This window comes from Cucurbita pepo, chromosome LG16, assembly GCF_002806865.2.
Source record: "Cucurbita pepo subsp. pepo cultivar mu-cu-16 chromosome LG16, ASM280686v2, whole genome shotgun sequence".
Lineage (NCBI taxonomy): Eukaryota > Viridiplantae > Streptophyta > Magnoliopsida > Cucurbitales > Cucurbitaceae > Cucurbita > Cucurbita pepo.
Window position 1 is genome coordinate 7,276,997 of NC_036653.1, and position 269,080 is coordinate 7,546,076.

General features: G+C 36.4%; 46 protein-coding genes, 3 long non-coding RNA genes, 1 other non-coding gene and 2 pseudogenes across 79 annotated transcripts in view; 32 read left to right on the forward strand and 20 right to left on the reverse strand.

Annotated features, from left to right (window-relative positions):
* Positions 1-72, forward strand: part of LOC111776775 (putative rRNA methylase YtqB) — a 3,073-nt gene extending 3,001 nt beyond the window's left edge. Inside the window, exon 6 of the mRNA XM_023656131.1 lies at positions 1-72. This exon is cut by the window's left edge and continues 261 nt beyond it. The gene's annotated coding sequence lies outside the window, so the exon portion shown is untranslated.
* Positions 73-311: 239 nt separating this feature from the next.
* Positions 312-2,769, reverse strand: LOC111776774 (transcription factor MYB63-like). Its single transcript, XM_023656130.1, has 3 exons — positions 2,542-2,769; positions 1,306-1,435; positions 312-1,233 (listed from the first exon to the last, which is right to left on the reverse strand). Exons 1-3 carry the CDS (start codon positions 2,678-2,680, stop codon positions 534-536), a joined length of 969 nt encoding a protein of 322 aa, XP_023511898.1. The 5' UTR covers positions 2,681-2,769; the 3' UTR covers positions 312-533.
* A 2,840-nt stretch (positions 2,770-5,609) lies between these two features.
* On the reverse strand, positions 5,610-8,177 carry LOC111777903 (ubiquitin-NEDD8-like protein RUB2). Its single transcript, XM_023657637.1, has 3 exons — positions 7,980-8,177; positions 6,947-7,206; positions 5,610-5,975 (listed from the first exon to the last, which is right to left on the reverse strand). Exons 1-3 carry the CDS (start codon positions 8,070-8,072, stop codon positions 5,861-5,863), a joined length of 468 nt encoding a protein of 155 aa, XP_023513405.1. The 5' UTR covers positions 8,073-8,177; the 3' UTR covers positions 5,610-5,860.
* A 3,637-nt stretch (positions 8,178-11,814) lies between these two features.
* Positions 11,815-12,878, forward strand: LOC111776954. Its single transcript, XM_023656379.1, has 2 exons — positions 11,815-12,071; positions 12,302-12,878. Exons 1-2 carry the CDS (start codon positions 11,883-11,885, stop codon positions 12,845-12,847), a joined length of 735 nt encoding a protein of 244 aa, XP_023512147.1. The 5' UTR covers positions 11,815-11,882; the 3' UTR covers positions 12,848-12,878.
* A 3,447-nt stretch (positions 12,879-16,325) lies between these two features.
* LOC111777516 (auxin-responsive protein SAUR71-like) lies at positions 16,326-17,028 on the reverse strand. The gene has a single exon (XM_023657161.1). The coding sequence runs from the start codon at positions 16,959-16,961 to the stop codon at positions 16,527-16,529; it is 435 nt and encodes a 144-aa protein (XP_023512929.1). The 5' UTR covers positions 16,962-17,028; the 3' UTR covers positions 16,326-16,526.
* Positions 17,029-22,901: 5,873 nt separating this feature from the next.
* Positions 22,902-25,075, forward strand: LOC111776742 (protein unc-45 homolog B-like). The gene is made up of 3 exons (XM_023656077.1): positions 22,902-23,283; positions 23,595-23,783; positions 24,075-25,075. The coding sequence occupies exons 1-3, from the start codon at positions 23,098-23,100 to the stop codon at positions 24,564-24,566; spliced, it is 867 nt and encodes a 288-aa protein (XP_023511845.1). The 5' UTR covers positions 22,902-23,097; the 3' UTR covers positions 24,567-25,075.
* Positions 25,076-26,290: 1,215 nt separating this feature from the next.
* Positions 26,291-33,124, forward strand: LOC111776777 (cyclin-T1-3-like). Its single transcript, XM_023656135.1, has 7 exons — positions 26,291-26,558; positions 27,163-27,404; positions 28,414-28,495; positions 30,578-30,712; positions 31,144-31,319; positions 31,422-31,573; positions 31,833-33,124. Exons 2-7 carry the CDS (start codon positions 27,166-27,168, stop codon positions 32,606-32,608), a joined length of 1,560 nt encoding a protein of 519 aa, XP_023511903.1. The 5' UTR covers positions 26,291-26,558; positions 27,163-27,165; the 3' UTR covers positions 32,609-33,124.
* A 92-nt stretch (positions 33,125-33,216) lies between these two features.
* Positions 33,217-41,012, forward strand: LOC111776778 (uncharacterized protein At4g15545-like). 2 transcript variants are annotated; one of them, XM_023656137.1, is made up of 12 exons: positions 34,923-35,120; positions 35,223-35,374; positions 35,634-37,153; positions 37,265-37,550; positions 38,001-38,069; positions 39,236-39,286; positions 39,377-39,440; positions 39,527-39,598; positions 39,813-40,064; positions 40,214-40,259; positions 40,349-40,427; positions 40,525-41,012. In XM_023656137.1, the coding sequence occupies exons 4-12, from the start codon at positions 37,278-37,280 to the stop codon at positions 40,615-40,617; spliced, it is 999 nt and encodes a 332-aa protein (XP_023511905.1). In that variant the 5' UTR covers positions 34,923-35,120; positions 35,223-35,374; positions 35,634-37,153; positions 37,265-37,277; the 3' UTR covers positions 40,618-41,012. The 2 variants fall into 2 exon arrangements, with proteins under 2 accessions (XP_023511906.1, XP_023511905.1); XM_023656138.1 differs by lacking the exons at positions 34,923-35,120; positions 35,223-35,374; positions 35,634-37,153; positions 37,265-37,550; positions 38,001-38,069 and adding exons at positions 33,217-33,352; positions 33,464-33,749; positions 34,200-34,268 and having other exon boundaries at positions 40,525-41,008.
* A 2,626-nt stretch (positions 41,013-43,638) lies between these two features.
* Positions 43,639-45,275, forward strand: LOC111776779 (zinc finger protein CONSTANS-LIKE 1-like). Its single transcript, XM_023656139.1, has 4 exons — positions 43,639-44,396; positions 44,473-44,616; positions 44,894-45,028; positions 45,133-45,275. Exons 1-4 carry the CDS (start codon positions 44,001-44,003, stop codon positions 45,217-45,219), a joined length of 762 nt encoding a protein of 253 aa, XP_023511907.1. The 5' UTR covers positions 43,639-44,000; the 3' UTR covers positions 45,220-45,275.
* A 3,392-nt stretch (positions 45,276-48,667) lies between these two features.
* LOC111777068 (transcription factor JUNGBRUNNEN 1-like) lies at positions 48,668-50,874 on the forward strand. Its single transcript, XM_023656507.1, has 3 exons — positions 48,668-48,845; positions 50,069-50,385; positions 50,464-50,874. Exons 1-3 carry the CDS (start codon positions 48,668-48,670, stop codon positions 50,872-50,874), a joined length of 906 nt encoding a protein of 301 aa, XP_023512275.1.
* A 3,630-nt stretch (positions 50,875-54,504) lies between these two features.
* On the forward strand, positions 54,505-56,076 carry LOC111777069 (transcription factor JUNGBRUNNEN 1-like). Its single transcript, XM_023656508.1, has 3 exons — positions 54,505-54,697; positions 54,776-55,068; positions 55,657-56,076. The coding sequence occupies exons 1-3, from the start codon at positions 54,505-54,507 to the stop codon at positions 56,074-56,076; spliced, it is 906 nt and encodes a 301-aa protein (XP_023512276.1).
* Positions 56,077-60,173: 4,097 nt separating this feature from the next.
* Positions 60,174-61,229, forward strand: LOC111777814 (transcription factor JUNGBRUNNEN 1-like). Its single transcript, XM_023657533.1, has 2 exons — positions 60,174-60,672; positions 60,774-61,229. Exons 1-2 carry the CDS (start codon positions 60,187-60,189, stop codon positions 61,176-61,178), a joined length of 891 nt encoding a protein of 296 aa, XP_023513301.1. The 5' UTR covers positions 60,174-60,186; the 3' UTR covers positions 61,179-61,229.
* A 168-nt stretch (positions 61,230-61,397) lies between these two features.
* On the forward strand, positions 61,398-66,722 carry LOC111776773 (post-GPI attachment to proteins factor 3-like). Of its 3 annotated transcripts, none has more exons than XM_023656126.1 (7): positions 61,404-61,523; positions 61,837-61,915; positions 62,017-62,111; positions 63,540-63,801; positions 63,892-64,088; positions 64,186-64,373; positions 66,207-66,722. In XM_023656126.1, exons 2-7 carry the CDS (start codon positions 61,907-61,909, stop codon positions 66,491-66,493), a joined length of 1,038 nt encoding a protein of 345 aa, XP_023511894.1. In that variant the 5' UTR covers positions 61,404-61,523; positions 61,837-61,906; the 3' UTR covers positions 66,494-66,722. The 3 variants fall into 3 exon arrangements, with proteins under 3 accessions (XP_023511897.1, XP_023511894.1, XP_023511895.1); XM_023656127.1 differs by having other exon boundaries at positions 61,853-61,915; XM_023656129.1 differs by lacking the exon at positions 61,837-61,915 and having other exon boundaries at positions 61,398-61,523.
* Positions 66,723-67,647: 925 nt separating this feature from the next.
* Positions 67,648-68,854, forward strand: LOC111777107. Its single transcript, XR_002812341.1, has 4 exons — positions 67,648-67,739; positions 68,100-68,149; positions 68,233-68,320; positions 68,730-68,854. It is a non-coding gene; the product is annotated as an uncharacterized LOC111777107 (long non-coding RNA).
* Positions 68,855-69,769: 915 nt separating this feature from the next.
* LOC111777070 (elongation factor 2-like) lies at positions 69,770-71,116 on the forward strand. The gene is made up of 4 exons (XM_023656509.1): positions 69,770-69,869; positions 70,230-70,279; positions 70,363-70,450; positions 70,860-71,116. Exons 2-4 carry the CDS (start codon positions 70,277-70,279, stop codon positions 71,114-71,116), a joined length of 348 nt encoding a protein of 115 aa, XP_023512277.1. The 5' UTR covers positions 69,770-69,869; positions 70,230-70,276.
* A 798-nt stretch (positions 71,117-71,914) lies between these two features.
* LOC111777103 (elongation factor 2) lies at positions 71,915-77,730 on the forward strand. 2 transcript variants are annotated; one of them, XM_023656546.1, is made up of 5 exons: positions 71,915-72,014; positions 72,375-72,424; positions 72,508-72,595; positions 73,005-73,348; positions 75,508-77,730. In XM_023656546.1, the coding sequence occupies exons 2-5, from the start codon at positions 72,422-72,424 to the stop codon at positions 77,602-77,604; spliced, it is 2,532 nt and encodes an 843-aa protein (XP_023512314.1). In that variant the 5' UTR covers positions 71,915-72,014; positions 72,375-72,421; the 3' UTR covers positions 77,605-77,730. The 2 variants fall into 2 exon arrangements, with proteins under 2 accessions (XP_023512314.1, XP_023512313.1); XM_023656545.1 differs by lacking the exons at positions 71,915-72,014; positions 72,375-72,424; positions 72,508-72,595; positions 73,005-73,348 and adding exons at positions 74,074-74,173; positions 74,534-74,583; positions 74,667-74,754 and having other exon boundaries at positions 75,164-77,730.
* A 55-nt stretch (positions 77,731-77,785) lies between these two features.
* Positions 77,786-81,152, forward strand: LOC111777104 (elongation factor 2). The gene is made up of 3 exons (XM_023656547.1): positions 77,786-77,887; positions 77,971-78,058; positions 78,468-81,152. The coding sequence occupies exons 1-3, from the start codon at positions 77,885-77,887 to the stop codon at positions 80,906-80,908; spliced, it is 2,532 nt and encodes an 843-aa protein (XP_023512315.1). The 5' UTR covers positions 77,786-77,884; the 3' UTR covers positions 80,909-81,152.
* Positions 81,153-83,507: 2,355 nt separating this feature from the next.
* Positions 83,508-85,924, reverse strand: LOC111777105. Of its 9 annotated transcripts, none has more exons than XR_002812338.1 (6): positions 85,773-85,908; positions 85,389-85,661; positions 85,077-85,295; positions 83,831-84,158; positions 83,634-83,699; positions 83,508-83,556 (listed from the first exon to the last, which is right to left on the reverse strand). XR_002812338.1 is itself a non-coding variant. In XM_023656548.1 (5 exons), the coding sequence occupies exons 1-4, from the start codon at positions 85,850-85,852 to the stop codon at positions 83,635-83,637; spliced, it is 333 nt and encodes a 110-aa protein (XP_023512316.1). In that variant the 5' UTR covers positions 85,853-85,917; the 3' UTR covers positions 83,508-83,556; position 83,634. The 9 variants fall into 9 exon arrangements, 2 of the variants coding, with proteins under 2 accessions (XP_023512316.1, XP_023512317.1); XR_002812336.1 differs by having other exon boundaries at positions 83,831-83,924; positions 84,011-84,158; positions 85,389-85,906; XR_002812335.1 differs by having other exon boundaries at positions 85,077-85,666; positions 85,773-85,909.
* A 2,720-nt stretch (positions 85,925-88,644) lies between these two features.
* Positions 88,645-89,208, forward strand: LOC111777669. The gene is made up of 2 exons (XR_002812409.1): positions 88,645-88,687; positions 88,767-89,208. It is a non-coding gene; the product is annotated as an uncharacterized LOC111777669 (long non-coding RNA).
* A 349-nt stretch (positions 89,209-89,557) lies between these two features.
* Positions 89,558-90,121, forward strand: LOC111777670. The gene is made up of 2 exons (XR_002812410.1): positions 89,558-89,600; positions 89,680-90,121. It is a non-coding gene; the product is annotated as an uncharacterized LOC111777670 (long non-coding RNA).
* A 4,922-nt stretch (positions 90,122-95,043) lies between these two features.
* LOC111777832 (probable BOI-related E3 ubiquitin-protein ligase 3) lies at positions 95,044-96,435 on the reverse strand. 2 transcript variants are annotated; one of them, XM_023657555.1, is made up of 2 exons: positions 95,865-96,435; positions 95,044-95,751 (listed from the first exon to the last, which is right to left on the reverse strand). In XM_023657555.1, exons 1-2 carry the CDS (start codon positions 96,225-96,227, stop codon positions 95,188-95,190), a joined length of 927 nt encoding a protein of 308 aa, XP_023513323.1. In that variant the 5' UTR covers positions 96,228-96,435; the 3' UTR covers positions 95,044-95,187. The 2 variants fall into 2 exon arrangements, with proteins under 2 accessions (XP_023513323.1, XP_023513322.1); XM_023657554.1 differs by having other exon boundaries at positions 95,073-95,754; positions 95,865-96,249.
* Positions 96,249-103,553, reverse strand: LOC111777071 (annotated as a pseudogene).
* Positions 103,554-105,070: 1,517 nt separating this feature from the next.
* LOC111777833 (chlorophyll a-b binding protein of LHCII type 1-like) lies at positions 105,071-106,055 on the forward strand. The gene has a single exon (XM_023657556.1). It carries the CDS (start codon positions 105,120-105,122, stop codon positions 105,921-105,923), a length of 804 nt encoding a protein of 267 aa, XP_023513324.1. The 5' UTR covers positions 105,071-105,119; the 3' UTR covers positions 105,924-106,055.
* A 1,888-nt stretch (positions 106,056-107,943) lies between these two features.
* On the forward strand, positions 107,944-111,923 carry LOC111777834 (probable receptor-like protein kinase At2g42960). The gene is made up of 8 exons (XM_023657557.1): positions 107,944-108,741; positions 108,935-109,709; positions 109,794-109,898; positions 110,062-110,184; positions 110,264-110,434; positions 110,516-110,645; positions 111,118-111,327; positions 111,434-111,923. The coding sequence occupies exons 2-8, from the start codon at positions 109,048-109,050 to the stop codon at positions 111,554-111,556; spliced, it is 1,524 nt and encodes a 507-aa protein (XP_023513325.1). The 5' UTR covers positions 107,944-108,741; positions 108,935-109,047; the 3' UTR covers positions 111,557-111,923.
* Positions 111,924-113,915: 1,992 nt separating this feature from the next.
* On the reverse strand, positions 113,916-115,383 carry LOC111777073 (probable WRKY transcription factor 48). The gene is made up of 3 exons (XM_023656510.1): positions 115,073-115,383; positions 114,850-114,990; positions 113,916-114,213 (listed from the first exon to the last, which is right to left on the reverse strand). Exons 1-3 carry the CDS (start codon positions 115,381-115,383, stop codon positions 113,916-113,918), a joined length of 750 nt encoding a protein of 249 aa, XP_023512278.1.
* Positions 115,384-122,003: 6,620 nt separating this feature from the next.
* On the forward strand, positions 122,004-123,323 carry LOC111777651 (major pollen allergen Ole e 10). Its single transcript, XM_023657347.1, has 4 exons — positions 122,004-122,285; positions 122,478-122,906; positions 122,985-123,015; positions 123,108-123,323. Exons 1-4 carry the CDS (start codon positions 122,216-122,218, stop codon positions 123,244-123,246), a joined length of 669 nt encoding a protein of 222 aa, XP_023513115.1. The 5' UTR covers positions 122,004-122,215; the 3' UTR covers positions 123,247-123,323.
* Positions 123,324-124,900: 1,577 nt separating this feature from the next.
* On the forward strand, positions 124,901-129,602 carry LOC111776996 (mitogen-activated protein kinase 20). 5 transcript variants are annotated; one of them, XM_023656426.1, is made up of 10 exons: positions 124,902-125,505; positions 125,713-126,133; positions 126,273-126,400; positions 126,536-126,595; positions 126,828-126,977; positions 127,093-127,248; positions 127,367-127,578; positions 127,658-127,759; positions 128,551-128,720; positions 128,805-129,602. In XM_023656426.1, the coding sequence occupies exons 1-10, from the start codon at positions 125,482-125,484 to the stop codon at positions 129,251-129,253; spliced, it is 1,872 nt and encodes a 623-aa protein (XP_023512194.1). In that variant the 5' UTR covers positions 124,902-125,481; the 3' UTR covers positions 129,254-129,602. The 5 variants fall into 5 exon arrangements, with proteins under 5 accessions (XP_023512198.1, XP_023512194.1, XP_023512195.1 ...); XM_023656427.1 differs by having other exon boundaries at positions 128,808-129,602; XM_023656428.1 differs by having other exon boundaries at positions 125,725-126,133.
* A 459-nt stretch (positions 129,603-130,061) lies between these two features.
* Positions 130,062-131,927, forward strand: LOC111776998 (peroxisomal and mitochondrial division factor 2-like). The gene is made up of 2 exons (XM_023656431.1): positions 130,062-130,200; positions 130,585-131,927. The coding sequence occupies exon 2, from the start codon at positions 130,593-130,595 to the stop codon at positions 131,583-131,585; it is 993 nt and encodes a 330-aa protein (XP_023512199.1). The 5' UTR covers positions 130,062-130,200; positions 130,585-130,592; the 3' UTR covers positions 131,586-131,927.
* A 2,681-nt stretch (positions 131,928-134,608) lies between these two features.
* Positions 134,609-137,993, forward strand: LOC111777754 (probable galacturonosyltransferase 15). Its single transcript, XM_023657472.1, has 6 exons — positions 134,609-134,981; positions 135,049-135,095; positions 136,194-136,355; positions 136,431-137,015; positions 137,122-137,424; positions 137,505-137,993. Exons 1-6 carry the CDS (start codon positions 134,741-134,743, stop codon positions 137,787-137,789), a joined length of 1,623 nt encoding a protein of 540 aa, XP_023513240.1. The 5' UTR covers positions 134,609-134,740; the 3' UTR covers positions 137,790-137,993.
* A 993-nt stretch (positions 137,994-138,986) lies between these two features.
* Positions 138,987-142,999, reverse strand: LOC111777074 (agamous-like MADS-box protein AGL1). Its single transcript, XM_023656511.1, has 9 exons — positions 142,756-142,999; positions 142,392-142,633; positions 140,469-140,553; positions 140,286-140,347; positions 140,114-140,213; positions 139,843-139,884; positions 139,714-139,755; positions 139,420-139,581; positions 138,987-139,103 (listed from the first exon to the last, which is right to left on the reverse strand). The coding sequence occupies exons 2-9, from the start codon at positions 142,571-142,573 to the stop codon at positions 138,987-138,989; spliced, it is 792 nt and encodes a 263-aa protein (XP_023512279.1). The 5' UTR covers positions 142,574-142,633; positions 142,756-142,999.
* A 4,946-nt stretch (positions 143,000-147,945) lies between these two features.
* LOC111776772 (HVA22-like protein f) lies at positions 147,946-149,159 on the forward strand. 2 transcript variants are annotated; one of them, XM_023656124.1, is made up of 5 exons: positions 147,946-148,085; positions 148,206-148,232; positions 148,328-148,450; positions 148,552-148,798; positions 148,885-149,159. In XM_023656124.1, the coding sequence occupies exons 1-5, from the start codon at positions 148,039-148,041 to the stop codon at positions 148,909-148,911; spliced, it is 471 nt and encodes a 156-aa protein (XP_023511892.1). In that variant the 5' UTR covers positions 147,946-148,038; the 3' UTR covers positions 148,912-149,159. The 2 variants fall into 2 exon arrangements, with proteins under 2 accessions (XP_023511892.1, XP_023511893.1); XM_023656125.1 differs by having other exon boundaries at positions 147,995-148,085; positions 148,189-148,232.
* A 494-nt stretch (positions 149,160-149,653) lies between these two features.
* On the reverse strand, positions 149,654-153,638 carry LOC111776770 (elongation factor 2). Its single transcript, XM_023656123.1, has 4 exons — positions 153,484-153,638; positions 153,016-153,067; positions 152,854-152,941; positions 149,654-152,328 (listed from the first exon to the last, which is right to left on the reverse strand). Exons 2-4 carry the CDS (start codon positions 153,016-153,018, stop codon positions 149,888-149,890), a joined length of 2,532 nt encoding a protein of 843 aa, XP_023511891.1. The 5' UTR covers positions 153,019-153,067; positions 153,484-153,638; the 3' UTR covers positions 149,654-149,887.
* Positions 153,639-154,709: 1,071 nt separating this feature from the next.
* Positions 154,710-162,673, reverse strand: LOC111777411 (integrin-linked protein kinase 1-like). Of its 2 annotated transcripts, none has more exons than XM_023656992.1 (13): positions 162,092-162,673; positions 161,309-161,383; positions 161,106-161,201; positions 160,396-160,481; positions 160,035-160,155; positions 159,191-159,270; positions 158,149-158,211; positions 157,736-157,860; positions 157,020-157,105; positions 155,737-155,858; positions 155,444-155,555; positions 155,235-155,333; positions 154,710-154,928 (listed from the first exon to the last, which is right to left on the reverse strand). In XM_023656992.1, exons 1-12 carry the CDS (start codon positions 162,491-162,493, stop codon positions 155,235-155,237), a joined length of 1,467 nt encoding a protein of 488 aa, XP_023512760.1. In that variant the 5' UTR covers positions 162,494-162,673; the 3' UTR covers positions 154,710-154,928. The 2 variants fall into 2 exon arrangements, with proteins under 2 accessions (XP_023512760.1, XP_023512759.1); XM_023656991.1 differs by having other exon boundaries at positions 154,710-154,963.
* Positions 162,674-163,594: 921 nt separating this feature from the next.
* LOC111777409 (elongation factor 2) lies at positions 163,595-167,399 on the reverse strand. Of its 2 annotated transcripts, XM_023656989.1 has the most exons (4): positions 167,250-167,399; positions 166,777-166,835; positions 166,583-166,670; positions 163,595-166,215 (listed from the first exon to the last, which is right to left on the reverse strand). In XM_023656989.1, the coding sequence occupies exons 2-4, from the start codon at positions 166,777-166,779 to the stop codon at positions 163,775-163,777; spliced, it is 2,532 nt and encodes an 843-aa protein (XP_023512757.1). In that variant the 5' UTR covers positions 166,780-166,835; positions 167,250-167,399; the 3' UTR covers positions 163,595-163,774. The 2 variants fall into 2 exon arrangements, with proteins under 2 accessions (XP_023512757.1, XP_023512756.1); XM_023656988.1 differs by lacking the exons at positions 166,777-166,835; positions 167,250-167,399 and having other exon boundaries at positions 166,583-166,697.
* Positions 167,400-168,691: 1,292 nt separating this feature from the next.
* On the forward strand, positions 168,692-177,004 carry LOC111777410 (serine/threonine-protein phosphatase 5-like). Its single transcript, XM_023656990.1, has 14 exons — positions 168,692-168,979; positions 169,540-169,740; positions 170,176-170,345; positions 170,451-170,522; positions 171,687-171,837; positions 173,241-173,438; positions 173,827-173,935; positions 174,028-174,145; positions 174,794-174,941; positions 175,268-175,516; positions 175,805-175,930; positions 176,018-176,118; positions 176,542-176,616; positions 176,719-177,004. Exons 2-14 carry the CDS (start codon positions 169,662-169,664, stop codon positions 176,773-176,775), a joined length of 1,653 nt encoding a protein of 550 aa, XP_023512758.1. The 5' UTR covers positions 168,692-168,979; positions 169,540-169,661; the 3' UTR covers positions 176,776-177,004.
* Positions 177,005-177,880: 876 nt separating this feature from the next.
* Positions 177,881-182,506, forward strand: LOC111777412 (protein MAIN-LIKE 2-like). 4 transcript variants are annotated; one of them, XM_023656996.1, is made up of 8 exons: positions 177,881-177,984; positions 179,220-179,335; positions 179,431-180,075; positions 180,199-180,366; positions 180,446-180,835; positions 180,903-181,767; positions 181,850-181,922; positions 182,229-182,506. In XM_023656996.1, the coding sequence occupies exons 2-6, from the start codon at positions 179,228-179,230 to the stop codon at positions 181,674-181,676; spliced, it is 2,085 nt and encodes a 694-aa protein (XP_023512764.1). In that variant the 5' UTR covers positions 177,881-177,984; positions 179,220-179,227; the 3' UTR covers positions 181,677-181,767; positions 181,850-181,922; positions 182,229-182,506. The 4 variants fall into 4 exon arrangements, with proteins under 4 accessions (XP_023512764.1, XP_023512763.1, XP_023512765.1 ...); XM_023656995.1 differs by having other exon boundaries at positions 181,850-181,918; positions 182,227-182,506; XM_023656997.1 differs by having other exon boundaries at positions 181,850-181,918; positions 182,297-182,506.
* Positions 182,507-182,655: 149 nt separating this feature from the next.
* LOC111777414 (protein TOO MANY MOUTHS-like) lies at positions 182,656-184,548 on the forward strand. Its single transcript, XM_023656998.1, has 2 exons — positions 182,656-183,423; positions 183,561-184,548. Exons 1-2 carry the CDS (start codon positions 183,156-183,158, stop codon positions 184,529-184,531), a joined length of 1,239 nt encoding a protein of 412 aa, XP_023512766.1. The 5' UTR covers positions 182,656-183,155; the 3' UTR covers positions 184,532-184,548.
* Positions 184,549-190,303: 5,755 nt separating this feature from the next.
* LOC111777415 (citrate synthase, glyoxysomal) lies at positions 190,304-194,802 on the forward strand. The gene is made up of 13 exons (XM_023657000.1): positions 190,304-190,814; positions 191,019-191,199; positions 191,310-191,395; positions 191,500-191,604; positions 192,434-192,496; positions 192,690-192,799; positions 192,985-193,104; positions 193,188-193,263; positions 193,423-193,496; positions 193,678-193,798; positions 193,911-194,008; positions 194,096-194,219; positions 194,342-194,802. The coding sequence occupies exons 1-13, from the start codon at positions 190,554-190,556 to the stop codon at positions 194,471-194,473; spliced, it is 1,551 nt and encodes a 516-aa protein (XP_023512768.1). The 5' UTR covers positions 190,304-190,553; the 3' UTR covers positions 194,474-194,802.
* LOC111777075 lies at positions 194,603-195,648 on the forward strand (annotated as a pseudogene).
* A 24-nt stretch (positions 195,649-195,672) lies between these two features.
* On the reverse strand, positions 195,673-195,753 carry TRNAL-AAG. Its single transcript has one exon. It is a non-coding gene; the product is annotated as a tRNA-Leu (tRNA).
* Positions 195,754-196,236: 483 nt separating this feature from the next.
* LOC111777416 lies at positions 196,237-200,481 on the reverse strand. The gene is made up of 11 exons (XM_023657001.1): positions 200,265-200,481; positions 199,425-199,673; positions 198,966-199,178; positions 198,663-198,743; positions 198,500-198,586; positions 198,328-198,423; positions 198,185-198,238; positions 197,015-198,066; positions 196,861-196,909; positions 196,686-196,725; positions 196,237-196,576 (listed from the first exon to the last, which is right to left on the reverse strand). The coding sequence occupies exons 2-11, from the start codon at positions 199,665-199,667 to the stop codon at positions 196,422-196,424; spliced, it is 2,070 nt and encodes a 689-aa protein (XP_023512769.1). The 5' UTR covers positions 199,668-199,673; positions 200,265-200,481; the 3' UTR covers positions 196,237-196,421.
* A 2,051-nt stretch (positions 200,482-202,532) lies between these two features.
* LOC111777417 (probable lipid-A-disaccharide synthase, mitochondrial) lies at positions 202,533-206,728 on the reverse strand. 2 transcript variants are annotated; one of them, XM_023657002.1, is made up of 8 exons: positions 206,342-206,728; positions 206,008-206,107; positions 205,459-205,564; positions 205,145-205,368; positions 204,913-204,991; positions 204,341-204,579; positions 203,034-203,260; positions 202,533-202,888 (listed from the first exon to the last, which is right to left on the reverse strand). In XM_023657002.1, the coding sequence occupies exons 1-8, from the start codon at positions 206,587-206,589 to the stop codon at positions 202,693-202,695; spliced, it is 1,419 nt and encodes a 472-aa protein (XP_023512770.1). In that variant the 5' UTR covers positions 206,590-206,728; the 3' UTR covers positions 202,533-202,692. The 2 variants fall into 2 exon arrangements, with proteins under 2 accessions (XP_023512770.1, XP_023512771.1); XM_023657003.1 differs by lacking the exons at positions 206,008-206,107; positions 206,342-206,728 and adding an exon at positions 205,684-206,000.
* Positions 206,729-206,881: 153 nt separating this feature from the next.
* LOC111777418 (centromere/kinetochore protein zw10 homolog) lies at positions 206,882-215,829 on the forward strand. Of its 2 annotated transcripts, XM_023657004.1 has the most exons (14): positions 206,882-207,548; positions 207,987-208,118; positions 208,432-208,602; positions 209,204-209,365; positions 209,684-209,917; positions 209,995-210,144; positions 211,920-212,012; positions 212,157-212,252; positions 212,551-212,679; positions 212,782-212,859; positions 214,563-214,721; positions 214,805-214,952; positions 215,045-215,127; positions 215,376-215,829. In XM_023657004.1, exons 1-14 carry the CDS (start codon positions 206,991-206,993, stop codon positions 215,457-215,459), a joined length of 2,277 nt encoding a protein of 758 aa, XP_023512772.1. In that variant the 5' UTR covers positions 206,882-206,990; the 3' UTR covers positions 215,460-215,829. The 2 variants fall into 2 exon arrangements, with proteins under 2 accessions (XP_023512772.1, XP_023512773.1); XM_023657005.1 differs by lacking the exons at positions 214,563-214,721; positions 214,805-214,952; positions 215,045-215,127; positions 215,376-215,829 and adding an exon at positions 213,733-214,550.
* Positions 215,724-220,435, reverse strand: LOC111777419 (protein disulfide isomerase-like 2-3). The gene is given in 10 exon segments (XM_023657006.1): positions 215,724-216,228; positions 216,308-216,327; positions 216,329-216,455; positions 216,627-216,772; positions 216,864-217,040; positions 217,864-217,963; positions 218,055-218,215; positions 218,399-218,512; positions 219,303-219,461; positions 220,225-220,435. Coding segments are annotated over 10 exon segments (1,302 nt in total). The 5' UTR covers positions 220,357-220,435; the 3' UTR covers positions 215,724-216,062.
* Positions 220,436-220,953: 518 nt separating this feature from the next.
* Positions 220,954-224,458, reverse strand: LOC111777422. Of its 2 annotated transcripts, none has more exons than XM_023657010.1 (6): positions 224,319-224,458; positions 224,071-224,143; positions 223,588-223,652; positions 222,842-222,951; positions 222,303-222,550; positions 220,954-221,507 (listed from the first exon to the last, which is right to left on the reverse strand). In XM_023657010.1, exons 1-5 carry the CDS (start codon positions 224,433-224,435, stop codon positions 222,313-222,315), a joined length of 603 nt encoding a protein of 200 aa, XP_023512778.1. In that variant the 5' UTR covers positions 224,436-224,458; the 3' UTR covers positions 220,954-221,507; positions 222,303-222,312. The 2 variants fall into 2 exon arrangements, with proteins under 2 accessions (XP_023512778.1, XP_023512777.1); XM_023657009.1 differs by having other exon boundaries at positions 220,954-221,608.
* Positions 224,459-225,676: 1,218 nt separating this feature from the next.
* Positions 225,677-228,096, reverse strand: LOC111777421 (ethylene-responsive transcription factor 3-like). 2 transcript variants are annotated; one of them, XM_023657008.1, is made up of 2 exons: positions 227,188-228,096; positions 225,677-226,087 (listed from the first exon to the last, which is right to left on the reverse strand). In XM_023657008.1, the coding sequence occupies exons 1-2, from the start codon at positions 227,810-227,812 to the stop codon at positions 226,080-226,082; spliced, it is 633 nt and encodes a 210-aa protein (XP_023512776.1). In that variant the 5' UTR covers positions 227,813-228,096; the 3' UTR covers positions 225,677-226,079. The 2 variants fall into 2 exon arrangements, with proteins under 2 accessions (XP_023512776.1, XP_023512775.1); XM_023657007.1 differs by lacking the exon at positions 225,677-226,087 and adding an exon at positions 226,231-226,274.
* Positions 228,097-232,355: 4,259 nt separating this feature from the next.
* Positions 232,356-236,339, reverse strand: LOC111777449 (zinc finger CCCH domain-containing protein ZFN-like). The gene is made up of 7 exons (XM_023657063.1): positions 235,965-236,339; positions 235,303-235,481; positions 235,100-235,153; positions 234,484-234,600; positions 234,065-234,376; positions 233,229-233,480; positions 232,356-232,988 (listed from the first exon to the last, which is right to left on the reverse strand). The coding sequence occupies exons 1-7, from the start codon at positions 236,014-236,016 to the stop codon at positions 232,638-232,640; spliced, it is 1,317 nt and encodes a 438-aa protein (XP_023512831.1). The 5' UTR covers positions 236,017-236,339; the 3' UTR covers positions 232,356-232,637.
* Positions 236,340-242,154: 5,815 nt separating this feature from the next.
* Positions 242,155-251,910, reverse strand: LOC111777443 (E3 ubiquitin-protein ligase COP1). The gene is made up of 13 exons (XM_023657054.1): positions 251,489-251,910; positions 250,139-250,216; positions 249,765-249,920; positions 248,947-249,300; positions 246,601-246,758; positions 246,417-246,482; positions 246,163-246,241; positions 244,733-244,888; positions 244,528-244,626; positions 243,257-243,361; positions 242,827-243,006; positions 242,633-242,743; positions 242,155-242,560 (listed from the first exon to the last, which is right to left on the reverse strand). The coding sequence occupies exons 1-13, from the start codon at positions 251,801-251,803 to the stop codon at positions 242,390-242,392; spliced, it is 2,028 nt and encodes a 675-aa protein (XP_023512822.1). The 5' UTR covers positions 251,804-251,910; the 3' UTR covers positions 242,155-242,389.
* A 6,323-nt stretch (positions 251,911-258,233) lies between these two features.
* LOC111777677 (probable tyrosine-protein phosphatase At1g05000) lies at positions 258,234-261,447 on the forward strand. Its single transcript, XM_023657384.1, has 5 exons — positions 258,234-258,672; positions 258,815-258,908; positions 260,309-260,366; positions 260,457-260,500; positions 260,585-261,447. The coding sequence occupies exons 1-5, from the start codon at positions 258,425-258,427 to the stop codon at positions 260,768-260,770; spliced, it is 630 nt and encodes a 209-aa protein (XP_023513152.1). The 5' UTR covers positions 258,234-258,424; the 3' UTR covers positions 260,771-261,447.
* A 1,232-nt stretch (positions 261,448-262,679) lies between these two features.
* On the forward strand, positions 262,680-264,319 carry LOC111776876 (small ubiquitin-related modifier 1). Its single transcript, XM_023656270.1, has 3 exons — positions 262,680-262,860; positions 263,806-263,955; positions 264,042-264,319. Exons 1-3 carry the CDS (start codon positions 262,774-262,776, stop codon positions 264,105-264,107), a joined length of 303 nt encoding a protein of 100 aa, XP_023512038.1. The 5' UTR covers positions 262,680-262,773; the 3' UTR covers positions 264,108-264,319.
* A 430-nt stretch (positions 264,320-264,749) lies between these two features.
* LOC111777886 (small ubiquitin-related modifier 1) lies at positions 264,750-268,237 on the forward strand. Its single transcript, XM_023657616.1, has 4 exons — positions 264,750-264,817; positions 266,106-266,251; positions 267,703-267,852; positions 267,941-268,237. The coding sequence occupies exons 2-4, from the start codon at positions 266,165-266,167 to the stop codon at positions 268,004-268,006; spliced, it is 303 nt and encodes a 100-aa protein (XP_023513384.1). The 5' UTR covers positions 264,750-264,817; positions 266,106-266,164; the 3' UTR covers positions 268,007-268,237.
* A 427-nt stretch (positions 268,238-268,664) lies between these two features.
* The window catches only part of LOC111777588, a 4,598-nt gene continuing 4,182 nt past the window's right edge, over positions 268,665-269,080 (reverse strand). For all 3 annotated transcript variants that reach the window (XM_023657251.1, XM_023657249.1, XM_023657250.1), the window contains one exon: positions 268,665-269,080. This exon is cut by the window's right edge and continues 30 nt beyond it. In XM_023657251.1, coding sequence (XP_023513019.1) covers positions 269,078-269,080 — 3 coding nt within the window. In that variant the 3' untranslated portion in view covers positions 268,665-269,077.

Genomic DNA, 269,080 nt, shown 5'->3' on the forward strand with positions numbered 1-269,080 from the left:
ATGTCAATAAATAAATAATTAATGCATATATTTGTTTGAGTAAGTAAAGTTTGGTGTAGATTTAAAGGCAAAGCTACTGACTGGGGTTTGGTATGTGAATATTGTGTGCATGTGCATCATTCTTGCTCCAACCAAACCAATGTTCTTTGACTTTGATTTCTAAACTTCCATGCCATTGGTTTTAACTTAAATTAAAGGTCGTCGATTGTGACTAGGAGTATATATAGATTAGGTTGGATCGAGAAATAATCAAAGTAAACTAAATTTAATTTAATAACGACTGAGGATGCAATATGAACCACTAAATCCAAAAATATAAATGGATATGGATAGATTGTTTTATAGTATAGTATTGACATTACATAACCATATTGTATGGTTTTAATTCGTTGTAATTTTCCTTTACAATTCAAATGTTGGTACCTAAAAACATTAATTTTCCCTTAGGAAAAACACTAAAATTAAGTCCTAATTAAGTGCATGATGTGTGTGTGTATATATGTATAGTTTTTTTTGGAAGAGGGATTTTAGCTCTAAAGTTGTTGAGTCAGCCCATCTGCAAAATAAGCCATACAAGGGTCCACGTCGTCCATTAACAATCTCTCCGCGGCCGTGACATCGTCGGCGCCGGTGCAGCCATCGGCTTCCAATCCTAGCTCGTTCTCCAAATACTTAAACCACTTATCATTTTCGAATTCCTGTTTTTTTTCTGTTCCAAAGTTCGAAGCTTGACAGTAATATTGATCTACCTCGTTAGATTCGAATAGATCTATGTCCTCTAAATCTAATATGTTCCAAAAATCTTTGTCCCATTCCAACGGGATTTCGATTGATTCCAATTCCGATTCCGACCTTATTTGCTTATTCTCTTTCTTCTTCTCCACTTCCTCTCCAAAATCTAAGTGGTTTTGAGGCCAAAATTTGTCGACTTGGCTACTTGAGTTTGAATTTGAGGTGTTACTCGAAAGGGAACTCGTGGTTTGTTGTTCAGGACAAAAGAGGTCGTTGTTAACAGAGTTGGTCTTGTTCGGTTGTTCGGGCTCGAAGTCTTGAGTTTCGTTGGAGAGGCGTAAACTCGAGGAGGAAGATGATGAAGTTGTTGGAGACTCCTTTGGTTCGTTGCAATCTTTGGTTATCGTCGTCTTTAATAATCTCTTCTTTAAATGTGTGTTCCAAACATTTTTTATCTCGTTGTCTGTTCTTCCCGGCAAACGAGATGCAATTTTAGACCACCTATAACGTGTTAAATTTGTTAAACAAAGAAAGATTAAAATTTATAATAAAAACTCGTAAATGAAATCATACTTGTTCCCCCAAGTTTTGTGCAATTTGATTATGGTTTCCTCTTCATCTTGCGTAAAGTTTCCTCGTTTTACATCGGGTCGAAGGTAATTGATCCATCTCAAACGACAACTTTTTCCACACCGCAATAATCCTATAAAATGAATTAAGGAAACAAAAAAAACATTAGAATTCAGTGTTAAATAAATGATAAATAAAACAAATATATTGTTGCTGAAAATCAAGCTAGATTATTAACCTCATTATAGGATCCTATGCTAAAATAAAACATAAAAATTCAAAATTTTAATGAATAAATAAAGAAGAAAAGGCTTTATGGGTAATTTTCTTTATTTATTTTTTTTAAATCCACGTGGGATAGATTGAAAAAAAAAATTGTGTTCTTTTTCGTAAACAAGGTTGTTGGTCGGTTGGTTGAATTTAAGGTATCAGTCACTTACTTAATATTGAAGAGTTTTTTTTTTTTTCTTTTTTTTTTTCAATTTTTTAGTTAGGTAGAAGATCGATTAATTACCATATATATTTTATACAATATTCTGAAGTAACGTAAAGAAATTAGGTGAATTGAAATGCTTTCACAGAAAGACATCGTTTAAAAATGAAAAGAATTTGAATCGAGAAAAAGATCGTTAAACTAAACTAAGCTAAAAAAATAATACGTTACGAAATTTAAGTTTAGGGTCGGGTTTATGTCAATAAAAATAGGTTTAAAAGCACGTTGTTAGTATGTAATTAAAGAATTATATATCTAATTAAAATGGAAGGATTAATTATTAAAAAAAAAATCAGCAGAAATAATTTTTTTTTTCTTATGATAGAATGACTTGAAAGGTCAGCACCCTCTATCCTCATCTAAGTAAATAATTAAAGTAACGTATATAATTTTGTTTTATTATGACATTTAATAATTACTTTATTAAAATTTTCAAACTTTGAATAATATTATCCATTAAAAAAAAAAACCGAAATTTCGCGAGAAAAGAAAAATAAATAAGAAAAACCGATATGGAGAAGGTTAGAAATCACGACTCTCCACAATGGTATGATATCGTCCACTTTGAGCATAAGCTTTCGTGGCTTTATTTTGGGTTTCCACAAAACGACTGGTACAAATGGACCTTCTACTAAATTAATCAACGTGGGACTTAGAGTCACACTCGGAAAGTGAAAATGATGAAATAAGAGAGGGAGAGATGGTGGGGCGGAGGAGGACGGCGGAGAGAGAGGGGGAGAGAGTACCTGCTTGCTTAGGGAGAGCTCTCCAATTATCATGGCCGTAGGTTTGGATGAAATTGATGAGCCTGAGATCCTCAGCAGGGCTCCATGGACCTCGCTTCACTTGATTCTTATCGCAACATGGAGCCCTTCCCTTACCCATCTCTTTACCATATACAAATCTTCTTCTTCTTCTTCTTATTATTATATCAAACAGGAGAGAGAAACTAGAGAGAGAGAGAATCTAGAGAGAGAAACTAGAGAGAGACAGAGGACAGAACACAAGGTTCATACCCTAACGTAGGATGGGGGAATATGTTGTAATATATATATATATATATATATATATATATTATAAATAAATAAATTAATTAATTAGTTAATTGAAGGATTTTAAACCATAATATTTTCCCCATTATTATTATTTTTATTATTTTTCTACAAAGGAAATAAAAAATAAAAAAAGAAAAGGGATGGTCGGGGATTCCCTGAGGTCAATTTCAGGAAGGTAAGTTTGCAACCTAAGATCATCACCATCAATGTGACAGACAGGTTGAGGGGATCCATCGGATGTTACTGTTTTACCAAACATTAATTTTTATTTCATATCCTTCACTTAAATTAAATAATTAATTAATTCAATTTGACTATAAAATTAAATATATTTAATTAGTAATTACCACATCCTAATCTTTGGCTGTTCCATCAAATATTTATCTAATTTACCTAATTAATCATTTTTACCATTCAATTTTTAATCCCTAACTGTAAAAAAGTTAAATGGTAATTTAATAAAGATTCAAAGGATATTCCTTAATTAAAAAATTAAAAGTGATAGATGATGTAATTAGTGAGTTAGTTAATTAATAATTAATTAATTGTGAGTTTGGATTTGGTAGGAATTGAAAATTCTTTGGAGAAGTAGAAATTATAGGAGTTGAATATTAAATATACGTGGAAATTTGTTTTTAAAATTAAAAATAAAATTAGAGATCAAATTTTTAATTCTATAAAAATTAATAAATATTTTATAGAATTATTTTTATATAATTCTAATTTCAACCAGCTCCCTTAATTAGTTCACCTGTAAATGATTATTATTTTATTTAATTTTAGGATATATTTAATTATTGAAATTATGATGTCACAAATGGAATGAAAAATAAAAAAGTCAGATTATTTGGTAATCCAACAAATTTGGTGCCATTCAAAGGAAGAAAAAAAGGCATATATTATTATTATTATTATTATTAATTTGTTTGTCTTTTTTTTTTTTTTTTTTTTTTTTTTTTTTTTTTTTTTTTTTTGTAGAAAAAATTGGTAGTGAAAGGAAAGTAGCAAATAATAATTATTAATAATGCAATGAACGTGTGATATTAATATTTTCTTGTGGTTAGTAACATTTCACTGACCATTGAGACTTTTAGGGATTACCAAACACCTACGAGTCCATACCAGAGACAGAGACATAAATGATTACGTATATGTGACGGTTCTTGATTCGAAGAAATAAAATTGATATCAATCATGAAGATTAATTGATATCTCTAATATCGTAAAAGAAATTGATAAAATATGAAAAATAAATATATCAAATAGGTGTTTAAACTGATAAATATTTTTATATCATTTTTTTTCAAGAAATATTGAGTGATATAAATATTTATTGATTGTTTTTTTGTATAATTGAGATCTTGACGTGAACGGTAGATTTTAAAATAAATATAAATATTAATAACAAGGTAACTAAATATAATTTAAATGATTTATAAAGACATACTATTCAATTCTAAGTAGAAATTTAAAGTAGAAATTTTTAGTTATGGAAGAGAATGATTCAAATAATGAAGGGTGTTAAATCATTTGAAAAAAGTTTGAGACACCCATTTTAGAAATTTAAATATTAGGTTAGGGCGTGAAACAATAGAACATTTTTAGAACGGTTTCAAAAAATTGTCAATGTGTTTAAGAATATACAAATAAGCCAAAAGATTAGTGGATTCCAGATCCATGGAACGGCACGATGGAATGTGACAATACACAATACACAACAATCGTTACTGTCCTCAATCAAAAGTGATATTAGATGGTAGAGAATTTCAAATTACAGAAAGCATTAATCCTTCTATCTTAGCCATTTATGATACTCAACATTCGGTCTCAATTCTTACTTCCAAACCCATCAACTTCACTTATGACCATGATCAAAAGCTCTTCATGCCTGTGTGTTTATTTAAAGTTTGATGTCATTTACGTGCCCGTGTGTTTATTTAAATTTTGACATCGCTTAAATGACGTTAGATTAGATCATGACTTTCCATGCCTTTAATAATGTGAACACATTGAAATGAGCGGGTAATGTACAATTATACATTAAAACATTTCTTTAGTCAAACTTGAAATTGCAATTATAAATAGCATCAATAATCCAATAATAGTTTTAAAATTTTTCCTTGATATCAAACCTTATCAAACATTAGACTTTAAGTTCCTAATTTGGAAGAAAAGGATTCAAATTATAAAAGGGAGTCAAAGCATTTGAAAAAAGTGACGAAAACATTGCATCAATTTCATCTGTACGATGATTTATTTTTAATTAAATAAATACTAACGTTTTTTTATTTTTTTTTATTTTGTGGGTATTGTAAATGAACTTTATTATTCTTCCTTTATTGAGCACAATAAATGTAGAAATGAAAGTATAAACCCTAATTTCAAGAAGAATCAATGTCATTCAACTGTTGAGACAGACATATTTATGTTTGCATGTTCATCTACATGCAGCCTCAAACATGGCATTTAAATCCAACCATCATCTAATCCATTTATATCATATAATTCATAAAAAGAAAATATTAGAGATTGAAAAAAAAAATTGAATTTCTAGTTCTATGGTAAATCTAAAACATAAAACATAGTTGAGTAGATAAGACACATATTATCTATCTTTAGTACGATCTAGATCCATTATAATAAGAGGAAAGAAAGTGTATGAAGTGCACCTGGAGAAGGACGACCAAACGCGCGCCTGCCTGTAACGCAAGCAGGAGTCATAGACAGGAGAGGACCCATAAAAATGAAAGTATAACCACCAGGATAAATTAAGCTTGATTCCCCCAATGAAAAATTGAAGAACTTTGGGAATAAATCTTACAATTTTCTTCCACGCAGAGACCAAATGGTTTTAGTAATGTTGAACTTGAAGGAGATAGAGATACACAGGAGAAATGTCTACTACAGAGTAATTAATAAAGTAAGGTTGGGCTAAAATATTTTCCATTAATCCACGCCAACAAAATAAAACTGAAAATTCAGAATTTCAGGATGCGATAGATAAATGCTTTTACAGGTAACCACCACCCCTCAGGGCGAGCACGAGATGGAGAACAGAACCACCCTCAATGTTGTAGTCTTTAGCCGTCTTGTCATCTGCTAGCTGTTTGCCGGCATAAATCAGCCTGCAAAACGGAGTGCATTTTCAAATTTTAAGTTCCATAAGCAATAAGCAAATCCCATTAATCCGTTTAGTCATTTTGATGGAATTCAGAAATGTTGACTCACTAATTCTCATTACATGGGTATTATGATATATTTAACGCCACCCCAGAAAATAATAGCACAAAACAGATATTAGAAGAAAGAGCATGGGAAGGCCAACCAGAGAGCCTAGAAATCGTGGGCAAATTAAACTTAAGTAACGTGACTAACTCTATCAAACTATCAATTTTCAGGCTTAAGCTGTAACGGCCCAAATCCACCGCTAGCAGATACTATCCTCTTTGGGAAGGCCAACCAGAGAGCCTAGAAATGGTGGTTTGTTCTCCTTCCCAACCAATATGGGACATCACATAAGCAATAATGCATTAGACTTTCTGAAAACATTTATTTACATTTTAAATTTGAAGTGCGTGAAACTAACAAAATCTTCTGTAAATCTATATCAAGATTCTCATCTTACATCTTCGTTTAAATTTTACTCTAAGTGTAAATCTCACTACTTGGAATAAAACTTCAAAAACATGAAACATGTTAACATACAATAAAATACTAAATAGAGATGTCCATTATCTGAGCTCCAAATATGGGGGTGGAGATATATCCTTCAACCTAAGGACAGGGAAATAGATGTCTAATCCACTGAAATCTTCTCAAATTAGCAATGGACCTGTCCTTACGTTGTTTGAATTGTGCTATGTCAATACATTTTAAAATAACACTTCATGCATAAAATAAATGCTGGAATCTAAAATACTCCAACTTCATGAACCCTGTGCTAAGTAGGAAAGCTCCACGCCAAATTCTATTCTTAAACAGAGAAGGCATACTGATGCGTTTGAGGGAGATTCAACAAGGTATCCACATATACAAATGCCTATAGAAAGATTTAGTCATTGTAGTTCAAGTAATGGAGAAGAAGGTAAATGCAGACCTTTGCTGTACAGGGGGAATCCCCTCTTTCTCCTCCACCCTCTCCTTGACACGATCAATTGTGTCGGTGGGCTCAATGTCAATCTCAATTTCCTTCCCAGTCAGAGTCTTGACCTTAATCATAGTACCTCCCCTAAGCCTCAAGACCAGGTGAAGGGTTGACTCCTTTTGGATGTTATAATCTGCAAGCGTTCGACCATCTTCCAATTGTTTACCAGCAAAAATCAGTCTCTGCTGGTCAGGAGGAATACCTTCCTTGTCCTATATATAAACAAAACGATAAAACCAAATTGCTTAATTTCCCCGGTTGAAGCTAGAAGGAATGTAATTCAGAATTCAAAATATGATTATTTTTTTTTTAAAGAAAAGCACAATGGAATCAAATTGCCATATCAAATCTATGGGGACCATAACAGCTTGCAGAATTTTTTTTGTTGGGAAAGTGATTCGGCATGAATAAAAACATACACCAGAAAACAAAACAACGCCATGGAAGAAGCTAAATGGTAAACAGACATACGATAAGAATCAGCAAAAACTCAGAGACCATTACGCAGTTTATGTATAAAGGAAATGTGTCCGGAAAGGAAGAAAACCTACTCCAACTTAATTTGACTGACAATCGCAGCAAACAATCAAAAAGGAAACCATCGGCGCCAATTTTTTTAGTCCCCTATCCAATGGTTCATGCAAACATATGTTGGTGAGAATTGATTGAAAGAAAAAAAAAAAAAAACGGAGTTTCAATAACATCTCCTCTGCGACGAGGACGTAGATAATAACATCTCCTCTGCGACGAGGACATAGATAATAACATCTCCTCGGCATGAATCAACCTCCAAACGGCGAAGGAATCTCCAAGTCGTAAAACAAAGGTAATAACGATGAATTAAACAAGTAATCAGACTAAACATAAATCAAAAGGCAAAAAACTAAACAACAGGAAAATCAAAACCGAAATTCAACCAAAGAAACGTAAGCCAGAAATGAATTCATCAAAGGCAGTAAAGGGAAAGAACTCAGAAACTACAGACCTGGATCTTGGCTTTGACATTATCGATGGTATCACTGCTCTCCACCTCGAGCGTGATCGTCTTCCCAGTTAGGGTTTTGACAAAGATCTGCATCGCTTTTCTTCCCGCGTTCTCAGTAACAAAGCGAGAGAGAAAAAAATCGACAAAGATAACAAAAGAACTAAGCAAGTCTCGACAAAATTGGGCAAAATCCGTCTATTGTTTTGGTTAAAATTATTCTTTTATTTATTTATTTATTTATTTATTTAAATTCCTCCACTATTTACCAAATTACCCCCCCAGTTCAATGACAACCAATCCTCCCACGTCATTTAATTAAATTACAATTATTTATTCGATTTTTAAAATTAAAATTAAAATTTTATTTAATTCAACAAAAAATTTAGAATTTTTGAATCTTTATTTAAAAAATAAAAAATTGAATAAATAAATTTATATTCTGCTTAATATTGGCGAGAGGACGAGATTCTGTGCGTAGTGGAACCTCATTTGGGCCCACTATTAAAGGCTTTTTGATTGAAGCCCACTGTAAATCGGGCCCATTTTGTACTATTTTATCCTTTAAATTTTTTTAATTAAAATAAAATTACAAAAATGATTATTAATGAGGGTTGAATATTAATAATAATTATAATATAATATTATGAGAGAGTTTCATTAATGTGGGGGACATTAAATGCATTGATGTTACTTCCTAGTTTTGAAGGACCATTTTATTTAATTTTTCCAATGTTTGACCAAACTCAATTAATATTAACATTTTCAAGGAAATTATGATATCTTATGTTATTTTAATTTATACCATAAATGTGGTCTTCTTTTGAGTTTACCCATGAACAACACTTTTTTTTAATTTAATTATTTCCTTAATTTTAATTTTAATTTAAGCTTAAATTACAATGAATTACTAATTTTTCTTTAATTGGGTTTAATCCTCAACATAATTGAGGATTTAATAAATATTAATTTGGAAAATATATTTTTTTTTTTTTGGGTAATTCATTTTACGAGGATTTAAAAATTAAATAAAATGGAAGTTGTAGAACCAAGAATGGTTGGGGTTGTTGCGTTGCGTTTAATATTACAGGAGAAATTAATTGAAGAAAGGGTGTTTTGGTCATTTCACGAAGTAAATCTTTTACTCCTCAAATTAATCGATTTCACACGTGGCATGCCCAAGTCAATGCACGTCTCTTATAATATCCCACATTCCAATTAAATTTAAATACCTTATTTTCAAACTATAAATTAGGTTTTAATTTTTAAATTTAATATGTTTAGATTTTTTGTCAAAGTTTTTAAAACGTGTCTGGCAGGGAGAAGTGTCCATACCCTTATAAAGAACACGATTCATTTTCTTCTCCAATCGATAGGAGATCTCACAACTTAGCCAGTCATCGAGCGATGTGCCAACGAGCACGTTGGGCCTCGATGGGGAACAAAGTATTCTGTATACGGGTGTAGAAATCTCTCACGTGTTGAAGAGAAGCCCAAAAAGAAAAACTCAAATAGTACCATATGTGTTAATGGTGGGTTCTGTTGGATGATGAAAGTCCCACATCGGCTAATTTAGGGAATAATCATAGGTTTATAAACAAATAACACTCTCTCTATTGGAGTGAGATCTTTTGGGGAAGCCCAAAGTAAAGCCACGAGAGCTTGTGCTCAAAGTAGACAATATGGATACTATTGCGGAAAGTCATGCCCTAAACTTAGTCGTGTCAATAGATTGGTAAATCCTCAAATGTCTGACTCCTCGAACGCAATAGATTGGTAAATCCTCGAAGGCAATAGATTGGTAAATCCTCGAAGGCAATAGATTGGTAAATCCTCGAAGGCAATAGATTGGTAAATCCTCGAAGGCAATAGATTGGTAAATCCTCAAATGTCTGACTACTCGAAGGCAAAAATTGCAAGAGTCCAAATGAGTCGAGGCTCGATTTAAGGAATGATCATGGGTTTATAAACAAAGAATACTCTCTCCATTGGAGGCTCGATTTAAGGAATGATCATGGGTTTATAAACAAAGAATACTCTCTCCATTGGAGTGTCATACCATTGCGGAGACGGGTTTAAGCTATCCCGTTACTCGAGAAATAGTAGATAAATGGTAGATTATATGTGTTTGAATTAATGAAAATAAAATAAAAAATGAAAATGGAAAGAAAATCCCGAAGCACAAAGCTTGGTTGGGCAATAAATGTGTGCATAACTAAAAACATTTTTGTTAATTTCAAATTTTTGAAGAAATAAAAATAAATTATTAAATCTATTTTATAATATCGCCCTCTTAATTTTCTACGATATATAGAGACCTCTCTGCGGCCTTTGGACAAGAAAACCGACACTTCCATTTCTCTCTCTACTTTCTCTCTCTTCCTGTCTGAGAACAAATGGCCGCCGAAGTAAGCTCGCTCGTGCGAGTTCTTACAAGCTACAACAAAGCGGCGGCCGGAAACGATTCCGGCACCGAGAAATTAACGACTTTGATCACCCGAGACTTACTCAGCGGCGGCGAGTCTCAAGAATTGGACCTCGACCTCCATGTTCCTTCCGGCTGGGAAAAAAGGCTGGACTTGAAGGTACGATTTTTCTCCTTGAATTTTAAATTTTTANGGGTGTTTTGGTCATTTCACGAAGTAAATCTTTTACTCCTCAAATTAATCGATTTCACACGTGGCATGCCCAAGTCAATGCACGTCTCTTATAATATCCCACATTCCAATTAAATTTAAATACCTTATTTTCAAACTATAAATTAGGTTTTAATTTTTAAATTTAATATGTTTAGATTTTTTGTCAAAGTTTTTAAAACGTGTCTGGCAGGGAGAAGTGTCCATACCCTTATAAAGAACACGATTCATTTTCTTCTCCAATCGATAGGAGATCTCACAACTTAGCCAGTCATCGAGCGATGTGCCAACGAGCACGTTGGGCCTCGATGGGGAACAAAGTATTCTGTATACGGGTGTAGAAATCTCTCACGTGTTGAAGAGAAGCCCAAAAAGAAAAACTCAAATAGTACCATATGTGTTAATGGTGGGTTCTGTTGGATGATGAAAGTCCCACATCGGCTAATTTAGGGAATAATCATAGGTTTATAAACAAATAACACTCTCTCTATTGGAGTGAGATCTTTTGGGGAAGCCCAAAGTAAAGCCACGAGAGCTTGTGCTCAAAGTAGACAATATGGATACTATTGCGGAAAGTCATGCCCTAAACTTAGTCGTGTCAATAGATTGGTAAATCCTCAAATGTCTGACTCCTCGAACGCAATAGATTGGTAAATCCTCGAAGGCAATAGATTGGTAAATCCTCGAAGGCAATAGATTGGTAAATCCTCGAAGGCAATAGATTGGTAAATCCTCGAAGGCAATAGATTGGTAAATCCTCAAATGTCTGACTACTCGAAGGCAAAAATTGCAAGAGTCCAAATGAGTCGAGGCTCGATTTAAGGAATGATCATGGGTTTATAAACAAAGAATACTCTCTCCATTGGAGGCTCGATTTAAGGAATGATCATGGGTTTATAAACAAAGAATACTCTCTCCATTGGAGTGTCATACCATTGCGGAGACGGGTTTAAGCTATCCCGTTACTCGAGAAATAGTAGATAAATGGTAGATTATATGTGTTTGAATTAATGAAAATAAAATAAAAAATGAAAATGGAAAGAAAATCCCGAAGCACAAAGCTTGGTTGGGCAATAAATGTGTGCATAACTAAAAACATTTTTGTTAATTTCAAATTTTTGAAGAAATAAAAATAAATTATTAAATCTATTTTATAATATCGCCCTCTTAATTTTCTACGATATATAGAGACCTCTCTGCGGCCTTTGGACAAGAAAACCGACACTTCCATTTCTCTCTCTACTTTCTCTCTCTTCCTGTCTGAGAACAAATGGCCGCCGAAGTAAGCTCGCTCGTGCGAGTTCTTACAAGCTACAACAAAGCGGCGGCCGGAAACGATTCCGGCACCGAGAAATTAACGACTTTGATCACCCGAGACTTACTCAGCGGCGGCGAGTCTCAAGAATTGGACCTCGACCTCCATGTTCCTTCCGGCTGGGAAAAAAGGCTGGACTTGAAGGTACGATTTTTCTCCTTGAATTTTAAATTTTTAATTATTTTGTGGCTCTTGATGTTTGATTAATGAAGACCCATGTTGGAATTTTCGTTAAAAATGAAACAATTTTTTGTTTTTTTGTGTAATTTTGGACGGCAATGAAACAGAGTCATGTTCAAAAAAAGCAGAGTTCAATTATTTGAAGCGTCTTTTTGTGTGTGGATGATTAATTGATTGAATTTTAATTATTTCAGTCCGGAAAAATGTTCATTCAAAGATGCAATGTTCAAGATTTCAACAACAATCATCAAACGAATCAAACAGTACCAAAGCTTCAAGATTTGAACTTTCCACCGTCGCCGCCCAATTACCCAAAATTCCATTTCTCAACCCATTTAATGGACGAAACCAATTTGGATTTGAAATTAGTTTCATCGCCGTCGCAGTCGCCGTCGCAGAGGACTAATTATCAGAGCGTTTGTACCTTAGACAAGGTCAAATCGGCGTTAGAACGAGCCGAGAGAAATCCCATCAGAAAACGGTCGTCACTCTGGAAATCATCGCCGTCGGTGTCGCCGTCGCCGTCTTATTCCTCCTCATCGTCGTCAGCAGCTGGAAAGGAGTTTCAAGAAGAACCCAACTTGAAACATTTGTCGTCAACGCCGATTGTCGCCGGCTGCCCTGGTTGTTTGTCCTACGTGTTGGTGATGAAGAACAATCCGACATGCCCGCGGTGTAGCTCCGTCGTACCGTTGCCGGCGGCGAAGAAACCTCGTATTGATCTGAACATTTCAATTTGATTGAAAGAGCGACAGAAATTATCATCTTCAAGACAGAGATTTCTTTTCTTTTCTTTTCTTTTCTTTTTTATTTTTTTTTTTATTTTGGGTAGCTGTACTTAAAATTATTAACTATTATGTTAAAAAAAAAAAAAAAAAAAAAAGAGGGAATTTAAATTCCCAGCAATATTTCTTATATGGTAAAAATAAAATAATCCATTAATTTACCTATGGTAAAAGGTAAATACGATTTTTAAGGAAGTTGAATTAATTGAAGAATTAAATTCTACCTATATTAATTGGTGATGAAAATAAAAGGTGCATTAATTTATAGTCGGCCATCCACTCTTCTTGGTGTTAGGTAATTAAAATGAAAAAAATAAAATAAGATAGACATAGTTGAATATTGTCGCAACATTATTAATGTTCGGTTACGAAAACTATATGTTAAAATAAAATGGGAAGAAAAAAACATGATATTAAATATTAAAAAAAGGATAATAAATGAAGAATAATAAATAAAAGAAGATAAAATTAGAGGGGAAATAAATGAATGAAAGGGGCATTCAACCAAAGAAGATAATTTTATTGCTCCAAAACTAATTATTCAAACCCAAAATTAATAAATATTTATACCTAACATTCATTTAATGATAATTTAATTTTTCATACTTTTCCTACCTACGTTTCCCAAATGCTTTTAATGACTTTTTTTTTTTTTTTTTCTGTGGATTTATGAATTATAAACACGAAGGTCNTTTTAATTATGTAATAATTAGTTGGTTTAATGGGTGTTTTTGAAATAATTATATTGAAATAATTGAGTGGAAATTAATTATAAGAAGCAAAACACGTGAACAATAATGAATGATCATATTTGATTCAAAAGGTTGCACGTGATGAATGATGAATGATCATATTTATATATGTTAAGAAATAAAGAGATGAGAAAATTAAGACATTAATCATGATGAATTAATTGATTAAAGTGTATAAACATTAGGGATTTGGTGAGGAATCAGAGTCATTAAGCTCCTAATGTGAGGGGGAAAAGTTTGGTTGTCAATATCAATGTGTCAATTGAAGTATTGTTGGTTGAGGCAAATAAATCAAAGAGACCCATCAACAATTGCCATTTAATGACTCCTAATATTTCAAATTTTGAATTTTGATATCGGTGTGAGAGCTAGCGGTGACGTTAAGTGCTTAACGGGGTAGTGTGAGATTCCACGTTTGTTTGAGAGAGGAACGAAGCATTCTTTATACGAGTGTGGAAACTTGTCCCTGGTAGATGGAATTTAAAGTCTTGAGAGGAAATTTGAAAGGGAAAGTTCATGGGCTTGGGTTGTTACAAATCGTATCAAAGCTAGACTTTGAGCGATGTGGTAGCAAGGAGGTTGAGCCTCGAAGGGGGTGGACATGAGGCGAAGGACGTTGGGCCTTGAAAGGGGTGGATTGGGTCCCACATTGATAGGAGAAAGGGAATGAGTGCCAGTGAGGATGTTGGGTCTGAAGAGGGTGAATTGTGAGATCCCACGTTGGTTGGAGAGGAGAACGAAACATTCTTTATAAGGGTGTGGAAACCTCTCCCTCTCTAGCAAACGTGTTTTAAGGCCCGGAACGAAAAAACCCAAATAAGACAATAACTGATAGCGGTGGACTTGGACCATTACAGGTAAATTGTGAGATCACACATCAGTAGGAGAGTGAAACGAAAGACTTTCTTATAAGGGTACGGAAACCTCTCCTTGGTAGACGTGTTTTAAAGGTAGATTGTGAGATCACACATCAGTAGGAGAGTGAGACGAAACACTTTCTTATAAGGACACGAAAACTTCTCCCTAATAGACGTGTTTTAAGATCGTGAGGTTAATAGTCATACGTAACAGGCTAAAACGAACAATATCTGATTAGATGTGATGGTTAGTATGATTGGGAAGATTAGTTGATGCATGCATGCATGCATGAGGATTAGGGGAAGTGACAAAGCAATAACTAAAAGAAATTAATGAAAAAATTACAATTATTTAATTAATTTTAATGATGATATAATAACGTCATTATTTCGTAAGACTTTGGATTAATAGAACTTTAAATAATAATTATAAAAAATATACATCTCTAACCTAATTAATATGTCTCCATTCACCCACCTAAAATTAATACACATAACTATCACCACCAAACATTATCTCCAATTTTATTTTTCCTTTTTTATTTTATAACATAAACTTAATTATTTTACTCCAATTATTCATTAAATATCGATTAAAAAATAATATTTTAAATTTAGAAAATCTTGAAACAGAACATTAAAGTTTAAATTTAGAGAAAATAAAATTATAATTTTTTAAATTGTATTAAATTACAAAATGTAATTAACTATTTTATTTTTAATAATATTTAAAATTTCAGGAAAAAAGAAAAAAGAAAAACACTATGGGCCTACTGTAAGGCCCAGAGACAAATGGGTTTACTAAGATCCCAAATTTGGGCCTCTCTGTTTAAATTTGTAAAAAATAATAAATAAATAAATAAAGCATAAAAATAATTTGTTATTTTGAATAGCACAAAATTTCATGAACTATATAAAAAAAAATATATACTAATAATATCAACAAAAATTTCAAATTAAGTGATTAAAAAAAATATAAGAACCATAAATTCATACGAACTAAACTCCAAAAATATAACCTATTCTTTTTTTCTCGGTCGCACGTTTGAAAATATCTTAAAATTGTCAAACTTTCCACTTTTCATTCAAAATAATATATATTATACACTTATGTAGTTACCTTAGCAAAGAAAATCTCTCGTGAAATGTTAGGGATCATGACTCTCCACAATGATATGATATTGTCCGCTTTGAGCATGGGTTATCCACAAAAGGTCTCGTACCAATAGAGATGTATTCATTTACTTGTAAATCCATGATCATTTCCTAAATTAACTGGGACTCATTCCCAATATGAACAACTCCAAATTAGTCCTCATTTGCGATACCCGAGTAAACAATTAGTATATGAATGAATCAAGACTACGATCGAAGGAAAGATTTGATATATTTAAAAAAAAAAAAAATAATAATAATAATGATTGGTGGGGGAAAAAATGAAAAACAAAAGGCAAGAAGAGGTAAGGGCAAGGTTTGGAAAAATGCCAAAAAAAAACGGGAAACAGAATATTCCGTTGTGATTGTTGAAGCACGTGCAGAAGAAGCCAAACTGAAAAACTCCCCCGTGAACCCCGAATTACCCCCACTTCTAATATTTTATCACGTTTATGTCCCTACACTCCACCGCATATCTCGCCTCATCCCATTCAATTAAATTAAATTAAATTAAATTAAATGAATTTTTATTTATTTTCAGCAAGAAATCCCCAAAATTTTCAGATTCATTCCAAATCCCCAAAATCCGATCAACATTTTCTCTCTCTCTCTCTCTCTCTCTGTTCAATTATACAGAACTAACTAACTTTCTCGGAATCCAAACAGAAATTACAGCCAATTTGGACATTCCGATTTCATTTCAGTGTTTCCAGCGTCCAATTCAACAATCACAAAACCCTAATTCCAAAATCAATTTACAGAACTACAAATCTCGTTTCCTCTTCCCCGATCGCAGAAGGAAGTGTGTTTTATATGTACATCAAAACCAACACGATCAATCCAGGGAACAAAAAACGCACAAGAATCAATTCAGGAAAGAAAGTCGCCGGAGAGTGAAGAGAGAAGATCCTGAAGGTAAATTGAGTCTTCGTCGCCGATTCTAATGGCTTCCAGTACTCGCTCGAACACCAGCACATGACAGGGGATTCGTAGCACTCCTTTCTGTTCGTATCCGTACTCCTGCGCCGATTTCTCCAGTAGAGTAACAAAAACCGGGTGGTTTAGTAACTCGGCACTGACGGCAAACCGCTCCATCTCGTCGCCGACGTAGACCGGAACATGGCCCTGGGGAACCGGCATGGCGCCCTCCGGTCTAGATCGACGGAATTTGCTAGCAGCAGCAGCGCGGAAGGAGTGGGCCCTGCCGGGGCGGCGAGCGGCAGCGGAGGAGTCGGTACGGAGGAGGCAGTAACTGGACTGGGAGGAGTCGGCGACGCGGGAGAGACGGCGGATGAGCTGCTTCATAGCCGAAAATGTTGCAGAGGAGAGAGAAAGAAGGCGATTTGGGGGTTTGAGAAGGAGAGAGGGAATGACAGTATATAAAGTGGGAGAGTGGGGAAATTAATAATAAATAATAAATAATAAATAATAAATAAAAGTAATAATAATAAATAAATAATGAGGTACAGTTAAAGCGTACTTTCAAGGTACAAATCAAAGTGCCTTCTCTTCTTCACCCACTCCCTTTCTTTATTTTAATTTATTTTTATTTAATTTTAACCTCCTTTTATTTATTTATTTAATTTAAATCATAATTTCATTTTTCAGCCTTATTAATTAGGTAATTAAATAAATATTAATAATCTCAATAATAAATATAAGATTTTAATCCACTTGGATTAGGTTAATGTTAGTAAATAATAATAAGATTTTAAGAATAATTAAATCACTAATTATCACCGAAAAATTATTATATATATTAATTAAGTAATTAATCTTAGCGTAGGAATTGGGCCTTCCTTTTATTTAATTAAGAGTAAAGTATGAATTAAATGCCGTCGTTTATAGCCACGTATACATCAGACAAAAATTTCCCTTATTTTATGGTCAATATTTTAAATATTTTTATAATTGTATAAGTCTACATATAGTTGAAAATTATTTTTAAATAAAAAAATTAAATTAAATTAAATTAGCTATATCTTCTACATGTGAATTTCTTCCAAATTTCTCTGATAGAGAATTTATTAATTTTTATCCATTTTCACATGAATAATTACTCGAACGCGACTTAGAATTTCAGTTCTTAGAATTTTCTTATGTTTATAACGACCGACCAAGTCAATCACTTGTAAGTTTGATACAGTCAAAAAGTCAAATTTTATATGTGGTTCGGTGAAAAAAATTAAATTAATTATTTGTTGAATAGTATATAAGAAAGCGATCATGGTCTAAAAAAATGAAATTTTATTTTTGAATTAAATGGTGAGAAGGAAACATTTGTGTTGTCGTTTTCGTTAAACCCTAATTTTGAATTCCTTTTAAAAACGTCCATTTGGCAGACTTTTGATAATAAATATATAAATAAATAAAAGATTAGGGGAGGTCCGGCTGAGTGCGGCGGACCCCGGTGGCGCAATTACCGGTTCATCCATTGGACCATTTAGTTTATCGGTTTATTTTATTAAAACAAATTTCAGTACATATCCGTGATTCCGAATTCCGTTTGCCTCGTTCCACACTCCACCACCTTCATCGTATGCGCGTGAGGTAAACGCTCCAATCGACATGTAGTGGTGAGATTCAGACGAAATTTTGGATGTGGAGCCGGCAAGAGGTAGCGACATGTCGGCTGAGGATGGAAGTGATATCTTATGTTCCTCTTTTAAAAAAATTTATCATATTATATGCTTTTTATTTATATGATGTGGAAATCATTTGGGTTTTCTTTTTTATTCTTTTTGGGAAAGTCGTGTGAAATGATTAATAAACTTTTTTTAAAGTAGGCGGAATTTTCTTGACCGTAGGATTAGGAGATCGGAAAAAGCAAGAAAAAAAAGAAAAAAAAATTAATTTAATTTAAATAAATGGCAAAAATTCCAAGACGGGGAGGAGAAAATTAAATGTTTACTCACGAAGTTTCCAGCTGGCTTCTGGAATTTTTATTTTTGGAAATTAATTAATATTCCAAATATAAAATTCCTGAAATTTTCAAAAATATCCCAACGCTCCTTATCATAAGAGAAAGACGGAGGAAATTGACAGCCACGTCACATGGGTAATTTAGTCAAATCACTCCGATTAATTTTTCGTATAATAATAATAATAAATTTAAATATAATAGAAATAAGGGAAAATAAGGGAAATGGGCCCAATAAAAATAATTAATTAAAAAAGGAAGGTGGGAGGGCGGTCCTTCCGTGATTGCCGTACTGTCAAAACGTACAAGAGGGAAGGTACAACCAAACCGAACCGAACCGAACCGGCAGATGAGACCCCACTCAACCCGGACTCATATTTACTCTTTGTTTGGCAATAGTGTTAGATAAAGCCTTTACGTGGACAGGTATGGTTTCCATTCAATTGCCCTTACTCATCTCTCTCCTTAATCTCATTTAAGCCAATTTAATGTTATGCATAACTATCGCCTAATTTTGTTGCTTAACATTTTAGTTTACGAATTAATTTAGGTCTCGAGATTCATTCTCGAGCATATATTTTTGATGTAGAGTCCCACATCGACTAATTTAAGGAATGATCATGAGTTTATAATCAAATAATATCATCTAACCGAAGCAAAGCTCTGAGAGTTTATACTCAAAGATAACAATATCATACTATTGTGGAGAGTCGTGTTCATCTAACGGAAACAATCTGTTTTACTGATTTTCTCGAGTAAGTAAATGGCCTTATAAGAAATGAAAAGGCAAAATTGAGAGGGGAATATGTATAAATATGAATGAAATTGGTCCAAAAGAATGAAAATGAAAGTGTGGAATTATTTAATGAAGAAGGCCAAAATTTGTGGAAATTTCAAATTTCAACCCCAAAAAGCTCCATGTCAGCACTCTCCATTTATTATCCCTCCACTACCCTCACCTTTATTTCTCTCAATTTTTTTCATCCACATCTTTCCTCTCTCCATTATTCTAAATAAATTAAATTAAATTTTATTTAATTTTCAAAATATATAATCATTAAAATTCATTGTGAAAAAAGATTACACTTTAATTAAATCCAAGATTTATCTCGTGGATATAAAGCAATGGAGCTTTGTGAAAATAAAATTAAAAAAAAAAAAAAAGATTCCCTTTAATTAAGTAAATAAAACAAAAGCATCGGTAAGTGGAATGACGTTAATACCCATTAAAAAATCATCGAATCGAAGCTTATTACATAATTAGACTTCAATTTACTGGTTTAAAAATAACCCATTTAAGGGCATATTTGTATTTTTCTTAATTTAAGATTATTGTTGTGAATAAAGTGCAAAGTTAAATGAGTATTTTTATTAATTTAACGTTTAAATTAATAATTAAATAATTAATTTTCATAATCAAACTAACATAAATTATTCCATATCTAAAGCACCGCCCATTGAAAAATTTACCGTGGGGGTATATTTTCATTATATAAATTGTGAAGATATAATAAAGTTCAAAATCTTAGGTTATAATAATATATATATGTGGACGTTGAATTGAGTGGGAATTTTGATCCGCATACCTTATCGTAAAAGTGCATTAAAGGTGGAACTTTATAAAAAAAAAAATTATTTATATATTATATAGTTGAAAATCTTACAAAATAAATACTTTATGTTATAAGCTTATAAAAACCAATAATTTTTATGAGAATTTTCAAAATTTTGAAGGGGTATTTCTTCTAGAAACGGAATAGATTTCAAATATTTTTAATTTCAATATATTTCTTACCAATTTGTTGAAAATGAGACATTTCTACCGTTTTAAATTACATTAAAATAATTTAAGGTTCATAAAAAAAAAAAAAAATTATTATTATTGGTGGATGTGTTGAAATCCTTTGTCGTACGGATGATGTTTGAATTTATTGGTCGGCTAACACTCTTTGTCTTGTTGTCCAACATGACTGTTTTTCTTGGTAGGCCATCTTAGTCTATGTTTTTGGTATTAACATTTTATATGGTATTTAATAAGCCTCTTTCATTTTTAGGACACTTGTACGGATTAGGTATAAGAAAAATAATCATATGAATATTATCAAAACTTTATACTAATTTTATATTGACCTATGTTTAATTTATTTAATTAATGTGAGAGTTGTCACATCTAACGGTGCCGTTTGGGAAGCTGATGCAACAAGTTCGCCGTGGGTTACATGGCAGTGCCATTGACCATTCCTATTTATCTCAATTTTTGTTACTTTTGTGGCTCATTTTTTTCCGTTATTGAATTTTCTCGACCCTTCTTTTGGTCTTAAAATATAGAATCTAGAGTCTACGAGAGGTGAGATCCCACGTGGGTTAAGGGCGTGAAAACTTCTCCCTATTAGACGCATTTTAAAATGAGGGGAAACTCCTATAATGAAAACGTTTAAGAGAACAATATCTACTAGTGGTGGGTTTTGACGGTTAAAGTGTTGTTGATAATTAGACCTAGACAAAATATGTCAAAAAATTAAAAGAAGAACACGAACTTGAGCTTGAACTCAATAGACCCATGGGTGATCATGTCTAGAGCCACTTAGCTCGTATAATTTTTTTTCACTAACGTAGGTGTCATATATTAATTTTTTCGTTGACTAATAAATAGACAGTTAAAACGATCGTGTTTGACACTCAACAAATATAATATATGAAATTCTAGTTAAGTAGTGAGATGAAGAAAATAGAGAGACCCGTTTAGTATTTAATGAAATATCCAACTCGAATGACCCGTAAAGGTATACGCCATTAATTGCATATTTAATGAAGGGCAACAAAGTTTGTTCTCCAATTATCTTGGCCTCACAAAGGTCACATGGACGCTTAAATGTTGTATAGTTTAGCGTGTGAAAGGAAAGAAAAGTTTAATTACAACAAACCTAAGAAAGCGAAGGTTTAATTATGTTCAATAAAATGGACCGTGGTTTGAACTATTCAACGATTTGGCTTGTGGGATTTTGACCATTGAAATGTGGTAGTAAGGACGGATTTGATTGGACTCGAGAGCTGACTAATTTAGTCTCTTGTAAGTTCTGATTTTTTTTGTTTTATAATGACTAATAATTGAGATAGAAAGATTCAAACCTTTGACCTCCTAACACAAAATATATATATATATATATATATATATATATATATGTTTAAATGGAAGCACATATTATTTCAATTATATAGTTTTAAAAAGTGGAAAGTCAACATAAATTGTGTTTGGTGATGGGTCAAGATGTTGACTTGACTTTATAATTTATTAAAGGGTTTATTTTGACTCAAATCATCCCCACACGTATTTGGTATAGCGTTGAATAGTGGGTTCTAGATGGTTTTATTTTTAAAATATTATTTTTTTTTTGTCAATTAAAAAACTTTTTTAAAAATTAAGAATATTAACAATTAAAAATGCATGATATTCATGCTTTGTATTTAAATTAATTAAAGTACTTCGATGAAAAAAAAATTAAAAATATTGATAAATATAATAATGTGAATTTAGAGTTTTAATTAATATATTTGTATGTTAATTAAAATTAATTTTGGTTTGATTAATTTTTAATTACTCATAATCTTGATCTTATTTTCTTATATATAAAAATAAAAAATAAAATCAAATTTTAGAATTTTATTGGGATATTTTTGTCCATTAAGCTCTACTCGAATATTTATAGTATCAAAATTTTATTTAATATTTAAATTTAGTCACGTAAACAGCCCATGCGATATTAAAGTGGGCCAACTTTGTCGGCCCATTAAGCTAAGTTGGATCCATGGGCCGAACACCAACACGGCCCAACACATAATAACACTTTTTTATTATTATTATTATTATTATTATTAATCATGGGAAATGTGATACTTTTAATAATATAAATATGTTTTTTTTGTTTGAATAAGGACCGTCCGTTTAAGAAGGAAAAGTAAACGAACGGTGGAGATTGATTTTGTCGAGTCGAAGAAAATAATGAAAGACAATATGAACTTCGAGAAAGTGGGGCCCACAATGGTGGGCGGGATTTTAACCACGACATTCCATCAGCTTTAAATATTTTTTTAAAATTAAAAATAAATAAAAAAACAAAATTTAGAATAACATCTGCTAGTTTAGGGAATGATCATGAGTTTATAAACAAAAAAAAATACTCTCTTCATTCGTTTGAGGCCTTTTGAGAAGCCCAAAGCAAAGGCATGAGAGTTTAAAATGGACAATATTGTGAAGAGTGGTGTTCGTGAAACGTAAATGAATAAATAACATATCAATCACGTCTATGATCTGTCCATTATTTGTTCCTCCTCGAAGCTTCGCGTATCACGAGGTACTCGTTCTGCTGTCTGCCGCGGGAGACATTTCTTCCTCCTTCTTCTCCGCCCTCTCTCTTTCCAGTTTCGCGCCTCCGTTTCTGTTTCTCTGATCGCGAGCTCCATCCGATTTCATCGCTTGGGGTTCCTTTGATTTGGGGTTTTGTACGGTAGGATTTGATTCAAATGTCTGCGGCTACTGCACCGTTGAACAAAATTGAGCGAGCCCACCAGATGTACCGTGAGGGGCTCTATGTCGATGCCCTTAGATTTTACACTGAAGCGCTTGCCATGGCCAAGACCAAGTCCCAGAGGATTGCGCTGCATAGTAACAGAGCTGCTTGTCACTTGAAACTTCATGATTTTAAGAAGGTGCGTAATGATCCCACTATTTTTATTTGGGGGTTTTTGTACTGGTGTGATGATTCCTGAAGAACAATTGTTATTGCTGTTGATTTGATTTCGAATTCGAAGCGGTTCGCGTTTTTACCGGAATCGGATTTGCATTTCGTTTATTGAAACTGATATGTCTAGATATGCTTTCAAATAATCGAATCGATCACTGATTCTAGAATTATAATCCTTCGCTTGTAGTGTGATTTTTCTTTTCCCTTCGTGTATTTGATTTTTATTCCGTATTTAATTGGAGTTTGATTCCTTATAATCTTATTGTTCCATTCTAGGCAGCAGAAGAATGTACGTGGGTTCTTGAACTTGATCATAAGCACACTGGAGCGCTAATGCTCCGTGCCCAGACTCTTGTCACACTCAAGGAATACCATTCTGCTCTGTTTGATGTCAACAGACTTATAGAACTGAACCCATCATCAGAAGTTTATCAAAATCTTCAAACTCGTCTCAAGACGCAATTGGTATGCACTTACTACTTCTTCCTTATCATACTGTTTGTTCTCTGATCATGTTGATGAAGAATTCAGCTGTAGACATTACTGTTCGATGCTGCTTATAATGTTATAGTATTCGTATTTGATCTCGTTAATTGAATCACGCCGTGACGAACAAGTTGTATCAGGATTTGTATTGCTGCAACATAGCAATGTGATTCTGGGTTTTTGTTGATCTTATTCATTAATCTTCAACTTGATTGTATACAATTGTGCTTGCGGCCATCAGTAATGGATCTTTTTTATGCTTAAGGAAAGTCACTTGCTCCAATACCTGAATCAGAAGCAGAGCTTGAAGAAGAGGAGGAAGAAGAATATGATGTTGAGTTCAATGACTATGCAGCCGATGAGAAGTGCAATGAGGGAAAAGGAAATGTTATAGCTCCAAGTATTGTTCAGTTACAGAAACCTGAGCACGATTGCAATTTGATAAAAACTACCCTTATCCAGACAACTCGGGGCGACAGTGGATTATCTGATGAAAAAAGGAGCAATCAGAAAGCTGAGGTGAAAAACACCACAAAAAGTGAAGTTGTTGTCCTTCAAGCTCAGAGCAAGAAGGGCACGACCGACGTAGGTCCCAATGGCTGGCAAACGATCCCAAAACCAAAAGGACACTCGACTTTAGACTATGCACGTTGGGATAGAGTTGAGGATGATTCCAGTGAAGACGACGACGATGATGAAGAGGAGTCGGGACCTCAATTTCGTTTTCGTGTCAGAACCGTTGGCGTTAAACCTGTGAAATGAACTGAATATACATTCACAATCAAATGCCTCGCTGTCTTGATAGAAAAACGACACAATGAGCAACTCGGAGCTCCATGGATTTGGAAATTCATTCGTTTAAGATCAGTACTGTTGAGACCTTCAGACCTATGTAATGTGTAGTTGGTCAGACGCAAAATTATCACCGTGGATGTGATCGACGAGCAAGCTTTGCACATAAAGATTTTATACAAAGCTCGAGCTGACGCTGTTTGGTTTGAGTTATGTGTCTGCTGTACAACATCAATTTCTTGGTGGTTAATAGAAATGGAGATCCCGTCTTGGATATGGAAGATATCTCTGGTACATAATGTTCAATACTTGTTTCTGTTTCTTGAGAAAAGATGGTATATACTATTATATGCCGCTGTCCGCCACTGATTGATGGTAGACTCTGCAGCACATAAGCTTCAAATTTGATGAAATTGGGAAGAACAAATACTTGTATGATAACAACTGAATGAATTGTTAATTCTCTGCTCCTTCGTGTACCTATGTCTCTGCTATGTTCCTACTTTCTCTGTCGTGGGTTTTGTTTTTGTGAGTTCCTAGATCAGTTGGAATGGAGAACGAAGCATTCCTTATAAGGGTGTGGAAACCTCTCCCTAGTCAACACATTTTAAAAACTGTGAGGCTGACGATGATATATAATGGGTCAAAGCAGATAATATCTGTAGCGGTGGACTTAAGCTGTCACAGTTTTCTATGACAACCAAGATCGTGGAGGTAAGTAGCCATTATTTATATATTTTTGGCTGTAACATGTTTCTTTTTTGACACCATTATTCTTTGACACCAAAGCTAAGCAAGCAAAAAAGATGTTATGAATTGCTTGGAGTTGGAGAGATGGATGGCATTGGGAATAGGCTAAGCTTACGGCTACGCAATCAAAAGAAATCTCTTCCTTCTTTTGGTGGAGAAGCAACGGATGAAATGAAGAATCATTATTGACATAGTATTATCATTTATTGTCCGTGCCTATGTATTTTAATTAGTTTATGTAACGGTCCAAGTCTATTGTCAGTAGATATTGTTCATTTTAACTCGTTACGTCACCATTAGCTTCACAGAACGCGTCTATTAAGGAGAAACTTTCACACCTTATAAGGAATACAGTGGAATCTTACAATCTACTCCACTTGGAGGCGTAACGTCCGTCCAATGTCGAGCTCTAATACCATTACCTACCCATATTAGGAATTCAAGTATTTATTTTACAAATGCGACACACACATAATTTAGGAATTAATGTTGGAGTTGAAACGGAAGGATCGAAAGGTGGAGTCAGACCCGAAGAAGAAGGTGATGGTTGATTGACATTTGTTGAAGAAGACAACCATTTTGTTGAAGGGTTGACATTTGAAGAAAAGAACGACACGATCTTGTTACTTTTACTCGTTTTTTATAACATGTAGAAAGAACGCTCAATATCCTCCATTTTTGTTGTTTTATCGGGAATGTAAATATAAATTTCGACCGAATATTATTATTCTTTTAATATTTTTTAACTTATTTTTGAAAGATAAAAAAGATTAAATGGAAAAGTGAAAGTAGGTGGCATTTTGTATAATTTATTATACATTATGAAAACTTTAGGAATTAATTCGAAAATAAAGTTTATGAGTGTGACACATAAAATACAGAAACAAACCATCAATTTATAGCTTATTTATTATCGTCATCATCAAAATTATTTTTGTTTTTTTTTTTTTGGGGGATTCGTCCCATCGTACAAAGCAGCGTGAAAATGGAGAGGGCCGAAGCACCCACATTTTTTTTTGAGCTTAGCTCACTGTTCAGACTGCTTTTCATTCCATCTTCCTCATAAACCCTAACCAACCATTGCCAAAATCTCTTCTTTTTCTTCTGGCCATTTTCACCCCCCCCCCTTAATTTATCTCTCTGTATTGCACCAATTGCTCGAGTTTCTGCAATTTCTCGACTTCTTTTCTTCTCTTTTGCCACTTTAAAAAGGTAATGTTAATCGCATCATTACGCGGTACTTCTGTAAGCTCGATTAGTTGTCCATCAATCTCGTATGTAATCCAGCCTATTCGTTTGTTTACGCAATCTTTGTTCGTTTGAATCTGAAATTTATTTTGTGATTTCTGGTTGCCTTGCTTGGAATTTTGGGGTTTCTCTTGAATGTTCTTTTCCGGAAGTTACTGGAAAGATTTGTCGAACTCATGGGAGGGTGGCAATCAAATGTTTCTTTGGCCATGGGTGTTGGGGTTAGACATTTGCCCTTGTATTTGTTCTTGGCTATGCAATTGTTGGGCATTTGATGAGCCCTGTTGTTTTCATCTTACTAAGCTTTACACGGGGATATACTGTCGTGTAAGTTTGTTCCGAGAGAAACAGTTTTGTGATTTGTTAGAGTCAAGGTTTTGAGCTGTGGCTGCTTGCCTTATACTATTTGTTAGTGCTTATTCACCAGAAAGTTTATTATCATCATATATTTTGGTTTCAATTGTGTCTTGCAGATTTATGATCATAATTTCTAAATTACTGAATTTGGTGGATCTAACTTCCAGTTTTCCTGAATAAGCTGTCATTGTCTATGAATCTTGAATAACAGGATATGGATATGAATATGGAGAATTTATCATCTAGTGATCCGTCGCATCAGGCGATGTATGAAAATAGTGATTCGAAACACTCACAGGATGGGTTGGAGGATGGTTCTCAATGGTATTTTTCTAGGAGGGAATTAGAAGAAAATTCTCCTTCTAAACAAGATGGGATTGACTTGAAAAAGGAGGCATATCTACGCAAATCGTACTGTACATTCCTCCAAGATTTGGGAATGAGACTTAAAGTGTGAGTATTCTAACAATCTTTAAATGTTTTTTTGCCTTACGGCTTATGCCTTCTGTTCTGTTTCCTCAGTGAAAGGCGTTCGGTTTTATTGCTGCATTTTCTTCCATTTCCTCTTTTAACCGTTGTTTCGCCATTTTTAGATCCTTCTCGAGAAACCTATTCCATTCACTCCTTGCTTTGATATATTTCCAATTGTTGTTAATGAGAGACATTAAATGCACTCTATATCCTTTTCTGTTGTCTGATTTCAATGTTAAGAATGGAAAAGACAATGCATTGACTTTCGTATATCAACAAATAACTTCATTGAATTGTTTTAAGCGGCTTCCTGTTTCCTACACCCCTTCTTTGCCTCTCTTTCTCTCACCATCTTCCCCATGATAAGCTTGGCTCTTTTCAACATATTTCTTCCATTTATTTTGCTGTCTTTTATTTTTAGGGCCACGGAAGGTGCTTTTTGCAATGTAAAAAATTTCTCATGGAGGAAAATTAACTCATCTCTGACTTCAATTTGTTGCACTTATGGGAATTTGATGTGGGTGGAACACTTGCCCTATATATATAGTTTCGATCTTTTCGTGGATTAATTAAAAGAAACAATATCTTTGAGGAAACAAATTCCCAAGTGAAAAAAAAATATCGAAAGAATAAAAGAAACAAGCTAGGGGAAAAATTAGTACCCCCAATTTGTATAAGTAACATTTTGAGAATACTCAAAATGAAACTTTAATGTTGACTTAATCAAACCATTTTTGCCATATGAAATGCTTTTCTTCAAAGATCCTTATGATTCTTTTAGACCAAATTTCAGAAGTGATAGTCTTGACAGTGTTAACCCAAGTTATCCCGTTGGGGACACCCGAGAGTGTTACCCAAATTATTTATCTTTCTTAGAGAGAAATTAAGAATTTTCAGTTTGCTTTTCTTTGTCTCTAGCTATCCCCGATCAATTATTCGATTATCTCAAACTAATATTGAGTCCATTGTTGTTTTTGTTTTTATTATGCAGTCCCCAGGTAACCATTGCTACAGCAATAATATTTTGTCATAGGTTCTTTCTTCGGCAGTCTCATGCAAAGAATGACCGAAGGGTAAGTTCATTCTTCCAGTTTTTGTTAACAAATATTTATTTTGTGTGCATAAGCATATGAGAATTGTTCTCTCAAGGCGGACAATTTATATGCTTTGTTGATTTGGTTTGGTGGCATTTTCAGATGCTCAAGGGGGGGAAAAAAATATTTTTAAAGCTGGCTTTTTATGTATTTGATATTTTTTCTTAGAACATTTTGGAGCTTCAGCTAACTATAGATTGCAAGTTCAATTTTTATAACAGGAGCTTTTCTGTTTCTTTTCACACTGAGTTTGATTTTGATAGTTGTAGCTTTTGTTCTGTTTCTTTTCACAATGCAATCGGTTGAATTGAAAGCTTTCTTTCGAGATGCCCTTTTCATGTTTGGATGAGGACATGGAAATTTGATTCCATGGACCACGGGCATCTATTATTCTGTTGCTCATGCAGGAATCCCAAATTCATTCTATGATGGAATTTCATAGATACATAAAATAGTGCGATTCTTAATATTTCTCTATAAGAAATCTGTGCCTGTCCCAAAGCGGTGGAATCTCTAATACTTGCTGACATGCAATGAGTGACAACTTTACAAAACCCTTTTTCCCTCTATTTAAGTTTTAAAGTTTGTTTACTGTATGATGAAACCAAAACTTATTTGTTCCCATAAACAAAAGCCTCAATAATTTTAAACTTCCAAGCTACCATTCAAAATTATCCGTTTTTTAAATAATTAAACTTTTGGCTTGTCTATGGTCCAGAGTTTGAGCATTTGCAGGATGATGTAGGAAGTCATTTTGGATTTTCTGTCCCCATACAAGGGCTACTTTGACAATACTTTTGAGCATTGCTAGGTCATGGGAAGAGGTCTAGGGTTTGATGCATGTTAACATACTTGTAGACTCATTTGGAGTTACTCTTTGTTTATGATTACCAATAGTTGGGGATCTTGAACAGTTGGTTTGTTTATTGAACAAAATTTGAAGGAACAGCATTCTCTAGTATTTTTTTCAATGCTCTACTGTTTGGACCATTCTTTTCTGTAGGTCCCTAATTTATATTTTCATTTTTCTTTATCGAAATTGGTTTCTTATCCGAAAATAAAACTTCTCCGTATGGTCTCCTAAACAAAATTGGATATTTCTTTCAATTAATACAGCATACGTTCTTTAAAAGCCAAGTGGAATCTCATGGTTCAATGAGTGATAGTGCTTTTTGGAGATTGTGGTTTGAAAGGGTTTTTTTAGGGGAGAACACCAGCCAAGTCAACTTTCAGGACCTTATTAGAATTTTTACTTACTCTCCATCTAAGACTTGTAATTATAGCGTCCACTTTTTGCTGATATGGAATCTCCTTTGTAATGTCTTTGACGTGGTGGCGATATCTCATCTTTCTTCCTTTTGTACTCTCTCTCGTGAAAATGAAATATTAGTTTCTTATCAAAATATACACAGACACACACACACGCACAGACATCAATGCTTAGGTTCACCAAGGCACAACAACATCCTGTTTCTCAAATCTGCCTGCATTTTTATGGTTTGAGACCTTGTATCTAGTTGCTCATCAGCCACTTTGATTGGCTCTGCTTCTTTTGCTCCATCAATTTATGGTTCTCAAGGCCTTAGTAGTAAGACTTGCCTTCTTCTTACACTTATGTTAGGGACGTATTTTTCATCACAGTGATAATGATAACACTAGTCCTTTTCCCTCCTTTATTGAAATTCAGTATTTGATAATCTCTTGGGCCGATTTTTTATTTTGTTGATGTGCTTATGCTTAAAATGTGTTGTTGCAACTTGTTAGTAATAGATCCGTAGTATACATTCATGCCTTGTTCTTACATTTTTTCTTGGTATGTTTAAGAGATAAATTTTTGTTCTTAATATTCCTCCATCCGTTTGGTTTAGTTTTCTTACATTTTTTCATTTTCGTTTGTTATGAGAATTTTGTGGTCTTTATTAAGTCTTATTTGTTGTACTTCATAAAAGGTGTTGGAATGAAAGCTGAAGTAGAGCAACCTATCACATAGAGCTGAGCTCATATACGTATTGAATTGATGATGTTATTTTAGTGCCTCAGTTTAGTTTAATTTTCTTGCAGACAATTGCGACAGTGTGTATGTTTCTCGCAGGAAAGGTTGAAGAAACCCCGCGTCCATTGAAGGATGTTATTATGGTCTCATATGAAATCATCAACAAGAAGGATCCTACTGCAGCCCAGAAAATTAGACAAAAGGTACCAAATGGTTAGAGTGGGTCTATGTTCTGTTCTCATTTCACGGTGACTGGTATCTCGTACCCATGTGCTTTTAGTTTCTGATGTTGTTATTGCTTATGCCAAACTTAAATACTGGGTCATTTATTCTCTTTGTTTGTTTCTTTGTGTCTTTAAATGTTCATTTGCGCCCTTGTCTAAGTTACGAGTGAGCTAGTAGCTCTTTTATTTTTGGCTTCAGCAACATAATGAACTTTTAATGAGCATTGGAATCGACTATGATTTAAACGAAATAGCGCTAAAAATTTGGTCTGCAATAGGATTTATTGGAAGTAAGATTATGTTTGGAACACTTGGGAGTCATCATTTATTCCTTGTTCGATGAAAATGAAAGCGTATATTTATTTAAACGATTAAATTATTTATGAACACATTCACATAATCTCCTGCAGGAGGTGTATGAACGGCAAAAAGAGTTAATTTTACTTGGGGAGAGGGTTGTTCTCGCAACTCTTGGTTTTGATCTTAACGTGCACCATCCCTACAAACCCCTCGTTGAGGCAATTAAAAAATTCAAAGTTGCTCAAAATGCCTTGGCTCAAGTAGCTTGGAATTTCGTCAATGATGGGTATGGGCTGTATGGCAGATTGCATGCCTTGGTTTTTTGTATTGTGCCCTATAGATGGCTTTTCTCCGTTCTCTTTTCTTGAAATGGGGATGTGGTATGCAGATTGCGGACATCTCTTTGCTTGCAATTTAAGCCTCACCATATTGCGGCTGGTGCCATTTTCCTTGCTGCCAAATTTCTCAAAGTTAAACTCCCATCAGATGGGGAAAAGGTGTGGTGGCAAGAGTTTGATGTCACCCCACGGCAATTGGAGGGTCAGTGTCAATGCCATTTTCTTTGAATGTAGCAGTGCACCAGAAACTGGTTCTGCATTGAACTTCGTTTTGTTGAAGTACTCGCTGAAACATTCGCCTTCGTTCCTAGATCTCGTGTTGAGAAAAATTTACATTTTAAGCCAGGCAAAAGTATATTCTTGCAGAAGTGATGCATTTGGAAAATGATATGCTTAACTGTTCTCATTTTCCCTTCTAATAATTGGATGTGATTCTAACAGTGAATGGTTATCTTTTGCAGAAGTCAGCAACCAAATGTTAGAGCTTTATGAACAGAATCGATTGCCTTCTGGTGAAGCTGATGGAAGCATTGGAGGTGGTCCTTCCAATCAAACCTCAATAAAAGCTCCCTCGAACAGCGAAGAACGTGCTGTAGCGGACAATCATGCACTTGGTGCGGGTCTTGCTACTTCAAGACTTGGAACCTCAAAAGCTAGTTCATCTAGGCCAGCTTCTGAACACTCATTTGCAGGTGACCAGCCATCGAGAGCAATGCGGAATCATAGTATCGAAAGTTCGAATGTAGATTTTAGAAACCCTTCCAATCACAATACAGGTAGTGAATCTAAGGTTAGACAGGAGATGGAGACATCGGCTTTCCATGACAAGGGAAATGCTCAAAACTCGCTAAGGCATCAGTCTGAGGGATTGGTTGGGCAAGACCATGGAAATGATATGAAATCAAAGGAAACAACAAGGGATTCAATGGAACTGAAAGACAAACATGTAATTCGAAATACAGATCTTAGAGAAGGTACACTCGGTAAATCTCAGGACGCTATCAAAAAGATCGACAAGGACAAAGTAAAGGCTGCACTCGAAAAACGAAGGAAGTCTCTCGGCAGCATGACCCAGAAAAAAGAATTAATGGATGAAGATGATCTGATTGAAAGGGAGTTGGAAGCTGGTGTTGAGATGGCTGCTGGGAGTGAGAAAAACAAGCGAGAACAGAGGCAAAGTTGGAGTAAGTCATCGAATAAACAAGAATATGATGATTCATATCAAGACAGTCATTGAGAGGACGATGAAGATGAGTATCCTCAAGGAAGGTGACAGTCTCATATGATATAGATTCTAGCAAAATGGAAGAAGGGGAGTTCACAAATGCTCACCATGCTGGCTATGAACATCAAGATTCCCCAAAGTTGAACAGTTGTAAGAAGAGACAGGGAGCTCACAGGATAAAACTCTTGAAGAGAAAACCAAGTCCGAGTCGTGTCAGGTAGTTGCAGCTGGTCGAACAGAGACGGACCATGAGAATCGTAGAATCATGTTCGACAAGTTTCACCAGAGGTAGTAGTCATTGCTGGAATCACTCGTTGTCCGAGATCAGTTTAAGGGCTATGCTCTCCGGTCGCGGGACTTGATGAACATATATACTCTATTGAGGGGCTCTCTTTGATGTCAGCACAAGAATGTGATGATTAATTGTTACTTTTAAACAAATTAGCATCGTTAGATTTGGCTGATTATAATTCTGTTCGATAGAAGTTTTTATTTTTTCAGAACGTATCAATTCTTCTTCTGACGATCGATTCGATTTGAGATGGTTATATTTTATCTCTTCAACAAATTTTGTAACATGGTTGGGATCTTTTTTCTCATGTATTTTGGAAAGTTAGAACCTATGAACGATCCTACCTACTCCAATTTCAATGCATGAATTTGAAAATCAGATCAAACCAATAACAAAAGGGAGCGCGGCAATTATGGAATCGAATCTTTCTCGTTTTGTTTCTTTGTTGAGAATTTGCGTGTTTGGTAAGCCCTTAATTTTCCTCTTCGAACCGTCATAGCTTCGTTTCGGAATTCTTTTCGTCTCATTTCTGCTGTTGAATCCTCAACCTCCGCTTCTCTGTCTGTAATTCATAGAGAGAGATCGAGTATGTCGCAGAGCAATGGGCCTGATTTCAACCTACCTGATGAGATTTTGGCGGTGATTCCAACGGATCCATACGATCAGCTCGATCTTGCGCGAAAAATCACCTCCATGGCGATTGCCTCTCGTGTGTCGAATCTTGAAGCAGACATGGTAAGGATGAAGCAAAAGCTTAACGAGAAGGAAATAACCATCTACGACCTGCAGAAGAAGTTGTCTCACCTGGAGCACGCGAACCAGGAAGCTGAATCTAGGTTGAAGATCGCGCTTGATGATAATGTAAGCGGCACACTGTTCGCTATTGAGATTGACAAAACAATTTATCCGTTTTTGCTCAAATTCAATGGCTCTTGATTCTGCAGCATCTCAATTCTCCACGAAGACGAATGACTGATAGCTCAGTACTTTGCTTTTGATTGACGATTCAAGAAAAGGCCAAAATATTCCGAATTATCCTCTTAATCTCTGCACTAAGGAACATAAACTAGTTCTTGGGTTTTATATAATCTTCGTGCTTCTCCTTAATTGAGCAGTTTCTTGAACTTGGTTCCCCATGCCGTAGAATATCTAATTAGTTAATTCTTTGTGTGGGGGTTTATCATTGAATCAGTAGAGTATTACTTTCTTTTAAGAATGAACAAAGAGGTGATTGTTTTGATAGACTCTTGAGCCTAATTTTCTGGTTCCTCATTGAAGCATATTTGACCTTTTGTTTTTTGTTTTATGAAGACGAGGCTTTCCATGGAAAGGGATGCACTATCAATGACTTCAAAGAAACTTGGACGTGATTTGGCAAAGGTGAGATTGATGTCACTCTTTGTTATGCAGAAACAAGTTGTTACCTTTATTCCTCTGCCTGTTTTACCTCTCTGTTGCTGTCAAGCTTGACACTTTTGTAGTATTGAGCTTTGGCTACTAGTTAAACTTCGAGTGAGATAGCTGCTTTATGGTGCGAACTGAAAGGATATCCATCTTGTATTGCTCATAGACTAAGATAAGAGCTAACATGTGGGCCAGTTATGGCATGTGGTGTCTCTTGAACTTAGATATCTGCCTGGCTTCTGGACTGGAAGGAAAAAGACCTTAGGATATGAATCTCTAAGATAAGTTCAATCACTTTTTTTTTTTTTTTTTTTTTTTTTTTTTTTACTTAAATACTGGGTCATTTATTCTCTTTGTTTGTTTCTTTGTGTCTTTAAATGTTCATTTGCGCCCTTGTCTAAGTTACGAGTGAGCTAGTAGCTCTTTTATTTTTGGCTTCAGCAACATAATGAACTTTTAATGAGCATTGGAATCGACTATGATTTAAACGAAATAGCGCTAAAAATTTGGTCTGCAATAGGATTTATTGGAAGTAAGATTATGTTTGGAACACTTGGGAGTCATCATTTATTCCTTGTTCGATGAAAATGAAAGCGTATATTTATTTAAACGATTAAATTATTTATGAACACATTCACATAATCTCCTGCAGGAGGTGTATGAACGGCAAAAAGAGTTAATTTTACTTGGGGAGAGGGTTGTTCTCGCAACTCTTGGTTTTGATCTTAACGTGCACCATCCCTACAAACCCCTCGTTGAGGCAATTAAAAAATTCAAAGTTGCTCAAAATGCCTTGGCTCAAGTAGCTTGGAATTTCGTCAATGATGGGTATGGGCTGTATGGCAGATTGCATGCCTTGGTTTTTTGTATTGTGCCCTATAGATGGCTTTTCTCCGTTCTCTTTTCTTGAAATGGGGATGTGGTATGCAGATTGCGGACATCTCTTTGCTTGCAATTTAAGCCTCACCATATTGCGGCTGGTGCCATTTTCCTTGCTGCCAAATTTCTCAAAGTTAAACTCCCATCAGATGGGGAAAAGGTGTGGTGGCAAGAGTTTGATGTCACCCCACGGCAATTGGAGGGTCAGTGTCAATGCCATTTTCTTTGAATGTAGCAGTGCACCAGAAACTGGTTCTGCATTGAACTTCGTTTTGTTGAAGTACTCGCTGAAACATTCGCCTTCGTTCCTAGATCTCGTGTTGAGAAAAATTTACATTTTAAGCCAGGCAAAAGTATATTCTTGCAGAAGTGATGCATTTGGAAAATGATATGCTTAACTGTTCTCATTTTCCCTTCTAATAATTGGATGTGATTCTAACAGTGAATGGTTATCTTTTGCAGAAGTCAGCAACCAAATGTTAGAGCTTTATGAACAGAATCGATTGCCTTCTGGTGAAGCTGATGGAAGCATTGGAGGTGGTCCTTCCAATCAAACCTCAATAAAAGCTCCCTCGAACAGCGAAGAACGTGCTGTAGCGGACAATCATGCACTTGGTGCGGGTCTTGCTACTTCAAGACTTGGAACCTCAAAAGCTAGTTCATCTAGGCCAGCTTCTGAACACTCATTTGCAGGTGACCAGCCATCGAGAGCAATGCGGAATCATAGTATCGAAAGTTCGAATGTAGATTTTAGAAACCCTTCCAATCACAATACAGGTAGTGAATCTAAGGTTAGACAGGAGATGGAGACATCGGCTTTCCATGACAAGGGAAATGCTCAAAACTCGCTAAGGCATCAGTCTGAGGGATTGGTTGGGCAAGACCATGGAAATGATATGAAATCAAAGGAAACAACAAGGGATTCAATGGAACTGAAAGACAAACATGTAATTCGAAATACAGATCTTAGAGAAGGTACACTCGGTAAATCTCAGGACGCTATCAAAAAGATCGACAAGGACAAAGTAAAGGCTGCACTCGAAAAACGAAGGAAGTCTCTCGGCAGCATGACCCAGAAAAAAGAATTAATGGATGAAGATGATCTGATTGAAAGGGAGTTGGAAGCTGGTGTTGAGATGGCTGCTGGGAGTGAGAAAAACAAGCGAGAACAGAGGCAAAGTTGGAGTAAGTCATCGAATAAACAAGAATATGATGATTCATATCAAGACAGTCATTGAGAGGACGATGAAGATGAGTATCCTCAAGGAAGGTGACAGTCTCATATGATATAGATTCTAGCAAAATGGAAGAAGGGGAGTTCACAAATGCTCACCATGCTGGCTATGAACATCAAGATTCCCCAAAGTTGAACAGTTGTAAGAAGAGACAGGGAGCTCACAGGATAAAACTCTTGAAGAGAAAACCAAGTCCGAGTCGTGTCAGGTAGTTGCAGCTGGTCGAACAGAGACGGACCATGAGAATCGTAGAATCATGTTCGACAAGTTTCACCAGAGGTAGTAGTCATTGCTGGAATCACTCGTTGTCCGAGATCAGTTTAAGGGCTATGCTCTCCGGTCGCGGGACTTGATGAACATATATACTCTATTGAGGGGCTCTCTTTGATGTCAGCACAAGAATGTGATGATTAATTGTTACTTTTAAACAAATTAGCATCGTTAGATTTGGCTGATTATAATTCTGTTCGATAGAAGTTTTTATTTTTTCAGAACGTATCAATTCTTCTTCTGACGATCGATTCGATTTGAGATGGTTATATTTTATCTCTTCAACAAATTTTGTAACATGGTTGGGATCTTTTTTCTCATGTATTTTGGAAAGTTAGAACCTATGAACGATCCTACCTACTCCAATTTCAATGCATGAATTTGAAAATCAGATCAAACCAATAACAAAAGGGAGCGCGGCAATTATGGAATCGAATCTTTCTCGTTTTGTTTCTTTGTTGAGAATTTGCGTGTTTGGTAAGCCCTTAATTTTCCTCTTCGAACCGTCATAGCTTCGTTTCGGAATTCTTTTCGTCTCATTTCTGCTGTTGAATCCTCAACCTCCGCTTCTCTGTCTGTAATTCATAGAGAGAGATCGAGTATGTCGCAGAGCAATGGGCCTGATTTCAACCTACCTGATGAGATTTTGGCGGTGATTCCAACGGATCCATACGATCAGCTCGATCTTGCGCGAAAAATCACCTCCATGGCGATTGCCTCTCGTGTGTCGAATCTTGAAGCAGACATGGTAAGGATGAAGCAAAAGCTTAACGAGAAGGAAATAACCATCTACGACCTGCAGAAGAAGTTGTCTCACCTGGAGCACGCGAACCAGGAAGCTGAATCTAGGTTGAAGATCGCGCTTGATGATAATGTAAGCGGCACACTGTTCGCTATTGAGATTGACAAAACAATTTATCCGTTTTTGCTCAAATTCAATGGCTCTTGATTCTGCAGCATCTCAATTCTCCACGAAGACGAATGACTGATAGCTCAGTACTTTGCTTTTGATTGACGATTCAAGAAAAGGCCAAAATATTCCGAATTATCCTCTTAATCTCTGCACTAAGGAACATAAACTAGTTCTTGGGTTTTATATAATCTTCGTGCTTCTCCTTAATTGAGCAGTTTCTTGAACTTGGTTCCCCATGCCGTAGAATATCTAATTAGTTAATTCTTTGTGTGGGGGTTTATCATTGAATCAGTAGAGTATTACTTTCTTTTAAGAATGAACAAAGAGGTGATTGTTTTGATAGACTCTTGAGCCTAATTTTCTGGTTCCTCATTGAAGCATATTTGACCTTTTGTTTTTTGTTTTATGAAGACGAGGCTTTCCATGGAAAGGGATGCACTATCAATGACTTCAAAGAAACTTGGACGTGATTTGGCAAAGGTGAGATTGATGTCACTCTTTGTTATGCAGAAACAAGTTGTTACCTTTATTCCTCTGCCTGTTTTACCTCTCTGTTGCTGTCAAGCTTGACACTTTTGTAGTATTGAGCTTTGGCTACTAGTTAAACTTCGAGTGAGATAGCTGCTTTATGGTGCGAACTGAAAGGATATCCATCTTGTATTGCTCATAGACTAAGATAAGAGCTAACATGTGGGCCAGTTATGGCATGTGGTGTCTCTTGAACTTAGATATCTGCCTGGCTTCTGGACTGGAAGGAAAAAGACCTTAGGATATGAATCTCTAAGATAAGTTCAATCACTTTTTTTTTTTTTTTTTTTTTTTTTTTTTTTTTTTTTTTTTTTTTTTTTTTTTTNAATGAGAAATATAAAGTTGGCATCATTTTCTTGATTTCTTTCCCTCTTATGGGAGTTCGGTCAGAGGATCTTGGGAAGTTGGGTCAGAGTAATTTTAACGGCCTAAGCCCACTGGTAGCAGATATTGCATCTTTGGGCTTTCCTTTTCGGGCTTCCCCTCAAGGTTTTTAAAACGCGTCTGCTAGGGAGAAGTTTTCACACCCTTATAAAAAATGTTTCATTCTCCTCCCCAATCGATGTGGACTTACAATCCACCCCTCTTCGGGGCCCAACGTCCTCTCTGGCACTCGTTCCCTTCTCCAATCGATGTGGGACCCCCAATCCACTCCCTTCGGAGCTGAGCATCCTTACTGGCACACTGCTTTGTGTCCACCCCTTTCGGGGCTCAACCTCCTCACTGGCACATTGCCCGGTGTTTGCTCTGACCATTTATAACAGCTCAAGCCCACCGCTAGCAGATATTGTCCATTTTGGGCTTTCCCTCAAGGTTTTTAAAATGCGTCTGCTAGGGAGAGGTTTTCACACCCTTATAAAGAATGTTTCGTTCTCCTCTCCAACCGATGTGGATTTCACAGTAATAAAACAAAAGAAGATAAATTGGCTTTGTGCACCTTTAGTTAGAATAGAGTTCGTGTCCTATTCTACCATGTCTTTCAATTAGTACTCTTACTCTTTTCAGTTTATTGTAATCACCTCTTATGTTATTTTATATAATTTTTGGCATATGAGATGAGTGCTTCAGTTCATGAGATTTCATACTTTGTTGTGAACCTGGTGTCTTTCATACTGCAGCTGGAGACGTTTAAGCGACAACTTATGCTATCATTGAATGATGAATCCTCTGTAAGGTTTCCGGTCCATAAATTTTACCAGTTATGATATGCTTGGCATAATACATATATAAGTTCTCCTGTGATGTCTTCTCTTTTCCAGCAAACAGAAACTGTTGATATTGGGACCTGTGATCAAGCAGTTCCTAAAGCATATACTGACAAGGGTAATATAGAATTTATTGATATTAGTTTTCATCTATCTGTAATATGTTCGGTGTTCAATTGGACTTAACTTTCACCTGGACTTCAGATGAGGTAACTGATGGACACGCCACGCGTTCTTTCGGTGGTTCTACGGAGACGAGAAACACAATAGATGAAGGTATTATTTGTTACCCTGTTCAATGCAAAGGATAGAAGATAATGAACTGATAATAATTAGATTATAAACATAAATACCAAATTAATATCTTAAAACCATGCATTAATTGAAATCCTGGAGAATGTCATTTTTGTTGCCAGTTGGTTTTCAAAGAATCCTCTTCAATTAATGGTCGATAAATTAAACACTAATGGCAAAGTTTCACCTCCAACAGGAAAACATCTTGGACAAAGATTTTCATCGCTGCATATCACCCCAAGGTTCACTCCATCTGCGACTCCAAAAACTATTTCAAAGAGTGTATCCCCCAGAGGGTATTCCTCCGTTGCTTCGCCACAGATAACATCTGGTTCAACTTCTCCAACAAAACTCTCATATGATGGACGAATCGCACTATCTCCGTGGTACCCGTCAAGCCAGCAGTCTTCAGCAGCAAGTTCTCCTCCTCGTTCTCGTCCATTGGCCGGTAAAGAAATGTTTTCTTGTTTATTTTAATGTGGATTTTCCAGTTATCTATTACTGCGAACATTTAAATTTAGATGCTCCCTTGGGGGTAAAGATTTCAGCTATTTCTGTGCCTGTTTGTATTATGATTTTCTGTCTTAAATTCTGTAGGTCGCGCTGCTCGAGTTGATGGCAAGGAATTTTTCCGCCTTGCCAGGTTTGTTTTTATATTCCACTGGAACTATGTGATCAATGAATCTAGACTGAAAAGAACATGTTGACTGATGAATTTGTAAATTATTCCAGGAGTCGTCTGTCATACGAGCAGTTTAGTGCCTTCCTTTCAAACATAAAAGAACTCAATTCTCAAAAGCAGACTAGAGAGGTAGATTCATCAGTATTTAACAGTTTGCTAAGAACTTTCATATCTTGGGACCTTTTTTGTTCACTAGTATATGGTTTCAATTGCCCTTTGCTTCCAGGAAACTTTAAGAAAAGCAGAAGAGATATTTGGGACAGATAACAAAGATCTTTTTCTGTCATTTCAAGGATTGCTTAACCGCAATATTCACTAGGCCTCTCTCTAGTAGATATTGTTTACAATCACACATGATCTCTCCTAGTAGATTATTAGAGAGAAAAATCACAATGTTTGTTCTCAACGGCTGCTTGCTCGCTCTGAAGACGTATGTATGCTAGTAGATATTGTTTACAATCACACATGATCTCTCCTAATAGATTATTAGAGAGAAAATTCACAATGTTTGTTCTCAACGGCTGCTTGCTCGCTCCAAAGACGTATGTATGCTGCAAGCAGGCTCACACTCACGATGTTTTTGTAAAATATCAAACCTCTTGTAGTTGAAACTTCTTTTTCTATGGAAATATTGACTTTGGTTTTTAGAAAAGTGAAAGAAACAAAGAAAAAAAAAAGAAAGGAAATGGAAAAACCTGTCGAGTTATGTACCTCCATCATGTGCTATGTCTCTGTGACAACTCTATTTGGGAAAAGTATTACTTCCAGAACTCAAAGGCTGTGTGCTGTCAAGTTTGCATTTAAAGGAGGGAAGTCAGTGCGATCTGATTGAAAGAAACTAACTTATTTATGATGAAAAGTTCAGCCTTTCACTAATGTTATTTGTGAAATATCAGGGGATGATAGCTTGCAGGAGAACCCAGAAAAGTGATCATCTCAGATGCTCCATAATCAGCGTACGTTCACTTGGGCTACATTGATATGAAACTCTGAATTATTAGATGGTGACTCAGTGGGTAAACCTCAGGTAAAAGTAGTGATTCTTTCTGCCAAGAAAACTAATGGGAATCATTCTGTTTTTCACTTGTCTTTTTTGGGTTATATTCATTGGTTTCAATTTCACAAGTTCCCTATATTTTGGTACTTCTCATTTCAGTTTAGTTTAGTTTAGTTAGGAATCACGACTCTCCACAATAGTATGATATTGTATACTTTGAGCATGAGCTCTCATAACTTTGCTTTGGGCTTCTCCAAAAGGCCTCATGCCAATGAAGATGTATTCCTTACATCCTCCTAACAATCCTCCCATTGAACAAAGTCCACTATAAAGCCTCTCCTGAGGCCTATGGAGCTCTCGAACAGCCTCCCCTTAATCGAGGCTTGACTCCTTCTCTGGAGTCCTCGAACAAATTACATCCTTTGTTCGACACTTGAGTCACTTTTGACCACACCTTCGAGGCCCATGGAACCCACGAACAGCCTCCCCTTAATCGAGGCTTGACTCCTTCTCTGGAGTCATCGAACAAATTACATCCTTTGTTCGACATTTGAGGATTCTATTGACATGGTTAAGTTAAGGACATTACTCTAATACCATGTTAGGAATCATGACTCTCCACAATGGTATGATATTATCCACTTTAAACATAAACTCTCATTTCTTTGTTTTGGGCTTCCCCCAAAATGTCTCATGCTAATGGAGATGTATTCATTACACCCTCCCACCAATCCTCAACAAGTTTAGTATAAAGTTTGCAGGTGAAGTAACCCCATAATTGCCTCCAACTTCTCCATTTGAGTTTCAAACACCATATTCCCCAAAACCCATGCCCATATGTACTGGAACTAACAGAGCCCACATCTCAAAACACAATAGAAAGCTTTTGAAACTGCATAATAAGGCCAAAATGTACATGCCCTTTTCCTTTTCTGAAATCCCCTTTCCCCCATTGAAGTGAAGGGTTGATGGTACAACAAGGGGTGTGTAGGGGACCGAAACATTAGGGGCAGTCAGCAGATAGGGAGACTCAGACAAGGAGAAAGAAGAAGAGATATTGATTTGTAGAATGATGGGATGGAAATTGGAAAAGGGTTATTAGAAGAAAGCACCCGATACTCTCTCTTAGGCTTTACAAAATACTTCTTTTGAGGCAAACGCAGAGGGCTGACGGAAAGATAAGATTTTTGGTCAAAAGAATCTGCAAAAATGGCTGTCACTGTTTTGATAAGATTGAGATTCTCAAGTTGCTCGTTCTCTTTCGGCATACGCACATATATATTGCTTTAAAACTCATTTTCTTTTTAGATAACCAGATGTTTTTGGTATGTGTAAGATTAGACATCGGTTGGAGAGGGCTGTGATAATTTTGGGCTCTAATAGTAGGGTATCAAAGTCTGAGACACCGGACAGTGTGTCAGCGAAGACGTTAAGGTAGATTGTGAGATCCCACATCAGTTGGAGAGGGGAAGAGGGGAACGAATTATTTCTTATAAAGGGTGTGGAAACTTCTCCCTAGTAGACGCGTTTTAAGACGATACGTAACGGATCAAAATGGACAATATCTGCTGGTAGTAGGATTGGTCTGTTACATCATCCTTCCGTTCATACAATGAAAAAACAAAACCATTTTATTCCAAATGTTAGAAAGTTACCCAATTTTCAGACAAAGTTAGTTGGACAGATTTGTATAGAACCCATATATGGATTAAAAACCCAATTCCAAGACTAAATTCATTCATATCAATCCTGTAAAGGGCATTTGAAATGTTGAAGAGAACAAGAACAAGAATAAGAACAGACCATTAAAGGAATATTTCATATAATGGCAATAAAATGATGGGTAATCAAGAAGAAGCCTTCAGATTTGGGGATATATTGTTGTACTTGGACGTCTGGATGCTCTCTCAGGCAAACCCATGTGTTGGATTCTTTGGTTGTTTTAGTAGTTCTTAGGCTGTCTGTACTGCAAGAATACTATTCGCACCAGGCCTCCCATTACCCTCTCTTTTCTGCCTTCTTTCCCTTTTTCATCTTCATACTTTTTTCTTTCTTAATTATCTATTATAACACATCATTTACCTTCATTTGAACCAACCGTTCAAACCAACCGACAAGGACAGAGTTCCTATAGTGAGATCCTACATCGGTTGAAGATGAGAATGAAACATTTCTTATAACAATGTGAAAACCTCTCCCTAACAGACCCGTTTTAAAATCGTGAGGTTGACGGCGATACATAACAGGCTAAAGTGGACAATATGGGCTTGAGTTGTTACAAATGGTATTAGAGCTAGACACCGGGCGGTGTGCCAGCGAGGATGCTGGCCCCCAAGGGGCTGGGTTGTGAGATCCCATATCGGTTGGAAATGGGAACGAGACATTCCTTAAAAGAATGTGGAAACCTCTCCCTAACATACGCGTTTTAAAACCGTGAGATTGATGATAATATATAACGGGTTAAAGCGGACAATATCCACTAGCAGTAAGCTTAAGTGTGATATGGAAAGTTGCAGTAACAGACAATTTACGGTCAGGTGACGGGGCTACCCTACCCCTCGTTGCATCAACTTACAAAGATGACCCAATTGTTCTCTATAAAAGTTGGATGCATTCATAAAAGTATTGGATTAAAAGAAAAACCAAAATTTTTTAGACCCCAACAAATCTCTCTCTTTCTTCTTTCACATCTTTAACTAATCTCCATGGCTTCATTTCCTCACTTCTACTCCGACCTTCTTTATCCCAACAACTTTTCCGACCTTCAGACCCTATTAATGGCGGCTGGAGACCCCGGAATCGGTGGTATTAGAAACAACAACGACGACAACAATAATAATAATATCGACTTGCCTCGTGGGGAAGAAACTTTTGTTCCTGCCTTTGATCGGATGGCGTCGTTCGAGTCCGATACCCAATCGCCGCTCCTAACAATGCCGTATCCTGACCTGACTCTCCCATCATCGCCCGAGTTTAACAAGGGTATGTATGGCATCCATAGCGTGATCGGAAACCAGCCACAAGTGCCCGGCTCATGCAATTACGACGACGAACTCTTAGGCTTTGTGCCTGATTTGAAGCCCTTCTATCGCAACATCTGGGTAATAATATGTCTCGAAATTCAAAAGCTTAAGCTAATAAGTTATAGTATGATATTTGAAGTATTTTGTGACGTAGGGACCTCAAAGTAGCTACGAAATGCATGGCGTGGAAGAGACAAATATTAAGGTGGCAAGTCGCTACTCGGAAGAAGAAAGAAAAGAGAGAATTGTTAGATATTTGAAAAAAAGAAACCAGAGAAATTTCAACAAAACCATTAAGGTTCTAACAATTCTCCTTTTCTCTCTTAATTTATATAAATATATTGTTCGGGATTGTTGGGAGAGGAGTCTCATATTAGCTAATTAACGGATTGGTCATGAATTTATAAGTAAGGAACACTGTCTCCATTGGTATAAGCGATTATGGAAAAGCTTAAAGTAAAGCCACGAGAGTTTATATTCAAAGTGGACAATATCATATCATTGTAAAGGTCTGTAATGACTAACGTATAATTCTTAAAATCCTCATGGTTTGGTTTTTGTATGCTATTTCACAGTATGCATGTCGCAAAACCCTAGCAGACAGAAGAACACGAGTACGAGGAAGATTTGCTCGCAACAACAACGAGCTTTGTGACACTGAAATCCCTCTCAAAATCAACCATTTAACTGCCCCATCTCACAATCAAACGGTAAAAACCATACAAATTATCCATTTTTCTTGATTCTATGTTTTTTTTGTTTATAAAGACAAGACCTTTATCATTTTTTGTGTTTTGTTGTGTTTTTTGGACAGAATAAGGAAGAAGAAGAAGAGAGCTGGCTGCAAGAACTGGCAGCAAGTTTGATGTATTTACCTTATGTGACAAATTATGGAGTGTAATTTGACACAATTATTACACGTAAAATTTGATCGACCTTTGTACCTTAAACTAACTATTAAAAATGACTTTTTTTTTTTTTTTTGGGTTCTAAAAAACTCTCTTTTTCATCAAGTGGTTCTTCATACATCATTGCTTTTTTGCTTTTTGAGATGTGCTTCTGTTTCTGTAGTCTCCATTTGCACGAAGTTATGGGCCCGTTTGACCAAAATACGAGGTTCTATATCGGATGGAGAGGGGAACGAAACATCTAAGGATGTGGAAACCTCTTCTTAGTATACGCGTTTTAAAACTGTGAGGCTGGCGGCGATACGTAAGGGCCAAAGCAGACAATAACTGCTAGCGGTGGGCTTGAACGGTTACAAATGGTATCAGAGCCAGACACCAAATGGTGTGCCAACGAGCACGCTGGCTCTCAAAGGAGTAGATTGTGAGATCTCACATCGGTTAGAAAGGAGAATGAAACATTTCTTATAAGGATATAGAAACTTCTACCTAATGTTTGAGTTTTAAAACCGTGAGACTACACTCAAAATTAAAGGTTATGGGGTGGCATTAGGGCTTTGGGATGTGTTTGATAGCACTAAGTAAGAGCTTGAGAAGTGGGTGACCCATTCTGTGGGTGACTTATTGGCATCATGATGTGTTCTTACAAAGAGGCTTTCATGGATTCTCTTGCTTTTTTTTTCCCCTCTTGTTGAAAAGATATGTTATTCTCATATTCTTTTCTTTTGTAGATCGATAGATCTTAATGTTGAAGATGCGTACATTATTTTACATCACGAACAAAAGAAAGAAGAAAAGGTATAGTACTTGTTCGGCTTGAAATGTTTGCGTATATATTGAGCGATGAAGCTTGAAATGGATATGATGTGTTCGGGTTCGTAAACCCATTTAGGAGTTGCCAAAGTCAAGGTTCAAATATTTTCTAAGACACTCAAGTAAGGAAAGGGCACGTGAATGAAGTGAAATTACATTCAAATGAGTTATGAGGATGAGGATAGGATGACTAAAAAGGCTTAAAGAAAATAAAAGTTATTGCCTATACCAATGAGATCCCACATCGGTTAGAGAAGGGAACGAAAACGAGTGTCAGAGAGAACGCTGGCCCTGAAGGGGGGGGGGTGAATTGTGAGATCCCACGTCAAGTTGGAGAGGAGAACGAACATTTTTTTATAAGGGTGTGGAAGCCTCTTTGTACAAGACGTGTTTTTAAAATATTGAGGGGAGGCCCGCAAGGGAAAGACCAAAGAGACAATATCTACTAGCGGTGGGTTTGAGCTGTCACAAAATGTATCAAAGCCAGACACTAGCAAGTGTATTAGCGAGGACGCTACGCCCCGAAGGGGGTGGACTTGGAAGGACGCTGCAGATTGTAAGATCTCATATCGGTTGGATAGTGGAACGAAAATGAGTACTAGCAAGGACGTTGGGTCTCGAAGGCGGGTAGATTGTGAGATCCCACATCGGTTGAAGAGAGGAACGAAACATTCTTTACAAGGGTGTGAAAACCTCTCACGTTTTAAAAACTTTGAAGAAAAGCCCGAAAGAAAAAATTGAAAGAAAACAATATCTATTAGCGGTGCTTGAACCATTGCTACAAAAATATATATATATATATTTCCAAAACATAACATAACATTATAACATAAGATTGATGTCATTATGGGATCATCCAATTGTATTATTCTAATCACAAACAGTTCCCCATCTGAAAAGTGGAGAATCTAAGCCCACGGGTTCATCATTTCAGCTCTTTCCCTGTGTGTATTTGATTAATACTTCTATAGTTTGGATTCAATGAATGCAAAGGGGCAGCTGCCCATTTTGGATCGTCAACTCACATTCTGGATTCATTAGCCGCCACCCTTTGTCATCCTCCAAAAACTATTGCTAAAATATGAGTTCTTTCTCACTATTATATCCTTCAATAATGTTCTCTTGACAGAGGAAACCCTTTATTTTAAGCAACAAAAGGGGATAAAGACAACCAACAAGTGGGGAATCAATCATGTTTGGTGCCCCAACAACGTATGCTTAAACAAAAAATATAAGGATAACTCCTTTGTTCCTTGAGAGATAGATTTGGCATTCAAATCCTTGGAACTTTCACTCTTGTTTCTTCTTTCTAGAAGATGGATCCTTAACTTAATCAGCCGCCTCTATCATAACTCAAAATTCTTATAATATCTATGTGTTTCATTCATCCTCGTACACCCTTTTTTTAGGGTTTAAGGTTGTTTCCATTGAATCATGTTGTAGTTTGAAGCTACTAATGGACTTAGATTTCGCTGCAATATCTTTCATTCACAATCATGGATGCTAATCAATGTAGCTCTATTAATCTCTTCAACCGATGTGGGATCTCACAATCCGCCTCCTTTGAGAGCCAGCTTCCTTGCTGGCATCTTGCTCGGTGTCTGGCTATGTTACCATTTATAATAGTCTAAGCCCACCGCTAACAGATATTATCCGCTTTGGTCCATTACGTGTCGCCGTCAGTCTCGCTGGCATACTGCTCGGTGTCCACCCCCCTACAGGACCTACCGTCCTCCAGTATTCACCCCCTTCAGGGCTCAACATTCTCACTGGCACACTACCTAGTCTCCACCCCCTTTAGGACTCAGCGTCCTCACTGTCATACCGCTCAGTGTTTGGCTCTGATACCATTTATAACAGTCTAAACCCACCATTAACAGATATTGTCTGTTTTGGCTCGTTACGTGTCACCGCACTGCCCAGTGTCCACCCCCTTCAGGGCTCAGCGTCTTCACTGGTACACAGTTTAGTGTCTAGCTTTGATACCATTTGTAACAACCCAAACCCACCTAGGAGATATTGTCCTCTTTCGGCTTTCCCTTTCGAGGCTTCCCCTCAAGATTTCTAAAACGCGTATGCTAGGAAGAGGTTTCCACACCCTTACAAAGAATGTTTAGTTCCACTCTCCAACCGAGGTGGGATCTCATCGTAATTACCCTCTCTTTTTTGAGTTGATCAAGAAAGGGAAGGACACAATAGTAATTTCCCATAACAATTTTGTATTACATCCTAATTATTATATGTATATTAAAAAAAAACTAGAAGGCACTAAATTTCCTCATCTTGTCTTACAATTAAAAATAACAACTAATTTAGTTTTCAAAACCTTAAACACATCAATTATTGTTAATAGAATATCCAACATTGCTTAGCTAGAGAGCACCACATTTAGTGCTCCACTGTCTCCTCCCTTATTATGATGCTTTCTTAACATGTGATTAGGGAGTTAATGACAGCGCTACTTTGGTATTAATCAACATTAATCTATTCCATTAGTTCATGATTGGCAACTGCTCCTTATACCATAGATTTGTGCAGTCAAATGAAAAAGACCACAACTTTTTAAGAACCCTATAAATTGAAACCTCTTTACTTTGATTTGTGTGATCGCCTCCTCCCTTCGGTTTCAGAATGTTTACAGAGGGTGAGATTGATGACTGTCAGTTCCCACTTCCAGGGTTCCGATTCCACCCTACCGATGAAGAACTCGTCGGTTTTTATCTCCGGCGAAAGGTGGATAAGAAGGCCATCGGCACTGAGCTCATCAAGTCCACTGATATCTATAAGCATAGCCCTTGGGATCTTCCTAGTATGATTTCTCACTTTCACATTCATTTCTTTGGTTTCTAATTTTATGAACAATATGTATATGGGTTTTGTTTGAAGATTTCATATTCTCAAAGGTGTATGATTTAAGAGAGTTCATTCTTTCAATCTTTCTTTTTTTTGTTCTCGTTTCATAAAAAGATGAAATTTTGCTTTCGGGTTTTGAGTTTTGTAGCGCCCCAAGTCCACCGCTAGTAGATATTGTCCTCTTTTAGCTCAAGGTTGTTAAAACTCGTCTCAAAGTTTTCCACACCTTTACATAGCATGTTTCGTCCCCCCACAACCGACGTGTCTGCTAGGGAGAGTTTTCACACCCTTATAAACAATACTTCGTTTACCCCCAACCGACGCATATGCTAGGGAGAAGTTTCCACACCCTTATAAAGAATGTTTCATTCCCCATCCTTATAAAGAATGCTTTGTTCCCCCCACAACTGTCGTGTCTGCTAGGGAGAGGTTTCACACCCTTATAAACAATACTTTGTTTACCCCCAAACGACGCGTATGCTAGGGAGAGATTTCCACACCCTTATAAAGAATGTTTCGTTCCCCACCCCAATCGACGTGTCTGCTAGAGAGAGGTTTTCACACCCTTAAAAAAATGGTTTGTTCCCCCCAACCGACGTGTATGGTAGGGAAAGGTTTTCACACGTTTATAAAAAATATTTCATTTCCCCCCAACCAACGCGTCTGCTAGAGAGCACCTTTATAAAGAGTGTTTCGTTTCCCCCCAATTGACGCGTCTGCTAGAGAGAAGTTTTCACACCCTTATAAATAATGCTTCATTTCCCCCTTGATCGACGCGTCTGCTAGAGAGAGGTTTCCACACCCTTACAAAGAATGCTTCGCTTTCCTCCCCAACCGACGCGTCTACTAGGGAGAGTTTTCCACACCATTATAAAGAATGCTTCCTTCTCCTCTCTAACCGATGCGTCTGCTAAGGAGAGGTTTCCACACCCTTATAAACAATGCTTCATTCTCCTCCCAACCGACGCGTCTATTAGGGAGAGGTTTCCACACCCTTATAAAAAATGCTTCGTTCTCCTCCCTAACCGACGTTAAGATCTCACAAGTTTGAAAGGGTTAAGGTTATGGGTTGTTTTTTGTAATGTTTTTGGAGACATTAAGAAACATTAAGTTGTGTTGTTCATATTTCTTGAGCTCTTTCTACACAACAACAACACTTAATAAGCTGAAATCATGCAGATAGTGGCAACAATTTGGGAGACAAGGAGTGGTACTTCTTTTGCAAAAGAGCAAGAAAATACAAGAACAGCATAAGACCAAATAGGGTTACAGGTTCAGGGTTTTGGAAAGCAACTGGAATTGACAAGGTGATTTGCTCTCATGGAGGACAAGGAAATCGCTGCATTGGCCTCAAGAAAACCCTTGTCTATTACAAAGGAAACGCAGGCAGAGGCACCAAAACTGAGTGGATGATGCATGAATTCCGCCTCCCTTCCCACACTCTTAATACTCCTCCTTCCATCTTTGCAAGAATCAGAAACAATCTTCAAGAAGCTGTAATAAGTTCTTCTTTCTTTTGTTTTTAATCTTCGAAAATTGTTCTTGTTTTCTCATCGTCGTTCTTATCATCGCAGGAAATTTGGACGTTGTGTCGAATATTTCAGCGAAGCGTTTCGAGTACGAAATATGCACCAAATTGTAGGAAGATTGCAGCTGGGAATGATGGTTCAATCAATATGAATTCAAATGATAATTCATTTTATAGTCAAGATCAGTGCTATGATGGAGATAGCAATTACATTAGTTTCGGCTCTTCCTTCATTAATTTTGAGGAGAAGAAGCCTTTAATTACTGATCATCCATTGATGATGAATTTTAGCTCCATCTCTGAAGAACGAGAACGAGAACGAGAACGAGAACGAGAACGAGAACGAGAACGAGATCCTTGTTCTTCTATAATCCAATCGCCGCCATCGAGCTTCTCTAATTTTGATGGGGATGCTACTGATCATCTGTTTGGATACAATCAATTACTTAATCAATGATATTCATCTTTGATCATGTGATGTTATATGTAAATAAACCATTCCTTGATTAGTTTTTTGTTTTAGAGGTTGAAATCATGATTTTGTAACGACCCAAGTCTACCGCTAGTAGATATTATCCGCTTTGTCCCATTATGTATCGTCTTCAACCTCATAGTTTTAAAATGCATATATTAAGGAGAGGTTTTTACACCCTTATAAGGAATGTTTCGCTCCTCTCTCCATTCGATGTGGGATCTGACAATCCGCAAGGAGGCCAGTGTTCTCGTTGGCACACCGCCTAGTGTCTAGCTCCGATACCATTAGTAACAGCCTAATGAATGTTTTACACCCTTATAAGGAATGTTTCGCTCCCCTCTCCATCCGATGTGGGATCTAACAATCCACAAAGAGGCCAGTGTCCTCGTTGGCACACCGCCCGGTGTTTAGCTCTGATATCATTAGTAACAGCCTAATGCCACTACTAGTAGATATTGTCCGCTTTAGCCCATTACGAATCGTCATTAGCCTCACGGTTTTAAAACATGTCTTTTAGGAAGAGTTTTCCACAGTTGTTAAGGAATGCTTCATTCCCCTGTTCAACCAATATACCATCTCATAATCCACCCTCTGAGGCTCAGCTTTCTCATTGGCACACCACCCAATGTCTAACTCTTATACCATAACGAGTCAAAGCAGACAATATCTACTAGCGTTGGGCTTCGGCTATAACATGTCTTTTACATGTACGATGTTTACTGAAGGACCCATTGATCCAGAAGGTAATGCTACAATCAGCTAATATCGAGATATACATGCTTTCAAAAGATACACATGCTTGCCTCTTTTGAAAGCTCTCGATGCAGCAATAATCACTAACGAATTGCATCAAATCAACATCAAGATTAGAATCTACGGCAAAAGCAACCAACTAATGCTGAATCTATTAAGAAAAGTTGATTAACCATGTTGTATTAGTCGAAGCTAAGAACACTTCACTATATACTTTAAACACGTAGGTAATTGTCAACATCGAAGAATAAAGATTATTTTAATTGAGCAAAGACTAAGAAATGAAGAAAAGGTCATAAATATATAATTTAGGTTGGGATTAAGGTGATTAGCATAATAAATATATAATTCAAGCTATTTTATTTTATATGTTTAGGTGAAAAGAAAGAATAATTAAAGAGATTAATAATGAAAAGGATGGATGTAGGGTTTCATATTCTCTGTAATAATAATGAAGCCGGCAAAGAATCTTACAAACTTTCATAAATGGAGGAAAAAGAAGAGGTTAAAACCAAGCCGGCCTCCTTTTTATTTTTTTATTTTTTATTTTTATTTCAAATATTTCTTCTTTGACTTTTTTTACGACCAAATGACTTTGACTTTCTTTTCATGTTTTTGTCCTCCACCTATTGGATTCTATCGCTTTTTTCTCCTTCAACTGTTTTTGCTTTCTCCTTCACTATAGAATATTTTGTTCCTCTCTTCAACTGATGTGTGGTCTCACGCTGGTGCACCGCCTAGTATCTAGCTCTAATACCATTTGTAAGATTCTAGTAGATATTGTCCGTTTTTCTCTGTTACGTATTGTCGTCAGTCTTATGGTTTTAAAACGTGTCTCATCATGATAGGTGTCAAGTGGAAGTGCATGTATGCAGTTGAGGCATCTTAACAGACCGGTAGACTTGAACCTTGTTCCACCCGATCAATTCGATTAGGCACTCGCCATCTATTTCATTGTTCAACTCTTGTACAACACGAAAAAAAACCATTGTTTAACTCTTTGACAACAAAAAATCAAAAAAAGTTGTTCTTCCTGAGATCTATTTAAGGGATGGGAGGGCAGAGGCAATTGGGGTCTCACAAGCACTAGCCAATATGCTTTTTATCTCATGCCTTTCTTCGTTCATTGTTCGATATTCTGGTGTCCTAGGTGTAGAGGAACCACAACAATCCATCCCGAACTTGGTGTTAAACTCTACTGTGGTGACGATACTGTAGGAGGAGGTTTTCACACCACTGTAAGGAATGTTTCGCTCTCCTCTCCAACCAATATGAGATCTCTTATATATATATATATTTTAAAAAAAAAAAACTTAATATAATTAAGTTATTATTAACTCTTATGGTAAGTTTAAGAAACATTAATTATTATTAAATGAAAATTCAACAGTGAGTGATGATTTTGAATTATATTAAGGATATTATAAACTAATCCCAGTTTGGTTAATGTAAATAACCCGTAATTAGCGAATGCTATAATTTTGTTATAATTGAAATGATTAAATAATTAAGGTATGTTTAAAACAACAAATATTACCCCAAAAGAAATCTAGAAATTAAGAATAAGTATTATCTTTTTTTTTCAAAGTCAAAAATAGCAGCTTGTGCTGACAAATCATTTTTTTTTTCTTTTTTTTTTTTTTTTGGAAAAATTAATGATTTCATATAAAAAAAACAAGTGGCACTAACAGACTGACAAAATTATTGTTTACAAAGTCAGGAGATTTGAAATTTCAAACCTTTTTTTTTTTTTTTTTTTTATTTTTTTTTTTTTTTTNATTTATATTCAATAATATCTATAAAAAAAAAAAATATATGCTCAAATTATGCCTCAATTTTAACCCATGGGTAGGATTATATTTAAAGAAAAATATAATTTTTTTTTAATTACTTTTACACTGATCACGACATTTTTTATAAGGATGTAAAAATTTCGTTTTAAAATTATAAGACTGGCGATCATACATAATGGATCAAAGCAGACAATATATACTAGTAGTGGACTTGAACAAATATTGTAAAAAATTTATACCTGGAATCTATGAATACTCGCCACGTTTCACATTTATCAAGTGTTAATTTCTTTTATATTCATTTTCGATGAATGAGTTAAAAAATATATATAAAAAGTCACATTTTCATTATTAGTTTTGACTTTTTTTAATCCAATTGGGTGTCTCAATTTCAATATATGAAAAAAATCATCGTCACCGAACTAATATTCTTTATCTCTAATTTTCGACCTCATAAAATCCTAAATAAATAAAAATACTTTCTTGATTATTGATATTTATAATAAAGATTTGTTTTTTTTTATTAGAATAGACTTAATTCTATTAAATTAATTTAGACCCACACATTGATTTTTATTCCATTATGTTCCACGAATAAGAAAGAGATCATACATCATTGTTTCTTTGTTACGAATTGAACATAACTCAATGATTATTGACAGTTGGAAGCCCAAATCTTTGAATCTCCCGAGATCCCACGTCAGTTAGAGAAGAGAACAAAACATTCGTTATAAAAAGACATGTTTTAAGACGGTAAGACTGACAGAGATACGTAACAGGTTAAAGTGGACAATATCGGTACAAAACAAAAGATATGGTTAGAGGAAGAGTATGCAAATGCATACAATAGAAATAGTGACAAATTTATGGCGTTTGATGCGGCCCTATGTTGTTTGTTTTTGTATAAAAAAAAGGGTCTGAAATGGTAAGCTTTAAAGAACAAGTCTTCCATCATCCCTGCCTCGCTCTCAGTCAATGCCAAAGACTTGACCTTCCCCATGTTCTTATAAATCCAACACTCCATCTTCTTCTTCTTCCCAAATTCATATCTCTTCTTCCTTTCATCATGGCTACACTACCTACTCCTCTCGACTTCGACACCGACGATTACCAATTCCCGCTTCCCGGGTTTCGCTTCCACCCCACCGACGAAGAGCTCGTCGATTATTACCTCCGTCGGAAGGTCGAGAAGAAGTCCATTGCCCTCGAACTCATCAAACAAATCGATATCTATCGACACAACCCTTGGGATCTTCCTTGTAAGTTGCCTAAATTCAGTGGTTTATGTTATGATATACTAAGAGAGTTGAGGTGATTTATAAGGGTTTGTTTTGTAGATGGAAGTGGGGCGGCGGGGGAGAAAGAGTGCTATGTGTTTGTGAAAAGAGGAAGGAAGTACAAGAACAGTGTTAGACCCAATAGGGTAACGGGGGCGGGGTTTTGGAAGGCCACTGGTATTGATAAGCCAATTTATTCACAAGGTGGGGAACCTAACCGCTGCATTGGCTTGAAGAAAACCCTTGTTTTCTACAAGGGAAGCGCTGGGAGAGGGCTTAAAACTGAATGGATGATGCATGAGTTTCGCCTCCCTCCAAATACGTCTTCCAAATCCCACGATTCCGACGCGGCGGTAAAAAATCCACGACTCTCTATAATGATATGATATTGTCCACTTTGAGTAATATGCTCTCGTGGGTTTGCTTTGGATTTCTCCAAAACGGCTCGTACTAATACAGATGTATTCTTTACTTATAAACTCATAATCAACAACAACTCCTTAATTAACCGACGTGGGACTCCTCTCATAACGATCCTTAACAATCCTCTCCTCAAACTACACTATAGAGCCTCCCCTGAGGCCTATGGAACCCTCGAACAACCTCCCCTTAATCGAGGCTCAACTCCTTTTTTGAACCCTCGAACAAAGTCCTTCAAATGAAAACTCGACACTTTAGTCACTTTTGACTACACATTCAAGATTCACAACTTCTTTATTCGACATTTGAGGATTCTTTTGACATGATTATGATACTATGTTAGGAACTACAAACCCCACAATGACATGAAATTCTCCACTTTGAGTATAAGCTCTCGTGGTTTTGCTTAATGGAGATGTATTCTTTACTTATAAACTATGATCAATCCCTTAATTAGTCGATGTGGGACTTCTCTCCTAATGATTCTCGTGAATCTGATTCTTTATGTTTTAACGTTACAGGAGATTTGGACGTTATGTCGGATATTCAAACGGAATATCGTGTGTAGGAGATACACACCAAATTGGAAAGAAATTCCGGCGAGCAACCGGGAAAGGAAGAGCACCAAAACAGTGGATCATCAAGCTTATGATGATGGAGATGGAAGAGAAACTTACATAAGTTTTAGCTCGAACCCGTTTAATGGGTTTGAAGAGAAGAAGCCATTCTTGGTTTGTGATGAAAGAAAACAATGGGAGGAGCTGACGATGATGATGATGAAGAAGAAGAACAGTGAAGCAGCTGAAGTGATATCTGTGTCGCCTCCTTTGTCTGTAAACCAGTCTCCAGCTTCATCGGGGTTCGATGAGGATGACTGGGATGAACTTAGATCCATCGTGGACTTCCCTTTTGATCCTTTTTTTAATAACCCTTCGTTTTAATAACACGATGGATTATTGTTCGAGTAGAATGAAGCATTTTTTATAACAATATAGATATCTCTCTTTAACATACGTGTTTTAAAAACCGTGAGGCTAATCGTGAGTTTGGACCGTTACATATCCAGACATTAGCCTGTGTGCCAACGAGGACACTGGGTACCCCTAAATCGTGAGACTGGTTGGTAGGCTTGAGTTGTTACGTATAGTATCATAGCTAGACACCGGCCGTGTGCCACTGAGAACGGTGGGCTCTTAAAAGAGTAGATTGTGAGATCTCACGTTGATTAGAGAGAAAAACGAAACATTCGTTATTGCATTTACGAAAGACTAATTTAGAACATCCCAAAGACATAAACATTGTTGTACCTGAATTATATAAAACCTTAGTTTATTGGAGTATGTTTGGTAAATTTAGACAACTTCCCGACATAATGTGGCTGATTTTGGTTTGATTAGAAGAACAATGTTAGCCCAAAACCCTGCCGGCCAATTACCATATAATATTTTAAATCTATATTATATGACTTAGGTCATTATCCATATGATCTATTATCATTAATCAAATTCATTAGTTTAGGTTAAAAAAAAAATTATAGCGGAAACAATTAGATTAGGTCTAAAAAATACCCCGACACAACTCAGAAGAATTTCGAGAGTTTTTAGCTTGATTTTTGACTATTGAATATGGTCAACTATTAGGGTTTGAATTAACCCATCTTCAATGGCAGTCCTAACTAAAGACTAAAAAAAGAGCTATCCGCTCCCTCGACTTCTGCAGTAGGACTTTCTTCTATTCTAGGCTAAAGCTCCTTATATACTAACAGTGGCAAATCGGGAAAGATGGTAGAGCTTTCGGAGTACATCAATTAACAATATCAACGATTTCCAAGCCCACAACAGGGTTTGGAAGCCTACACGACGCCCTTCTCGATGAAATTTTGACCAAGGAAATTTTGACCAGAGGCAAATCTGGATTTTGATAGAACAGGTTGACTTTCCAATGCCCTTTGTCATAGGTTTCTTTTTGTTTTTATATAATTTGACCACAACCCCGTCCACTTTCGATTATATCTTAGTCTTATTTAAATATTAACGATCAGAGACGTGTATATAATATCTCATCTTTCAAAAAAAAAAAAAAAAAAAAAAAAAACAAAAANCCCTAATCCTTTTAAACGTTTCCATTAAAATCATCTTAATTTTAATTTCAATTTATCCAAAGTCTAATAAATATTTAAATATAAAAAGAAAAACAAAAGCAAACATATAAATGTGTGTTTTTTTTTTTTAATTCCTAATCCTTTTAAATGTTTCATTAAAATCCTTTTAATTAATTCTCTTAATTTTAATTTAGTCCAACTCTAATAAATATTTTAAATATTTAAAGTATTGATTAATTCTTGCACGATATGTTTTAAAAATATTTTTAAACTTTAATTTTTATTTTTTTTATTAATATTATTTTTAAACTTTAATTTTTTTATTAATATTTAAAAATACTCATTAACTCTCCAAAATAATAATAAAATTTTTATAAATAATTTATAAGTTGTTAATAGATAGTTTTCGTCGGTATAAAATTTTAAAATATTTTTTAGTAAAAAATAAAAGATGTTAATACTTTTTTAACGTAAAAATATTTTTAAACTTTTTCAAAAAAAATTAAAGGGTGTTGATGAAAATTTTAAAATTTTAAAGATATTTTTTAAATACTATTAAAATTTTAAGATATGCTAGCGGTATTCTTCTAAAGCGTCGATGATTATATATATATATATATATATATATATATATATATTCAAATTCTATTACACTTAAATTAGGAAGCTTTATTTAAAAGTGTCCTGTCAATTAATAATGAAATTATAAAAAAAAAAATGTGACATTTTGGAGACTTTATGAGTTTGATAAGATGGTCAAAACTTATAATGCCACTCAAAATATTAATTGTAGATTTAATTTTTATAATAAATTCAAACCAACTTTAAACGTGGTCACGTCAATATGTTTGATATTCTTGACTTGGCAACATCAAATTTCTTTATGTCACTTATTAATTAATTAATTAATTATTATCACTTATTTGAAAAATATGGAAATAAACCTTTCATTATCAACCAAATATATCAACTTTTATTTTATTTAAAAAATAATTTTGTTATTTAACATCTGCTAAAATTGGAAGAACTCTCAAAGGACCCGTATATTCAGGTCCAATACGTTGTTGTATCTTTGAATTTATTTTTCGTTCTAATCATATAATTATTAATACGTTGATTCGTTGATTTTTATATTAAGTTTGAAATTATAAATTATTTTGTTTGACTTTTGATGAGTAATACCATACCCATGCCATCAAGGGATTCCACTTTGAAAATCACACTTATTTGTGAGGAGGAAGCACATTATTTTTGACTTTGAAAACTTAAAATTTAACTCTTCAATAATTTCTAGATTTTTTTTTCTCTTTTTCTTATTTTTTTAATGTAATTTTAGTAATAAGGTTGTCTTCTAAATATTTAAATAATAATAAATAAAATAACTTAAATTTTAATTGACCTTCCCTCCGTGTTTCTTTGTAGAACAGGAGATCTAAAACTGTGGGGCTAATAGTTAACATGTCAAAGTAGACAATAACAACTAACACAGTGGACATAAGTTGTTACAAATTATATAGAGTCAGACATTAGTTGACTAGCTTTTTCTGGGTTCCATACTTTGGGGCTTTATGTTCATACTAATGTCATGCTTGCTCTTGGTAGTCTGTACAAACAAATCTTAATTGAACCCATTTTTGCCCAATGAATTCAATCTGTTCATGGTAAAACCTCATATGGGTTCGATGTACTTTTATCTTCAACAAGAAGCGGCCCGGCGTTTAGTGCGAGTCGAAGCATATGATTGCCAGGTTGGCTAAATGTTGTTAGTGAGAATAGTAATTCACTATTCTTAACAATAGGGCCCGGAGGCTTCTTGGTTCATCATGCTATTGCTTTAGGTTTACATACAACTACATTGATCTTAGTAAAAGGTGCTTTAGATGCACGTGGTTCCAAATTAATGCCGGATAAAAAGGATTTTGGTTATAGTTTTCCTTGCGACGGTCCGGGACGAGGTGGTACTTGTGATATTTCGGCTTGGGACGCCTTTTATTTGGCCGTTTTCTGGATGTTAAATACCATTGGATGGGTTACTTTTTATTGGCACTGGAAGCACATCACATTATGGCAGGGTAACGTTTCACAGTTTAATGAATCTTCCACTTATTTGATGGGATGGTTAAGAGATTATCTATGGTTAAACTCTTCACAACTTATCAATGGATATAATCCTTTTGGTATGAATAGTTTATCAGTCTGGGCGTGGATGTTCTTATTTGGACATCTTGTTTGGGCTACTGGATTTATGTTCTTAATTTCCTGGCGCGGATATTGGCAAGAATTGATTGAAACTTTAGCGTGGGCTCACGAACGCACACCTTTGGCTAATTTGATTCGATGGAGAGATAAACCAGTGGCTCTTTCCATTGTGCAAGCAAGATTAGTTGGATTAGCCCACTTTTCTGTAGGTTATATATTTACTTATGCGGCTTTCTTGATTGCCTCTACATCAGGCAAATTTGGTTAATTTTGTATGTGTTGTATCCTCGAAAATCTCATTTCTTTCGATGGAGAAGGGGATCTTCTTTCTTATATTTCTACATCTAGGATCTGACTTGTATCATTGATACTACTAGGAATGGAATCATTATGGCAAGGAAAAGTTTANGAAGGTGCTTTAGATGCACGGTTCTAAATTAATGCCGGATAAAAAGGATTTTGGTTATGACATTAGTTGACGGGCTTCTAAGGAAGGGAGTGAATTGTTAGATCTCACATCAGTTGAAGAGGGAAACAATCCCGACATTCCTGGTTACGATTGAATTGTTTATATCCCATAAAAACTAAGTCTTGGGTGATGAAAGAAAAACAAGGTCAAACCTTCCTCTGCTTTGAGCAGTCAGAGCCCTAAGACTTGACCTTCAATATTCAAAGGCCTCTCCCTATATATTAGCAAACAAAAAAAAGACCTTCCCCCAATTCTCCTCCAGCCTCAAGCCCAGTAACAACAATGGCGGGCAGTCCCTCACAGTTCTCCGACATAGCCATGAACGACGACGACGACGACTCCCAATCCCATCTTCCAGGGTTCCGCTTCCACCCCACCGATGAAGAGCTCGTGAGCTTCTACCTCCGCCGCAAGGTCCACAACAACCCCCTTCCTCTCGAACTCATCAAACAAATCGACATCTATAAACACAGCCCCTGGGATCTTCCTCGTAATGCATTGGGGGAGAAAGAATGGTACTTTTTCTGCAAACGTGGGAGGAAGTATAAGAATAGTGCGAGGCCAAACAGAGTAACGGGATCTGGGTTTTGGAAAGCCACTGGAATTGATAAGCCAATTTATCATGATCGCTCTGTTCTTGTTGGGTTGAAGAAGACGCTTGTTTATTACCGTGGAAGCGCCGGTAAAGCCACTAAAACGCAGTGGATGATGAATGAATTTCGTCTCCCTTCTTCTTCTTCTTCTTCCTCTGCCAGCCTCGATGAAGCTGTAAGCATTCAACATATGAATCAATTTGTAAAGCTTGTAAATTTGACAAAATTAAAAAATGGGTATCACTCAAAACTTATTCTTTCCTCTGATTTTCCCAGGAAATTTGGACTTTGTGTCGTATATTCAAACGGAATATCTCGACCAGAAAACCCAATGCACCGAACTGGAGGGAGGTTCCGGCGGCCAAAAACAGAGCTCTGGAGAATATGAACTTCAGAGCAACGAGCAATAGATATTCCGATGAACAGAGTAGCTACATAAGTTTTTCCTCTGACTATTCGTTTATCAGTTTTTCCGATCAGAGTCAGATGACGCACGGCGGCCAATCCATGAGGAATTTTTGCAGCCGGAGTGAGCAGCAGCCGTCGGGCAATCGTAATTCGTTGGCAAACGTATCGCCGTCGTCGAGCTTCTCGGATTTTGATGAGGATGCCACTGATTTATTTGGATATGAGAAATGGGAAGAGCTGAAATCAATTTTGGAATCTGATCTTGATTCATGAATATGAATTTTAAGTTCAGTTTAGTGTTCATAATATGAAAATGTAAAGCCAACCCATTGTAATTCAATTTTTAGCCTATTTGTATTTTAATGGAAATTTCATTTTACCCAATTGATTTTTTTAATCCAATTTTATATTATTATTATAATTTAGATTTGAAATGTATTTTATAGAGATATTAATATACTAAAGATTATCAGTAAATTCGAGACGATTATTTATTATTATTTTTTAATGAATAAACAAATGGGAAGAGAAAGATTCATATTCCCGAGTGCTTTCGCCATTGTTGGAGCTTCAGTCTTCAGCCGAAACGCCTGATTTCCCCTCTCGGTTGCCGACAAGGTATGATGGGTTATTTCCCACTTTCTTGGGGGTTTCCGTTTGAAATCTGATTCACTCTATTCATCTAACTGCCACTTTCCGAGCTGGTTTTTACATTGATTCATGTTGAACTCATATGGTGATTGATTGATGAATTTCTGGGTTAGATTTGATTGGAAATTGACTCGTGCGTAGGAGGACTTGATCTGTATGAATGATTGTGTATCTTCTAGGATTTCTCGAACGATCTTTTATGGAATCAGCTCGTTTCTTTTTGTTCTTAATTATATTCATTTGTTGTTTTTATTTTCTGTTACTTTGGGGCTCAAATAAGCTTCGGAGTGTTTCAGATCTTTCGCTTCCTAACGCGCCGATGTGGCAGTGGGTAGTGCTGAAAAGAATTGATGCCCAATGTGTGTATCAATGGGTTCTTTCCTAAATGTCGTGGTTATTGTCGGGGCTTAATAGTGGAAGCCATTTGGATGTCTCTAATTTCTGATCGATTTCTGGACAGATGAAGGAGTTCTCTTGGTGTGTCTTGCTAGGGGTGTTGGCATGGTTCGTGATTGGCTTGAACGCTAGTGCTGGCGATATTGACCCACAATACAGGTACCACTTTTTTGTCTTAATTTTCTTTGCATATTCTGCAGCTTTGTTCAAATTAGTGAAGACTGGAGACCTCAATTGTGAAATCCCACCGGTTGGAGAGGAGAACGAAACATCCCTTGTAAGGGTGTGGAAACCTCTCCCTAGTAGACATGTTTTAAAACCTTGAGGGGTAGCCCGAAAGGGAAAGCTCAAAAAGGACAATATTTGTTAGCTATGAGCTTAGGCTGTTACAAATGGTATCAAAGTCGGACATCGGGCGGTGTACCAGAGATAACACAGGCCTCCAAAGGGGGTGGAGAGGAGAACGAAACATTCCTTATAAGGGTATGGAAACCTCTCCCTAGCAAATGCTAGCGGTAGATTTAGACTGTTACATCAATACTCCAAAATACATCTGATATCACCAAGTACATCTGATATCACCATTCATGTTGCCTACTCCTGTTTTAATTCTAGCTGTGTAAAGAAATTTAAATGAGGCTAAGCTAATGACATAGAGTTTTTATAGTCCCTTTCTTTTCTAGTTTAGTTTGTTAAGGGACTAGCTAATGAAAGGTAATGTCTAAGACTGGAAGAAGTAGGCCATTATCTCGGCAATATTGAGCCAAGCTAGTATTTGCCGTGAATCCATTTGTTAAGTAGTCATGCATTACGATAGGAACTCTCAAGTCAATTCTTGAGCAAATATAGCCCTTTTCATCATTTCTTCACGTAAAAACAACCGGTCATGGTCCAAAATTTGGAAGAAACTCCCAGTCAATTTTGTTCCACAATATGGCCACATTTTTTTCCGGTTAAGGAATGGGAAACCTTTCTCTTATTACATGAATCCAATTTTCATTTCATCTAGAAAAAGGCATCTTTTTCTCAACAATGTCTTTGTCATTTGATCCAATAGCGTTCCGTTAGACACGAACAAATTTGATAAATACTGATAACTCTCGGATGGAGTATTAGAACGGAAAAATCCATTAGATAATGAACTATTGGTTCTAAGCCATCTCTGGTGATGAATCAACAATCCGAAGTGCTTTTGCTTTTCTTGCATATTCTTGATAAACCAGCGTTTATATATACATATAGGAAGATCTGTTTGGGAAGTAAGCAGCCCCTTTGACATCTCTTCGTCTGCAAAGAATTCTCGATGCGAAAACACAGAGACNAGCATTTATATATAGATGTAGGAGGATCTGTTCGGTAAGTAAGTATTTCCTTAGTGTTCCATGGACTTGGTATTCAATCTTATCAGTGCAGTGGCTAATTTTTGTGCACCCAAAGTTTCTTTTAGTGCATTCTTGTGCATAGAGGTTAGATGTATCAGTTTTTGTGATTGTTTGTTCCTGAAATCTCTCTCACCTTTGTTTATATTCATGGATAGTAACTCTTTCATTATTTCAGTGATTCATTCAATTTTGTATTCACTTGCAGGACTTGCATAAAACACTGTGAAGAAACAGGATGCATTGATCAGCAATGCTTTCCCCAGTGCAAATTCTCTTCAGATGGCGTTTCTGTTGATCAGCCATGGTATATGCAAGAACCACTTTACATAAGATGGAAGCAATGGGACTGCCAAAGTGATTGCCGTTACCATTGCATGGTCAAACGAGAGGGCGAGAGAGAAGCACTTGGCTATCATCCTGTTAAATATCATGGCAAATGGCCCTTCAAGCGTATATATGGAATCCAGGTTTGTTTTATCAAATTTCTTAGTATGAATTTGGGATTGAAATGATACCTGTTCATATTTATGAGTATTGTTTGTGCATTATTTGCACAGGAACCTGTTTCTGTAGCATTCTCTGCTCTGAACCTTTCAATGCATTTTCATGGCTGGCTCTCCTTTTTTATCCTTCTATATTATAAGTTACCTTTGAGACAAGACAAGAAGGCACATTATGAATTTGCCAGTTTGTGGCACATTTATGCACTCTTTGCAATGAACTCTTGGTTTTGGAGTGCTGTTTTCCACAGTCGGTGAGCCTTCAAATTCTGTCTTCATCAATTGTTGCAAATCACCTGTTTATATCTTTATAGCACGCCTTGATTGTTATTACATGCCATTGAAGTGCAGTGATGTGGTTCTGACAGAGAAATTGGATTACTCATCTGCTGTGGCATTACTTGGGTTTTCACTCATTCTGGCAATTCTAAGAAGTTTCAATGCGAGGCATGAGGCTACCAGAGTCATGGTTGCAGCTCCTTTGCTTGCTTTTGCACTTACGCATATCTTATACATCAACTTCTACGAGCTTGATTATGGTAATTGTTACTCTTTTTTTTACCCATTCTTGCACTGCTAGGCTCAGAGATATTGAACCAATATAGCAACGTGAGATCCCACATCGGGTAGAGAAGGGAACGAAGCATTCCTTGTAAGGGTGTGTAAACCTCTCCTTAGGATATGTGTTTTAAAAACCATGAGGCCGACGGCGATACGTAATGAGCCAAATTGGACAATATCTGCTAGCGGTGGGTTTGGGTTGTTACAAATGGTATCAAAGCCAGACACCGAGCGGTGTGCCAGCGAGGATGCTAGGCCCCCTGTAATGGCCCAGATCCACCGCTAGCAGATATTGTCCTCTTTGGGCTTCCCCTCAAGGCTTTAAAACGCGTCTGCTAGGGGAAGGTTTCCACACCCTTATAAATGGTGGTTTAAGAGGGTGGATCGCGAGATCCCACATTGGTTAGAGAGTGGAACGAAGCATTCCTTGTAAAGGTGTGGAAACCTCTCTCTAGCAGACGCTTTTTAAAAATCGTGAAGCTGACTGCAATACGTAATGGACCAAATCAAACAATATTTGTTAGTGGTGGGCTTGGGCTTGGGCTTGGGCTTGGGCGGTTACAAGCAATGTTATAATACAATTTCTCATACTCTCTAGTTAGTTTATCAAGTTTACCACACCCTTTTTTTCTTCATGCAAGCTATGTGTGCGTCTACTAGGGAGAGGNCGAGCTTGATTATGGTAATTGTTACTCTTTTTTTTACCCATTCTTGCACTGCTAGGCTCAGAGATATTGAACCAATATAGCAACGTGAGATCCCACATCGGGTAGAGAAGGGAACGAAGCATTCCTTGTAAGGGTGTGTAAACCTCTCCTTAGGATATGTGTTTTAAAAACCATGAGGCCGACGGCGATACGTAATGAGCCAAATTGGACAATATCTGCTAGCGGTGGGTTTGGGTTGTTACAAATGGTATCAAAGCCAGACACCGAGCGGTGTGCCAGCGAGGATGCTAGGCCCCCTGTAATGGCCCAGATCCACCGCTAGCAGATATTGTCCTCTTTGGGCTTCCCCTCAAGGCTTTAAAACGCGTCTGCTAGGGGAAGGTTTCCACACCCTTATAAATGGTGGTTTAAGAGGGTGGATCGCGAGATCCCACATTGGTTAGAGAGTGGAACGAAGCATTCCTTGTAAAGGTGTGGAAACCTCTCTCTAGCAGACGCTTTTTAAAAATCGTGAAGCTGACTGCAATATGTAATGGACCAAATCAAACAATATTTGTTAGTGGTGGGCTTGGGCTTGGGGTGTTACAAGCAATGCTATAATACAATTTCTCATACTCTCTAGTTAGTTTATCAAGTTTACCACACCCTTTTTTCTTCATGCAAGCTATGTGTGCGTCTACTAGGGAGAGGTTTCCACACCCTTACGAGGAATATTTCATTCCCGGGTATAGTTTGTAAGTAAGGGCCGAGTTGTGAAGGTGGAAATCAAAGTCTGAATATAACTTGTGACATTTTGTAGGGTGGAANTTGTAAAGGTGTGGAAACCTCTCTCTAGCAGACGCTTTTTAAAAATCGTGAAGCTGACTGCAATATGTAATGGACCAAATCAAACAATATTTGTTAGTGGTGGGCTTGGGCTTGGGGTGTTACAAGCAATGCTATAATACAATTTCTCATACTCTCTAGTTAGTTTATCAAGTTTACCACACCCTTTTTTCTTCATGCAAGCTATGTGTGCGTCTACTAGGGAGAGGTTTCCACACCCTTACGAGGAATATTTCATTCCCGGGTATAGTTTGTAAGTAAGGGCCGAGTTGTGAAGGTGGAAATCAAAGTCTGAATATAACTTGTGACATTTTGTAGGGTGGAACATGATTGTCTGTGTTACCATGGGGTTGTCTCAACTTCTGATTTGGGCAATCTGGGCTGGTGTCACCCACCATCCTTCTCGGTGGAAAGTGTGGACGGTGGTTGTGGGCGGTGGGTTAGCATTACTACTGGAAATCTATGATTTTCCAGCATATGAAGGGCTCATAGATGCTCATGCTCTGTGGCACGCCACAACCATCCCCCTAACCTATGTGTGGTGGAGTTTCATCAGAGATGATGCTGAGTTTCAGACCTCCAATCTTCTCAAGAAGGCCAAGTAAGCCTGTTCTTGTTTCATAGGGGTGTTACAGGAGCTTACACTTTGTTCCCCTTCCCCTCCATTCATTTGAAACTGGAAACAAAAGATTAGGCGTTGTTGTATAACAAATGTTGCAGTTCTTAGGAGAACGAGGCTGAGAACTGAGAAGCCTGTATTGTACCAGATATTGCTTCTTGGTCTTTTACACATTTTTTTTTTGTTTGAATGCGTTAAAGATTGATTCACAGCTATCAATATTTAGCTTTAACAATAAGCTAAGCTTTTATTTTAGAATTAATTAAGACTATTTTGAAAATTTTGAACTGTATTTCCTTATATGACAATCATCTTTTTATATGGTAATGAATAAGTTTGCTTTTAAAAAGTAATAATATTTACATCACATTTTCTATTATTGTAAAAAAATTTATTTTATTTTTGCTCCGATCTGATTTGGGTAACTTTTCCGTCTATTATTACTTGAAAAAAAATAATTATTGTAAAAAAAATTTATAATTTTTTAAATATGGGCCGAAGATATATTTATGGGACAGGGAATTAAGCAGGGACAGGATGAGGATTATAAAAATATGATATTGTCTGTAAGCTTTCATGACTTTACTTTGGGTCTCTTAAAAGGTCTCATACCATTCTCACTTATATACCCATAATCTTCCATTAAATTAACCTCACTGCCAATAATCCTCAACAATCCTCCCCTCGAACAAAGTCCACTTTAAGCCTCTCCTGAGGCTTATGGAGCTCTCGAATAGCCTCCCCTTAATCGAGGCTCGACTCCTTTCTCTGGAGCCCTCGAATAAAGTAGTTCTCATAAGTATTATTTAAATAGGGTAAATTCAAAGAATAATAGCATAATTAAAAAAAAGAAAATCAAAATTTAGATACAAACAAAATTTATAATTCTAACCTATTTAAAAAACAAATATACATCATCCATGACAAATTACCAGCGAAGGACTCCCACAGAATTAGGGCAAAACTGAAATGACAGGTGTAAAGGAGGGTTAAAAATGGAAATTTGAGCCCAAATCATGATCTAAATGGGCCAGAAACATCCACCAGGCCCAGCCCAAATAGCAAACCCTAGAGGTCGGAATAGGAAACTCTGTACTGAAGCGATATATATATGTCCCATTATCACCTCCATTTCTTCGGCCTCTCAAAGTTCTCTGTTTCCCAGTGCCTATACACGTTTGTGGAGGCTTAAGGGAGCGCGCTTTCGTTTGCTCTCCCTCCGTTTCTTTCAGGTATTTTTCTTCTTTATCTAATTCATCTCGCACCTTATTCTATCGCGTCTTTGATTTGATTTCTTTTGTTGTCGTCTTTCGTCCGAGATTGTTTTTGTGGGCACTTGTAAGATCTGTTTGCCAAGTTTATAATGTTTGATGAATTTAATTATTGAAAGACTTACCACGGATTGTAATCAGAGATATGTTATGAAATGATGATTATGTTTGGATGTTTGGATTGGGGATGTATGTTTTAATGTGATTTTAGCAGACGAGCTAGCTAGATGATCCGTAGATTTATGTGTGGTGTGATTATGCTATCTGACTCATTGTTTGATTGATCTGATCGTTTTTAACATTGGGTCTTATCGTTGACAGCTAACAATCTTATTTTCGGACGTTGTGAAATTTGAAGACTTGTCAAGATGGTTAGTTCCCTTCCTGTTTCTTCTCCTCTTCGTAATTTTGGTTATGAATCGATATAACTTTTTTGTGTTTTTTGGGTCAACAGGTGAAGTTTACAGCCGAGGAGCTTCGTAGGATTATGGACTACAAGCATAACATTCGTAACATGTCTGTTATTGCTCATGTCGATCATGGTATTATATTTATCTTTACATCGAATTCGTCAGGAATTATCTTCTTTGGCAATCATTTTTGTTATATTTTATATATTGGATTTTCTTGCAAGAGCTTTGATATGATATGGTGAACTTGGTAATGGATTTTTTTTACACCTAGATCATTACTATGTTGCTTTTCCATCAACCCTTTGTATTTAGAAGATACTTTGGGGTGCGTTTGAAACCCATTTAAAACATTTTATGTCCTTAATATTGTTTTTTTTAACCTTCTGTTTTAATTATTTTAAATATTTTGTTCCTTAAATTTTTTATGGTGAACGGTTTAAACCCTGGACTTATCTCATCTTATCAGGCTGTCATGAGCCGATTCTGTATTATAAATGATAGTTTTCTTAATCTTACATTCATCTTTTTTACATTTCAGGGAAGTCCACTCTTACAGATTCTCTTGTGGCTGCTGCCGGTATCATTGCTCAAGAAGTTGCAGGTGATGTTCGGATGACGGATACCCGACAAGATGAGGCAGAACGGGGTATCACTATCAAGNTCAATATTTAGCTTTAACAATAAGCTAAGCTTTTATTTTAGAATTAATTAAGACTATTTTGAAAATTTTGAACTGTATTTCCTTATATGACAATCATCTTTTTATATGGTAATGAATAAGTTTGCTTTTAAAAAGTAATAATATTTACATCACATTTTCTATTATTGTAAAAAAATTTATTTTATTTTTGCTCCGATCTGATTTGGGTAACTTTTCCGTCTATTATTACTTGAAAAAAAATAATTATTGTAAAAAAAATTTATAATTTTTTAAATATGGGCCGAAGATATATTTATGGGACAGGGAATTAAGCAGGGACAGGATGAGGATTATAAAAATATGATATTGTCTGTAAGCTTTCATGACTTTACTTTGGGTCTCTTAAAAGGTCTCATACCATTCTCACTTATATACCCATAATCTTCCATTAAATTAACCTCACTGCCAATAATCCTCAACAATCCTCCCCTCGAACAAAGTCCACTTTAAGCCTCTCCTGAGGCTTATGGAGCTCTCGAATAGCCTCCCCTTAATCGAGGCTCGACTCCTTTCTCTGGAGCCCTCGAATAAAGTAGTTCTCATAAGTATTATTTAAATAGGGTAAATTCAAAGAATAATAGCATAATTAAAAAAAAGAAAATCAAAATTTAGATACAAACAAAATTTATAATTCTAACCTATTTAAAAAACAAATATACATCATCCATGACAAATTACCAGCGAAGGACTCCCACAGAATTAGGGCAAAACTGAAATGACAGGTGTAAAGGAGGGTTAAAAATGGAAATTTGAGCCCAAATCATGATCTAAATGGGCCAGAAACATCCACCAGGCCCAGCCCAAATAGCAAACCCTAGAGGTCGGAATAGGAAACTCTGTACTGAAGCGATATATATATGTCCCATTATCACCTCCATTTCTTCGGCCTCTCAAAGTTCTCTGTTTCCCAGTGCCTATACACGTTTGTGGAGGCTTAAGGGAGCGCGCTTTCGTTTGCTCTCCCTCCGTTTCTTTCAGGTATTTTTCTTCTTTATCTAATTCATCTCGCACCTTATTCTATCGCGTCTTTGATTTGATTTCTTTTGTTGTCGTCTTTCGTCCGAGATTGTTTTTGTGGGCACTTGTAAGATCTGTTTGCCAAGTTTATAATGTTTGATGAATTTAATTATTGAAAGACTTACCACGGATTGTAATCAGAGATATGTTATGAAATGATGATTATGTTTGGATGTTTGGATTGGGGATGTATGTTTTAATGTGATTTTAGCAGACGAGCTAGCTAGATGATCCGTAGATTTATGTGTGGTGTGATTATGCTATCTGACTCATTGTTTGATTGATCTGATCGTTTTTAACATTGGGTCTTATCGTTGACAGCTAACAATCTTATTTTCGGACGTTGTGAAATTTGAAGACTTGTCAAGATGGTTAGTTCCCTTCCTGTTTCTTCTCCTCTTCGTAATTTTGGTTATGAATCGATATAACTTTTTTGTGTTTTTTGGGTCAACAGGTGAAGTTTACAGCCGAGGAGCTTCGTAGGATTATGGACTACAAGCATAACATTCGTAACATGTCTGTTATTGCTCATGTCGATCATGGTATTATATTTATCTTTACATCGAATTCGTCAGGAATTATCTTCTTTGGCAATCATTTTTGTTATATTTTATATATTGGATTTTCTTGCAAGAGCTTTGATATGATATGGTGAACTTGGTAATGGATTTTTTTTACACCTAGATCATTACTATGTTGCTTTTCCATCAACCCTTTGTATTTAGAAGATACTTTGGGGTGCGTTTGAAACCCATTTAAAACATTTTATGTCCTTAATATTGTTTTTTTTAACCTTCTGTTTTAATTATTTTAAATATTTTGTTCCTTAAATTTTTTATGGTGAACGGTTTAAACCCTGGACTTATCTCATCTTATCAGGCTGTCATGAGCCGATTCTGTATTATAAATGATAGTTTTCTTAATCTTACATTCATCTTTTTTACATTTCAGGGAAGTCCACTCTTACAGATTCTCTTGTGGCTGCTGCCGGTATCATTGCTCAAGAAGTTGCAGGTGATGTTCGGATGACGGATACCCGACAAGATGAGGCAGAACGGGGTATCACTATCAAGTCGACTGGAATCTCCCTCTACTATGAAATGTCTGATGAATCATTGAAAAGTTACAAGGGAGAGAGGAATGGAAATGAGTACCTTATCAATCNATTTCCTTATATGACAATCATCTTTTTATATGGTAATGAATAAGTTTGCTTTTAAAAAGTAATAATATTTACATCACATTTTCTATTATTGTAAAAAAATTTATTTTATTTTTGCTCCGATCTGATTTGGGTAACTTTTCCGTCTATTATTACTTGAAAAAAAATAATTATTGTAAAAAAAATTTATAATTTTTTAAATATGGGCCGAAGATATATTTATGGGACAGGGAATTAAGCAGGGACAGGATGAGGATTATAAAAATATGATATTGTCTGTAAGCTTTCATGACTTTACTTTGGGTCTCTTAAAAGGTCTCATACCATTCTCACTTATATACCCATAATCTTCCATTAAATTAACCTCACTGCCAATAATCCTCAACAATCCTCCCCTCGAACAAAGTCCACTTTAAGCCTCTCCTGAGGCTTATGGAGCTCTCGAATAGCCTCCCCTTAATCGAGGCTCGACTCCTTTCTCTGGAGCCCTCGAATAAAGTAGTTCTCATAAGTATTATTTAAATAGGGTAAATTCAAAGAATAATAGCATAATTAAAAAAAAGAAAATCAAAATTTAGATACAAACAAAATTTATAATTCTAACCTATTTAAAAAACAAATATACATCATCCATGACAAATTACCAGCGAAGGACTCCCACAGAATTAGGGCAAAACTGAAATGACAGGTGTAAAGGAGGGTTAAAAATGGAAATTTGAGCCCAAATCATGATCTAAATGGGCCAGAAACATCCACCAGGCCCAGCCCAAATAGCAAACCCTAGAGGTCGGAATAGGAAACTCTGTACTGAAGCGATATATATATGTCCCATTATCACCTCCATTTCTTCGGCCTCTCAAAGTTCTCTGTTTCCCAGTGCCTATACACGTTTGTGGAGGCTTAAGGGAGCGCGCTTTCGTTTGCTCTCCCTCCGTTTCTTTCAGGTATTTTTCTTCTTTATCTAATTCATCTCGCACCTTATTCTATCGCGTCTTTGATTTGATTTCTTTTGTTGTCGTCTTTCGTCCGAGATTGTTTTTGTGGGCACTTGTAAGATCTGTTTGCCAAGTTTATAATGTTTGATGAATTTAATTATTGAAAGACTTACCACGGATTGTAATCAGAGATATGTTATGAAATGATGATTATGTTTGGATGTTTGGATTGGGGATGTATGTTTTAATGTGATTTTAGCAGACGAGCTAGCTAGATGATCCGTAGATTTATGTGTGGTGTGATTATGCTATCTGACTCATTGTTTGATTGATCTGATCGTTTTTAACATTGGGTCTTATCGTTGACAGCTAACAATCTTATTTTCGGACGTTGTGAAATTTGAAGACTTGTCAAGATGGTTAGTTCCCTTCCTGTTTCTTCTCCTCTTCGTAATTTTGGTTATGAATCGATATAACTTTTTTGTGTTTTTTGGGTCAACAGGTGAAGTTTACAGCCGAGGAGCTTCGTAGGATTATGGACTACAAGCATAACATTCGTAACATGTCTGTTATTGCTCATGTCGATCATGGTATTATATTTATCTTTACATCGAATTCGTCAGGAATTATCTTCTTTGGCAATCATTTTTGTTATATTTTATATATTGGATTTTCTTGCAAGAGCTTTGATATGATATGGTGAACTTGGTAATGGATTTTTTTTACACCTAGATCATTACTATGTTGCTTTTCCATCAACCCTTTGTATTTAGAAGATACTTTGGGGTGCGTTTGAAACCCATTTAAAACATTTTATGTCCTTAATATTGTTTTTTTTAACCTTCTGTTTTAATTATTTTAAATATTTTGTTCCTTAAATTTTTTATGGTGAACGGTTTAAACCCTGGACTTATCTCATCTTATCAGGCTGTCATGAGCCGATTCTGTATTATAAATGATAGTTTTCTTAATCTTACATTCATCTTTTTTACATTTCAGGGAAGTCCACTCTTACAGATTCTCTTGTGGCTGCTGCCGGTATCATTGCTCAAGAAGTTGCAGGTGATGTTCGGATGACGGATACCCGACAAGATGAGGCAGAACGGGGTATCACTATCAAGTCGACTGGAATCTCCCTCTACTATGAAATGTCTGATGAATCATTGAAAAGTTACAAGGGAGAGAGGAATGGAAATGAGTACCTTATCAATCTTATCGATTCGCCTGGGCATGTCGACTTCTCGTCTGAGGTTACAGCTGCTCTACGTATTACCGATGGTGCCCTTGTGGTGGTGGATTGTGTTGAAGGTGTCTGTGTCCAAACGGAGACAGTGCTTCGTCAGGCGTTGGGAGAGANTCCCTGAGGCTTATGGAGCTCCCGAATAGCCTCCCCGACTCCTTTCTCTGGAGCCCTCGAATAAAGTAGTTCTCATAGGTATTATTTAAATAGGGTAAATTCAAAGAATAATAGCATAATTAAAAAAATAAAAAAAAAAACCAAAATTTAGATACAAACAAAATTTATAATTCTAACCTATTTTAAAAACAAATATACATCATCCATGACAAATTACCAGCGAACGACTCCAACAGAATTAGGGCAAAACTGAAATAACAGGTGTAAAGGAGGGTTAAAAATGGAAATTTGAGCCCAAATCATGATCTAAATGGGCCAGAAACATCCACCAGGCCCAGCCCAAATAGCAAACCCTAGAGGTCGGAATNGTTCTCATAAGTATTATTTAAATAGGGTAAATTCAAAGAATAATAGCATAATTAAAAAAAAGAAAATCAAAATTTAGATACAAACAAAATTTATAATTCTAACCTATTTAAAAAACAAATATACATCATCCATGACAAATTACCAGCGAAGGACTCCCACAGAATTAGGGCAAAACTGAAATGACAGGTGTAAAGGAGGGTTAAAAATGGAAATTTGAGCCCAAATCATGATCTAAATGGGCCAGAAACATCCACCAGGCCCAGCCCAAATAGCAAACCCTAGAGGTCGGAATAGGAAACTCTGTACTGAAGCGATATATATATGTCCCATTATCACCTCCATTTCTTCGGCCTCTCAAAGTTCTCTGTTTCCCAGTGCCTATACACGTTTGTGGAGGCTTAAGGGAGCGCGCTTTCGTTTGCTCTCCCTCCGTTTCTTTCAGGTATTTTTCTTCTTTATCTAATTCATCTCGCACCTTATTCTATCGCGTCTTTGATTTGATTTCTTTTGTTGTCGTCTTTCGTCCGAGATTGTTTTTGTGGGCACTTGTAAGATCTGTTTGCCAAGTTTATAATGTTTGATGAATTTAATTATTGAAAGACTTACCACGGATTGTAATCAGAGATATGTTATGAAATGATGATTATGTTTGGATGTTTGGATTGGGGATGTATGTTTTAATGTGATTTTAGCAGACGAGCTAGCTAGATGATCCGTAGATTTATGTGTGGTGTGATTATGCTATCTGACTCATTGTTTGATTGATCTGATCGTTTTTAACATTGGGTCTTATCGTTGACAGCTAACAATCTTATTTTCGGACGTTGTGAAATTTGAAGACTTGTCAAGATGGTTAGTTCCCTTCCTGTTTCTTCTCCTCTTCGTAATTTTGGTTATGAATCGATATAACTTTTTTGTGTTTTTTGGGTCAACAGGTGAAGTTTACAGCCGAGGAGCTTCGTAGGATTATGGACTACAAGCATAACATTCGTAACATGTCTGTTATTGCTCATGTCGATCATGGTATTATATTTATCTTTACATCGAATTCGTCAGGAATTATCTTCTTTGGCAATCATTTTTGTTATATTTTATATATTGGATTTTCTTGCAAGAGCTTTGATATGATATGGTGAACTTGGTAATGGATTTTTTTTACACCTAGATCATTACTATGTTGCTTTTCCATCAACCCTTTGTATTTAGAAGATACTTTGGGGTGCGTTTGAAACCCATTTAAAACATTTTATGTCCTTAATATTGTTTTTTTTAACCTTCTGTTTTAATTATTTTAAATATTTTGTTCCTTAAATTTTTTATGGTGAACGGTTTAAACCCTGGACTTATCTCATCTTATCAGGCTGTCATGAGCCGATTCTGTATTATAAATGATAGTTTTCTTAATCTTACATTCATCTTTTTTACATTTCAGGGAAGTCCACTCTTACAGATTCTCTTGTGGCTGCTGCCGGTATCATTGCTCAAGAAGTTGCAGGTGATGTTCGGATGACGGATACCCGACAAGATGAGGCAGAACGGGGTATCACTATCAAGTCGACTGGAATCTCCCTCTACTATGAAATGTCTGATGAATCATTGAAAAGTTACAAGGGAGAGAGGAATGGAAATGAGTACCTTATCAATCTTATCGATTCGCCTGGGCATGTCGACTTCTCGTCTGAGGTTACAGCTGCTCTACGTATTACCGATGGTGCCCTTGTGGTGGTGGATTGTGTTGAAGGTGTCTGTGTCCAAACGGAGACAGTGCTTCGTCAGGCGTTGGGAGAGAGGATTCGACCTGTGTTGACTGTTAACAAGATGGACAGGTGCTTCCTTGAGCTTCAAGTAGATGGCGAAGAGGCTTACCAGACCTTCCAGAGAGTTATTGAGAATGCTAATGTGATCATGGCTACATATGAGGATCCACTTCTTGGTGATGTGCAAGTGTACCCTGAGAAGGGAACAGTTGCTTTCTCTGCTGGTTTGCACGGTTGGGCTTTCACCCTGACCAACTTTGCAAAGATGTACGCCTCTAAATTTGGAGTGGATGAGTCAAAAATGATGGAGAGGCTTTGGGGCGAGAACTTCTTCGACCCTGCCACCAAGAAATGGACCAGCAAGAACACTGGATCTGGAACATGCAAGCGTGGATTTGTTCAGTTCTGCTATGAACCTATCAAGCAGATTATTGCTACTTGCATGAATGACCAGAAGGACAAGCTATGGCCTATGTTGCAGAAGCTTGGAGTTGTCATGAAATCTGAAGAGAAGGATCTTATGGGTAAAGCATTGATGAAGCGAGTCATGCAAACATGGCTCCCAGCTAGCAGTGCTCTTTTGGAAATGATGATCTTTCATCTCCCTTCCCCAGCCACGGCACAAAAGTATCGTGTTGAGAACTTGTATGAAGGTCCACTAGACGATGCTTATGCTAGTGCCATCAGAAATTGTGACCCTGAGGGACCTCTTATGCTTTATGTATCAAAGATGATTCCTGCATCGGACAAGGGCAGGTTCTTTGCCTTTGGTCGTGTCTTCTCTGGGAAGGTTTCAACTGGTTTGAAAGTTAGAATCATGGGTCCAAACTATGTCCCTGGAGAGAAGAAAGACTTGTATGTGAAGAGTGTCCAGAGAACTGTCATTTGGATGGGAAAGAAGCAAGAAACAGTGGAGGATGTGCCTTGTGGTAATACGGTTGCCATGGTTGGGTTGGATCAATTTATCACCAAGAATGCTACTCTGACAAATGAGAAGGAAGTTGATGCTCATCCAATCCGAGCCATGAAATTTTCTGTATCTCCTGTGGTGCGTGTGGCTGTTCAGTGTAAGGTGGCATCTGATCTTCCCAAGCTTGTGGAAGGCCTTAAACGTTTGGCTAAGTCAGACCCTATGGTCGTGTGTTCCATGGAGGAATCTGGTGAGCACATTGTCGCTGGTGCTGGAGAGCTACATCTTGAGATCTGTCTGAAGGATTTGCAAGATGATTTCATGGGTGGAGCTGAAATCATAAAATCTGACCCTGTTGTCTCTTTCCGTGAAACTGTCCTTGAGAGGTCATGCCGCACAGTGATGAGCAAATCCCCCAACAAACACAATCGTCTGTACATGGAAGCACGACCCCTGGAGGAAGGACTGGCAGAGGCTATTGACGATGGTCGCATAGGCCCACGAGATGATCCTAAAATTCGGTCTAAAATTTTGGCGGAGGAGTTTGGTTGGGACAAGGATCTCGCGAAGAAGATTTGGTGCTTTGGTCCTGAGACTACTGGCCCCAACATGGTGGTTGATATGTGTAAGGGAGTTCAATACCTGAATGAAATCAAGGACTCCGTGGTGGCAGGTTTCCAATGGGCGTCTAAAGAAGGTGCGTTGTCTGAAGAAAACATGAGAGGCATCTGTTTTGAAGTGTGTGATGTGGTTCTTCATGCTGATGCCATCCACAGAGGAGGTGGTCAAGTTATTCCCACAGCTAGGAGGGTGATTTACGCATCTCAGTTGACAGCCAAACCCAGACTTCTTGAGCCAGTGTACCTGGTGGAAATTCAGGCCCCGGAGCAAGCTTTGGGAGGTATTTACAGTGTTCTTAACCAGAAGCGTGGACATGTGTTCGAGGAAATGCAGAGGCCTGGTACCCCTCTCTACAACATCAAGGCATATCTCCCTGTCATTGAGTCGTTCGGATTCTCGAGCACTCTGAGAGCTGCAACTTCTGGCCAGGCTTTCCCTCAGTGTGTGTTTGACCATTGGGACATGATGTCCTCAGATCCATTAGAAAGTGGCTCCCAAGCTGCACAGTTGGTTGCTGATATCCGTAAGAGGAAGGGATTGAAGGAGCAGATGACTCCATTGTCAGAGTTCGAAGACAAGCTTTAAATCACTCGTTTGGTTGAATTTTCAACACAACCTTATGAATCCGCGGGCGGAGAGGTTCTCTAATTAGTTCCCTATTTTTATCTTGTCATCGTATAGGACGAAAGCCTATCTTTTTGGAGATGCTTTTTTTTTTTTCNAGATGATCCGTAGATTTATGTGTGGTGTGATTATGCTATCTGACTCATTGTTTGATTGATCTGATCGTTTTTAACATTGGGTCTTATCGTTGACAGCTAACAATCTTATTTTCGGACGTTGTGAAATTTGAAGACTTGTCAAGATGGTTAGTTCCCTTCCTGTTTCTTCTCCTCTTCGTAATTTTGGTTATGAATCGATATAACTTTTTTGTGTTTTTTGGGTCAACAGGTGAAGTTTACAGCCGAGGAGCTTCGTAGGATTATGGACTACAAGCATAACATTCGTAACATGTCTGTTATTGCTCATGTCGATCATGGTATTATATTTATCTTTACATCGAATTCGTCAGGAATTATCTTCTTTGGCAATCATTTTTGTTATATTTTATATATTGGATTTTCTTGCAAGAGCTTTGATATGATATGGTGAACTTGGTAATGGATTTTTTTTACACCTAGATCATTACTATGTTGCTTTTCCATCAACCCTTTGTATTTAGAAGATACTTTGGGGTGCGTTTGAAACCCATTTAAAACATTTTATGTCCTTAATATTGTTTTTTTTAACCTTCTGTTTTAATTATTTTAAATATTTTGTTCCTTAAATTTTTTATGGTGAACGGTTTAAACCCTGGACTTATCTCATCTTATCAGGCTGTCATGAGCCGATTCTGTATTATAAATGATAGTTTTCTTAATCTTACATTCATCTTTTTTACATTTCAGGGAAGTCCACTCTTACAGATTCTCTTGTGGCTGCTGCCGGTATCATTGCTCAAGAAGTTGCAGGTGATGTTCGGATGACGGATACCCGACAAGATGAGGCAGAACGGGGTATCACTATCAAGTCGACTGGAATCTCCCTCTACTATGAAATGTCTGATGAATCATTGAAAAGTTACAAGGGAGAGAGGAATGGAAATGAGTACCTTATCAATCTTATCGATTCGCCTGGGCATGTCGACTTCTCGTCTGAGGTTACAGCTGCTCTACGTATTACCGATGGTGCCCTTGTGGTGGTGGATTGTGTTGAAGGTGTCTGTGTCCAAACGGAGACAGTGCTTCGTCAGGCGTTGGGAGAGAGGATTCGACCTGTGTTGACTGTTAACAAGATGGACAGGTGCTTCCTTGAGCTTCAAGTAGATGGCGAAGAGGCTTACCAGACCTTCCAGAGAGTTATTGAGAATGCTAATGTGATCATGGCTACATATGAGGATCCACTTCTTGGTGATGTGCAAGTGTACCCTGAGAAGGGAACAGTTGCTTTCTCTGCTGGTTTGCACGGTTGGGCTTTCACCCTGACCAACTTTGCAAAGATGTACGCCTCTAAATTTGGAGTGGATGAGTCAAAAATGATGGAGAGGCTTTGGGGCGAGAACTTCTTCGACCCTGCCACCAAGAAATGGACCAGCAAGAACACTGGATCTGGAACATGCAAGCGTGGATTTGTTCAGTTCTGCTATGAACCTATCAAGCAGATTATTGCTACTTGCATGAATGACCAGAAGGACAAGCTATGGCCTATGTTGCAGAAGCTTGGAGTTGTCATGAAATCTGAAGAGAAGGATCTTATGGGTAAAGCATTGATGAAGCGAGTCATGCAAACATGGCTCCCAGCTAGCAGTGCTCTTTTGGAAATGATGATCTTTCATCTCCCTTCCCCAGCCACGGCACAAAAGTATCGTGTTGAGAACTTGTATGAAGGTCCACTAGACGATGCTTATGCTAGTGCCATCAGAAATTGTGACCCTGAGGGACCTCTTATGCTTTATGTATCAAAGATGATTCCTGCATCGGACAAGGGCAGGTTCTTTGCCTTTGGTCGTGTCTTCTCTGGGAAGGTTTCAACTGGTTTGAAAGTTAGAATCATGGGTCCAAACTATGTCCCTGGAGAGAAGAAAGACTTGTATGTGAAGAGTGTCCAGAGAACTGTCATTTGGATGGGAAAGAAGCAAGAAACAGTGGAGGATGTGCCTTGTGGTAATACGGTTGCCATGGTTGGGTTGGATCAATTTATCACCAAGAATGCTACTCTGACAAATGAGAAGGAAGTTGATGCTCATCCAATCCGAGCCATGAAATTTTCTGTATCTCCTGTGGTGCGTGTGGCTGTTCAGTGTAAGGTGGCATCTGATCTTCCCAAGCTTGTGGAAGGCCTTAAACGTTTGGCTAAGTCAGACCCTATGGTCGTGTGTTCCATGGAGGAATCTGGTGAGCACATTGTCGCTGGTGCTGGAGAGCTACATCTTGAGATCTGTCTGAAGGATTTGCAAGATGATTTCATGGGTGGAGCTGAAATCATAAAATCTGACCCTGTTGTCTCTTTCCGTGAAACTGTCCTTGAGAGGTCATGCCGCACAGTGATGAGCAAATCCCCCAACAAACACAATCGTCTGTACATGGAAGCACGACCCCTGGAGGAAGGACTGGCAGAGGCTATTGACGATGGTCGCATAGGCCCACGAGATGATCCTAAAATTCGGTCTAAAATTTTGGCGGAGGAGTTTGGTTGGGACAAGGATCTCGCGAAGAAGATTTGGTGCTTTGGTCCTGAGACTACTGGCCCCAACATGGTGGTTGATATGTGTAAGGGAGTTCAATACCTGAATGAAATCAAGGACTCCGTGGTGGCAGGTTTCCAATGGGCGTCTAAAGAAGGTGCGTTGTCTGAAGAAAACATGAGAGGCATCTGTTTTGAAGTGTGTGATGTGGTTCTTCATGCTGATGCCATCCACAGAGGAGGTGGTCAAGTTATTCCCACAGCTAGGAGGGTGATTTACGCATCTCAGTTGACAGCCAAACCCAGACTTCTTGAGCCAGTGTACCTGGTGGAAATTCAGGCCCCGGAGCAAGCTTTGGGAGGTATTTACAGTGTTCTTAACCAGAAGCGTGGACATGTGTTCGAGGAAATGCAGAGGCCTGGTACCCCTCTCTACAACATCAAGGCATATCTCCCTGTCATTGAGTCGTTCGGATTCTCGAGCACTCTGAGAGCTGCAACTTCTGGCCAGGCTTTCCCTCAGTGTGTGTTTGACCATTGGGACATGATGTCCTCAGATCCATTAGAAAGTGGCTCCCAAGCTGCACAGTTGGTTGCTGATATCCGTAAGAGGAAGGGATTGAAGGAGCAGATGACTCCATTGTCAGAGTTCGAAGACAAGCTTTAAATCACTCGTTTGGTTGAATTTTCAACACAACCTTATGAATCCGCGGGCGGAGAGGTTCTCTAATTAGTTCCCTATTTTTATCTTGTCATCGTATAGGACGAAAGCCTATCTTTTTGGAGATGCTTTTTTTTTTTTCTTTTTTTCCCCTTTTTCGACTGTTTTTATTTTTCGTTTTGCGTGTTTGTATGGACTACTCAGGTACTTTTGTTATTGAAATATGTTTTGTGGGTCAATGTTCTGAATATGAAGCATTTTTGTTTGTTTTTCAGTTTATTATTATCCGTCTTCAAAATGATAATGTTTTTAAGATCTTAAGTAATCACATTATAGTTATAATATATATAAGCTTTACATTCTTCTCTCTTTTTATGTGGATGCGCATATAATCGGAATTGTCTGAATTATCATCATAAATCTGTTTTCATCATCAGATATGTAATTTTTCATTCCATCAAATATAATACAATATGTGAACGTAGTTTATATAAATTTCAAAGATGGAAATATAGCAATTCATGGAAGCAAATGTTGATGATTAAATAAGCATCCTTTAACAACTAAGACGTCTAAAGCTTCAAGTAAACAACTACTGCATACCTTCATTGGAAGATCCAAGCCTGATGAAGAAATATGCAACAAACGCCTAGATCTGCTGATCCTGAGCAAATATGATATACACATGTATATAGTTATTAATCTTTGTCTTTGACAAAATAAGGAGGGGGAAATCCTTAGGTTGTACAAACTACCGAGAAGTAATGGGTAATCCTCTGCAGACAGCCACATTGTACGAAATGGCACACGCTTATGGTGTAATGTACTGATCTTATCTTCATACTTTCTTTTGTCGGGCCCTTTACCTTTATAAACAGAGGAAGGTCTCTAATTTAGATAGGTCAAACCAGAAGTAGTACCTGGTGAAAAACAATTACCAGTAATGATGAATAATAACCTAGGACATAAATATTTCTTTCCATCATAGATTTCTCTCCAGATAAATTCATCACAAACTGAATCATCCTCAACAATTCCACCAACACGCCTGTCATACATGACTACATGTAACAGCCTAAGCCCACCGATAGGGAGAGGTTTCCATATGATATTATTTCTTTGAGCTTTTCCTTCGGGACTTCCCCTCAAGGTTTTAAAAAGCGTCAATAGGTTTTCACACCCTTATAAAAAATGCTTCATTCTCCTCTCCAACCGATGTGAGATCTCACAATCCACCCCCATTGGGGAGCCAATATCCTTGCTGGCACACCGTCTGGTGTCTGGCTCTGATACCATTTGTAACAGCCTAAACCCTCCGTTAGCAGATATTGTCCTCTTTGGACTTCCCTTCTGGGCTCTCTCAAAGTTTTAAAACGTGTTTGCTAGGAAGAGATTTCCACACTCTTATAGGGAATGCTTCATTCTCCTCTTCAACTGATATGGGATCTCATAATCCACCCCCTTGGGGGCCAGTGTCCTCGCTGGCACGCTGCCCGATGTCTGACTTTGATACCATTTGTAACAACCCAAGTACACTGCTAGCAGATATTGCCCTCTTTGGGTTTTCTCTTCTAAACTTTGCCTCAAAGTTTTAAAACGTATCTGTTAGGGAGACGTTTCCACACTCTTATAAGAAATGTTTCGTTCTCCTCTCCCACTGATGTGGGGTCTCACACTCCAACTTCTAGTAGAAGAATACTAAAATCTGAGTCCTGAAAAAGACATTACAGGAAGTTAAGGCAGTGGTCTCAAAGTTTGAAGATGCAAAACAGGAAGTCAATAATACATTGTGCTTTCAGAAAGAAATTCATAAGTTTCAACCTTTTTAATTGTTAAATGTTACTATTAGAAATATTCAACTTTTGCCTATTGGAGGTCTGTGTGAATTATCATCCTTACCAAGGTTCAAAGCTATCTCAAAGTGCTTCCCTTTCAAGTCGGAAATGCCATTATCTTTCAAACAAAATATACTTAACACGAACATGTGATTGACTTTGATTTAAAATATTGTAGTGTATCAATACGGGATCCTATAGGAAGAGAATCCTGAAACCTACTAATTTGAGTGGGCACCTCAGTTCATGCAAAGCCAGATATCCATGGATGTCATGCTTGGAAGTGCAACCAATGTGCATACCAAATACAAGCATTTAGATGTTAATTTTATAGCTATCCCATGCCATTATTATCTACAACTAAATGGCGGCCTAAAGAATTTTCTGTAGATATTAATATCCTAACAAGTCACAGTACAAACTATCATATTCACGTTAACAATCAAATGACCAAAAAAACACCCAGAAAGAGTATTGAAAGCACAAACATAGAACATCCCCAAGAAAAGGAAAAGTAAAATTCGTTAAGATTACACAAAAAAATAAAAATTAGTAATAATAANTCAAACGTAAAACCTAACCAGGGAAATTATGTTGAACCGAGTGTTATAGTGTTAACTTGAATGAACAAGGGAAATTATGTTGAACTGAGAATGTACCCTATTTATGAAGATTTACCTATTATGAGTCTTTTGATAAATAAGAAAATACTTTCTCCTAAACCTACAGTAAATTTATTGAAATGTAGATCTTACCATAGCTAACACAATCTTGAAGACCAAGAGGCTGAATTATATCATTATGTAGCCTACAAAACAACTAAAATGAACAACATAGTTTATATATCGCATCAGTATACAGAAAGAATGAAACAAAAAAAGGCGACCATAACTCACCTCATGTTTGTCCTGGAGTGAAGCAATGTGGAAAAACTCGGAGGTTGATCATAGAGAACTGTGGCTCTACATATAAAAAAGGAAAACAGAAAAAACAAGAAAACAATTATTTTTAATACTCGACAGTAAACTTTCATGGGCTCTATTAGATGAAGTTTGACTATATTGCCATTCACCCATCAGTCTCATCCTCTTACTTGATATCCCAGTTTTCAGCCAGTTCATGTTGCATTGTCTCGTGACACAAAAGGAGCCATCTGCCATCTTCCCAAAATGCTGTTCAATCCTAGACTAAAATCACACTATAATTCAGCCAACGATAGATCAGCCAACCACATACTCGATGGACAAAAGAGTGGGAAAATTATATTCAGTACCAGCGGTACACAGCAACAAAACTGCTATTTCTTCCTAGGGACAGGGCAAGCAAAGTATGACCAAAATTATGGCAATCAATGATAAATGCAGATCGCTTTAGTTGCTAGCCCATTTTACATCAATTGACGTTGGAACCGAAGGAGGATTCTGCGGAAGAGAACTCGTAAGGGATTATTGTAAAAATTGGAAATAAGCAGCCAATCTCAAAAAGTACAATGGAAAAGCAGATGTTAACATAAATGTCTTTCACCAACTCTCAATTGTGTGAAAACTACATCAAGATAATGAACATTAGCTAGTTACAGGAAAAAGGCCAAACTGCAGATTATTAATTTAACAATAGTCACGTTACATGCACCCCAAAGGTGGGGGGAAGAGGAAGGAGGTGTAACAGCCCAAGCCCACTGCTAGCCGATATTGTCCGCTTTGGCCCATTACGTATCGCCATCAGCCTCACAGTTGTAAAACGCGTTTATTAGGGAGATGTTTCCACATCCTTATAAAGAATGCTTCGTTCCCCTCTCCAACCAATGTGGGATCTCAAAATCCACCCTCCTTGGGGGCCCAACGTCCTCGCTGGCACACACCGCCTGATGTCTGGCTCTGATACCATTTGTAATAGCCCAAGCCTACCGCTAGCAGATGTTGTTCGCTTTGACCTGTTACGTATCGCCGTCAGTCTCACAATTTTGAAACGCATCTATTAGGGAGAGGTTTCCACACTGTTGTAAAGAATGTTTCGTTTTCCTCTCCAACCGATTTGGGATCTCACAGGAGTGGGCAAACTAATTCTTATTCTTAAGTACATGCACCAAACATTGCATCCCTGACATATAACTTTTGAAACATACAGAAAGACTTGTAAAATAATCCTAGCCAACACAGTGAGACAAGGCCCTGTTTGAGAGTGTAAAAGTGTAAAAGAGGAAACCAGATAAATAATAATCTGCTTATCTACAGGCAAATGGACCCAGACAATATTTTGGACTTGTAGCTACAATCATTACTTTAATACATCTTGAGGCAACTTATGCTAGGGTTAAGAAGAGGAAAGGAAACAAATACCTTTTTATGAATGGATAATTCATAGGCACAATCATATGCCTTTACCATCAAGAAACATACACTCTCTCTTCTTAAGAGGTGAGGAGTACAGGTTGTTCAAAAAAGATCAGGAGATAACTCAATGCCCAGAAACCAGAAAAAATTATACCATTTGTCATTTGTTTAAACATGACATAATCAAGAAGTTGGACTCATCATAATTTCCAACCATTTATTTACCTGCACAACGAAGAAGGCAGGCGAATGAATTCTAACTATAAGGAACCAAAGAAGCATAAGAAACTGAACGAGAGACTTAAGTAGTAGTGTTACAGGACGGAAAATCCATGGCAGATTTTGAAGGAATTTTGTACATCACTACTCAAGTCGCTATAGGAATTTTGGCAAGTTCTCTACAGAAATCAAAGAAACCACTGAAACCAACAATACGCAGCTAAATTGAACATTCATAATACACACCAATCAAGACTCAGTTGAGGAAACGGTAAAATCATACCTGGCGGGCAAGAGAAAGAGCTTGATACTGCATACGAGGACTTCGACCTAGATCACGAAGAACAACCACACAAGCTCGACCTCCCTTCCCTTTCCTTCTTAAACGAATTTACATTAGAATTTCACCACGCTCAATCAGTTGCTATAGCAAATCCCAATGATGTTCAAATTCTAATGTAAATTCGTTTGAGAAAATCATACCTCACGAAAACTCGCTCTAAGAAGTTCTGCTCTGCCACCTCTCTGGTCGGCGGTTGCTGGTTGTGGGAAATTCGATGCATCAAAACCGCGGCAATTCAATTGGGCCTCATGGGATGATACACGGTTCGGTTTAGTTTAAGATTTAGGGTGACCGCGGTTCGGTTTAGTCGGTTTTGACCCCAACCGAGAGGAAGAGCCATGGCCGGTCCCTAAAATTAAAATACTCGGTTCGGTTTATTCGGTTTATTTTCTTTAACATAAAAAGTCGAACCAAATAGAATGAAGTTCGGTTTTCCATTTTTGAACCGAGGACATGAATGGAGAACCGAATTAAACCCGATTTCAACGCTGAAAAGGGCACGCAGCTTTTACAGATTATGAAGCGGGACGATCACTTTGCGAGCCCAAGCATCCATCTCTAGACATCAGGGCAGGAGCTTAATGAAATACGACACATGGTCTTGTAAGTTTCAACACTTGTAAGCTTTCTTCCCCATCCTAAATTCATGAAGAAACGATAAAAAAAGGAAAAGAAATCTTCCAAGTTTTCTTCTGTGCCATTTGTTCATTGTTAATTTTGCGTTGGATTGGCTGTTTCATAGAAGATAGTTACTAGCATTTTATTGGGTCATTCTTATTTTTTTGGATTTTTATTTGTACTCAAAATTGGAAAAGGATTTAGCTTCCAGGACGTTCATCTGGTTTACTCTCGGCGAGTTTACAAGATGTTAAGAGATGGGCAATGAAAGAATTTAGAAGCAATTGGTATTCTCTTAATATTTGTTAAGAACATCCTAATGGGCACTGGCGCTGCAGCAAACCGTTGCACTTAGCCATGGCCCCATGGAGGTTCTTAACTAAACATTCGAAATGTAGTATCATCTTTGACACTCATGTAACTTGCTTGAAGATAAGGAGCTGTCAAATGGACTGGAGTGTGCTTGAGACCGTTTATGTAATTGGCTTACATGTTTATGTGAGAATTTGATCGTCTAGCTTAAAGACCATATCACTTGGCATCTTATCTGGCCAATGGACTCAAAGAGACGATGAATTATCACCTCTAAGGTTTTTCCTACCCCTCCCGAAACCCACCGCTAGCATATATTGTTTTTAGAGTGTCCTCTTTGAGCTTTTCCTTTCAGATTTCTTCTCAAGGTTTATATTGTCCTCTTTGGACTTTTCTTTTCGGACTTTCCCTCAAGGTTTTTAAAATGTGTCTGCTAGGGAAAGGTTTTCATACCCTTATAAAAAATGTTTCGTTCTCCTCCACAATCGAGGTGGGATCTCACAATCCACCCCCTTTAGGGCCCAATGTCTTCGCTGGCACTCGTTCTCTTCTCCAATCAATGCGGGATCCCCCAATCCATCCCCTTTCGAGTCCCAGCGTCCTTGCTGGCACACCGCCTCATGTCCAACCTCCTTCAAGACTCAGTCTTCTCGCTTGCACATCGCCCGGTGTCTGGCTCTAATACCATTTGTAACGGCCCAAGTCCACTGCTAGTAGGAATTGTCCTCTTTAGGTTTTTCCTCAAGATTTTTAAAACGCGTGTGCTAGGGAGAGGTTTTCACACCCTTGGAAAGAATGATTCATTCTCCTCTCCAACCTACATGGGATCTCACACTTTAGTTACCTTAGTTTCTCTTGATGCTATGAGTAAAAGTAGGTCCAGGGGAGACTGTTCAAATTGTAGTTGAATTCTTGGAGGTGGCCATTACATCAACTGTCTTCCTCAAACGAATTTACCCTTCTGGGTGCAATTCTTTCTTTAGTCTCTTTGCCTAAGATCCTATTTACTGCTTTATTTCTGGGAAAGGATGGTGATACTAATGAAGTAAAGAAAAGATGGAAAAGATAGGAATTGTGAGTAATTATTGGTGGGGTTTATATGAAGATGCTTTTGAAAGAAGAAGGTAGATGAATGCGGTTGTGCAGAAAGCTCATCATCCCGAGCTGCAGGATTACATCCACTCAACTGTTTCAGGGCTACTGTCTTTCATCCAAAAGGTTGACCATTCACTTCTATTCTTGTCCTCTATCTGCTAAAGATGGTCCTAAATTTCTTGTCTACCCATGTGCCATTTAGAATTGATACCAAGTCCTTTGTTCAAAGGCATCCTTGTACGGTGGATTATTTCTTTCACATGGCTACTTCTTGCTTGGTTTTAGGAAAAGTGAGCGTTGTTTCTGATGGAACCAGTGAAGGAAACTATTGGGTTCTGTAGTTGTAAGTATTAGACGTAAAGATTAAATTTGGGTCAGTTCTTTACGAGTTTATCTTGGTATAACATGTTACAAATGCAGTTAATTGTGAAACCCCACATCAGTTAGAGAGGAAAACGAAGCATTCTTTACAAAGGTATGGAAACCTCTCTCTATTAGACACGTTTTAGAACCGTGAGACTGACGGCGATACGTAATGGGCCAAAGCAGACAATGTTTACTAGCGCTGTGTTTAGACTGTTACAAATGTTNTCACATGGCTACTTCTTGCTTGGTTTTAGGAAAAGTGAGCGTTGTTTCTGATGGAACCAGTGAAGGAAACTATTGGGTTCTGTAGTTGTAAGTATTAGACGTAAAGATTAAATTTGGGTCAGTTCTTTACGAGTTTATCTTGGTATAACATGTTACAAATGTAGTTAATTGTGAGACCTCACATCAGTTAGGAAAACGAAGCATTCTTTACAAAGGTATGGAAACCTCTCTCTAGTAGACACGTTTTAGAATCGTGAGACTGACGGCGATACGTAACGGGCCAAAATAGACAATGTTTACTAGCGCTGTGTTTAGACTGTTACAAATGTTATCAGAGCCAGACATTAGGCGGTGTGCCAGCGAGGACGCTAGGCCCCAACGAGGTGGACTGTGAGATCTCACATCAATTTGAGAGAGGAGCAAAACATTCTTTATAAGGGTATGAAAACCTCTCCCTAGCAGACACGTTTTAAAAACGAAACATTATTTACTAATGGTGAACTTTGACTGTTATGGAGAGTTCAAAACGAACACCAAGCATTGGCATCAACTAGGAGTAAGCACCCCATCAAGTCCATGAACAGCCAACCTCTAAGCTTGCAGTTATATATCTACAACATCCTAGCTTATCAGAGCCAAAACCTTGTGAATAAATTTGCATTACTGTGAAAATACTTTGCTTAGATTGTTGAAAGGTGTGTTGAGCTTGTATTTTAGAGCTTGTGCAGACAGTTCATAGTGTGTATAAAGTGATGAAAGTGTGAAGATTTAAAGAGATAAACCCTAAAGCAGAACAAGGAAAAGGAGTTTTTGTTTGGTAGATTAATGAGAGACATCATAGTTGGGGTTGTCAGGCCTGCTCCTACTCTGCCTGTCCTCTTCATTCATCATCCCAATCACTCTCCTTTTCTTAGCTGAGATGTAATGACTGAAAATCAGAGATGAGTATCAATTCTCTCAGATCTCACTTCTTTTCTTACTTTCCAAACTCCCCTTTACTCATGTTTTTTCTCTTTTTACATCCTAAGTTACTTCGATACTCGGTACTAAAAAAACCTATTTCAAAAGAAGTTGTCTGAGACGCTTGTTTCAGAACGTTCACCCACACTATGACACACATATGTACCATAGGATAGTTTGCGTAGGTCACTGGGCTCAGGGGTGGTAGAGAGCTGACACCATACTTCCCCTCAGTCATTCCAATTCTTCTCAAATAGACGTCTTTTTGACAAGTGGACATNTTATCAGAGCCAGACATTAGGCGGTGTGCCAGCGAGGACGCTAGGCCCCAACGAGGTGGACTGTGAGATCTCACATCAATTTGAGAGAGGAGCAAAACATTCTTTATAAGGGTATGAAAACCTCTCCCTAGCAGACACGTTTTAAAAACGAAACATTATTTACTAATGGTGAACTTTGACTGTTATGGAGAGTTCAAAACGAACACCAAGCATTGGCATCAACTAGGAGTAAGCACCCCATCAAGTCCATGAACAGCCAACCTCTAAGCTTGCAGTTATATATCTACAACATCCTAGCTTATCAGAGCCAAAACCTTGTGAATAAATTTGCATTACTGTGAAAATACTTTGCTTAGATTGTTGAAAGGTGTGTTGAGCTTGTATTTTAGAGCTTGTGCAGACAGTTCATAGTGTGTATAAAGTGATGAAAGTGTGAAGATTTAAAGAGATAAACCCTAAAGCAGAACAAGGAAAAGGAGTTTTTGTTTGGTAGATTAATGAGAGACATCATAGTTGGGGTTGTCAGGCCTGCTCCTACTCTGCCTGTCCTCTTCATTCATCATCCCAATCACTCTCCTTTTCTTAGCTGAGATGTAATGACTGAAAATCAGAGATGAGTATCAATTCTCTCAGATCTCACTTCTTTTCTTACTTTCCAAACTCCCCTTTACTCATGTTTTTTCTCTTTTTACATCCTAAGTTACTTCCATTCTCGAACCCATTTCAAAAAAAGTTGCTTGAGACGCTTGTTTCAAAACGTTCACCTATACTATGACACACATATGTACCATAGGATAGTTTGCTTAGGTCACTGGGCTCAGGAGTGGTAGAGAGCTGACACCATACTTCCCCTTAGTCATTTCCAATTCTTCTCAAATAGACGTCTTTTTGACAAGTGGACATATGGTTTCGTGCATAGTACGCCGAGTATCCAATTGACACCAAATTTAACATTTTTTTATGAGAAACTTAGATACTCTACACATGGACACTTTTCTATAAACTCGCCTTTACACTCTTTACACACGATCGATAGACTCCAGAGGAAATTGAATAGAGAAAGATGGATGGAATTGTGTGTTGATTGAGTATTAGAGAATAGAAATACAAGTGGGTTGTGAATTCAAATGCCAAATAATGAGTGTTCATAGTCAAAATGGGACCAATTCCAATGCTCCATAATCAATAAGATGCATTTTCTACATTGATTGTACCAAATTTTGTTACCCATTAATTTCCTCTCTCTCTTTTTGTCTTGTTAATTTAATTCAAACGAATACCTCGTGATTTCTCCTTATTCGGTCACTTTCAACTTTCACACGTCTCTGTCTCTATCCACTGTTCATCACATTATTTTATCAAAATGCACCTCATCTCTCATTTCACATATCGTTGAAATAAATGGCTCGCAGTACACAAACCATTAGATTAAGATCACTATACACAAAGCACGTTTTCCTTCAAACTTCACATATATAACTAGTTGCTTTTTCAAAGCAGCTCTCGAACAATACATATATTTCAACGACACGGGCATACAAAAAAACCTTTAGACTTACTCCACCCAATATGATGAGAATTGAGAGGGAAAGTAGCAAGCAAGGTAGTGATGAGATTTCATGTAAAAGTAAAGAAAAGAACATGAAAATGGTTTAAGATATGATTCCTAGGCGAGTGGTTGGTGCCATAGGTTTGTTTGTTTGCTTGCTTTTTGGAGCAACCATGGTGGGATTCCTATCTTCGCCCACCATTATGTCTTTCTATAAAGCTCAAGCCCCACCACCATCTCCAACACTTCTTTTTACACATCAACATCTACCATTTTACTTCATTATTAGCCCCTCATTTCATCATCATCATTCCACATTAAACAACTCCGACTCCTCGTGCCCGAATCTTCGTATAGAAAAATATCAAAACACCATCCATCCATCCAATCAAATACACGACTCACCCTCACCCTGATTCTTAACATTAAATTATTTAACCTTAAACTTTCCAAATGCTCTAAGTAGCTAGGTTCGATTGGCGAAAAAAAAAAAAAAAACCATCCGACCCCAATTACAAATTGTCTCTCAAAACCTTTAATTATGTGAAATTTGTATTTATTGTATAAAGAAAGAAAAATGATCCAAATCTTGATTTGATTTGATTTGATTTTTGGTAGAGATGTTTGTTTGTTTTTTTTTTAATAATTATTATTTTCTACGACATTAAATTTTTAATCAAATACCAAAAATAAAAAAATAAAAATATTTTTTGTATGATTTTTGAAAATTAAAAACAAACAAAGAAATTGGTAAATAGTAATAAAAAAAATACATTATAAAAACACTCTCTACGATTAAAATATTAAATAAATCTCTAAATTTTAAATTTTATTTATAATCATTCTATTAGATATAATTTTTTTTTTAATTTTAATAAAAAAATATAAAAACTAAATTAGATAATTAAAAATGAAATAAAAAATATAATACCTTTTAATAATCGTGCTTATTTCCCACAAGCAAGCTACACCACAAATCAATCAAATTCTATTTTTTATTTTAGTAATTTCTTATTTCAAACATAGAATCATGATTATGGTTCATATAACTTAGAAAAGTAATAAAATAAAATAAAATGAAATAAATGAAATTATTGGATGATATATTTAAAAAGGCAATAATATTAGGTATAATTAAATAGTGATTAATGGGATGGGAAATGATTATGGGGTCACAAAATTATAGCACTCAAGTTATTAATAAACAAACCTAATTTTTAGAACTAAAATCCTTTCCAAATGGGTATTATTAAACTAATTTATATTTAATTATATATCCACAAAGTCAAATCATTTTATAATTTACATATTTTATATATGTTTTAATGCTTGTGACTCCTCTTACATCATCATCAAATTTTTAATCCTAATCAATGCCTCAATTTTGATAATTATAGCAATATAAATAATTTATTTTTATATATTTAATTATAATATAAAATACCATCGACGAAATTTTGCTTCACGACAAGACGATCGACTTTATTTTATTTCTTGTCAACAAAGTTTTTTTTTTTTTTCTTTTTTGGTGTTTGTGTAAAATTCAACTATCTATTTAATGGTTGCATCAATAATGAGATAGCGACGTTACTCTCCCTTATCTTTATCTTGTTATTAAAATTTGAAATTAAAAAATAGCCAAAATAAAAAATAAAAAATAAAAAATATGAGTGAAGCCACGTGTTGGAATTTGATTGGAATTATATTTAATTAAGGAGGGTTGGGGTTTGCTTTCTTGAAATTATATTTTATTTGGGTTTTTTTTTTTTTTTCTTATTTTGGAAATTTCAAATCAAATATCTTATTTTTCCTCGTAGATTTTAAAATAGATGTGATGTGAGAATAACGTGACATCGTTATCGTTAATATTATATTTGAGAATAAAATATAATTTTATTCGAAAGTAATAGTTAAACTAATTCATGGACTATTTAAAATTATTTTTTTAACTTCAGACTAAAATGTTAATTTAAAATTTTTTTGGGACTAAATAGATAATAATTTAAAACTTTGTGTGCAAAAATATATTTTAATTATAATAATTCTTAAGTATGCATATTCATATTTTATTTAAATAAATAATGGAATCTTATTCAACGACACAAAACGATATATATGTATATATACACACATGTTATCGAGTGAATTTGTTGACATTTTTTACTAATCTCTTTTATTATTCTTCTAATTTTTTTTATTATTCTTCTTCTTTTTTTTTTATTAATATTAAGTGAAGAGATAGGATTGCAGACCGACAACCACAAATTGTGTAACATTTAATTACAAAGGAGTTTAGTGCAAGGCACTGGTCGGAGTAGGTTAATTACAAAGGAGTTCAGTGCAAGGCACTGGTCGGAGTAGGGCTAGACCCTCTCCATAGTAGACGCGTTTTTAAATCATGAGACTGATGGCTATGCATAATGAGTCCCACAGAAGGGAACAAAACATTCTTACAAGAGTTTGAAAACTTTGCCTAATAGACGCGTTTTAAAACCGTGAAACTAACGGTAATAAATCAAATCAGTGAGTTTTTTTATTTCAAATTGAAAATATATTTATTTTTTTATTTCAAATTATTATTTTAAATTAAAAATATGTTTAAAATAACAAAGTTTAGAAAAGTAGCTAAAACTAAAAGGCAAGAGAATAAATTTGGGTAATGGAAAATTCAATGATCTAAAATAGAATAGGATTCTAATTAAGGTGAGGTATTTCTTCATTCTAGAAAATACTTTAGAAAAATTTGAATTCGAGAGAGGACGGATGAATTAGTGGACGTGGTGCATCCGTCGACGCGTAAATTAAACAAGTATTGCGTATGGGATTGACTTATGCTTTCTAACCATTTCAAGATTAAGCTTATGTCGTTGTCATAGATATCGTTGTGGAGTATACATCTCCGGTCATAGATATCGTTATGGAGTATTACATCTCCCGTCATTATAGGTATCAACTTCGTCATTATAGGTATCAACTTTTGTGTTAGGAATTTATACGATATCTCAAGAACTTCTAAAAACTTAGAATTGACCGACATGAGAGAGAACGTCCTCAGCACAAGTCAAGTCGATTTCCCATTCTACCCTTTTTTTTGTTTTATCTCGATCTTAGAATTATATATACTTATATAGTTTTAAAACAAATTATGTAAGCGTTAAATAAAATAATACGAAGCATAATGTTGAATTTATATATTTTCAAGTAGTTTCTCATTAGACATAATTATATATAAAAAAAAAATGTAAAAACAAAGAATTTGGACAAAATCATTGTGGGCCCCAGAAGAGTTAGAGAGAGAGAGAGAGAGAATGTGATGGCAAGAGTGCTGGTTATGAAAGGGACAGGTGGAGGTGGTGGCCCCACTCAGGAACACCCTAAGATCCCTATCCCTAACCCCCTAAATAAATTAAAATTAAAAAAATAAAAATAAAAATAAACAAAGACACCACAAAATCTCTAATTCTCCACATCATGTATTCCTATACTTCAACACTTTACATTCATGCCCCCCTGACTCTCTCTTTTTACACAAAATCCCCCCATCCCATGGACCCCACTTAAAAAACTCTCCGTTTTCATTTACATTTCGCTCCCCTGAAAAAGACAAAATTATAAAATTGACCCAACGCGACTCCTCAACCAATACCCATTACTTTTTATTTATTTTAAGAATTAGATTCCCATAATTACTAGAGTAACCCATAAAATTGTCGAATAAATAAATAAATAAATAATTAATTAATTTTGGAAGCATTAGGAATTGGAATCCGTGTGAAAAGAGTAAGGTAAAAAGGATGTGGGCCCTACCTCACTGCCGCTCTCCAACACCGATATTTCCGGGAGTCCGACGTGTCAGCTTTTAAACCTCCTCCTCCGTTCCTTTTTTTCCTTTATAATTTTAATACTAACATACGCCTGAATTTCGCTAAAATACGCTACGTCCGCTCCCCCCATGTCTCCACTATACCCATCATCATCGGATTCAATCAAAGCATAAAGAGATTAGAGAAATTTGTGTAAGAAAATGACACAAATTTGAGAGAGGATAAACAGAGGCTGATCAGAGATTAGAAATGTGTAGAAAAAGGGTGGAGAATTTGAAGAATTTGAAGAGAAGAATGAAATATGTGTGTGTGTTTTTTTGTTGTTCTAAGGCATGATTACACGAACACTGGCGTTATTGGTAGCGTTGCAGATGGGACAATGGTGTAGAGATGAACCACAAACAGTACACAAACACAGATGCCTGCATGGCAATAGCAGCACGCATGATTCTTCCTTCCAACAGTTCTTGCACCGTCTGTCCTCCTCCTTCCTTCTCGTCTTCCTCCCTTTTCTCCTCTCTTCTTCAACTTCCTCCTCCTCCTCCTCCTCCTCCTCCTCCATATCTCCGCCGTTGCTTCCGCAGCACGACTCTGCCTTCTCCTCCTCCTCCACCTCCTCCTCCTTTTTCACGTCTAACAGAACAAGTTCCAGGTCGCTCCGGAGAGCATTTGCGGTGGCTTCGTTCGTCTCAGCCACATCACGCCATATTTGATTCTCCATGCATAGACTATTCACTCGTTCTTCTAGTTCCCAATTTAGTTTCCCCATCTTCTCGATCTCTTCCTCTTTGCTCCTTAAAATCCCCATCATTCCTACTTCTATCGCCTCCATAATCCTTATCGCTTCTCTCTTCCGTTTTTCTTCCATTTCCATCCTCACCTTCTCCATCTGCTTCCATACAAGTATATACGTCAGTTAATTAAACCACCACAACGTTTCTCAACCACTACTTCTCCTATTTATATATATCAATAAATTAAAAACAGCGTTCGGTACCGTACATGTTGCGATATCAATCGTTCCAGATCTAATTGCTGCTGTTGAACTAGGATGGAGATATCTTCGCCAAGAAAATATAAATTACGTCCACAATTCTTCTGAGAATGAGTATGCGAGGAAGGATATGAGAGGAATCGGTTTATGGTGGAATGATCCCTACCGCGCTTTCTCGGAATCGGAAGATTATAAGATATAGCGCTGTCGGACTTCATAACAACACCCGTCGACGCCGATGCCGACGCCGGCATCGCTCCCACCGCCTTAGGAAACGAGTCAATCGCTACAGAATTGTACGGCGGAAGCAGAGTCGTCTCCGCCGCTGCAGTATTAGCACTGAAACCTGTTAATGGCGCTCCGTATCCCATGATCTCTGTCAATAACAATCTGATTCAAAGCGAAATGAAACCGATCTCTCTGTTTTCTTCTTTATTCCTTGTTTTGCTTCAATCGCTGCGTACCGAAACAAATTGATTGGTTGTTCTCGGAACTTGAAATTTGGGTTCCCTCAGCAGAGTCTTTCAATCTGTACAAGAAGAACAAAATTCCGTTCAGAGAGAGAAGAATGAAACGGCCATATATAAACAATAATGTATTCCCGTTGTATTTATAGGCAAAAGCAAAACAAACACAGACCTGGTCAATCCCGTAATTTCTGGAAACATACAAGGGCATTTCCGAGATTTATGATCCTTTCCAACCAAATATTGGATTGGTTCTGTAATAAACACACACATATATTATATATGAATTAATTTCCCGACCCATAATAACAATAATAATAATAACCGAGGAGTTCTTAAATTAAAATGACTGACATTGTGGGTCTCTGCCACGTGTCGTATCGCACCAGTCGACGCACGTAAGGAGAGTGGGGGGTTTTCGGATACGGCGTAACCGACCTGTCACTTTTCCCTTTTGAAAACAAACAATTTTTTAATCTTCCAAGAAAAGGAAAAAGAAAATATATTAATCAACCACATCCTAAAGAATCGTAGCCGTCCGTTTATGACAAGTTAATCCCAGATTTTCCAATTTTTTAATCAAATAAATGTAATTTTGTTTTTCATAATTTGGGTGATAAAAGGAGGAAATTGTGAAAGAATAATTAGGAGGGGAAATGGATGGAGGGATATTAATTACATAAGACTGTCAGAGTTGGACCAACATGATTGACACAACATAATTATGAAACTTTATAAAGATAGGATTGAGAGAGAGTAGATAAAAAGTTTACTTACAAACTTTGTTTTTCCTTTTACTCTCTTTCTAACATTATTGCTTCTCTTGCATCATCCACACATATGATGCTTTTGGTAAGCCACACCATTCATAGATATCACCTAAAGCAATTTCAAAAACAAAAAAAAAGGGGAAAGGGGGTGGTGGATGCAAAAGACGTGAAAACTTCTTCGTAGACGTGTTTTAAAAACCTTTAGGAAAACCCAGAAGGGTAGTGTGCCAGAGCTGAACACCGGATAGTGTGCCTGCGAGGAAACTGCCCCAAAAGGGTGGATTGTGAGATCCCAAAGGAGAATGAAGGAACAAGGGTGTGGAAATCTTTCCCTAGTAGATACGTTTTAAAAACTTTGAGGGAAACCCAGAAAGAAAAGCCTGGACAAACACAAAAAGGATAATATTTACAAGCGGTGGACTTGGGTTGTTACGTTGGTATTAGCATCATGGCTCATGGAGAGGAAGGACGCTTTAGATGGTAGGCCCAAAGAAGACAACGGTAGCATCTTGGTTCATGGAGAGAAAAGACACTTTAGATTGTTGTTTCTAGCTCAAACCGATACTAAATTTTTGGTAGATGCATCACAAGTCTATCTTATAGGTATATTTGAGATAATATGATATTGTTTGTTTTAGATCTGAACGGGAACGAAAGGAGGAAAAAACGAATTTAGGATGATTTTGTGTTTGGTTGTGACTTTGTATGAACACTTTTTACTTGTCTCTTTGCCAAGTTGTTTGCATCTTTTATTATTTCACTTCATGATGTGGTTGCTTTCTTTTCTTTTTTGTTTCTTCCTTTTTGTAGCTTTTTTTTTTCTTTCTTTCAAGTGGGGTGGCTTAATATTCCACATGTGATCTCCATAGTTCACTCTCTTTTAACCCTCACGTTTCTAGATTCCCCATACCACTCTTTCCCTCTCTCTCCTTCTATTTCAAGTCTCTTATCTTTGAGAAGGAATCTTATTCATCTCACCCACACCTCATATAGATAAAGTTTGAAGGGCAAAAAATCCCTTTAAATTTGTCTCGAGTTCACCCATCTCTGTCAATGGTATTGAAGAAAGAGACAGACAGAGGAGGAAAGGAAGAGAGAGAGGGAAAGAGCTTGTTATTTAATGAATAAGGTTCCCAAATGTGAAGCAACAAAGAAAGAGAGACATAAATCAATATCCTTCATTCTTTTTCATCATCACCATCTTCTTTTTCCACACCCAAATAGATGGTTTGTTGAGGCATCATTATAAGGACAAATACATTGCTTATGGGGAGGAGGATATGCTTTAGCTCTAAAGTAATCATTTATGCTATCAGATCAAAACCTAGGTTGGAAAGAGTGAAAGATTATGAGGGTTGGTCCTCGAGTAGTAGCAGTAGTAGTAGGGCACCCAATACCATAAAGCTAAAGGGTCAGGCTGCCTAATATTCACCCTTACCCATCAATGCTTTGGTTTCTTTTTTGACACAAAAACCAAATAAAAATGGAGAGATGGGAAAGTTTTTCCATAAGCTTGGTTTTAACGTTTTATATTAATGGGTTGGTTGGCAGTGGTGAAAGTTTGGGAGTTGCATGTGCAAAGGAGGATTTTGAATGGTGGCGTGGGGACAAGTCTTTTCATTTTCACATTCAATGAAGGAAATGGGAGAAAAACATAAGAGAGTGTTTGATTCCAAATCCAAGTAGTGGAAAATGGAAGTTGGTTTTGATTTTGTGTGTGTCATCTTTCTTTTCCCAATGCGTGTGGGTGTGGGTGGGTGTCTGTGTCAGATTTTTTTAATTACCAAAGAGTGAATTGTACATTTCAGTTGTGTTCTTTGGAGCCCAGCCAGCGCCAGGCCAGACCAGACCAGGCCAGGCCACCATCAATGTCCTTCTGCTTCAATACAATTCATAACTCCTCCATTATTGATTTTAGTTGTTTATCAGCTCAGCTTTGGATGAAGATAGCAGAAATAGAGAGGGATGCAGTTCTAGTTTAACTGTCTGGTCAATTATAGAGAACTTTAAAGATAAAGGAGCAGGGCGAAAGATTAAACCGTACCTCGCCACCAAGGTTACGCCGTTGCCAATGAGCTAGCAGTGTCTCGCCCTTCAACAATGGTGGATGTTCATAAGGATGCATGCTCCTCTGGTTACTCTGTACTAGAAAGGTTACTCTGTACTAGAAGAAAAAAGAAACTATGATTTTGAACATGCAATTTACATCAGTTACTACATAGTTTTGTTTACTTTGTATAATATGACTCATGCTTTACTTGCTTATAGTGTTTTAACTTGTCAATACTACATTCTATAATGTACATGTGAACGGATAGAGCATAAACTATATACATTGCCATTTCACTGAACAGTTGAGATCATAACATCACAATGGTCCTTTTAGGATGGATAAAAAAAAAAAAAAGTAAACTAAGCATCATTCTGACTCCACATCTGTTGGGGCGGAGAACGAAGCATTAAAGGTATTGAAACTTCTCTCTTAGACACGTTTGAAAAACTTTGAGAGGAAGTCCGAATGGAAAAGCTTAAAAAGGATAATATCGGCTAGCGGTAGGCTTAGGCGGTTACAAATGATATCAAAGTCAGACACCGAGCGATGTGCCAAGTAGGAGGCTATTCCCCAAAGGGGGTGAACACGAGGCGGTGTGCCAACAAAGACGTTGGGCCCCGAAGAGGGTAGATTATGAGATCTCACATCGGTTAGGGAGGAGAACAAAACATTCTTTAGTAGTTGGCTCTCCCTCTGTTTGAAAAATCTTTCCAATCTTGAGGGAAAGCCCGAAAGAAAGAGCTCAAAAAAGACAATATCTGCTAGTAGTTGGCTTGGAAGGGTTAGAATCATATTCCTTACAATTTCAATAATTGGAATCATATTCCTTAAAATTTCAATAATTGGTATCTAAACTACGGAAATTACAACGTTTGATTATAAAAGGAAAGGTTTTGATGGGTTCGGTTGTTTTCCTTGCACAGATCCCCGCAGATGCAGTGCAATCACTACCCACTAGTAAAGGAGAAAGGAAATAATTAAAGCCAACGGCCCATTTACATTATTATTTGCACTTAGCAGACGCCTGAAACAATCATTCATCAGTCAACCATCGTACTGCATAGCCTATCAAAATCAATAATTCATCCTCATGATGATACTACTATTACAGAAATTTTGTACTTAAGATCCCCCTCCCCCTACCCGGATGAATAACACTCATGAGGCCGTGACAAACAGTTCTGAGCTATTATTTGGTAAATGGACGAACAAATAAACAAAAGAATATAAAATCAGGTATAAAAGATAGCATCACTAACTGGCTAAGCATAAGTGATAACGTCTGACTAATTCAATGTTGATCTGATTACCCCCTGACCTTGACGTCCTCAGCAAAACAAATCAAATTTGGTCCTGCATTTATGGGGGAAGTCGAGCTCAGAGATGATATCTTTGCTACTTCATGTAGTTATTAAGGCAAATAAATAACTGAGTAAATAACTTGGTACCTAAACTTCATGCAATCGAGCATGGTATCTCTGGCTACTATCCCACAGCGCATCATCATCCAGGAATCAAGATTGAAACACAGTCCAGGCCGACATGAAGCATGTTATATAGCTCGGGAATTTTCTGTCAACGATGATCCTACTTGAAGCATACGAGGGCATACTGAGCTAAATCCCCTGTCTCTCTGGTCTTTACCTTGGCGGCATAATCATTGAGAGTTGCTTTGATACCTGTCCAAACTTGATCCTCACCCTGAGAATCCAACCACAATGAGTACTACTGAGGAGTCAATCAATTCTTTTTTTAAAATTGCATTGACCCGAGGACCTTTTCCTAATACGAGAGGACCAGGAAGGACACATCTCTAGTGTAATAGTTATCGTGCCCACGGTAAAAGCTTCCTTTGCATTGGTGATTGCAATTCCTCAGGACCCCGAGAATAAAGATGGTGAAGTATGACACTTGCTGGCAGAACGTGAAGTAGTGGAGATGCTTCCAGTTGAGATGTTTCAAGAAATATAAGAGGACGAAATGCACGAAGAGCTTGATATGGTGCACCAAGTTGTTCTATGGGGAACAAATTTTGACCCACAGCTAACTGCAGCCCAGCCATGTCCCTAGCCATTCGTAGTTTCCCTGATTCAGAAAGAGGTCTGACAAGAGAAGCATGCCTGATAAAGAAAATTAACACTCTTGATGCCACAAACATTGAGAATTATAATCCAAACAGATGTTCCTGATCTAAACTGGAGTTAAAACAGAAATCATTAGAGAAGAACGATCCTTATTTCTAAATCCCTCCCAGATTAGCTTCGATGGAACATCACACAGCATTAGAACTCTTTGGATATATCGGTATAACATCCAAATCCCATGACACAAAAACTCTCCCTCTCATGAAAATCAATAAACTCACACAATCTTAAAACGTGTCTACTAGAGAGAGGTTTTCACATCCTTATAAGAAATGTTTCGTTCTCCTCTCCAACCGATGTGGGATCTCACAATCCACCCCCCTTGGGCTGTTGCGGTAAAGATAGACTTGGGCTGTTGCAAATGGTATCAAAGTCAGTCACCAGACGGTATGAGGCAATGGTCGGAATAGGGTTAAACGCTCTCTATAGTAGACGCATTTTAAAACCTTCAGAAAAAGTCTAAAAAGAGAATATCTACTCGCAATAGGCTTGGTGAATAGTTGAACAAGTGACAGTTGAAGGTGAATAGTTGAACAAGTGACAGTTGAAGGGGTTTAACTACATGAAGTCCAAAAATCTGAGATTGGATAGATTGGTGAAGCAAATCAGGGTCGCTAGTAAGAAAATCTGTCGAGTCCTGCATATATATAATGCTCCATTACATGTTCCCCGAGGTCACATGACTATTGATGGACAATATTATTGCTCCCATAGTAGACAAATTGCTCAGTGGTGAAATCTTGAATTGAAAAACGGTATTAAAAAAATGACTTAGGATTATATACCATAGCATATGATAGTAGTGATTAGAGTATGACAGTTTCCCCAAGAAAACAAACTACCTAACATTCAGCTCTTTCAGCCAGCAGGAGAAGAGCCTTGCCAACTTGACGCAGCACAAGTAGAGTTAACAAGATCAAATTCATTCAATCTCTTCCTGAATACGTGATATGATTTGTGATATCTGTTCTATCTAGGGAACACTACCACGACTTGTAACGGGAAATACAGAGCTAACAAGATCAAACACGCGACTCAAGCAGAAACCATACCTTTATACTTGTTCATCAATTGCTGGATGGTCGCCTTCAATTCACCTAGATTGTAAAACACCTGCAATCCATTTCCCCCTCAGCTTCATTGAGCCCCTCCATTCCTCGCTCCAAAACCTTCGTGGCCTCACTTCTCAATTTCTCCCCCATTTCAACTCCTCGTCAACGGCATCAACGCCCGCCAGGTCAAACTCATAGCAAAGGCTCAATTTCTCAAAGCGCAGCTGGACAGCCTTAGCGAGATCCACCTTCTCAGGCTCTTCGACAGACGCAGAAGCAAGGTCACTAAGCTCCTTCTAAAAACATAGGGCACGAATCGTATGGTGAAGAAGCTCGGTAGTTCGGTGAAGATTGGAGAACTGAAACGGTTGGTAAAAACGACATTTCTCGGTTCAGAAACTCGAATCAGACATGGCGGACTGAGGATGGAAGGAAGAAACACTGGATCCAACAGTGGGGAGAGCATTCTCGGAGTAGATGAGAGTTGAGAAAGTAGATCATTGTGGCGGGAGAGCACGAGAGTAGTCTAGCTCAGCTCAGCTCATATACCATGTTCAGGTTCAAAGTAGACAATATGATATCATTTTATGATTCCTAACAGAATTTACTTCTAGATGGTGAAGTTCAGGTCAGGTTAGGCCACCTCAACCCTTTGAAGTTGTGACATGAGATTCTAATGGGTTAGAAGTTCAGGTCAGGTTAGGCCACCTAACCATTTGAAGTTGTGACCTGAGATTCTAGTGTGTTAGATGATGCATCTGTCCTTTAAATCACATAATACCCACTTGTCTTCCTCGACCTTAATTTTGTTAAAATTAGGTATCGCGACACAATTAACGACATCATATTACATTAAACGAGATGAATCAATTTAATTTTGTATCTAATATATTGCAAAAACAGCTAGAGGTACATCAAAATCCGAAAGAATTAGAATAAATTATGTCGATACATACATGAACAAAGTGAAACGAAAAGAATGAAGAAATGAATCAAAAGAATCAAACATGACCGCCACAACATAGATAGAAAAAACAGAGTGTAGAGACCAAAACAATGGCTTCCACGACAGAGACGATCTTGAAGAAGACATTATCAACCACGAAATGAATCATCTGAAGATCCATTGGGTTCCTTCCGAAGAGCGAAAACCGCCATGGCCACAGCTCCTTCCTCACCTTCTTCAACGACCATGTCTTCTTCTTCCCCATAACTCACTCTCTGTTTCTCTCACAATGCCATATATATATATATATATATATTGTCTGTCCACTCTGTTGTAATTGCTGTTACATAATATGAAGATGGTGGGGAAATCTATGCAAAACCCCAAATAAAATATATTTATTTTTCTCATTAATTTTGTATACGTTGCCCTTTTCATCAAAATAATGATAATAATAACGTTACCATGGGTCCCAAGAAAAAAAAACAACCATATCATCTTACTTTAATTTGGTTAATTTGTTATATTATTATTTTTTTGCATTGTTTTATTTATTATTTATTAGGGGATAAAATGATGTCAAAAGAGGATAGAGTATCCGTTGCATGTGAAAGCAAGGTTGTAATTAAAAAGCAAAATTAATTAGACGACAGCAAGCAACGGCCGTTAATCAAATTAATTGCACAATTTTTAATTTTGGACAAATTTTAATCCTTTAATTTTACGAACATAAATATATATATATATATATATATTTTTTTTAATTATAAAATATGTTCCTAGATTAATATGAACTCTTTCATCAAATATAGATAAATGGTTTTCTAATGCCCACATTGAAGAGGGGACCCAATTAGAATTATAATTAGAAGGGTGTGGAAATCTTTACCAAACATTTTTTAAATTAATTTTGAGGGAAGCTCGGAAGAAAAGGCCCCCTGCAAACGACTTTGATGGTTACAAATAGTATTAGAGTATTAGAGTCAGTCACGAGGGTGATATAATAGCAAGGACGCTTGGCCCAGAAGGGGATGGGGATGGACATTGAGCGGTGGTTTATGTGAGGACACTTGACCTCGAATGGAGGTGTATTAGAGTCAAGTCACCAAGGTAATATGATAGCGAGGATGCTTGGTCCCGAAGGGGGGATGGACATTGAACGGTGGATTCTGCAAGGACGTTTGACCTCGAAAGGGGGTGGATTTTGAGAGCTCACATCAATTAAAAAGAGGAACAAGTGTGGACGCTCAGTCTCGAAGGTGGGTGAATTGTGAGATCTCACATCGATTAGAGAAGGAAAATAAGTGTAAGCCCGCCAGGATGCTGGACCCCAAAGGGTAGAAATGCCATATCCACATCAATTAGAGAGGAGAACGAGTGTCAGCAAGGTCACTGAACCCCAAAGAAGATGGATTGTGAGATCCAACATCGATTGGAGAGAAGAACGGAACATTTTTTTTAGAAGGGCGTGAAAACTTTCCCTACAATAATATCTGCTAACGGTAGCCTCAACTAAATTCCATTTAATTTTTGTAATATTCTTATCCTTATCCGCAGTCCTATGAAATCAAAGATAGAGAGTACGTGGGTTTCTCCCATTGGCTGAGATGGAGAACAGAGTTGGGTTAGGAAGCAACAATGGCATTTGTGGATGAGAGGCCGCCAACTGCGAGGTTATGTCCCACTGCCCATCGCACAAAAATCTTCCACTTTCATCTTCGCCAATCACAATACAGATACAGATCTCATCCAGATAAGGACCTCTTCTATAAGAACAAATCAAGCCCTCAATTAACCCAAATCCCAACAACCAACTCCCCAATTCACGAAAATGGCAGCTTCATCCATGGCCCTCTCCTCCCCGTCTCTCGCCGGTCAAGCCGTCAAATTGTCCCCCTCCGCCTCCGACATCCTCGGCGAATCCCGCCTCACCATGAGGAAAACCGGTGGTAGACCCAAGCCTGTCTCCTCTGGAAGCCCATGGTACGGTCCAGACCGAGTCAAGTACTTGGGTCCATTCTCCGGTGAGCCGCCGTCCTATCTGACCGGGGAATTTCCCGGCGACTACGGCTGGGACACTGCTGGGCTCTCCGCCGACCCCGAGACGTTCGCCAAAAACAGGGAGCTGGAAGTGATCCACTCGAGATGGGCCATGCTTGGGGCTCTGGGGTGCGTCTTCCCCGAGCTCCTGTCTCGCAACGGAGTCAAATTTGGCGAGGCTGTGTGGTTCAAAGCTGGGTCTCAGATCTTCAGCGAAGGTGGGCTCGACTATTTGGGGAACCCGAGCCTGGTCCACGCTCAGAGCATTTTGGCTATTTGGGCGTGTCAGGTTGTGCTGATGGGTGCGGTTGAGGGCTACAGAATTGCTGGTGGGCCTCTGGGTGAGATCACCGACCCAATTTACCCAGGTGGGAGCTTTGACCCACTGGGGCTGGCCGATGACCCTGAGGCCTTCGCTGAGCTTAAAGTGAAGGAGCTCAAAAATGGGCGATTGGCCATGTTTTCCATGTTCGGTTTCTTCGTGCAGGCCATTGTCACCGGCAAAGGGCCTTTGGAGAACTTGGCCGACCATTTGGCTGACCCTGTTAACAACAATGCCTGGTCTTACGCCACTAACTTTGTCCCTGGAAAGTGAGGACTCAGTCATATGATGTTCATTATTGTTGTGTTTCATGTCGTGTAATGGAATTCTCAACTTTGAATGCACTAGTCTTTTGTGGCCGAGATTAAATAGTAGTTAAAGTATAAATTATCGATTTAGATATTGTCCACTTTAGCCAATTACATATTGTCGTTTGCCTCGTGGTCGCATTTACTAGGAGAGGTTTCCTCACTCTTAGAATGTTCGTTCCCCTCTCCAACCAATAAAGGCTCAATGTTCTCACTGGTACTCACAGTACCAGTGTCTGACTCTAATACCATTTGTAATGACTCTAGCCACCGCTACCAGATATTGTCCGCTTTAGCTCGTTACATATCACTATCAGTCTCACAATTTAAAAAATGTCTACTGTAGAGAGGTTTCCACACTCTTATAACGAATGTTTTGTTCCCCTCTCCAACCAATGTGTCAACTCACACCTTTACTTTAAGGAACTCGTTTCCCTGTTCTCATATATCAAATTCAAAACTCCTAAATTTTACCTTCGAAACTTAAAATACGCTCTCATTTTCCTCTTTCTCATCTCGTTTGTTTGTCTTTGTCACTCTTCGATTGCTAGCTCGTTGCACTCGTCAATGCATCTCAATAGTATAAGCTATAATGATGAAAAAAAAAATGAATAGAGTAACCAAATTATAACTAAATCAAAAAAGAAAATTTTAATTCAAGGCGTCTTAATAAAATGTTAATAATTTTTAAAGTAGATTCAAGCGATGAACGACCTCAAATTTGTTGAAAAATGAGGAGTAAGTTTCAAGGAACTCGAGATGAAACCAAATATTCGCGGTTCCTTTAATACCTAATCGAACCATTTTTTAAATCTTGCAACGTTTAAAAATATTTTTGTCTTTAAATTAGAGGGGACCGTAAGGGCATTATCGAATTAAAAGTGGGTCGACGTTATAGTTTGACAACTAACCCACTATCTATATTATATATAATAAATTAATAGGTCAACTTTTCATCCAATAAATAATTTAGTCTATACGTTTTTGTTTATAACTATTTAAAATATTAATCGATGACCTTAGGCCAAATTAATTCTTATCTTATCTTAAAAAAAAAGTTATTTTTATTAAATTTGTTAGAAACAAGAAAATAAAAACTAAAATGTTACGAATCAAAATTTTAAAATTAATGAAATTTTTTTAGTTCAGTGAAGTAGAGTATTCAACCTCTTGATATTTTTGTCGAGAGTACATACTTTTATAATAGCTCAAGTCTATCGCTAGTAGATATTTTATACTTTGACCCATTACGTATTACTATCAATCTCACGATTTTTAAACGCGTCTACTATGAAAAGGGTTTAGTCCTATTCCGACCAGTGTCTCGCACCACGATTTTTAAAAATATATTATTTGTTTTTTTTTTTATCTGTAATGCATTGTTATCAGCCTCACGATTTTAAAACGTGTTTACTAATAAAAGATTTTAGAAGTCAAAATAAGAAAGAAAGGACGAAAAGAAAGAGAAAAAGGGTGAGAGTTGGGGGAGTGCAGTGATAGTGTTGGCAGAGTCGGCATGTCGATTATTCATCATGTAGCAGTCTGATTGAAACGACACGTCGTCATTACATAGTTATTATGATATGAATAGACATTGACAAAGAAAATAAGAAAGGAGTTCGTCAAAAGGTTTGAGTCCATTCCAATTCTCACGCCGGCTTCCCTTTAATTGCCGCTATAATTGATGATCGACTGTTCATTATTATTATTATTATTATTTTAATTTATAGTTTGAAAATCTACAAACAATAATGCAAAAACAAAATTAAAATCAATTCCCATTCCAAAACAGCTTGAGTTGACCCAAAATTTCCCTTCATTTTCCTTACAAATTAATTCCCACTGTTCTTTTGAATTCAACCCATATCATCAAATTCTGCGTGTGAATGAACAGTTCATCCCCTAAGATGGAATTAAATATAAAAGGAAGAAATTTTAATTTTGATTGTTTGTTTGTTTGTTTGTTTTGTTGGTGATGAGCGTATTAATTCGCTTCTTCCAGACTCCGTTTCTTTTACTTTCACTGTTTTTTTTTTGGTGATGCCTTTTCCTTTTCCTCCAAATCATTACAAGCCAGTTGTCCAATTAGACCCATCAACGATGAAGATCATCCCACTGCCCTCATCTCAACGGTGTTCGATGGATACCCATTTAGCTTTTCAGCGAAGATCCGATTCGAACCCGGTTTAAGGGCTTTGAATTTGGCGTTTGGGGAGTTGGGATTGAATTGAAATCGCATTTCAATATCTGGGTTTGATTAGTTTTTGACTCTCACTTTACTTTTCTTCTCTTGTTCTTCGTGTTCTTCGTGTTCTTGTTGTTGTTCTTCTTCTTCTTTTGCGTTTCCTTTACTGTTTTTTGTCTCTATGGTTTCCTCTATTGCAAACCAAGCTTCCTTTCCAGCTTGCAGAGAGGACCCTTTGTACTTGACGCTTTGCCTTACAATACCCACCAACCATTTTCATCCACCTCTTCTTTTCTGACCCTTTAAAATCCTCTCCAATTATCTTATTCAATCCTCTCCAAACATTTTTGTTTTTGTCTCCTCTTCTCCTCCTCCTCCTCCTCCTCTTCCATCTTCTATTGCCCCACTATCCCTACTTCTTCATTACTCCTTTTCTGCTCTCTCTTTTTGGGGCTCTGGATTTCTTGTTGGGTTTCAGTTCTTTCAGACAACATTTTGGCATATCCCCCCATGCTTTCCGCCTCTCCATTGCCTCAACACGATTCCCTTTGCTTCCCTTTCTGGGTCATGGAGGAACACCCAAATCTGGGTCCATAAGGTAAATCCCTCCTCTCTTGTTTCGTTGTTTCAGAAATTAGGTTTCCCCAAATGGGATTTTGTTTCATTTTCTGCTTAGTTCTCTTTGCTATACAACTGATGACATATAGCTATGTTCAAGGAAATGATGTTCTTAGTTTACTTTTGAAATGTATAAAGAAAGTACTGATGTATGGTCGTTTCTCTATTGCTAGGTTCTTAATTCTTAACTCATACATGAATTTCCAGATGGGGATGTGTTGAAACTTGTTAGGAGGAGGTTGAACTTGAAGTTCCCTTTGGTGTTTTAGCATACAATCCATCGGTAATGGCGTCCGGGAACTCGTTGAATGATCATTTATCTAAGAAGACTTCATTTTGGGGCTTGTCATTGTGGGTTTTGATATGCATTTGCATTGGTGCATTCATAGTTTTGATTCTTGGTTTGTTATCCATCTGGATCCTGTTTCGAAAAAAATCTAAAAGATCCATGGACAAGCTCCCCATTTCCCAGATACCTAATTTTTCAAAAGATATCAGGATAGATCAGGTTGGGACTCAAATTCCCAATGATCACCCTGAAAATAGGCTTCTTTCTGTTGATGTCAAAAGAAATCTTGAACATTCTGAAGTTATGGCTGTCACGAAATCGAGTGAACCTGATAACAATAGCCAATGTAGTTCCACTTATCAACACGAAAAACTTGGCAATTCACAATCTGGGGAAGAAGGAAGCTCTGGAAATGCTCGGAAGCAGGCTTCGAGGTCGCATGGTGGATATGGAGGAATTGTGCCACCGTCTCCTCTCGTTGGCTTGCCAGAAATTTCGCATCTTGGGTGGGGTCACTGGTTCACTCTCAGGGATCTAGAGCTTGCTACGAATCGTTTTTCGACTGAGAATATTCTTGGGGAAGGAGGATATGGAGTTGTGTATAAGGGCAGACTCATCAATGGCACTGAGGTTGCAGTGAAAAAACTTCTCAATAATCTGTAAGGATTTACTGGTCATCGAACCGTGTTGTTTTCTAAGGTAGTGTTTTCGGAAAACGTCTTTATGATTTGAAATGCATTTAGGGGTCAGGCTGAGAAAGAATTTAGAGTTGAAGTGGAAGCTATTGGCCATGTTCGACATAAGAATCTCGTCCGACTGCTCGGTTATTGCATAGAAGGAGTTCATAGGTACCAAAGAATTCATCATCAACTTTATGAACCCTTTTTCGGTCTCATAAAGTTGCTTTCACGAGTCGTATTTTAACGTTCCATTTTGTCTATGTTTTCTGAAATTTGATTGTTTCTCTGAAAAGGCTGCTAGAACTTGTCTTTACCTGTTATATTCATGTAGGATGCTAGTATATGAGTATGTGAACAATGGTAATCTAGAACAGTGGCTACACGGAGCCATGAGCCAACACGGCACGTTTACTTGGGAGGCTCGCATGAGGGTGCTTCTTGGCACGGCTAAGGCGTAAGTCTTCAAACGAGAGCGGAGTTTCGAGTTGATTTCTTCTAAAGTGCTGAGATGCAAATATATTAACTTTGTGCAGGCTTGCCTATTTACACGAAGCAATCGAGCCGAAAGTTGTTCATAGAGATATCAAATCGAGCAACATTTTGATTGATGATGAGTTCAATGCCAAAGTTTCTGATTTTGGATTGGCCAAACTCTTGGGCTCTGGAGAGAGTCACATCACAACTAGAGTTATGGGAACATTTGGGTATGACTGATAGTTTGTTTCATTCGATTGTACCATCTGAAACGACGATTCCTAATAGAGTTCGTGTTTTTTAAATCTTAGGTATGTGGCACCAGAATATGCAAATACGGGCTTGTTGAATGAAAAGAGTGACATTTATAGCTTTGGCGTTCTCCTGCTAGAAGCAATTACCGGGAGGGACCCTGTGGACTATGCTCGTCCTTCTAATGAGGTATCTATTATTATTTGATCTGTTTTGTGAGATCTCACATCGGTTGGAGAGGAGAACGGAACATTTTTTATAAGGGTGTGGAAACCTTTCCCTAGTAGATGCGTTTTAAAAACATTGAGGGAAACCTCGAAAGGGAAAGCTCAAAGAGAACAATATCTGCTAGCAGTTGGTTGTTACATGTTTTTACTATATCCTAACTTGATTAGTTGTACATGTCCTTGTCAATGCGTAATCACTCGGTTTGTTTGAGACTTGTCTCGCACCCTTATACCCACCTTCATCATTTTTACGAGCCCATATCCTTGCTTTTCGGTTGATCTCTAGTTCTAATCGAAGTAGCTTTTCTGGCTATATTTTTTGCTATCCCACTCATTTCATAAAGTATTTTACCTGGTTTAACAATAGCTACCACCATTTGATCGTAAAATATCAATCGCTTGTTGAAGAACATTGTGAATGGCGTCTTTGTTAGGTTAATCTCGTCGAGTGGCTAAAGATGATGGTAGCAACAAGGAGAGCAGAGGAAGTTGTGGACATGAACCTTGAGACCAAGCCAACAACTCGTGCTTTAAAACGTGCCCTTCTTGTCGCACTTCGGTGTATCGATCCAGAATCAATCAAGAGACCCAAGATGAGTCAAGTTGTACGAATGCTCGAAGCCGACGAATTTCCACTGCACGAGGTATCATCAAACTCAATATCAAAGTGTCATTTGTGTAGACTTCAAGAATTTCAGTGATGTTAGGATTTTTGTTGGAAAAGTTCATATTTTACATGTAACTGTGCAGGATAGAAGGAACCGAAAAAGCCGATCAATAAGCTTGGAGATCGAGTCGATGAAAGAAATATCAGGTTCAGAGGCGACGGGTGGGCCATCGGAGAGCCATAAATCAGAGAGAAACCATGGATAGAACTGAGCATAGTAAATTATATTTGTAAAGAGAAGTTTGAATTGATGGTGGTGTGGAGGTTCTGGTGTTTGTTGTGAAGAGTGGTGTAAAGGGGAGAGGAGGGCGGAAGACAAGACAAAAGGGGTCTGAGAGGGACAGAGAGAAGAAGGGGTTGAAAGAGATTGTACAGGCTTGTCTGAAGGACCACCGGACATGGCCATGCCCGACCTGCCTTCTCTTTACTTTTACATCATTGTAATTTCTTTTTCTCCTTTTTGGGCATTGTTCTCTGCATGCTCACCCTTACTCAACTCCTTAAGGTTTTCTTTGTCCGTTCCCCGTGTTTCGAATATCATTATACAACGATTGATGTCCATAAGCATCGATAGATCTTCGTTGGCACGAGGTCATGACTTTCGGAGACGAAGAAAGTGAGGTCATGCCTTTGTTGAGCATCATTGGGAATCAAAAGCAAGAAACGAAAAGTCTCCATTTGCCATTGGTTAGGGTACCTATGTTTCTTCCTCTCTTCGTAGAAGTGAACTCTATACCCTCCTTGTAACGACCCATGTCCAGGATCTATCTTCTCCTTGTAACAACCCATGTCCAAGATCTATCCCCTGCTTATAACGACCCCATGTCCAAGATCTATCCCCTCCTTATAACGACCCCATGTCCAGGTTTCTTCCTCCCTTCGTAGGAGTGAAGTCTATCCCCTCCTTGTAACGACCCATGTCCAGAATTCAATATCCAGATTTGACACCTGATGACTTCGACATTCTCTTACATCTTCTACCTGCAAAATGGTTACCTACGTTCCTTCCTCTCTTCATAAGAGTGAAGTCTATCCCCACATAACAACACGAGTCCATCTATCATGTTTTGTCCTCTTTCACATATATTTCATGAAAAAATTTAGTAGGTCACCCAACATAAAATTGCTTCAAGTAAAGCACGCTTAACCATAAAGTCCTATACTAGAGTTACTGAAAAGTAAAGTGCACTTTGTTGGTATTGGTAGTAACTTTCATTTCCTTTGAGCCTCTCTTCATCTTATCCTTAGAATCGCTCTCATTGGAATATGACTTCGGTTCATTCATATACTTCTCGTTTATTTTTTAATGTTATATTAAAATTGCAACTCGTTATAATTATTATGAATTGAAGTATAATGGAAAGATTGAAAAGAAACAAAAATAAATCTTGGGATTCACAAAAATATGTGTTGCAGAATCGGCCAGTGACCAATGTTTGAATTCCAAGCTGTCCAAACTTTGACTTTTTTGTTCTTTTTGCTGTCGAATTAATCCAACGGTTGTTGGTTTGTGATTAGCTTAGTCAACATTTAATCAACATGCTTCTACTTTATTCAATTATGAAATTCAAATCAAATTAATTCAAATTTTAATATCCCATTTATGATTTCATTATTATCTATTTTCTGTTTACCATATGCTATCATTTCTTTTACTTCTCAATACTAAATATTTAATACTCTCACTTATTATTTCCATATAAAAATTAAATTCTTCCAAATTTTTACTTTTATTTTTTTTATATATGCATCTCCTATATACGTATAGATGCACAAATCCGACGTGCACCTACGTTAACTCGAACAATCACGTCTCATCGACATCAATTAATGATATACGAAGCTATCTTATATACAAGTAAAAACTAGAGATATCCATGGCGCAGGTGCAAGGACGAGAAAACTTGACTTTCCCATCCCATCTCGGCCGCCTATTTTTTTTTCCAATTCCCACTAAATTCTCCATTTATTTTTGTGGGGATCACGGGAAAGATTCCGATCATTATTCTTTAAAAATAGTTATTTTAAAGTTTTCATTTTTCAATATAATAGTTAATAATATATTCAAATATATTTATATTAAGCAGAACTGAGACTGGGACGAAGAATATAATTACGTCTCTAGCCCCATTTATCTAATTAGAACAAATATTTCCCACAATCTCTCTCATTTCCCGTCTAGACGAGGAATCTCCGAGATAGATTCCTGCGGATAAAGTAGACATTTCTCGTAAAAACCCTAATTTTCAATTCAAAAAGATATGTTACTAAAATAAAATAAAAATGAAAAACTAATCCACCCACCTACCTAACAGTGGGCTTTACTACAAGGTTTGATATTTTTAGTTTTTTTTTTTTTTTAATTAATCCAAATAATTACTCAACCCTTTCCCATTGCTCATGCATGATATATAATCACAAATAATAATAAAAATAAATAAATAAATAAATAAATAAAAATAAAAATAATATATAGTTCTTCACTCAGTTCATAAATTAAAGAGTATTAGGTGTAATACACTAAGCTTATAAACTCATAAATATTTCAAGAAATTAATAATAATCTCATGGGTTTTGCTTTGGATTTACCAGATCTTCCAGCACCCCATACCCAGGAACCTCGTAGTATTGTTGCTGCACATCCACCCCTCCATAGAACTCGCCGGACAAGATTCTCGCCGGAATCAACGACGGTGAAGCCGACGGCGGATAAACTCCGGCCACATTGTGCCCTCGAAGTGTAATCGGACAGTAGTGGTTATGTTTCCCTTCGTACGTTGTTACAACAAAACATGGATCTTCTGATGATCTTTCTACTCTCTTTTTCACACTGCAATTTTGACTCGTGCATTTATAATAACTTCTGCAACCCCACGAAAATCCGAGTTCAAATTCGATTTAGATCATATCGGAATTAGAAGAATCACAAACCCTTTCGACGGAAATTAAAAAAACGAAGCATTTCAAAAGTTTAGAGATTAAAATAGAACACAAAAAACTACAAAAGACAAACATTTTTAGGGTTATGAAATCAAACCATGAAAATTTACCATGAGATTTGGTTTTTTTACATTAATTTTGTACAAAAATGGGATAGAAACATAGAGATCTAAGAGATATATTTACCAAAGATTAGAACTTTAAGAAACCCTTTTACCCTAATGGGGGTTTGAGGTAAAAAAGTGAAGAAATTTGAGAGAAAAACATTGGAAAAGGCCTTTCCACGCCAAAAAAAAAAACTAAGCATTTCAAAAGTTTAGAGATTAAAATAGAACACAAATGAATCATGAAACTACAAAATACAAACATTTTTAGGGTTATGAAATCAAACCATAAAAATTTACCACGAGATTTGGTTTTTTTACACTAATTTTGTACAAAAATGGGATAGAAACATAGAGATCTAAGTGATATATTTACCAAAGATTAGAACTTTAAGAAACCCTTTTACCCTAATTGGGGGTTGAGGTAAAAAAGTGAAGAAATTTGAGAGAAAAACCTTGGAAAAGGGCTGTTTTTGACAGCTTTTTGCCCATATTTTCTCCATCTATACCCATCTTCAAGGTTATCAATTTCAGATTTGGTCAAGAACGCAAATCTTGGCCCTTTTTCTCTTTTCTCCTTCTTTTTTCGTCCATCCCTGTTCAATTCAATTCAATCAAACCAAACCCTAGTAGCAATTCAACCAAAAAAAAAAAAAACCCATATAATCAAACACCTACAATTTCACCTCCCCACTCTTGGCTGAATCGCTACCACCGGCGGCGGCCTCGACCGATGAACACGTAGTCGAGGAATTCGGCGTTGATGGATGCTCGCCGATCGCCACCGACTCTCCGAGACCCAACGACTTCTTCAAAGCATCATTGATTGGAGAAATAGCTTCCGATGACGAGCACGATATGTCGATGTCGGTAGAGAGGAAGTTGTTGTAGTCATATAAGAAATCAGAGTAAAACCCCACATTAGAAGGATCAAAAGCTTCAAAATTTGGGTAATAAGGATCCTTCTCATGATCTTCATTATTTGACATTGAAAAAACAAAGGAACCAGAAGAGCTGTGGGAATAGAAGCTACAAAGATAACCCTCAATTTGCTTCTTCTTTCTTTCTTTTGGGTGTATGTAAAAAAGTGAACTTTACCTTAAATTTTCATAAAATTATTTTTTTTTTTTAAATATCTATCTATACATTAAATATCGTCACGATGACCACCGATATTTGGCTAATTAAGTGGAAGATTTTAAGATAAGTCGTAATCGATATAAGAATATGGTTTAGAGGTCAAAAATTTGTGGTTTTTACAATACTAAATTATGAGAGTTAGGCAGAGATGTGTCACTGACATTTCACTGTGTCATTTACCTATAATGCAGGAAGACGTCCATGAGATTCTTTCTTTGTTTCTTTTTTAAGTTAACTTATTTTTCAAGAAAAATAATAAATAATTTAATTTATTATTATTATTATTATTATTTTGAAGTATATGGTTTGTAAACTATAGAATATACGAAATTAATAATTCTAACTGTTCCTCTGTCACGCTTATGAATTGGACTATGATCCAATTTCATCATTTGTGAATCTTTAGGCCTGCAACTCTATTACCTTTTTTTTTTTTGTTTTTTCGTTCTTGAGTTCATGTATGTAAGCGTGTCGTAGATAATGTTTGTCCAAGATGTAACAGCTCAAGTTAACAGATATTGTCCTTTTTGGATTCTTCCTTTCGGACTACCTTTCAAGGGTTTTAAAACGTGCTAGGGAGAGGTTTCCACACCCATATAGAAGAATGTTTCGTTCTCATTTGCAACCCATGTGGAATCTCACACACGGGAACAACTCAACGGACTTTGTAGCTTAGATCAAGGCCGTTATAGTTAATAAGTATAATTATTTTACGAAAAAACATAAAGGAAAGGGAAGAAAAGTTATGAAAATGGTGCATGGTGCGTGCACTATACATCTTTTCACTCTTACAACGGCATTCATTTAAGGCAATGAAATGATTAAAGAATTGTGTACTATAAAATAAGACCAAATTTTGATATGACATGCAAAACCCGCCTCATATGCAATTGAAGCGATGAAATGATATCGACCCTATCTCAAATGTAATGCAACACGCTAAAATCTAACGAGTATACGAGTAAAACTGTAATAGTCCAAGCCCACTACTAGTAGATATTATTCGCTTTGGCCCATCACGTGTCACCGTCAAACCTCATGGTTTAAAAACGAGTATATTAAGGAGAGATTTCCACACCCTTATAAATAATGCTTAATTCCCCTCTCCAACCGACGTAGGATCTCACAATCCATACTCTTTGAGGGTCTAACGTCCTCACTGACACACTGCCCAATGTCTAGCTCTCATACCATTTGTAACAACCAAAGTTCACTGTTAGCCACTTTGGATCGTTTCATTTCACTATCAGTCTCGTAGTTTTATTAGGGAGAGGTTTGAGACGGTAGAATGATCATCATGAAATATAATGAAAGAATCATATATAATAATAATAATAATGTGTCCAATCTGATTGATATTGATGGAATAATTATTATAAAAAAAAAAAAAAAAAAAAAAAAATCCCACATGGCATGTGACCATACAAAATCAATGAACCCAGCTGGGGAAGAGCTTGACATTATTGACTTATAATTTTGTCTACTTTTAAAATTACAATTTTATTATTTCAATATGAATTTTATTTTCCTTTTTATATGTAAAAAATAAAAATAAAACTGTTGTTTCTTGCCACAATTTTAGTCAATCGGGGGCAGTTATAAGTTAGGTCTCTTAATTTTAATTTAATTCATATTTTTAAGGGAATATTTTGAATGTTTAAGGATAAATAATAAGAATAATAATAACATAATTAAATATATATATTAATGTGAGTGGAAATTTCAAAGTCAAAGAGATGCAGTCTTCCAAAGAAAAACAGCCTCCAACCACTAAAGTGGGGTTTTTTATTTTTGTTTTTAATTTTTAATACACCAAAGGAATCTTTATAATTTAAATGTGTTGATGGGTGTGACCCCAAGACATTATATTTCATGTCAGAACCTTATAACAATTCATAATTAATTAAATAATATAAAGTTTGATAATCAAAACACCACTTTATTCAACCAGCTGACTATTTTTCGATATTAACGACCTCAAAAGTCAACATTTCTCTTTTACACATAATGTTTTAGAATTTCAAATTAAATTTATGACATAGAACAGTGTGGTGTGGCGATGATCTAGAATAGACATCTGTGTTATTATTATAATTTTTAATTTATTTTTAGAAAATATTAAAATAATATTATAATTAAAAAAAAAAAAAAATAGGGGTGGAAAAAATGAGTTAGGTTGGATGTGATAATGATTTAGGAGGGTGTCAATATCACCTGTTATGTAGTAGGGTTAAAAATTAATAATCGTGTAATGTAGGGAGTTTTTTGCAAATTGTTGTACTTTTGAGGGGTGCGGCGGCAAAAAGAATATAAATTGGGGGAGAAATGGTGTTGGATGGAATATTGGGCTTAAGTCTTGTTCCACGTCGTTTCATGTGGGCCCATTTATTAATGCTGCTTCCCAGTCCAACCGACGTGTCACTGCCAACGCCAACCCAACGTTATCAAATATTGTCTATTTTAATTCGTTACATTAAACCCGTTTATTAGACAGAGATTTTTACACCCATATAAAAAATACTTTATTTTCCTCTCGGAATCTCAAAAGGTATATCGGTAGTTAATATGCCTCGTTTTATCGGCCGTTATTTTTTAGAATTATTTGAAAACATCACTTAAAAAAAAAAAAAAATTATGGGCTTAGAGGCCCAAATGCAAGGTACAAATAGTTTGGACCAATATCGTATGTGGGCTTTCTATTTATCGTAAGAATTAGATCATAAATGTCCACTCATGACTTTATTTTGGACTTCTTTAAACGGCCTCATACCAATAGAGATAATATTAGTTGATTATATGATCATTCTCTAAATTAGTCAACGTGGGATTTTCATCCCACACATTTAATATATGATAATAGAAAAATAAATAATATATTTATGGGTTATATTAATATGCGAAAAAAAAAATAGAACTTCAACAGCTTTAAAATGAGTGCAATCTTGAACCCAATGGGTCAAAAGTGAGAAAAAAAAAATTGGAATCCCACTTTTATTTTTCTCAAAATATTGCTTCTCACACTTCCTTTTTCCCTTTTTATTTTAATTTTTATTTTAATTTTATATTATTAGTAAGGAGTATAAATATTCTCTGTATTGAATTATTGGTAATTTCACTTGAAAATTTAAGCCTGGTTCAAATTAAATTTTAAAATATTTGACTTGAGTTTATGTGGGTCAAAATGGTAGGTATTTCAGCAATAATTAATAATAATAATAAACGAGTAGAAATTAATAAAGTGGGAAGAGTATATAATTAAATGGGAATTAATTGAATATTTTAATTTAATTGAAAAGGGTGGAATTGGATAAATCTGATAAAGACAAAGTATTTAGACCATATGACCATAGTTTATCACTTTTCAATATGTTAATTAAAGTGAAAATGTCACCATCTCCCTAACCACACTCCACATGAATATTATTAATAATTATTATATGAAAAAAAAAAAAACATAATAAATAAAATTAAATATTAGAAAAATAGTAGGCTGGATTTGAAGTGCCTTCAGAAGAGGTGGATGCACGGAAACATTTGCCCTCCCTTCCTTTTCTTTGCTTTTACTTTTTATTTTTTAATCTTTTTCCTTTTTCTTTTTTTCTTTTTTTACCATTTTTTGGATTAACCCCGGATTAGAAGAAAAAGAAAAAGCAACAAATATCCACATCAGCAGCATCATTGCTTACATCACTTGCCACCTCACCCCAACATACCCAACATAAATTCCAAAATAATCTGCCATTTTCCAGTCTTTTATTAATTAATTAATTTATTTATTTATCTTCCATTGGCTGCGCTTTGGAACCATCCACTCCCATATTTAATAAAATCTTTACTGTCATTTCAAATGTTCGCTCGGCGCATCAAGTTCCCACTCACAAATCGCGTTCACTTCTTCTTCGTCTCTCTGTGTCTCAATCTCAGAGACACCCACCTCTACAACTCCGACCACCACCACCTTCCGATCATCGGCGGAGGAAACAGAGAGGGTCTCTGCGAATGGATGGGGGTTTCACTTGTACCACTCTAATCCTGTTCCTGTTCCTCTTCATTCACTGTCTTTTCCCAGGTCAGAACTCTAATAAGCTCATCTTCTTTTCATGTTTTCTTCAATCAATGAATCCATTAAAGTAGTTCTTGTTCTTCTGTCCTGTTCTTGGATCTTTTCTTTTATGCTTTTCATGTTGTCGACTTCAATTTTGAATGCCTAAAAATGGGTTTGTTGTTTTGTTTGTACCCTTTTCCCNTCTTGCCACAATTTTAGTCAATCGGGGGCAGTTATAAGTTAGGTCTCTTAATTTTAATTTAATTCATATTTTTAAGGGAATATTTTGAATGTTTAAGGATAAATAATAAGAATAATAATAACATAATTAAATATATATATTAATGTGAGTGGAAATTTCAAAGTCAAAGAGATGCAGTCTTCCAAAGAAAAACAGCCTCCAACCACTAAAGTGGGGTTTTTTATTTTTGTTTTTAATTTTTAATACACCAAAGGAATCTTTATAATTTAAATGTGTTGATGGGTGTGACCCCAAGACATTATATTTCATGTCAGAACCTTATAACAATTCATAATTAATTAAATAATATAAAGTTTGATAATCAAAACACCACTTTATTCAACCAGCTGACTATTTTTCGATATTAACGACCTCAAAAGTCAACATTTCTCTTTTACACATAATGTTTTAGAATTTCAAATTAAATTTATGACATAGAACAGTGTGGTGTGGCGATGATCTAGAATAGACATCTGTGTTATTATTATAATTTTTAATTTATTTTTAGAAAATATTAAAATAATATTATAATTAAAAAAAAAAAAAAATAGGGGTGGAAAAAATGAGTTAGGTTGGATGTGATAATGATTTAGGAGGGTGTCAATATCACCTGTTATGTAGTAGGGTTAAAAATTAATAATCGTGTAATGTAGGGAGTTTTTTGCAAATTGTTGTACTTTTGAGGGGTGCGGCGGCAAAAAGAATATAAATTGGGGGAGAAATGGTGTTGGATGGAATATTGGGCTTAAGTCTTGTTCCACGTCGTTTCATGTGGGCCCATTTATTAATGCTGCTTCCCAGTCCAACCGACGTGTCACTGCCAACGCCAACCCAACGTTATCAAATATTGTCTATTTTAATTCGTTACATTAAACCCGTTTATTAGACAGAGATTTTTACACCCATATAAAAAATACTTTATTTTCCTCTCGGAATCTCAAAAGGTATATCGGTAGTTAATATGCCTCGTTTTATCGGCCGTTATTTTTTAGAATTATTTGAAAACATCACTTAAAAAAAAAAAAAAATTATGGGCTTAGAGGCCCAAATGCAAGGTACAAATAGTTTGGACCAATATCGTATGTGGGCTTTCTATTTATCGTAAGAATTAGATCATAAATGTCCACTCATGACTTTATTTTGGACTTCTTTAAACGGCCTCATACCAATAGAGATAATATTAGTTGATTATATGATCATTCTCTAAATTAGTCAACGTGGGATTTTCATCCCACACATTTAATATATGATAATAGAAAAATAAATAATATATTTATGGGTTATATTAATATGCGAAAAAAAAAATAGAACTTCAACAGCTTTAAAATGAGTGCAATCTTGAACCCAATGGGTCAAAAGTGAGAAAAAAAAAATTGGAATCCCACTTTTATTTTTCTCAAAATATTGCTTCTCACACTTCCTTTTTCCCTTTTTATTTTAATTTTTATTTTAATTTTATATTATTAGTAAGGAGTATAAATATTCTCTGTATTGAATTATTGGTAATTTCACTTGAAAATTTAAGCCTGGTTCAAATTAAATTTTAAAATATTTGACTTGAGTTTATGTGGGTCAAAATGGTAGGTATTTCAGCAATAATTAATAATAATAATAAACGAGTAGAAATTAATAAAGTGGGAAGAGTATATAATTAAATGGGAATTAATTGAATATTTTAATTTAATTGAAAAGGGTGGAATTGGATAAATCTGATAAAGACAAAGTATTTAGACCATATGACCATAGTTTATCACTTTTCAATATGTTAATTAAAGTGAAAATGTCACCATCTCCCTAACCACACTCCACATGAATATTATTAATAATTATTATATGAAAAAAAAAAAAACATAATAAATAAAATTAAATATTAGAAAAATAGTAGGCTGGATTTGAAGTGCCTTCAGAAGAGGTGGATGCACGGAAACATTTGCCCTCCCTTCCTTTTCTTTGCTTTTACTTTTTATTTTTTAATCTTTTTCCTTTTTCTTTTTTTCTTTTTTTACCATTTTTTGGATTAACCCCGGATTAGAAGAAAAAGAAAAAGCAACAAATATCCACATCAGCAGCATCATTGCTTACATCACTTGCCACCTCACCCCAACATACCCAACATAAATTCCAAAATAATCTGCCATTTTCCAGTCTTTTATTAATTAATTAATTTATTTATTTATCTTCCATTGGCTGCGCTTTGGAACCATCCACTCCCATATTTAATAAAATCTTTACTGTCATTTCAAATGTTCGCTCGGCGCATCAAGTTCCCACTCACAAATCGCGTTCACTTCTTCTTCGTCTCTCTGTGTCTCAATCTCAGAGACACCCACCTCTACAACTCCGACCACCACCACCTTCCGATCATCGGCGGAGGAAACAGAGAGGGTCTCTGCGAATGGATGGGGGTTTCACTTGTACCACTCTAATCCTGTTCCTGTTCCTCTTCATTCACTGTCTTTTCCCAGGTCAGAACTCTAATAAGCTCATCTTCTTTTCATGTTTTCTTCAATCAATGAATCCATTAAAGTAGTTCTTGTTCTTCTGTCCTGTTCTTGGATCTTTTCTTTTATGCTTTTCATGTTGTCGACTTCAATTTTGAATGCCTAAAAATGGGTTTGTTGTTTTGTTTGTACCCTTTTCCCCTAAATGGAAACCAGGTTCATCAAGCGCAGATCCCACGCAAAAACAGGGCAAATACAGAGCAGCCTCTTCGACCCATCAAAAGGACATCACCACCCCAATAACCACCGTCCCAACAATCAACATCCCCACTACTTCCAACCCCGATTCCGTCTCCCCGACCATCACAACCCCAAGCTTTACCCCTGCAACCACCGCCACCGGTGGCTCCAGCTGGTGCATTGCCAGTCTCGGCGCATCGCAGGCAGTCTTGCAACTAGCTCTGGACTACGCTTGCGGCATGGGCGGCGCCGATTGCTCCGCGATTCAAACCGGTGGAAGCTGCTACAACCCAAATTCAGTTCGAGATCATGCTTCTTACGCCTTCAATAGCTATTATCAGAAAAACCCACTTCCGAATAGCTGTAATTTTGGAGGCACTGCCGTGATCACCAGTACTAATCCCAGTAAGCTATCTTTATCGCTTTCGATAATTAGGGTTTTGGTTAGGTGAGTAATAATTGTGTTTTTTAATGTTGTCACAGGCAGTGGCTCGTGCGAGTACCCATCAACAAGGTGAGCCCTCTGCAACCAGTTTGATCAATAAATTTTTGAAATGAAATTAAAATGTTAGTTGAAATTGGATTTATTTGCATTTGCATTTACAGCACGAGTTCATCGATTCTCAACACTACAAATTCAAGCGGCTCCACCGTGTTCGGCGCTTCTCCTTCCGGCCCCTCCACCTCCTCGTCGGCACCCAAATACTCCTCCTCCGCCCTCTTCCTTCTTCTTATTGCTTTCTAGAAACTTCTGCAATTTCTCAACGATTTTTGTAAAGTAATATTGGGCCGGAATATCTTTATAGAGAATAGTCTGATGCATCTCTGGAGGCCCAAGAACGGTGTGCTTAATGGGCTTTGACAAGCCCATTTGAAATTCGTGGTTATGTGGGCCCTACAATCGTCAAACGGAAGCAAAGCCGAAGCGGAAGCCAGGTATATTCCTTCATCGGACCTTTTTATCTTTTTTCGCCACCACGCAAGGGGAAGGGCAAATGCGTCAATTCACCTTCTCTTGGGCCTTTACGTCACTCTTACACTACTATATTCTTCCTCCCATTTTATATAATAATAATAATAAATAAATAAATAAATAAATAAATAATTGTAGAAGTCAAAGGAACCTAGACAGAATTTGTATATTAATTATTTAATCTTAGCTTACCTAATTTCATTAAATAAAATCCCCAACTGATTCCATATATACATTTCTAGCATGTAACGGCCACTTGGGTTAATAAACTGACCAATTGTTATAAATAGTATGTCATTAATTCAGTCAAAAATAATAAAAAGAAAGATTAATTAATAATTAATAATTGGTGGGACCCACGTCAATTTCTATTATTTATTTTTTAATAAGGGAAATTTAAGATTTTTTTATTTTTATTATTTATTTTTATTGGTGATATCCAATGGTTGCCATTTATAGCACTATAATGATTGCTGAGTGGAATATCCACAATAAGGCCAAAAAAATTGTAAATATATTTATAATTCTATGTTTTTAATAATATTATTTTATTTGTTTATTTAATATATATTATTTTTATTTCCAATGTTTTCATTGGGAAATCTTCCACTCGCCATGATTGTCTCCTGCCTTCCCTTTACACAACAAACCCATATGAAAGAAGCTTTCCAAAAGCCTTTTGGGCTGTTTAAATAATAAGTACAATCATTGAAATATGTTATTTATATTTTATTTTTGATAAATAGTTTTTAATATTATAAATTTAATTACTATGCCCATAAACACGTTGGATGAAACGTCGACGTTTGGAGTTAGGTGTTGCACCTGCCTGGCTTCTATCTACTCATACCTCTTCAACATCTTTGTTAATAAAAATATATATATTTAATAATGCAAAATTGTCCTAATTAACCGACACGTGTTAAGTAATAAAATTAAAAAAAAGTCTTAATTTAATAAATAATTTTGCTGGGTCGTGGGAGTACGGAAAGTGTATGACAGCTGAACGTCCAAAGTGGACCCTCAAGGGAGGACTGGGCAATGACAACGCTGGAGAAATTGAACACGTGTCAGTATGACGTGGCAATATTCGGAACCTCCCTTCTCACACACAATTAAAAAAGAGGCCATTCTTCCCGAAATAGCCTCACATTCTCCTCATATTACCATCTTACCCTTCCCTTTCCTTTTCCCCCCCTTTTTAACATGCATGGTGCGTGCCTTTCGTTACCAAATAATAATTTTAATAAATAAATAAATAAATTCAAATTTATCATTTATGTAAAAAAAATATATTTATTCCTTACAGAGTTATAATACTATATTATTATTTTAAAAAATTATTATTTTTCTAAATTAATTTTTTTTTAAAAAAAAGAAAAAGAAAAAAAAGGCAGCCTCCATAATCACTCCTAAATTTATTACTCTCTATATCTCCGGATATTCCTCCCATTTCCTCTCTGGACTTTTCTCTCTCTAGATTTTTTCTCTCTCTTTCCGCCATTTTTTTGTCGGTGCGGTGCAGATCCTGGAGCTTCCATTTCGTCGGTGGATATCGACTTATCTCGCCGCTCTAATTGTAAAGGGAAATTGAGATTGAGGGGTTTTGTTTTGTTGTCTTTCCTTTTTTATAATTTGGAATTGGATTTGTTTGGGATTACGAGGCGGTGGAATTTGGAAGATAATTGTTGTTTTTCTAGATCTGTATATTGACTATTTTATGTAGACTGTTATAGAACTTATAGAAATCTAGTTGTCATTGGTGTTCTTTGTGCAAAAATAGAAGGGGATTATTGGGTTTTGGTTTGATGGAGGATCGGGGACGGGCGATGGAAAAAGTGCGCTGCTCTGTTTGTCATCCGGTAGGTATGCCGGCAACAGACGCACAAATGTGGCTGAGTTTTTGAGAACCAATCGGATTCTGCTTGGTTTTATTGACTTTTTTTTAAGAACTCTTGAAGCTGTTCTTGCTTGAGAATCTGGAGTTTTCCCCCCATTTTGCCCAGAATGCAGCAAGATCAAGGCAAAAAGGTGAATCTCTCTCTTGAATACCTGATTAATGAAATCCTTTGTGTTTCTTGCTACAAGAAGGCTTTGATTTTCGGTTTTTGCAAGATTTCCAGATTCTGCCAGAAGGATGAACTTTAGTTACTTATTTATTCATCTTTATACATGCGATCTGTTTAGTTTGGGATGAAATTGAATTTTTCCTTCTTGTGGGTGTTCTTCTCTAATCAGTTTATGCAACAGAATTCGACCGAAATGGAGTTTTTCTCTGATTATGGCGATGCCAGTAGATACAAAATTCAGGAAGTAATCGGGAAAGGAAGCTATGGGGTTGTGTGTTCTGCTATTGACACACGCACTGGCGACAAGGTTGCAATAAAGAAGATACACAATATTTTTGAGCATATATCTGATGCTGTTAGAATTCTTCGTGAGATTAAGCTGCTTAGACTTCTTCGCCATCCTGATATTGTTGAAATTAAACATGTTATGCTGCCACCTTCACGGAGGGATTTCAAAGATATCTACGTTGTTTTTGAGCTGATGGAATCAGATCTTCACCAAGTTATTAAAGCTAATGATGATCTTACTCGAGAACATTACCAGTTTTTCCTTTACCAACTTCTTCGTGCATTAAAATATATCCATACAGGTTCTGAGCTTTGATTTGTTTTGGTACTTCACTGTGTGGGCTGGCTCAGTGTTGTTATTATCTTGTTTTGATCTTACAGCCTTAAGCTAATTGCTTTCATCTTCTTTAGGCGCATCTGACTCAAAGCTTCATTTTGCAGCTAATGTCTACCATCGAGATTTAAAACCAAAGAATATATTAGCAAATTCAAATTGTAAACTTAAAATATGTGATTTTGGATTGGCAAGAGTTGCGTTCAGTGACACGCCAACGACAATTTTCTGGACGGTATGTCAGAGATTTACCATGCTTTGGAAAGAATTTAGTTTGGCCAATACTCATTTGTGTAAAATTAATGGTGTTTCTTGTGTTCTTGGTTTGAATGATAAAACCTTAAGCATTTTGTATTTGATGATAACGTAGGATTATGTTGCTACTAGATGGTACCGGGCGCCCGAGCTCTGTGGTTCATTTTTCTCTAAGGTATGCTTCTTCTAGAGTTTCTTTTCAGTTACTTACTAGACGAGACTGTCACTTGCTCAGGTGCTGTATATAGAATACTAGATATTGCAAATGATTTGTGAAACGTGAGACCACTATCCAATGCTTTTCTTGATATATGTTCAAATTTTATTACCGATGACTTCGTTTCTCGGTCTTTAATCTTTTGACTTCTTTTTCCTGAGTGAACTCATTACTTGCTGGTTGAATACAGTATACACCTGCAATTGATATATGGAGCATTGGCTGCATATTTGCTGAAGTCTTAATGGGGAAGCCACTTTTTCCTGGTAAAAACGTTGTTCACCAGCTTGATTTGATGACAGATCTCCTTGGAACTCCTTCACTAGATACAATCTCCAGGGTAGGAAAATTCTTCAATTCCCACATTATGCTCTACAAGATTCCTTGGTTTTGAATCCATTCACGAATCTAGCAATGTTCTGTAGTTAACAAGGTTCTTCTGTTGATGAATGTAGGTACGCAATGACAAGGCTAGAAGATATTTAACTACTATGAGGAAAAAACAGCCAGTGCCATTTGCTCAAAAGTTTCCTAACGCAGATCCTTTAGCACTGAGACTTCTAGAAAGGTTGCTTGCTTTCGATCCAAAAGATAGGCCGACTGCTGAAGAGGTCTTGCATTTTCCTATAAAATCTTTACTCTATTTTGAATATGCTTATTTGAAAAGTGCGTTTTATATATGGTTATATTGGGGAAAGTTGAAACGTTTGCCTCGGTCTTTCGTGTCAGGCACTGGCTGATCCATACTTCAAGGGATTGGCAAAAATTGAGAGGGAACCTTCCTGCCAGCCAATCTCAAAGATGGAATTTGAATTTGAGAGGCGGAGGGTCGCAAAAGAAGACATTCAAGAGCTAATCTTCCGGGAGATACTAGAATATCACCCTCAGCTACTAAAAGATTACATGAATGGGACTGAGAGGACAAATTTTCTATATCCAAGGTTGTGATTATCATCATCATAATATAATTATATTATCCTCTAGATTTCTTCTTATTATTTATTGTGCATATATGTGCAGTGCTGTCGACCAATTTAGAAAGCAGTTTGCACATCTGGAGGAAAATGGTGGTAAAAGTGCGCCGGTTATTCCTCTTGACAGGAAGCATGTATCCCTTCCAAGGTAAATATGATTCTTTCATCTCAAGAGAATTTTGTGCTTTTTGCTTCCTTGTCGGTAGAAAATAAGTATAATACCTTTGATGCTGTTAGAAATAATCTTAATCCATTGGCTAGTATGGCAAATTCAGAATCTGTGCATTTCTATGGATCATGTGTCCTATAGCGAACATAAAATCGAAATACCAAATGAACACCACACTGGGGTGAGTGATGGATCTCAACAACTATCATCCTGAACACATGCCATCTCAGATTTTTGTGGTACATGGTTTGTAATAGCCCAAGCCCATCGCTAGCAGATATTATCCTCTTTGGGCTTTCCCTTTCAGACTTCCCTCAAGGTTTTTAAAACTCATCAGCTAGAAATTAGTTTCCACACCCTTATAAAGTATGCTTCATTCTCCTTCCTAACCGATGTGAGATTTTACCATCCACCCCCTAGCACTCGTCCTCCCTGGCAATCGTTACCTGCTCCAATCGATGTGGGACCCTCCAATCAACCTCTTTTCGGGCCCCAACGTCCTTGTAACAGTCCAAGCTCACCGCTAGTAGATATTGTCTGCTTTGACCCGTTACGGATCACCGTTAGCATCACGGTTTTAAAACGCGTCTGCTAGGGAGAGGTTTCCCCACACTTATAAAGAATGCTTTGTTCTTCTCCCCAACTGATACGAGAACTTCTCCCCAACTGATACGAGAACTTACATGAACTTACATGGTTGATCTTTTACTGCATTATTGTTTTGTATCATTCAATTATGATGTGATACATGGGATGTCTGATATAACCAGGTCAACAGTTGTACACTTGAACCCGGTCTACTCTAAGAACCTAATAAATAATGTACCCCTTCAAGATGTGAAGATCTCCGAAGAGTCATACCGAAAGAATTCCCGAGATGGTGAAGGACGGCTAACAAATATATCAAGGACCATGCAGGCACCACAGAAAATCCCGATTGGTACTTGTGCAACTTTTCTTATCTTTACATGTTTGACCATTCAAATATCAGATTTACCGATTCCTCGACCGTGTTTCACTTCAGCAGCTAAGCCTGGAAGAGTGGTTGGACCAGTAATAGCAGATGAGAATGGGAGGGTAGTGAAGGAACCATATGATCCAAGAACGTTGATCAGAGGAGCCATTCTTCCTCCTACATATCACTACCAAAAACCCATTGCTGGAAATCAAGAAAGATCTGCAGCAGAAACAAAACTGGATATTTCATTAAGAGCCACTAAGCAAGCATCCCAGTGTGGCATGGCTTCCAAATTAGGATCAGATATAGCCATCAGCATCGACTCGAACCCTTTTTACATGACACGAGCAGGAGTGAACAAGGTCGAACTCAAGGACCAAATATCCATCGACACAAACTTTCTGCAGGCCAAGGCTGCCCAATACAGTGGTCTGGGTGCAGCAACGGCCACCACCACATCGGTCGCTCACAGAAAGGTGATTGCTGGTCAGTATAGCATGACGAAGATGTACTAGTAAGTAAGTAAATGTTGGTCACAGTGAGAGATGCTCCTCCAAGTACTCCTTCCTGGTTCAGATAGAAAAAGGCATTTGATGATAGAAGAAGAAGTGAGAGGAGAGGAGAGGAGGGTGGCCGTCAGCTCGGCTGGTTTGTGTGTAAGAATAGATGGAAGAGAGGTTAGTGGGCTCTCAAGAAATTAGATTTATGAGGCTATATTTAAATGCACAGTTAGCTTGTAATAAGAAACTGTACATTAGGAAAATGCAAAAAACAACTATACTATAATACCTCGGCCCTTCAAAGCCGGAAGTGAAACCTTATTATATAAACCCCAATACAGAAACAAATTTGTCATTGATGTCTGATTCTATGAATTCATGTCCTGTTTCATTCTTAGCATTCTTAGCATAGCGTCTGTGTTTGTTTTGGCCAATTACGTATCGCTCTTGAACTGTGTTCGTGGCTGATTTGGTTCATTACGCATTGTTATCAGCCTCACAATTTTTTATAACGTGTCTGTTAGGGAGAGGTTTTCGTACCCTTCTACGAAATGGTTCGTTGTCGGTCTGTGTTCGATCCATTCTGATATGGGCCGGGTGTTCGATCCATTCTGATATGGGCCGGGCAAATAAACAGCTCTGGCTCATCAATGTAATTGGGCCGTATTCATGAGCCCAAATAAAGATTCTTTTTTTTATTCGGCCCAATCCATGACCAAAAGCTGTTCGGGTTCCATGCCTGTTCGCACGTGCCTCGCACTACCTCTGCGTTTTTCCTTCGACCAATCTCAGCCGTCCATTATCAGAGATCATATTTGCACGCCCTCCCTCCAATTTCCCTTTCCACACTTTCTTTCTTTTCCTCCGAGAGAGTTGGGAAAGAAAAGCTTCAGAGACTGTCGCTGGAAAAATCCGCAACCCTAATTCGAATTCTGCAGGCCGCTGAACCAGAGAAATCAAAGGTTTGATCCTTCGTTTTTTTTTTTTTAATTCTCTTACGAAACAGGTTTTGTAGAATGTCATTTCCAGTATTTTTCCATCTTTCTTACCGCCGAATCTCTCTGTTTTCTAATTTAATCGCCAGTTTCTCGCTTGATTCTTTCTCCTAATTTTTTCCGGTTTGTTTTCTCTTCATCTANTCCGGTTTGTTTTCTCCCTCATCCAATCATCCCAAAACTGAATTTCTGTTTTTTTTTTTTTAAATAATTATTTTAAAACAATTTTCTTTTTGTTTCCAATAAATACANTAGAACTTCATTTCTTTTGAATCATCTGGATATAGATGGGGATCCTTTTCTTTTTTTAGAAATTGAGTGTTAACGTTCTGATTTGGGATGTGAACGTAGAAATATTAATGGAGAACGAGATTAACATTGTCGATGGCGGGGCGTCGGGGGACGATCCGACCACGGAGGATTTTTATGATTTTGATCAGCGGGAGAACGATGCAAAGGTCGCGGAGCTGAACCAGAGAATTGAGGTTTTGGAGCGTGAAAAGAAAAATTTGGTTGACGAAAATGAAGAATTCAAAGATAAGGTTAAAAAAGTTTCAGTGGAGATTGAAGGATTGAAGAGTGAAGAGGGGTCGCTGAAAGAACAACTGAAAGAAATGGAGAAACAACTTGAACGTTCTGAAGAGGGAAATAAGGTGTTAGAATCGGTTGCAGCGAGAGCATTGGAGCTTGAGACTGAGGTCGCTAGGCTACAGCATGATTTGATATCTGCAATGAATGGAGCCGAAGAGGCAAATACCGAAGTTGTCGAGTTGAGGAAAAACTTGGGGGAAAAGGGAGAGAAGGTTGAAGCTATGGAGGAACAGTTGGAAGCCCTGAAGAAAACAAAGGTGGAGAGTGAAAAGAAAGTCAGAGAATTGGAGAGGAAAGTTGGGGTGTTGGAGGTCAAGGAGATAGAGGAGAAGAGTAAAAAAGTTCGAGTGGAGGAGGAAATGAGAGACAAAATCGAGGCGAGGGAGAGGGAAATCACCAGTCTTAAGACAGTTGTTAAGGATTTGGAATCGATGATAACAAAGAACGAGCTGGAGTTAGATAAGTGGATCAAGGAGAAACTTAACGTCGAAAAGTTGTTGAATGAGTCGGAAGAGAAAACGAAAACGATCGAGTTGAATATGGCTCAGTTGCATCAGGAAGTAGAGGAAGCACACAAAGTCATTAGTGGATTAAAGGAGAAAGCAGTGAATGCTTTGAATGGAACTGCCGAGGAACTCAAGTCAGCTTTCGAAGGTGCAGAGAAGGAATTGAACTCGAACTGGCCTGTAATTGCAGGTTCGACTGGAGTCGTTGCTGGCATAGCTGCACTAGCCTTTGCTTTGTATGGGAGGCAAAGATAAATCGTGATGCTACAAAGGCAGATAGTTGAGGGTGGAGGCTTAACACAGAATATAGCCAAAAGGGTAAGGTTCATGAACTGTATATCTGCTTCAGTTTTGTTAGATATGTTTGTTTATTTGGTGGTTTTCTCCAAGCCAATAAGTACTGGTTGGCGCTAAATTTTTGCTTCAAATGTTCTTCTGAAGCCAAATCTTGTTAGTTAACCAATTTAGTTCAATCCCACTGTTATAGATGATTAACCAGACAAGTACTTGAGCTATACTTGTCTCTTTTAGCTTGGTTTCTTGCATTTCTGAGTTGTTTTCAATGCATTCTTGCATGATATGCCAAAATTTGGCAAATTTTGAAGTGCCCCTTTTTGATTGAGTCTCCACTGCCTCCACCTTCTCAATTGATTATGTTATAAATGCACCAATAAAACAGCAACAGCAGCAGATGAAACCATGAGAAGCAAACAAGCTTCTGCTCTGCTCGCTCTCCTTTTCACTTTGGTTGCTGGGCTGCTTTCTCACAGCCTGGTCATCCCTGTATTCTCCATAACTATTCATTCCTGACCTGAAAAGCTATTACTCTCCCAACAGGTTTCACATTCTTTTAAGTATCACCATAGACTGTCATAGTAGTGACTAGTAGGCTTACAACATTGCATTGCTGGCTCACATGGCAGCCCTATACCACCATCACACGGCTATGGAGGAACACCACCACATTATCCCACACCAAACCCTTCGACACCGTTGAAGCCTATGTCCGGTGGTGGTGGATACGACAATCCTCCATCTTCTAGAAGAAGTAATCCACCAACCACCTTTGTTGATTTAGGCCCTTCAAGCATTCCAACTAGTATATATTGTCCTCTTTGGCCTGTTATCACGGTTTTAAAACATGTTTACTAGGGAGAAGTTTCTACATTTTCATTAGAATGTTTTGCTCACTTTTTCAACCGACGTGGGATCTCACAATCCACCCCTCCTTCGAGACCCAGCGTCCTCTCTAGCACTTGTTCTCTTCTCCAATTGATATGGAATCTCAAAATCTACCCCTGTTGGGGCTAGAGTCCTTGCTAGCACTCATTCCCCTCTCCAATTGACGTGGGATCTCACAATCCACACTCTTTGTGGTCCAGCGTTCTCGCTGGCACTTGTTTCTCTCTCTAATCGATGTGGAATCTCACAATTCACCCCTTTTTGGGGCACAACGTCCTCGTTGGCACACTCCTCGATATTGTCATCTTTGGGCTATCCTTTTCGAGCTTTCCCTCAAGGTTTTTAAAACGCGTATGTTAAGAAGAAGTTTCCATATCCTTATAAAAAATGTTTCGTTCTCGTCTTTAATCGATGTAGGATCTCATAAAATCTCAACTTGCTCTAGGCGCTTTCGGACCTTTCAAGAGGACTGCTACGTGCCTCAACTCTGTTAGAAGGAAGAAGTACATTCAATAGCCACGTAATCCCCAAACCCCAAATCTAATGAATGTCCACGTGGTCTCCATTAATTGGGCATTTATGAAATTTAGGGCAAGCAGCAGCAACGGCATTCCATGTTAACCTTAAATTACGCTATATTGTGGTGGGAACCCGACACGGCAATTGGTGTCGTTTAAAACAGAATAAATAAATAAATATTTTATTAATTAAATTCTTTAACTTACTTTCTTACCAATTAAATCTCACCGACACCAACTCAATGTCCGACAACCTCCCCCTTCCGTGATTTTAGGACTAATTTTACCCCCTCCTTTTTACTGTTCCTTTCATTCACCTTAAATATCTTTTTTACCAAAATTACAAATCTTATATATTCTAAACATTCTATTAATTTACAAAAATAAAAATTTTATATTTCATGTAATATATATAAGAATGCTACTTCAATGACCTAAAAATTATAAATATTTCAAAATAAAAAAGTCAAATAAGATTAATTAAATATAAACAACAATTAAAAGATAGGGACGAAGAAATTTGAAAATAACCCAAAAAAAAAAAAAAAAAAAAAAAACTGGTAATTATAAAAGATTGGTAGTCATAAAAATTTGCATGCATGATAGCAACGGCTGCTCCCATTTCCATATATATCTATCAATGCCATTCTTTTGACTTATAAATTAAGAAACTAATCAATTATTTATTTATTTATTAATAAAAACAAAGTAATTAAATGGACCTCCTCATTAAACCAACTTCCAAACACTTTTTTTTTCTTCTATTTTCTTTTTGCAAACCAAATATAAATATATAAATGTAACACTCATTTTAATTTGGTAATAAACTTTAAAATTACTCATTTTTTGTCCATTTCTAAAACTAAAATTTTCATAAAAAAAAAAATAATAATAATGGAAAATAAAGCTAAGATTTCCTTGTATTGAATCTTATGATTAGGGTTTCAAATTTGTAAAGGTGTATTTATATAAAATAGTTTAATCATTTGTCTAATCATAAATATAAAATAGTTCAAAATCTTTTTACCTTATACTAAAAATATTAAAAATATAGAATTTTTTTATCGATTTTGTAATATATGAATATAATATTTTTTATTTGAAGTTTAGATGGTAACCTTTATTTAAAATTTAGGCATAATTTATTTATTAGGGGAAAAAATTGAATTTTGTACCTAAATTATATTATTTATTTTTGGTATTAATTGAAAAATTGAAATAATCAAACAAGGAATCCTTTGCCTCCGGCGTTACAGGCAAACAAGGAATCACAGTGTGTCGGTGGCAAATGGACACCCAATGGCAGATCCGTAAATAATAGTAAAAAACAAGGGTAATATTTCAAAGTTCCCCCGCGTTCCCGCGGCATTATTTCTGGACTCCATTTTTATTTTTTTTCTTAATACTTTTACCAAGGTTAAATTATTAAAAATATTTATAAATTAGATTAAAAAAAAAAACAAATTATTGGGATTTAGGGTATTTTGAGATTTAAAATTATTCCTTTTATATTTCCCAAAAGCATAATGTGTACAGTACTCATAAATAAATAAATAAATAAATAAATAAAATAAAATAAAATAAAATAAAAAAGACATAAAAGGGCAGTTGGGCATAGCTGGTGAGTTCGGCAGAGTGCGAACCCGTGAGTCTCTCTGAAAAAAAAGGCCCGAGTATCTTCTCTTCGCCTTGAATGGATTCCCCACCACGATGAACTTCTACATCTCCACCACCGGCATTAAGAAGCTCACGATTTCCAACTCCGCCGCTCTCAAGCCACCGCCGTTGCCGCCGCCTCCTCCTCCTCCGCCGTCCACAGCGCCTAATCGTAGAATCTCCACTCGCTCAATCTTGCCTCTCCTCCTCACTCTCGCAATTGTTCTCCCGTTCTGTTTCCTCCGAATCGCCTTTTTCGTCCTCGAATCCGCCGCCGCGTGTTCCTCCTCCATCGGTAACTTCCTCCCCCTTCCCTCCGATTAAATTACTACTTTATCCCTTAACTGTTTATCCTTTTGCAGACTGCTCTGGATGGACGCTTTTCAGCGGAAATGACGACGCATCTTCGGTTACTTCTCTCCCTCTTTTCCATCTTAATTTCGAATATACCCCTAAGCTCACACTCCGCTTTTATTTATTTTTTTTTTTTAATTTCCACATTTTACGTTTCTCCAACGACTTCATACTCTTTCCTATAAACTGACAAATGCATTTATAGTACCATGAACTTGAATGCATCTTCTACATATGGAAATGAATTTTTTTTTTTTTTTTTAATTTAAATAATTTTAGATAACCATTTTAATCTTAAACTATCATATTAAATTCGATTTTGTTATAATCGTATACATTTTAAAATATATATATATATATATTTTTTTTTTTTACTCGAAAATTCCTCCAATATTATATATTGAGTTTAAACATCGTCGTTGTAAGGTTGTAAATATTGTCGACTAACCTTTTTATTAAGATCAATCGATAATTGCTTTCAATTTACTCGATTTCATTTTTTTTTTTTTTTTTTTTTGATTAAAAAAATGGAAATGAATTGTTGTTCCATTAAGCAGTAGGCAGCTTTTGGGACATGTGGCTACTAGCTAGCAATCATTTGATTTTGGTCCACTTGAGCTTGGAAAAATAAATAATATTGTCTTCTATTTCAATATCTTTCAACCCCACGTCGCTTTGATTGTGATGCCTCAATCAGTGTTCAAGAAAAATTATCCCTTCAAACAGAGAAAATGATTATGTTTACCGAATGGGTCCTAGATGTGACCGTCCAAGCACACCACTAACTCTTTTGACCGGTTATGTATTGTTGTTAGCTTCACGATTTTAAAACGTGTCAATTAGGGAGAGGTTTCCACATCTTTTTAAAGAACGATCTCTAGGGCCTAGCGTTCTCGCTGGCACTCGTTCCCTTTTTCAATTGAGGTCGAACTCTCCAATACGTTATTTCTAGTACACCGCCTCATGTCCATCCCTTTTGGGGCTTAGTCTCCTTGTTGGTACATTGATCGGTATTTGGATTTGATACCATTTGTAACAGTTCAAGCAAGCCGAGTCCACTGCTGATCGATATTGTTTTTTTTGAGTTTTTATTTTTGGATTTTGTACCGACTCTGTATTTTGGTTTTGTTCTTGCTGTGATTATGAATGACAGAGACTGAGCGAGGAGTTCTTGAGATTAATGGTGGATTCAAAGGAAAGTGGGTCTGTGGGGAGTGGCGATGGAGATGGAGTGGGATCCTTCAACGAGCTTGTCAAAGACATGATTTCTAAACCACAGGACATGAGGGCCTTCGCATTCAAGACTAAAGCTATGGTAATCCTCATATCATTCTGTTCCCTTTAATCAAACACAGGCCCTTCATTTGCTTATTCACATCTTCCATGGCAGCTTCAAGCTATGGAACAAAAGCTCAAATCTGCCAGAAAACGTGAATCTGTGTATTGGCATTTAGCTTCACATGGCATTCCAAAGGGCCTTCATTGTCTCTCTCTCAAACTAGCGGAAGAGTATGCTGTTAACGCCAAAGCTCGAGCTCGTTTGCCACAGCCCGAATATGTTTCTCGCCTTACCGACCCCTTCTTTCGTCATGTCGTTCTCTTGACTGATAACATCCTTGCCGCTTCTGTTGTCGTCTCGTCCGCCGTTCGGAACTCGGCCGACCCCAGAAAGCTGGTCTTTCACATTGTCACTGACAAGAAAACATACACCCCAATGCACGCCTGGTTTGCAACCAATTCAGTTCATGATTCTGTGGTGGTTGAAGTTAAGGGACTGCACCAATTCGACTGGTCAGAGGATGTCAACAGCAGAGTTCACGATATGTTCGAGATTCATCGCTCGATCTGGAAGCGTTACTATAATGATTTCAGAAAAGCTAACTTTGGGTTTGATGGGGAAGATCAAACACAATTAGATGTTCTTAGCCCCACCAGTCTCTCCCTCTTGAATCACCTCCGCATTTATGTTCACGAGGTAAGCACTTAGATAGTCATTCCAAATAGGCACGACGTATTAACTGAACTTTGTGCATATGATTTGTTCACCCCTTGATTTAAAGCTACAAATGTGTCTCATTCAGCTGTTTCCAGATCTGAAGAAGGTCGTGTTCTTGGACGATGACATTGTCGTGCAACATGATATGTCCTCTTTATGGAACATGGACCTTGGTGGCAATGTTGTTGGCGCTGTCCTTGATTCTTCCTGTGGCGATGGTTGTTGTCCAGGAAGAACATACAGTCATTACCTCAACTTCTCCCATCCTTTGATATCATCAAACTTCAATCCCGATCGCTGTGCGTGGCTCCACGGCATGAACATTTTCGATCTCGAAGCGTGGAGAAAGATGAACATCACATCCAAATATCATCAGTGGCTCAAACATGTTAGTTCCCATTCTTGTAATGCCAAATGAAATAGAATAATTATAGCTCACCCTTGACAAACACTGCTATTATTTTACAGAATCTCAACTCTGGATTGGCATTGTGGCTTCCAGGGGAACTGGCTCCATCCTTGATGGCTTTTGAGGATCATATGTATCCCATTGATTCATCATGGCATGTAGCTGGATTAGGTGAAAGACCCTTTAAGACAATAAGCAAGGAGATCCTCCAAGACGCTGCGGTCGTTCATTTCAGCGGTCCAGCCAAGCCGTGGCTCGAGATCGGGTCACCAGAGGTACGAAACATATGGCATAAACATGTAAATTTCTCAAATAAGTTTATTAGAAGATGCAGAATAATGTAGCGAGGAGAAGGAAGTTGTCCAAGTTTAGAACTAAAACTATTCATTTACATGGTCTAAGAGGGAAGAAGGCTTAACCCGCCTTCAGTCTCTTCAGATTAATCTCGACAAAAATATGATAGTAATAGAATCAGAGTTTTAGAGAATATATATTGTATATTATATTTTGACTTCGTATGAGCAAAAGATTGGGATAACATTATTCAATAACGAACGGATAAGATTAGATATCTTAATCAAACTCTACATAATCTCGAGTCGATTTGAAACGATTTTTCCTTTTTTAAGCAGTTAGAAAGAGAAAATCATTTAGATCCGATCTTGTTCTTGTTTGTTCTTCGTGTTTTGATGGGAAAGGCATCTAATTGCGCACTATAAGTAATTGGGAAACAACCTTACAAATTTTGTTGTTATTGTTGTTTGGTTGGTGTGTTGAAGACCTATTGGAATGAGAGCTTTTTGGGTATTGGCAAAGTGAAAAGGACCCACCGTTCATGGTGTTCTTTTGGAAGAGAGAAAGTGGGGGGAGGATGTTGAGTAAGATTTTGAATTACTATATGCACCAAAGTTTGATTAGACAACTCAATATATTGTCGTATGTCGTAGGATCGTGTGGTTTTCTCGTAAGATTGATCGAGAATTCAGGTGCATTGAACTCTTATAAGTAATTTAATTTTAAAATCTAAATGAGTTAATTAAAAGTTGTCGTAATACCTTAATTTTAAACCGTTACAATTACAACCTTTTCCAGTTGAACAGTGATTTATTAGAATATAAACGACATTAAATAGAATAATCCTGATGTCACATCACCCTTCTATAAATGGGTTGACGATAACAAAGGAATAAAATAAAAGTATATTCTAAACTTTAGCGTTACATTTAGAAAAATATCAAAATAACTTGTAAACTTATATAGTATGGTCTCGTGTCTCTCAAATCTTATATTATGAATATCTTGATTGCTCTAACCACCTCTATGAATCGAGGAATCGTGATATGATAACTAAGAAAAACTTAAAGGAAATGAAAATTACTACCTATACAAACAAGGTCCACATTCCTTTTCGGTGGCTCAATCATAAGAATTTCATGATTAAGCGTACTTTACTTAATCAATTCTATGTTAGGGGCCGCCTGAAAATTGCAAAGAGTAAGTAACACGGCCATGTCGCAGAAGATTTAAGAGGAATCTCGAGGTCATCCATGTTGAATCGAGATTCCAAATTCTAATATAAATTCTGGGCATGAGTTGTTACGATATTTCACAATACATCCAGTAAATTTATAATTTGGGTCGAGCATGTATCCCAACAACTACATCAACAAATCATAACCCGAAACGAATAAATATCACAAATACAAAAAAAGGTTTTATAATATATATAAAAAGGAGTCTATGTTGAGGGTTTTGATTGTAGCATGAAGCATAAGAACACTACACAAAAATAAATACCATGAGATTATCTCAGCCAGAAGCAGAGAGCTTCAAAAGGCAGTTATTATTTGACATCCTCGGTAGTTGGTTGGTTGGAGATTGAGAATAATAATAATAATAATAATAACAACAACAAGATTTTTGTGTTTTTTTTTTTTTTTTTTTTTTTTTTTTTTTTTTTTTTTTTTTNGGGGCAGTGAGATGGTCTTGATGGGCGTAATGGGTGTCGGAATCCATAAGCCCCACGCCGCCATAGCTTCTGTTCTCCTCGTACTGCCCTCCTCCCACTGTCTCATACGTTCCCCTTTGCATCATGTTCGTTTGTTGCTGTTGTTGTATTCTTTCATGTTCAGCAATCTATTAAAATCGAACTAAATTTACGTGAGCGATGTTATAAATAATGTTACGTATCAACATAATTGAAATAAATTGAGTATTTTGTTCTCGAGGGATTTGTGTTATCGAGGAGAAAAAGGTGAAGAATTTGACCTGTGCTTGCAGATAGTTGTTGTGATTCTGAAGCTCCATTTCCTACACCGAGAAAAAGTCAACGTTTTTTTTAAGTATCTGAACAATCATTCCAAATAGTCTCGTATATATCGTGTGTTATATACGTACCCTTTTTTGCATGAATTCCATCTCTGCACACAAGGTTTCGTTCTGCACACAATCAAAACGGTCAATTTTGAACCCGAATAAATTTTAAATCGCTATTGAACTCAAACGCATAAATATATACAATTTTAACACGAAACGTGGAAAGTTAGAACATGGGTAGTAACAAAAACAAGATTACGGGATTCGAACACAAAGACTTCCTTACGCTCGAATGTAATGAATTGAATCTAATTATATCAATACGTCGAAGCAATCGAGTAAAAGGGGAGACCTTTTTAGCCCTAACTTTGCTGATTCCTCTCTCCAATCTGCCCTCCAAGCTTTTCAGGTCCTTTAAAGACAATGAGCTGAGTGCTTCACCAAGAATATGCCTGAGAAAGATGAAATTAACACCGTAAATTCATACAAAAGTTACTTTTTTTTTGTGTTTTTCGGAACCGAACCTGTTCGAGTTTTGAATCTCCCGGATCTGTCTCTTCAGCTTCGATGCTTCTTGCTGGTAAAACTGTAAAAAGAAAAAATTCATATTTAATTGTTCATCTGTGTTTTGAACTTTTTTGTTCCTTAAAAAAAAAAAAAAAAAAAAAAAAAAAAAAAAAAAAAAAAAAAAAAAAAAAAAAAANTACCTGTACATTAGCTTCTGCAACTGATAATCCAGAATTGGAAGAGTCAGCAAATGCTTTCTTGTACCTTTCAATGGTTCCTCTAACACTGTAAAAATTGTACTCATTTTTAACCATTCATTCACAAATATATTACCCACAAATTTAATAATAAACTAAAACATTATGTTAAATATAATTATATAAATACTTTAATATTATATAATATTATATATAGATAAAAGAAAGAGAATCACAACTAATAAAACTGACACGAGGGATTCCAAGAAAATGGGTGGTGGCATGTGATACCTTAATTTCGTCGACCATGATTGCAGTGTGAACAAACATCCCACATTATTTTATATTTCTTTTCATTTTTCTATTACCCTAATCCCTAATCTCCATTTTCCCCCGAAACCCGAAAACCCGAAACCCTAAATTCTAAATCCTCCTCGCTCAAAACCCTAATTTCTTCCTCAATCACTTCAATTCTCGGACAAATCTATGCCCTAAAACACGATTTTCTTACATTGAAGCTTCCTAGATACCCGTAAAAACCGTAAACTTCAAGCTTAATATGTGTAACAGACGAATCTCACTGTTAGCAGATATTGTCCATTTTAGCCCGTTACGTATTGACGTAAGCCTCACAATTTTAAAACGAGAGTTAAACTGTACAACCGAGGTGGGATCTAACAAAACGTCTTATCGACGCTCTTGTCAAAAGATTTTAAGCTATTTGTTTGCATCAATGAGAGGCATCATAAATGGGTCTGATGGGTTTGAAAATCATTAAAAATGGAGGGAAAAAAAAGGGTCTAAATTAGTGATAAGGGGGAGAGGATCGAAGTTTCATAGAAATAGAATGATTCTCTCTTGCATTGCAAAAGAAAATGAATTACACACACTTTCCCTTCCACTCTCCCAAACCTAAAATCAATAATATTTCAAATGGGATTTTTCAAATTTTCCCAAAATAATAATAATAATAATGAAAATACAATAATTTCTTGTCGGATTTGATTAATATGAATATCAGTAGTGAGTTGACTGAAGCTAAATTGGTATAGAGAGAGAGAGAGGGAGAGATTGAAAGGCATGAAATATGAATATATGAAGAAGAGGAAGCTATTTACCAACTTTTTCTATTTCTATGCTACAAATTAAAGTTTGAGAGGGCAGAATGGTCCTTCCACATTGCAAGAAAATGGTATTAATATTATTCATTTAATTATTGTACAACTCACAAAAAATACTATTTTCCATCTTTTTAATTATTCTAATTACTATTCATCCATTCTCAATTTTTTTTTTTTAATTTTTAAAATTTGTTTGTCATAATTTGATCATTTGTGTGGAAAATTCATTAATTTCTACTCTAAATAAGAAATTAATTATGTTTTGTATTAAACCCTAAAAATTCAAAACAAATATCATATAAAAAGAAAAATTGAGTTTGATTATCAAGAAAAAAGTAACGAGCATAGCTCACCGGTAATTGAATTATAGCAATTCTCTTAAGATCGGAGGCTAAAATAATAAATTGAAAGCTTAGAAAAACAAATTAAGAAGAAAAACAAAAACCCAGATAAAATCAAACGCTATCTAACAAACCCATTTGAAAAAAATAAGATTTTTGCAAGCAAAGTTGAGCAAGAACATTAAAAGTAATGGAAAAAGGGTGAAAAAATGGAAATAATGAGGGCGATGACACCATCATCTGGGACAGACAGCTTAGGGTGACGGATTATAGATGGATGACATTTTTAGGCAACAAAAACCCTAAAAACATGGATTCATTAATTTCCTCAAAAAAAAAAAAAAAAAAAAAAAAAAAAAAAAAANTTAAGGCTAAACCCTAAGCTTTAACCATAGATCTGTGCAGCTGAGATAGAAATGATTAATTTATTTGGTGTTTGAAGGAAGAATTTGAAGTTGTGAAACCTGTTATTGGCATATTCATAGAGACGGCCACGAGTGGAGAAGACGATGAGGGCAACTTCAGCATCACAAAGAACAGACAACTCGTAGGCTTTTTTAAGCAAACCATTTCTTCTCTTGCAAAAGGTGACTTGACGATTTGTGGTATTTTCAATTCGTTTAATTTCAATCTTACCTCTTCCCATTTTTTTGTGGGAAGAGGCAGATCCTTCTCCAGCTTGGCTTGGGAACTCCGTGGCTGAAATCTGAACCAAAGAACACACAAAAATAAGACATGGGTTTTGGTTTTGGTCACTAGATCTGCCACAAAATCACCTAAAGATTCAAACTTTGAAGATGGGGTTTCAAGATTTTGAAGAAAACAAACCTGGGTGAGCTCAACTTTGATGGAAGAACACCAACAGAAAAGGGGGATCAGATTTTGGTGAAGGGTATGGTGGAAAAAGGTGTAGGGTTTGGTTTATTGGAAAAGTATTTAAAGGAGAAAAGTAGATTGAAATTGTTCATATTGCCATTTTGTTGGTGTGAAATTAAAGAGGGTTAATCAAGCCCTTAATCCAACTTAGCTTTTAATAAGAAGGAAGATCAGATTAGAGGAATTAGGGGAAACAAAATTATAGGGAGAGAGAGTGTGTGTGTGTTAGGGTTCCCATTTCTTCATGTTATGGGTAAAAGTTTAAGAAGGGGTACCCCATAAAAGGTTCTCTCAAAAGTGACCCACAAATTGGTTGGAATTAGACCTTCTGTTTTACTCATACAAACCTACAAAACCCTTTATCTCTTATGTATGTATATGAGAAAATAGCCTTATTGGGTATTGTGAGATCCTACCGAGATCCTACCTCGGTTGGAGACGGAAACGAACTATTCTTTATAAGGGTATGAAAACCTTCTATATCATACGTGTTTTACAAACTTGGTGAGGAAGCCCGAAAAGGAAAGTCTAAAGAAGACAATATCTGTTAACAGTGGACTTGGATCGTTACAGTTATGGTCTCATTGGAAGATTCCTCCACTATGTTGAAGATGAAGCTCAGTATTTCAAGTTAATTATATCAAATTAGATTAGAGAGGAAGACGAGTGCTAGTGAGGACGCTGGGTCCCAAGGGGGTGGATTGTAAGATCCCACATCGGTTGGGGAGAAGAACGAAGCATTCTTTATAAGGGTTTGGAAACCTCTCTCTCTCTAGCATATACGTTTTAAAAACGCTGAAGAAAAGTCCGAAAAGGAAAGCACAAAGAGGACAATATGTGTCGGATATGGGTTATTGAGGTTAGACATTGTATTCTTGATTTAAAACTATTTTGAAATAGATTTTAGGATATGAAATTAATATCCAATAAAGAGAATTCTCACTCTATCCATTTATATATAGAGAGCTTTTGAAGGTGTGAAAAGAGAGAGGCTATAATTGATAATAAAGGTGAAGTATGAAGGGAAAGTTGCTTCAAAATATGTCTTTGTATAGATGTCCAAAAACAAGTACATTTAAATCCTATTTTCACTATTTATATATTACTATGTTTAAGTATTTTATTATAATTAGTATGCGTTTTCAAATCGTGATAACGGTGGGCTTGTGTTGTTACAAATGATATCAGAGTCAGACATCGAGCATTGTACCAGTGAGGACACTAGCCCCGGATTGTGAGATCCCACAAAGCATTCCTATAAGGGTATGAAAATCTTTCCCTAACAGATGATACGTAACGAGCAAAAACGGACAATATCTACTAGCAATGTGTCAGTGTGCTAGATATTGGGCCCCTTGGATTGTGAGATCTCTGTTGGATAAGGGAACGAAACATAGAGCCAGACACCGAGCGGGGGGCAACAAAGATGCTCGACCCCTAGATTGTAAGATCTCGGTTGGAGAGGGAACGAAACATTCCTTAGATAAATGTATAAACTGCCTTCTACAAACTTGTAGCGTTTTCTATCAAGAAAAATAATCTTAATTGATATTTTTAAAGTAGGTAAATAATAATATAGTACTAATAAAGAAGGATGACTTATTTAAAAAAGCACCAAATAAAAATTCCAAATTTATTAACATATAAGATTTTATTTCCAACATTGATATTTTTATCAACATCATACAATTAAATCATTCAACATTATGCAGATACCAACATTCAATTCTCCGAAAGGACACACATAGGTTTCAACATAAATAAAAAATTTGTCGTAAGAGATGGCGATAGAAATATAGGTTTGTCGAACAAGATGACGATGACGATAGGAACTCAAGATCATCGTTAATTTAATTTTCAACCCCCAAAAGAATATCTTCCAAAGTAAAATAAGAATCCTATGTAATTTCCTGTTCATCTTCTTTATTTCTTTCTTGACTTCATTATTCACATATAGATATATATAGATATATATAGATATATATATATATATATATNATGCAGCTTTCAGATACTGAGCTGCAAAATTGCCATTGAAAGGGTCCTTATTTTGTAGGGTCAAGTATCCATGAAAGGCCATTATCCATCCTTGATTTGGTATCCTATTTTATGACCCATGTTTTGATTCTTCATTTTTTTGGTCACCCTTTTGAATTCTTCCCTCTCACATACCCAACTTCAATTTTTACCATTTTCTTGTAAACCCAAATGAAATTAGGCCATTAGGGAAAACTACCTATGCAATTATTCCCGCTATTCCTCTTACATCAAATCAAGTTTCATCCTCGTTTTATCGTTTTTTAAAGGAGACTTCTGTGTTTGTGCTAATCGGTTATTAATGACTCAGTTGAGTCAGATATTCATTGAACTGTGTTGGCTCGTGCATCAGTGGAGTGAAAGTTGAAGTTACCAAACCTAGTCAGATTTTTAAAAAGGTTTATTTGATTAAATACGATATAAAATTTTGATTTTTGACTTGTGGGTATCGTTTATTTTTTCGTGAAATAAGATTATAAGTATATATAGACTTAACGAGTGCATTAACGGCTAAATTATGCTCAAATTGGAGTAGTTTAGGAGTGTGAAATAAAATGAATGAAATACATTGGGAGGGGACAAAGACTGACAGTACTAGGAAAGGAGAAGTATAATATAAAAGGAAAAATAGAAGAGGGATTTGTACAAAGGGAGAGGAAAAGCATCCCCCTTTGTCAATGTTATTACATGCAGCTTGTTAATTAAAGCACTATGAAACAGGTGCATGCATGCTTCTCTTTCCCCTTTATTTTCTCATCAATTTCATCAAAATTCAGAGTCAAAATCAAACAGCTTTGATTTAGGGAACAAACTTCAACATTCAAATCTCAATTTCAACAAATTTTAATATGTTAGGATGAGTGTTTTGATGTTAAATTTGTGCCATTTTTCAATATTTTGATGCTTTGATCGAGTTGGAGGATATTTGTATGATTGAAATTGGTTTGTTGATTCAAATCTTTGATCCATTGGTTAAAGATATCTTATAACAGCTCAACCCTATCACTAGCAGATATTGTCCGCTTTAGCCCGTTACGTATCGTTTTCAGCCTCACATTTTAAAGCGCGACCGTGCCAAATTTGAAACTGTAGAGGGCGATTGATTACTTTCAAAGTTTCTAGTGACAAGGACACGTCGAACTTCAACCCTTTCGAGTTGGTCATGATGCAACAACCTCAGACTCTCCGTACCATTGCTTTTGAAAGGGTCTTGTCCCATACATTGCTCTTTTATGACGAAGTAGTACATGACTATCAGATCTATTTCATATGCACGAGCACTTGTAGTGAGGAGCAAACTTGGAAGGGTGCAGTTGTAGAGTCGACTAAACGTCGATCGCATCTTGATATGAACCAAGAGACATCAATCATATAATATACTTCAATGAAGATGTGAAGAAAAGGTTGTCAAAATTATCAAAAGATGTTTCAATTCATGCTACATTGAAGAACATCTTTTGATAATTTTGACAACCTTTTCTTCACATGTTCATTGAAGTATATTGTATGATTGATGTCTCTTAGTTCATATCACGTCTACTTCAATTTCATCAGTCATTCGTGTCAGAATTCCTGAAAATATTTTAGTATATAAAGAGTTCCGAATCAAAATAAATATGAAAAATAAAAATTACAATAACTATTTAAAAGGGAAAGAGGATGGAAAAAAAATAATAATAAATAAAGAAAAAGAAAAAGATAGTGGAGAAAAGGTGAGCATAAAGTAAATACAAATGTAATTAAAGATGAAAATGACGGTGAAAGATGCCAGACTCCTTCAATGTTTACTACCTAATATCATGAATTCCACATAATATAATGTCACAATCATACCAGGTAACCTACCTATATTTAACACTAATTTTTTAATTACAAAATTTATATCTATTTAATCGTCTTCAAAATTGAAACTTAGGGCTCCAATAAATCAATTTATTTTTATAAATTTCAATTCAAATTTCATAAACATAATAAATATGAAATTAAAAGTTTAGAGACATTGACCAAATATACAAATTTCAAAAGACAAGGAAGACGTACATATGAATATATGTCAGGTCAACACACGAGTGGTAATTTTTTTTTTTTTTTAAGTATTTGAAAAATAGTTTTCATAATTTGAAATTGTATTATTGATCTTATTTTATTGTCTAAAATAAGTAAATACCAGAGATTTTAACCATCAAAACATACAATTACACTGAAATTTTCAAATTATAAAAGTATTACCATTAAAGAAATCCAAAAGCAAGTGGGTTGGTTAAGTTGGATTAACCAAATCCAAAAACACGGGAAATGACATGTCGTTTCGTAACCGAAGCTGTAAAAACTTGGACTTTGCGGCTAATAAATGAAGTCCAACACGTGGTCATGTCGACCATGTTCCAAAGCAACCGGTAGGAAGTGAATGGCAAGACAAGACCGACATGTCGCATCCTACTTTCTCAAGATCGAATCTTTGGATTGGCTATCCAAGCCCATTCCTTTTCAATCACCATCCAATTATTTATGCACTGAGACCCAATTGCAGAAGCATTCTTCACCACAGTAATTTCACAAAGATAAAAGTTCAAAGATTCTTTTACTGGATTCAAACATCAATATGAACATTGAATATTGAAGAAAAAACAAGTAAAAGTAAAACACAATTAACTTTCGGACACATTAAGTAAGTAATGAATCAAATAATACGTACTTCTATTCGTTCAAAAATCACAATATTATTCTAATGTTTCAAAACTTAGTATATATTGAATGAAAGTTTGATATAGTAATGACATGTACGACGTAGCTATAATTATAAGATTTAGCTAGATAAAGTCGAGGAAGGAACAAAATTCAGACTCGGAAGGCAAAAAGGAAAGAGAAGAAAGGGAAGGTATATACCTACAAACCTTTTCTGGCTATAAATGCAAGTTGGAATGGTTGAAAAGCATGGAAAGGACCTTATATTCTTCTACCTTTTTGTTTCATTCCATCCATTGATCGACTTCCTTTGAAGTTTGTGGATTTTGCTTGGAGTGCGGGTAAAGAACAAGCTGGAACAGACATTCTTTACCTTGCTTAATTATTCAGCTTCAGAATTATTGCACTTCCCTATAAACCCAACCTTCTTCCTTCATTTTCATCATCTTGAAAGAACAAATACTCCAAAGTTTGTTTTGCAGCTGAACACAACAAAGATTTAGTTCGTCAGAGATGGGTATTCTTGGAGCTATGGCTAAACATTTGTATACAATAATTGGGTACAAACTAATCTTTTGGGGGAATGTCTCTCTTAACTTTCAAAACCCAAATATCTTGTTGTTTTATGTCATTGTTTATCATTACCTTGCTTGACAAATTTAGGCTTCTCCTTGATCCAGGCCTGGCGTGATGCTTTTTTTTCCCTTGTAAGTGCACATAAGCCATTTGCATTTAAATCTTGTGTCCTTTTTCATGGCTGCAAGAGATGATTCATAAAAGGTTAATGCATATGAATGAACAGATATGCATCAATTAGAGCAATTGAGAGTCCTTCAAGTCTTGATGACCGACAATGGTTGAGTTATTGGGTTATATACTCCCTCATAACCCTCTTCGAACTAACATTTTGGAGAATCCTGGTTTGGTATAATTCTAGTACTTAATACACAAAACTATTCTTTGAGGCTCTTCTTCTTCTTCTTCTTCTTCAAGTCTACATTTTAAAGGCTATGGGATGGCATGCAGGATTCCACTTTGGGGATACATTAAGCTCGTGGCTTGTTTATGGTTGGTTCTACCAATTTTCAATGGGTCAGCCTATATCTACGAGAATATAGTGAGGAAATATGTTAAGATTGGGGGATATGTGAATCCAAACTATCCAGAGAATCAAAAGAAAGTTCTCCAGATGATGACTCTGGATTCTAGGAAATCAGCGGAGCGTTATATCGATAGATATGGACCCGATGCATTTGAACGAGTTGTCAAAGCTGTAAGCTGCCTCTATTTATATTCAAATTGATGCTATAATACTTAAAGATATCTATGATGTTAATCCTGTTAGACTTGATTTTGTAGGCTGAAAAAGAAGCAAAGAAACACTGAGAAGAAATCCTTCTACGATGAAGTTGAAGAAAAATGGATGATTTAATATTTACAAGGCTTGAGTAATGGTTGGGCTCTACTAATACGATTTCATGTTGTGTGCTTGTATATTGTGTATTCTGCACAAGAGGGAAAACAATCAAGGGTGCTTGGTTTTTCTGTGGATAAGAACTGTAAAAAAACGAGTTCCTACCGAACAATAATGTTCTCCTAAATTCCAGGAAATCAATTGAGACAAGTAAATCCTATATTCTTTTTCCCACAAAGTTAATAAAGGATGGTCTAATTAAAATAAAGAAGCAGAGATGATATGAGGAAACCAGTTGAGACAGCCTAGTCTATCTCATCCAAGGAAAAAAAAAAAAAAGAAAAAAGAAAAAAAAAGTGGTACGCACAACAAGCCCAAATCAATTTGTTCGATAAAGTCATAACATAAATATGCGATCTCCAAATATAAAGCCCATATAGTCGATATCAAAGAGAGATGAAAAATAAAAGATTATGATTCTAAACGAATAGGACTTACTCATTTGCTTGCGGAGTAAGATGATCTGCAATTTGGATTAGTCCTTTCCGTCTTCTTACAGAAGTGATAACACTTTGAGCACCTTGAGGTTCAAGTGACGATAGCTGAATGGCTTAAACCTGTAAGCAATTGACGTATCAAAGATGGATTACGCCGTTAAAATTTCAGATATGATGAGACAAAATTGTTCCACTTTAAGAGAAGCTACCACATACATTTTTATGAAATATAACTAGCATTAAACAAAAAATATCCAAACCAGGGATAAAGACAAATTCTACTGGTCTTCGCTGTGAAGTTTTTTATGCTTCCCTCTAGCGTGCGTACAGAAAAAAGAGAACAATCCTCAATCTCATTCAAAAAGTAAAATAACAGCGTCTCTTAGATCAATAAGCAAAAAAACTTCCAATAAGCCAGGGCAGACAACTCAATTAGAGGCTGGCAAGTGTTCTACAGCTTGTCCTCGAACTCGGAAAGTGGGGTCATCTGTTCCTTCAATCCCTTCCTCTTACGGATATCAGCAACCAACTGTGCAGCTTGGGAGCCACTTTCTAATGGATCTGAAGACATCATGTCCCAATGGTCAAACACACACTGAGGGAAAGCCTGGCCAGAAGTTGCAGCTCTCAGAGTGCTCGAGAATCCGAACGACTCAATGACAGGGAGATATGCCTTGATGTTGTAGAGAGGGGTACCAGGCCTCTGCATTTCCTCGAACACATGTCCACGCTTCTGGTTAAGAACACTGTAAATACCTCCCAAAGCTTGCTCCGGGGCCTGAATTTCCACCAGGTACACTGGCTCAAGAAGTCTGGGTTTGGCTGTCAACTGAGATGCGTAAATCACCCTCCTAGCTGTGGGAATAACTTGACCACCTCCTCTGTGGATGGCATCAGCATGAAGAACCACATCACACACTTCAAAACAGATGCCTCTCATGTTTTCTTCAGACAACGCACCTTCTTTAGACGCCCATTGGAAACCTGCCACCACGGAGTCCTTGATTTCATTCAGGTATTGAACTCCCTTACACATATCAACCACCATGTTGGGGCCAGTAGTCTCAGGACCAAAGCACCAAATCTTCTTCGCGAGATCCTTGTCCCAACCAAACTCCTCCGCCAAAATTTTAGACCGAATTTTAGGATCATCTCGTGGGCCTATGCGACCATCGTCAATAGCCTCTGCCAGTCCTTCCTCCAGGGGTCGTGCTTCCATGTACAGACGATTGTGTTTGTTGGGGGATTTGCTCATCACTGTGCGGCATGACCTCTCAAGGACAGTTTCACGGAAAGAGACAACAGGGTCAGATTTTATGATTTCAGCTCCACCCATGAAATCATCTTGCAAATCCTTCAGACAGATCTCAAGATGTAGCTCTCCAGCACCAGCGACAATGTGCTCACCAGATTCCTCCATGGAACACACGACCATAGGGTCTGACTTAGCCAAACGTTTAAGGCCTTCCACAAGCTTGGGAAGATCAGATGCCACCTTACACTGAACAGCCACACGCACCACAGGAGATACAGAAAATTTCATGGCTCGGATTGGATGAGCATCAACTTCCTTCTCATTTGTCAGAGTAGCATTCTTGGTGATAAATTGATCCAACCCAACCATGGCAACCGTATTACCACAAGGCACATCCTCCACTGTTTCTTGCTTCTTTCCCATCCAAATGACAGTTCTCTGGACACTCTTCACATACAAGTCTTTCTTCTCTCCAGGGACATAGTTTGGACCCATGATTCTAACTTTCAAACCAGTTGAAACCTTCCCAGAGAAGACACGACCAAAGGCAAAGAACCTGCCCTTGTCCGATGCAGGAATCATCTTTGATACATAAAGCATAAGAGGTCCCTCAGGGTCACAATTTCTGATGGCACTAGCATAAGCATCGTCTAGTGGACCTTCATACAAGTTCTCAACACGATACTTTTGTGCCGTGGCTGGGGAAGGGAGATGAAAGATCATCATTTCCAAAAGAGCACTGCTAGCTGGGAGCCATGTTTGCATGACTCGCTTCATCAATGCTTTACCCATAAGATCCTTCTCTTCAGATTTCATGACAACTCCAAGCTTCTGCAACATAGGCCATAGCTTGTCCTTCTGGTCATTCATGCAAGTAGCAATAATCTGCTTGATAGGTTCATAGCAGAACTGAACAAATCCACGCTTGCATGTTCCAGATCCAGTGTTCTTGCTGGTCCATTTCTTGGTGGCAGGGTCGAAGAAGTTCTCGCCCCAAAGCCTCTCCATCATTTTTGACTCATCCACTCCAAATTTAGAGGCGTACATCTTTGCAAAGTTGGTCAGGGTGAAAGCCCAACCGTGCAGACCAGCAGAGAAAGCAACTGTTCCCTTCTCAGGGTACACTTGCACATCACCAAGAAGTGGATCCTCATATGTAGCCATGATCACATTAGCATTCTCAATAACTCTCTGGAAGGTCTGGTAAGCCTCTTCGCCGTCTACTTGAAGCTCAAGGAAGCACCTGTCCATCTTGTTAACAGTCAACACAGGTCGAATCCTCTCTCCCAATGCCTGACGAAGCACTGTCTCCGTTTGGACACAAACACCTTCAACACAATCCACCACCACAAGGGCACCATCAGTAATACGTAGAGCAGCTGTAACCTCAGATGAGAAGTCGACGTGCCCAGGCGAATCGATAAGATTGATAAGGTACTCATTTCCATTCCTCTCTCCCTTGTAACTCTTCAATGATTCATCAGACATTTCGTAGTAGAGGGAGATTCCAGTCGACTTGATGGTGATACCCCGTTCTGCCTCATCTTGTCGGGTATCTGTCATCCGAACATCACCCGCAACTTCTTGAGCAATGATACCAGCAGCAGCCACAAGAGAATCTGTAAGAGTGGACTTCCCTGAAATGCAAAAAAAAGGTGGGGAGATAAAATAAGGGCTAAAAAGGATGTATAGTAACAATTCATAATTAGTTCGCCATGCTCTTAAAACTTCCTTTTCAATGTCAATGCTCATACTTCATATCAATGAGAAAATAGCAAGCCTATCAATAGTTTTCCTAGGAAACATGGTATGAAATTACAAAAGAGGAGAAGAAAGCCAAACAAAATTCTTCTAGTTTTTGTAGAGATCAGTGAGAATATAACGGTTGAGCAGAGGATAACAAAATTTACACCATGAGAGAGTCACAACAAATCAAAATTAACTCAACTCGATTGAAAATTAGGTTAAATTACGTAAAAAAAATAAGAGGGAAAACAAAAANAGTACCGTTTCCAATAGGCCTGTGCACGCGCTAGAAGTATCTCTAAGGAAACAAAATTTGGGTGCGTAACTTTATATTTAATGTCCAGCATAAATTTTTATATCGTTCTCTAAATTCACATTTGAAAAGCCTAAAAAATAGTTCAATTAGCATATCTTACCATGATCGACGTGAGCAATAACAGACATATTACGAATGTTGTGTTTATAGTCCATAATCCGACGAAGCTCCTCGGCTGTAAACTTCACCTGAACACATAGAAGATTACAGATTATTAAAGTGAAAAAGTACGTTGCAGATCGTCAAGAGTAAGCGTACTGACCATCTTGACAAGTCTTCAAAATTCACGACGTCCGCGGATAAGAGATTTTTAACTGTAGGGGGAAAAAAATGTATACGACTGTTAAAAGATTAAATAATCAGAAATAATCAGGTCAACAGTGAAAACAAATTTAACTATTATCTTCAACATAATATCAAAAGAGAAAATCTCAAGATATAGCATAGCAAACTCTCCAGCTTAAATCTCATTATTCTAACATTAAAAAAAAAAAATAATAACCATAACCTGAACGAAACTACTCTAATTACGCATCGAAACAATTCTTTCAATTACTCAATCCATCGAATACTAGTAACAACCAAAACAGATCTCGAAAGAATTCATCGAATATAAACAAGTGAGCAAACAGATCTCATTATCACCAAACCTACAGAAAGAGCGCAAGTGACGAACACGAATACAGATACAATTGCAAATAAATTCAGCTGAGAGAGAGAGAGTGCTCACGAGAAAGAAGAGTCTGAGAGACGATGAAGGGAGAGCAAAGGAAGAGACTGTCTCTTTGAGCCTCCACAAAAGAAAAGTACAGGCGCCGAAACAGCGGGAGTGAGAGAAGGAATAAGAGGTGGTGGGAAGTGAGAGCGACGCCGAATATGCGGTATCAAAGAAGCATTTCCTCTTAGCGCCATCTAGGGTTTGCGATTGGGCTGGGCCACCAAGTCCTCTAACTGAAAATTGCAAAAGTAACCTCTTTCACTTTTTCTTTTCCTTTTTTTTGCACATGTAGCGTATTTGTCATTTGGTCTTACTTTTGACCATTATTTGCAAAATGGTGCCCTAATTTTATGTCTAATAAATCTCTAAATTTAATTAAGCATTAATTGAGTCTGTATTCAATTTTATGTCTAATAAGTCTCTAAATGTCATATCCCCTATCCAAGGTTATATACTGTATGAACCGTTGTTACTCTCTTGCTTCCAAGGTTATATATTGTGAGCCGTTGTTACTCTTTTGCTTCCAAAGTTATATACTGTGAGCCGTTGTTACTCTTTTGCTTCCAAAGTTATATACTGTGAGCCGTTGTTACTCTCTTGCTTCCAATGTTATATACTGTGAGTCGTTGTTGTTACTCTCTTGCTTTCAAGGTTATATACTGTGAGCCGTATTATTACTCTCTTGCTTCCAAGGTTATATACTGTGAGCCGTTATCGTTACTCTCTTGCTTCTTGCTTCCAAGGTTATGTTGTTACTCTCTTGCTTCCAAGATCAAGATTATATACGGTGAGCCGTTATTGTTACTCTCTTGCTTGCTTATATAACGTCTCTTTCGAAAATCTCTCTCTACCCTTGTTTTTCTAAAACCTTCTCTTAAACCGAGGTCAAAGGTAAAATCTCTCTCTGCCATCGTTTTTCTAAAACCTTCTCTTAAACCGAGGTCAAAGGCTCGAGCATACGTCGCATGGTCGTAGGCGACACAAGAACGAATTGACTTAGCTCACTTGTCATTGAAAAGTGAGTGTCGCACAATCGCAAGTCCGCTGCCATTAAGAGTACGATTGTGACAAGTGGTATCGCAATTAAAAATAACACAGTTTAAATCAAGTTTGATTCATGTTTTTCAAGTTATTTTTCATTTTAGTCTCTAATTTGAAAAACAACCCACACCTGTAATTTGCTTTCGACAATTGATATGAAAGCTTCTATAAGCATAAGCATGTATACGATGCACATATATTCTGTAACTTGTATAATATTATTATATTAATGACCAAAATAGTTACTTTTTAGAACGTCACGAGCCAAAATAGATATCAGGTTAATACGCCGATACGATGATTTCCCCAGTAAGATTTTGGCCCCATAATTGCTGAGCATTGTGCCAAGATGAGCTGCTGGTCTCATAATCTTGTTTAGCAAGGTATCAGGTCTTCATGGGGCGTCATTACATCAACTACAAAGATGAAGGATATTTCTTCTCTGTGGATGCTATGGAGAAAATTAAAGAAAGAAAAGAGCTTCAACTGAAACAAGTAACACTGACAAGGATGATCCAATTGATGAAATAGGTAGAGATATTGGAAAGACACCAGAGTTAAGGCACAGAACAAGCAAAACATGTTTGAGCAATGTTTCCAAGGCAGAATAAGCCAAAGATGTGCACAAGATGATGCTTTAGACATTCTTTCCAGTAACAAAACATCACGACGTGTATGGAAGAGAAAGAAGGAAAAGACCGAGAATCTCGAGGAATACTAACTCATTTGGCTTCCGAGTAAGAAGATCTGCTGCCTGGATTAGTCCTTTCACTTGTAAATAAGGCTTTCAGGTTCCGGAAACAATTGCAGAATGGATTCACCTGTAAACAATTGATGTGACAAAAATGGCTATGGTTACATTTCAAATGATGAGAAACAAAATGGCTGGCTGTTAGTATGATTGATTAACAGAGAGAGAGAGCTTGTGCACCTTCAAGCTTCTTGTTTGCATAAGTTGAGTGTTAATATCCTCCAACCTTTCGATTATTTGCCGAAATGTGGGTCTTTTATGTGGCTTCTCATCCCAACATTCCCGGATTAGTCTGTAGACAAGAAAGTGCAGGAATTAAGATGAACTGACTTGACAGAAGTTTATCATGCTTTGTAATGAGCCAAACTAAACATAAAAATATTCCAACTACGAAATGACTTGCAAACAAAAGAAAATATGATAGCCAATAACTACTTGGCATGCACATAGCATGCAAATGAAAAGGACTTTACTCCTGTATTCCATGCCGATAACGCTTAGGTGGAGCCGTAAATGGTGGCCGTTCATTAGCTACATAAGCTTTGGGTACTTCATTTTCTGGCTTTGTTGAAAAAGGTGGATTGCCTTCTATCATCTACATTAATCCATAAAATATTACGTGTTATTAGCAAGAGCACATCGGACCAATATTAACGACGAATTATAAATCCAAAGCCTACAATTTAGTGAATATTCAACAAAGGACCCATATATATATATATATATACTTCAGAAACTCAATTGAAAGGAAAACTTGCTACAGCCTCAAGTTGATGGATAAAAATTCTCCCAATAAAGCATACTGACTGGCATAGCTATCCCCCTAATTCAATTTACATATGAGGGTGTGGGGGTGGAAAAAAGTAGTTCTCTTCTCACGAGCTGAAGGGGGTGTCATGACAGTTGGAAGTTTTATGATAGTTGTTATTTTTCCTACATGGAAAAGGAAAAGCGACAATCAAAGAAGAAGCATCAAGTTCCAGAAACAGATATCAGAACTTGTTGAATAAGTCGTGAATTTAAGTGTTGGTTTCATGTGGCCTTTCCTAGTTGATGAAGTGAGAGTGTCTTCCTTGGCAGTTACTTCTTCCAAACATGGCGCCTCCACTTGGAGGTTTTATGATAGTTTATTGGGAAGCCAAATCGGGTTATTAGGAATGCCTCAAATAAATGGGCTCAACAGATTGGACTAGAATAGACTCTCGAGCTTGGTTTTAAAGAAGACTGGACTCAATACTATTGGTTATGAGCTTTTGAAATAACTGGTTCACTTATCCTACCTATATCAAAGTCCACTTTTAAATGACAAACATCTTATTTAAAAAAGAACAAGTCAATAAATGATCTTAAAAAATGCATATCTTCATCTATAAACTGAGCTTGGAGAACCCTTCATCACTCAACTGGAAGTTATTAACTGTGTGAGAAGTGGCTTCAGAGAAGTACAATTTAACAACTAGACATGCATGGGATATTTATACTGAAATTCATTGCCTTGCAGCAATAGCAATTGTTTTCCTTAGTGAGCGTTGAAGGCACACATATATTTGCCAACTATATGGAAACTATATTTGAGCAAAAACAATACAAAAGTACCTATGTACAAGTATAATTCAGCTGAGGATAATTGACAATGCATGACAATATGTACCAGTACGAAACAAAAAAAAATGTCATAGCCAAGAAAAGCATGAACTAGACACAACAAGTTGGACATTGCAACAAACAGAAGAATGATCATTTAGAGAGATTTCACCTCTTGCAATATCAAAGCAAATGAAAACACATCCACTTTCGTATCATATTCTTCATTTTTATAAACCTCAGGTGCAGCATATTTCCCTGTACAAGAGAAACCAGCAACTTCCATAAATGGGTACAGAGAATATACACACAATACATGACAACTTCATAAGGGATCTTCATTCTATACTTTCTTTTAGTAAAGTGAAAGGATTGTTGCAACTAAGGCTTGGACCGAAATTAAGCATGATCTTCTTAGAAATTAGACAGGCGTATCACAAAGCAGTGTAGTGGATGGGTCCAAAGTAGTTCCATACAAGGAGTGAAATATTCGTCGATATATTCATAGACAAAAAGGTCTGACATTGATATTGAGAATTAATCAACATCTCTAATATCTTTTATAATTACCCATAAAAAAAAAAATAGTATCTGCTAATCCCAATGTCAATATAAATACTAAATAACAACATCTATAGCTTAGTTTGGAACTAAAAACAACTTGATTATTAATTCCATTTTCTTTATTTTTTTATTTACAGAAAGATTCATCGATATTGATAAATCTGTAAAATTGAATTCCCAATATCGATAACAACATCCATATTTTAATCAAGGCCACGATCAGCACAATATATATGTTATAACATTCAACATGGTCCCTCTGAAAACATATCGAGGAGAAAAAGAGAGAAAAGAAAACTACTTTCAGTCAAAGTATAAACATACATGAAGTCTCCTGACATGTCACAGCCACAGGTCTGTCTTCTTTAACTCTATTAGAAAATTTTAGAAGTTTGCTAACTCCAAAGTCTGCAACTTTCAGGTGTCCAGAATCATCCCGCAGTATGTTTCTGTTGTCTTACTCATAAACAAATAAGCAACCTTCAAAGTTCAAATTGTTTAGCAATTGATAACTTAAATCTCATGCCATATTATTCTTTAGCATTTGGTAACTTAGCCTAACTCTTCAAGTGCACCATGGAAATAATATTAGGCACTTCCAATATATTGATTTCAGTTAATTATAGTTCTACTATACATTGGCACTTTTAGTGTTCTACTCTAGCCATTTCACAATCTTTTTTTCATATAACCATCTCTAAAGATAAAATGGTAAGGGAGAAAAGATAAAAACATACGAAGGTTCAAGATCACGATGGATTATTGCTTCAGGTTTATGCTCATGCAAATAATTCATTCCCCTGTAAAATATATTAGAATTATGTTAGTAAGATTATAACTTCTTTTTTTTTTTTTGGGNATTAAAGAATATAAGTGCATAAGAAAAACCAAGCCCACAAATGGGAGCCTTTAGAGAAAGGAACTCCAATCATGAAGAATAAGACCTCACGCATAGTTAAATTATAACATATTAGAGCAAACAACCAACAAACAAAATGGCCATATATACTATAATGAAGGGCACAACTCAGTTACCTGAATAGTAGAAACATAAAACAAAAATCCGTCTATCAACTTTTCTAACATGGTTTGGGTAGAAAAAATCTACAAGGTCAATAAACATTTTTCAATTATATCCAACTCATGCTACATGATTCTTCCAAAACTAAATGGAACTAGAACTGATCAGAAACAACATCTTAGAGTCAAAATGCAATCTATCCAATGTCATCTTCTGTAATGAAGTTAATTCTCTTGAGAGAAAATATTAACGTGCACCTTCTATCTCATGTGCTCTTTCCATTAATCATGGACAATTTTAGTTATTTTTTGGCTTGAGAATAATATCCAAACTAAAATCAGTGGTAATGACTTCGTTGCCAGTTTCTAATGAAAAAGTGATAGTGATCTCCTCCAAAATCCCAAATATGATGCTACACGTCCTTTTTCATGACTGAGCCATCTTGAGTGGCGACTGGCGATCAAGATAATCCAATTTCAGAATGATGTAAAGATAACTTCTTTCACCTTAAATGCAAGGATCTTGAGTGGCGACTGGCGATCAAGATAATCCAATTTCAGAATGATGTAAAGACAACTTCTTTTACCTTAAATGCAAGGATCAATATGTGTTCTAGCCAAACGGTAGTGATATGAAGTAGCACTAGGCCATATCATACTTTTTTACGAATGTTTTTTATACTAATAATTGATTAATTTCCAATTTTCCAGATTGAAAAAACTTTCTAACAAATTAAAGGAACATTAAACTGATTTGACCTTGCAATGTCAAGAGCAAACTTTACAACTGTTGGTAGCTTCAAGGAACCTTTACACTCCAAGAATGCATGAAGGTCCCCCTGGAAAAAGAAATAAATTTTTATAAGAAAAAACAATTCAGTGATATATGAAATGTACAAGGCACTGCAAAAATTGTTTCAAATTGACACATAGAACTGAGAGAGTAATTATAAAAAGCTTGAATATAGGACACCAAGACAAAGAAATAGAAACAATAACTGTCCACAGTTGGTCATGATTTATGTGAAGTGCCGTTAAACATTCTTCAAGTTATTACATACAAAAGCATTAAACATGGAAATGTGTGCATGAATTAAAGATTAAAAACCTTAGCTACAACTCCAGCATGGAAATGTTACCTTCTATCCTACTCAAATAGACCATAATATGCATTATTCTTTCTCCATATTCACTATACCTCAAGACTAATTTCAAGCTCACATCAAATTCTACAAGATTGAAAGATTTTAACATATCAAGGCCGCTGCTTCACTTTAATCTTACAACATGGTATACATAGGAATACTGTCCTGCAGATTTTCTTAGAAACAATTTGAAAGAAAACATGCTGGGGTAAACAAAATCATTAGGGAACATATATAGAATACATCTAGATGATAACACTAATGCATTTACAAATTGTAACATGCTATCCTAAAACTTCATGAACAGCTATCTATTTCACCATATTGATTTACCACTTGAGCATTTCAAATGAAAAAGTTTAAAGGAATGCAGTGATAGTGAATAATATTGCAAAGCTCCCCAAAGAAGAACGTGGTCAAACTTCCTTCATATAATAAAGTTGGAAAACAGGGCAGACCTGGGGCAAATACTCTGTGACAATCATCATTGGACTACTTTGTGTTACAGCTCCCAGGAATTGCACAACATTAGGATGCCGTATCTTCTGTAGTAAAGCAAGTTCATCCCTAAATGCCTTCCTGTAACATTAAAACTTTACTATAAGATAGATATCAAGAGATTTAAGTTTCGATATCTAACAGAATAGAAGGGAAAGCCGTAGAGCTATCCAAATGGACATTAATGGAATTCCAATAATCTGATACGCAGAGTACCCAAAATTGTGGGGAATTATCAAGTCCACCTCCAACTATGATGAGTTAAAAGAAGCATAATAAACATAAGAAACAGAAATAATGATTTCACAAAATCAAACCCACACTTTATCCTCGTCGGAGAAAACATCCTTGCCTAGTGTCTTCACGGCAACTTCAATTCCACGCCAAGAAGCACTGCAGAAAGTTCCCTGTGTAATTATATTTTAATGGATTCAGAGGACTAGCAAAATTGAAGTCAGTTGATTTCTTGTTTCTGTTAAATAAACAAATAGCACCCAAATTCACATGTATATATCAACAAGGATCTACATTACGAAAAGAATTAGAAAAAATTGGCCACATCTTCGATTTATAATAGGTTTCAACAACGTGCAAATGCAAAAATCAAACAGAAAGTATGAGGGATCCATAAGCTAGATAATATTGACATAATTTTAATTGAGATCCAAACATGTAGTTTTCTAATCTTAGCAAGCCAAGTCTATGCCACAATGCTCAGACCAGGAGTGAAAATTTTGATAACTGTATTTTGCAATCGTAGGATTAAAAAGTGACTGAAATCCTTCTGTTCCTGTTAATTTCAGAATCCTTAAATTAGTATTAATATTAAACAGAAAATTTGGCTGGAACTGTACTAGCTTTTTTGTCATGCATATCCCCTTTGAAAATTTAAAAAGTTCATTCACTTAGAGATTCCTCAATTTTACGTAAACTTTTGAATTTGTTATCATATTAATATACAAAGAAAAATACTTCAGAAAATAGAAAATGTATTAAAGAAACTTGATAGCATAGCATGAACGTAAACTTACTTTTGTAATGTTCACACTCTTAGAAAAATCAAGTTCATTTGGATCGATCTCATATTCCGGAACTTCAAGAGCATTTTGCACTACCATTGGAGCCATCTGGGATATACAAGAGGGAATATTCCCAGCAACTTGTAAGTACAATGAGGTGAGAACATACAGAATAAAAGCAATTGCACATTAAAGTGCTAATTACAGTATCTTACCGGTAGCTTTGCACCATGTTTTTCTAAGAGTTTGATCACATCATGATTCTTGTAATATATGGCATCTGCAAGAGGCTATTAAACACAAAATAAATTCTATAACTTCAAATTCTTCAACCATTTCCTTCTTTTAACCCAGATTATTAAATAGAAACAGAAAATGTATTAAGTACCATGAGTAAATGAGTATGGTAGCCAACTACGAACTGTTTCTTAAAAAGAGGAACAATACTTCAAAAGGTAGAATCCATAAACAGTTAAATGTTAAATCCATCACATTCGTTCTAGAAATACTTTTCATGGCTCAAATATCCACCCCTCTTTTTTACATCGTTTGGAAGAAGAAGAAAATTCATATTGTGGGTACTATACCAATCGCTTATGCAATGTCCAACATACCAATCTGACTGTTTTCAGACACATTTTTCAGTTTTCAATTACCATGTTTCAACCATCTAACATATGTGGATGTTTAGCGAAACCTTAAAGAACCAATCAGAAACTAAGGCACTGCTAACTTCATTTCCTCGTGTGTTCAATAACATTAGAGGTATTAGTTCAGTTATGTGGCAGAAGCAATAGTGCTAATTGAAACAATAAACAACTTTGCTCATAAAAATGTGAAGAAATTCAACCATAAGATAATCATCCAAATTTTCAAATTGATATTAACATCCTTCTTTTATTTTTGTATTTGGAAGTCAGGGGAGTCGAATATGCTATGAAAAAAAAAAAAAAAAAAANTAATGTAATATACCAGAAACAGAGTATCCTAAAACTCACCGTGCTGCCCCATCGGTCCTGAACGTCGACATCTGCACCACGTTCGAGGAGCAACTCAACGACGTCCAGCCTGCCCTGACAACTAGCAACATGCAAAGAGGTTCGGCCATCAGTGTCGTGAAAATTCACGTCGGTACCCGAATCCAGTAGCTCCCTAATCCCATCCGAATCGCCATCATTCGCCAGGTACATGAGCTTAATCCCAGGGTCAATCACGATCGAATCATCAAGCTCATCGGTAACCACAGCCGAATCTTCACGTTCCGGCTTGAGCGATGACTGTTTTCCGAGTGGGAAACGAGCTCGTACACTACCATCCATGGAGGAAGAGGAGGGGGGAAAGATCCAAATTGCCACCACCTCAAAAAACCATACAACAGACAAAATTAATATACACTGCATTCCTCCAAAGTCGGTTGGTCAATGGAATCGAATTCATCTCCCCCCATCCTCAGCGCAGGAGTTTCGAGATTCTGAAGGACAATGAGATTAAGGAAAATGAAAAAGGAGGGATAGTTAGCTGGCGATTCTGCTGGGATGGGACTGTGTCGCTTAGACGGCGACTTGGTACCGATAAACAGATAACTACGACTCAGTCAGGCTAACGTATAAAGTAAAAGTTTGCAGTATTTAACATCACCTTTTTCTCTTCTTTTCTTTTCTGTAATTTAAACCTCTTTGTACCCATTTTTTCCTTACTAGAGTTTTTGAGTTTAGAGAAAGATTTGCATTTTCGGCCTTGGAAGNCCATCCAAACTTTTCTCCCAACTCTGTCAATTTATGTCAATAAATCTATATATATATATATATATATATATATATATAAATAAATAATCTCTTAAATTATCATTCTTCCACAAAACTTTCATTTGAAATCAATTTCAAAAGTTAAAATAAAACAAAAATGATCGAAGTATCATTTCTTATTTCATTTTCGTCATACTTTAGTATGTCGATAATATATATATTATTTTTTGAAGGAAAGATTAAACGTAACGCGATTGCTTACGTAGTGTATACCACTTACACTTACGATATTTTTTAACTGCTCGATTCAGTACACTATTGATTTCTTCAGACAAATATGCCACTTTACAAACGACACCATTTTTATCTTAAAAACTCCTAAACCCCATTTGATTACTGTCAATCCATATTTTAGTAGTGTATTAATTCATGATTGAAAACTAAAAATTTAATTTTGTTTCAAAAATTTTGCAATGAATTTACTATTTTACTACGAAAATATGAAAATTTTGCTAGGAAGTTAATACAGTTTTAAAGACCAAAAATCATACATCAATCAGAAGACTTCCATTCATATTTCCTAAATATTGGGCTCTAGCTCCCTATTTCTCCTTCCACTACTTCCTATATTGGCAAAATAAAATAAGAACAATCCTAAATATGGTTCAGGACTAAAATCAAACTACAACCTGATTTCAAAAGACAATATTACAAAATTGGAATCCTGAGGACTCAAAAAAAAAAAAAAAAAAAATNTTTAACAGAAATGGAGAATAATCTAAATAATAGTTTATAAAAAAACAATTGAAAATAAAATAGTCCAGCATAACAGTATTTTCAAACAACAGAACTTTCCATAGGCAGAGCAGACGAAAATAAATTAGAACCTCTCATAAGCGTTTCTTACCTAATAACCACCAACCACACGAGTGTGATCTACAGCTTGTCTTCGAACTCCGACAATGGAGTCATCTGCTCCTTCAATCCCTTCCTCTTACGGATATCAGCAACCAACTGTGCAGCTTGGGAGCCACTTTCTAATGGATCTGAAGACATCATGTCCCAATGGTCAAACACACACTGAGGGAAAGCCTGGCCAGAAGTTGCAGCTCTCAGAGTGCTCGAGAATCCGAACGACTCAATGACAGGGAGATATGCCTTGATGTTGTAGAGAGGGGTACCAGGCCTCTGCATTTCCTCGAACACATGTCCACGCTTCTGGTTAAGAACACTGTAAATACCTCCCAAAGCTTGCTCCGGGGCCTGAATTTCCACCAGGTACACTGGCTCAAGAAGTCTGGGTTTGGCTGTCAACTGAGATGCGTAAATCACCCTCCTAGCTGTGGGAATAACTTGACCACCTCCTCTGTGGATGGCATCAGCATGAAGAACCACATCACACACTTCAAAACAGATGCCTCTCATGTTTTCTTCAGACAACGCACCTTCTTTAGACGCCCATTGGAAACCTGCCACCACGGAGTCCTTGATTTCATTCAGGTATTGAACTCCCTTACACATATCAACCACCATGTTGGGGCCAGTAGTCTCAGGACCAAAGCACCAAATCTTCTTCGCGAGATCCTTGTCCCAACCAAACTCCTCCGCCAAAATTTTAGACCGAATTTTAGGATCATCTCGTGGGCCTATGCGACCATCGTCAATAGCCTCTGCCAGTCCTTCCTCCAGGGGTCGTGCTTCCATGTACAGACGATTGTGTTTGTTGGGGGATTTGCTCATCACTGTGCGGCATGACCTCTCAAGGACAGTTTCACGGAAAGAGACAACAGGGTCAGATTTTATGATTTCAGCTCCACCCATGAAATCATCTTGCAAATCCTTCAGACAGATCTCAAGATGTAGCTCTCCAGCACCAGCGACAATGTGCTCACCAGATTCCTCCATGGAACACACGACCATAGGGTCTGACTTAGCCAAACGTTTAAGGCCTTCCACAAGCTTGGGAAGATCAGATGCCACCTTACACTGAACAGCCACACGCACCACAGGAGATACAGAAAATTTCATGGCTCGGATTGGATGAGCATCAACTTCCTTCTCATTTGTCAGAGTAGCATTCTTGGTGATAAATTGATCCAACCCAACCATGGCAACCGTATTACCACAAGGCACATCCTCCACTGTTTCTTGCTTCTTTCCCATCCAAATGACAGTTCTCTGGACACTCTTCACATACAAGTCTTTCTTCTCTCCAGGGACATAGTTTGGACCCATGATTCTAACTTTCAAACCAGTTGAAACCTTCCCAGAGAAGACACGACCAAAGGCAAAGAACCTGCCCTTGTCCGATGCAGGAATCATCTTTGATACATAAAGCATAAGAGGTCCCTCAGGGTCACAATTTCTGATGGCACTAGCATAAGCATCGTCTAGTGGACCTTCATACAAGTTCTCAACACGATACTTTTGTGCCGTGGCTGGGGAAGGGAGATGAAAGATCATCATTTCCAAAAGAGCACTGCTAGCTGGGAGCCATGTTTGCATGACTCGCTTCATCAATGCTTTACCCATAAGATCCTTCTCTTCAGATTTCATGACAACTCCAAGCTTCTGCAACATAGGCCATAGCTTGTCCTTCTGGTCATTCATGCAAGTAGCAATAATCTGCTTGATAGGTTCATAGCAGAACTGAACAAATCCACGTTTGCATGTTCCAGATCCAGTGTTCTTGCTGGTCCATTTCTTGGTGGCAGGGTCGAAGAAGTTCTCGCCCCAAAGTCTCTCCATCATTTTTGACTCATCCACTCCAAATTTAGAGGCGTACATCTTTGCAAAGTTGGTCAGGGTGAAAGCCCAACCGTGCAAACCAGCAGAGAAAGCAACTGTTCCCTTCTCAGGGTACACTTGCACATCACCAAGAAGTGGATCCTCATATGTAGCCATGATCACATTAGCATTCTCAATAACTCTCTGGAAGGTCTGGTAAGCCTCTTCGCCGTCTACTTGAAGCTCAAGGAAGCACCTGTCCATCTTGTTAACAGTCAACACAGGTCGAATCCTCTCTCCCAATGCCTGACGAAGCACTGTCTCCGTTTGGACACAAACACCTTCAACACAATCCACCACAACAAGGGCACCATCAGTAATACGTAGAGCAGCTGTAACCTCAGACGAGAAGTCGACATGCCCAGGCGAATCGATAAGATTGATAAGGTACTCATTTCCATTCCTCTCTCCCTTGTAACTCTTCAATGATTCATCAGACATTTCGTAGTAGAGGGAGATTCCAGTCGACTTGATGGTGATACCCCGTTCTGCCTCATCTTGTCGGGTATCTGTCATCCGAACATCACCCGCAACTTCTTGTGCAATGATACCAGCAGCAGCCACAAGAGAATCTGTAAGAGTGGACTTCCCTGAAATGGAAAAGAAACAAAAAAAAAATAGTGAGTTAAATAAATAAGCACTAAAGAAGATATATGATTATAATATATAGATAGTAGTAAAGATTCTTAAAACTTAAGTTTTCCCACAAATACCCATTTTTTGAATCAACTATGAGACAATGTATGTATATGCAATTTTTTAGGAGAATTAAATAACAGAAAACAAGTCCAAGAATCTTCGTTCAACTAAAAAAAATTGGACAGAAACATTTATTTATTATTATGTGAATTCACATGTGAAATCCTCTCAAAAAAAAAAGCATACTGACGCCCACTTAACAAATATAACAATAAATGAAAGTTAACAATGTCAATCCTTCCATAACAAATAACTTACCATGATCGACGTGAGCAATAACAGACATATTACGAATGTTATGCTTGTAGTCCATAATTCGACGGAGCTCCTCGGCTGTAAACTTCACCTGTACACACATAATTTCAAATATTAATAAGTGAAAGCAGATAAGGAATTGAAGAAGCAATTCGCACATCACTCGATTAAAATCGCAACGAGGAGAGAATACTAACCATCTTGACAAGTCTTCTAAATCCTCACAATGTCCAAGAAATAGAGACTATATAAACCGCTGAAAAAAGAAATATTACTGTTAAAACGATAAATTAAACAAAACAAACAGTAACAATATCGCAAACCAAAATCATAACTTTTAAGTTAGAAAAACATACACATCATTACAAAAATAAAACAAATCTTAACATAGCCAGCTCATTAGCCGAAGCCACGTAGATTGAACGAATTCATCATTAACTCAGTAACTAAAACTTCGACGAAATTACTTGAATTAAGCAACATATAATTTCTTTCAATCATCCGATCCATCGAAGATTAACGACTAGCCAACGGATCTTGTAAACATCCGTCGAATATAAACAACGGAGCAAGCAGATCTGGTAAGTCGCACAAACAAACATGCACGAAATAATCTAGAGACAAAAGAACACTGAAATTACTAGGAAGCTGAATCAGAAGGAAGAAGAACCTGTGCAGCGATGGAGGAAGAACAAAAGGAAGACACCCCCCTCTAGCCTGCAGAAATGAATCGAGGAGCAGAGAGCACCGAGACAGCGTGCGGCAGAGGAGGAATGAGAAGGGTGGGGAAGTGATAATACGTTTAATATGCGGTATCGAGGAAAACGGGCCATTTGCGCACCTAGGGTTTATGTTTGGGCTGGGCCAAGTCAACACCGACATAAATTGTAAAAGTATCCTCCTTTAGATATGTCCTTTTGTAATATTAGCCTCCTTGGGCCCCACCCTACAGTACTGAGCTTATTTTTTTCAGTCAATTTTAATTAGACTTAATTATTCAAAATACCCTAAAGTTTCACATTAATTTTAATTATACATTTATTAGGCTAATCACTTTTCAAATAGATATTTTGTCGTATTTTAAATTAATTTCTTCAAAATTTTACCACTAAAAAAAAAAATGTAAATTATAAGTAAATCACACCCCAATATGGAAATAACTTCTGTCTAAAATAATATGATATTGTCTACTTTGTGTATGTTCGAACACGACTCTCTATAATTGTATGATATTTTCATACACTCCACTTTGTGTATGTTCTGTTAGATGAACATATTTTCCACTTTGTATATGTTAGGTTAGATGAACACGACTCTCCACAATGGTATGATGTTATCCACTTTGAGCATAGGCTCTCATGGCTTTACTTCGGGCTTCCCCAAAATGTCTCATACCAATAGAGAGAGTATTATTTGATTATAAACTCATGATCATTCCCTAAATTAGCCGATACGGGACTAAATTATAAAGTAAAACACAACACCATATGGAAATAAACCCACAATAATTTAGTATTATTTGATTATAAACCCATGATCATTACCTAAATTAGTCGATACCCTAAATTATCCAGTACGAGACTTAATTATAAAGTAAAACACAACACAATATGGAAATAAACCTACGATCATTCCCTAAATTAGTCGATACGGGACTAAATTATACAGTAAAACACAACACAATATGGAAATAACTTCTCTCCACAATGTATGATATTGTCCACTTTGCATATACTCGGTTAGATGAACACGACTCCCCACAATGATATCATATTATCCACTTTGAGCATAACCTCTCATGGCTCTACTTCGAGCTTCCCCAAAATGCCTCATACCAATTGAGAGAGTATTATTTAATAATAAATCCATGATCATTTCCTAAATTAGCCGATATGGGACTTTCATCGAACATGTTCACGAACACTTTTTTTTTTATAACATACTCTTTAAATGGTATTTGGGGACGAAATTAAAAGGATAAAAATGAAAAGTGCAATTAAAACCAATTCCTCCTATTTTTTAATCCAAATTAATTAAAAAAAAAAATATATATATATATATATATATATATATTTGAAGACATTTGGCCTAAAAATTACTTTGGGTTGATTTTGATTCTATGCATTATTTTTCGATTCCAATTGTTTGTTTAGAGAATATCTGAAACATGGTGAAACGACAGGAGAAAAAACAGGAATAACCAGAAGAGGAAAGTGGAAGAGAATATCAAACAATGGATCTCACCTTCTTTTCCTCTTTCCACTCCTCCCTCTCAGACCACAGCCGAACTGTTAACTACACAGATTTCATCTGAAATTAGGGCTCCTCTGTACCATTGAATTTGCTCATCTCTGAGATCGTATACATCATCCACCCCTTGCACCAGTAGCATCGTATTAGGTACGCGATCTGTTCATTCTACTTCATTTCTTAACGTTCAGTTCGGATCCTCGGAAACGGGCGAACAAATTTCCTTAGCTATTTGTTAAATACTTTGCTCTGACTATCATTATGGTGATCGATAGTTTTGGCTAGCGTTTTCTGTTTGATTACTTTGTCTGTTATGATCATTCGGTTACAGTTCGAGAATTGAATATAAAAAATTACAACAATTATTCGACATGCTTGAAGGAGCTTCTTGTCGCAGACATGCTGCCGACAGAAACAGAACATAACATGTTTTGAAATAGTATGCAAGAGCAGTCGTTATTCGAGGAAACTGCACAGCGAATGATTTATGTGCCTGAGCAATTAAATGACCTTTGCATTCGGGATTGAATTGATAAATGGATTTTGTTGCTGTATTTACCGACCTGCTTAGAGCGTTGATATTATTGAGTATAACGGGGTGGCCGTAGAAGTTAAATCGTGTTTCCATTGTTTATGTAAATTCATGTTTGTATGCCAAGTCTTTTCTTTACTGTGAAGTTGTTGACTGTCTACTTCTTTTCTGAGGCTAGGTACATGTTGTTTCTGTATCTATGGAGGACCATATTGAACAGGTTAGCGACAATGAAAGGGAGGTACTGTGGAACATATGAAGTGTTAACTTCTTAAGTGACTTCGTATTAGGGATTAGGGAATGCCCAATATGGATATCAACAAGTCCAATGCCATGCACGCGGAAGAAATTAAATGCCTAGCCAACCAAGCATTTGCAGGTAAAACAAGTTACTTGTGTTCATGCTATATATTCTTTCACTTGAGCTTCTTCCTTTTCTTTGACGAAGATAATCAGTGGTCAGTGTTTTTTTCTTCGGGAGTTGTATACACCAACTGACCTTTTCTTGTAGGTTGTTATTAAGAGACATTTGTTACTACAACTGAACAGTATATATTTCAGTCTATGGTTTTATTTTATTCTATTCAATAAGATGGACTTCCGTTCTTCAATGGTATAAATGAAAAGATTTTGTTCTTACGCCAAACAATAGGTTCTTGCCTCTTCTTGTTGAAATTGACAGCAGTCCATGTACGCAGCAGATTTTATTTTTCACTCAATTAAGGCTATTTCATCAATAGTTACATGTCTGGTGATGTTATTGCTTATATGCCTTCTGTCTGTGAGCTGTGCTAATCTTTGTTTTGGATTCCAGCTCACAAATATGTTCAAGCTATTGATTTATATACGCAAGCTATTGAACTCAACAATCAGAATGCTATATACTGGGCAAATCGAGCATTTGCACACATGAAGCTAGAGGAGTATGGTAGTGCGCTAGAGGATGCATCAAAAGCTATTGAAGTCAATTCTAGATATTTCAAGGCACACTTTTAAAATTAAGCTTCTGCCGTTATTTATGGTTTTTAATTCTAATAATATTATTATTTGCGTGTATTTTGAATATATAGTAGTATATTGCCGTACCAGGGTTATTACAGGCGTGGTGCTGCCTATCTTGCCATGGGGAAGTTCAAAGAAGCACTTAAAGATTTTCAGCAGGTCAGTTAATTAGGATCCACTTGAATATTGCAACTGGCTACATTCCTTTATATTTTCCTGTCCATGTGGAATTCAGAGTTGGTTTTATAAAGTCAAATTTGAATGTGTAGCCTACAATACTTGACCTGTAACATTTTTTTTTTAATTTTTGGGCAAGTTATACAAACTGCCTGGTCGTGAGAAAGGTCATTGCCCATTGGGAAGTCAGAAATGTCATTAGGGTATTACTGCATATTAGTAATTTAAGTAGCTGAGGATTTATCCGTTAGGATTTTTTATCATGATAGAGCCGAGTGAGTGGGGGAGGAAGGTAGGCAATAGTTTAGTTGGTTTAGGCTGGAGGAAACTCAAGATAGAGGTTCCAAGTACCTCGAATCACTGAGAAATTATTGTAGTTCCTTTTCACTTATCCTTCAATGTCATTTCATTTCTTTAGATTCTATCACCAGTTTGCATAATTGATCATGCCTTCACCGTTAGATCACAACACTTAATACACGATAGTTTTTTAATCTTTTATTGCAAGTTAGATGTTGGTCTTTAATTCCATCATTATATTAATTATTATTTAGTCAGTAGATCAATTTGTATTAATTCATAGAACGATAGAATTGATTTGCAGTTTTGCAAAGGATCATCATATGTGATTCATCATAAAAAAAAATTACTAGCTACTATGCGGGGTTCTTGTTCATGTTTTGTTAACTTAATTTTTTTAACGGAAACCTTTGTTCTCATAGGATAAAAAAAGTATGCATGGGCTGTAAGTGTGGAATCTCCTTCCTATCCCGTTCATTTTGACATCTCATATAAAAAATCTATTTAGTTCGTGATATAAATTATTCTAGCAGAATGTTAGAGTCGTCCGTTCCTTTTAGTTACATCTATGCTTCTTAATTTTGTTTCCATTACAGTTATTATTGATAAAAAAAACCAACAGGTGAAAATGGGGAAAATTAATTAGAAGATGGCTCTTGTCGTTTAGACGTTCTAGTTCCTGGTTGTATTTCACTTGAAGACATACACTCTGTCACCGAGATTTTTAAGATTTATCGAATGCTGTGTGGACTACCACTTGGATTCCTTAGTTTCAAAGTCATTCTTGAGTCGTAAAATCCTGGTATTAACTTTTTGTTTTTTTTTTAAAAACTTTATGAACTGAAGCTCAAGAAGATGTGTCCTAAGGATCCTGACACTATCAAGAAGTTGAAGGAATGTGAAAAAGCAATTGTGAAGCTTAATTTTGAAGAAGCTATTGCAGCTCCAGTGCCACAAACGGATTCTTCGGTCAATTCTATTGATTTCCACCCTGTAGGTATAATTTTTATTCCATATTTTTTTTAGTTTGTGCTTGACAATTTAAAGAGAAGTTTTCATGGAGTTTTTATCTTTATTTTTGCTGCTGTAGTTTATTTGTTATTTGGTCGAAATATAATTTTTGGGGATATTAATTAGTCATTTACCATTTTTGAGGGACTGATTAAGGAACTTCTTGGTGTAAGAAAAGATAACAACTCATTGACAATACTTTGGTTAAAATACTGTTTTAATCTGTGGACTATGAAACTCATTCCATTTTAGTTCTTTATTTATGTCTAAATTTAATCTATGTACTTTCAAAAAATCTTAAAATTAGTTCTTTCTTAGTTTATAGTTAATTTTATCGAATTTTGTAAAATAAAGATAATAATTTTCATTTAGAAAAAGACATTGTGAATATTTTTCCAAAACTTATAAAGGATAGGCTAATGAAGATCAGTTTTATATATATATATATATATATATATATATATATATAATAAAAAAAAAACAAAAAATAAAAATAAAAATAAAAACCAAAAAATAGCACAAACACTAAGTTTAAGATTTATTGAAAGTATGAGGACTAAATTGGACATTTGAAAGTATATGGGCTAAAATGGGACAAGTCTGAAAGTAGAGGGACCAAAATAGTATTTTTACCCGTAAGTTTTCAGTTAATAGATATTTTATTAGTTTGCATCCTAGCAGAGCTGCTACCCTTCTATATGGGTGTGTGTGTGTGTGTGTGTATAAATATATAAAAAAGAAAATATATTTGAACTCCATTTGCTTTATTATTATAACTATTTTTCATGATCATTGAGGGACATACTGTGAAAGGTGTTTTTCGAGTTCTATAAGAGAGAGGTGTTCTAGATAGTTAGTTGAATCAAACTTTTTATTTGTCTTATTTCTAAGAAGGATAGAGCAACAAAGGTTATGGATTTTAGACTTATCAGTGTCATGACAGGTGTTTACAAAATCATAGCCAAGGTGTTGGCAGATAGGTTAAGAAAATCTAACCTACGATGCTTGTTGAAACTCTAGGCGCGTTTGTAACTGGTTTGACCACATTCTTATTGCTAATGAAGCTATTGAGGACTATAGAATTCACAATCAAGAGAGGGGTTTTTAGGTTGGTTTTGAGAAAGCCTACCACCATGTGGACGGGGTTTTTTTGTGGGCTTCTTTTTTGTATGCCCTTGTATTCCTTAATTTTTCTAAATGACGGTTAGTTTTGTAACAAAAATAAAAATTAAGGACTCCTAAAATTATATTCGAAACTATTAGCTGACTGAAAATATATAACCTGGACAAGACAGAAAATGAATTTCATATGCGTTTAAAGTGCAAAACCTCTCTGTAATTAGTCACTGTTGATTAAAATTACATTTTCCCTGTAATCCATTATTATAGGGAAAGGTTCAAGTTCAACGTCATTACCGACCCAAATGGCTATAGTAGCAGCAGCAGTAGCAACTACAGCAGTCGCAATTTCAACTCTTAGCGCAAAAGTTGCCACATTAGTAGCTGCAATAGCAGTGGTGGTGCTGATAATCATGGGCACACGTTGGTGGGGTGGTAGTGAAGGCGGTATCAATGCAAAGACTCTAGGTTTCTTTTTTCTCTTAAAATTGTAAAAACTAGTAGAAAATTACTGCTCTAAGAATTCTGCCCGTGATGGTTTTCAGTGCATATGTAGTGAGAACTAGGTTTTTTCTGTTAATGGGTTTTTCTTCCCTACTAGGAATGAGGTCTAATCAATTTGGTTTCTGTCCTATAATAAGTTGTAAAAAAGTTATCATCTGAAGAATGGAAAAAGACAACAAAAGAGGTCTAGAATTAACTCATTATGGCATATTTAGTATTTGCATCATTTAATTTTTCGTCAGTGCTCGTTAATATTCATTCTTCTCATGAGAGTACATCATGAATAAGGGATTTATTAGTTACCTTCTTCCCTAGGCATTGACAATAGTTCCATCTTTTTTCTTAAGTGTAGATGTCGAACCACAGTATTCTGGAGCAAGAATAGAGGGAGATATCATAACGTTGGGTTTTGTGAAGAAAATGATGGATGATTTCAAGAACCAGAAATCCTTACACAAGCGGTATGTGTTGCACCAACAATAGTAGGTAATATTTTCTCAATTTAGCATGCGTAATGAGCTTAGTTATTTTACTGATATTCATTTTTCTTTAGCTATGTATTCCAGATTCTTCAGCAAGCAAAAAAAATATTTAAAGCTCTTCCATCTTTAGTTGATATAACAATTCCTGAAGGCAAGCGCCTCACAGTTTGTGGTGATGTCCATGGTCAGGTCAGTATTACATTCTTTTAGAAAGGCGTATATGATTGTTAGGTTTGATGTCAATTTTGAACACAAACAACCTAGGTAATGCAATGTTCTGATTCTTAATGGGCCTTGACCTAGATGGTGGTTCTCCATAATCAACGTAATGCTTTAAATGATTTTTGGAGCTTATAACGATAAACTTTCGGGTTCCTATGGATACCTATGTAGATGTTTCATTGACACAAAGAAAGAATTGTGTATACTCCTTGCATTCTGCAGTTGACCGCAGCCAAGCACATATTAGTGTAATGAGAGTCTTTTCAAGCGACACTAGGCCAAAAGAGTTCTCTAATTATGCTCTCCTTAATCTATGCCTGTCGGATCCTCTTTTGCAATTTCCTTTGGGGCTTGTAGAGCGTTTCACTGTCCGTGTATATTGCCTCTCTTGCAAACTGAATTATTTGTGATCTTTTAGTTGCCTGATAATGATGTGTTGCAGTAGTCTCTACCATATATGTGGTACTTGAACAGTTGGTTTGAAGTAATATTTAATTCTTCTTTCTCTAAGATGAACTCCAACAATTTTATAGGCATTTACCTTTTCTTTTATTCTTGTGCCTGTGTATCTTTAAACGTCGTCTCCCTTATGCTTTCATCTTTTGATGCTTGCAGTTTTATGATCTCTTAAATATTTTTGAGCTGAATGGTCTGCCCTCGGAAGATAATCCTTATCTGTTTAATGGCGACTTCGTGGATAGGGGATCATTTTCCTTGGAGGTCATTCTGACCCTGTTCGCAGTTAAGTGCATGTCTCCATCAGGTAAATTGAATAGAATTCCAAATGGTTAGGAGTTTATATTTTGAAGTTGGACCCCGCATATTCACTTCTCCAGAAGATATTATATGGTTATGAGGTTTGACCAGTCGTTTTGTTTCCTTTATATTTGTGGAATTTTCCCTTGAGTCTGAAAATGGTTGTGAAGGCAGTTGATCAGTACAGTACAATCTACTCTTAGTTGTTTATCAAACCTATTTCTGGTGCTTTTATTTTGTAAAAAGTCTTCCCGACATTTCGTTTATGTTCACATTTTTAAGAATGGACAGTAAATTCCACCATCTAATCAAAATCCTCTTTTTCCTACTCAGCTATACATCTCTCCAGAGGAAATCATGAAAGCAAGAGTATGAACAAAATGTATGGTTTTGAAGGCGAGGTTAAGACGAAGCTGAATGAAACATTTGTAGAACTGTTCTCAGAAGTATTCTGTTGTTTGCCTTTGGCTTATGTATTGAACAAGAAGGTTTTTGTCGTTCATGGAGGCCTTTTTAGTGATGATGGGGTAAAACTCTCTGACATAAGAGCAATAAACCGTTTTCGCGAACCTCCAGAGGAAGGTAAGTTGATCCTTTTATATCTTTTCATGTGTTCCTTTCGTTTATGTTTGAAATTGAGTCACTTTGAGATGGAACTTATGATCATGTTTTTTAAACATAAGATTTCTGCTTGTTCATCAATGGTAAGTTCGTCCCATCATTGTTTGATAGCACTTCATTTTCTTTGTTGGGGCCTTTGTACGACCTTCACTATTTTTTAGTCAACGCAAAGGCATTATAACATGAGATCCTTACCTTTTCCATATTGAAGTAGTGAATTACCAGGTTCCCTGTCCGTTTTCTCCACAGGATTAATGAGTGAATTGCTATGGAGTGATCCGCAACCTTATCTCGGACGAGGTCCCAGTAAACGTGGTGTGGGTCTCTCCTTTGGTGAAGATGTAACAAAAAGATTTTTGCAGGACAATAACTTAGGTATTTGTCATGGTTTGGCTTAGCTACATATAGACTCTGTGTATGTAATTCATTTTATAACTTGTGGATCCTATACTGAAACCACAGATTTACTCGTACGTTCTCATGAGGTGAAAGATGAAGGCTACGAAATCGAGCATGATGGTAAACTCATCACCGTATTTTCTGCTCCAAATTATTGTGATCAAGTAAGTCCTTCGCTTTAAAATCTATGAATATTGTAATTGAGGTGAATACATCTAAAACTACAAACTTATTACTCCACTTGTTAACCACAAGTCTAAAAGTTAAAGCCAACAAGGGGGAAAAAGCCTAGCAAGTGTATCAGCCTGATGTGCCCTTTGAAACAAGCTGAATTAACTTTCGTTATTCAGAATACAAGGGAAACACACTATGAACATTGGTGTATTCCTCGACGACCGTGCCCGTCATAGCATTTCTTTAATGTTTTTGCTTCCTGCAGAAGAGAAAGTGACAATTCTATTTTCCTTCTCGTAGCAACTCCCTTGAAGTTGTTTTACTCGGCAGGCTGCTTGCTGTCTTTGGCCTTTATATGAGTATACCTTAGTGGATAGTTTGTTTGAATTTGATAAGCTATCTTCATATGGCAGATGGGCAACAAAGGTGCTTTTATTCGTTTCGAAGCACCCGATATGAAGCCAAACATCGTCACATTCTCGGCCGTGGTCAGTTTTTCCTTTCTCTTCCTACTCCCCTAGCTTTCGTTCTTGACTTGGCATTTCTTAAGGCCATTGTGATTTAACCATTGATTTTCTATGGTCCTGCAGCCACATCCTGACGTGAAGCCTATGGCATATGCAAACTTCTTCCAGTTCTTTCAATAGCTAACGTTTACTGCTTTTACACCAAGATTTTACGTTCTACAGGAATCACTGAAGAAGCTGATGCCAAAATGGCAAATTTCAGTACCCATCTATTGATTCTCTTACATAAATATTTTGCCACTGACTTGTGACTTATGAATACTCCACATTTCCAGTTTTGATCGAATTTTGCCTGCCAATCAAATCCATATTTGTATTATATTGTATGTTTTATAATTTGTCTACTGTACTTTATTGCTAATAATTTAGAATAAGGTTAAATTTTGGGAAATTTTGGGACTTATCCTTCCCTAACATGGCTACAACCAAAACATGATCGCTTTCGTGATTGTTTCCTTCCAAATCAAAACGAGTTCTTTTTCATGGAAAAACTCAATCTTCCCTTGAAAGTTACGGAGTTTGATTTCTGTTCTTGCATTGCTCATTTATTTAATTGATTTGATTTTACCGGAAGGTAGAATCTTGGTTAAATTAAAAGATTGGTTTTCAAGTCAAGTGTACAAGTTCTATTTTGTTTGATAGATTCTTGAGCTTTAAAGAACGTCTATGGTTCATTAAGTCCTTAAACTTTATTTTATATACAATAAGTATTCAAAATACCTTAAAGTTAAGTTTAATTTAAGAGATATAAAATTGTCTTTAAATTTATTAGACATAATTATGGTTGAATTTATTATATTGGCAATTTAAATTAAAATATTTATACAATTAGCTTCAGTTTGTTTAAATTTAAGCACCATAAAAAATGTTTCTATTTTTAAGGCATATAATCAATTTAGAAACAATGAAAAATAAACGAAACATCTAGGAGGAAATTTTCTAAAGTTTTGTTCAATAATTATTTAATTTTTTAGCTTCAGCTTTTTACATGGTGGTTAAAAATCAATATTGCTGATTTATATATATATATATATATATATATATATATATATATATATATATATATATATATATATATATATATATATNCACGTTGCTACTACCACCTCAAAATAGCATATAGAAGTAAAAGAAAAAAGAAAAAAGAAAAATATGGAAATTAGAAATTTAGAAAGAAATTAAAAAAAAATTAAAAATTAAAAAATTACCCAGTCGTTATCCAGCATCCTACGACATTGCTCTCGTCGTTTCGAGGGTTCTATTTTCTTTATCCATTCGGTGCGAAGGTCGTCTTCTCCGTCGTCGTTTTGGGCTAACTTCATTCACCAGGTTCCAACTCCCTCCCCCGTTTTTTTTTTCTTTTCTTTTTTCCTTTTAATTTTTCCACACCATTTATATATCACGCTCTCTCACGATTCTCTTAGGGTTTTCTTTCCCTCTCTATTAATTTCTTTCTATTTCTTCGTTGCATCTTTTTCGCGTTATTCGATTCAACTAACAATTCTGCGCGCGCCAAAACCGAATTATGAATTATCAACCAACTCAATTCTTTTTTTTCTTCATTTTTATCATTTGGAGATCGAGATTTGACTAACGAGTGATGACTGATGAAATGGGGTTTCTTACGTTTATGTATCTGTAATAGATTGGTGAATGTTGGGCCAAAACTTTCTTGGATGATGATGCTGTTTTTTTTTTTTTAATGCTAATTCCCTGTCGGACGTTCGGGGATCTTTAGTGGGTCGATTAGAATCTTTTTGAAGATGAAATATGTGGAAAGGAAATTTACTCAGGAATCTGGATTGGTCCTGTTTGCTGCTTTCTTTTTAATTATGGTGAAATTGACGTCTTACACTGCTGTTCGAGTCTCAGGCGATTCCATGAGTATTTGTACTATGGATCCCACGTTGGTTAGAGCATACACATTTTGAAAAACCTTGAGGGGATGTTTGGAAGGGAAAGCCCCCAAGGGAGGTGGATTGTGAGATCCTACGTTGGTTGGAGAGGAGAACGAAACATTCCTTATATGAGTGTGGAAGCCTCTCCCTAGCAAACGCGTTTTAAAACCTTGAGGGGAAGCTTAGAAGGGAAAGCCCGAAGAGGACAATATCTACTGGCTGTGGGCTTGGATGGTTACAAATGGTAGGTATCAGAGTTAGACACCGGGCGATGTACCAGCGATGATGCTGGCTCCCAATGTAGGTGGATTGTGAGATCCCACATTGGTTGGAGAGGAGAACGAAGCATTCCTTATATGGGTGTGGAAACCTCTCCCTAGCCGACACAAGGAGAAGTCTGGAAGGGAAAGTCGAAGAGGATAATATCTGCTAGCAGTGGGCTTGGGGGTATCATGTGTGCTGAAAGTCTGTTACTTGCTGATTGGACATGTTTGTGCATGTTTCTTTAGGTTACGGTGAAGTTTCCTTGATATGTTTTATAGAGTTGATCAGAACTTGAGCGCATTAATATGATCCATGCATATTTGTACGAACTATGACCAACTTATCGATGTTGGATTTAAGTTAAATGGGATTGTTTTTCTTTCATTTTGCTGTTCCGATCAGTGGGAGCGATGGAAGTATCATTAATGGATCCTTATGGGACCAATCCTGGGCCAATCGATAGCTCTGTTCTATATGACCAAGAGAAGCATGTATCCTCAGCAGTTTGGGATGGGCAGGTGCAGTTTCTAATCAGATGAACTTTATTATTGTCATCTGAAATTTAGTGTTCAAGATCATAAATAATGGTTCAATCAAACTAATGTATGAACAGGAGCGTGGTGCACTTAGGTGTCATGAGCACACTTCCAAGCTTGATCAGTGGACACTTACAGCCAAGCAAATTGAACTGGTTGAGAGAGCTGGATTTGGGTACTTAAGATTGATTCCTGCAATTAGTCTTGATAACCCACTAATCTCTGCTTTGGTGGAGAGGTGGAGAAGAGAAACAAATACCTTCCACTTGAACGTTGGGGAATTGACTATAACCCTGAAAGATGTTGCTGTCTTACTGGGACTTGCAATTGATGGAGACCCTGTTATTGGTCTAACATATACAACCTGCCACTCTGTGTGTGAGATGTATCTAGGCAGAGCTCCAGATCATGGCTATACAAGTGGTGGAATGGTTAAGCTTAGTTGGTTGAAAGAGCTCTTTTCTCGGTGCCCCGACGATGCTCCAATGGAAATCGTCGAACGCCATACACGTGCTTACCTTCTTTACCTTGTAGGCAGTACAATATTTTCCACGACGACCGGGAACAAAGTACCTGTCATGTACCTTCCTTTGTTTAAGGATTTTGACCAATGTGGGAAGTTTGCTTGGGGAGCAGCTGCTTTAGCATTTTTGTATAGAGCTCTTGGGAATGCTTCATTAAGATCACAAAGTACCATCAGCGGTTGCTTAACCTTATTGCAGGTTACTTGAAATTATTGGTTCCTATCTCCTACTCTCATCATTTGATCTGTTTATCTTCTTTAGCTGCATTGTCTGTTTGTTTTTTTAATAAAATGCCCTCGTTGTTTTTGTTTTACTTTCCAGTGTTGGAGTTATTTTCACCTTAATATTGGACGTCCAAAGCTAAATCATGATCCATTGCGTAATCGCTTTCCATTTGTGCTTAGATGGAAGGGCAAACAAAGTGGTCCGACAGCAAATCGTGATGTCGTTTTTTACCGAAAGGCTTTGGATTCCCTGAAGCCTTGTGATGTAATTTCTATATGTTCTTTCTTTCTAATCTTATTATAGATTCAGCTGAGTGTGACCACATTTGTACTTTATCTTATAGGTGGAGTGGCTACCTTATAGAAATATGGATAGCATCCTAATGCCTGATGATATTAAAAGTTCTCTGATACTTGGGGGTGCAAAGACAATGTTGATATGCTTTGATAAAGCAGAGAGGCATCTTCCTGACCGTTGCGTAAGGCAGTATGGTATGCTTCAGGCGATCCCAGAAGATGTACGACGGTGGGAAAGAAAAAGCCGGGGCGTCGACGGAGGAGTTGACCTATCAGCGAAAATGGAAGTTGAGCTTAATGAATGGGGAAACCGTAGGCTCCAGATTGTTGATGGTGATGATAGTGTAGATGAGAATGGATACATGCAATGGTACCTGAAAATTACTCGTAGGTTCATTGGGAGGCCTATATCTCTCTCATCTGAGTTTCAGAGGACGGTAAGTTCATAATTTTAAGGTTATTATGCAAATTTTGTTTAGTTTTAATCTTTTTAAGCTTCCACAGAATTCTGGGTTGAGGGATATTGCACACATAGCAGATACATTCTCAACCAATGGGTTAGATCAGCACCAAATTGATTTGATTTCAAGGATAAGATATATTGCACATGAATGTTTAAGAGGCCAAATTGGAGGTCCAATTATATTGCCCTCCAGTCCCGAGATCGAACTCGGGAAACGAACAAGGGGAAAAGAGAAGGTCAGAAGGAAAGGTACAGGAAAACGTTCGAGGAAGGACGACCAATTGCAATACAATGCAGTTGGTGAGGACAACCAATCTCATTTTTGTGAGTCTGCCATTGAGGTTGATCAATTACAACTCCACATGAATAGAGAGTTATGTTCTGTGGACTCGGAGGTCGATCATTTACCACTTATCGACGAAGTCGACGAGGATGATAGTATGCAGTTATGTGATCCCAACATAGGGGTTGACCATCCTGACATGATCCATAATGCCACAGGGGGGAACATGGCTGAGTTAAGCCATGCTGATATCAAACTCGATGAAGCCGAGCTATGCGACACACCGAAGGAGGTTAATGGCCTCCATATATCTGATACAATAAACGAAGTTGTAGATACTCATATTTGTTGCGCAATGGATGCTGGTCATCCACTGCATTTCTCTACATCTAAGGAAGCCAATTATCATTCGACCGAGGACGTTAATCTACTGAAGTTTCCGAACACAGCTAACAATATTGACAATTCTGAGCTCTGCCATGGCTCTATTAAGAGCTCTCCTCACACAGATGAACGTGCAGCCCAAGGCTAATGCCTAAATTTTGGATGGATGATAGGCTTAGTCATTTGAAGCTCTCTGATGACTTTGGGATGCAAATTCTTTTAGAAATTATTCATATTTGGTGAGTGACATAATCTTTATTCTACTCTTTTTATTTATATATTTTGAATTAGGAAGTAATTTCAAACTTTCCCTTGGAACAGAGCACACTTGGAAGTTCTTGAAGCAAGAAGGGTAGCCCGAAAGGAAACCATCGTCAGCTACCACTGCCGGTGAGTTTTTCGATTTCTGAAGTTTTGAAAGTGTCTAATAAGATCTTAAACTTTAAATGGTCTGTGACTTAAAAATAATAAATAGACTTGGATTTTAAAGTTTAAAAAGACTAAATTTGTTATCTGACCTTTTAACTTTTAGAGGCTATCGATTTTAAATGATGTTAGAGTTGTGGTTGCGAATATCAACCGACGTGAATTCAGGGATTCGTTAGTTTAACGTATTTTTACTGAGCTGATGAAATTTGGGACATACATACAGCTTGTCGTTTTTGTATGAATGACCATGTTTTTTCTTGATGGTTTAGAGTTTTTTTTTTGTTGGATTTGGAACTTGGAGGTGAAGAGACAAAGCTCACATTCAGTGACTTTTGTTAGGTAGAGAGTATACTACCAAGAGTGGTCTCCGAAGGGCAGTGAGGGACAATAAATGAATCCTGTATTTATTTTATTTTTCATTGATTAATTAGATTGTACTGATACTTACTTCATCCCAGTCTGGTTGAATAATCAGATGGTTCCTTTTTGTTTATTTAGAAACCTCTCTGTACTTCTACTTTGTTTCAAATCAAACGTCTGATTGTGGAACGGGGTAACACCCATGAAGCTCCCAGCTAGGCCGTATGCCTGTTAGGAATCACGACTCTTCATAATGGTATGATATTGTCCACTTTGAGCATAAGCTCTCGTGGCTTTGCTTTGGGCTTCCCTAAAAGGCCTCATACCAATGAAGGTAGTATTGCTCACTTATAAACCCATGATCTTCCACGAAATTAACCAACGTGGGACTCACTCTCAATAATTCTCAACATGCCCCATTGGCTTAGCGGAAAGGGAAGGACTGTCAGGCCGTATGCCTATGGATACAGATTTTTTTGAAAAAGTACGGGCTGACTCGGAAGCTTGGGACCTTGGCTTCGTCTTTTAAAAAAATGTTGTAAGTGACAAATGCGTGAACAATCGAGATTTCGTTAGATTTTACGCTTTTTCTTTATTGTGTTTTGTGAAGTTTTTATGATGAAACAAGAATATATATGGAATATTATGTGTCCAAAAAGCTGAAACACATGCGCCTCTCTTTTGTTTTATTTTGAAGTTCCCAATCAAAATAAGCATCTGAATCACTTCAATCACATCCTCCCCCTCGCAGATAGCCATTTGAAATGATACCATAAACCAACCCAACAACTCCTCTTTGAACTGACCACTCTCCCAAATCCAACTACACACCTCAACAATGCTCTGTTTCTTCCCACACTCTCTGTTTCTTCTTCTTCTTCTTCTTCCTCTGTTTTCACTTCCCTCTGCTAATGTTGCAGCACCCAATTCCATGCTTCCCTTTGAAGCTGAGACTCTTTTCAAGATCATGGAGTCCTTGTCCTCAGATCAAAACTGGCGGCTCTCTCACCCCAACCCTTGTCAGCCAGGCGCCTCATGGCCTGGCTTGGAGTGCATATCAGCTCCCAATAACAGTCATCTCCTTCATGTCTCAAGGCTTGACTTTGGTACCTCCCCTAATCCTACTTGCAAACCCACTGCCACATTCCCTTCATTCATCTTTGATCTCCCTCTTCTTCATTCTCTCTTCTTTTTCAATTGTTTCACTCACACCAACACTACTCTCTCTCTGTTTCCCCTACAGCCTTCTTGAATTCCTCCTTACAACAGCTTAGCTTCCGATCCAACCCGGCGCTTGTCGGTCCTATCCCGCCTCGACTTTCTTCCCTTAAGTACTTGAAGATCCTCACATTGTCTCAGAACCGCCTTTCCGGGACGATTCCGCCTCAGATTTTCGGCTTGGTGTCCTTGCTGCACCTTGACTTGAGCTACAATTTGCTCACAGGCACCATACCAATTCAGTTGGGTAAGCTCAGAAGCCTTGAAGGACTGGACTTGAGCTATAATTCACTCACTGGACCAATCCCAACCTCAATTGGCCAACTGGGTCTGCTTCAAAAACTTGACTTGAGCTCCAATTCACTCACAGGCAACATCCCTGATACTATTGAGAAGGTGAATTCATTGGTGTTTTTGGCCTTGAGCAGCAACCAACTTGGTGGGCACTTCCCAAAAGGATTGGAAAAGTTGCAGAACTTGCAATACTTCATCATGGATGACAATCCAATGCAAATTCCTCTGCCATTAGCTGTTGGTAAACTAATGAAACTTCAAGAACTCAGGCTTGCAAGCTGTGGCTATTCTGGCATCATTCCACCAAGTTTTTCACTCCTGAAAAACTTGACCACTTTATCACTGCAAAACAATCATTTAAGTGGCCAAATCCCTGTTGGATTCAGTGGTCTTTCTCATATATATCACTTGAATCTCAGCAGAAACTCCCTCACAGGCGCTGTGCCTTTCAACTCAAGCTTCTTGAAAAGGCTGGGCAAGAACTTGGATCTCAGTGGCAATCCAGGTCTTTGCTTTAGCCCTTCTGAACCCACTGCCCAGAAATTTGGTGTCAATGTCTGTGGAAGCAATCAGGAAGATGGCTCATTCATCCAACCAATGAACGAATCTCCTGCTAAATCAAGCTTCTGTAATCCTTTTGCTTTTGTTGTTTGTTTGTTTTTGCATCATTTAATCTTCCATTATGCTCTCATTCTTGTTTAAATTGATTCATTCTGCTTCAAATGACTTTTCATTTAACTTGAAACCAAAGAATCAAATTCAAAATGGGTCAAGTCAAAGTTGGAATATCCAAAGGACATTGTGAAAAAGAGATAAGAGTTGCTATCAAAATTCCAAAACAACATGTCGTTCTCAGTGCCATTATTGAAGATGGTTCCACACGCTTGTGCAAAGCGAGACAACTCCTGACATTCATTTGATCACACATGGCCTGTTGTGCTGATTTCTTTAAAACCCTTACAAGGCTACAGCTTTCCCAATGAAGGATCCAAACTTTGTCACTGTATTATCACGAGAGCCTTGAGACTCGATCACAACATTCCTTATAAAGGTGTGGAAACTTCTCCCTAACATATCCGTTTTAAAACTATGAGGCGACGATACGTAACGGACCAAAATGGACAATATTTGTTAGTGGTGGGCTTGTGCTGTTACCGATGGTATTAGAGTCAGACACCGGACAATGTGCCAGTGAGAACGCTAGCCTCTAAGGGGTGGATTGTGAGATCCCACATTGATTGGAGAGGAAAACAAAACACCTCTTATAAGAGTGTGTAAACTTCTCCCTAGCACACACGTTTTAAAACTATGAGACTGACGACGATACGTCATTATAGGCTAAAGCAGACAGTATTTACTAGCAGTAGGTTGTAACGGTTACGCCACGAAACAAAAAAAAACAAAAAGAAAAGAGTGAAAAAGAGGAGTTAGAAAATTTGAAAAAGCAAACAAGTGGGGCACGTTGGGACAGGAACAGTAAAGGTTGATGAAACAAGACCATCAGCAGAAACTGACTCCAAAAGGACACTTGAATATTGTAGGAGCTGGAAAGCACCCACCAAACTCAAAACAAAATTTACTTTTAACATTTCACAAACAGTGATAAAAAGTAAAAATACATCACATAGTACCATTACTCTCTTATTCTCTGTAGTTTTTCACTTTCTGAAAGTTACCTCTTTACTGCAGAACTTTGTTTTTACTTCTACATAATATGAATGGAAACTTACCCTTTTTTCATGGCAATGGAATATGACTGTTGATGGATGCTGTTCAAACAAAATTCAACCATTTTATATTCGTCGGGATAGATTTCCGATCTACCAACTATTTGAAATGTTGGCAGCTTACTAACACAAGTTCGATACCTTGAGTTTAAATTTATTGTAATCGAACGAGTTAGTGCATGTAGTAAATCTTGTCTTAAGTCTTTCGTAACGCCATTTTCACCCCATTGATATTGGTAACTCGGTTGAGAAATTAGCGTAGTGATCCATTAAAATTTGAAAATAAATTGTGACACCCGGGTAAATAAAGGACACGTAAATTAATTGAGACCACGTCCGAATGAGAGCAATCTTGACTATATGATAAGAATAGTTTAAAATAGCTGAAATTTTCGGTGACTCGAATTTTATAGTTAAACGTGTTTTGCTCGGTCCAATTATATTATATGTAAATACTATTAAATATTATTTGTGTTGTTATTTAGAGGTAAAATTGATTTATTTTTTTTTTCTTAAAAATGCTTTTAAAATGTAAATATATAAGGCGTTAATATTTCCCGTGTAAGGGCCTTTCCCTCCAAATTTCACCCTTCCGGTTTCTCCCGCTCGCGGCTTCCAAATTCCGCATCGACCAGCTCTAAGCTCCACCGTTTTCCATGGCATCGGAGTTCCTGTTACCTACATCCAAATCGAGCTCCTTAAAGTCTGTTCCATATCAGGCACTTCTCTGATGCGTCCTCGCCGCCGCTCTCTCCCGACGGTTCTTCTCAAAATGTAGAGCTGCGAAGTGCGCATTGTCCTGAGAAAATAGTCAGAAAAGCTACGGCTACCTTGTCTGTGAATCAACTCGAGCTTTCCAGATTCTCCGCCATTGCCGAAACCTAGTAATCCTCGAATTCTCTAAACAGATGCGTTGTTTAGATGATTTCTTTTCGTTGAAGAAATAGAGTTGGCGATTTAGAAATTTAAAAGTATTTGGTAGCTTATAGGGTTTAATTCTTGTTGCAAATGTAGGGAATATGATATTTAGATGGTTGGAGATCTTTTAGGTTTCTGTCCTTCATTTTACTGGAAATCAATCCTTTGTCACCTGGTCGGATTCTTTTACACACACACAAACACACACACGTCTGTGCAACGAAACTTTCATAACATTTTATCACTACATATCGAATCGCGATGCTTGAAAGTTCTATATAGATGTCATGTATAACCTTTATTAATGCTTATGTAGGCTCATATATCTAGTGCTAATTCAAGCCGAGACTTCTTATAAATTAGAATGAATTCTTTTGATATTTAGTGTGTCGCAGTCTCTAATTTGGTGAAGCAAGAAAAAGTATACAATATATTTTCAGTCATTTTATTTATATGGTGGTATGTGTGAAGTATCTCATTTGTTGCTGGATAATATGTGAATTCTCAAAGTTTGCAGCATATGTGTCTTTGTGAATGTGTCTCTGATATCATCCACGTCTTGCTGTTATTCGTGTTCATGGCCAATGCCCTTTGAATATATTTCATTCTAGATCATAGTTCATGCCATAGTAAGAATTAATGCACCTGGTAAAATTTGTAAAGAATGGGGAGCTTTGGTTTTCAGGTGGGAATCCGAAGGGCCATTTAAGCCATTCCATGTGATGAATCCTACAAGAGTGTCTCACTTATCAGATCCAGTCTTTTCCGGCATTTTAAGTACTTCACTGGCTTATTCTCAACCGTGGTAGGAATCACAGATCCTCAACAATGGTATGATATTGTCCACTTTGAGCATAAGCTCTCGTGGCTTTACTTTTGGTTTCCCCAAAAGATTTCATTCCAATGGAGATGTATTCCTTACTTATGAATCCATGATCAACCCCTTAATTAGCCGATGTGAGGCTCCACTACTCTTATGCCGGATCATCTAGGCACATTGGTTCCAGTAACTATCATCATGGCTGAGTATTGACTCTAAATTGAACACTTTTTATTTTGGTAATTCCTGTAGTTATGCAACTTTTTTAGTTATCTTTAGGAAGAACCACTACTACCATTCCATTACTGGATAGTCATAGTTTTAATTAAGAGTAAGGCAATGCATAGATAGCAATGTATTCTTCCTATACCTCGAGGCCAACTGTGTTCTTTTTAATTGGGTTCATTATCTATTGGAATTTCCTTGTTAATGCATTAGTAATTTCTAAAATGAAAGATCCTCCTCAAAATGCTAAGAATTCCATGCATATTCATTTTATGTAGATTAGTAGTTTTCAAAACCTGATTTCCTATTGATGGATTCTCGTTCTTTTAGTTACACAGGAATTCTGTTGAGGATTGTTGGAAGAGGAGTCTCACATGGACTAATTAAGGGGTTGATCATCCGTTTATAAGTAAGGAATACATCTCCATTGGTATTAGGCCTTTTTGGGAAGCCAAAAGCAAAACCATGAGAGTTTATACTCAAAGGGGACAATATCATACCATTGTGGAGGTATGTGATTCCTAACAAGTTCCTCCTTAGAATTCCTAGAGTAAAATTGTGTATAGAATGGTCTTGAGGTGTGATTCGAGATATGATATGGTATTCATGGTTCCTGGAATATAAAGTTTAAAATACAATGCAATACTAGTGAAACTAATATGTTCTTTTTACCTCATACCGTTACCGGGAATTCTGAATGTTTGAGCTTATTTACCCCTGAAGAATTGGTTCTGATATCCCAACGCGCCTCTATTTCAATAAGACTAATGCATAAATACCATATCTTTTATGTTTCTACATAACCCTTCTTCAGCGGTCGCTGTTTTCTATTGTCGTATCACCCAATTCATGCATGGCTGGTTGTTTCAGGTGAAGAGATGGCTGGATTTGTGTGCAATCCCTTAACCGGGCAATGGTCCCTTTCAGATGATACCAGTTTAGATTACATCGCGTTTGGTTCAAAAATCAGCCAGCAAACAAACTAACAAAGGTACAATCTTAATCCTCACATAACAAGTCTTAATTTTGCCCTGAAACTGAACAGTTACCCTTAATCAACTTCCCTCTAAACATTCCCTTGAAAACCTTGTTTTCTTTGTGGCGTATAGGGCCTTCCAATCTCATATAAACAATAAGAAAATCTCAATTTTGAGCTGGAAAAGGAAGAAAAACATGCTCTGAATTGCACTTCACTCTTAATTATTACTCTGAATATTAGCTTAGGCATGGATATCGAGTACTTTTTGAAGTGCGTAAATTAAAGTTTTTTTTTTTTTTTTTCACTAATCTATTCTTTGTACTTAGATTTACTGAGTTCAGCAAAATATTGTTTTTTTTTTAAATAACATTTTTATTATTTTGCTTATCAAGATTCGAATTGAAGTTTTAAAATAAAAAAAAGATAAATAAATAAATTCAGTTTTTTTTTTTTTTTTGTGAGAATAAAAAATAAATATATATATTATATTATAAATTGTTTGATATTGTAAAATAATAATATGCAAAATTTTAATATAAATATATTTCTAATTTCTATTTCCATATCTGTACTTACCTTTCCATTATCCTTGTTGAGTCTCCCAAGACCATTATCACTGGGCCCCACTTTTTCTAGACGATAGCTGCTCGGGATTCGGATAACGCTTCATCGGGGCCGTTGATTTACCAAGTTGATCATGTTTCCATCACAAAGATAGGCCAATCACAGTCGCTCGTAGGTGGCATTGGGTGAGTATAGTAACATTGAATCATTATATGAAAATTAACATGAAAATAAATATCAAATAATAAATTTTTATGAATTATCTAATGGTTTGGAATTTATTGATCAAGGCCCGTGGTTTCCTCAGAAATATTTGTCAATACCAATTATCTTATTAATTTTTCAATATTGAGATTTTGGTCTTTTAAGTTATTGTCTGGAAATTACGTGTTGGACTTGCTTGTACCATAATATAACATTCTTTGCCTAAATTTCGTATGTAGAAAGCAATTTCCTAATTCTAATTATTTCATATGCTAGACTTTTTATATAAATAAAACTTTGGAGAATTTTGTATAATTTATCTTATCATTGTCATTTTTAATGTCTTTGAATTCTTATTCATTACATACTCAAGTCTATTCAAATTTGATTTAAGTCTTATTGTTGGTTGTCATTTATTCAATTTGAAATTCTATCTCTTGTTTGACTTCGATATCGGTTTGATTTGACTTTTTTTTTTGTTCGGCCTACGTGTCTTTTGGACCTTTTGTTTAGAAGTGTATTTGAACTATTGATGTAAGGATCTGCAATCTTTTGTTCTGAGCTACCTTAAACATCTTTGTTCTAACCGGCCGAGCTACTTAAACCACTTTTTTTAAATCTCTTTTCTTCGAAACATTAACTTTATTTTATCACTTGATTAGTAAGGAAAAAAGCTTTTATGGCTTTTTTGTAAAGAATTATTTTGTGATATGTTTTTAATTTATATCAAATTGGCTAGCTCCCATAGTGTGACGGGCGGTGTGTACAAGGCCTGGGAACGAATTCACCGCCGTATGGCTGATCGGTGATTACTAACGATTCTAGTTCCATGCAGGTGAGTTACAGCCTACTATCCAAATTGAAGACGAGTTTTGGAGTTAGCTCACCCTCAGTATCAAATTGCTTATTTGTATATTTAGTTTTATGTTAATCTACATTTTTTTAATCATTATGAGATAACTAAATTGTGATGATTTTATGGAATAGTTTGACTTAGTTGATATATTTTTGGTAGGAAAAAAATGGAGCGAGGAAAGTACACGTGGCATGAGCTCACAGTTATCCGCCCTTTTTTTCTTCTTCTTGTCCAAAGAGCTTTCTCACACCTTTTAAATGCGAGCAATTTTCGCTTCGTTCTTGAGAGAAACTGTATCGCCTTTTTTAGTTCAGGGAATTTAGAAGCGGAGTCGGAGAATTGTTAGATTATTTGCTTTCCTGTTCGTATATTGTTTGGTTGTAATCTCAGTCGTTTAGAATCTCATTTCCGTCGATCGGAAAGGAAAACAGATGCCCACCGACATGGAATTGTCGCCTTCGAACGTTGCTCGTCATCGCTTGGCCGTTCTGGCAGCGCATCTGAGCGCCGCGTCCTTGGAACCGCCGGTGATGGCTTCGTCCCTCGAGGCTCATTGCGTGTCAGCTCAGACCATGGTTGCGCCACCTGAATTGGTGAAGGGTACGTTGACGATTGTAGATGAGAGAACTGGAAAGAGGTACCAGGTCCAGGTATCTGAAGAAGGCACGATCAAGGCCACCGATTTGAAGAAGGTACACGAATTAATGGATCTGTAATATATTTTCCCGTATTTGAATCGGTTTATTCGTTTGTTTGGTTGTTGTTGATTTAACTTTAGGCTGGTCAGATGCGCGTGATGAAGTTTTTCTTGTGTTGTTTGATATCTTGGAATCTTCGTGGTGTTATTTATGTAGGCACCGATTTTAGTTTAATGACTTTTCTCGTAATATTTGTAGATAACTACTGGACCAAATGACAAGGGGCTTAAGCTGTATGATCCAGGCTATCTCAACACGGCTCCAGTTCGGTCGTCGATCAGTTATATTGATGGTGACTTGGGAATTCTTAGGTACAGAGGCTACCCGATTGAGGAATTGGCTGAGAGTAGTACCTATGTGGAAGTTGCATACCTCTTGAGTAAGCCTTCGAGGAGCTATCACTTTAACTATTTTGTTGGTCTAAAATCATTGTGGTTGTGTATGATATTTCATATTTCGTTCGCTGATGTAATGCCTGATTTGTTCCAGTGTATGGGAATTTGCCTTCTCAGAGTCAATTGGCAGACTGGGAATTCGCTATTTCTCAGCATTCGGCTGTACCGCAGGGACTTTTGGTGCGATTGCATTGTTCTATTGAGTTTTCCTACACATATTTCTTTATATAAATTTCATTGTCTGAAGGGCTTCTTATTGATAGAGTTCTCTCTTATCTCAATAGGATATTATTCAAGCAATGCCTCATGATGCACATCCAATGGGTGTGCTTGTTAGTGCAATGAGTGCTCTATCTGTCTTTCATCCAGATGCCAATCCTGCCCTTAGAGTAAGTTGATATTTTTGGATCTCAGTTGTTATTGTATATTAAGGTTCTGCTCCATTTTAAAGATCAGGCTCATATTGATTTTTAATCGAAAGACAGACCAAGGGACCAATTATTTCATTTCTTCCTTCTTGACTCATCCACTGCTCCCTCTCAAGAAAAGATTAAAAAAATGAAGAAAATAGAATGAAAAAGGGGAAGTTCCCTGGGTTCTTGGGTCCCTCCTTCCCCCTCCTTCTAGAAGCTGTCAACCCAGCTTTAAAGTCAAGTGCCACTTTCGTTTAATAAACATTAATAAGAACGAGAAACTATACCTGCTTGAACTGATTATTTTGTACGCTGTGGCTCTTCTAGAAAAAGTTTTTAGGGCATACTGTGGAGAAAGTTCTATTTTTCACTTTCTGTATACAATTAACATTTAAAACTGCATGTTGTCTTTACTTTAACTGAATAACTTATATATGTAGTTCATCGTACTTCAGTTATTTTTTATGCAGCAGATTCTCTTAAAATGGCATCAATGGCCACGAATAGATGGGAAATCCATCTCGAGAAGGAAGAAACCTTCATTGAAGTAAAATTCACATATTCATCAGTTAGAAGTCCCAATTACAACCTGATTTTGGATTTATATGTTATTACAAGAAAATTGGAAAATACTATATAAAAACGTAAGAAAGCTGATTAAAAAATCTATATAAACTAACATAATAACTGTACAACTCTTGATGAAAGCTTCATGATGTGGTTGTTACTCGGTGCATCTATCTTTTAAGGCTATGTGATGTGAAAGGTGTTTTGTATTTAGTCGTGTACCATTGTTTTGCTGTAGGGACAAGATCTTTACAAGTCTAAGCAAGTGAGAGACAAACAAATAGCTCGTATTATAGGGAAGGTATGCTTTCTATGAACATTTTGTCAGCTAAGATAATTTCATCAGTTTTTGTTATGCCAGTATTACTTTTTTGGTTTGCCTGCCAATGTAATTTTTCATAGAATGTTCATTATAGTTTGAGACCTCCATGTACTTCCTTCTAGATGTATGGAACTACCAACTAATTTGTTGGGTATTTTCTCTGAATTTATAGGCTCCCACCATTGCAGCAGCAGCTTATCTTAGACTTGCTGGAAGACCTCCAGTTCTCCCTTCCAGCAATCTTTCTTATTCGGAGAATTTCCTGTACATGCTTGATTCTTTGTAAGTTGCCTAGACATCTTTGTTTCCATTAATATATGAGGACAGGTTCTATTATATAATAGAAATGCCATCTTATTTACCTTTGCTAAATTGAATACTTGTGTGAGTAGTATAGCATTGTACTTGCTATCCAGGATGTAGAAAAACAAAGGCTTTGGGCCTGATCCAGACTTTTATCTATGCAGGGGTAATAGGTCTTACAAACCCAATCCTCGGCTTGCTAGAGTACTCGACATTCTATTCATCCTTCATGCAGAACATGAAATGAACTGCTCAACATCTGCTGCTCGCCATCTGGCTTCAAGGTAGACAGCTTTTGTACCAATGTCCTCACTAAATTAGGGCATCTATTATTCCTGTCTGATCCCTTCTCTTTATGGCTTTTCAGTGGTGTTGATGTGTTCACTGCTCTTTCTGGAGCTGTCGGAGCACTGTATGGCCCTCTTCATGGTGGGGCCAATGAGGTAAGCATAAAAGCAATTTCCCCCAGCGATTGGAATCAGCTAGTTTCCCAATGATTTGAGTATGGGGTTCTCTCCATGGATTAAACACTACCACTTTGCTCTTTTGTGACATTCTCGATTTGTTTTGGTTCATTTCTTTTGTTTTCCTGATGATTGTAGGCTGTGCTTAAAATGCTAAGTGAGATTGGAACTGTTAATAATATTCCAGAATTTATCGAGGGTGTTAAAAACAGGTACTTGCCATTTTGTGCCCATAAGTTAAATTTTTACTTGGTTGTTCTCTTTTTGTACTGTGAAAGAACTGGTAGACACCACTTTGTACCAATGGACTTATCTTACTTCCCAAGGATCTTTATTTTTGTTTTCTTAACTTAGGAATGCTAGTTAGATTGCTCACGTTACTTAGTTCTCCAGGAAAAGGAAGATGTCAGGTTTCGGCCATAGGGTGTACAAGAACTACGATCCAAGAGCTAAGGTTATAAGAAAACTAGCCGAAGAAGTGTTTTCCATTGTTGGTCGGGATCCTCTCATTGAGGTATTTGTCTGACAACTGTTTCCATGTGAAAATGCGATCTGCTCACACTCTCTAAGAGCGTGAAGCAATTCCTCTTTGAGCATTGTTTAACAATGATTATGGTGCCATATAGGTGGCTGTTGCTCTGGAGAAGGCTGCTCTTTCAGATGAGTATTTTGTCAAGAGGAAATTATACCCAAACGTTGACTTTTACTCCGGATTAATATATAGGTAGGAAGGTATATTTTAGTTTTCTAATGAAGATATGCAAGTGATCCGTCTCTTGAGGAGTCGATAACTGATGACGTGTTTGATCAGGGCTATGGGATTTCCACCTGAATTTTTCACTGTGCTGTTTGCAATCCCTCGAATGGCTGGATACTTGGCACATTGGCGGGAATCGCTGGATGATCCCGACACTAAGATAATTCGACCTCAACAGGTTAGTTATCTTCTCACCAGATCTTTGTAAACTATCTTCTCAGACTAGATAGCATGAAACTTGGTATGATGCTAGCTATGAGTTCAGTTAAACCTTATTCTCTGTTCGTTCATGGAACTCAGGTCTACACTGGGGAATGGCTGCGACATTATATACCACCCAACGAACGACTTGTACCGGCCAAGGCAGACAGGCTCGGTCAGGTTTCCGTTTCCAACGCCTCCAAGCGCCGACTGTCTGGATCGGGGATCTAGGCTAGTTCCGATTCATCCAAATCAGATGTAGGAGAATAAAACAATGCATCGCAAGGAAAGCAACACTTATGTTGTACAAAGTTGCAAAGTAGAACAACGTTAGAGATAAATCCTCCTTTTCAAGAATAAATGCTCTACTTCGCCATTTGTATGCAGCGTGTAAGTTTCTTGTTTAAGTAGGATGCGGTATTGTAATTTCCAGTATTTTAGAGGACCTTATGTTGTACCCTTATTATCATATTCTCCTTTCCAGTTGTAAGGAAATGGATGTGACGAATTGTCCTGCAATTTCTTCCTTTAAAAAAAAAAAAAAAAATCATTATTTTTTATTTTTTTTATTTTTTTATTTTACCACTCTTTTTAGTAATTTCATCTTCGCTCCTATTTCTTATCACCTAGGTTTGTTTAATTTAATTTTTCGAACTTTTTATTACTTCATAAATTAACATATAAAATACTCAAAATCAAATCATTATGGAGATGTTGTTACAAAGATTTTAGTTTAGAATCTTAGTTTAATCTGTTTTTTTAGTTGATTAGGAAGATCGATCGAGAGAAATGGGAATTTTACAACGAGGGGTTTATAAGAGGAGGAATCCATCTTCTAAAAAGCATACATAGACGCAAACCAATCTACAGCCACAGCCATGGAAGTGGAGCTTCATTGTCAGAACCAGAGAGACAAGAACTCGAGATGAAAATCAAAACCCCTTATGAAGAAAACACCATATTCCAATCCTAGCTACAGAAACACGAAAAAAACGAGAAGGAACAAATGGGGCGTCAAATTCACACACTCTGTCAGCAATTATGGCGGATGGGGAACCAACAGAGGCAGCTAATTGGCATATTGGGCGCAGATTTGCTGCAGCGTCAGCCGAGCAGAAGGAGGAAAATGAGGAAACTGAATGAGTTAATGGATGAATGAATGGTGGGAGTTTGAGAGAGACGAGAAGAATGGTTTGAAGAAGAGAAGGTGATGGTTCCTCCATTGGAGCTGATGGGGAAGCTGGAATTGCCATTGGGGTTCTGTGAGGATTTGCTCTGCAATGTGGCGCAGGCTGTGGGGGAAGGGAAGGAAATGGATAAGGGAAGAAGGGGGTTGGAAATGGAGCGAATGATGAGTTTTGGGAACATTCTTGACGGAGATTCCGGGGTCGTCCAAACAATTCTAAAATGATTCGAAAAAAAATAGAAATTGTTGAGAGTGGGATTTGAACCCACGCCCTTTCGGACCAGAACCTTAATCTGGCGCCTTAGACCAACTCGGCCATCTCAACAGGTTGATGACGATCGTAAAATAAAATTATATATCTCTGTCGCTTCCTTCGGGAATTTTTGTTTCTCTCTTTCAGTTCAATTAAAGAACTAAATAGAACTGCAGGAGGGTTACAAGTAACAACCAATCTTCAAGCATGAACTGCAGGAGGGGGATCAAAAGCTTCACTCACCGAAAAAGATGAAGAAGATACATGGCAACCGAGTCGGAAGCGAGATTTGGCTAATGAGCAACGAATAGAAGGAAATACCACGACGACTTAATTAACACGTTCATTATGTGTAGGAGACTAACAAAAGGAGAGAGCAACACTTTCAGGGATTTGTGGAAGACAGGAGGTGAGAATGGGGAATACTTTTCGACCCCGCCCCACGGACTTCTCTATCCTTGTGAAATCATAGTAAAAAAGAAAATTGAGGAAAAAAAAAACAACCATAAACTTGAAGGAATGGTTATCAGATCCAAACTAGTGGCACACTAAAGCTATTCAGAAACATTTATTAACAACCCTCTTCTTATTTGAATAAATATACTTAGAGCGACTCATCCCTGTTTGATGTCGGGTTGTCTAGTCCAGGTCGAACACAATAAACCACCACTTGTATACAGTACTATACCACTCGTTTTAGTTTACAGTTCTGTTAAATATAAGAAAATATGTTGTTCAAGCTACATGCAACCATTGAATGTTTCAAGGGTGGATTTCGCAAGCCACAATAAGCCAGGATCGTTGCGCTTCAGTACAAGGAATGTTTCTACCTTGCCGATTTCATCTAGCAGTGCATCTTCAATAAAACCTATCAAGAAGAGGATCTCCAATGCAGCTGCATTAAAAAATATAGAAGAATTGATACAATTGATCATAGTAATTTAGTTTGATTCCCTAATTTTGTTGTTTTAAGTACACTGGATATGGATGCATACAAAACTAACCTTTATAATTGGCAACATTCTTCTGGATGATGGGATTAGTCTGCAATGCATCATTTATTAGCTCAAGGTAACAAGTTTAATTTTTGAAAAAAAAAAAAAAAAAACAGAACAAAACAGAGAGGGAGAGTAGTTCACGAAATGAAGTGAAGTAGAAGGGGAAAGTTAGTCCTCTTGCCTTGCGAAGCTTTCTGTATTTCGTTTCATCAGGGTGTTCAATTACGTTCCTGCAGAAGAGAAGAATTTCAGTCAACAATTCAATATTGAATGAATCCTAATGACCAGTCGCAAAAATAATAGCAGAGGTTGCGCTCATAATCAGTAGAACTTACTTAACAATCTTGAACAGAGTTTGAAAAACTGCTGAAGATTCAGAAGGTTTAAGTTCAGTCAGCAGCTTTCCAATAGCTTCACGCAATCGATTGCATACAACAGAAACAGAGTCTTGTATTCTTTGAATTTCTTGGTCATCGGGATCAGGCTCGTCAACAGGCATTTTAGATAAATCCGCTTGATGTACCAAACTTTCGTCAGGATCAGGCTCTATCTGCATCGGTTCCTCATCATGCTTTTTACAGCTTATACTTAAATGGGTTTGATCTGCCACTAAGCCAGCTTGTAGGCAATCGGCTTCATCATGTCCAGTAGCATTTCCACACCCCAACGTGTTCATTTTCTCTCCCAAGTCATCTGGACCAGGTTCAACAACCATTCTTTGTGAACTGTTGCAATCCAGGTTTTGCATTCCTGGAGAAAAATGGTTTTTGTCAGTTATTTTACCGTTCAAAGAGCTTCCCATATCATCAGGATCCGGTTCTCCATACAACTTTGTGGCTTCCAACAATCTGCTGTTAGTAGAAGGCACAGGCTGCACATCCTTGCTGCTCAAATCGGTTTGAACTACTAGACTCCTATTGAATCTTGGTCCACCATCAGATTCTATAATTTTGCAACCTATAGCATCATCAGGATCAGGTTCGGGCTTGTTTTCATAATTAGAATTGTTGTCGGGATCAGGCTTGAGCATGTTTTGTTCATTGGAGCTGTCATCAGGGTCAGGCTCAAGCTTCTTTTGATAAGCACCGTCGTTAGGATCAGGCTCCAGTTTTTTTTGGTAATTAGAACTATTGGGATCCGACTCTCCACTTACTGGAGACACTCTTGAACTGAAATCTGCTGTGTTGGTCAAACGGTGATAAGCAGCAGCAACTGAAGCAGAACGGGCATTAACCAGCTGATGCGACGTACTTCCACCAAGTTTCTGTGAGACACCAAAGCCATCTTCGACATCGTCGCTTTCTTCATGATACTGAGAATACTTAATTCCAGCCAACGTATGGCCTTTTGATCTTGTCCAATCCAAAGTGGCAGCCTCCTCATTAAGCTAAGAAATATCAAATTGAAAAAACCACCCTGTTAAGGAATAATAATGAACGCAAAGCTAGAATCAACAATATGGCCATAAATGAGGAAAAAAAATTCATAATAAAAAACATTATTACCTGTTTATCCAAAGCATAGAAGTTGGCATCGTGCTCAGAATAAATCATATGTGCCTAATTGCAAATCACAATAAGTTCAGAGATTCATTCGGGACTTAATTATCCTCTGCATGTATAAAAAAAACAAAACAAAAAGTGCTCACAAGTTCGTGGAGTAAAGTTTTTTTAACTCTTTCATATTTTCTGAAGCCCTTTAGATCATCTGTACGAAGTCGCAGGGATATCTCCTCTCCATGGTTCTGATCAGAACATATAGTCAAAAATCAAAATTGGAAAATAATATCCATAGTTGTCCACGTACTAAAGTGGATGTACCTTATTAAAGCCAAGAATACATTTTGGGCTCACACCAACATAGCCAACAGGATCCATCTCAGTCATAATTCCCACACGCCAACGGTGCTAAAAGAAGGCCAATCACCAGGTTATTTGTTGCTAATCATATATTACAGACATCCAGATTTAGACATTCCTTTACCTTGTTCATGATTGCAACAATACCAGGATCCGCAGCTAACATATGCATTCTTTTCAAAGCTTCTGAAGCTGGAGGGTTCAACTACAGCCAATGAAAGAATGTGTCATTCACCACCAGTCAAAGACATGTAGATTAATGCAGTACTCAACAGCCAAAGGGAATCTTATAAGGAATACAGTTAAAAAACAAATATTTAAGAGCAAATCTGTATCCAGATTAAAGGGCATAAGCCCTACAAAATGCAATCCTGCTGCAATGTTTATGCATACAATATAAAATTATTGAATATACGCTAAAGAGCACCTCAATTCCTGGAATTTGAAGGGTCCGAAATTCACAAAATACATAGGGTCCTTCTGGCAGTTTCAGCACGCCCATAGGCTTACTTGACATTCGTTGCTTCTGTCTTTTCTCTTCTTCATCAAACCCAGCAATTCGTTCATTTTTCTTAGCATTGTTCAAAACTTCATCTACCTCATTCCTAGGGACTCCCATCATTCTGATAGGCTTGTTGTCCTGAAGGAGTCAGAGTTGATAGTCAGTCACCTAGAACTAGCAGAACAATGACAATTTTTGGTATCTTTGAAAGTGAAAGGAAAAATTCTTGGAACTGGACCAGAAAACAGCAAACTTTATATCCGAAACTTCACATGCATCAACTAAATACTATAACTGGTAATGCATCAAATCAAAAACCAACAAGTGGCTAAGCTGCGCGACCTAAACAACTCATCTTTATAAAAATAATTAAACGAATTGCACCTTGAAAATGGAAATTTTCTGCAAATTCAAGTATCCATCTTCATCAGAAAAAGGATGAAACATTTTAGAGCTTTTGCCGGAATATTGTGGAACTATGAGTCTAATGGTATCTGCTTTAACTCCAGTTAAGTTTAGCAGCTTCTGACCGAGGTCCCTAAGAGTAGACTCTGAACTGATTTCCACCATATACTTTGTTCCCCTCCATATGACGGGTATATTATAGATGCTGTGTTGCTGATCCATGTTCTCCTGAAAGAAATAAAAACTTTTATTCGGATACTCATTACTCAGTACACATTGCATAAAGAAATTTAGATTGTCAAAGCAACAGCTTCTCGCTCTCATCTTAATAAGAATCTGGCAGTGTAAGATAAATGTATTGACCGATGGTGTGAGTTTGCTCAAAAACCAAAATGGATTATGAACACTGTAACTATTAGAAAATTGAAGAGCGATTGGTTTCAGACAATGGAAGTTCCTCTCGATCTATCCCGAAACTAGTCAAACATCAATAACGAAGAGAAAATCGAAAATCGAAAAGGTAAAAAAATTAAATCTCGCTTCAATTATCGCTAATCTCGTGAAAACAATTTGAAAAGATTGAACCTACGAATTACGATATTCTGAACAACAGAACAATCTGATTACTTCTCGAAGCAAATCACCCCAGATAGAATAATATATTCTCCGGGAAATCAAGAGGCGACGATAACAAACCCTACCAATCTAAAACAGCTCAATTCACCAATTGAATTCCGTTCAAACAAAACGAAATCAAAACCACGGTCTTAAAACTTGTGGAAGGACAATCGAAACCTAGACAGACATGAATTGACTTACCAGAAGTTGGCTGTCTCCTGTGCTGGAGGAATATCGATATTGCCGAAGAACTGGTTCGATGAGAAAATAGAGGAGATTTGTAAGAGTTGGAAAAATAAAATGGATGTCGGACTTGTGCAGATGGCGGGAATTTACTCGACGGGTATCGGAAGGCGAATGACAACGCCGCGCATTATTACGGCGGTTCAGAAAACATTACGTATGCGCTGGCGTATAATCCAAGGAATCTACTAGAAACTAAAATTATGTCTCATTTTTTCTTTTTCCTTATTACTTTAAAAATCAATTTTACGTTTTATGTTTATTTTAATTCTATATTTTTAACCACTCAAAATTAGATAAATTTTTTAATTTTAATATTAAATTTCCATCCAAACATGGTAAATTATTAAATTTCCGTCAATAAGAGAGAGTCCTCGAGGGCCACGTCAATCAGAGAGGGGAATGCCACGTCAATCAGACAAGGGAATGCCCTATTAGTCAGAGAGAGAGAGTCCACGAGGGCCCTATTAGAGGGCCCTATCAGTCAGAGAGAGAGAGTCCACGAGGGCCCTATTAGAGGGCCCTATCAGTCAGAGAGAGAGAGTCCACGAGGGCCCTATCAGTCAGAGAAGGGAATGCCCTATCAATTAGAGAAGGTCTTATCAACAATCAATCAGAGAGAGGAACAAAACGGAGGTGTGAGAACCTCCCTGTCAATTATGGGAAGCTCTCCCTATCAATTATGGCATGGCAACCAATACGAGAATAAAAATACTTTATTAATTTTTTTAAAAGTTTCTAAAAAAAACTAGAGTAAAATTAATTAAAAGACTCACTGTTTTTTTAAAGGTGCATATTAAAGTAAATCAATAATTAAAGTGAGTTTTTAATTTAATATTCATCACCAGTCATTTAAATAATAATAATAAATAAATAAATAAAGAAAAAAAGAAAACTACAATAATTTTTCCTTCCCAACTATTTTTACGATTGCTTAATGAACTAGCTGAATGGATGCTGATCCGTACATGATAAAGCCGGCATGTACGTTTCTTATGCCGAAAGACGAAGAAACCAAAGACGAAAATAAATTGCCGAATTAAAAAAAAAAAAAAAATTAAATTCTCTCCAATACCATAAAAGNCTCTCGCCGCTGCTCAGTGCCCCACTATCGATAGATTGCGGATCTCTTCCTCGGGCACCGGCAGATCGTCCTCTTCCTCCGCCTCACGAAGTTTGCTTCCGGACGCCGATAACCTTATGGCGACGTTATTGACGATCTTGTAGGTGTCATCAAAATCTTCATCCTCTACGCCGTCGTTTTCTTCCCTGCATTGGTCGCCTTTGTAGGGTTGCTCGCGATTGCAGTTGTCGGAAGCGGAGGAATGCCTGACGGCGTGAATGTCGTCGCCGTAGTCGGACTCGGCGATGGCGGCTCTAGCGAACAAGAGGCACAGAAGGATTGTTCCGAGGGAGAGAAGGGCCAGTCGTCTTGAAACTGCCATGGTTGAGGAAATTTGGGGTCGGACTTCTCTACAAAAAAGCTAGGGTTTGATAGTACGGATGATTTCGGTGCAGGAGTTTGATGGCGGTAATGGGATTGAAGGGACGAAGCGGCCACCAATATATATAAGAAATGGATTTGTTTTTTTTTTTTTCACTTTTTTATTTTTTTATTTTTTATTGTTGGGGAAATTCCGTTTAATTGAGCTGGTCTTGAGGCAAGGGTATTGTGCATTTAAACCATGAAATGCTGACACGTGGCATCAATATTCGGCGGAGGATATTATTCGGTAAAATTGGACAATATTAGGAATCAAAGAAAACGGATCGACCAATTAAGTATATATTTTTTTTATTAAAATCTTTGTTTATTATTTAACTCATTAAAAAATTATATAAATTAATTTTACAGTTTGTTATATTTTGTTTTTAAACTAAAAAAGCAGTAATTTTGATATTTACTATATTACGTCATTAATTTTTTAGATTAAAATAAAAATAATACTATACCAAAATAGTTATATTTTTTTAAAAATGTATGGTCAAACTAATATTTTTTTAAGATTAGGCTAAAATTAATATTTTTAAAATATAAGAACCAAAATAGGATATCTAATTTCAATAGAATATTGACTCCCAGTAAATAAATAAATAAATAAATAAATAAATAAATAAATAAATATATATATATATATATATATATATATATATAATTGTTTTTTTCTTAATTATTACCTTATTTTAATCATTTTCTTTTTTCTTTTTTCTTTGGGCACTTCAGCATTTACCGTTTGGCCAAAATGAATCCATCTCTGATTATCAATGGTTTGTATTCATTTGAAATGTTTCTCAAACGAACAATTCCAAGAATTAAGAATGGTTCATAAGAAAAAGATCATTGATCAGCATTTCACTGCTGGAAAATTGGCTGATTCCAACCCACCTACTGCGTCCTTTCATAGTACAGTATGGTAGATGCCGCTATCATGCTGGGTGTGCAGATTGAAGATGAAGATGTGCATTTTAAACCCGCCCGTGCTAAGATCTTCGTACTTTCTTTTGAAGGACACAGCAGTTTAAGAACCTCTTCGGCCGCGACAATCTGTTTGTTGCGTAGACCGTCGTTACGTATCAATTCCCTGCAATGATAAACGGACCAATTCAAGCAATATGTAGTTATATCCAGTCCAAACACAAGCCTATGGCGTCTGCTAAGATGTTGAGATAACGTTTGAGATCTAATGGAAAAGATAGTTTGCAATGAAAAATGCAAAATCATGTTACTTGAGCATCGACTGTAGCCTTCTTGGAGTGCATTCTTGAAACAGTGCCTCTGGGATAACAGGTGAGTTTAAGAGAATATTTGGAAGGGAGATGTATGATACTTTCGCTTTGTGTCGAATCAACCATTCGGTTAAGAAATGAGCTCGGTAAGCAACTACAAAAGGTAACCGAGCAAGCTGCAACTCCGTAGCAACTGTACCAGAAGTACATAATGCAACCTTACTTGCCTGCAAGGCATGTAAAGTTCAGACTAGGATTGCATCCTATTGACGAGTCACAGCAAAACAATCTCATTAGTGCTTGAGTGGTTAAGTTCTGGCATTATGAGTATCAGTACTAAGCCAAATACATGCCATGCCCTCATAGTTCAGAAAAGTAAATTATCAAATCAAACAAGGAAGAAGAAAGGAAGTAAAATCCTGCTACAAACATAAACGTGAATGGAGATTTGAATCTCAATCGAAGGAACTTAATTTCCATCTATGATTTTAATAGCAGCAATAGTTAGTCCGCTAAAAAATCTATGCATTAAGCTTGACTAGGAGCTTGGAAAAAGAAAAGTTTGCAGATTACGGTAGCTGCTGTGTACAGGCGTGGATATTCTTAAGGTCCAGTTCTTACAACTATTTTACTTCATTACCTCAAAATCATTTGACCTTTCGACTTTCACAAGCAAGACACTACCACGTAGCAGTGACAGCAAACCTGAAACAATTTTATCTCCTAGAATGCAAGAGGTATTGCATGGGTGTCATAATCACTATATCCAAGAATAGGGGTTCAAATTTTCAACAATAGGAGTTACAAATGGAACTATTGCACCTCGGTTGGAGAGAGGAACAAAACCTTTCTTATACAGGTACAAAACCTTTCTTATACCGGTACAAAACCTTTCTTATACAGGTGTGGAAACCTCTCCCTAGTAGATGCTAAAATTGTGAGGCTGACGGTGATACATAACGGGCCAAAGCGGACAATATTTGCTAGTAGTGAGCTTGGGCTATTACAAATGGTATCAGAGCCAGACACTGGGCGGTGTGCCAGTGAGGACATTGGGCTCCCAAAGGGGGTAGATTATGAGATCCTACATCAATTGTGAAAAGGGGAACAAAATCTTTGTTATAAGGGTGTGGAAACCTCTCTCTCGCGATTTAAAATCATGAGGCTGACGGTCATACGTAACGGGCAAAAGCGAACAATATCTGCTAGCGGTGAGCTTGGGCTATTACAGTTGCCTTCCGTACTAGAATAAAAACCAATAATTTTTTTTTAATGTTAGTTACATTGAGTAGACTGAAAGGACTTACACTGAATGCATCATATTTTGCTTGTGGTGATCCTCCTGCAACCAATACGGCAGGCACAGGCCACTTATGAAGGACTCCACTTATATGTTCCTGTACATCAGCATTAGGAGCAACGTGGATGATTGTTGTCAGCTCCGGGAAGGATTCTTTCAGTAACTCCAACGTACTTGCATAGATTGGAATCATTCTGCTGACTTCCTGTAACCTACTTCCAGGAAGCAGGGAAATGATTGTTGCATCTTCAAAAACAAAATTCCCTCAAATGTCTCACTAAGGATTTTTAACTGATTCAATACAAAATCCAGATTTAAGCTTCTTTTTCTTTTAACAAATACCTAAACTTTGCTCAAAATCATTTATACATAAAAAGACAAAATAGCGTTACAAAACGAGTAACACCTTTATAAGGTTTTGCTCAAGGAATCTATGTTCAAAATTTTGAAAAATACTAATGATAGGATATCATGAGACTGCAAGCTTGTCATGGTTCATAAAATGAGAAAAGTGTTTAATACACAGATACTGCCAAGTAGAAATCTACATTCAAGGAAAGTTTAGGCGAGGCGTATTACCAGCACGAATGTCGTTTTGAATTAGAAAATCTTTGCAACTTCCCTGTATTTTCAACTCCAGTAATGAGGCATCCTTCCCCTACATAAAATCACAGGGCATTAGTGTGGCTGCATTAAACTGAGTCAATTAGAGTAAGATAAACGACAATGAATGCAGCCTACTTTTTCATGAATTGAATTCAAAGATGATGAATTTATACACTGCATTAATCAGGAATAAGACATATCTTACAGCATTGAGGTCTAACGTATCCTCGAGAATGGGATGCCCCACAAAGGTTGCTGCCAATCCATTTGATTTACAAACTTCTGCTTCATTTGGAAGTATGCATAAAATGTGGTCAACAAATTCAACAAGACCTTTGAGCCTTTCTTCACCCCCTTTCCAAGCCCAGAATGACGGTGCTACGTAATGGAAATGTACTGGACAAGCCAATTTATCGTTTCGGTATCTAGCTGCAAAACCACCTCAGTGTTCACATGTGGTTCTAATTGTATAAGCAAGTAACAAAACTCAATAGTCCATGAGATGCTGGTGCAAATTACCACGTATCTGCTTTAGGAGGCGGAACGAGAACCCTTTAGAGTCCACCGTTACAACGACATGAGGTTGAAACACTATAGCAGCTTCAACGGTCCTCTTGAGCTTTTCCTGGCATTGCCAAAGTCTCCACATAAACCAGGCAATCCACAAATCTCACGACACGGAGGAAATCACATTCATATAACACCAATCTAACAGATCAAAAAGTAGTCATTATCATTCCTAACATGAACAGATAGTTGCTTAGGGGACACATTGAACCATTGTGGATTTTGGAATCTCGTCGAATTCTTGGGACTACTGGGTGTGTTATCTCCAAGCTCTTTCATAATTCCATGATTCTTATGATGAAAATATCAATTGAAGTGGCTTTTTCATAATTTTTTTTTAACTTACTTCCCCTTTTTACTTTTGTGTTCTTCATTCTTTGATGGGAAGCTCGTTTCTTGTCAAACAGTTGTATCATATGACTATGAGGAAGGTTCTGTTCTTCTCTTGCATTAAAAAGAGAAACAGTAGAACACCAGTATATTATGTTTTGAACTACTCACTCTAATTTTCATTAGATGCGGACATAGCTCCCATATTCCCATTACTGCAATATCCTCCATGGGGAATAGAGACTTCAATCCTTGCTTGGACATCATGGAGCTGTAACAAAACATGTGAAATTTCAATGGTAGTTAAAGAAACAGACTATCACTAAAACGAAATCAATGGAAGTTAACATACAACCGACAGGATTCAAAACACGGATGAGACCAAAATGGCAGAAATCTTAGACTATAGCTTGTCGGTTCAGCCATAAACATTTTAATGAGGGGAAAACAGAAATATGTCCCTTTGAACAGGCGATTCGGACACTTCAAAAAAGTAACAGCTTACCCTCCGACGCCGGAGAAACGAACAGGAACTGGAGATAGCGTTCTCAGAGATGTCATGAGACGAGAAGCGATGGTGTCGCCGGAGACTTCTCCGGCGACAATGAAAACCCTCAATTCGCCATGTTTTGCAGACATCTCGAAGGCATTAGCGGCTACTCTGTAGGTCGATAAGTACCTGTTCATATTGTTGAGAAAACCCCGCATCATTCGCCGTCGTTCAGAGCAGCATTTCCAATACATCCATAACATTTGACGGCACAGAAAAGCACCGCCGCGGCAACTGCGTTTGCCTCCCGCGAAAACGTTTACGGTGATGAAACGCCAATGACCTTAAACCCGGATCCGGTTGACTTGGTCAATCGGACGGAAGGACCTAAGGTCTAGCAGAGGTTTTTGTTTTGTTTTGTTTTTATTTGTTTATTTATAATTTAGGGAATTAAAGGGATTTTTTTTACGACACGTCGTTCGATCTGAACCGACATGTCATCACTAAATGATACTACAAGTCTTTTGTTCCTCGGGTCAGAGTTCCACAATCCGCATCCCCATTTCCCAAATGCCATTCAAGCTCCGTCACTGTATCCAGTTCCGGGAGCACAGTTCTTCACATTTCAGGCGATCGCTTCTTTCAACCTCCATCGGATTCAGACATGGAGGCCTTATTCGGTTCGATTGACATACGTGAACTCCTCTCGACTCAGGACCTCTCCGATCCGACGGCGCCTCTCTCCACCCCCGATCTCCGCCTTCTTGTCAACCGCCTCGAGTCCAACTCTCTCCAGATCAAAACGAAGATACGCGATTACTTACTTTCTCACCATCAAGAGTTCTCGGACCTCTTCTCCCTCTGCAATGACGCAATTTGCCAGTATCACCAAATCTCCAAGGACGTGTCGAATGTGCTGGAGTTGACTACTGACCGCCCGATAGAGGTCAAGATGCGTGAGATTATCGATGACATGAAGGAGAAGACGAAGGGCGCGAGGGAGAAGAGTGAATTGTTGGAGTTAGTTAAGGTAATTGTGGAAATGGATGACAGGTTGAAGAGTGTTAGAGAAGCAACAAGGAAAGGAATGCTCAAATTTGCAGCGGAGGAAGTAAGAGAGCTCAAGACTGCTCTACACATTCACAATGACGACGACTGTAAAGATGGAGAGCCCTTGGTTTACAGGATACTGAGAAGGGAGTGGTACCAGTGCTTTGAGGAGGTGAGGAAACTTCTTTGGTATTTGGAAGATGTTTATGTATGAGAGTTGTACTTCATATTTTTGTCCGCAAATGTACAAACTGGAAATGACCTGAACTTCTGTGATATTGTGTTCTTTCCTCGAAACTTTTGATGATTTAAAATGTCAGTTTCGTTTTCTTGGAATTCTAACAGCTCAAAAAATGAATTGACCTCGAGTTTATTATCAATCTTCGTCTAGTTTTAATAGTGCAGATTTCAACAGTGGAATAGGTTTCAATTCTTTATGTTAATTTGTCAGAGTAAGGTGTATTTGAACTTGAATTAGATGTTCTTAGGTCAGTCGTTTTTGGTCAGTTTTGAATTTGGCGGTTTTTATATATATAAAAATCTTCGTTGGTTTTTTTTTTCACATTATTATTTGTTTTATCTTTTCGAGATTTTGAATTTGGATGTATAGATTCAAGACTTGCTTGTGAAAATCCTGGAACATGCAGTAAGGTTTGATCAGCAATCTATTCGAGTGAAATACTGGTCAAATATAGGCGAAATTGATGGGATTGAGCTACGCACGGTTTTGGAAGCAATGGATGTAAGCCCCGTCTCCCTTTTACTCCCTTATTTTTGCTAGATATTTTTCAGATTTGCACTTTTCTGAATTCGATCAGCCTTCATTAATCATTCACATTTTAAGTTCTTCGAATTTTCGGCATTTTCCATTGCATGAATAGGAATCTATTATCGATATATATTATAATTTTTAATTGAGTCAACAATTGAAGCCTCCTATTCTAATTTCCCCCTCTAGCTATTTGGAGCATTTTTTATTTTATTTGTATCGACGTTTGAATTCATTTATCTTGATGTAATATAAGTCTTTAATGAAATGGAAGCATTCATGACAGGTTGTTGGTATTTTGGATTATGGCCTCGCCAAAGTGGCTGATTTGATTATCAAGTTTGTTTTCTCTCCGGCCTTAACTTGCGGCTCACCAATATCTTATGTGGAAGAAATAAATCAAGATGCTGAAGAAAAGTGTACAGCAGTCCTGAAGATAGTGCCATCCCTAGAAAAGGTTAATAATCTTCCAAGTGTTCATTCCTTAATTTAATTTTTCATACAGAATTAATTCTAGATAGCTCGTGGAATTCAAGAGAGCTAATTACTTTCGTAGGTGTATTAATATAATTTTGAAAATATATATTCAATCAACTTATACCAAAACTTTTGTAGATGAAGAAGTACCGTGAGCCTCATGTTCTTAATATGAATGAGAGAGAATGGCCCTCGATATTGTTCACTAATGTTTGGAATGAGAATCAAACTTCAGTCGCAATGGAACCCCAAAAAAAAAAAAAGTAGAGAGGAAAGGAAGATAAAAAAATTGTTGGACCCAACAAGATGGGAGAATAAAATGATATTCTTTACCAGGACGGAAATGGTTCTCGATTTTGTGAGCAGTTACCACAAACCTGAGATCATAATTCATTAATTGACTACTTTATTTATTAGTGCGAGTAAGGGTGAATGATTCTCATTCTTCTATTCTCCAAGTTCTTGGCTGGTTGAAGAAAAAGTGACTTCTGCTTAATTATACAAATTGATGTCTTCAAACTTGTTTACTTACGCTACTTTGTTTATTCAGAAAGTTAACTTGTCTTTCTCATTATCTTCAGATTGAGAACGTTGATTGTGAAACCATATACTCAGGGGTAACTCAGATTGTTAAGTTCATCTCCCGACACATATGTTATCAAAATAGTTCTTGGATACAACGTTTTGGGAGATTAACGTGGCCTCGGATGTCAGAATTGATTATATCTGGTTTCCTTTCTAAGGTTTGTTCTTATAATTCTTCAACATGAAGCAAGATGAATCTCGTGTTTCTGTTTCAAAATTTTTATGGAGATTGCGTTTGTTGATTGTAGTTGGACTTATGATATACAAAAATTTCATGTGAAACCTTGCAATATTATATGGATAGTAAATTTGGATACGGTGGGTTGGGCATGATTTATCATTTGTATTCTGCAGAAACTTAAATTTACGGGAGCTGATTAGAATATATTTAGGTCAGAGACTGATGGTTCAAGTTAGAGAGAGAGAGAGAATAGATAGACTTAAGCTAGACTCTATGATCTTTTTTCCTTTTTCAGGTAGTTCCAAAAGATGCTTCAAAGCTTGCTGGATTTCAGAAGATTGTTGAAAGTACATCCAAGCTTGAGGGTGCATTAAAGGAAATGATGTTTATTTCTTCATCTGATGCAAACGATGAAAGGCTGAGTATTTTTGCTGAAAATGTGGAGGTTCACTTTGCTTCTGGGAAGAGGAAAGAAATTTTGGCGAAGGCCAGAAATTTGCTTCTAAAATGCGAATTTTCTGTGCCTGAAGTAAGTTCTTAGAACATGATAATATTCCTCATAAATATTGTAGTATGGTCTGTTTTATGTGATAAATATGAATACAGGAGTTCACAATCAAAGGCGGTAAGAAAAAGGGCAATGAAGTAACTAAAAGTTCTTCAAATCAGACTGTCGATTTACTTTTCCTATCTGAGAGATGCGTGGTGTCTGAAGCTGCCACAAAACTGATGGAGCTAGTTCATCAAACACTACAGGTTGTCTTATATGCTTAAAAAACGACTTCTTTTGATAACAAACTTAAAAATGACTTTCATTTATGTTTATGGACACTTGATGTTTTTTTTTAAAGTTCGTATTTAGAACATCTTAATATGATCCAGTTACCTTCTGAGCATTCTATATGTTGTAAAATGGGAATGGGAAGAATTGAGGACATCTAATGAATAGAGATATTTCGATTTATAGCTGGAAAGGCTTGAGACTGTATTAAACAGACGTCCATGTAGGAGTGTAGTTTAGACTTCAACGTCACTTCCTGATGAGTAGAGAAGTGAAAATGTATTTCAGCATTATTAGAGAAAGCCCTCATGGAATGAACGATAGAAAATAAAGCACGGAGGTATAACTTTCATGCAAAATATTATTGAAATCAAGCATGCAGTAACATAAGACATTATTTACAAGATCCCTGGAGGATGGAGGCCTCGGGATTTTTGGTATACACAACGAAATTCTTCCCTCTTGGCAAAAGGGATTTGAAGATTTCACAACAAGGAGGAGGCTCTTTGGCATCCGGTTATTGCCTTCAAATGTGGTTTCATCCACTTTGACCTTAAACCAGAATCCAAATCCATGCATTTCCCTTACGGACCATGGAAACACATAAATAACTTGAAACATTTGGTGTATGCGCACATTTCAGTTAAGGCTGGTGAGGGGCTCCCCACATTGTTTTGGAAGGATGTTTAAACAGGGACCTCTAATCTTCAACAACTCTTCTCTAGGCTTTATCACTTATCGAGCAAGAAAGATGCACCTATTGCGGATTTTTTGTGTTCCAATACAATATCATGGATCCTTCATCTCTGATGAAATCTCATGGAGCCTGTGATGGAAGAATGGGCCGCTTTATCCACTCTTTTACACCCCTTCATGATTCATCCTGTGAAGTCTCTTGGCACTGGGCTTTGGAAAAGGATGGTTTTTTTCTCAACTAAATCATTATCGAAGGCAGCTATCGATCAACATATTTGGACTGGTAGTTATCCAAAAATGGTGAAGTTCTTTATATAGGAGCTTAGCCACTCTTGCATTAATACTTTTGATAAGCTCTCATGTCTTTCTCCATGGCTATACTTATCCCCCAGCTGCTGCCCTATATGCTACAGCCACAGTGAAACATGATCCACCTCAGTAACTGTTCCTTTGCCACCAAGTTTTGGAATTTCTTAAAAGGTGTTTTTGGTTGGAGCTTTCCTCGCCTGGTTGATACTAACAGTAATCTTGTTTTATTGGGGCACCCTTTAAAAAATGACAAAAAGATCCTTTGACTTAACCATGTTTGTACTTTCTGTTGGAGTCTTTGGTTGGAATGAAACACTTCCATCTTCCTGAACAAGAAGCGTTATTGATTCTACTTCACTTTTAGCTATTACTTGGAACAAGTTGTCTCCTCCCTTTTGTAATTATAGCCTCAACACGCTTACTTAGTTAATAGAGGTGCTTCTTGTAATTATTTCTTGATAGGATCTTCTTTTGTGTCCCATTTCATCACATCAATGGATGGTTATGGTTTCCTATAAAAAAAAAAAAAAAAAAAAAAAAAAAAATCNTATTTAAAAAAAATATATATATATATATCATTTCATTTTGATACTAGGTAAAGTATACCTTGACAGGTTGTTCTGGATATATGTTACCTCTGATTGTTGACAAATATTTTTAAATGCCTTTTACAATAACTGGGATGTGATTTTGGCTATGGAGATCGTGGTCATATAGTATTGAAAGTTTGTAATTCTGATTGTAGGATGTTTGTTTGTCATCCACCAGAGTCGCTGTGGAATTTTATCATGCTGTTAGGGATGCCATACTCCTCTATGAAGTTGTTGTCCCAATCAAGGTGAGCATTTGAGGAAGTGTCCGTAAAACACTTCACTGTTGGCAATTGGTTCCATCATACTTGGATTGTATTGGAACCGGAAATTTTCTTTGCATTTTTATTGTCATATCCATCACTATATAATGACCTTTGCTGTTTGTGAAGCTAGAAAGACAGCTTGATGCTGTCAATCATGTTGCAGTTCTCATGCACAATGACTGCCTTTATTTATCTCAGGAGATACTTGGACTTGCATTTGAGGTATTGTGTAATTCTGACTTGTTTATGTGTTAAATGATTTCTTAAAGATCATCAAGTCCTCTCCCACTGTTATGAAAAAAAAAAAAAAAATCAAGTCCTCTCCCACTCCCTCTAACTCAACTTAAGGTCAAATCCAGCCTTTAAGTGAACGGATGATCTCTTTTTCTTGATTTCTTATCGTTCTTATTTTGGTTTAAATTCTTTGCTAGGAGGAAAAGAATTTGGGACCTTTTGTTCCGAATAGGTTTAGAAGCTTTCTGTTCTCAATGTAACAGATCTGATTTACCTCATGTTTCAGTATCGATCAGACTTCCCAGATTTCCTAAAAGAACATGCTGTCTTTGTTGACATGGCTCCAAGGTTTCATGAGATGGCAGAAGAAACAATGCATAAACAGCTTCAGCTTATAACTTGTCACTTGAACGAGGTTTGAAGCTAATTGAAACACATTGTTCGAAAATTGTGATTAGTTCTCCTGATTAAAACCAATGTTTCTTTGCTGCTTTTGACTGTGTTTGCACTGGAATAGGCTATAGATGGAGCAGATGGATTTCATAATACACATAGAAGGCAACAATTTGAATCTGCCAAGTTCAGCATAGATCAGGTAGCAAAATCTTTGCTGCTCCTCTCTTTTAATATAAATTTACTATTAATCTCAAAAGCTCAATCATCTAATTAGTTTAACTTAATTATATAGTTCATTCTCCTCTAGGATGGAAATGAGAAATGGATTTTAGTTTGATTACGAAGTCTTAATGCAGGGACTATTGATATTAAAATCAGAGAACGAATAATATGGTAGAGATTTGATCTTATGATGATATACTTTGATATTATGTTAAATTACCATTAATCTCAAAAGCTTGACATATTTTTTCAGTAAATTAAATCATCCAAGTCATTCTTAGACTATAAGTGTCCTGAATGACACATTCCAAACTTTTTAACCGTACTATAGTCTTCTTCTTCTTCTTCTTCTTCTTCTTCTTCTTCTTATTAGGGACCGTTTACGCCAAGATATAGCATAGTAAACAAAATTGTCGAAAAGTTTTGTATGAGTCTGTCTTTTTTGCGAATATTCTTTGATTTCTTTCTTTCCACATATTCTAAAAGAAAGTCATGATGATGTTTTTCCACAGTAGGGCTTTTACATTCTTAAAAGGATGGTATGTTAAGGTCATGTCCAATAGATCCTTTACCTCCCTAGGACTTGTGAGATGCCATCCAAAATATTGAGAATCGTGTTCAGAAAGTCTTAAGTGTATGTGCATTGCATAAATAAGTGGCTTTGTGATTCGCTTTTCTTCTTACATAATGGACACCAATTTGGAGAAAAAGTGGTATAAGGCTTCTTTTTTTTTTCTTTTTGAAGATTTTCACTTGGCTTTATACACCTTTTTAGGATGATGTCCTTTCTATATTGTCTTTGCAAGCGTGAGATTTATTGCTTTACTTTTTCCCCATGTCCATCCTCAAGGATTTTGGAACGAAGTCAGTGAATCTGCTTTGTTGGACAATACCACGGAAGCAAGGTCAAGGCTTAATTCGGCCCATTTTGTTGCTTCATTATCCTTTAAATTTATACCAAGCTTCAGGTCTCAAAATTTGTTGATAACATTCCACGTTTCTTTGATCGTGGTTTTTTTGTTATGTGAGAGCCAGTACAAAAATGGATACCTTAGGGCTAGCGTGGTGTTTTCAATCTATGGGTCGGTCCAAAATGATATGCTTCCTCCATCACCCACCCTATGGAAAGTTCGGTTGGTGATGAGGTTTTGATGTTTCTTTATGTACTTCCAAGGCCTTTTATAAAAGATTGAGGGGGTTGATTTTTGTTTGAAGTAGGAGTATATTTGGCCTTTTTCTTCATGATGATATCTCTATATTCATTTGGCGAGAAGGGCTTTGTTCTTCTTCTTTATCAAGAAAAGACTGAGACCTCCCTTTTCTGTTGGGAGCTTATAATATTCTATCGAATAAGGGGTAAGCCATCTTCCTGTCATTTTTTTTTTATAAGGAAAAACAAATTTTATTGAGAAAGTGAAATGTTCAATGGGAAATTAGAAAAGATGGTACTGAAATTCTAGGGAGAAAGCTCCAGAAACTGTGAGCTGCTACGTTGTATCCAAGGGGACATCTCAGTCTCATTGAAACCCCATTCCTTTGGAGCCGAAGCTCCTATGTAAAACATTGAACAGACATACGGACCTACTATGCTTCATGGAATCATTTTTGAGTGTATACCGATTCCTTTTGCAGATGTCTTTATCTATTTTTCTTTTAACGGGTTTAACTATTGTGGATCAGGTTGTGTTCATTCTTGAAAAAGTACATATTATCTGGGAGCCACTCTTGTTACCTTCCAAGTACAGAAAATGCATGTCTGCAGTGTTAGAGTTGGTTTTATCAAGAATCACAAAAGACATACTTCTTTTGGATGACATAGCTGTAGAAGAAACATTAGAGGTATTATCAGATATGCGTTAGCGTTGTTAGCTTTTGACCTTTGTATTTGAATAAAGCTGCCTAATGGATAATTATGTTTGTAGCTTCAAAGACTCATTCATTTGATGCTAGACAGCACGTCATCTTTATTAGAGACCCTGACTACCAAACATCAAGATAAAATGGAGGAGCCTTCCTTGTACAGTCTTGATGTTCTTATACCATCCCTCAGGAAACTCCGTAAACTCGCAGGCAGGCCGCATGCTTTTTCACTTTCTGCTCATAATTAGCAAGACAAATGTAATGTCGATGTTGAAATTAATAAGCTATTGTTGCTGTTGCAGAATTATTAGATATGCCTCTAGTATCCATTACGACGGAATGGGAAACTGGAGAACTACTCATCTCTGGGTTTACCGCATCCGAGGTATGTGCCAATATGGAGTTGTGACACATTTTTTTCAATTATTTTGCTGACATGTGTAGGGAAGATTTGAGTCTTTTGATCTCTTGGTCGAAGGTATATGTCTTGACAAGTTGTGTGTTATGCTGAAGCTTACATGATTAAACCACATTGAAAAAGACCGTTCGGAATCTAATTATATGCGGATTTACGAGTTCAATATCAGCATGCATTATCAAAGGTTTATAACGTAAAGTTCTTCACTTTTGCAGATTGAGGATGTCATCAAGGCCATATTTGCCGATTCCCCCTTGAGGAAAGAATGTTTATGGAGGATAGAGAAGACATGCTCTTAACTATTTAACGAATTCTCCGGCGAGCTATATTGGTGGTTGGTGCTGATCAGTCGTTAAGTCTTGCAACGACCATGAAGTTGCGATGGAAGACAAGTTTTGTCACAGTTCAACACAGTTTCACTTCCGTACAAATTGATCCATTTCCCTCCCCTTTATTAATTTTTTTTTATAAAAAAAAGCATTTGGAGATATAGTTGCATTTATTCTACTTTTTGTGGGGGAAGGGGGGAGGAATACGTTTTATTTTTCCCTTTTTTTTTTTNCTTTTTTTTTTTTTTTCTTTGAGAACAGTAACGTAAATCTTTGATTATTTACTTCATGTTTGTTAGATAGCATAGCACCGAGATAATAAGAACCATTACTTGCGCCATATTTTTTTTGTTTTGTTTTGTTTATAGAACTAACAATAAAGGCTATTCATTTCATGTTTGTGATGGCAATGTGACAATGTGGACCATTACGTTGTGCTGAGTGTCACTTAATTTAAAAAACATTAGGAACACGAACAGCGAACTGCCCCATTACGATGTGTTGATCATCATCTCTTTAACTCAGTTCTCCTTCACTGCTGCTAAAGCTTCAATTTGTTCATAGCTTATCCTTTTAGTTAGTCTCATTTTCACCTCCCATGAGCTCTTCAAGCGAGAACTCGTCCTCTTCGATTACCTCCGCGTCTTTACCATCCCATGGCTCTGTCTTCACAACATCTGGGGAGCTGTCAAGGGGCAAATTTCCTTTTCCTCCACGGCCAGCTTCTTTTACAAACTCGCTGTATGAAAAACAATCATTTCAAAGGCCATTTTACACATTTCTGAAGATGTGGGAAGGAATGTGAAGTTGTAACTTACATAATATGTTCGAGCTCAAAATGCGCTCTTCAGGGGAGCATACGCTCCCTTCTTCACATTCAAAGCTACCAAGGCGGGATATCCATATCCACCAACTCCGACATGCTTTTCAAGATCGGGTTGCTTACCAGCAGCAGCCCAAACATAGCTGCAGAGTAATATACAGTTAATTCAGATTCCTATGGTCTTTTTTTTTTTTCTTTTTTTCTTTTTTTTTTTAATTATTGAGAACATTAATATATATTAGACTGTGAAATCCAGTTGTCAAGGAATTTGACTCGAAAGAATGTGTAAGTGGTATGTGTTCTTATACAGTTACCTGTAGGGACTTCTTCTGAACTTCTCTGCAACTGATAACAATTGCTCGAGGTACTTGTTCCTTCCTTCGGCCTTGGTATCCAAAACGTCGGGCAGGAAAGCAACAAAACATATGGCAGCCGAGGCGCATTTCTCTTCCATGACGTCCTATAGGAGTGAGATAATAAGATTCATACTCCCACGCGTATAATAATAAACGATTTTAGAAACCAATTAGCATATAAAGCAAGCAGCTTACAGGACCAGTCAGCTCCGTCACTTCTGGGGGTGCAACATTCGTCTCTAGCTGCTCTAAAGCAAATGATTCAATTGCTGACGCAGTTCTTGCACCCTCGTAAGGAATTGGGCTGTCCTTGTCAGCACCGAATACCAAGATGGTGGGGAATCCTTGAACATTGAACCTGCTCATTAGAGACTGGCAGCAACCCCGTTGCCGATTAGATTGGAAGTAAATTAAGACTCAGATTGGAAGTAAAATGAATAGGAAATAGAAAAGAGTACTGTCCAATGATTTCACGAATCAAGTGACTCAAAGACTGGAGTTTCTATTGAAAGTATCATTCATTTTCAAATTCTTCATTTTCAATGAAAGAATAAATCAAGAGCTTCTAAAAATAGGTCATACATAAAGATAGGTCATCCATAAAGATAAATTAAATTAAAAACTCACTTCCAAACAGTACATTCCTCGGGATGTTTTTCTGTACAATAATGTTCTAAATGTACTTTTAAGGGACTAGCATAATACGATTTTTACTTGGAAAACTTTTAAATAATCAGTCAGCCGTACAACTACAATTAGAAAAGGAACGAACATCCGGCTGGCAGGTAATCGGAAGCCAAGTGATAGACAAAATGATCATTCAAGTGATCAAACAGACCCGATAAGGCCAACTATGTAATAAATTTGAACCACATAATCTCACTACAAATCTACAATTAGTTGACGATAGATATTGATAGTGGGGCACATTATATTTCAAGCATAAGCAAAGTCGAATATTTGTTACAAATTTAGATCCTACACTCTCATCTCTAGTTTCTAGCTACCACATGTAGTAGTAAGAAAGTTATAACTTAAGACTTTAAATCAGGCTGTTCACTCAAGTCTAGGACTTAGGCAAGACTTCTCAATCGAGCTATGTGTTTTTGGCATCACACTTTCATATACATACGACAGATCAATAAAGTTCCAAATATTTCTTGCTCAAATAAGTATTAGCTGAAATTTGACTAACCTTCTCGGCATCACAGTCTACGTGACCCAACTTCACCTTCCCCTTCAAATTTTTGGCAGCCTTCTTCCATTCTGGAGCCAGTCGTTTACAATGTCCACACCTTGTAAGATAAATTCGAACAATGAAATTATCACCCTGGAAAAAATATAAAATATAATCAAGCTCTATAATACAAAATAATAAGTCCTTACCAAGGAGCAAAGAACTCCACAATCCAGAGATCTTTACTTTTTATCACTAACTCATCGAAGTTGCGAGAATTCAATTCTTCTGAAGCACTGGGTTCTGCTTTCTCATTTGACCCTCCTCCAGCTGTTTTTCCACTTAGACGTTCCTTTAAAAGAGCCTTTACCTGAGAAGAAAAGAAAACGAATGCAATGTATCAAGTGAATGTCTGAGGAATGTAACAAGTATTTTCACAATTGTCAAAGGATATTTTACATGTTATCTAGCTAATGAAAAAGCCAAAAACAAAAAGAAGAAAAGAAAGTTAATGCTGTAAATGAACGTTCTCCCAACATGTTACGATGCGAACCTGTTGCAGAGCAAATTCTGCAATGGGTTTAACATCCCGAGCTCCTTGGTAGTCTACCGGAGGATTTCCAGGTGCAAAGACTTTTATGGTTGGGAATCCTCTAATGCCATATTCCTGCAGAAATAAGCAACGACATACTGAATATAGGGAAATTGAGGGGAGCATAGTGAAAAAGAAGTGTTTTAATTAAAACTTGCGATAAAAAGGCACGAGGAGTAACACTATGGTCCTGGGGTGAGAAGATAGGCCTAACTGAAGTCTCTCAATTTTCATATCCAAACTCTTACTAATATTTTAAACATCAATGCAAGGATATCATTCAAGAAAGAGAAGATGCACAGCGATACTCAGAGTGACCGCTTTAACATTTTAGCAGTCATTTTCAACTAGAGAACCCTTGCATTGTATCCATGCTCAAAGTGTACAAACAATAATAACCATGTGTATTCATAGAACAGGAAAAGTTCCCAAACTTCGAAGGAAAAAATCATGGAAAATGCAGCATCTATCTTCAGCGCCTCTCAGTTTTTATAGCCTTTTCCTCTTTCTAGGAAAGCCATGAATACGGAAAGACAAGACAGGTTAAGTAACACAGCATCAAACTCCATCTATTCCAAACAATAACAGTGAGAAGTAAAGTAATAGGTTCAACTTAAAAAATGTAGCAACCGACTTTGATTTACAGATAGGAATGACTCCACCAAATAGATTCACGTGGTTAGAATTAACATAAGCGACATGACTTCTAGCAGAGCACAGGTTAGTTCTTTGGAGAGTAAATAACAATCGCACGTTTGCGATGGAAATTTATTGATGAAAAGAAGTCAACAAAAAAATGCTAGCAATGCAAAAGAGATTATGAAATAACTGCTGAATGGCGTTGATTACAATAGTAATAATGAACCTGAGCAAGTGACTTGTGCGCGTCCGCATCAAGTGCTGCTACTGTAGCGACTCCTTTCAAAACGGTAGCCGCCTTCTCCCATACAGGCGTGAGAGCTTGGCAATGACCGCACCAAGGTGCAAAAAACTCGACTAGAACGATGCCATTTGAGTTCAAAACCTATTACATCGCAAAATTTACATTATAAAGTTCAAATATGCAAATGCAGGACATATAACTTGAAAACTAAACGGATTTCCACAATTATGACACCGGACTACGATAGAAATGAGGAAAACAAAGTCAAAATAATAATAATAATCTAATAACTGCATCTAGCAAAGAAAAAAAAAGAAGGAAACAGATCGCTAAGCCGATTTGATCAAAACCTTATCTCGTACAAATATCATTCCCATCCGATTCCAACCGATATCACATAGATGATGGATAAGCAATAATTCGACTAACGTATAAATAGTGAGATCGTCTAAAATCTGAAAATAGTCAACAATAAAGAAAGACACCAAATATTTCCGAACCTCAGAAACACTAAATAGCACTCGAAAACACATTTCAATTGCGATAAAAAAAATGAAAAAAAAATATTCAATCGATAATTTCCGAACCTCAGAAACACTGAATAGCACTCGAAAACACATTTCAATTGCGATAAAAAAAAATGAAAAAAAGTATTCAATCGATAATTTCCGAACCTCAGAAACACTAAATAGCACTCGAAAACACATTTCAATTGCGATAAAAAAAAATGAAAAAAAAATATTCAATCGATAATTTCCGAAATAAAAAGACATCCACAGAGATATCACCGAGTGCGATTTCTCCGAGAGAATTCAAGAAGCAACAAAAAAGAAGAATGCTAGATAAAATAATTCGCTAAGACATACAAAATGGAAAGGAAATGAAATGGAGATTGGAAACAGACCTTCGACTTGAAGTTGGAAGGAGTTAGTTGAAGAACGGGAGACGACGCCCCATACAGTGCGTCGCTGAAATCGAAAGCAAGGAAGAAGATGAAAACTAAAACCGTTAAAATCGGCGATCGATCACTTCTCATTCTCTCTCGCTCTTTTTCTGGATCAAGGTAGAAACCTCTCGACAAACGAACGCGCGCGCAGACACTGATAAACCCTCCAGAATTTTTGAAGAGTTCGTTCTTTTTATGGCTTCTGGTTTTTTTGTAGAACGAGTGTTAGTGCGGCAGCCAATAAGAAGTTTACAAGTCAGCATTGCAGTTTTCGAAATTCAAGTGTTTTCAACACGTGTCATAATTTTATTGGTTGTATTTGCATCCTAGCCCCATTAATTTCTCTCGTTCCTTTTCAATTTACTAATTTTATTTTCCTTCATATACATTTATAAATGGTTGGTCTGTAAGCTCCTTGCCTTTACTTTTGATTTTTTTAAAAAGCTTGGATATTGTCCAACTTAAAAAGCTTGGATATTGTCCAACTTAAGCATAAGCTCTCATGATTTTTCTTTTTATTTTCTCGAAATGTGTTCTTACACTCACGATCTTTCTAATTAGACAACTGAGACTACTCGGGACTACTAGTTTTATAAACTACTCTCCGAGTTCCATACAAAAGAAAGCAAGGCAAGGACGGGACTACTAATTTTATAAACTACTCTCCGAGTTCCATACAAAAGAAAGCAAGGCAAGGACGGGACTACTAATTTTATAAACTACTCTCCGAGTTCCATACAAAAGAAAGCAAGGCAAGGACGGGACTACTAATTTTATAAACTACTCTCCGAGTTCCATACAAAAGAAAGCAAGGCAAGGACGGGACTACTAATTTTATAAACTACTCTCCGAGTTCCATACAAAAGAAAGCAAGGCAAGGACGGGACTACTAATTTTATAAACTACTCTCCGAGTTCCATACAAAAGAAAGCAAGGCAAGGACGGCGCCGACCTATGCATGAAGTAACTACTTTAGAGGAGGCATACATAAAAGCACACTTGAGGCTTCCATAAAATAAGCATAAGCACCACCATAAGTTATGTGTGATTCAGTGATTGGCACTCAAGGTATAAGAGGCTCCAACCAGACAAGCCAACCAGGCAGCTTGGTGAGGATGAAGGAGCTTGTGAAATGTTTCAGGAAGCTCAAGGAAATCTTGGTTTCCTCACACCGTAAGAAAGGCGAAGAACACGAGACGTCGGCTTCACCTCCATGTGCCATTTTCTGTGAAGACCTCTTCCTGCCATCCAAAAGGAAAAAGTGTTACCGTGCAGCTAACGATGATGTCGATCGCGATCCTTTCGTTGCAGCACAGAGTCACTTCAGTCTCAGGCCAAACATCTATATTTGAGAGATAGAGGTCAGTTGCTTCATGAATGAATGATGCTGCTGGTTTAGCTCTTATTTCCTATGTTATAAGCATCGAGTTTAGAGGCTCTTTATCTTAATGAAATCCAAGTTCCTATTATACCATCGTTCAAACGGCGGATCCATGGAGCTACTATAACATCAATCTCATTGAAGTCGGATCCATGGAGCTACTATAACATCAATCTCATTGAAGTCGAAAAAATACCTATTTTGAGCATGTTCATTTCCTCTAATACGTTCATGACATTGAACTAACAAAACATGAATGGTTCAATTTGATTCATGACAATACTTTATTTAATTTAAATGTGAGTAAAAAAATAAGATAGGAACCAAAAACGAGGCCAAAGATGAAGAATGTATTCACCATCACAGTCCTCAAAACTAGGGTGGGGAGTAAACACAATTTTACATCCCTACCACTGTTATATAGCTCAAAACAAAAATTACCTAATTGACACTCATACCAACGAAACTAAGCTTCCTTCCAAAATCCCAAAATTGTGACTAATGATGTCAATGTACGTGAAACTTAACAAGTTATTTAGTCACAATTTTATGAAACTATTGAAAACAAAATGAAAACTTATAAGTTTCAAAGTATTGAAAAAGGAATTCGCATTTCCTATCTATTTTCACTTGACAAAAGAAGAATGAGATTTACCGCTGAACAGCTAGCTCCCTGATGTTCTTGTGCTGCAGCGTCTTTTGGAGTTTTGTTCCGTATTTTGGTTGCCACTTTCTTGCACCCCAGGTTTGCCCGATGATCTCTTAAATGGAAAGGTCAGCTCTTTAGGTTTTAGCCTCGTGAGAAATTGCCATCTGGGTTTTATCTCCCCTAGCAACTTCATCTGCTCTCTTCTCAATTGCTTGCCCGCATACCGTTTTCCACCTCGCCATCCCAAGCAATATCTGCAAAATCGAATCGGAAAATCACAACTTTAGAGAATCGAGCATGGATAATAAACGTTCAGATAGTAGTGTATTGAAGTTCAGAATTCGACGATAGAGCTACAAAGTAATGAAAATAGAAAACTATACAAGTAACAACTACCGGTGATCATCACATCATACGGAGGATAGAGGATTTTTCAGCATTTTATTGGCCCCAAATAACGAAACTAAACATCCAAGAGAGTTTAAAGTCCACACGAAAATGAAAACGATAGCATCATTAAAAGGAATCAGAAAACAGAATCAGACCCAATAATCAAGGTAGTTCCAGCATTCGCAAAGCAAGCAGGCACGCTGATATGTCCAGGATTAACCACCTTTGCAAGTTCAGAATGCTCAAGTTGATGTGTGTTTCTCATCTGCCACGAACAAAAACGAAGAATGTGAATCTAACCACTATTAGTGTAAGGAGATGGCATAACGAGAGCGCCCGTGTGCAAAAGAAAGAAGGGGCATAGGAGTAGCAGTACAAAAATCTGTGTAGCCTTAGATGATGGATATATTAGATTAGGACTTAGGAGGCCATATGGAAACAAGCTCTTAAACTTCCAAGAGAAAGAAGATTGACCCAATCAAAGGGGCGATAAAATCTCTAGACAAGATCAAAAATTTCTCAGCTGAAGGAGCTCTCTTTTGTCTAATTCGTAGTCTTTACCCAGTGATCTTTCTTATCTGTAACTCTAGAATGCATTCTCCTACTGTTTGACTCTTCCAAAGCCATTTCTTTTCCTTTTTCATCTTTAGAAAATCAGGGGCAGGGTCAACGATCACTCCCGTCTCCTTTCAAACTTTTAGTGCTTAAAATGAAGCAAACATGCATATACTGAAGGAAAAATGGACGCAGAAAGTGCTGGAACGGTTGCGCTTAGTTGCCATTAAATTCTTTGAAACAAAAGAGAACAAAATTGAAAAGGATTCAAATGAAAAGTCATGGCAATGCAATTATGGCTGGATTACATTCAAATAAATAAAATGATTGACACGAAGATGCTTACAGCTTCCTCAATAGATTCGAGCCGTCTGTCAACTTGGATGTTATGATAGTGGCGTAAAGAGTACCCTGCAGCAAAATCAATGAAACCTTAACTTCTGCTAAACTCTTAAGCATACAGTCAACACACAATTTATTGACTCCAACCAACAAAACCCAATAGTTCGTCCTAATGTTTCACATTGATCCTCAACTTAAGATATCAATCCTTCCTCATTCATTTTATTTGGATTTGGAATAGAATGTAAACCAAACGCATTGCTTAACAAAAACTTCCAAAGTGTATCCATACAACTTCCAGTTTATAGGGAGTAAGAGCTACAATATCATGGTAAAACAAATAAGCAATATACGTATCAAAAGAATATGAGTTGAGTAGAATGAATTCATCGTAACCTAACGCTCGGTCTCTTAAGCCTATTGATTCTTTAACAGTACAACGATAATCAAATGCAAAATTTAAACGAAAACCTACAAGAAAACTCACCAAACCAGGCAGTTGCAACTGAAGCAATAGAAGTCCCTACTGTAAAAACCACCCTGTGCCTTTCGAATACATTCTAAAAACACGCAAGATCAACGCCACAATGTAAACAATGGAGAACATAGGGCTTGATAACATTACATCTTTCAGATACAATTAAACAGAAACGCTCAATGAAAACGATTATACTTCAAACAGCATCTCTATAACCTACAAACAATACCGAAATCAAAATCCGAAAATTCAGTCACCTTGGTGGAATAGAAAGTATCCTGAACGGCCGTCCATGAATTGACGGCCTTCCTCTTCAACCTAGCTGCTGAAATCGAGCTTACAATCGAAGTTCCTGAGGCCTTTAATCTCTGCATAGTGGTCGAGGTTTGATTTCCAGATTGAATACTCAGGATCTTGACGATTTCCTCCTAATAATTCGAGGAGACTTCGATGCACCAATGCTTTCTTTCTTCCTCTACAAGTAACCAATTCCCGGTCTGCCAGAAGTTGAAACTTGTTGAAGTTTTGGGCCAAATAGTAAGGTCAAATTAAAATTTTAATCTTTAAACATATAAATTATTTTATCTATTTTAAGTTCCTTTTAGTTTTATGTTTAACAAATCTTTAAAATTCCAATTTAATTTATAATAAGTTTTTAAATTTTTTATTTTATATATAATAAATCTACAAATTTTTAATATACTATTTAAAGTTTAGGCACCATTAACGTAACCTACTTATGCCAAATTAATACCCTAAATTATAATTGGCCGTCTTTTCGAACTTAAGAAACCTATTATACATCAAATTAAGGGTAAATAGTTTAAACTTTGTATTTTGTCTAAAAACGACCCTAAATTTTCAAGTCTGAAAAATATCTTTTAACTTTAAAAAAAAAAAATCTAAAAATTACTTTTATGCTAGTTTTGGATTAAAACACCTTTTTCGAAAATACTCTTAAACTTTCAAAAATAAAAAATAAAAAATATCTTTACCATTAGTATTATGTTTAAAAAAAGCCCATTAAATTTTAAAAGTAGCAGTAACATTTTTACCTTAAAAACGTTCAAAAGAATTCTTATTACCAATATATAAATGAAAACTCTTAATTGGCACCTCATAGGTATATCCATATGTTACTTTTGAAAATTTGAGTATTTTTTAAGCGTGGTACTATTGGTAAATATCTTTTTTATTATTATTATTATTGTTTATTTTTTTTTAGTTTAAGGGTATTTTAAAATTAAAAGGTATTTAAAAAAATCAAAATTCAAAAGTATTTTTTAAACAATTTTCCTTCCAAATTATTCAGACATTTTTAAAAATTAAAAAGAATTAATTATATACTAACCTCAAATAATATTTAAAAACTAAATTCAAAATTCAAAATTGAGAAAGAGAGTTGAAAGACAATATAAAATCCAAAAGAAAAGAAAAAGAAGAATGAGAAGGATAATATAGTTAGGTGGTAGGAAGAATGGTCACCAAACAGTCAGAATTGGAACAAATTGGTGGATGGAAGAGAGAGCGGAATCATTGGTGTGGCTTTGCAGGAAATATATTTGACCAAAGCTTGATAGATGCTTCAGCCATGTTATCTATGATCACATATCCGTTACAAACTCTCTTTTACTTACTTTCATACTAGATAAGTCACAACAATACGAGGGTGTGGGACATGATTAGTTATCAATTCTTCATACTCGATTACATACTATCAGACTAACTGTTATTACCTACTCATTTTCAACGCATTTACTCGCTCATGTTTTCTAAAGCACTTCTCACAAACATGACCCTAAACTCGAACATATGCCGACGTTGTCCACAAAGTCCAAATTTCTTATGACTATCTTATTCGTTATATTAGAACAAGCGATCATAATTGCTAAAATCGAGAGGTTTCAAAGTAAAGAAAAAGGAAAAGTGAAGAAAATCATACCACCTGTCTGATAGTCATTGGCTGGGCCTTCCTTTCAAATCAATCTCAAAGATTTTGTTCAATTTTTCACTCCTCTTCATTTTTCTATATTAAATAACAAATTTAACCACAAGCTCATAATACAATACAAGGTTGAATGTAGCAAGTTATGATTTACTCTATTCATAATGCAATATATTTCACCTTCTAAAGAAAGGAAAGACGCAAAAAAAGAGCTAACAGAGATGGATGATGGCTATAAATTATACGAGCATGGGCCGACCATCCTCACCTGAGAGACCAATATGATTATGTTCACACCAAACCCACCATGAAAATCATGAACAGATGCAAACAAAACATGTAACACTTTAGGGAAATTGGCTAAGCAAAACCCTTTGAATCAGTTTTTAACCCTTTTGAATCATTTAGGTTTGCAAGCACATGGCATTGGGAAGGAAAGCAGCTGGTGAAGGCCTCTGCCTAAAGCGGGGGGAAGCTCGGGAAGGGTGCCCCCGCCTCTATTGGGTTTTGGGCATATTGAGATCAGAATCGAGCATCACATGTGCCAATAAATGTTTCTTATCAAAAGCAAAAACCCTAAATGCCCATCTCCCCCAATTCAATATTTGCAAACCCAAATAGCATAAACACTCAATGTTCTAGTCCTCCAACAAATTTTCAGATCAAACAAACTTTGAACAATGCAATTCAAATAGATATGAAAAGAACCAGAGATGGGTAAGAAAAGTTTCATGGCGATTAGAACACTGCAGATTCTTTAAATTAGATGGGTAAATATTTGTACAGTAGTAAGGATTTCATGATGTGAATCGGATCAAGAAACGAAAATCCCAGATACACAGCAGCTTAAACGATGCTAAAAAGCTTCAATGATCTGACAACAATATATAGCCCATGGTCGTCGAAGGGAACCCAGTTCTTCTAATAAGTCTAACAACAAAGTAGGGATCGACAGACAACAGGGGAGAGAGGGTGGAGGGCGGCGACCAAATTCTCTTCAACTTACCACCATATTTGAAAAATTTTCAGTTTAGTGTTTTTCCCGAGAAAATAAGATAGAAAAAACAGAAGAAATGTGGAAGAAGAAAGAAAAACGAGGACGATTTTAAACCACGATGATATAAAGCAAGATCGGGGCATCACTCATCAGAGGCATAAAGCAGTAGCTTGAAGATCGTCACCTGTTAAATCCACGACGTCCATGGGAGGCGGTAAGTTAAGATCGAAGGGCAAGGCTCGACGGAAAGAAGCGAGCACACAGACCTCATCATCATCAACAACCGAGGAGGACGAATCACAGTCGCTATGGCAGTCGTCCGGCGAAACTGGCTGCACCGGCCTCCGGCGAACCATAGACAGCGACGACAAAGGGTTAGAAATCCGCGGTCCACTAAACGACTCCACGGTGGAACTCAAACTGCTCGACGTAGGCCTATTAGCCTGAACACACTCAATCTTGGCACCATAACCGTTCGAATCGTGCAAATCCGGCGGCGATTGGTAGAACGGAATCTGTTGTTGAATGGAAATCGTGGATGGATGTAGAGAGAAGTTAGTTTTGGCCTTGGCTCCACGGAGGGTCCGAGCAGCATTATCGTAGGCCCGAGCAGCCTCTTCAGCCGAATCAAAGGTACCGAGCCAAACCCTAGTTTTCTTCCAGGGATCTCTGATCTCAGCGGCGTATCTGCCCCAAGGACGCTTCCGAACGCCTCTGTATCGTATCTCTTTGACAGGATTTTCAGGATGAACTGTCAATTTTGGTAGTTCTGTAGCTGTAAATGGATCTGAGGGTCTGCCTCGCCGCATGGATGAAAGCGGAAAATCTTCGAACCGAAATAAGACAAGGGGATCAAGAAAAAAAAAAAATGGCCGGAGATGGTAGATTATCAAGAGGAAACAAGGAATCGTTAAGCTCGGGAAGATGACTACCACATCCTTCGAAATCCGACTGTCAATTTTGGATCTCCATTTTTGTCTCTGGTTTTTCTTCTTCTTCAACCTCTAGGGTCCGTTTTATCTCTCCTCTCTCTCAGCGATGATGGTTCAGAGATCCGGGTCCGGGTTCACTGGTTCGTGTAATTTTTTTTTTTTTTTTTAATTAATTCAAGAAATTTAATTTAATGTAATTTAATTTCTTTGAGAAAAGAACGAAATGACCAAAATACCCTTAATTCTGACAGCACATAGGTCCTATACGTACACTCGACAAATAACCTATAATAATATAATTAATAGTTTTTATATCTTTTTCATCCTATCCTCGATAAAAATACCTATTTCTTTTTCTTTTTTTTTAATAATATAGTTTTTACATCTTTTAAAAAAAACTTTTTGACTCTAAATTTAGATTTTTAAATAAATTAATCAATAATATATAAAATATCTCTCAAACTAAGGTGAGAAAAACATTATTTATTTGTATTTCAAAATCATAGAGTACCGTTTTTAAGAATATATTTGAATATTTATATATATATATATATATATATATATATATAAAAATTAAAATGTTAAAAGGGTGAAAAAGGTAAAAATAAAATGTTGAGAATAAAAATTGAATAGTGGTGGTATAGTAATAATATTTAGGTGGATAGGTTATGGTAATGACACGTGTCAGTAGTAAGCAATGAAGTGTGCCCCCATGCTTCAGCAAAATTAGGCTTACTGTTCTTATTAAGCGGGTTTTCTTCCACTGTTCTTATTACTGTTCTTTTCTTTTTCCAAAATAAATGTAATAAATCATGCCCCGTAGAAATTGTCCTCTTGTACATTCCATTCTAGGCTCCCCTCGACATTTTAAAACGTGTCTGATAAATGAGGTTTCTACACCCGGTAAGAAATGGTTCATTCCCCCATCCAATCGCATGAGATTTGTCAATATTTTAAAACGTGTATGATAGGAAGGAGAGGTTTCCACATTGTTGTAAGAAATGTTTCGTTCCCCTATCTAGCGTCGTGGGATCTCACAAATCGGTTGGAGAGAGAAACCAAACATTTCTTACAACAATAGGCGAAAACACAAAAGTAAAAACTCTTTGAACTATGCTAATGATCGGGCTTGAAATGTTACGATAAGTATTTGAATTATGTTCAAATCGTAACTTGACTCCGAGTCAAGCTTATTATTATTATTATTTGTAATTCTTAACATAAATAAAGGCAAGTTAATTTTCTCCATAAACAGTTGTCTAAAACGGTTCAGGTTCGGCCTCATTAGGAAAATAAAACCAAGTTCATAACAACCTATCTTTACAAACCAAAAACTTATTTCATTTTTGGGGTGACAAGGTGATCGTACCAAGCTTTTTTTTTCATACTTAGATGTCTCGAAAAAGCTCCATTTAATGAAATTTTTTTAATTTTAAAAAAATAATACATTTCATGTATTAATTGATTTTAAAAGGCCATTTATTTAATTGATTCTTTAGGAAACATTTATATTAATTAAATATTATTGCGATACAATTAAAGTTGATAATTCAATTATTTTCCTAATATTTGGTTGGAGTTAAAAGTAAAGACTGTAGGTAACATGTGATAACTTTCTTACTATTGGGACACATTTTAAAAGGAAAAATAATATTTAAATAATGTTATTTACCATTGTTGGTTTGTTAACTTATGTGAAATAATATATTTTACATTAACACCAACAATTCCAAAATAGGTTGGAAAAAATTAACACCTGTTCTATACTCTAAAAAAAAGGTTTTAAATTTATTTCCTTTAAATTTATTTCGCTCGAGTTTGCACATACTACATTATCTAACTCTTTGATTTCAGGCATTTGGTGTGCAAGTTGATAATAGAAAGCTTGGAAATGAAAATATGAACTTTGTTTGGGGTATTTTAAAGTTTCCGAACAGATCGTCAATCGCTCTTATTGTGGAGAATTTTTCACAATGGGTGAAAGATGAAGCAATGTTGCACGGAGGTAGAAAACCTACGGATCGTAAACTTCTTTTCTTAGAGAAGAAACAATGATGATACGCGAGAAGCATCAGATAACTGTATGTCAACCATTGCAATAATACAGAGGATTCAAGTATGTAACGGTTGGGCGTACATAGATTTATGTGGTTTTTTTTGTAATCTCGGTTTGAATAATCTATTTTTTGTTTTTTGTTTTGTGAACTATACAATTGATATAGAGTTATGTCGTCAACCTAAACATTCCCAAAATATATGTTATATAATTTAAAAAAAAAAAATCAATCAATTTTAATATCATTTTGATTAAGAAAATCTTATAGAATATTTTTGAAATAATTCTTACTCAACCTCAAGTATTATGCTGGATTATTGAAGGGTGGGTCAACCCGATCTAAGCCCAAACACTGGTTCAAGCCCACTGGGCTCGACCTTGAGCCGAGTTTTAATCTTCACATTTTATGATTGGTTAGATTAAGTAGAATCGATGTTTAAGATGAATACTAACTTAAATATTGAAGCATGTTGAGCAAAACACGATACCCGTTAAAATTTTATTTTACAGATCATCTCATATATTGAAAGGGTTGAAAATTTAAAAATATTTAAGATAAAATATAAAATTTATAAATATTTTTATTAATTTAGCGTAGGAAAGACTCTAACCGGGTGAAAAAACTGGGCGGGTTGGCCCAAAACGAAAACGACCCGGATGCGAGAGACAGAACCCACAAAATGAATCGACAGCTACAGATGCCATCTGTCGAGAGAGAATCCAACAGACGATGGACACGTGTCAGAGGGAATTCCTTGTGTACGGGGAGTGGGCCCACCGCGACTGGGTTTCTCCAACGCGCAACGGACAACGTGAGTGCCGTTTTCCTGGGCCCCGCTCTCCCCTTCATAAATTAGATGACGGTTCATTTAATACAATTTCACATTTTTTTAAAAAAAAATTAAAATCGAAATTATCTCACAGTCAGAGTAAAGTCTCATTTTTTATTTAAACATTATATTTTTTAATATTTGTGTTGAATTAAATTTATTAATTTTAAATATGGAGTTTGAAAAACGTGTCTTCTTTTAGTGGAAAACATCTGGATTTGCCGTCGAATATACAGCTGGTAAATTAGATTCCCAATTTTAGAATGGACATAATAAATCTAAATTAAAACACAAAAAATAAAAATAAAAATAAAAATGTGACAATTAAATATTTTAATTATTATTTATTTTAATTAAATATAGTTGAACATTACTTGTTAGAGTTTGTATTTTTTACACGTTAGTTTATTTTTAAGGGGTGTTTAATTAATCTTTGACAATAAATAAATAAAGAAATAAAGGGTTATTAGCAGCATAAAATAATTGTTGGAGGGTGAGATGCCACGTGGAGGGGAGTGATAGGTGGGGAGATGGGAATGGAATAGGGAAAAGAGGTTCAAGTGGGGGCCATGGAATCCAAAGGGCAGATTGAATTTTGTACGGAGATCTCTGCCTCTTCCCTTCAACACAAATATTAAATTCCCCAACTAATTATTTAAACCTTACCAACTAAATTCAATTTTTACTCTCATTTAATTGGATCTTATGCTTACATAAATCTTTAAATTTTCAAATTTTTTTTTTGTAAGAATAAAATATTGAATTAATAAAAGCTAATAAACAGCACAAAATCGAAAGTTTATAAATTATTAAATATTTATTTATGCGCAAAAATCTATTTGATACAAATTTAAATTTAAATGAATTCGAACACAAAATTGAGTTGGTTAAAATGTAAAAAATTTACTGCAAATGAATTCTGAAAAAAAAAAAAAAGTAAGAAATTCGCAGCTGTATTAAAGTTGATGTCGACTTTATGTTATGCAGTTAAACTTTATTGTCATTTATTGTAATTATCATTATTATTATTATTATTATTATTATTATTATTATTATTATTATTATTGTAGGACCTTTTCTTTTCAAAGTAAAAGTATTTTTTTTTTCTCTCTTTTTTGGAAGGAGTGGTCATGTTTATTTAATGTGAACTTCTATATCTTTTTTGGAAGGAGTGGTCATGTTTATTTAATGTGAACTTCTATACCTTTTCTAAGACTATTAGCAATCCTTTCTATATTATTAAATTTCAATTTGTATATATTTAATTCTCGAGCTTAAAAAATTGTCTAACAAGACTTTTGAAGTTTTAAAAAGTAAATAATAAAAACAATTTCGCAGTTTTACATGATGACTCCAATTAACCAAACCCGTCTCCACTTTAGGACTCAAACCATTTGGACGTCCCTAATAGAGAGAGTGCACATCAATTACAGACGAGCTAACGATGTAACATATAAAAGAAACCAAAAATTAAATGAAATGAAATGGGAAGTATTACCAAGTGTATCTCAAAGAAATTTGAAGCACCAAAATCTGATCCGAATGCAAACTTAAATTCAAAGTCCCATCTGAGAAATGAAAAAGGAGTAAACGGCAAAAGAAAAGAAAAGGAAGGGATTGTTTTAATTTCACCTGCACTTTATTGAACACAAAAAATGACTTCCCCTGCCCCACAGCTTGCTCATCATGTAACTTGTTTCCACTCCACATTTATCACAGGTGAAATTGGGGCATCGGAGGTATAAAGTAAGAAAATTTGTAATTCCTTGACAACATACTAAACAACAGACTCAAAATAAACAAAATAACGATGCCTTCAACCAGATTGATCTTGTAAAGTTTCGGAACCACCTGGTAATGAGCATGAAACAGTGGTTGCCTCTTCAGCTGTGCTGTTGACTACGACTTTTGAATTCGTAGTTCGACGTTTGTTGTTCGAAGGATCGGCTTTCTGAACCCATTCAGAAGATTTAGATACCGTCTGGGGCAGGGCCTCATGAGAGGACATCGTGAAGTTGTTGCTTGGATACTTCATGAAAGATGAATCAAGCACAGGCAGAGTGAAGCCATAATTATAAGGATATGTTGCAGATGGGTGATCAAATTTACAGCTTGGGCCATACTTGCAGAGACCATACATATTGTAGTATGAACATACAGCTTGTCCCTGTGTGAAGCAGCCAAGCAACAAATCAACCAGATTGTGGGAGGATGAGGAATAAAGTTCACAAACAGATTACCAGCTAAATGGATTTCAAAAAGGAAGTCAACAAGCAGCAGAGATTATATAGAGTTTGTAGTCGATCATTATAATTGAAATAATTCCTGATTCTATTTCTACTACTCTGAAAGGAAAAGACGAGTATGTAGCTGCAGAGTTCCTGAATGGTTAAGAACAAGCACTTACGGGTCTTGAAGGAAGCCCAAGCGGATTTGTTGCTGATTGTGCAATTCTTTGTTTCGGATGATGGAATTTGCAATCAGATCCATATTTGCATGTGCCATTGTTCATAAAATAACGACATTCTGGTTGATCGGGTCGATCAGGTAGCGTTGGAGTTGGAGTTGCAGTTGAAGAGGCCAACTGCCCATTAGAATACGGCTCTTCCAAATTGATAGAATTGTAACCAAGATTGGGAAGAACAGGACTGACATTGCCCTGGTAAGACATGAAAATGGTCATAAATAATACTCTGAGGCAACATCAAGAATCCACAAACTTCTGTTTAATTGAATACAAAGCATACCTAAGCAGATTGATCTAAAACCACCGAAAGGAAACCAAAAGAGCTGAAATCTCCTCTCAAGCATTGTATGCGTAATTATGTACAAGAAATAATTACCACGCCTCTTACATAGTTGATGAATTTCCAAAAAGTTGAAAGAAAAAAGAAATATGTCTACAAACTATATCAATTATCCTCGTTTTTTTCAAGAAAAAAGCACAAGATATTCATGCCCGGCAGTAAAAATGTTGAACCCATAAGATATTCATGGCACATCTAAATTGAAACAACAGGAAGACAGATATCTTCTATCAAGCAAGAAAGAAAGCATGCCAATGAACATAACATATACTCTTCAAGAGCATTGAGATAGATAATGGAATATTTGGAACATCCCAATTTGAATAACGAATGCTTCATAATCCATGAACAAAAGAACATGATGGATAAAATAGCAGGTTTGATCAGAAATCATGGTAATTCAGTAGAACCCTTGTTCATTGAGACAGATACTAACCACGTAAGTGTTCCAGTCTTGAGCAGCTATGGCACCTTGTGATGGAGAAACCAAGACAGGCACAAAAGATTGTTGGCCCTGTACACATGGACCAGGCATATATTGTACTCTAGGCAATGACCATGCGGGAACTGCACCAGTATATGGCACGCCTGATGCAGGCATGAATGGAGTGCCTGCAGAACCCAAAGCACCAGGTCGAGCGGGATGTAACATATTTCCAACTGGGGATGGCTGGGGATGATTGAACTTGCATGAAACTCCGAATTTACACGACCCAGTTCGCAAATAGTAAGGGCATGACTTTTCTTCCTGCAAAACCATTAGGTTCATCAAAATCATTCTGATAAATGTGAATGCCAATTAGCTAATAAGACACAATAAGCAGAGCATAACATTGATAAACCAAAGTTCCACACCTGTCGCATGGGAAGGCCTAAAATATTAAATCTAACAGGCCCAGCTCCACGTCTATCTCTTGGATGGTGATACTTACATGATCCTCCATATTTACAGGTCCCTGTCTTCAGAAAATACTGCAAATGCGTTCGAAAATGATTAATTCAAGGCATCAAAAATGGTCACCAAACAGCTCTCAGATGAGTTTCACAGGGTTTATCTCATTTCACTGCTCAAGAAAGTTTTCAAATCTAGGCTATAGACTTCATCCACATTGTTCAAAAAGTTTCGTAGATCGAATTACGATAAGGACTCAATCAACATCTAAGAAACATAATAGAGGGTTTATCTCATTTCACTGCTCAAGAAAGTTTTCAAATCTAGGCTATAGACTTCATCCACATTGTTCAAAAAGTTTTCGACAATATTATCACGTAGATCGAATTTTGATAGGACTCAAAACAACATCTAAGAAACTTAATAGAGAGTTTATCTCATTTCACTTCAAGAAAGCTTTCAAATCTAAGCTATAGACTCCATCCACATTGTTCGAAAAGTTTCGACAAGATTATCACATAGATCGAATTACGATAGGACTCAATCAACATCTAAGAAACTTAATCTCAACAATAATACCTCACAGTCGGGTTGCCCAATTCTTTCAGGAAGTTCCCCATTATACATAGCACCCTGTATGATTAACAAACAGCAAAAGAAATAGTTTCCTCAATTATCAGTAGATAGAAGATCATTGTAACCAGGTAGAGCATAGATGATAATGTGACATCAGATTCAATCAAGAGATTCCAGTTTTCTTCCACAAGCAAAATAACTTATACCTGAGCAACGAAGGCAGGATGATTAAAGCGACAATTACTTCCATAGCTGCAAGATCCAGTTCTCATATAATATAAGCAATCAGGTTCACCAGGTCGATCGGGGTAAGGGCTTGATTCTGCCGCGTCGCCTCCATCTTGATTATCACTGATTTCCAACCGCCAGAGCGCCTCTGAGATATCTGATTCCAAAAAGGGGGAAATAGAAATCAAGAGATCAGAATGTGATGAACAACAAGATGATCTACACTGCGCTAGGAACTAACTTCCTTCGTTTTTTCTGAATCGTCAAAAGATTCTCCAACACTAAACAACTTCAAGTAACAAAATCGATATAGCGAAATAAGAAGAAAATGAAATCTCTCAATGCCTCCCCTACGCATCGAAACATGACCAAAGCTCTTCAGAACAAGATAACAGTGATGTTTGAATACATTAACCCAGAATCATTGTTCAACGAAGACAGAGACAGAAGAGAGCAATGAAATCGCTAATTTCACGAAATTTTTAACACACTTCAACACTAGAAAAAACGTTCGAACTAGAAAAAAAAAAACCCCGATCATCGAAATCCAGAGTCATTAGATGGCTATTACAGAGAAACAAGGATCAGATCCTCACAATCCCATACAAGTGCATAAAAATCGTGGAAGCTTCAGTGTTACCAGGGGATTGGTTAGGAACAGCATTCCTCTGAACTTGCAGATTATCTGGCATCGGTAGTAGATACTAAAAGAAACCCTTCAAAAGCTTTTCAAATCCAACCAATCAAGCTGAAGAACCTACTCAAATCTCCCGGGAAAAATCAGAGAACGATTATTAAAAAGAAAAAGAAAACAATCCGAAATCGCCCAAAAATTCTTTTAAAAAGCAAAAGCATTAATTAATGGTGTGATCTTCCGCGTATAACAAAGATGATCCGAGTCTGAAATTGATGAGCGAAACCAATTTAGAAATCTTATAAGAAACCAAGGCGAGAAGGGAATCGCGGATAGATTGTGAAGAATCAATGTGAAATTCACTATTGTTCCAATTCGATAAATTCCTTTTATTTATTTATTTATTTATTTATTTATTTATTTATTTATTTTTCCCCTCTTTTCCCAATTAACGATAATACAAGTTTCTTCACGCTCGTGTACGAATAATAAATACGGGAAGTCTATTGAAATGACTATTTTACCCTGATCGTTCCGCCGTTAAATTCCTTCCGTTTCCGTTTGTTATTGCCGATGAGCGTAATGAAGCGGTAGTTACGTCGTTAATTCGTTCATAAATACAAGGGCGTGTTTGGGTTCCATTATTATCGTTATTATTGCCCATTTTTTAATAAGTCAGAATTCAATAAAATTATTAAATGTATTATTATTACTACATATTATTCTTGGTTTGTTTGGTGTCATAATGTAAATAAATTCCTTTACCAATAAAATTATATTTTAATATTATAAATAAATAATTATATTGAATCTTAGACTTAGATTTAGATAAATGTTACCATTTTTACTCTATGGTACTCCATCCTTTAATTTTAATATAAAAAAAACTATATAAAAATTTCTATAATAAATGTATAGATTAATGATTAATTAACTTTATTAAACTCACAAATTTCAATTCCATTTATTGTATTTTTACCCCTCTTCCAAAATGAAATTTAACTTGTCCTAACTTAATTCAGTAAATTTTGTCAAGGAATTTTTCTATCATATTTACGGGTTTAACTCTAAGCTTAATTATAATATAATTCGACAAATGTCGTGATATAATTTAAATATTTATTTTAGTTTTATAAAATGGATATTTGTGCAACACCAATATTTTCCTATTTTTTTAATGTTATAATATTTGATACTTTATTGAAATTAATGACGTGGTAAATAAGAACAGCTATACACATGGAATAAAGTTGTAAATGTATCTTATTTTCCTTTTATTTTTCAAGGGAATTATTATTTATTGTCTTTACTCTTTTTTTTTTCCACTTTTTTGGAAATTAGAGTGGGCCTCAAGAATCCACGATGCCTTCTTTTATTATTTATTTATTTATTTTAAATTCCTTACTTTTTTTATTTAAATTAAAAATATATATATTAAAAAGGCAGTACGCGAAACTTGTACCACTGAGATTTGTTGTATAATTTCTAATTTAAAAAAGATAATAATTAGTAATTATAATATAGGTGACACGTCATAGATTTACAGATTTTAAAAACAATATAGCCTACCAAAACATTAACCCACATAATATAATTCAAATACTTTATTTTAATAAACAATACAATATGATATACAAATTACAAAACTATCGAATAAAAAATATTTTCTGACGGATTTATTGGATGAAAATTAAATTTTATGGAAAATTCATGGAGTAATAAGGGAGGGTATATACGTCTTTTTGACAATAATGAAAAGAAATAAACATGATTATTATTAATTTTTAACCGAAGACTTTATTGTCGAATATTGAAGAGAGTGTGAAGGGGGGAGTAAGGGCAATATAGTCATTTGGAGGGTCTGGTTCTTTCGCCGTTTAAGTTGGCGAAAATTTGTCGACGTGAAAGGGCGCGAATGGGGGAGGGGCGGTGGCGAAATGTGGGCCAGAATTTAAGGGCCGGGCCCACATAAACTGTCTGGAACCATTCTATGTGAAATGACGGAAATGGTATTGAAAAAAATAGCTTTATTTCCAGATTGGAAGGGTAGAAGCGTCATTCTATTGTAACTTGAATTTTTCGATTATATTGTTATTATTATCTTTATTTTGAAAAAAGTGAAAAATCGTCGCCGTCAGAGAAATTTGAGACTGTGGCAGAGACCAGGCGCCCCCAAGTCACGTGCTTGTCCCGTGGAGAACCAATGAATAAAAACGGGTCTCTTAAAGGCCCAACCGGTTATATGATTACATCTTATTTTCATTTATTATTATTTTTATTTTCCTCTCCTCCCTTGCAAAATAATACTATTTTTTACACCTCCCATTTAAAAATAAATAAATTAAAAAAAAAACCCCAAATTTAATATTAATTTACTTTTTTATTTAAAAAATATATCGATTTTTTTTTTTAAATTACACATTTTAAACCTTTAAAATAGGTCTCTACATTAAAAAAAAAAAAAATACACAAATACCAAATTTTAAGGGTATTTTTGTAATTTAACGATCTAGTTTTTTTTTTTTTTTTTTTTTTTTTGTGGGAAGAAAATCTAGCACAAGAGTGCACTAAATCAATTTCTTAAATAATAGCATAACCAAACCAAAAAACTTTTGTTATATATAGAATTTTGCAAAAAAGGACCGTAAAAAGTAATTTTAACCGAACAAAAATAAACTTTTTGAAAATATAAATAAATTTTGGAAGTACATGAACTAAAATGAATAATAAAAAAAATAACGACGGGTATAAATTAATTAACTTAACATCATGTCATATATAACATGCCACGCCATTATTTCGAAGTAGAAGACATTCTTTAAAGAAATTAAATAGATACAATAATGAATGGATAATGTAACTTTAAATATGAATATTTAAACGTAGATATAAACATAATTGAAACCACGTAGGTCAATCAAGGCATATATTTAGTGGATATTTGGTAGCAAATTACTAAAAACATCTAGAATAATTATTGTATAAAGATTCATTATCGTTAGAATAGACCCCTATTTGTAAAAGATGGACTATCCAACGAGACCCACGAGTGACGTTAAGGTGAAAACATAAAGTCTAATGTCTTTCAAGAACTTTAATAGCGAGAACCGCCCTACACAAGCGTATATATTGAACATGGACTCAAACGTGGAGATAATGCCCGTCGCGGAATAGTCCAAAATATCCTTAATAGACATCACACTCATATACGATTGTACCAATGATATACTTAATATAGATACACGTTTTGATATATCATGCACATGAGTCATCTGATATAGAAGCTGATATATTTAATAGATATACTTGATTTAATGTATCATTAATATATTTAATTTGATACATAATTGATATATTTAAAAATTCGAGAGAGTAGAATTGAAATAATTAAAAATAAAAAATATATTTATATTTATTTTCCATATTAGCAAAACTAAATAGGTGATGCTATATTTACAAATATGATAATATTTTAGGTGAGAGAAATAATAATTAAAGAAGAAGAGGGGTAAAATGGTCCAGGGGTGATTAATTTGAGCCTACGAAAAGTGTTGGGCAATGCCTAATAAATGAGGAAAATCAAGAGTGGGGCCCAAGATAAGGAAAGACTGTACCATAGAAAAAAAAAAAAAAAAAAAAAAAAAAAANTAAATAAAAATATTATTTTTAAACCCTAAAATATCCTTCTTCCTCTCCCTCTCATTGGACGCTCTCCTTCTTCCCGTTGTCTTGTTCACGCGCTAACTCTTTTCGTTATCGACACGCGCCATACTCCTCCCGCCACGTGTCGCGAATATCGCTCGTCTCTTTTCCTTGAAGTATGTGAATCTTGGACGAACGCCACCAGTGATCCTCTACTCTGTTTACACCTGAACTCGGATGTAATTATTTCTAATTTTCGCAATTAATTATTCATAATCAAATAAAATTTTATTCTATAGTTCGTGTAATCATTTCAACTTTATCGTCGTTAAAAAATGTTAAAATTTGATGAATTTTATTACATGAAATCAATATATTGATTAAGGATTAAATGTTTATAAAATAAATTAAATGATGATATTTTTCATAATAGGGATTAAATTGTTACCAAAATAATTTAAAACCATTTTTAAACGACAGCCACCAAAAAGCTATATATGAAAAAGGAATTTAAATTACTATAATTACCCCAAAAAAAATAAAAAAAAAATACTCTCTGTGTCTTTATCTCATATGGGATTGTGATGAAATTTAATAAGGGTGATAATGGAAGGGTGGTGGGACAAAGAGGTCAAACAACGAAGTGGTAGCATTTGAATTTTGACCACTTGACTGACTCTTATTACTCTATATTTCTTTATGTGGGAATCTTGTATTCTTCTTGTATTCTTCTTTTTTTAGTTCACAATCTTCACACGCAATAAAGACAGCTCCTTCCATGCACTTTCTTCCTCTATTCCTTCGTTCCTCATTATTTTTTTATTATTTTATTTTATTTTTTCTCTTTATAATCAAATTGGTTTACTTTTCACCCTTTACGGCATCATTTTTTTTAGCAGTGCCGTGAGAGGGGGATAAGTCGTAGAGGAGAATTTTGTTTTGTTTTGTTTTTACACACAAAAAAAAAGGGTCTGAAGATAAGAATTTGGGTGGGAGAGTGAGATAATCCAACTCTTTTAATGGGTATTGAATTAGAAAATAAAATGAATATACACTAGAAATTACATGGGGTTTCCTTTTATAAACCCCCCATTAATGGGTATTTCCCTAAAAGAAGGAAACAGAGCTAATGGGTAATTATCTAAAAGAGGGGAAAAGAAGGCGACGCTAGCAAGGACAGACAGGAAACAAATGGTGGAATAAGTCAAAACATTCGCAGGTTTTGTGGGATTTTGTTAAAATTCTACTTTTAACATCCCATGATATCGAATCCCACACCTTACTCTCACAGTTTATTTGCCTCACAAGAGAACACAAATGATGTTTGATTCAAACTTAAACTTAACTTTTATAAACCATAATTCCCAAGACCAAACAGAAATTGAACAAACCATCTACAAATAACGCAAACTTCTTCATCTCAAACTACACAAAGGCTACACTTTATTAGCCAAACGGATTTGAAATTATTCAAATTAAGCATTTCATAACGAGGTTTGAATTCGACACACTTTAGGGTAAACTCATACCTAAAATTTAAATAATACCAAAAGTTTTCTCCCCATCAAGCCATCTCAAAGAGGCGGTTTTTGGGGATGGTCAAATTGAAATAAGATTAAGGAGGAACTGAAGTATAAAATGAGATGAAAGAGGAAGATGCTGACAAAAGCATAATTAGCATGGTAATGTTAAAAGACAGGCAGTTGGCAGTTGGTCAAGGAAGTTAAAGCAAACATCAATTATTGAAATGAATAGGTCAAGTAAAGCAGCAGAAGGCAGTATTCAATTCATGGCTGGAGGTAAAAAAAAAAAAAAAAAAAAAAAAAAAAAANCGCCTTCAAACCACAGTTTTTGGTACTATAGGGATATTCAATATTTATGGTCCTCAACTTTAGACCAAAATAACCAAAAGGATATAGGAATGGGTCATCCAACAACTCTTTATTGCTTCTAGTCAAAAGCAGGCTATGACGAATCTTAGCTGCCGCTTCTCACGAATCATCCAAACATTCTATTCCTAATTTTGTTTTTAAAGCCTAAATCAAGGAGGATTACAAGCGCAAAGGGAGGGCAAGGTTGACAAATGGGATGATGATTTCGACATTAAATTGCAGAAGCCAGAATGTACAGGATTTTACTGAGTTGTTGACCCCGTCCAAAAAGAAACTGTCACTCACAAGATAGTTTTTGTTTTGGAGATTACTTTGTGGTTTATTGGTAATTATCAAGAACATTCTAAACAGAAAAAGGATCAAGAAACTCCCATATTTTGGAGTGAAATATGGCCTAAAGTTTGGAAGTCTCCGTCTAATAAGATTGACATCAAATACTTGACTGATGCGTTACTCAGTCTTTTCTCTGACTGTCTCACGGCTCAATGCCACCAAATGGCTCACTCTCTAGACACTACCCCATGTTCTCTATTGTCGTTCACTTCAAAGTCAGACTCATATACAAGTGAAGATGCTATTCCAAAGCTTGTTCCAGGTACAAGGGCATCCTAAAGTTCATTGTAACCATTTTAAAGAACACAGGCTTCCAGAGCGATGATTGGTTCGAGGAAATATTGACTATCACAAATAGGGTATGGATAGAGGAATAGATGGTCACCAAAGGCTAGGGATAAAATACCCCACCCAGGTTTTTAGATGGGTACACGTAAGCTTAACTCAAAAAGACCCATCTATGTTGTATTTTCCTAACACGTGGACTATTGTGAGCATTACATACAATTGAGCTAAAGGTGCATCTCTATAGAATTTCTATTCCTAAATGGTCAAATGAACTTATTAAACCGCAAGAACCAGCACCTTAATTGTTCCCTGGCTGTTAGCAGTGAGGATAGTAGGACTGTTACTCTTCCAGCAAACAGCACTGATGAAATAAGATCCCACATCATCCTCCACATCGGCTGCATCAGGTGAGCCAAATCTATGCCATGTCAGAGGTCTGGATATTTCCTGATACAGAGGCAAACCCTGTGTTAGTTCTAGGATAAAGAATGGAGAACCACGGTTTTGAATATAACTAACCTTGTGGTAGACAAAGATTTCATTTGTTTCACTGCCACAAGCAATGTAGTCTTTATTTACTGTGAGACCAACAAAGTTTTTCTCATTTGTATGACCTCTAAAGGTACGAACCTGTCGAAACAAAATGGATGAATTCAGACAATTCTTCAACAATTTTTTTTAAACTGGAATGCATGCATTATGTATATACTCACTGGCAGATTTTCCTTTACATCCCACAATCGTAAGGTGCTGTCTGTAGATGCAGAGGCTAGCTCACTGTTCGATAAAAATTTTACATATGAGACAGCTTTCTTGTGACCAGTGAAGACGTGAAGTGGATGGCTGATTTTTCTTAGGTCATAATAATGAATATTATGATCTGCTGAACCAACCTGAAGAATAGCCAACGATTTCATGCCTCAAGTCTCCCCTTTCATTATTTATTTTAAAGAACCAACAACAAACCGGAACCGTGGAGCAAATGATCCAATCACAGAACAAAAAGATGCATGATAAGAAAATATAGACAAAAAATAGATACATTCCTAAGCAGAAATGAAGTGTGATGCTCCAATAGGAACTTCAACAGACAAGTGCAAAAGGCAAGAATAAACTCCAGAAAAATAAATTGAAGGAGCATACTGCAATGTGATTGCTGGATCCAGGATTGAATTTGACACAACAGATATTGGCCTTCATGTCGATATCAAGGACACTGTTCTCCTGTTTCATGCACCAAACTTTGACCTGCATGTTAAATTGAAAGCAGATGCAGCAAGTCATTATGAAACAGTCAACCCATAACCATCATAAGATTCCACTAAAAATCAAGTTTATTTTGTCTGTCCGCCCCCCAACCCCAACTAGGACAATGCTATCAAGTTGAGATATGTCCTGCCCAAATTTCACCTTTAATTTAAATTCTGATACAGTTACTCTGGAAATCCTCCTGGCCCTAAAACTAAATATTGGCCAATTGAGTAAAATAATTCTTGATAAGGCTCAAAGTTGTAGGTTTGAGAAAGGTAAGTTAACTGAAGAAGGGAAAGGTACGATGATGTTGTGAGAATGATACATTTTGAACATGCCAAATGCTAGGTATCGGTTGAAAAACATCTTTAATTTGCTACAAAGTTTGTAGAAAATTTGAAGAAATAAGAGACTAATAAAACCAGGCACAGGACACCATTTCAAACTAGATACTAGTTATTTATTCACAAAGAGGCTCCTACCATAATAAGCGATAAAGGGTATTCGTATCTCAAGCAGAATTTTGTTCACACACCAGGTGTCCATATATTGCTTCCTTTCCTTCCATTTTCTTATTTTATATTAATTTACTTTTATTTTTATTTGNTACAATCATGATCTCTAATGTTTTTTTATTTATTTATGTAGTTTCTATCTTATCCATATGATTTGAATGCATGGTGTACCCCTGATTTTTCAATAGTTCATGCGCCAAAAGCTGTTAATTGATTGAAAACATTGACAATCACAAACTTTTATTTTGACGGAGTCAATTTAAGGGCACTTTTATCCTTTTTCAAATGAATAAGGATCAAGCTGACCGAACAAAACTTGATCTTTACTTTTTAATTAAAAAAAACAGTTAAAATCCAAACATCTGTTGTGCATATAAATGTGTTAGAAAATGCAGATAAATGAGGAACACAAATTTTTCAGCAGCCTATAATGCCAATGTTTTTGCAAGGAAATAGAAGCAGCAAGAAGATGCACAATCAAATAATGATGCTACACTAAGAGTACATCAAGAAGAATCACATAATCTACAACCCACATCTATTTTGAAGCATATAGTGAACTATTTTTATCTTTAAGAATACACAACACCCTGTTTGCATACAACCATGAACAAAAAAATTTCTACAATAAATAAAATAATTAAGTACCTTGCAATCATCACTACCAGACACCAACCTTGACGGTTCTGTACATGAAAAATCAACACTCCAAGCACGTTTTTCATGCTCTTCATACTCCAACACACTCTGAGACACAATGTTAGACAAGTAAGCTATTCTAGTATAAACTCCTGATCGGATAAGAGAAAAGTAGTAAATGTTAAATATAGGAAACCATGTGGTTATAACTTACCTGCCCTCTATTTACATCCCAAACTGTTACCACACCCTCGTAGTCGCTGCTAGCTATAATGTTTTTTGATAGTTTGTTCCAACTCAAACAACTTAGTTTTGCACGTGTTGACATTTCCACTATAGGACAGTGGACATCAGTAGATTCATTTACAACCTATAAAAAAACAGCAAGAAGGTTATGAAGGTCATAGAAAAGCTGCATAGCTTCATAAATAGACCTTTCATCATCATCATCATTGGTACCATAGAATGACCAAAGTACAGCAATCATAGTCCAACCGACAAGCTCTCCACCAAACAAGGGTTAATCAACTCCAAAATCCCGTTCATTAAATCATTATTGATACAAATTCCTTATAAATTATGTCAATAATGGTAACGACTCATGCCCAAAATTCGAAATTCAAATTCAGCACCTGATGACCCTAACATTCCCCTGCAACATGATCATGTTACTTACTCCTCGCTCCTAAGAGTGAAAATTATCCTCACAGACCAACACAAGTCCTTCCAGTATGCCCTCACTCACATGCATCTTAAGAAAATTCCTCAGAGGTCACCCACTGTAAAATTGTGGTAAGTAAAGCATGCTTAACCATAGAGTTCCTATGATTGAGCTACCGAAAAGGAAGGCACTTGTTGGCATAGGTAATGACAAACAATTCTTTTAAGTCCTTCTTAATCATCCTATTCCCAGGATAGCTCTCATTTAGATGTGGTCATAGTTCATTCATGTACTCTATCCCTACTCGGGTCTCACATGCTCATTAGCTTCCGCCTTGATTCGTCCCCGAACCATACCTTACTGGGAGAATACCGCTCTGATACCATTTATAATGACCCATTCCTAGGATTCGGATCAGGATACAAAATCCGGATCCAACACCTGAGTGACCCAAACATTCCCCTGCGACATAGCCACATTACTTACTCCTTGCTTCTAAGAATGAACACTATCCCCACATATCAACACAAGTCCTTCCAACATGCTTTGTCTTCACTCACATGCACCCTAGGAAAATTCCCCAGAGGTTACCCAACATAGAATACTCCAAGTAAAGCACGTTTAACCATGGAGTTCCTATGATTGATCCACCGAAAAGGAAGGTGCACCTTGTTGGTATAGGTAGTGACTTTTAATTCTTTTAAGCCTTTCTTGATCATCCTATCCTCAAGATCGCTCTCATCTAGATGTGGTCTCGGTTCATTCATGTGTCCCTCCTATACTCGGGCGTCACAGTAATCGTTATGTGGAGAGAAAGATCATATCATGGCAATACTTTTGCCAAATCAACCATAGTATGTGCTAATGGCTAGAAATTAATTAGGGGCTAGGATTTGACATGTTCACTGAATACAGAGAATGATTAGGAGGAACACCACGAGACAAAAAATCAAGGAGTAAAGGCATCTAAACATAGACATTACCGAAGAGAAGTCGAACACTTTTATGCATCGAGAAACTCCAGCAGTAGCGAACAATTCATCATCTCGGTCAAATTCAATGCTGAAATATGATAAAACCAAACAATCAACTCAAGGAAACTTGAGGAACATGCTATAGTAACAGCAATAATCCTGATGAACAATCTCAATTATATGACAAAGTTCCAGATTCAATTTGCATTGTCACTAATGAAATTAAATTTCAGAAATTCTTGACAGCCGGCTGCCTCCCTCACCTTGATACTATGTTGGTGGAGTGAAATAGATCTCCATGTCTAAGTTCAGCAATGACTCTCAAGCGACTATTTATTCAACAGAAAGAAGTTGCATTATGTTAGTCATGTCTGAAATTTTTGCCATAGTTTGCACCAAATATATACAATTCACTTAAGGGACAATAGCCTACATCAGCCTTCCTACCTGTATCGCGTGAAGGTAGTCAATACTGATTGAAAATCTGAAAGGCCTGCAGTATATCCTTCTCTGTGTATAACATTTTTATCCTTTTCCTGCTGGTCTAGCAGTTGATTTGGCAGCTGACGTCGCTTTTGCAGATAACATTCTTGTAGGTCATTGAACTGAAGCCACAGAAGGAACTAGAATCAGAAGAAAAATAATAGCGAAGAAGAGGAAGGAAGAAAGGAAGGAAAGAAAATAGAGAAGAAGAGGCAAAAGTAAACTCCATTAAAAGAAAGATAAGAGGAAACTTAGACAAAAAAAAGTCCAAGCAATAGAACCATGCAATACAAAGATCTGAAGAAACCCAAGTTCCCCACCATTCATACACTACCAATCATCAATCAAAAAGGGAGAAAAAAGGAGAGAGAAACATTCTAAAATTTGTTATGGTGGAATCATAGAGCTGCTATGATTTGAAGTCAAAATCACAGGAGGATAAATATTTGGTCTCTTGGTTTACATTTTGCTGTTGTGATTTTTATTTGACAAAATGTGTAGCAACCAAAAAGCCATAAACCGGAGCCCAAGAAACAGGTTTTCTTTTTTCTTTCCCTCTTTTTTTCTTAAATTTTTTATTTTTTTTTAAAGAGAAATAACTTCCATTAAAGTGAACGAAAAGTGATAACTATCATGACAAGCCAAAAGAGTTTAATCAAATCCACATAGACAAGAAAGGGAGTAACCAAAAAATTCAAGAGGATTCACCAATTCAAAATAACAAAAACAACTTGGTCAAAATGCTCATCAAACTCCCTATGTTCATCATAATGCTAAGATTCTTCCTTCCTTCCAATAAACCAGCAATAAAGACAGTATCCAACAGAATTCCAGGTTTTCCTTCTCATTCTTACGATCACGTGTAATTTCTTCCACCATATCTTTAATTGAAAGCCAGTGGCTCCATGCTGAGTTAAACCTGTATTCTAGATTTCCTTTTCAAACTTGAAATAATCCCAGTATCCCAGCCGTCTCCAATTAAATGGATTTTTGTAGTAGCCCAAACCCAAGCCCAAGCCCACCACTAACCGATATTGTCTTCTTTGAGCTTTCTCTTTCATACTTCCCTCAAGGTTTTTAAAATGCGTCTGCTAGGGAGAGATTTCCACACCCTTATAAAGAATGCTTTGTCTCCTCTCCAATCCACCCCCCCTCGGGTCCCAGCATCCTCACTGGCACTCGTTTCCTTCTCCAATCGATGTGGGACCCCCCAATCCACCCCCCCCTTCGGGGCCCATCGTCCTTGTTGGCACACTGCCACGTGTCCACCCCCTTCAAGGCCCAGTGTCCTTGCTAGTACGCTGCCTCGCGTCCACCCCCCTTCGGGGCCTAGCGTCCTTGCTGGCACACTGCCTCATGTCCACCCCCCTTTGGGGTTCAGCCTCCTCACTGGCACACTGCCTCATGTCCACCCCCCTTTGGGGTTCAGCCTCCTCACTGGTACATCGACCGATGTCTGGCTCTAATAACATTTGTAATAGCTCAAGCTCACCGCTAGCAGATATTGTCCTCTTTGGACTTTCCCTTCTGGGCCCCTCAAGCCCCTCAAGGTTTTTAAAACATGTCTGCTAGGGAGAAGTTTCCATACTCTTATAAAGAATGTTTCGTTCTCCTTCCCACCGATGTGGGATCTCACAATTTTAGTGCAAGAGACGGCATATGTATGTCGCAAGAGGGTTTCCATGCAGCCAAGGGTCCTCCCAAACCTCACTGTGTTCTTATTTCCTGGTCTGGAGCATGATAAGAAATTAGCTATTAATTGACTAGTGCTAAAGAGAACAATTCTCCCTCAGACCCTCCACAGCTATTCTGAGACCAACTCCTTATCCCTATGTCGCTTTTGGGCCTGATTTAATCATAGGGGGGAGAAACAATTTTGCAAATTAACAAGATACTTTGCTTTACCTCAGTACACCCTTAATTGCGCATCAAAAATTAGACAGGAATAAGGTTTTTTCGTTGAAAACTCTCTCTATTTCTATCATTAGCTGATGATCAAGGCAACAAGACCCATACCACTCTATTTGGAAAGGGAACTATCCAAGGAAGGTGAAAATTATCCTTTGGGAACTCAGTCTCTCCTGCTTAAATACTTATGACAGGCTACAAAGAAGATCGCCATGGTTAAATATATCTCCAAGCTGTTGTACCCTATGCAAAGAAGATGAAGAATCCCACGTGCCTACTCCTATACACATACTTATTTAATCTAACCGCTAACATTGAATATCGAGAACTGGAAATAACTATGCGGCGAGAATGGATGAACTGAGAGGTATATATTGAAAAATGAAGCATGTCAAACAAAACCTGAGCATGGACCCGTTTTTTCCTTGCAACAGATAGACCAGTATGATTCACTTGTGGTTCTGGCCCATTTAATGCATCCTTTCTGTAGAGTCCATAAGTGCTGACTTGACTCCTTGAATCTGCTTTCTTATTTTGAAAATTTCCAGCAGATACAACACCCCAGGTGTTTAAAGAAGTAGAGGTAGGCCCATCATTTCTCTTATCCGTTAATGACGACCAAGGTTCTCTAGCTTTCATATCATCTCCAGCCATATGTAGCTTCATAGAATACCTGTCCCTTGCACAATAAAGTTCCATCCTATGTCTCTCCACTGCACTTATGTCCGCCTTAATAAACTGAAGATCAGTTTGCACCTGTCAAAATAGTTATGAAGAGAATAATTAGATAAATGATCACATAGATATTGAGCTGAAAAAACCAAAACCAATTAGAAAGTTTTTCTTAAATACAGGTTATCAGTGCACAGGTATCCATGACCATTTGCTAAAACTCCCTTCTAGATGATTGCTTACCTCATGCCCTCCTGGTAGTGAGTTCAAAAAACAAATTCTCTCTTCTAACTCTAACCCAAAAATACCTTTTTGCACCTCACACATAAGTATGGACTACTGGAGGTCTATAATAATCATATACCACAACTACAACTAATCACATATATTTTATTAATTGATACAAAGGCAAGTACATTTCACAAGCCGAAGTTTAAAATGCCCAAATAGAAAAAGGTTAAATAATGTGAAATGCAATAGTCAACTTTAAACAGCATCGTCAATACTGACAACATGCAAAAGATATTACTGAACTAGAGGAAAAATACCTCACTGAGCTCGCTAACTTTTTGCTTCCTCAGGATATGTAAGAAGTCTGTTAATATATTCATATTTCTATCAGATTCTTCTTGTTCCATCTTTCTCTTCTTCTCAGAAAGCATTGACAAGAGGGAATCCAACTCCTTAATTGACACATCACAGCCCTAGCAAGAAAACAAGAACACTATAACGCTTACCATTGCTCCATGATGAAACGCATGAAGTACAAAAACCTAAATACAACTAATATCACAGAAGCCCAACAATTCAGAGGCACGCAAAGGTGTAAATTGAGACCATAGTTGCTAAGATATTAAGTAATACTTCCAATTTAAAATTTATGCAAACGCAAATCAGATGTAGTGGGGCCTTGTTGACTAACCTCTTGTAAAGCACGGCGAAAAAGTTCAATGGGGGTTGCAGTTTTTGCTATTTGATGAGCAGACGTCTTCTTCAGTAGCTACAATGTGGTACAGAGAAACCGTATCATGATCAGCTGCATTTTCAAATCAATCATTTCAAAACAAAGATGTCCATGTCTGTTCACTAATATGCATACATTAGGTTACTAGAACTAATTTTTGGTTAAAGTAGAAGAATAGACATAGAATTAAGCATATTTATCTGATAAAATATTATTCTATTAATTATAAAAGAACAATCATTTTGATTAGGAAAGTAAAAGAAAACCATATCAATATGAAGAATCAAAAGAAAATGACTGCACAGATTTCAATTGTACTTCAGCACTAGAAGTAGTAGAATGAGATTGGCATCTATATACATGCTTCATAAAATAACAACATTTTAATGGTTGCTATAAATATTATAAAGTTCAATGCTTAAACTGCATCGCCAATGAAATTAATCAAGAATATTAATAGAGAAAACACGCACGCCAAAAAATAAAAAGTACCAATAACAGACGATTTCTCAATATGAGAAGAGGATATGACTACATGGAAATAAATTTCAACTCATTGGCAAAGACGATTAAAATTTAGGAAGCTATTATTTTCACTGAACTAAACTTCCATTAGAAATCGGCATCAGTGATTGCAAATTCACTACCTAGTTTGGGTCAATGATCATTCTTAGATGATTCTACATAAGGGAGCTTCGCATTTCAAACATTCAGATCATCTCATTGTTACGTACAGCGTCTAATTCTATAGAGAGACCCAAATTTTATTCTAGGCTAATAAAACACAATCCGCACATCGAAGAGTTAATATCTTACATTGCTTTATAAGATATATAGTACACTTAACTGGAATCTTAACTAAGCCACTCCAAGTATGAAAAATAGGCTCAAGTGACGTAGTAATGCTATAAATCTATAATAGACGAATCAATCAAAAAAAATAAAAATAAAAAGGCAAAAAGGAAAAAAAGACGAAGTAGGATTTGTAAGACAAAAATTACTAAAATAATTCGAAGAGAAAAGGTCGACAAAGCTAGTAATCTTATTCATTGTCTAGTAACTGATTGTATAAGCTATAAGCACAAAAAAATCAAGGCACATAAACAGCACAATATAAGTATAATGATCGAATCTTTCCTATCTCAGACCTTGCCGGGACATTTGTTCACAATTTTCGTAAATAATTTCGGAATTTCCTCAAGACCCAAAGCAAGCACGAAAATTAACCCAAAGCACAGTATAAAGTCATCAATCGCAACAAACGGTGCATAAAAACTCGAAATAAGAAGTGAATTAAAGAAAACAAACCTTGTCAAGCAAGAGGTTAGGAAACAGCTGGACGGAGGTGAGATGTTGAGCACAGCAAGGGCAATCGCTCTTGTTGCGGAGATGAGTGATGATGCACATATAGCAGAAACTGTGGCCGCAGGCAGTGAGGAACGCATCCCTAATGATCTGCATGCAAATCGGGCAGAGGAAGTCCTTATCCAACTGAGCTGAAGCTTCGCCGACAGTGTCGAGCTCCGCGAGTGAGCAATCGGGAATTGACGGCGCTGAAATCGTCGAAGACAGAGGCTCCGTCTTCACCGCCGGAACCAAGGCTCCGGTTGATCCTTCGTCCATCTACCTTTCTGAGGAACGAGTTGTCTGAACGAGAGCAAAGTAGGAGAGAGAGAGAGAGAGATAGAGAGAGGAAGAGGGAGGCAAAGAGAAGGAGAGAATGGAAGGACCGAAGGTGGAGAGTGGGACCCATGATAGTCTTTGTGAAGGCCACAACGCCCCACGTGATCATTGCCGCCAACGACGTCGTTCTGGTTTATACGTTATTTGTGTTGGGCTTCTTATTCCAAATCTTACATTGACTGTCAGCCCGCCACGTGGGACGATAGAGATTTGGCTTCATTTTTTTACTTATGTTCACGTGACTGATTAATCACAATAATAATATTATTAATTACAGTCTAAATTATAATTAATATGTTAATGAAATTTTTGTAGTCTCAAATGTGAACGTCTATAGATGATTTTTAAATATTTACAAAAAATAAAATTATATGTTTATTATATCTTAGTTTATATACTTTTTAGTAATTTCAATAAATGAAATTAGATATTTATCAATATACATTCTAAAAAATTTAAATGTTTATTTACATTTTATATTTTTTTCTATTTATTTTAAATGACAATATCATTATTACTTTTATCAATTTTAATAAAAATTAAATCAAGCTCGTAAGGACTGATTTAAAGATTCATTGGGTATTTCCTATAAATGTAGACGATTCTAAAAAAAATAATATTTAAATTTAATCGTAAAATAAAATTTTTATGGAAAAAACAAAAACTCCCACGTGCGGTAAAATAAAAGGGAAGCAATTTCACGAGACGGTCCATAAGGCCCAATAAACGTGACCCGGAAATAGAAGGTTGTCATGGGCTTCAGGCCCAAATTTTCGTAGAATGCGAGCCCAAATAATTTCATTCAGCCCAATGAAGTAGGTATCTCGTTATTCATTTTTAAATTAAATAAAATTATTATATGATATGTGAACTTATGAAATTTAAATTAAATTAAAAAATTCAACAAACACTAGAATTTAAAGACCAAAATATTTCTATAAACAAAAATAATTATATTTATTAATGGTGTATGGAATAATTTTTAATAATTGAATTAAAGTGGTCTCTTATTTTGAGCATGAAGAACAAATTAAAGCTTTTATTAGCCAAAACATAGGTATAATATAACAACAATGGAGGGAGAGAGAATAATATAATATAAAAAAATAAACTAGTTATACAACATATAACATAGGTATACAAGCTCAGGAGGAATAGACAGAAAATTAAAACATCCACGATTGAAGTCCTAAACACTTGCACGGAAACGACTCGGCGGGTGCAAAAAGTGAGCTCGACCCATGAGGATAAATGAATGGACTTGCAAGGTCAAGAAAAATTTGAACAATTTTCGTGGATTGAAAAGGAAAAAGAAAGACGTAAAGCGAGAAAAGCTCAGGAGAGATACGGCCGTGAGTTGCATCAAAAGGGAGGTGTAGGGTTTGGGGAGGGTTGGCGGGGGGAGAGAGGGAGAGGGTCAGCCATGGGAGGAGGAAGGAGGAGGAGGAGGTGGGCGGAGAGAAGGGCGGAGAGATGGGGAGAGAAAGAAGAGGTGGAGGAGAGGGAGAGGTTGAACAGTGCCATGATGGGAGAGGAAGAAGGAGGTTAGGGGTTATTTATAATCAGATGGGAAGAGAGAGGAGAGGGTATAATTGGGTGTTTTTAATGGAAAATGCTATCGATGTGTCGTTTTCCACATAGGAAGGGGACAGGATGGATGGTGAGAGTTTGTTTTCTTGGGATTCAACGTTACCTATTCAATGTCAAATGCCTCTCTCTCTCTCTCTCTCTCTCTCTCTCTCTTATTATTATTATTTTTTTAATGCAAATGTAATTTATTTATTTGTAATAAATTTTTGAAAATTATAAATATAAAATTTTGCATGTTTATTAATTTTCTAACATATATTTTTAATTATAAAGATATTGGATAACAATTAATTACAAAATTATTAAAACGTGTTATATTTTGTGGTCTGGAAGCCCATAATTTCCCACAGTGAAAATGTACAATTTATGTTAGAAAACGACGTAGTTTCAAGGGTGTAAATATGTAAATGAAATTATTTACAAAAAAAAATATTTAAATTTCAAAATTTGAAATCTCAAACTTTCATAACAAAGGAAAAAACAACCAAAAAGTTTTCCACAAACAAAACATTTATATTTATTGCAAACTATTGAAAACAACAACATGGGAGGCTGTCTGTTTATTAATTTTTTAAAAATAATAAATAATAATAATAAAAATAAAAATAAAAAAGTACTTTCACTAAATAGGAAATTGTAACAGGAAATTGGCAAAGCAGTAAGACCCATTTATTGGTTGTTATCAACAAAAAAGAAAAGAGAAAAATACAGATTTTGACCATTCAAAAAGTGCTTTCTGTCTCTAAAATCACTATTTTTCTCTCTGGGGAATCAGAAATTAAATAAACAAAACCCTAGGGACTATGCTGCAAATAGTTATTTTCATCAAACTCTATACCCATTTCCTGACAACTATTTTTATTTATTTTTTTACCCAAAAGGGTACAATGGCAAATTTCCACAAATAATAATTTCTTTAAAATTAAAAAAAAAAAAAAAAAAAAAACCCTTCCCATTTCCTATGTAATTATTACCTTCATAGCCATTGCAGCGGCAGAGATCTTCAGAATACAATACTGCTCCAATGTATGGTCAATCTCATGTGGCCCTTCTTACATTTATTATTCTCCTTACTCTTTAAAATGCCCCTGCCTTTCTAAATTATTACAATATTGCCACCCCCTTTATTTAAAAAAAGAAATAAAGCTCTGCTTTCTCCCTATTAATTAGTGTTTGACCGTGGGGGTTTGACTTCACTATTAATTTTTCATAATTAAACCTAATTCTTTTTAATAAAACGAGAAATCTCAGGGGGTTTTTGGTAAGAAAAAAAGGGTAAAAAGTAAAAATATAAGAAAGATGGAGGAGTAAATTTGGAAGTAAAAATAAAAGAGGGGAGGGCACTGAGAAAGTGACAGTAAAGGGAGGTTTAATTGCATATACTTGAGTGCCTTACTGACAGATTTTGAATATGGAGAATTAAGAGCCCGTGAAGTCATCATTACTTATTGCGTCATCCCACTTCATTCTACTTTTTTTATTCCCTAAAATGCCCACTCCGTTTCCATCTTATACCTATTTTACTTTCTTCTTTTTTTTTTTTACTCCCAAATAATAATATTAATCAAGTTGCCCATCATAATATTAAAATTTTAAAATATAATAATAATCAAATTGATTCACTATAATTAAATTTAATAATAATATTATTAATCAAATTTAATCCTACGAGTGGCTTTAAATTTTTATACTAAACACCAGCGAATGTAAATTCATAATGGGCCTTGACAAGACCTCAAGGCGTGGCCCAATAGGCCCAACTTACATGAATCTCAGGCCGTTATGGAGGTTCTTCATTCCTGGTCAAACTTGCAACGTGCAAGAAAAAAGGGAAAATTTCCAATCAACTTATTACTATTATTCTTACGAAATTTTAAATTTCGATATTTTTGTCAATATATTCAACATTTAGAGCTTAATTATAATATAAAAAAACTAAAAAAATATAGTAAAAATAACAAGAAGATGTGAACGTAGTATAAAATATTTATTTATTTATTTTGTGATATTTTATATTTATAAATTTTGCTTGAAATATGGAATTTTATAAAAACAAAATTGCTATAGAAAAAAAAAGTTGAGATTCCATAACTTTATTTCAAATTGTACGTGTGGGAAGATCCAACATCGGCTAATTTAGGGAATGATCATGAGTTTATAATCAATGAATATTATTTCCATTGTTTTGATACCTTTTGGGGAAACCCAAAGCAAAACCATGAGAGATTATGCTAAAAGTGACAATATCATACCATTGTGAAGAGTCGTGTTCATCTGACATAGTATCAGAACCATACCCTAAACTGTTAAAAGTGGACAATATCATACCATTGTAGAGAGTTATGTTCATCTGACATGGTATCAGAGTCATGCCTCCTCAAATGTCGAACAAGAGTATTGTGAGTCTCGAATACATAGTAAAAAATGACTAAGACTTCAAAAGAACGAGTTGGATGAAAGTCCCACATCGGCTAATTTAGAGAATAATCACGAGTTTATAATCAAGGAATACTATGAGGCCTTTTGGGGAAGCCCAAACTAAAGTCACGAGAGTTTACACTCAAGACACGCCCACTAGCTTCCCTGATTATAAACTAAAGTCAGGAGAGCTTACACTCAAGACACGCCCAAACTAAAGTCACGAGAGCTTACACTCAAGTAACGAGAGCTGACTAAGACTCAAGACACTCAAGAAATCAAGTGCCCAAACTAAAGTCACGAGAGCTTACACTCAAGTAACGAGAGCTAACTAAGACTCAAGACACTCAAGAAATCAAGTGGGCGTGTATGATATTGAAGAGGACATTTCTCTTTTTCATGCCAGCTTCCCTGATTGCCCACTAGCTTTGATTGATAACGAAATCTTAGACCAAAAACAATTCAAACCCAAGCACGCCCGCCGACCTTTAAATTTAATTGGGAATCCTTTGAAAGTTGCTTTGCCAACAAAAGCATCACGCCACACCCTCTTTCCTCTAGCCGCCTCTCACATTGCTATCACTATGAAATCACCGGATATCGAATGGTATGCTAGCAAGAAGATCTCGAACGGGTAGATTGTAAGATCTCATGTTAGTTTGAGAGAAGAACAAAACAAAATAATATCGGCTAGCAGTAGGCTTAAGCTGTTATAAAAAATTTATATTTTTGCAATTCATAGCGTTGGAATTTTCATCATTTAGTGTATTTTTTTCAAAATTTACGTGATTGTGCTTACAGAGAAAATTAGGTGATACTCTAGAGTGTGCATGCACGAGGCAAGAATGTTTGAATCGTCTTTCGATTCAATAGATGACGTTGAATAGTTCACGGAAGCAAGGTCTAATTGATATCCAAATGACTTGTCACTCAACCGCTGACCCATTTAGTGTTTGTCTATGTCACCTTGAAGCTTACTTTTCAAATTCGCGTAGAGATAAGCTTAGTAATATTAATATAATAACGTGCATGGGGTTTAAAATAAAAGGCCACCTTGTTTTTAACTAAGCTTAAATGAGAGATTAGTCTTTACTTAATATAATTAAGCATGCTTAATAAACGCACTAATTCGGTTTAACGGCAGCAATGACGACACAGGCAGCCTTTTTCGTATTTTTAATGCAATATTGCCCTAGCCGTCCAGCTGCCCAACGGACGGCAATGACTATGAATTATGTGGAACGTATTGTCGCCGTGTAAATTAATGGTTTTATAAAATAGCTATGACGTGGATTGGTGAGGAAGGGTACGTGGCAGCTGTGGCCTCGTGATGGAGCATATTCCTCTAAAGGTTCCATATCCGGCCCCACTCCCCCAAACCCATGTCATCATTTCACGTTCCAATTCTCACCTGTCATTTTCTTTTTCTTTTATTATTATTATTATTTTCGTGTAAAACAAATTATATAAAATGATCCCGAATATTATCTTAACTAGTTTTTCCTTTTATTGTTTATATTTCAGAGTTATAAATAAATAAATTTCCACGTAATAATTTATTTGAAATTTCCACGTAACATTAAAAAAAAACACGAACTTATAATAATTAATTAAAAATAGGAGAAGTAAACATGACATAATTATATATATTCGATTTAAGCGACATAGAATTATAATAAATAATGGACTAATAATTTAAATATTTTTTCAATTAAACATAGTTTTTTATTTATTTAAAACATTGAATTATAAAAAGTTTATTATATTTTTTAATAAAACTTTTAAATTATTGACTGTGTTTATGAAAATATGAAATCTTATCCATTCATTGGATAAATCCAACCCACTGATAAAATTAAATTTTATAATGACATGTCTAGGTAATATCCACTCACGTGTCTTTATATAAATAAAAAACAATTTACGACATGAATTAAAAAATAAAAAATAACATTCCTTACAATTTAAAAATTAAGAGATATAATTTAAGAAATTTAGCGTAAAAAATTAAAAAGAAGTTTATAGAATATTGATTGAAAAATATAAAAAATTAATAAAAATATTAATTTATACAGTGAAATTAAGCTGAAAATAGTGTGACATATAGTTTATAATCTTTAAACACCTACCAGTTAAAAGAATAAAATACAATTAATAGAAACAAATATTCCATTATCCAAAAAGAGAAAAGAAAAGAAAAAAAAAAAAAGTCATGGTCCAACCTCACACTCACAAGTCACCCGCCATACTTTTATTTATTTATTTATTTATTATGTTCACTGTCAAGAAAGAACAAAGGAAGAAAGGAAAAAAAAAAAAAAAAAAAAAAAAAAATATATATATATATATATATAAAATAAAATCAAAGAAAGAAAAAGGAAAGCTGGAGAGGCACAGAAGACATGGAATGTCCATCTTGATCCCACAGACTTCTCCTTCCTTCTTTCTCTTCCACATAAAGGCGCAGTTTGCGCAGTATTTCCATTGTCGTCGTGATAATCTTCTCATTTTTCTTCTTCTTCGTCTTCTTTTTCTTCTTCTTATTCAGCTGTAATGAAATTCGAAGAGCAGAACCTGAAGCATCAGTCTGAACAGAGGTGCAGGAATATTGAGTTCGATACAATCGATCACCATCGCAGTATTTCGTCGCTGGTTGAATGCGAAGACTGCGAGAGGGATGGTGACGGCCTCTATATCCCTCCTCTCAACTTTTCCATGGTTGATAATGGCATTTTCCGCTCCGGCTTCCCTGACTCTGCTAACTTCTCCTTCCTCCAAACCCTAGGTCTCCGTTCCATTATGTATGTATGTTCTTTCGTTTGGATAGTACTCATAGTATTTTCATTTCCAGTGTTTTTGTTCTGCTTGTTTACGGTTCAGTATCTATGTTTTGACTTTGTGTGATGAACGGATTAATGATCTTGCATCGACTCATGGATGCAGATGTTTATGTCCGGAGCCGTATCCGGAACACAACATGGAGTTCCTCAAGTCGAACGGGATTAGATTGTATCAATTTGGAATTGAAAGCTATAAGGTGCGTTTTCGTTCATTTTTGGAGTCTCCTTTACTTATTAGAACCGCTGATGTTTTAAGTTAAATTGTCTTAGTTAACGACTCGACGTAATAATTTTTATATTTGGATTAGGAAATTACCGTGTTAATGTAGATGTTCACCCTGTACGTTATAGCACGTATTTTAAATTGTGGAACATTACCGGAGAACGCATGAGCAATTTGGCATGGAATTGTTTATCACGTAATCAGGTTTTCTTTTATAATTATGAAGTTCGAATAGTTAATGATTTTGCATCGTCGAGTATGAAAGAAGTTTATAAGCTTCCAAGAAGGCAGAAGTCTGGATGTCTTGGGCGTTGCAGGCTCTTCAGACTGATATTTGTTTTGAATTTCTGCATGATCTCGATATTATGCTTTAGTCCTCGAATTGCTGTTATGTAGAATATCTGTTTGAAGGATAAGTTATGGCGTGTATCAGTGGAAATTTTTGCTAATATTTATGTCTGCTACTCGCACTGCAATGTTGTTACAATTATATATACTACCTGTGAAAACTTGATCACTGAAGAGGTTGTAATTGCGGGAATTGTGCTCATCCAAGAATTGGTATAAAATAAGATTGAATTTTTTTTAGGTCTCAGTCCCTTGAAGTTGAGATGCAATAAGGAGAAATCCGTTGTGCTTGAAATAATGGAACGTGATACCAGTCCTTCACCTCTGCATCTGCAGACGAACGTTTAATCTAATCAACACTTGATAATAGATACAGCTTTACGGAGATTGATATTTGGAATTTGAAAATATTGATTACTTAACAAAGTTGCCGTGGGATATCTTTTGAGGATTCGGAGATTGATATACGCCCGCATGCACGAAATCTATCATTGAGCTACTAGACCGTTAGTGTAAACATGTGATTTGAAACATAAAACTAATTTTCTCAGCCAATAGAAGATACCCGATTTGATCCGCCTGTGTTACTATCTGTATCATATGTTCAGGAAATTAATTTCCAGCGATATCATGTGATATTAGGTTCAATTACATTGATTACCGAGTATAATATGTTCTTAAGTTTTAGGAAACTTGAGGGTTTTGGTAATCCTTTTCCGTTTCTCTGTTGATTCGAATATCTACTTCATTAGATCCTTGTAAGCCGTAACTCCACTACTCTGTCAGTGAACTTTGTTTTCATCCTTGCTATATCAGTGGCTCACTGCTCCATTTTTTTTTTCCAATGCTCAATATTTATACCCCGGTATGGATGCTTGATTTATGGTCTCTGTAAGTGGTACTATGATGCTATGGTTTTGTTCTAGTTGAAATGAGAATTCGCAGTGATATATGCCTGACTGTGCCAGATTTCATAGTACTACCGTTACAGTTATCTGACGTTGATATTAATATTTGTGTATTCAGGAGCCATTCGTGAACATTCCGGATGATATGATTCGTGAAGCACTAAAAGTTGTCCTTGGTACCACTGAATATCATCTTAAAACTGATTGACTAGGTATTATTTTGTGAAGATTGTTGTTATCTGATTAGGTTAATTTTCTCAATGCAGACGATAGGAATCACCCAGTTCTCATACATTGCAAAAGAGGAAAGGTAATCACCGTTTCCCCCCTATGCTTCCTTCCCACGAATCCAAGCTCACTACTCTCTTATCTATAAATTCTTCTCTCTGTCCAGCATCGAACAGGTTGTCTTGTGGGATGCCTTAGAAAATTGCAGAGGTGGTGCCTCACTTCTGTGTTTGATGAGTACCAGAGATTTGCAGCTGCAAAAGCAAGAATTTCAGACCAGAGGTTTATGGAGCTGTTTGATATCTCTGACTTTAAGCATCATCCCATGTTATTCTCATGCTCAAAGTGGTGAAAAATGATTACAGAGGGCAGATCTTGTGCTGGAATAAAATGGAAAAGACAGTACTTCCCTGAAATCCTTCTAAGTAATTTAGAGATTTTTCTTTTTTGCATTTTTCCTTAGGGATAATGACGAATGTTTTCATGTGTACACCTCAGAGTATTCTATACCCTTACACCTGCCTGCACTCTTTCTGAATCACCCTGTTTGGTTTGCAAGATTTCTTTGGTGGACCTAGGGCAGTACAAACCTTCAAGCACCTTACAGTTCATATTAAAAGTTCTCAATCTTCATCACCCTGAAGTTATTCCTTCCCTAAATTATTATAAAAAGCAAGGCACAACTAGAGAGGCATGGCCCTTGTCTGTATTCTTTTGGATATGAATACTCTTTGCATGTGAAAAGAACTATAATGTGCATGCATTTAGTGTAATGTTTGATTTGTTTGGACCAATAAAATGGCAGTAACAATTTTCAGCTGTTTGATCATTCATCTCTGTCCCTGGTTTCTTCGAAGCCAAAGCTCGAAGCCCGAAGCTCAGTGGAAAAAGCAATCAATCAAAGGTACTTTATGCACCCTATCAGCTAATAATTCATAATTCTCGTTTTAGTTTCTTATGGAACTCTTGTCGGATTCATTCAGTGTATTGGAAACTGTATTTCACCATATGAAATTATTATTACGGACATCAGTGAACTCTTGATAAATGATTGGAGGACCATCTCCTTAATCTTTATGGCTTAATTTAGGTCCATTTAGAGGGAATGACTAGAAATTCCATTCCCATATGGACTGGACTTCATTTTTCGAGGTTGCTACTGTTTGTGATCACGGGCAATGATTGCATACTCGGTAGTGTTGATGGATTTGTATTCCGAAAGAAGCGAGAAGAAAGAAAAGCAAAGATTCTTGATTGAGTGAAAGAAAAGATTCATAATGATTACTGGTTTCTTATTGTTTGTCTTTTGTTTCTCTCAAGCCCCTTGGCATATTCGGGGTTAAAGTCAGCTTAAGTGAGGTCGGATCAAATGTTGATCCCACTAAAATTGCTCATATCGACCGATTATCCCAAATTCATTGATAACCAATGATTTTGATTGTCCATGTATATAGAATTACTAGGTCATTAAATCCTTTAATTTTATGTCCAATACAAATATAAAATTTTAATTTTGTGTATTTTGATAATTTTGTAATTCTTAAACCTACTAAATTTAAGATTAAAAGATTAAAATTGTAGGATTTGTATGACACAAAATTGAAATCCTACTAGGTATTTAAAAAAAAATATCAAGAACTAGGCGATTGAAAATTGTGGGACTAACCATTTTATTTGTAGACTTTATATTACATCATTCTGTTCTCATTTCAAATAGCCTGCATTATTGATATTAAACTTAATACCAAAAAAAAAAAAAAAAAAAAAAAAAAAAAAAANTTTCACACGTATAATAACGAATTTAAGGGTTGTTCTAAAAGTTAAAATTTGTGAAATATTTTAAAATATAGTTCTAGAAATGTTTTGGATTTGGATTGTTCTATGTTAAGATTTTAAATGAAATATCTATGTAGAACACAAATTAATAGCCATGTTTATTTTATGAATTTAGTTTTTTTTAATAATAAAATTTGTGTGCTGAGTAGTTTCATTTACGTTTGGTATGTATAAAAGATATAGGTATGAGAATGTGAAAATATGAGAGGAAAATTTTGGGTTATAATTAATTAAAAAAATTAATCATGGATGCACCAAATTCATTTAAAACTATATATATAGAGGAAATATTAGACTAAATGTGGAAGAAAGGGTATTATCGTAAAAAAAATTCTTAAATAAAATTTCTGATGATACTTAGGCCCAATAGTCTCAGCCCACCGGCCCAGGAGCACATCTATATATATATATATATGAATTTTCTTATTTCAAAAAATAGAAACTAGTTTCCTCCTCTCAGGAGTCGGAAATCAGAAGTATTTGAACCCTAATTTCTAGTAAATCGGACGAGATTGAAGGATGTCGGGGGTCACAAACACGCAGCAGGAGGAAGACAAGAAGCCTAACGATCAATCGGCGCATATCAATCTGAAGGTCAAAGGCCAGGTTGGTTTCCTTCTCGAGAAATTAAGTTTATGCTTGAAGGTTTTAATGCTGCTGATATTTCTCTCATATGTTCGTAGTCTCTTGATGTTTTCTGGCTTTTTCCTTCTCTTTTCTCGCTCTTTCTACTATCGAATTGCTTTTGGGTGTTACCGAAAGTTGAATCCCGAAAATGGAACTTTTTTTGTTCATCTTTCCCTCTCAGAATCTAGCAAAAGTCAATTAAGTGATAGATGGAATTGTAGTTTCCATTTTTTGTGTAATAGTTAACAAAATTCATGTCATAGCTTTGATTGATCTTTTTGGCAAAGACTTCGTAGCTGCATGCTGTTATAAACTACTATCTGGGATACTGGGAGTGAATTTTACATAGCCGCTGGTCTTCCTGTCCTGTCCTAGATAAGCTAGTGATTTTTTGATATTCTTCTAATATACTTTTCATTGGGATGGACTCATCACTTGTGCATCGAATATCTGCTCGATTGTTGCCTTGCTGAGCATTGGCTGCACATTTACATTTTTGATCTTTCAAACTGCACTGTTGGGATATTTATCTATGCATGAGTACTAAAGCATTTGTGGGGTTCCTTTAAGCTTCAATGAGTTGGAGTTTCTCAAAATTCTTTCACTCTATGGTCTCCGTTGTGAGTAATGGTACAAATTATAGTGATTTGATTGGAGGACCGGTTTAATCTATCTATTGAGTTAATTTCTCAGTTTCTTTTCTGTTCTTTGTTTCACTTCAGCTTGTACTGTTTCCTTTCTCCTTCATTCTTCTTTATCAAGTTGATTATTACATCAATTCGTTCTTAATCAATTTTTGTTAGAAATATTTTTCTTGATCTTCCTATAGTGGGATGGATTCCTTGTTGCATTGTTTCACTTTTCTCCATAAAAGTTAATTTTTTGTACCAAAGAAGTATGTTCTGAATCTTTGATTTCCTATAGGATGGGAACGAGGTGTTCTTCAGGATTAAAAGGAGCACTCAGCTGAAGAAACTAATGAATGCTTACTGTGATCGACAATCTGTGGATCTGAACTCCATTGCTTTTCTATTCGATGGTCGTCGTCTTCGAGCAGAGCAGACCCCGGACGAGGTATCCCTTTCTCTAATCTAAGCACAATTAGATACCCTAGTATGGAATTTCATGAATTTTTAGTAAAATCATGTAATTTTTCCCAGCTAGAGATGGAGGATGGGGATGAGATCGATGCAATGTTGCACCAAACAGGTGGATCGAGTGGTTGATATGGGATACGTGGTCCTTTAGTATCTGTATTCTGATTGAAAAAGGAAAATGTGGGTCATTTAGATTCTTGCAGGTGGTTTATATTAGGTGTAGATTCTGGAAAGACTTCCCAAAGTTTATGCTTTATGTTGTGGCTTGGCTCGTTGTATGGATTGAACGCTCTGCTTATTTGCTAAGTTAATTACAATGTACCTTCCTGGTTTCCTCCTCATATATATATATATATATATGTATATATAGATATATACCAAACCCACTTGGAAGATTTTGAAAATGGTTTAGTCTCTCGTCGTGAATCCAACGCAATTGATAGAAAAAAGTGTTGGGAATTTCTAATATCCTTTGGAATTTGGATTTTATAATATTCGAATTGTTTTTTTTTTATTATTCTCTGATACTTGTAAATAGTGGGAATCGAATTAGATGTTTTGTATTATTTAATTAATTCAGGGGTTTTTAATTAAAAAATGTTGGGTACATTAAGGCTAATTATAGCTTGTTTATCATATTAAAATGTTTAGATATCCTAAAGGTGGGCCTTCTGATAGTCAAAGCCCAGTAAAAGTGAGGCCCAAATTGCCATAGAAAGCCCATTTGTCTATTAGGGTTTGTGTTTGACGTCTATAAAATCTGACCGTCATCTTCCCCATTTGTCTATTCTGATTCAATCTGCTTTCTTAGCTTCAGTCTTCTTGGATTCATAAGCAAGGTATTTTATTATTGTTTTTATTTTATTTTATTTATTTTAGTCTTGAGTTTATATCCCAATGAGGAAATCCTGGAAATTGCAAGTGCCGTATGACACTTAGTGAATGATATGAAATGGATATCTGAGGGATTCTTCTTCTTCTTCGTCGTGCCGACTCTCCACCACGGGTGACTGAAAGAAGGCTTACCGGCGACACCATTACCGGAAAACCTACGTAGCCGATCTCCCCATCTCTAATGTCAATTATTTCGAAACTAAATCCCGATTTAATTGGTTTAGGTTAGTCCGATCAGTGAGGGCAAAATGGTCAATTTGCATAATGTTTTTTATTAAATAATTAAAAATTATTTAGCAACAAATATTCCACCCCATTACCAACGTGGCATCCTCCTCCACAGTATCCGATTCCACGGAAACTAAAAGCAAAAGTGGGATACCCGGATTAACCTTTATATATATATATATATATATATATATATATATATTCTTTAAAAAATGCTTTCAAATTCAATTCTATTGATCATCTAACTTGACTATATAGCTGCCATCATTCTAGCGTTCATTTTTATTCCTCGCAAGACAAGAATCTCATTTTTTTTTAAGATGGAAGAAGTGAGAAAATTTGAGCATTTGAGCTTACTTAGATAGTTTATGGGTATTAATTTGTGAAAGTTAAAAGAGTTTATTGAATTTTGGACCATAGAAGAATTGAAAATGGTAAGCTGGCCCGTATGCAGCTAGATTCTCCATAAAAATACCACATTATAAGAAACCATAAAAAAAAACTAAATGGGAAACTTTATGCGGGACAAATTCCATCCCCACACATTCACACATTTTAAGTTGAAATCTCTCCCTCTCTCCCCAAACTGAATAGAAAATTAGGCCAAGTTTTAAACCCAAAATTTTGATGTTAAGCTATGCCTGTGCTTGCAATATATAAGTAACTCGATCCCCACGAAGTCGGTCCAAGTGGTCGAGGACGAGCAAAGGAAGGAAAGGAATATGAAAATTTGATTAAAATCAATTGAATAAACATATGCACTGGATTTCTTTAAAACTATATATAGGGGAAACATTATATTAAATGTGGTTTTAAGTCATTACCAAAAAGGGTACTTTCGTAAAACAATATAAATGATTTTTTATTTTTATTTTTTATTTATAAAAAATTTATGTTGATAGTGAGGTCCATAGATGAGTTATTGGGCCAATAGTCTGAGCCCATTGGCCCACTGTATATGATTTCTTTTTTTTTAAAAAGGAAATACTTATTTCCTCTTTTCAGGAGTCGGGGAAATCAGAAGGATTTGAACCCTAATTTCTGGCAAATCCGCAGATTGAACAATGTCGGGGGTCACGAACACGCAGCAGGAGGAGGACAAAAAGCCCAACGATCAATCGGCGCATATCAATCTGAAGGTCAAAGGCCAGGTTGGTTGGTTTCTTTCTGGAGGAATTAAGTTCATGCTTGAAGGTTTTAATGCTGATATTTCTTCAATGTGTTTGTTGTCTCTTGATGCTTTCTGGCTTTTGCCTTCTCTTTTCTCTCTCTTTCTACTATTGAATCGCTTTTTGGTTGTTACGGAAAATTGAATCCCGAAAATGAAAAAAAAAAAAATTCATCTAATTATGTTTTGTTTTTTGTTTTTTTGTTTTTTTTTTTTTTTCCCTTCGAAACTCTCTCTCAGAATCAGCCAAGTCAATTAATTGATAGGTGGAATTATAGTTTCCATTTGTTTTTGTAATATTTGCAGTTTTGGTCGCATTCAGACTGTTCCATTTTTCTTTTTGTTTGTTATACTCACTCTGGGTAACAAAATCCTGTCGTAGCTTTGATTGTTCTTTTGGCGAAGACTTCGTAGGTGCCATGCTGCTAAAGTACTTCTGGGTTACTTGGGAATGAATTTTACATAGATGATCAAGACCGAGTGCTGGTCCTCCTGTCCTGTCCTTGATAATCTATTGATTCTTTGATATTCTTCTAATATACTTTTCATCGGGATGGATTTGCCACTTGTGACCTGCTGGGTTGTGGCCTTGCCGAGTATTGACTGCACATTTACTTTTTTGATCTTTTAAACAGGGCTTTTGGGGTGTTTGTTTAGCTTGAATACATGAGCATTTGTGGGGTTTCTCTGAAATTTGGTTGTATTCTTTTGTTCATTTTGTTTGAATACATTACGAAATAGATTTTTTTCAATATCACTTCCAATGGCGTGGTTTTAATGTATTTTAAAGATTCATGTAAATGTGTTCTAAACCAAGCCTTAAAAAATAGAATGGATTTTCTAAGCTTCTATGAGTTGGGAGTTTCTCACAAATCTTTCACTATTTCAACGAAAGGATCAGTTGGGCCATTAAATTAAATAAGAATAGTGCTGTAAAGTCTGGCACATGTCTAAGCAGCAGAAGAATTAAGTCTATGAGCCATCTTAATAGTCAATACATACCATGGGAATGTACATCTGTGTGGTTTTAATTTTTTTTAAACCTTGAGAGGAATGCCGCTTTGTGGTCTTCGTTGTGATTATTGATACAAATGACAGTGAATTGAGTGGACAATCGGTTTAATCTATCTACTGAGTTATTCTTTTTTAATAAGGCTAGGAAGAGCAAGGAGATTGAAAGTGCTTGTGAATGCTTAGCTCCATTTTTCTGTCCCAAAATTTTCTATCTTGGAGTGATTGATCCAATGTATTCATCTTCATAGTTAATACATTCCATGGAAATAATTTTCTTGATCTTCCTATTGTGGGATTCCTTTTGTGGGCTTATTTTTAATATGCCTTATTGCATCGTTTCACTTTTCTCCATCAACAAAATTATGGGTTTGTATTTGTGAAAGACTAACCTCTTAATTCTGAAATTTTGATTTCCTATAGGATGGGAACGAGGTGTTCTTCAGGATTAAAAGGAGCACTCAGCTGAAGAAACTAATGAATGCTTACTGTGATCGACAATCTGTGGATCTGAACTCCATTGCTTTTCTATTCGATGGTCGTCGTCTTCGAGCAGAGCAAACTCCCGACGAGGTATCCCTTTCCCTGATATAAGCACCCCATTAGATACCCTAATATTAAAATTCATGAATTTTTAGTAAAAGCATGTAATTTTTACCAGCTAGAGATGGAGGATGGGGATGAGATTGATGCAATGTTGCACCAGACGGGTGGATCCAGTGGTTGAAGTACGTGGGGTGTTGGATATGCTCCTTTAGTATTAGTATTTTATGTGTGTCATAATTATCTGCTTAAGCCAGCAGACTTCTAATCCCTGATGTCAATATTATTATTATTATTATCTTCTCGTATCACTTGTTACTTGGGTGGTTGTATGGATTGAAAGCTTCAGCAGGAAGCATTAGTAGCACATTTGGGAAGTTAATTACAATGTACCAACCTGTTTTTTCCTCCTTCACTTTGAAAATGGTAGACCATTTTAATTTCATTTGAAAGCTTCAGCAGGAAGCATTACTAGATGATTTGGAATCGCGAATACCATTAATTCATTTGAACCACACAGAATGCTTCAAAAAAAATAAATGCTGATTCGATCTTTACTTTTATATTTCTTATAATATTTTTCATCAGACGATTCGCTTTTGAATAATATGTCAAAATACTTCAACGTTTCATTTTAAGTTCTTCGTATCACGTTTCGCTTTCGAATAATATGTCAAAATACTTGGAACGTCATGTCAAATAAAGTGGAGAGAAAACAATGTTCTCTCTTAAATTGCGATAACTTGCAGTTCGGGATTTGATTTCTTATTTAGACAGGAAATCCCTACCCGCGCGCTATATCTATATCTATATATATATATATATATATATATACATTCACAGTCAATAAAAAATCTTTTACCTTTGGAATATGCAAACTCTGTACACTAATTTTGCATGTTATTTACATCCGGTGATTTACAGCACATCATCTGGAAAGGAAACTAGAATTGATCTCAATTGGGAGGGACCAAAGGTACAAGACCATACAACTTAACCTAAACCTAAAAGATAGTTCAACTAATTCAGGCATATAATCTCTCGCTACCTTGATCTTCAGTAATTTGAACCCTCCAACCTCGTGTTGTTGTAGGGGAAAAAAAGAAAACTCATGCTACTTTGTATGGTATAGTTACGCTGCCTCCTCCGCTAAGATGTGCCTCGAGCCATGTCTTTCGATTAAAATGTACTAAGTATGCATGAGGGGTTTATTATCTTCTATGCGTCGTAATCATCTGCTTAAGCCAACAGACTTCTA

What these genes read in the sequence shown, in the direction of transcription:
- LOC111776770 (XM_023656123.1), bottom strand. An exon ending in TATTGCTCACGTCGATCATG is followed by an intron (nt 152,329 to 152,853) that starts GTAAGATATGCT and finishes TTTGCATTTCAG; the next exon opens with GGAAGTCCACTCTTACAGAT.
- LOC111776779 (XM_023656139.1), top strand. Translation starts at nt 44,001, where the DNA reads ATGGCTTCATTTCCTCACTTCTACTCCGACCTTCTTTATCCCAACAAC. An exon ending in CCTTCTATCGCAACATCTGG is followed by an intron (nt 44,397 to 44,472) that starts GTAATAATATGT and finishes TTTGTGACGTAG; the next exon opens with GGACCTCAAAGTAGCTACGA. An exon ending in CCCCATCTCACAATCAAACG is followed by an intron (nt 45,029 to 45,132) that starts GTAAAAACCATA and finishes TTTTTTGGACAG; the next exon opens with AATAAGGAAGAAGAAGAAGA.
- LOC111777422 (XM_023657010.1), bottom strand. Translation starts at nt 224,435, where the DNA reads ATGCAGAGATTAAAGGCCTCAGGAACTTCGATTGTAAGCTCGATTTCA. An exon ending in AGTTGCAACTGCCTGGTTTG is followed by an intron (nt 223,653 to 224,070) that starts GTGAGTTTTCTT and finishes ATTTTGCTGCAG; the next exon opens with GGTACTCTTTACGCCACTAT. An exon ending in TCGAATCTATTGAGGAAGCT is followed by an intron (nt 222,952 to 223,587) that starts GTAAGCATCTTC and finishes TGTTCGTGGCAG; the next exon opens with ATGAGAAACACACATCAACT.
- LOC111776876 (XM_023656270.1), top strand. Translation starts at nt 262,774, where the DNA reads ATGTCGGGGGTCACAAACACGCAGCAGGAGGAAGACAAGAAGCCTAAC. An exon ending in ATCTGAAGGTCAAAGGCCAG is followed by an intron (nt 262,861 to 263,805) that starts GTTGGTTTCCTT and finishes GATTTCCTATAG; the next exon opens with GATGGGAACGAGGTGTTCTT. An exon ending in CAGAGCAGACCCCGGACGAG is followed by an intron (nt 263,956 to 264,041) that starts GTATCCCTTTCT and finishes AATTTTTCCCAG; the next exon opens with CTAGAGATGGAGGATGGGGA.
- LOC111777886 (XM_023657616.1), top strand. Translation starts at nt 266,165, where the DNA reads ATGTCGGGGGTCACGAACACGCAGCAGGAGGAGGACAAAAAGCCCAAC. An exon ending in ATCTGAAGGTCAAAGGCCAG is followed by an intron (nt 266,252 to 267,702) that starts GTTGGTTGGTTT and finishes GATTTCCTATAG; the next exon opens with GATGGGAACGAGGTGTTCTT. An exon ending in CAGAGCAAACTCCCGACGAG is followed by an intron (nt 267,853 to 267,940) that starts GTATCCCTTTCC and finishes AATTTTTACCAG; the next exon opens with CTAGAGATGGAGGATGGGGA.
- LOC111777410 (XM_023656990.1), top strand. Translation starts at nt 169,662, where the DNA reads ATGCCCAATATGGATATCAACAAGTCCAATGCCATGCACGCGGAAGAA. An exon ending in CAGAAATCCTTACACAAGCG is followed by an intron (nt 173,936 to 174,027) that starts GTATGTGTTGCA and finishes ATTTTTCTTTAG; the next exon opens with CTATGTATTCCAGATTCTTC. An exon ending in CTCCAAATTATTGTGATCAA is followed by an intron (nt 176,119 to 176,541) that starts GTAAGTCCTTCG and finishes TTCATATGGCAG; the next exon opens with ATGGGCAACAAAGGTGCTTT.
- LOC111777677 (XM_023657384.1), top strand. Translation starts at nt 258,425, where the DNA reads ATGAAATTCGAAGAGCAGAACCTGAAGCATCAGTCTGAACAGAGGTGC. An exon ending in CTAGGTCTCCGTTCCATTAT is followed by an intron (nt 258,673 to 258,814) that starts GTATGTATGTTC and finishes TCATGGATGCAG; the next exon opens with ATGTTTATGTCCGGAGCCGT. An exon ending in TACATTGCAAAAGAGGAAAG is followed by an intron (nt 260,501 to 260,584) that starts GTAATCACCGTT and finishes CTCTCTGTCCAG; the next exon opens with CATCGAACAGGTTGTCTTGT.
- LOC111777416 (XM_023657001.1), bottom strand. Translation starts at nt 199,667, where the DNA reads ATGGATCAGCAACACAGCATCTATAATATACCCGTCATATGGAGGGGA. An exon ending in ACTCTGTTCAAGATTGTTAA is followed by an intron (nt 196,910 to 197,014) that starts GTAAGTTCTACT and finishes TCTCTTCTGCAG; the next exon opens with GAACGTAATTGAACACCCTG. An exon ending in AATACAGAAAGCTTCGCAAG is followed by an intron (nt 196,726 to 196,860) that starts GCAAGAGGACTA and finishes GATGCATTGCAG; the next exon opens with ACTAATCCCATCATCCAGAA.
- LOC111777418 (XM_023657004.1), top strand. Translation starts at nt 206,991, where the DNA reads ATGGAGGCCTTATTCGGTTCGATTGACATACGTGAACTCCTCTCGACT. An exon ending in AAGTTGTTGTCCCAATCAAG is followed by an intron (nt 212,013 to 212,156) that starts GTGAGCATTTGA and finishes CTGTTTGTGAAG; the next exon opens with CTAGAAAGACAGCTTGATGC. An exon ending in CTGTAGAAGAAACATTAGAG is followed by an intron (nt 214,722 to 214,804) that starts GTATTATCAGAT and finishes TTATGTTTGTAG; the next exon opens with CTTCAAAGACTCATTCATTT.
- LOC111776774 (XM_023656130.1), bottom strand. Translation starts at nt 2,680, where the DNA reads ATGGGTAAGGGAAGGGCTCCATGTTGCGATAAGAATCAAGTGAAGCGA. An exon ending in AGCTCTCCCTAAGCAAGCAG is followed by an intron (nt 1,436 to 2,541) that starts GTACTCTCTCCC and finishes TTCATTTTATAG; the next exon opens with GATTATTGCGGTGTGGAAAA. An exon ending in CACAAAACTTGGGGGAACAA is followed by an intron (nt 1,234 to 1,305) that starts GTATGATTTCAT and finishes AACACGTTATAG; the next exon opens with GTGGTCTAAAATTGCATCTC.
- LOC111777417 (XM_023657002.1), bottom strand. Translation starts at nt 206,589, where the DNA reads ATGTTATGGATGTATTGGAAATGCTGCTCTGAACGACGGCGAATGATG. An exon ending in ATACGTTAGACCTCAATGCT is followed by an intron (nt 204,992 to 205,144) that starts GTAAGATATGTC and finishes GATTTTATGTAG; the next exon opens with GGGAAGGATGCCTCATTACT. An exon ending in CAAAATATGATGCATTCAGT is followed by an intron (nt 203,261 to 204,340) that starts GTAAGTCCTTTC and finishes CATGCCTTGCAG; the next exon opens with GCAAGTAAGGTTGCATTATG.
- LOC111776777 (XM_023656135.1), top strand. Translation starts at nt 27,166, where the DNA reads ATGGATATGAATATGGAGAATTTATCATCTAGTGATCCGTCGCATCAG. An exon ending in ATGCAAAGAATGACCGAAGG is followed by an intron (nt 28,496 to 30,577) that starts GTAAGTTCATTC and finishes ATTTTCTTGCAG; the next exon opens with ACAATTGCGACAGTGTGTAT. An exon ending in CCCAGAAAATTAGACAAAAG is followed by an intron (nt 30,713 to 31,143) that starts GTACCAAATGGT and finishes AATCTCCTGCAG; the next exon opens with GAGGTGTATGAACGGCAAAA.
- LOC111777516 (XM_023657161.1), bottom strand. Translation starts at nt 16,961, where the DNA reads ATGAAGCAGCTCATCCGCCGTCTCTCCCGCGTCGCCGACTCCTCCCAG.
- LOC111776954 (XM_023656379.1), top strand. Translation starts at nt 11,883, where the DNA reads ATGGCCGCCGAAGTAAGCTCGCTCGTGCGAGTTCTTACAAGCTACAAC. An exon ending in AAAAAAGGCTGGACTTGAAG is followed by an intron (nt 12,072 to 12,301) that starts GTACGATTTTTC and finishes TAATTATTTCAG; the next exon opens with TCCGGAAAAATGTTCATTCA.
- LOC111777833 (XM_023657556.1), top strand. Translation starts at nt 105,120, where the DNA reads ATGGCAGCTTCATCCATGGCCCTCTCCTCCCCGTCTCTCGCCGGTCAA.
- LOC111776996 (XM_023656426.1), top strand. Translation starts at nt 125,482, where the DNA reads ATGCAGCAAGATCAAGGCAAAAAG. An exon ending in AGCAAGATCAAGGCAAAAAG is followed by an intron (nt 125,506 to 125,712) that starts GTGAATCTCTCT and finishes TTCTCTAATCAG; the next exon opens with TTTATGCAACAGAATTCGAC. An exon ending in GTGGTTCATTTTTCTCTAAG is followed by an intron (nt 126,596 to 126,827) that starts GTATGCTTCTTC and finishes GGTTGAATACAG; the next exon opens with TATACACCTGCAATTGATAT.
- LOC111777069 (XM_023656508.1), top strand. Translation starts at nt 54,505, where the DNA reads ATGGCTACACTACCTACTCCTCTCGACTTCGACACCGACGATTACCAA. An exon ending in CAACCCTTGGGATCTTCCTT is followed by an intron (nt 54,698 to 54,775) that starts GTAAGTTGCCTA and finishes TTTGTTTTGTAG; the next exon opens with ATGGAAGTGGGGCGGCGGGG. An exon ending in CCCACGATTCCGACGCGGCG is followed by an intron (nt 55,069 to 55,656) that starts GTAAAAAATCCA and finishes TTAACGTTACAG; the next exon opens with GAGATTTGGACGTTATGTCG.
- LOC111776772 (XM_023656124.1), top strand. Translation starts at nt 148,039, where the DNA reads ATGGGTATTCTTGGAGCTATGGCTAAACATTTGTATACAATAATTGG. An exon ending in CATTTGTATACAATAATTGG is followed by an intron (nt 148,086 to 148,205) that starts GTACAAACTAAT and finishes TCCTTGATCCAG; the next exon opens with GCCTGGCGTGATGCTTTTTT. An exon ending in TTGAACGAGTTGTCAAAGCT is followed by an intron (nt 148,799 to 148,884) that starts GTAAGCTGCCTC and finishes TTGATTTTGTAG; the next exon opens with GCTGAAAAAGAAGCAAAGAA.
- LOC111777443 (XM_023657054.1), bottom strand. Translation starts at nt 251,803, where the DNA reads ATGGACGAAGGATCAACCGGAGCCTTGGTTCCGGCGGTGAAGACGGAG. An exon ending in AAGTTAGCGAGCTCAGTGAG is followed by an intron (nt 249,301 to 249,764) that starts GTATTTTTCCTC and finishes CTATTTTGACAG; the next exon opens with GTGCAAACTGATCTTCAGTT. An exon ending in GATCCAGCAATCACATTGCA is followed by an intron (nt 243,007 to 243,256) that starts GTATGCTCCTTC and finishes GCTATTCTTCAG; the next exon opens with GTTGGTTCAGCAGATCATAA.
- LOC111777832 (XM_023657554.1), bottom strand. Translation starts at nt 96,227, where the DNA reads ATGGGATACGGAGCGCCATTAACAGGTTTCAGTGCTAATACTGCAGCG. An exon ending in AACGATTGATATCGCAACAT is followed by an intron (nt 95,755 to 95,864) that starts GTACGGTACCGA and finishes CTTGTATGGAAG; the next exon opens with CAGATGGAGAAGGTGAGGAT.
- LOC111777415 (XM_023657000.1), top strand. Translation starts at nt 190,554, where the DNA reads ATGCCCACCGACATGGAATTGTCGCCTTCGAACGTTGCTCGTCATCGC. An exon ending in ATCGAGGGTGTTAAAAACAG is followed by an intron (nt 193,497 to 193,677) that starts GTACTTGCCATT and finishes TTAGTTCTCCAG; the next exon opens with GAAAAGGAAGATGTCAGGTT. An exon ending in GTCGGGATCCTCTCATTGAG is followed by an intron (nt 193,799 to 193,910) that starts GTATTTGTCTGA and finishes GGTGCCATATAG; the next exon opens with GTGGCTGTTGCTCTGGAGAA.
- LOC111777421 (XM_023657007.1), bottom strand. Translation starts at nt 227,812, where the DNA reads ATGCGGCGAGGCAGACCCTCAGATCCATTTACAGCTACAGAACTACCA. An exon ending in GGACGTCGTGGATTTAACAG is followed by an intron (nt 226,275 to 227,187) that starts GTGACGATCTTC and finishes TTGGTCTCTCAG; the next exon opens with GTGAGGATGGTCGGCCCATG.
- LOC111777414 (XM_023656998.1), top strand. Translation starts at nt 183,156, where the DNA reads ATGCTCTGTTTCTTCCCACACTCTCTGTTTCTTCTTCTTCTTCTTCTT. An exon ending in TGTCTCAAGGCTTGACTTTG is followed by an intron (nt 183,424 to 183,560) that starts GTACCTCCCCTA and finishes TTTCCCCTACAG; the next exon opens with CCTTCTTGAATTCCTCCTTA.
- LOC111777103 (XM_023656546.1), top strand. An exon ending in TATTGCTCATGTCGATCATG is followed by an intron (nt 72,596 to 73,004) that starts GTATTATATTTA and finishes TTTACATTTCAG; the next exon opens with GGAAGTCCACTCTTACAGAT. An exon ending in CGGAGACAGTGCTTCGTCAG is followed by an intron (nt 73,349 to 75,507) that starts GCGTTGGGAGAG and finishes GTGCTTCGTCAG; the next exon opens with GCGTTGGGAGAGAGGATTCG.
- LOC111777104 (XM_023656547.1), top strand. An exon ending in TATTGCTCATGTCGATCATG is followed by an intron (nt 78,059 to 78,467) that starts GTATTATATTTA and finishes TTTACATTTCAG; the next exon opens with GGAAGTCCACTCTTACAGAT.
- LOC111777651 (XM_023657347.1), top strand. Translation starts at nt 122,216, where the DNA reads ATGGATGGGGGTTTCACTTGTACCACTCTAATCCTGTTCCTGTTCCTC. An exon ending in CATTCACTGTCTTTTCCCAG is followed by an intron (nt 122,286 to 122,477) that starts GTCAGAACTCTA and finishes AATGGAAACCAG; the next exon opens with GTTCATCAAGCGCAGATCCC. An exon ending in GATCACCAGTACTAATCCCA is followed by an intron (nt 122,907 to 122,984) that starts GTAAGCTATCTT and finishes ATGTTGTCACAG; the next exon opens with GCAGTGGCTCGTGCGAGTAC.
- LOC111777814 (XM_023657533.1), top strand. Translation starts at nt 60,187, where the DNA reads ATGGCGGGCAGTCCCTCACAGTTCTCCGACATAGCCATGAACGACGAC. An exon ending in CTGCCAGCCTCGATGAAGCT is followed by an intron (nt 60,673 to 60,773) that starts GTAAGCATTCAA and finishes TGATTTTCCCAG; the next exon opens with GAAATTTGGACTTTGTGTCG.
- LOC111777834 (XM_023657557.1), top strand. Translation starts at nt 109,048, where the DNA reads ATGGCGTCCGGGAACTCGTTGAATGATCATTTATCTAAGAAGACTTCA. An exon ending in AGAGTTATGGGAACATTTGG is followed by an intron (nt 110,435 to 110,515) that starts GTATGACTGATA and finishes TTTAAATCTTAG; the next exon opens with GTATGTGGCACCAGAATATG. An exon ending in ACGAATTTCCACTGCACGAG is followed by an intron (nt 111,328 to 111,433) that starts GTATCATCAAAC and finishes GTAACTGTGCAG; the next exon opens with GATAGAAGGAACCGAAAAAG.
- LOC111777068 (XM_023656507.1), top strand. Translation starts at nt 48,668, where the DNA reads ATGTTTACAGAGGGTGAGATTGATGACTGTCAGTTCCCACTTCCAGGG. An exon ending in TAGCCCTTGGGATCTTCCTA is followed by an intron (nt 48,846 to 50,068) that starts GTATGATTTCTC and finishes GAAATCATGCAG; the next exon opens with ATAGTGGCAACAATTTGGGA. An exon ending in GAAACAATCTTCAAGAAGCT is followed by an intron (nt 50,386 to 50,463) that starts GTAATAAGTTCT and finishes TTATCATCGCAG; the next exon opens with GAAATTTGGACGTTGTGTCG.
- LOC111776742 (XM_023656077.1), top strand. Translation starts at nt 23,098, where the DNA reads ATGTCTGCGGCTACTGCACCGTTGAACAAAATTGAGCGAGCCCACCAG. An exon ending in AACTTCATGATTTTAAGAAG is followed by an intron (nt 23,284 to 23,594) that starts GTGCGTAATGAT and finishes GTTCCATTCTAG; the next exon opens with GCAGCAGAAGAATGTACGTG. An exon ending in CTCGTCTCAAGACGCAATTG is followed by an intron (nt 23,784 to 24,074) that starts GTATGCACTTAC and finishes GCTTAAGGAAAG; the next exon opens with TCACTTGCTCCAATACCTGA.
- LOC111777073 (XM_023656510.1), bottom strand. Translation starts at nt 115,383, where the DNA reads ATGTCAAATAATGAAGATCATGAGAAGGATCCTTATTACCCAAATTTT. An exon ending in AAGAGTGGGGAGGTGAAATT is followed by an intron (nt 114,991 to 115,072) that starts GTAGGTGTTTGA and finishes TGAATTGAACAG; the next exon opens with GGATGGACGAAAAAAGAAGG. An exon ending in AAAAACAGCCCTTTTCCAAG is followed by an intron (nt 114,214 to 114,849) that starts GTTTTTCTCTCA and finishes GTGGGGTTGCAG; the next exon opens with AAGTTATTATAAATGCACGA.
- LOC111777449 (XM_023657063.1), bottom strand. Translation starts at nt 236,016, where the DNA reads ATGCCAGATAATCTGCAAGTTCAGAGGAATGCTGTTCCTAACCAATCC. An exon ending in TAGGCCTTCCCATGCGACAG is followed by an intron (nt 234,377 to 234,483) that starts GTGTGGAACTTT and finishes ATGGTTTTGCAG; the next exon opens with GAAGAAAAGTCATGCCCTTA. An exon ending in TTGGGCTTCCTTCAAGACCC is followed by an intron (nt 232,989 to 233,228) that starts GTAAGTGCTTGT and finishes TGCTTCACACAG; the next exon opens with GGACAAGCTGTATGTTCATA.
- LOC111777411 (XM_023656992.1), bottom strand. Translation starts at nt 162,493, where the DNA reads ATGCAGTGTATATTAATTTTGTCTGTTGTATGGTTTTTTGAGGTGGTG. An exon ending in TTCTCCGACGAGGATAAAGT is followed by an intron (nt 160,156 to 160,395) that starts GTGGGTTTGATT and finishes TTAATGTTACAG; the next exon opens with GAAGGCATTTAGGGATGAAC. An exon ending in TTTGCTCTTGACATTGCAAG is followed by an intron (nt 158,212 to 159,190) that starts GTCAAATCAGTT and finishes TATATTTTACAG; the next exon opens with GGGAATGAATTATTTGCATG.
- LOC111777903 (XM_023657637.1), bottom strand. Translation starts at nt 8,072, where the DNA reads ATGCAGATCTTTGTCAAAACCCTAACTGGGAAGACGATCACGCTCGAG. An exon ending in ATGTCAAAGCCAAGATCCAG is followed by an intron (nt 7,207 to 7,979) that starts GTCTGTAGTTTC and finishes GTTTATATATAG; the next exon opens with GACAAGGAAGGTATTCCTCC. An exon ending in ATTCCCCCTGTACAGCAAAG is followed by an intron (nt 5,976 to 6,946) that starts GTCTGCATTTAC and finishes TCCGTTTTGCAG; the next exon opens with GCTGATTTATGCCGGCAAAC.
- LOC111776998 (XM_023656431.1), top strand. Translation starts at nt 130,593, where the DNA reads ATGGAGAACGAGATTAACATTGTCGATGGCGGGGCGTCGGGGGACGAT.
- LOC111776778 (XM_023656138.1), top strand. Translation starts at nt 33,477, where the DNA reads ATGTCGCAGAGCAATGGGCCTGATTTCAACCTACCTGATGAGATTTTG. An exon ending in TTGGACGTGATTTGGCAAAG is followed by an intron (nt 34,269 to 39,235) that starts GTGAGATTGATG and finishes TTCATACTGCAG; the next exon opens with CTGGAGACGTTTAAGCGACA. An exon ending in GAGAAACACAATAGATGAAG is followed by an intron (nt 39,599 to 39,812) that starts GTATTATTTGTT and finishes CACCTCCAACAG; the next exon opens with GAAAACATCTTGGACAAAGA.
- LOC111777412 (XM_023656994.1), top strand. Translation starts at nt 179,228, where the DNA reads ATGGAAGTATCATTAATGGATCCTTATGGGACCAATCCTGGGCCAATC. An exon ending in GTTGCTTAACCTTATTGCAG is followed by an intron (nt 180,076 to 180,198) that starts GTTACTTGAAAT and finishes TTTACTTTCCAG; the next exon opens with TGTTGGAGTTATTTTCACCT. An exon ending in CATCTGAGTTTCAGAGGACG is followed by an intron (nt 180,836 to 180,902) that starts GTAAGTTCATAA and finishes AAGCTTCCACAG; the next exon opens with AATTCTGGGTTGAGGGATAT.
- LOC111777754 (XM_023657472.1), top strand. Translation starts at nt 134,741, where the DNA reads ATGAACTTCTACATCTCCACCACCGGCATTAAGAAGCTCACGATTTCC. An exon ending in CGCGTGTTCCTCCTCCATCG is followed by an intron (nt 134,982 to 135,048) that starts GTAACTTCCTCC and finishes ATCCTTTTGCAG; the next exon opens with ACTGCTCTGGATGGACGCTT. An exon ending in ATCATCAGTGGCTCAAACAT is followed by an intron (nt 137,425 to 137,504) that starts GTTAGTTCCCAT and finishes ATTATTTTACAG; the next exon opens with AATCTCAACTCTGGATTGGC.
- LOC111777105 (XM_023656548.1), bottom strand. Translation starts at nt 85,852, where the DNA reads ATGCATCGAATTTCCCACAACCAGCAACCGCCGACCAGAGAGGTGGCA. An exon ending in CTCTTTCTCTTGCCCGCCAG is followed by an intron (nt 83,925 to 85,572) that starts GTATGATTTTAC and finishes GTGTGATTTTAG; the next exon opens with TCTAGGATTGAACAGCATTT. An exon ending in GCTGAAAACTGGGATATCAA is followed by an intron (nt 83,700 to 83,830) that starts GTAAGAGGATGA and finishes TTTTATATGTAG; the next exon opens with AGCCACAGTTCTCTATGATC.
- LOC111777409 (XM_023656988.1), bottom strand. Translation starts at nt 166,682, where the DNA reads ATGTGTGTACAGGTGAAGTTTACAGCCGAGGAGCTCCGTCGAATTATG. An exon ending in TATTGCTCACGTCGATCATG is followed by an intron (nt 166,216 to 166,582) that starts GTAAGTTATTTG and finishes TTTCCATTTCAG; the next exon opens with GGAAGTCCACTCTTACAGAT.
- LOC111777074 (XM_023656511.1), bottom strand. Translation starts at nt 142,573, where the DNA reads ATGGGAAGAGGTAAGATTGAAATTAAACGAATTGAAAATACCACAAAT. An exon ending in GAGATTCAAAACTCGAACAG is followed by an intron (nt 140,214 to 140,285) that starts GTTCGGTTCCGA and finishes CATCTTTCTCAG; the next exon opens with GCATATTCTTGGTGAAGCAC. An exon ending in ACAACTATCTGCAAGCACAG is followed by an intron (nt 139,582 to 139,713) that starts GTCAAATTCTTC and finishes CGATTTTAATAG; the next exon opens with ATTGCTGAACATGAAAGAAT.
- LOC111776773 (XM_023656126.1), top strand. An exon ending in AGTGCTGTTTTCCACAGTCG is followed by an intron (nt 64,089 to 64,185) that starts GTGAGCCTTCAA and finishes ATTGAAGTGCAG; the next exon opens with TGATGTGGTTCTGACAGAGA. An exon ending in CTTCTACGAGCTTGATTATG is followed by an intron (nt 64,374 to 66,206) that starts GTAATTGTTACT and finishes GACATTTTGTAG; the next exon opens with GGTGGAACATGATTGTCTGT.